This window comes from Lissotriton vulgaris, chromosome 9, assembly GCF_964263255.1.
Source record: "Lissotriton vulgaris chromosome 9, aLisVul1.2, whole genome shotgun sequence".
Classification (NCBI taxonomy): domain Eukaryota; kingdom Metazoa; phylum Chordata; class Amphibia; order Caudata; family Salamandridae; genus Lissotriton; species Lissotriton vulgaris.
In genome coordinates, this window is record NC_141697.1 from 1,196,651,716 (window position 1) to 1,196,940,073 (window position 288,358).

At 48.5% G+C, this 288,358-nt stretch overlaps 1 protein-coding gene across 2 annotated transcripts; it reads right to left on the reverse strand.

Annotated features, from left to right (window-relative positions):
• Positions 1-11,856: 11,856 nt before the first annotated feature.
• Positions 11,857-166,615, reverse strand: LOC147693029 (thioredoxin reductase 1, cytoplasmic-like). 2 transcript variants are annotated; one of them, XM_086939274.1, is made up of 16 exons: positions 166,440-166,614; positions 155,714-155,774; positions 151,951-152,060; positions 132,913-133,020; positions 131,478-131,550; positions 124,607-124,726; positions 124,034-124,176; positions 116,591-116,706; positions 112,953-113,178; positions 112,645-112,737; positions 71,368-71,444; positions 49,054-49,210; positions 47,400-47,507; positions 34,141-34,236; positions 18,369-18,503; positions 11,857-13,087 (listed from the first exon to the last, which is right to left on the reverse strand). In XM_086939274.1, exons 1-16 carry the CDS (start codon positions 166,533-166,535, stop codon positions 13,037-13,039), a joined length of 1,770 nt encoding a protein of 589 aa, XP_086795400.1. In that variant the 5' UTR covers positions 166,536-166,614; the 3' UTR covers positions 11,857-13,036. The 2 variants fall into 2 exon arrangements, with proteins under 2 accessions (XP_086795400.1, XP_086795401.1); XM_086939275.1 differs by lacking the exon at positions 34,141-34,236 and having other exon boundaries at positions 166,440-166,615.
• Positions 166,616-288,358: the final 121,743 nt, after the last annotated feature.

The window sequence follows — 288,358 nt, forward strand, 5'->3', positions numbered from 1 at the left end:
ATACCCATAGGCTTGGTGCAGGTAGCGGTGTCATACGTGTGCAAGAGGGTTGTCATACAGACACGTTTCAATTCGTCCCTCCGCCAGCTACGTCCTCGAGTGACTTTTTAAGATGGCACGTGCACACCGTGACTAAAGTCGCTGCCATACCTACAGTGGGTCAGAGGTTACTGTGCCCTCAACGTTCGAGATAAGTCAGAGATTAAGCTATTGGCATTGTAAATGACAATGCCATTTATTTATGTTAAAAAATACATAAATAAAAATAATGTCAAGAGCAATGCCAATAGCTCTAACTTTAACAAAGGCAAAACCATTGCATTGTAAATGCTTGTTTCCTTATTCTCACTTTGTCCATTGACTGAGGAAGACCCGTTTGGAGATCTATTAGTACCAATTTGTACTGAAAAATGGCTACAGAAGCAGCAGGAGCATCTCAGCCATCACCACCACCACCACCACAAGGACCACCACAACACCACAGTGGTGGAGATGGAGAAGGAGAGGAGGAGGTTCCTGCCTGAAGATACTACCCCATATAAGCCAAAGGAGCACATTATCTGGGAGTTTTTTTTCAATCCCAAAGGACCTCAAGAAAGTAAATGCGCCAAAGGTTACTGGTCTAATCTGTGGCACTGTACTTTCAAGGGGGAACCCTAACAAAAAGTACTCTTTTGGCAATAACACCATGATTCACCACATGCAACGCGGGCACCCTAACAACTATGCTGCGGCAGAGGTCCGAGAAATGACCAGAAACCCTCCCCAATCTTCTCCCAGTACCTCCCAAAGTAAGCAACCCACTCCATCGGGTCCAGAGACAAGGGAGATGGTCCCAAACATACAAACCAAGTTTGGAGAATACAAAATCGTTTGTATATTTTGAGGAAAAACAATTACCTATGGTGAGCAAAGCATAAAACTCAAACGTGCTGGTGACAACCACAATTGCCCCAAAAACTTTTTCCTGATTTTTTTTTGCTCCAGTTGAGCAGTTTACAATTCCCTGTTTTTTGTTTGTCCCCATAAAAACAACAAAAATATAAAGTTGTCCATAAAAGCCAAAAAAAGTACAAAAAAACTAAAAAATATAAAACAAAAAAAAAACAATAGTTTAGAACTACCTCCAAATTTATTAAAAAATGCTAAATTTTTTAAAAAAATCTGTCATTATTTTTTCCCCCATGGTATGCTCCCCGGTGCGCGTACCGGGCGCTCCCCCCGCACCAATTGAAAAAAAAATTATAATTTTTTTGCCCCGCGAGGCCCTTTTATGGCCCCCGCATCAAACCTAGGGGGTCGGGGGGGGGGGGGTCTACCCTGCCCCCTTTTGGTCATTTCCCCCTTTGTTTTTGCCACCTCGTGTCTCGATCCTACCGAGACACACAAGATGGCGGCCGCTCCGGACTGTTTGGAATGTTGACAGACATCCGAGAGCCAATCAGCTTTCCACTCGCGTAGCGCGCTGGTGCACTCTTATAGATTTATATATTTTTTACCTAAAAAAACTCAAAACCCACTGGAGCACATATCTTGAGACATAGCAAAGGCACATAGGGCTACCAGTTCCTACAATTTTGCCAAGTTTAGTGGAAATCCATTCAGCCGTTCGGGCTAAAAGTGAGTCCAACGCGTTATGGGACCCCCCTTTTTTCTCGCCCCCCCGCTGACGAATCCCCCAAAATTTCAGGGAAGGAGCGGAGCGAGGCAAATGAGGAAAATTTCTGGCAGATTCCTCAACCGGCGCCAAAGTTATTCCCAATAGAATGTTGTGGATTCCCTATGGAAAACAATCCTAACTATAACAGAGACAGAGACAGAGAATCAAGATCCTCATTAACGAAGACGTTTGTATACCGTGACCAGGGACTGGGAAAGTCCGAAACGCGTAGGGTGGGAGAAACCTACAGAAAATAAAGCACTAAAAACCAACTTGAAGTGATGCACGGCGTCTTTACTGAGGATCTTAATTCAATAAGTACAGCGAGGCTGTCCCATTCCTCGCCGCCAGCGCCAGCTAGAGATTGCTCCCCCCGCTTGGGACATATGCTTGTGTGTATGTGTACATGTATATCGAAAACCGTCCCGTCCGCTATTAACGCAGACTTAGCAGACGCTGACCACTCTCCCCAAGTATCCAATCAAGATTTTAGTAAATCGCCATCACACCAAAATCGTGCCAGCAGTGGTAGATTTTATTTAGCAATCATGAAGCAAGTGCTCTCCGACGCGTTTCACTCCTCAAGCGGAGCTTGGTCACATGACTCGCCAGAAGTAGGAGTGCCATTTTAAAGTGTAGTAAAAGCACTAACACCCAAAGAAAGAAGGATGAAAGGCAAAGAGTTAGCAGCAGGTATGGTAGCAACCAATAAAACGATGACAGAGAAATATACAAAATACAGGAATTAAAGTGCATATATATCAATAAAAGCATAGTGCTAATATCCCCTATTGGTATATTGACTATAAAATACAAGTATAAATGATGGCAAGTGCCCAACGATCTCATACAAAACACATTTACAAGATACACATTGAATAATTATTAGCAATACAAAAAGGATAAAGTGCAAGTGCAAAATTCCATCAAAATCTAATATGGTATGCTAAAAACAAAAGCATTTCAAATCGTAAAGTACTATTTGCATGGTCACAAAATATCACATATATACCATGTCAGAAAAGTGTAATGATGCACAAGTTACTACTTGTGTAACGATATATCTGTAAGACATTAGTTAGTGATAGATTCCTTACCTTAGAATATCCCCAGGCGTCAGACTGGATCCGGAAACCTTTGCGTGGCAGTACCCTTGCGCGTCTGTAGGCATCGTCTGCGGCTCCGCGTCCGTCGTCGGCGCCGTGATGACGTCGTCGGAGTACTTAGACACCGCCTCCGCGTGCTGACGTCAGTTCTTAGCCACAGCTTTGCCGCGCCAGAAGCGCAGAGCCATGCCAAAAACCAACACTGGTGCCATGAAACTAGGTCCCTGAAAGGGGATGACCTTAACCCTAGATATCGGTTCGCAGAACGGGGAGGATGGGTGGGTAAGGAATCTATCACTAACTAATGTCTCTTACAGATATATCATTACACAAGTAGTAACTTGTGCATCTGAAAGAGACACGTTAGTGATAGATTCCTTACCTTAGAATAGATACCCCAGCAATACCATCCCCGTGGTGGTGGGTCTGCGAACCAATAATCACACCAAAGTCCTGGAGGACGGAACGGCCAAAGTAGCCGTCCCTCCGGACTGGACTGTCCAGGCAATAGTGTCTTGCAAACCTGAGCAGCGAGGCCCACGTAGCCGCCTGACAATTGTCATGCAAGGGCACACCTCGGCCCAAGGCAGTTTTAGTGGCTCGAGTGGAATGAGCCCTCAGCCCAACAGGGGGTTCCTTCTTAGCCAAGGAGTAACACGCCTGGATGCACAAGATAATCCACCGGGAGATGGTCCGCTTGAGCACCGCTTTCCCTTTCTTAGCGCCCGCGTATCCAACGAAGAGTTGATCATCCACGCGGAACTGTTGTGTGCGATTCAGATAAAATGAGAGCGCACGTTTAGGGTCCAGACGGTGGAGCCTCTCCTCCTCTCTCGAGGGGTGCGGAGGCGGAAAAAAGGTGGGCAACGTGATGGATTGCTCAATGTGGAAAGCCGTGACAACTTTGGGTAGGAAGGAGGTCCTTGTCCGTAACACAACCTTGTCCGGATGGACTGAAAGGAAAGGAGGCTTACAAGATATAGCCTGGAGCTCACTCACTCTCCTGGCAGAGGTGATGGCTACCAGGAAGGCAGTCTTCAAAGAAAGAAGGCAAAGAGGACAGTTGTGAAGTGTCTCAAAGGGAGCGCACATCAGAAACGTAAGAACCAGGTTCAAGTCCCACTGAGGCATCACGAAGGGAACAGGAGCAAAGGTATGAGTGATGCCCTTCAGGAATCGATTAACGATAGGGGACTTGAACAAAGAAGGTTGGTCAGGCAGCCTCAGAAAGGCTGAAAGAGCCGAAAGATAGCCTGTGACAGTGCCCAGAGCAGAGCCCTGCTGGGCAAGAGAAGAAAGAGGAGAACCTCAGAAAGAGGGGCATTGAGGGGATCCACAGCCTTTGCTGTGCACCATGCCACAAATCTGTTCCAACTGCAGGCGTATACCGACTTTGTGGAGGGACGCCTGGCTGCCAGAATGATGTTACAGACTTCAGGAGGCAAGTCAAATGGCCTCAACTGTCGCCGCTCAATCTCCAAGCATGGAGGTGGAGACTGAACAGGTTCGGGTGGAGGACCGTCCCCTGCTGCTGCGACAGAAGGTCCTCCTGAAGAGGTAGACGAACCGGGGGATCGACTGACATACTGAGTAGCTCAGGATACCAGTACCTTCGTGCCCAGTCCGGGGCCACAAGGATGACTTGTGCCCGGTCGCGCTTGATCTTCAGCACTCTGGGCAGAAGTGGTATAGGCGGAAAGGCGTACAACAGACCCCAGCTCCACTCGCGACGAAAAGCGTCTCCGAGCGAGTGCCGTCTTGGAAATTCCAACGCGCAGAACTGACGACATTGCGCGTTCTCTTCGGTGGCGAATAGATCTAACCAAGGCTCTCCCCACTGCCGAAAGAGACCTTGCGCCACGCCCGAGTTCAGACACCATTCGTGATCCATCGAGCACCGTCGGCTGAGTTCGTCCGCCCTGGCGTTCAGAGAACCTCCCAAGGTGTTGAACCATCAGAGTCACGCCCTGATGTTCCAGCCATTGCCAGAGGCGCAGAGCCTCCTGGCAGAGGGTCCACGACCCCACCCCGCCCTGTTTGTTGCAGTACCACATGGCGGTGGTGTTGTCCGTGAACACCTGCACTACACTCCCTCGGACAGACGGGAGGAATGCCTTCAGTGCTAGACGAATCGCCCGCAGCTCCAACAGATTGATATGGAGCTGGGACTCCGCCGGACACCAGAGGCCTCTGATATCCGCCTCTCCCAAGTGGCCACCCCAGCCCTGGAGGGACGTGTCAGTCACAACCACGTGCTCCGGTTGGGGAAGGGCGAGGGATCTGCCGTTGACCCAATCGCGGTCCGTGAGCCACCACTGCAGCTGTCTCGCAGTGCCCTTTGAGATCAGGACATGGTCGGACAGGTTGCCCTGATGCTGGGCCCACTGAAACTTCAGGTCCCACTGCAGAGCCCGCATCCGCCACCGCGCGTGACGCACCAGAAGGATGCAGGAGGCCATCAGCCCCAGAAGTCGCAGCGTCAACCTGACCGAAACTCGGGATAAAGGCCAGAATCAGAGCCTGTATATCCCGAACCCGCTGTTCGGGCGGGTAAACCCGAAACTGCGCCGAGTCGAGAACCGCTCCGATGAAAAGGAGCTTCTGAGAGGGGCACAGGTGTGACTTCGGCACATTGATTGAAAATCCCAGCTGGTGCAGGAGATCCACCGTAGTCTGGAGGTGGCTGACGACTGTCTGGGGTGAGCCCGCCTTCAACAACCAGTCGTCTAGGTAGGGGAAGACCGACACCCCTAACCTGCGCAGATGAGCTGCGACCACCGCCATCACCTTCGTGAACACCCGTGGGGCGCTGCTAAGGCCGAAGGGGAGCACGGTAATCTGAAAGTGCTCATGGCCTACCGTGAACTGCAGGTAACGCCGGTGGGCCGGCAGGACGGGGATGTGGAAATACGCGTCCTGTAAGTCCAACGCTACCATCCAGTCTCCTGGGTCTAGGGCAGCTAAGACCTGAGCCAGAGTCAGCATTTTGAACTTCTCCTTTCGGAGGAAGCCGTTGACGTTCCTCAGATCCAAGATAGGGCATAGGCCCCCTTTGCCCTTCTTGGGTACCAAAAAGTAGTGGGAGTAGCAACCACGTCCTACTTCTGGCCCAGGAACGCGCTCCATGGCCCCCTTGGCCAAGAGGGCCGAAACTTCCTCCTGCAGGAGCCGCAAGTGATCCCCCGATACAAGGTGGTGTTGCGGTGGCATGGCTTGAGGGGTCGTCTCGAAGGGGAGGGAGTAGCCCCTTCTGACGATCTGCAGCACCCACCTGTCCGAAGTGACAGTGCACCAGTGAGAGTGGTGATGGCGAACCCTGCCTCCCACTGGCATCACATGGGCCAAAAAGCACGGACTAGGAGGGTTTAGAGGTGGATGCCGCGGGGGCAGGTGTGGACTGACTCCGCCTGGTTCCCCAACCGCCTCCGCGGCGCTTTCCACGTCCGCCGCCGCGCTGGACGACAGTCTGCGGCGAGTGGCTGGCAGCACGTGTGGGGGCTCCCCTTCCCTGGCTGCGAAAGGCACCCGTTTGCTGGCGCGGGGCCGAGAGGCCAAAGGACTTGGGCGTAGCCCTTAAAGCGCTCAAGCACGTGGTCTGCCTCGTCGCCAAAGAGGCGACGGCCATCGAACGGCATGTCCATGAGGGTGTTTTGGACGTCTGCCGAAAAATTGGCGGATCTCAGCCAGGCGTGGTGTCTTACCGCCACTGTCGTAGCCATCGCTCTGCCCAGCGAGTCGGTGGTATCCAGCCCACACCTGATGGAATACTTGGCTGCGTCCCGGCCCTCCACAAGGACTTGGCCGAGTTTGGCCCGTACCTCCAACGGGCACTCTGGCAGCACTCACGACAACGTCTCCCACAGAGAGTGGGTGTAGCGGCCCGAGAGGCATGCGGTGTTGGAAGACCGCAGTCCCAAACTAAGGGACGAGAATATATTCTTTCCAAAATTCTCATACCTCTTGGATTCCCTGTCCCGCGGGGCCGTCGGGAATGCGGTCTGGGAATTAGAGGCCTGGATGACCAGACTCTCGGGGGTGGGGTGGGAGGACAGGAAACATGGGTCGCCCGGAGCTGGCGTCTGGCCACGTTCCTATCTACGGGCGAACCCGTAGCGGGCCTGGATCAAGTGCCCAAAAGAACGTCCGTCAAGGCCTCATTAAACGGCAGCAGAGGCTCCATGGAGCATGACTGCGGCTTAAGGACCTCAGTGAGGTGGTTAGTCCTCACGGCCGCGACGGGGAGCTCAAGGCCCAAGGCCTTGGCAGGCCTCGTCAACACCACACCATAGGTAGCCCCTTCCTCCGAAGCCACGGTAGGAGGAGACACAAATCCAGTGTCTGGAGAGGTGTCCAGGCCACTGGCCTCCCCAAGGTCTCCTGCCCAGTCCATATTAGACTGACACTCCTTGGCCAGAGGGTCCTCAGACCCCTCCCAATCCTCCTCATGACCCATTCAGGGTCGTAATTGCATGAGGTCGGTTCGTAGAAGTAAAAATCTCCAAACGGCGTCGGGTGCGGCGCCGATAGGCACCGTCGGAACCGAAGTAAAGCAGGTATCGGGGCCGGCCGAGGACGGTGCCGGAGGTGACACCACACGGACCGACGCCAGGGGGGGGGGGGGGGGGGGGGGGGGGGGTCGTAAGGTCCACCGGTGACTATCCAGAGCCCGAGGAAGGTCCAGCGGCGCCGGGCCTGAAGGCGCCGGAGTCGCTGTCCCCGAGGGCACCGGTGGTGTCGGGATCGTGGGGCCCGAAGGCGCTGGCCCGAAGGTGCTGGGCCCGAAGGCGCCGGCGGCGTTGGGGCCGAAGCACCCAACGTCGAAGCCCCCGACCCACTAGGGCCCCCAGACAGATTAGCTGGGCCCGAAGGTGCCGCGGAGCCCGGAGGAGAAAGGGACCTTGAGGAAACGCTCAATCTCCTCCGGCGTCGCGTTCAGCCCCGGGACCGGAGGGTATGGGGCCGGATGCGGTGCCCGCGACTCCCGAGGAGCTGCGTGGGCGGTGTCACCGGAACCCCCGGCCGCATCAGGCGAGCGTCAGGGGGGGAGGGGGGGGGGGGGGGTGGGGGGTGGGGTGGGGGGAGTCAGAAGAGCGATGATGCCTCTTCGACTTCTTATGCTTCTTACCTGATGACTTGGACCCAGGGGAGTGGCGCCGACTCCCGGAGCTGTGACGGCTCCGTCCCCGCGACCTGTCCCTCGACCTCCCGTGGGACCGGGACCTCACACGGCGCGGGGCCGACTGCCGGAGTTCGAGCCGCCTGCGGGACTGCTCCCGCCTGGCCTTCCTCGAAAGGGCCAGACAGTCTGGGCAGGCCTCGTCCTCATGGTGGACGCCCAAACACGTCAGGCACAGGCAGTGGGGATCCGTGACCGACATGGTACGTCGCACTCTTCGCAATGCTTAAAGCCAAGCATCCTTACGGCACCGTCGGAGTCGACTGACTTCGAAATGGATCAAAAAGATCACCAAAAACTTAGTCAAAAATTGACTAGGGTAACTGCTCTTTCCAGATCTGCGCTGGCTGGCGCGGAAAAAAGAAGAATTGACGTCAGCACACGGAAGCGGCGTCCAAGTACTCCGACGACGTCATCACGGCGCCCACGACGGACGCAGAGCCGCAGACGCCTACCGACGCGCAAGGGTAATGCTACGCAAAGGTTTCTGGATCCAGTCCGACGCCAGGGTATATTCTAAGGTAAGGAATCTATCACTAACGTGTCCCTTTCAGATCAATAGATCACATACGGCTACCTGCCCAATCCGCTAAAGCGCTGGTGCTCAATGGGTGAAAAATAAACTATTTTAAAGGAAGCGACAGTCTTGGCTAAGGTTCAGTACTGAAATCCTACAATACAAAAAATTCTGCTTAAACCGTCATCAAAATACAATTATAGGAACCTAAAAAAACTATACGTAGGAAACCAAAAGGTACTGTACTACAGAAACTTATCAGCAAATTAAAAAAATCACATAATTACAAAAAACTGTGCAATTCATCGATGATGTTCTACCCATTTGGTGCTCTTGAATCTAGCAGCAGAATAAAATTAGTTTATTTTTGCCTGAGCTGTTTTTCTCGGTCACCTCCCCGTCCGGGATTGGGGACTGAACCCAAAAGAGTAGATTGAAAATCTTTAAGTTTGTTATGGACCGCTTTGAAATGGCGAGACACTGGATAGTTACTATCCGAATTTACTATGGCTCGCACGTGTTGCAGGATATGCTGGTACGCCGGCAAATTAGTGCTTCCAATGTACGAAAGATTGAATGTACAGGATAGCTGATAAATAAACTCGCTACGACAGGTCGAATATTCATTAATGGCAATTGGTTTTTCGCAAAAAGCTGATTTATAATGCGTGCCATTCTTGGCAAATGTGCATGCACGACAAGATGTGCACTTGAAAACCTGTTTTTGCTAGCCAAGTACGTTTGGGTGTTAACTCCGGCATAGTTCTATCCAATGCATCTTTCATAGAGGGTGCCCTCGTGAAAGTAATGGCCGGTGACTTGGGCAATATAGGGCCTAAAATGATGTCTGTAAGGACAATTGGCCATTCTGCATTGATAATCAGTCTTATTTTACGTTCCTGTGAACAAAAGGTGGTAATTAGACGGACAGGACAAATAGAGGTTGAGTCAATAGTGACTATTTTTGGGAGCTAACAAATCATCTCTCGTACACAATGATGCTTTCGAGAGAGCGCGGTTTAATAGATCTAATTTGTAGCCGCGCTGCAAAAACCTCTGAACAGACTCAGCTAGGCATTGGTTAGAAGTGGTTGTATCGCTGCAGAAAAAAAGGCCACGGCTGTAGCGGAAACAAGTCCTGTTCGGAAGTAAATTTTTACAGCTACAAGAGTCAGTGTGAGTGAGTTCTCCTTCCATTGTTGTGTTGGATTTATACTTCATATATTTGCCAGTGGGCTCGTCCAATACAACACTACCTCTCATGGGCCCTGGTAAAGTATCAAGCCGATGATACTTGTGTGTGTCTATATATTATATACACACACACACATTTATACATACACAAGTTTAAACCTTTTTTGAGATCATGAGTAAGGGGCAGGATAAAGCGTGTGTGGTGTGCGAGAAAGAGTTAAATGAATAAACGTAATATCTGGACTCTCATTGCCTGTTGGTCCTTGCTGAACGAAGGATGCAGCAACTTAGCGTTGTCCATGGGCAGGGCATTAATTAAAGCAGGTCCCGCCTTTGCTCAAACCGAGCCTAATAAGAAACTGACTTTGACATGGGCCAATATGACCCTTGTATAGTGCATACTGTGAACTGGCCCACCTCTAGATGAGAGCAGAGTGAGGATGTGTTCATGACAGCAGAACACAGTTGAGAGCTCTAGATTTGGAGAAGGAAAGGAGATTTATCTATTGCACCCGTCAGTGGGTCAGCTAGGTATTAGATTACATGCTCTTCCAAAACCTGGACTCTCTGCACAATAGAGCAATGGCTGCATTATGTGGCAATTACAATCTTTATGTCAGTGTGTGGAGGAGCTATACAGAACTGTTGAAACGTGGACAATAAGTGAAAAGAAAATGCTGTGTTTACACAAGTTAGGAGACAGAAAAGTGGGGTATGTGGGAATGACGCAAGGAAGTACATGTAGAGCAGGTGGAAACTGATGAAGTGCAAGAAAAGGACTAGAGAAAAGGAGTGATCAACCGTAAGGAACTGCAGAGGTAGTGGAGTGATTGACACTTCTAACACCACTACCCCTTTGCTGGCCTTAGTATTGTTTAATTATGTCTCATTTTCATAACTGGAACATGTTCTATTCTAAATCAATCAAAATATGGTGGTTATTTATCTGATACAGCTGAAAAGCACTGGCAAAGTCAATAGGAGTATGTTCATTGTATGCGATATGCATGGACACAAACACTCATAGTTGGCACATGGCACGCTGCGTCAAGCACCGGATTCTAGTTCTTACCCACATACTGGCCAGATGGCACAGGGAGTCAAGCACCAGATTCTTGTTCTTACCCACATACTGGCTAGCTGGCACGATGTGTTGAGCAACGGATTCTAGTTCTTATCCACATAATAGCCGTATAGCACGCTGCATCAAGCGCAGGATTCTAGTTCACACGTTAGGCCACACTACTTGAACAGGGAGTACAAATGCACTTTGCCCACACCACTTTTACAGACCCCACTCCATCTTTTATATCCCAATTCAAGAACGTTCTATGGGCATTGTGAACTGCACTGGTGAGGAGGTGTGCAGTTTCTTTTGAATCAATAGAGGTTGTTCTCTACTAAATTCTCTTTGTGACTACTCCATGACATGTCATTACGCCCCGCCCAGTAATGCTACCTTCCTTTATTCATGATGGTCCCCGCCTGGAATTAGCAACTAGTCCATTGGTCTTTTGAGGTCAGCAATGACCCCATTTCTCGTGTATGCTTAGTGATGTCATGTGAGGTCCTTGTGCTAATAAACGTTTGCATTTTTTCTGAAATTAGTGTTCCGCTCGACGGCCCCAAATGCACGGTGCAGACAGCGTACGTGCTCTTCCATGCATCAGGAAATTTGCATTCAGTGATCTGGAATGGCTATTCTTTTCAAAAACGCGGATACTAATTTTGTGACCCTTGGAACAGAATAAACCAGGTCAGATGAGGTAGTTTCACTGTCCATGGGCACCAAACTAGGCCACTGCTCTCCAGACCTAAAGGGCTGCAGAATAGTTGATGGTCTAAAGCGCTTGCCTGGGCAAAGTCATTTGTATTTAGTGGGGTGTCTTTTCTCTTTTTTAAATGTTATTTCAAAGTTACAAAATACTAATATTAATACATGCATCAACAACTGCAAACAATCAAAACTAATGTGGAATGCATTATATATCAAACTATTTCAGTAACCACGACTCCACATAGTTTGTGCTCGCTCTAAATAGTATAGCAATGTATTAAGACTCTATACAGGTTAACTTTTTTTAGCACCAACATGTTAATCGTTTAAGTTGCTCAGTTTTACTTCAACACCTTGTATGGGCCACTGATAATCGCCAGACATTACACATCAGCCGCATAAAACAATCACTTAAAAACACTGACATCTTTCAACTAGGTTTTTATTTAAACTCCAAAAGAGGTAAACTGCAGATAAATAGTTACAAATATTTTAAGTCGGCATGTGATACAGTGCATTCATATACAATTCTCCGAAACATGGCATTGGACAAACAAATCCGGGACCATAATTCAGTAGATAAAACATTCTTGGTTTATGGGCCGAAGTAACATGAAATTGAATATATCATTTACATAGACGCATGATAAGTATTCTGAATAAGAATGCCAACAGCTTCTTTCATTCGCTTACTTTGAGGAGTTGAGCAATATACACATTTCAAGAACAGATGAAGTGAAACTTCAATGAAAAAAGTGTCGAGAAACTGTGAGGGGTATTTTTTCCCTTTACAGAAACCCCCATTAATGATTACCAATATACATTTTACTTAAGGATCCCTAAAACAAAGAAGCCACTGTTCAAGTATGCATAAACAGGGGACGGCTGTACAGTTCAAGAATACACTCGAGGGCACATTCTCTTGAAATTGCAGCATAGTGTTCTCTGAGTAAGGTGCAGCTTAAAAGACAATCTGCTTTTGCAAATAAGATTAGGTTCAGGTATCCTTACAGAAAAAGTATAGTTAATATGTACAGATTTTGTATTAAGTACTATTTGATTACATACACACTGCCCCTTGCAATAAAGATGGGAGCAGCGGCAAACATTTTAAAATGCTTGCACAAAGCGGTCCAGAGACAGTTGCTACGTGGAGGCAGACAACTTGTTTGGACACGTTAAATTGGGTTTTCCTGCGTAGCATTATGCTACACTGCACACATCTGGCAAATGTCAGCGATGGGATTAAACTGCACGAGTTTATGAAGTTCTTTGTAGAAGCTCAGTCAGAAAAGAGGATATTCCTTGATCCTGCAAGGTAGTCATCCGTCAAAGCTCACCTCAAGAGGCTCCAAGCTAAGACTTCAAAAACGCACTTTAATGCACCACCATGCACGTCAAGACAGCATTCCAGGTTACCATGCTGTTATAACGTTCCCTTGCCGCATAATATTATCTTGCGTGAATAGTTTCAAACCTTCTTGCACTTTCAACACCTCACTTATCAGGAGGGGTCTAGTTTTAACCTGAGTATATTAAGATAATTTGTAAGCCATTCAGTAAGATAACGGTTTACGGGCTGGAAACATATTTAACACAATGGCAGTCAGCGGCCTTTTTGGGACATGTTTTTAGTAACCTCCATGGTGGTGAAGACCTGCAAAAAAAACACATTTGTTAAAAATTCGTTCATACTACATTTAGGACATAAAATGCAGGCTCTTCCATTTAAGCAAGGATCTTAAAAACGCATCTAGACAGTACTTCGGTGTGGACTCCATGTAATCTTTTTGCTAAGACTCCACTCGATGCCCCAAAAGGTTCTTAGGACTACACAAACGTAACATTGGTAAGTAGGCACCCAAAGGCTACAACCTTCATGTTTAAGAGCCACCAAACGTTGCCATTTTTTCTTTTTTGAGCATGACAAATATGTATGGCGCCTCCATCGGAGGATGGTAGGGTGATATATGAATATAAAGCAGATAAGCAGATACCATCTTGTTAACTGTCACAAGTAAGAATACTTTATCACTCTAGCATTACTTTGTGTAGTATTTGCAGATAGTGCTCTGAGCCTCTAAGGCGCAGGAAAGTTTTCGGGCAAGACAGCTAAACGGGTGCATGTTTAAACTGGTGTACCAAGATGTGAACATCAAAAGGGAAATGATCAGTGGAATAAGATTTTAAAACTTCACACTTTGACCCACAGCCTGAACTTGCCTGTCCACCTTAGTCTGTTACAAAGCTGGGACAGGTACTTTTAAACATGACCAGATCTAGTGAAATAAAATGGTATGATGCACGACGATGCATAAATGCCTTTAAGGATACTAAGAAAGAAGACTGATCTTTTAAGGGATACAAATGAAAAAAAAATCTCGAATTCTACTGGAGCACAAATGGATTAAAATTTTACAAAAGCAGCAGGTACTGGGAACTCCACTGTAAGGAAAGTGTACTAAATTCCCATAATTGTTCGGTTCAGACCAAGGAAGGAACAAAGAGTGCTCAAGCTAAGGAAGTTTAACATTAGCAACATGTAGAGCTCCTGCAGTCAAGCTTCATCTCAAGATTCAAAGCATTCTCTGATGCACTTTCTTGTTGCTCCATGGCAAAGTAACAGGCAATTTTGGAAGAGAAGAGCCAACCTATTTTGATCTTGATTTTCCGTTCTGTGTGGAAGCAAGTCAGTGTAATCCTTCGGGTGGGAAGTTACTTATCTGCAGTAACATTCTTGCAGCATGGGACTAGTTTTGGATGTAGTGAATCATGCTGCCATCTAGATGTTGGTCTAAGAAGAGCCTTTTCTTTAGAGGAATGGTTTCTAGGCAGGCAGAGAAAAAAGCGACTTGCAATGTAGCCAACAATATCCCATACTGTAGGCACCAGCTTCAGATTATTTCCCCCTTACATCGTTCCTTGTGGGAAGACTTGCACATATTGCGACAGTAAACAGTGTGAAATTACCCCTTTTTACCATGGTTGAGGACAAAAGAAGCACATTTCCCACACCCACAGCATCAAATGGAACTACTGAGGGTGTGCAGAGAATGTGGAATGCCATTAAGGACCAACATGCGTATGTGGGACAATCAAACTCTGAATTTAGGCAGAAGCAGTTTCCAATCCTACCACTAGGTACCAAGAGCAGCCACAAGCTGAGAATGGGAAAGTAACATTGAGTAGCTGCCCACACTATCCAGCTTTTTTTCCATTGCCATGTGGAGGCACAGTCATACATGCCAGATAGAGTTTGCATCCTTGTTATAGGTAGAATGAGCAAGTTGGGAACGGAAAGCAACTTTTTATAGGCTGGATCCAGAACTAAGGTATCGATTCAAATCGGTACCACTCTTGAAGTAGCTAGCGTATTAATCTATACTAATATTATAAAGAGAGAGCCCTAACCTTTGAGGTGGGTAATCTCAGTAACCACCGCACCAATCACAACACCCAATACAGCATTGGAAAGGGCAGTTGCAGCAGAAGGACAAAGGCTATACAGATGGCCACCATATACATTTGAAAGGTAAAAGAACCTTGCCAGCAAAGTAGACCTTTGTGGGCGTGTGCGTGGGCAGGGTGCGGCATGACAACAAAAATAAAACAAACATTCCTTAAACATGTGCGTTGTGCTGGGGGCGTGACAAAGGCTGGGGGCGTGTGCTGGGGCGTGACAAACGGCAATGGGCACGCAATTGCGCAGGAGCAAGGGGCAAGACAAACGACAATGGGCGCGGCAATTGCACAGGAGCAAGGGGCATGGCCAATGGGCGCGGAAATGCACGGGAGCAAGAGCGTTCAATGGGTGTCTGAGTTCAGCTGGAGGCACGCCAATTGCGCAATTGGACGGGAGCCAGGGCCGTGACAAACGACAATGGGCGCAGCAATTGCGAAAATGCACGGGAGCAAGGGCCGTGGCCAATGGGCGCGGCAATCGGCCGCCAACAATCGCGCCACATTCCGAAATGATGATGCCAATCACGCACCTGGGTGTATGCGTTCAATGGGCATCTGCGTTCAGCTGGAGGCGTGGTAAGTAACCGTTCGCTCTACTCACTTTTGGGCCTGCATATTGTGCTGGGGGCGTGTCACACATACTGGGGCTGAATGCAGTGTGTGCCTTGTGCTGGGGGCATGTCAAACAGACTGGGGCCGAATGCCGTCGGTGCTTTACTAAATTGTCGTTACGTTCCTGCCTTCACGCCATGTGTCCTAAAAAAATAATACCGGGAAATAACTTTCAAGGGTCACATGATTCACATTGTAATACGGTCGCCGCTGGAGCCGGGCCTCAAGCGGGAGCACAAGCCACTGAGCGTGCCCGCGGGGACAATAACTGCAGCGTCTCCTGCGCGCGGTCACTCAACTCTCTGCATAAACAAATTTACACACGGCGCCCAACATCAACCAGGGCTGGAGCCGGCCTCAAGCGAGCGCCTGACACGACTAAACGGCCCTGCTGGCACACTAACCTTGAAACTGACTGCACTTTCCCACACGCGCAGCGTCTCTAGCGCGAGCTGTCACCCACTCAACTCTTCATACCCGGACGTCGGGATGGGCTGCTAGTAGTCTATAAAACAGTAACCTTCTTTATACATTCATGTTATGCTTGCGCAGCCCTTCACACAAAAAAAGTCAGTTCATCAAGTTTTATTTTAGTTCTCGCATACCAGAGTTAGCTGACTGTATGCAAAAGCCTCGTGGGAACCATAAAAAATAAATACATTTTTTTTAAACCACACACACACTTAAGAGTGGGCTGAGTTCATCTGCTGTTTACCACAGGTTGGCTATGTCACTCATCTGCATGCTTCGGATTCAAAGGCTTGCTTCCTCGCCTTGTGTTTTTCCCTTCCCTGGAGCATATCCTTTTAACCATCCTTCCGACTGGCTAACTTGCATCCTTTGCTCACATTTAGGGAACTACTTTATTTTTCGTTAAGCACTGACAGTGCATGCCTTGCCATGATCTCTCCCTTTTGGGCTGCTTTTTACTACTCCTGCCGTAACGGCTGCATGCTACTCCCTCCTCCGGGACTTTCCTTAATACGGGTTTAAAATTATTCTTTCAAACCACCCCATCCGTTGCACACCCTGCCTGTTGCTCATCCAGCCATATGTACATTTGCTGCCGGACCTCTTTTTTTAAAGGGCTTTTGTGCAAGTAAAAATGTATGCAAGGACGTTACTGATTAATTCTGTGACCATACGGAGGAAAGTGGGCAAAGCTAGACTTCCATTAAATGGTCATGTAACTCAGAGGTGACTTGCATTTTCCTATGAACGTAAGGCACTGGGTATTTTATTCCATATAATACATGTTCACACGCATCGCCTTTTCTGCGGACAGCTTAAATGCTTGGTGTAAACTTCTTCTAAATGAAAGTGTGATTACGGACATGAATGAAAGCAAAATATGTAGTGAGAAATAACACTAAAAAGCAGTCAGACTTAAATTAACCTTATATAATTACTGACTAATAAAAATGCTGTAGATCAGAATCCAGAATCATTCCTAAAATGACCTACAATGCACACAAAAAGTTACCAGGAGAATTAAAAGCCAGTTCACGATTTTACTGTACTTGCGCTCGGACCAGCCTTTCACTTTAGTTGTTGGCTATTTAGGAGGCATTACATTATGTAATACTTTATTACTGTTCAGAAGCTACATTATTTCTTTATTTCAGGTGAAGAGACTTCACAACTCAACTGTAAGACTAAATGCCCTGTATTCATGCATAATTATTTTGAACAATTCAAATCTGTATTTGACAATAGTTGCGAATTAATTTAATATGTTCTATGAAGAATGCTACAACCCCTAAAGCAATAGGATGGTGAACGTTCCAATCTGCTCTAGAGTTTACATTTTTTTTAACCCACTAGCCGAGTATTTTGTGAATGAAGCAGTAAAAATTCTTCCGAATACACTTCAGACCACCTGCTAGTATACAGAACAAGCAAAGACAAGCATTCTCACCTAGTTTACCTATATGCTTTGCTAATGCTTTTAGTGGATACTGCACAGATTTGGAAAAAGCAAAATGATTTTGGTTTATTCTGTGAGGCATTGGGGGAATAAATGAATAAAATGTCACTGTGCAAGTGTACACCAGTGTCATTACACAGACACACAATTGTCTTCATTTACAGATCCAAGAAGGCACGCCCCATGGATTTGCAAAAATAAAAACAAGCTTAATGCACTGCGGAGCGGTCTGGCAGTCAATAGCAGCAGGTAGACTATCCTAAAACTAAAAAAACTAAAAAAGCCATGTTGGAGGGTGGAGAGGGGGCTTACAGGAGGAATTTAATAAAACTAAAGGTGGGTGGGCGGGAGTGGAAAGGAAGCACAATAAAGAAAGCAACACCAAGGGCGGGGATTGAAGCACGAGGGAGGAAAACGCAGGGGGGTTGGGGGAGGAGGTACACAAGTAGGGAATGCGAGGGATTGGGGAAAAGCATACTAATAAGAGAGCAACACAGACATGGGGAGAGAAGATCAGCACGAGAGGTAAATAGGTGGAACACACAAGCACTGATGGAAAGCAAAAGATTTTTTTTATAAAATCCCCAATAGTTCAGGAATGGAAGGACAGCGGCCAGTCAATTAGAGAGATGGTAATGAAGGGGTGTGGCAGGTGAAAGAAGCACAATATGAACAAGCTAAGACAAGGAAAGTCATGGAGTGAGAAGCAAGCAGATGAGTGACAAAGCAAACAAATAGGCGGGCTGTAGGCACCTGAAGGCTCTTGGAAAACTAACATTTCTTTTTGAGACATCTGCCCTGCCCTGTAAACTCGACCTAAAAATGAACGGATCTCCCAATTCCCTACTTGTAACCTTAAAGGTTTTGAATCCATTCTCCATTTGTAGGAAAACCAAAGATAGTTTCATCATATGCTGTTTAAAAACAGACCACGTACCTCTGCATTAGTAGGGTGAATACCAAAGGTCTCGTCAAGCAACTGCTTAGTAAGCCCGCATTTCATTGCCACGCCAAACCCTTGAGTAACTTCACCAGCATTTGGTCCAAAAACATGAAATCCTATGACACGATCCTATAAAAGTTAACTGGGTAGTTATTATCCACAAGGAACATATGATGTTACACAGTAGAGTGCTACTTGCATTTAATACAAAAGTTCTCAACAAGGACAACTTAAAGGCATGACAGCATCCATCAATGGGAGAAGTTTACAAATATGCTAAATATAAAAGCAGAGAAGATATAGATATAGATAAATATAATAATCTCCGACACACATGAACATGCATTTTAAACTCAAATTGAGCAACAGAGTAATAACTCAGCTGTCCAAACTCCAAGATAACCGGTGTGATGGGCCTACTGATTTACTTGTGATTTTGTAAAGCAATCCACGTCCTTACAGTCGCTTTTGGGTATCATCTTTAATCCTTTTACCATAGATTATCTTTCCAACCCTGTCTTCACATTCATAGCCCATTCCTTTGACTTACTTCATTCAAACTTCACCTTCTCTCCTAAACACCATTTATACCCCAGGCACATTTAGCTGTACATGAAAAACAAACCTAGTCAGGGCCCAGACAAACTAATTACTGGCCCCTGTCGGTTTGCTTGTCCTTAAGAAAATCTTGGGAAAAGTAGTAACACTTAAATTTCAGATCAATGTTAATTTGAAGTCACACTAATTCAGCTTTATGCTTGCCCAACAAGTCCTACTAACCTCCCTTTCCAAAATGGCTATAGGCGAGTTTTTATAAGCCATGACCAGGCTGCAGTCAGCTTGCATGGACAGCTATTTATATTTGCATAATAAAAGTGCACATTCATTTTTTGTAAGCCTTTCACTGCCTGTGTTTTTGCGGTTTTTCTTTTCTGGAAAAATCAACAAAAATGAAATCTCAACTGCGGTGTCTTTTCGAAACCTAAAATAGAATAGTTGTGTTCAAGGAAGCAATGCTCAGGATGGTCCTTTATTTAGTAGCTTTCCAAAGTTACCTACTGAGGTCTTGTGTAGGTCATCATTAGCTGACCAAACCATTGTCCTGCTGTTACTTAAAATGTCAATTGTATTTTCTTGATTAGTCATGAATACCCTAACAAATGAAATGCATTAGCATTAGAAAGTAGGTGTCTCTAGAAGTATATATATATATATATATATATATTTTATGTGTTTGCCAAATTGCTAGTCCAGCCCTGTTATGCCATATCATACCATGCAATGTGTGTGGCTTCTGCACCCTCAAACATTAAAAAGCGGTGTTATTAGTGCTTTATTTCTTTGGAGGCAGACTTTTTGCTTTTCTAGTGAAGTTGACTAGGTTTGCCTATTTGATTTCTACAGACTTTCTACGGCTTTCTAACGGAGCAGACTGTTAGTCTGTTACTTGATTTATACTTATAGTCTGCTCTCCAAACAAGTATAACAACCTCTACCAGTCTGATAACGGATTTTTACTTGATCTTTCCTTGGGTTTCTTCAGCTGCAGACTTCAGGTTAGTCCTCTTGTATACATATATTTTGATTCCGCTAATCCCCCTCAATTACTTTTTGCTTTCTGTAACGATCATGTTTTTTGTATAAACCATCCAGCTTTTAACCTGGAACCTCGCCTCGCACTTGTGTATTAGCCTTGGACTACAGCTTTTCAAGGCTCAGTCCAGCTCCCTTCATGCCACACAGTCAGTCTCATTACAGGGTTACAACATATCCTCTTCAGCTTATATATGGAAACATTGGTCACGGCTGACACAAAAATGCAACAATATGCAGATATATAATCTGCTCCTAGGAATTTCTGGTGTTTACCCTGCAAGATCATGGCTCACCTTCAATGATTCATGGATGTTTGCCTTACACCTAGGTAAACCTCACAAATACAGAATGTGTTCTGTACGGTACAACCCAGTGAGCCCAAATTAAATTAGGACTATCCCATAGTAACATATGCGGCTCTGGGTCTTCACTCACACTAGAAGAATCCTTTGGTTGTCATAGTCTTGAAACCTGCATTTCAAAACTGTAAACAGGAAGATGCACTTCCACTGGCATCAACTAAATTCACTGCAATTCTTAAAAATATAACATCCTACTCCATTGTCAACGTCTTGTACCATCCAGCATAGATGGATAGTACAAGACGTTGGTTCCCTTTGGCCGTCACACTTACAGCGGAGGACTCTGGCTAAGTCAATTCCCAGGACACTGGTGTAAAGGACCTTGTGAAGGCAGAGGCATACGAGGTGTCTAGTGTTGGACGCAGACCAGACTGCAGCTTGTAGTGTAGTTCCTATTTTCCCTATAGGCCCTGCGCATTGGAATAACAAACAGTAGTATAGACGTAGAAGTGCGGTCTTCCAGGTCTCTACTGACTATGCTAAACTTAATTGGGTTTGTACCAACTAGCTCAGAGGTCACTGGAAACTTTCTTGACTGAATAGGAAGTGATCAGCTCCCCTGGCTCAGACAAGAAGGGATTCAGTTTACCAACAACCGCATAAACATGACAACTTTGCTCCTTAGAATAAGAGTCAATCTCTAGAGTCGTGTGAAACAATAGACAGCTATTTCACTCAGTCAGTTGTGCAAGAATTACTTTCACCAGGATGCAGAGAATAGAGAGACGGGCGTTTTCAATAAAAAGGTATAATTTATTGGACAGTCTTTCTTCTCATGCAAGAGAAATGAATTACCACAATTGAAAGACTAGTTATTATAAAAGTGCGTACAGTAAAATGAGGATTGCGAAATAATACTGTAAAAGCATTGATGCACAAGTTACTACTTGTGTAACGATATATCTGTAAGAGACATTAGTTAGTGATAGATTCCTTACCTTAGAATATCCCCAGGCGTCAGACTGGATCCGGAAAGTTTTGCGTAGCAGTACCCTTGCGCGTCGGCAGGCGTCGTCTGCGGCTCCGCGTCTGTCGTCGGCGTTGTGGGCGCCGTGATGACGTCGTCGGAGTACTTGGACGCCGCCTTCGTGTGCTGACATCAGTTCTTAGCCACAGCTTTTCCGCGCCAGAAGCGCAGAGCCATGACAAAAACCAACACTGGTGCCAAGAAACTAGGGCCCTGAAAGGGGATGACCTTAACCCTAGATATCGGTTCGCAGAACAGGGAGGATGGGTGGGTCGGTAAGGAATCTATCACTAACTAATGTCTCTTACAGATATATCGTTACACAAGTAGTAACTTGTGCATCTGAAAGACACGTTAGTGATCGATTCCTTACCTTAGAATAGATACCCCAGCAATACCATCCCCGTGGGTCTGCGAACCAATAATCACACCAGAAAGTCCTGGAGGACGGAACGGCCAAAGTAGCCGTCCCTCCGGACTTGACTGTCCAGGCAATAGTGCCTTGCAAACGTGTGCAGCGAGGCCCACGTAGCTGCCTGGCAAATGTCCTGCAAGGGCACCCCAAGGCAGTTGGAGTGGCCGTGGCTCGAGTGGAATGAGCCCTCAGCCCAACAGGGGGTTCCTTCTTAGCCAAGGAGTAACATGCCTGGATGCACAAGATAATCCACCGGGAGATGGTCCGCTTGTGCACCGCTTTCCCTTTCTTAGCGCCCGCGTACCTAACAAAGAGTTGATCATCCACCCGGAACGGTTGTGTGCGGTTCAGATAAAATGAGAGCGCACGTTTTGGGTCCAGACGGTGGAGCCTCTCCTCTCTCGAGGGGTGCGGAGGCGGAAAGAAGGTGGGCAACGTGATGGATTGCCCAATGTGGAAGGCCACGATACCTTGGGAAGAAGGAGGGCCTTGTCCGTAATACAACCTTGTCCGGATGGACTGAAAGGAATGGAGGCTTACAAGACAGAGCCTGGAGCTCACTCACTCACTCTCCTGGCAGAGGTGATGGCTACCAGGAAGGCAGTCTTCAAAGAAAGAAGGCGAAGAGGACAGTTGTGAAGTGGCTCAAAGGGAGCGCACATCAAACGTTAGAACCAGGTTCAAGTCCCACTGAGGCATCACGAAGGGAACAGGAGGAAAGGTATGAGTGATGCCCTTCAGGAATCGATTAACGATAGGGGACTTGAACAAAGAAGGTTGGTCAGGCAGCCTCAGAAAGGCTGAAAGAGCCGAAAGATAGCCCTGGACAGTGCCCAGAGCAGAGCCCTGCTGGGCAAGAGAAAGAAGGAAGAGGAGAACCTCAGAGAGAGGGGCATTGAGGGGATCCACAGCCTTTGCTGTGCACCATGCCACAAATCTGTTCCACCTGCAGGCGTATACCGTCTTTGTGGAGGGACGCCTGGCTGCCAGAAGGATGTTGCACACTTCAAAAGGCAAGTCAAATGGCCTCAACTGTCGCCGCTCAATCTCCAAGCATGGAGGTGGAGACTGGACAGGTTCGGGTGGAGGACCGTCCCCTGCTGCTGCAACAGAAGGTCCTCCTGAAGAGGCAAACGAACCGGGGGATCGACTGACATACTGAGTAGCTCGGGATACCAGTACCTTCGTGCCCAGTCCGGAGCCACAAGGATGACTTGTGCCCGGTCGCGCTTGATCTTCTTCAGCACTCTGGGCAGAAGTGGTATAGGCGGAAAGGCGTACAACAGACCGCAGCTCCACTCGCGACGAAAAGCGTCTCAGAGCGAGTGCCGCCTTGGAAATTCCAAAGCGCAGAACTGATGACATTGCGCGTTCTCTCGGTGGCGACTAGATCTAACCAAGGCTCTCCCCATCGCCATTCGTGATCCATCGAGCACCGACGGCTGAGTTCGTCCGCCCTGGTGTTCAGAGAACCTGCCAGGTGTTGAACCACCAGAGTCACACCCTGATGTTCCAGCCATTGCCAGAGACGCAGAGCCTCCTGGCAAAGGGTCCATGACCCCACTCCGCCTTGTTTGTTGCAGTACCACATGGCTGTGGTGTTGTCCGTGAACACCTGCACTCCCTCGGACAGACGGGAGGGATGCTTTCAGTGCCAGACGAAACGCCCGCAGCTCCAACAGATTGATATGGAGCCGGGACTCCACCGGAGACCAGAGTCCTCTGATCTCTGCCTCTCCCAAGTGGCCTCCCCAGCCCTAGAGGGATGCGTCCGTCACAACTACGTGCTCCGGTTGGGGAAGGGAGAGGGATCTGCCGTTGACCCAATCGCGGTCCGTGAGCCACCACTGCAGCTGTCTCGCAGGGCCCTCCGAGATCAGGACATGGTCGGACAGGTTGCCCCAGTGCTGGGCCCACTGAAACTTCAGGTCCCACTGCAGAGCCCGCATCTGCCACCGTGCGTGATGCACCAGAAGGATGCAGGAGGCCATCAGCCCCAGAAGCTGCAGCGTCAACCTGACCGAAACTCGGGATAACAGCCCGAAGATCGGAAACAGAGCCTGTATTTCCCGAACCCGCTGTTCGGGCGGGTAAACCCGAAACTGCGCCGAGTCGAGAACCGCTCCGATGAAAAGGAGCTTCTGAGAGGGGCACAGGTGTGACTTCGGCACATTGATGGAAAATACCAGCTGGTGCAGGAGATCCGTCGTAGTCTGGAGGTGGCTGACTACTGTCTGGGGCGAGCCCGCCTTCAACAACCAGTCGTCTAGGTAGGGGAAGACTGAGACCACTAACCTGCGCAGATGAGCTGCGACCACCACCATCGTGAACACCCGTGGGGCGCTGGTAAGGCCGAAGGGGAGCACGGTAAACTGAAAGTGCTCGAGGCCTACCGTGAACCGCAGGTAACGCCGGTGGGCCGGCAGGACAGGGATGTGGAAATATGCGTCCTGCAAGTCCAACGCTACCATTCAGTCTCCTGGGTCTAGGGCAGTCAAGACCTGAGCCAGTGTCAGCATTTTGAACTTCTCCTTCCGGAGGAAGCCGTTGACGTTCCTCAGATCCAAGATAGAGCGTAGGCCCCCCTTGCACTTCTTGGGTACCAGGAAGTAGTGGGAGTAAAAACCACGTCCTACTTCTGGCCCAGGAACGCGCTCGATGGCCCCCTTGGCCAAGAGGGCCGAAACTTCCTCCTGCAGGAGCCGCAAATGATCCCCCGATACGCAGTGGTGTTGCGGTGGCATGGCTTGAGGGGTCATCTCGAAGGGGAGGGAGTAGCCCCTTCTGACGATCTGCAGCACCCACCTGTCCGAAGTGACAGTGCGCCAGTGAGAGTGGTGATGGCGAACCCTGCCTCCCACTGGCATCACATGGGCCGAAAAGCACGGACTAGGAGGGTTTAGAGGTGGATGCCACGGGGGCAGGTGTGGACTGACTCCGCTTATTCCCCCGACCGCCTCCACGGTGGTTTCCACGGCCGCCGCCGCGCTGGACGACAGTTTGCGGCGAGTGGCTGGCGGCACGTGTGGGGAGGCCCCTTCCTTGGCCACGAAAGGAGCGAAAGGCACCCATTTGATGGCGCGGGCCGAGAGGCCCAAGGACTTGGCCGTAGCCCTGGAGTCCTTAAAGCGCTCAAGCGCGTGGTCTGCCTTGGCGCCAAAGAGGTGACGGCCATCGAACGGCATGTCCATGAGGGTGTTTTGGACATCTGCGGAAAAATTGGCGGATCTCAGCCAGGCGTGGCGTCGTACCGCCACCGTGGTAGCCATCGCTCTGTCCAGCGAGACAGTAGTATCCAGTCCACACCCGACTGAATACTTGGCTGCGTCCCGGCCCTCCACAAGGGCTTGGCCGAGTTTGGCCCATACCTCCAACGGGCACTCTGACAGCACTTCCGCCACCGTCTCCCACAGAGAGTGGGTGTAATGGCCTAAGGCATGCGGTGTTGGAAGACCGCATGTGAGAAGTTGGCCTGATATTCAGTGTTCACTATTCTAGTGATCACTATGTATCAGTCCAAACAACCCTTATGGTGATTGGTTGTAAGTCAACCTTATAGACCAGCTATCCTAGTAGCATGGATACGAGCAGTCTTCGGGCTAAACTCTAGAGGGCGTGTTAAGCCAGCTGTTATACCATCACGTATACCCCTTGAACACCAAGTGAAAGGACACCACACAAGTGTTATGAAAATAAACAGTGTATTTATTTAGATCACAACAGCCCTGTACTCTTTATGAGGACAGGGTACTAAGCACACAACAAAACTCTTACGAAAATACTTTAAGTTGCACAGTTTACACAAATGCCCGAGGGGCACGAAAAACCATATACTCTAAAAGTGGAATGCGAAATTACTAGCAGGTAAGTACTGGACTAATAGGCTTTGGAATTGCTAGGACTACGTTACTGAACCTTCAGATTACTAGTAGGAGGCCTAGGGGACTCGGGTGCAGAGTGTGCACTCTCACGCGGGATGCGGGACAAAGTCTATGGGAGCTAGTAAAAGCAAAGTTAGTGTTCTCTGGCGAACCCGACTAGGTAAGTCGAAAACGACAGTGGATCTGGACCCTTGGATAGTGAGGCTATGCTGGGGCACCGAAATGCCGGAGTTACCTAGCCCAGGGGCTGCGGCTGCATAGGTCTGAAAAGACGTCGAGAATCCTCGTTGACGAACCAGGAGCCTGAAGAAAGAAGTTGCTGGCAGGCGACCAGTGAAGATTGCTCGATGGATCCAAGCCTGGATCGAAGATGGATGACACCTGAAAGCAGAGGGGACCAAGTTCTTAATCACTAGCCAGTGATTGTGTGGGCACCAGGATGGCACCGGGCGAAGTCACCTCGACCAGGTGAGTGGGCGACGCTGGGCTCTGCAGTCTCACGGACCAGGAGGCGTTGTCGGCGACCAGGATGGAGGTGCGAGCTGTCCCACGATGGTTGATGCTGTCGACATCGCTGGACCCAGGATTGGGGCAACAAGGCTTGGCAAATTCAAGCCCACGCGGTGGACCTAAAATGGCGTCTGGAGTGGACCAGGAGGGTCCGGGGTGCTCCTCTTTTGGAAGGGAGCAAGGGCCAGTCTGGAGCAACCAGACTAGCAGTGGTTATGTAGTCGGTCGTCGTCGGGAAGGCCACAAGCCAGCGGGCTAGTAGCCAGACAACGCGGTGAGAAGCCAAAAAGCAGAAGGGCCCCACGCAGATCTTGTGGATGCTGGGAGGCTGGACTTCAGTGCTGGAGCTGCTCAGGGTCGGGGCTTCTCGGACCCCAAAGGAGCTGCTCAGGGTCGGGGCTTCTCGGACCCCAAAGCACTCACCAGAGGATCCCTCGGCGGTCGTGCTGGATAGAAGTCGGGCAGTTCTGATGATGGCCGGTCCCTCGAGGTCTCGTCGCACCTACGGTTCTCAGCTTAGCTGTAGAGGTAGGTAGAGGTCAGAGGTGCCAGGGAAGCCGGGTCTCGTCGAGCTGGTCAGTCGGATTCCGGAGGAAGGACGTGCAGCAAACCGCAGAGTTCTTAGATGGTGCCTGCGGATGCAGGGTGACTACTCCTTAGTCACAAGGGAGAAATCTTGAGAAGAGTCTAGAGTTCCTTTCGTGGAAAGTAGTTTCTTGATTCAAAGATGATCTAATTTGGAAGGGTCCCCGCTCCTGCCTTTATCCTAAAGAAAGGGGTGGGTAGACGACTAGGTCCTGCCCTAGGGGTGGGACCAGGAAGGGGGGTGGTTACACCCCTCTCCCATGCCGGACTTTCCCCAGGCCAGGGGCTGGTGTGCCCCTGGAACTGGTTCTAGCCGGCAGATGCGTAGTGAGCACCGGGGTGCCACTTGCAGTCACCTTCCTGTAAAGCCCTGCCTACCCAGGATACACAAAACCCTGTCTGGGATGGTGCTAGCACCGCCCCTGACAGGAAACCCTTTGTCCAAACTCCCCTCGCTGGAAGGACTCCCAGCTGCAGGGGGTCAGACTCGTGTCTGTGGTGGCAGCATCCATTTTGTGATGCTGAGGCTTGAGTTAACTTTAACCGGGGTTCACAGTTACATACATGTCGTGTCCCTCTAGAAGGGTGGAATGCTAACCCCGTCGCCAGAATTGGCGAGGGGTTAGTATTCCAATACGTACTCGACATGTTTTGATAAAGCGGTACCAAAGATAGCATTTAACCGCGAGGATTATAATGCACTTAAGAGTATATGGTACGCGTTATCATGGAACAGCTATTAGGACTTGGTTCCGCAAGCTGCAAACGGGCTCAGCTCATGCCAGAGCACCATCTCACACGATTCCAAGCACTCTGCCTTCAGGATCGTCAAGGCCTGCCATAGGAGTGACTGATAGGAATCTGTGTCCATTTTAGGGTTAGATATAGGTATACTATATCTAAAGCAAAGGGTGATTACACCACCATGCCCCAGCTGTCGTGCAGCCAGTTGTGTCAGATTTAGATGGCCATCCAGGGGTGGCATAATACATGCTTCAGCCCCTGGTAGGCCCTGGGTACACCTATGCCCCGAGTTACAGGGTCTGATAAGGTGGCCCAGTACCAATTGGAAATGTACCTAAGGTACATGGAATCCATTTTAGAGATAGCAGTAGGCCTGGGGCCCTGATTAGCAGGGTCCCAGGTCAACTAAGTCGGAAAACCAGCAAAACACCAGGCAAAAAGTTGGGGGCAACCATAGTCGGGTATCCACCTTCCTACACCGCAGACCCAAGCTAAGGGACGAGAAGATCTTCTTACCATAGTTCTCGTACCTCTTGGACTCCCTGTCCGGCGGGGCAGTCAGGAAGGCGGTCTGGGAGTTAGAGGCCTGGATGACCAGGCTCTCGGAGGTGGGGTGGGAGGACAGGAGGACAGGAAACATGGGTCACCCAGAGCCGTGCGGTGGCGTCTGGCCACGTTCCTATCTACAGGCGAACCTGTAGCGGGCCTGGACCAAGTGCCCAAAAGAAAGTCCGTCAAGGCCTCATTAAACGGCAGCAGAGGCTCCATGGAGCATGACTGCGGCTTAAGGACCTCAGTGAGGAGGTTAGTCCTCACGGCCGCGACGGGGAAATCAAGGGCCAAGGCCTTGGCAGCCCTCATCAACACCACACCATAGGTAGCTCCCTCCTCCGAAGCCACGGTAGGAGGAGAGACAAATCCAGTGTCTGGAGAAGTGTCCAGGCCACTGGCCTCCCCAAGGTCTCCTGCCCAGTCCATGTTAGACTGGCACTCCCTGGCCAGAGGGTCCTCAGACCCCTCCCAATCCTCCTCATCCCTCATCTCCTGAGATTCAGGGTCGTAATTGAATGAGGTCAGTTCATAGATACTAAAATCTCCAAACGGCATCGAGATCGGCGCCGATAGGCGTCGTCCCGACATCGGAACCGAATGAAAGGAGGCATCGGGGACGGCGCTGTTCTTGGGCAGCGGCGTCCCCGATGCCTCCTTTCATTCGGTTCCGACGTCGGGACGACGCCTATCGGCGCCGATCTCTACGCCGTTTGGAGATTTTAGTTTCTATGAACCGACCTCATTCAATTACGACCCTGAATCTCAGGAGATGAGGGATGGAGGATTGGGAGGGGACACCACACAGACCACCGACGGGGGGGGGAGGGGGGGGGGGTCGTAAGGTCCACCAGTGACGATCCATCGCCCGAGGAAGGTCCAGCGGCGTCCCGCGGCGCCGGGCCCGAAGGCACCGACGACGCCGGGGTCGCTGTACCCTGCGGCGCCGGGCCCGAGGGCACCGGCGGTTTCAGGATCGTGGGGCCCTGCGGCGCCGGGCCCGAAGGCGTCGTCGCCGAAGCACCCGACGGAGTCGGGCCGAAGCCCCTGACCCACTAGGGCCCCCAGACTGTTTCGCTGGGCCCGAAGGCGCAGCGGAACCAGTCGGAGGAGAAGGGGATCTCATGGCCATGAGGAAACGCTCAATCTCCTCCGGCGTCGCGTTCAGCCCAGGGACCGGGGGTATGGGGCCGAACGCGGCGCCCGCGACTCCCGAGGAGCCGCGTGGGCGGTGTCACCCGAACCCCCGGCCGCATCGTGCAAGCGTCGGGGGAGTCAGAAGAGCGATGAGGTCTCTTCGACTTCTTATGCTTCTTACCTGACGACTTGGACCGGGAGGAGTGGTGCCGACTCCCGGAGCTGTGACGGCTCTGTCCCTGCGACCTGTCCCTCGACCTCCCGTGGGACCGGGACCTCATACGGCGCGGGCCGACTGCCGGAGTGCGAGTCGCCTGCGGGACCGCTCCCGCCTGGCCTTCCTCGAAAGGGCCCGACAGTCGGGGCAGGCCTCGTCGTCATGGTCGACGCCCAAACACGTCAGGCACAGGCGGTGGGGATCCGTGACCGACATGGTACGGTCGCACTCATCGCAATGCTGGAATCCGGGCATCCCTACAGGCACCGTCGGAGTCTTATAGACTTTGAATTGGATCAAAAGATCACCAAAAGTTAGTCAAAAAGTGACTAGGGAACTGCTCTTTCCAGATCTGCGCTGGCTGGCGCGGAAAAAAGAACTGACGTCAGCACGCGGAGGCAGCGTCTAAGTACTCCGACGACATCATCACGGCGCCCACGACGAACGTGGAGCCGCAGATGACGCCTACCGACGCGCAAGGGTACGGTTACGCAAAACTTTCCGGATCCAGCCTGACGCCTGGGGATATTCTAAGGTAAGGAATCTATCACTAACGTCTTTCAGATATGGTTTCTTAGCCATACAATGGTTAAAATGAATAAAATATATACATTAGGCTAACGTACTCAACTGGTGCTTCCAACTACGCCTACCCCAGTGTACCTGGCCTAAGCCTAATACTTGGGAGGGAGTAAATAAGTAGCAGTTTTAGTTAAGTTGGTTTTGCCAAGGTTTGCTTCAAGAATTCTCTCCAAGGGTTTAGTCAACACCATACCTCTGAAATAGAATGTTGGAGGTCTTGTATCTCTTTCCAGGACTCGATATTCCAGTCACCCGCAAGAGTAGGCTGGAAACGCCGGAGCTGGATTTTCTTGGCAAGAGAAAAGACAGCGTCTCTCAGCGCGTCAAGGAGGAGGGGCAGCGTCCGTGGGCAGCTTGCATCTGCTGGGCTCTGCAAGGGACAGCTGTTCTGCTCCTGTATTCACCACACCATTGCTATCATCGATGTCGTCGCGGCAGCGTTTGCTTAAGGCAACGTTGGTAATATTTATACCTGAAAGGTGCCTTGTTTGACGTAAGTTTTTGGACATAAGACGTCAATAAAGATGTCACTAGGAAGTGATCGTCTCTCAGTGCTCATTAGAGTTATATTACTAATCAAAACATAGCAAGCGGGGCTTTCCCAGGTTGCTGAGTTTTATCTTGTTTAAGAACTCGGAGTGTAATCTAGGAATCTAAGATAGTGGCTTCTGCTGTGTCATCTGCTGTAATGAGCTGCAGAGGAAGAGATTCTGAAATGTGGCTCTGATCATGTTAGGCCAGAGACGAGTTTCTGAAGTATCGCTCTTGATCGTTTATGCCATTATAGGGGCATGAATGGATTATAGCCGCATAGGGGCATAAGGTCACAGTATTGATCGGGGTCCTAGATTAGAACACGACAAGCTGGTTGTTGGTAATTTCCATCCATCAAAGTATGGTATCTTATACATTCTTTAATTTGCACTAATAATAGCAGTGACGTGTTATGGTCCTGAAGAATGCCACAAACCTTTGTGGTCAATAAGGCATAAACAGGTTGACCCAATAGGGTATATCAATACCCCTATTCTCACACCGTTTGTCTATCCTGTGAAGACACCGATTAAAGTTTTTTTGTCCTCACATGATGGTTTTAATTCACTTGTTAAAAGGTTTTTTTTTTCGCACTCTGCCCCTCACTCCGACCACCACTGGATGATTAAAACACCTCTTGCTTCTCTCCCACGGGAGAGTTGTAGCCCAAACTGCACCTTGCAGTCGCAGTGTGTAAGAGGGAACCCAATGATGAAGCCTGTCACCTTTGGGTGGGTGAGGGTTCTCGTCATTAAAACAATAATTGTCCCCACCATTAGAACTCAATCTAAATAATTGTATTTAATCAGTTACAGCCACATCACCGCCCACCTGAATAACCTGCACTGGCTTCCCGTCAACAAGAGGATCCCTTAAAGTTCCTCACCCAGGCTCACAAAGCAGTCCACAACGTATGATGATCCTCCTCCTCCTCCTGATCCTCCTCCTCCTCCTCCTGATCCTCCTCCTCCTCCTGATCCTTCTCCTCCTGATCCTCCTCCTCCTCCTGATCCTCCTCCTCCTCCTCCTCCTCCTGCTGATCCTCCTCCTGCTAATCCTCCTCCTGCTAATCCTCCTCCTGCTAATCCTCCTCCTCCTGCTGATCCTCCTCCTAATCCTCCTCCTCCTGCTGATCCTCCTCCTAATCCTCCTCCTCCTGCTGATCCTCCTCCTAATCCTCCTCCTCCTGCTGATCCTCCTCCTAATCCTCCTCCTCCTAATCCTCCTCCTCCTAATCCTCCTCCTCCTAATCCTCCTCCTCCTGCTGATCCTCCTCCTAATCCTCCTCCTCCTGCTGATCCTCCTCCTAATCCTCCTCCTCCTAATCCTCCTCCTCCTAATCCTCCTCCTCCTAATCCTCCTCCTCCTAATCCTCCTCCTCCTAATCCTCCTGATCCTGCTCCTGATCCTGCTCCTCCTCCTGATCCTCCTCCTCCTCCTGATCCTCCTCCTCCTCCTGATCCTCCTCCTCCTCCTGATCCTCCTCCTCCTCCTGATCCTCCTCCTCCTGATCCTCCTCCTCCTCCTGATCCTCCTCCTCCTCCTGATCCTCCTCCTCCTCCTGATCCTCCTCCTCCTCCTGATCCTCCTCCTCCTCCTGATCCTCCTCCTCCTCCTCCTGATCCTCCTGATCCTCCTCCTGATCCTCCTCCTCCTGATCCTCCTCCTCCTGATCCTCATCCTCCTCCTCCTGATCCTCCTCCTCCTCATCCTCCTCCTCCTCATCATCATCCTCCTCCTCCTGATCCTGCTGATCCTCCTCCTGATCATCCTCCTCCTGATCATCCTCCTCCTGATCATCCTCCTCCTCCTGATCCTCCTCCTGATCCTCCTCATCCTCCTCCTCCTCCTCCTCCTCCTCCTCCTCCTCCTCCTCCTCATCCTCCTCCTCATCATCCTCCTCATCCTCATCCTCCTCCTCCTCATCCTCCTCCTCCTCATCCTCCTCCTCATCCTCCTCCTCCTCATCCTCCTCCTCCTCCTCCTGATCATCCTCCTGATCCTGCTGATCATCCTCCTGATCATCCTCCTGATCATCCTCCTCCTGATCCTCCTCCTCCTCCTGATCCTCCTCCTCATCATCCTCCTCCTGATCCTCCTCCTCCTGATCCTCCTCCTCCTCATCATCATCCTCCTCCTGATCCTCCTCCTCCTGATCCTCCTCCTCCTGATCCTCCTCCTCCTGATCCTCCTCCTCCTGATCCTCCTGATCCTGATCCCTCCTCCTGATCCTGATCCATCCTCCTGATCCTGATCCATCCTCCTGATCCTGATCCATCCTCCTGATCCTGATCCATCCTCCTGATCCTGATCCATCCTCCTGATCCTGATCCATCCTCCTGATCCTGATCCATCCTCCTGATCCTGATCCATCCTCCTCCTGATCCATCCTCCTCCTGATCCATCCTCCTCCTGATCCATCCTCCTCCTGATCCATCCTCCTCCTGATCCATCCTCCTCCTGATCCATCCTCCTCCTGATCCATCCTCTTCCTGATTCATCCTCTTCCTGATTCATCCTCTTCCTGATCCATCCTCCTCCTGATCCATCCTCCTCCTGATCCATCCTCCTCCTGATCCATCCTCCTCCTGATCCATCCTCCTCCTCCTCCTCCTCCTCCTGATGATGATCCTCCTCCTGATGATCCTCCTCCCTTCCTCTTCCTGATGATCCTCCTCCTCCTGATGATGATGATCCTCCTCCTCCTGATGATCCTCCTCCTCCCTTCCTCCTCCTGATGATCCTCCTCCTCCTGATGATCCTCCTCCTCCTGATCCTCCTCCTCCTCCTGATCCTCCTCCTCCTCCTCCTCCTCCTGATCCTCCTCCTCCTCCTGATGATCCTCCTCCTCCTCCTGATGATGATCCTCCTGATGATGATCCTCCTCCTCCTCCTGATGATCCTCCTCCTGATGATCCTCCTCCTCCTCCTGATGATGATGATCCTCCTCCTCATGATCCTCCTCCTCCTCCCTTCCTCCTCCTGATGATGATCCTCCTCCTCCTGATGATGATCCTCCTCCTCCTGATGATCCTCCTCCTCCCTTCCTCCTCCCTCCCCCCCCCCCCCGGGACCCTCATGGGAGAGTCGCACGCTTCACTAATGTGCGATTGAGAGGGTGTTAACAGCAATTCACTCAAATCATTGAAGGTTGCACTCTATCTGGTCGTCCACCTAGGCACTGGCCACAAACAATATTACCATGTTACTTACCTGAAACCCAACTGCTTCATCTGCAAAAGCCTTTAAACCAGACTAGTATCAGTAAACTCGCCAAGCAGTAGGACAAAGATTTATCCATTTTCTCCAATTTTTCCTTTACATTCAGGGTGCCCATCAGGCAAGGGTTCCTTAAGATTTTTCCTGCCTCACGCCTGAAGTAAAATGTGCCTCCTCATCCAAGTCTGCCCTAAAGTTTCAGAAGGACCAAAAGTACCTCTAGACAGAAATGTCTGCTTGCAGTGCTCCGTCCCCATTCTCCTACTAGTACTTTTAACATACTAAGATTACAGACTCTACCCTTGCTCAGGAGTAAGACATATCTCCTGTTTCAACTCTGTTCGATGTAAAATGCGGTGTTTACTTTCGCCATGTACACAGGTTCACCCATCCTATACTCCAGTCCCCTGCCAGAGAAGAATAATTGAATGGGAGTTAAAGTAATTGCTTCTCAATTAAGAAACTTACGTCATCTCCCTTGTCACAGATTATCTTTGCATTGCATGCGTATTGGTCTCTCCCAGGCACTTCCCATTCCAGAGGCGTGAACGATGTGTGGTATACCTAAAAAATAAATTTAAAAAGTGGTAAAATTAAACCTCTCAACTCCAGGCAGTGCACCATGTTTGGCAAAGGAGATGTTCCATATTCAGCATTCACCTGTCGCATCAATATGGTATTCTAAAGTGAAATTAAAAAATACACCTGTATAGTGATCCAGTACAATTAGAGGACTCTCTGCCCAAAAATAGAACCAGCTAATCTTAGCAAAAACACATTCCCTGGAGAATTGAAGGTGTAGGGAGTCATGTGGATGCCTCGAACAGCAATCAATACCCCCCCCGCCCCACTCACCGTACAGCAAAGACCATGTAGTTCCTGCACAAATTTAGGTGTTAACTGGATGACGTCACGAAGGTCAGTAGAGAGCCAACAGTACTGGAAAAGTAACTAAGGTGATTTTTATTTTTCATTCTTCAGACACTCTCCTTCCCTACTGATTGGGAATTGAATTCTACTTCTGCTGGAAGTAGAACACAACATTCTATAGCAAGATTCAAACAACCAGTTTGTACAGAAGTTGTCAAAATCTACATCTTCAATAGATGAATCAATCAATTTCCTTTTATAAAGCGCTCATACCAATAAGATTTCATATGCTTGCACGCACACTAAGGTGGAGTTAGTTTGTTAATGGTACAAGAGGGGAGAGTGGGTGTAGGAAGGTGGATACCCGACTTTGGTTGCCCCCAACTTTTTGCCTGGTGTTTTGCTGGTTTTCCGACTTAGTTGACCTGGGGCCCTGCCAATCAGGACCCCAGGCCTACTGCTCTCTCTCTAAAATGGATTCCATGTACCTTAGGTACATTTACCAATTGGTACTGGACCACCTTATCAGACCCTGTAACTCGGGGCATAGGTGTACCCAGGGCCTACCAGGGGCTGAAGCATGTATTATGCCACCCCTGGATGGCCATCTAAATCTGACACAACTGGCTGCACGACAGCTGGGGCAAGGTGGTGTAATCACCCTTTGCTGTAGATATGGTATACCTATATCTAACCCTAAAATGGACACACAGATTCCTATCAGTCACTCCTATGGCAGGCCTTGACAATCCTGATGGCAGAGTGCTTGGAATCGTGTGAGATGGTGCTCTGGCATGAGCTGAGCCAGTTTGCAGCTGGCGGAACCAAGTCCTAATAGCTGTTCCATGATAACGCATATCATATACTCTTAAGTGCATTATAATCCTCACGGTTAAATGCTCTGGTATCGCTTTATCAAAACATGTCGAGTAAGGTGTCATACGAATTGGAATACTAACCCCTCGCCAATTCTGGCGACGGGGTTAGCATTCCACCCTTCAAGAGGGACACGACATGTATGTATGTAACTGTGAACCCCGGTTAAAGTGAACTCAAGCCTCAGCATCACAAAATGGATGCTGCCACCACAGACACGAGTCTGACCCCCTGCAGCTGGGAGTCCTTCCAGCGAGGGGAGCTTGGACAAAGGGTTTCCTGTCAGGGGCGGTGCTAGCACCATCCCAGACAGGGTTTTGTGTATCCTGGGTAGGCAGGGCTTTACAGGAAGGTGACTGCAAGTGGCAACCCGGTGCTCCCTACGCATCTGCCGGCTAGAACCAGTTCCAGGGGCACACCAGCCCCTGGCTTGGGGAAAGTCCGGCATGGGAGAGGGGTGTAACCACCCCCCTTCCTGGTCCCACCCCTAGGGCAGGACCTAGTCACGTACCCACCCCTTTCTTTAGGATAAAGGCAGGAGCAGGGACCCTTCCAAATTAGATCTTTGAATCAAGAAACTACTTTCTACGGAAGGAACTCTCGACTTCTTAAGATTTCTCCCTTGTGGCTAAGGAGTAGTCACCCTGCACCCGCAGGCACCATCAAGAACTCTGCGGTTTTCTGCACGTCCTTCCTCCGGAATCCGACTGACCAGCTCGACGAGACCCGGCTTCCCTGGCACCTCTGACCTCTACCTACCTCTACAGCTAAGCTGAGAACCGTAGGTGCGACGAGACCTCGAGGGACCGGCCATCAGAACTGCACAACTTCTTTCCAGGACGACCGCCGAGGGATCCTCTGGTGAGTGCTTTGGGGTCCGAGAAGCCCCAACCCTGAGCAGCTCCAGCACCGAAGTCCAGCCCCCCCAGCATTCACGAGATCTGCGTGGGGCCCTTCTGCTTTTTGGCTGCTCACCGCGTTGTCTGGCTACTAGCCCGCTGGCTTGTGGCCTTCCCGACGACACCACCACTGCTGGTCTGGTTGCTCCAGACTGGCCCTTGCTCCCTTCCAAAAGAGGAGCACCCCGGACCCTCTTGGTCCACTCCAGATGCCATTTTAGGTCCACCACGTGGGCTTGAATTTGCCAAGACTTGTTGCCCCAATCCTGGGTCCAGCAACGTCGACAGCATCAACCATCGTGGGACAGCTCGCACCTCCATCCTGGTCGCCGACAACACCTCCTGATCCGTGAGACTGCAGAGCCCAGCGTCGCCCACTCACCTGGTCGAGGTGACTTCGCCCGGTGCCATCCTGGTGCCCACACAATCACTGGCTAGTGATTAAGAACTTGGTCCCCTCTGCTTTCAGGTGTCATCCATCTTCGATCCAGGCTTGGATCACTTCGAACAATCTTCATTGGTCGCCTGCCAGCAACTCTTTCTTCAGGCACCTGGTTCGTCAACGAGGATTCCCGAAGTCTTTTCAGACCTATGCAGCCGCAGCCCCTGGGCTAGGTAACTCCGGCATTTCGGTGCCCCAGCATAGCCTCACTATCCAAGGGTCTAGATCCACTGTCGTTTTCGACTTACCTAGTCAGGTTCGCCCGAGAACACTAACTTTGCTTTTACTAGCTCCCATAGACTTTGTCTTGCGTGAGAGTGCACACTCTGCTTACGAGTCCCCTAGGCCTCCTACTAGTAATCTGAAGGTTCAGTAACGTAGTCCTAGCGATTCCAAAGCCTATTAGTCCAGTACTTACCTGCTAGTAATTTCGCATTCCACTTTTAGAGTATATGGTTTTCCGTGCCCCTCGGGCATTTGTGTAAACTGTGCAACTTAAAGTATTTCGTAAGAGTTTTGTTGTGTGCTTAGTACCCTGTCCTCAAAAAGAGTACAGGGCTGGTGTGATCTAAATAAATACACTGTTTATTTTCATAACACTTGTGTGGTGTCCTTTCACTTGGTGTTCAAGGGGTATATGTGATGGTATAACAGCTGGCTTAACACGCCCTCTAGAGTTTAGCCCGAAGACTGCTCGTATCCATGCTACTAGGATAGCTGGTCTATAAGGTTGACTTACAACCAATCACCATAAGGGTTGTTTGGACTGATACATAGTGATCACTAGAATAGTGAACACTGAATATCAGGCCAACTTCTCACAGTGGGCTAACCCAATCGAAATTAGGGATTAACCGACTTATGTGGTACAAAGTTGTAAGAGCATTGAGTCTATAATTGCATCTGAACAAGCTGGGTGTAGGTTAAGGACAGATATTGGAAATCTGCGGTGTTGAATAGCACGCCAACATCTCCGGTGCCAATGTGGCATAGGTAGCATAGTGCTTTTTGGGAAGAACTGTGCAGCTGCATTAGTGCTAAAAACACAATATTACCAAACTGGTATAAAAAAAACTGAGTGTAAACTAACTCCACATTAGGCTTCGGGATTTTGTCGAAGGCCTATTCTACCTCCATTGACTATTTTGCTGTAGGAATCTAAAGAATGCATGAATCACATTTTGAGGTTCCTCAGCAAGAGTACCTTCCTTACTAAATCCAGTGTGAGCTGGTAATAAAGGACTACATGTCTTACAACCAAGTCCTGCGCTCTTAAGATACACAAGTGTGGGCCAGCAGAAAACTTCTTGAACCAGCAGTTGAGGGCCTTGAAACATGGGAAAGACATCCCATATGGATATGTGCTACAGACTAAAATTGCAGCAAGTCCCGAATTTCTCTTACTTACCCAAGACACCTTCAGTCTTGTGGCAGAGTGTAGGTCTCATTCAGTAGTGAAACCTTACTTGCTATAAAATTAAGGTGGTTTTTGTGTTGATTGATTCCAGAGTATACCTGGATGAGACCTTTAAAACAAACTGCTGGTAAACCAAATGCAAAATACAGGGAGGAAACCTCTACTTAAGCTTGGATCGAATATGTAGCAAGCCTGCCTCTTCCAAGAAGAGGAGACTGTATATGAATAAAAGGAACAAACAATAGGCATCAACAGGAAACGGGGGTTCCAGTGCCAACGAAAACATAGCAGTTGGGAGGATCACTTGCAGAGAAAAATATTCATCAGTGATTGCTCTTTTTAATAAAGTGTCTTCAATACAGAGAAACTAATATTAGGGATGAGTTAAGGAGACAAGGAAAAACTTTAGCGGGGAAGGAACCAATTTCTACCCTTAGAACCTTGCTTACATAATCTAAGATGACTCCTACTTATGTAGATGATCCACTGATAAAGACACCAACAAAGAATGCTTTATAAAAAGTACTGTTAATGAAAGTACTGTTAATGAGACTATGACAGTGAACATTGGGATATGAGCAAAAATAAAATCATCAACTATAAAACACAGGTGAGTATAATCGCACAGAGTAATCCACAGAGCATGGCAAGTTTATACAAATATTTGTAAAGCACAAGTTACTACTTGTGTAACGATATATCTGTGAGACATTAGTTAGTGATAGATTCCTTACCTTAGAATATCCCCAGGCGTCAGACTGGATCCGGAAATTTTTGCGTAGCAATACCCCTGCGTGTCGGTAGGCGTAGTCTGCGGCTCCCCGTCCGGCATCGTTAGCTCCGGAATGACACCGGAGTACTTAGGCGCCACCCATGCGCGCTGACGTCAGTTCTGATACACAGCTTTTCCGCACCAGATACGCAGAGCCATGATAGAACCAACACTGGTGCCATGAAACTAGGGCCCTGAAAGGGGATGACCTTAACCCTAGATATCGGTTCACAGAACAGGGAGGATGGGTGGGTCGGTAAAGAATCTATCACTAACTAATGTCTTACAGATATATCGTTGCAAAAGTAGTAACTTGTGCATCTGAAAGAAACACGTTCGTGATAGATTCCTTACCTTAGAATAGATACCCCAGCAATACCAACCCCGGTGGTGGGTCTGCAAACCAATAATCACACCAGAAAGTCCTGGAGGACGGAACTGCCAAAGAAGCCATCCCTCCGGACTTGACTGTCCAGGCAGTACTGTCTTGTGAACGTGCGCAGCGAGGCCCACGTAGCTGCCTGGCAAATGTCCTGTAAGGGGACTCCTCGGCCCAGGGCAGTTGTTGCCGTGGCTCAAGTGGAATGAGCCCGCAATCCAGCAGGGGGCTCATTTTTGGCCATGGAGTAACATGCCTGAATACACAAGATGATCCACCGCGAGATGGTCCTCTTGTGTACCGCCTTTCCCTTCTTTGCGCCCACGTAACCAACGAAGAGTTGTTCATCCACCCGGAACTGGCGTGTGCGATCCAGGTAATAAGAGCGCACGTTTTGGGTCCAGACGGTGGAGCCTCTTCCTCTTTCGAGGGATGCGGAGGCAGAAAGAAGGTGGGCAAGGTAATGGACTGCCCGATGTGAAAGGCCGTGACAACCTTGGGCAGAAAGAAAGGTCTTGTCCGCAACACAACCTTGTCCAGATGAAGAGAGGAAAGGTGGGGTAGAATAAAGAGCCTGGAGCTCACTCGCTCTCCTGGCAGAGATGATGGCAACCAGGAAAGCAGTCTTCAGAGTAAGAAGATGGAGAGGACAGTTATGGAGAGGCTCAAAGGGAGCACACATTAGATAAGTAAGTACAAGATTCAAGTCCCACTGGGGCATCAAGAAGGGAACAGGAGGGAATATGTGTGTGATGCCCTTCAGAAACCTATTGACAATAGGGGACTTGAATAAGGAAGGCTGATCAGGTAGCCGTAAGAAGGCGGAAAGAGCAGAAAGGTACCCCTTAAGAGTGCCTAGAGCAGAGCCCTGCTGGGCAAGGGAAAGAAGAAAGAGTAGAACTTCAGAAAGGGGTGCATAGAGGATCCACAGCCTTTGCTGTGCACCATGCCACAAATATATGTTCCACCTGCAGGCGTATTCCTACTTTGTGGAGGGACGCCTGACTGCCAGAATGATATCACAGACTTCGGGAGGCAAGTCAAATGGCCTCAACTGCCGCCGCTCAATCTCCATGCTTGTAGGTGGAGACTGGACAGGTTCGGGTGCAGGACAGTCCCCTGCTGCTGCGACAGAAGGTCCTCCCGAAGAGGCAGATGAATCAGGGGAGCGACGGACATGCTGAGTAGCTCGGGATACCAGTATCTTTGTGCCCAGTCCGGAGCCACAAGGATAACCTGGGCCCGGTCGCGCCTGATCATCTTCAGCACTCTGGCCAGAAGTGGTATAGGCGGAAAGGCGTACAATAGACCGCAGCTCCACTTGCGACGAAGAGAGTCTGAGCGAGTGCCGCCTTGGAAATTCCAACACGCAGAACTGATGACATTGCGCGTTCTCTTCTGTGGCGAATAGATCTAACCAAGGCTCTCCGCATTGCTGAAAGGGGCCTTGCGCCAAGTCCGAGTTCAGACGCCATTCGTGATCCATCATGCACCTACGGCTGAGTTCGTCCGCCCTGGCATTCAGAGAGCCTGCCAGGTGTTGAACCACCAGGGTCACGCCCTGATGTTCCAGCCACTGCCAAAGCCGCAGAGCCTCCTGGCATAGGGTCCACGACCCCACCACGCCCTGTTTGTTGCAGTACCACATGGCGGTGGTGTTGTCCGTGAACACCTGCACTACATTCTCCCGGACAAAGGGGAGGAATGCCTTCAGTACTAGACTAATCGCCCGCAGCTCCAAAAGGTTGATATGGAGCCGGGACTCCGCCGGAGACCAGAGGCCTCTGATCTCCGCCTCTCCCATGTGGCCTCCCCAGCCCTGGAGGGACGCGTCCGTCACACCCACGTGCTCCGAGTGGGGTAGGGAGAGGGATCTGCCACTGACCCAGTCGCGGTCCGTGAGCCACCACTGCAGTTGTCTCGCAGTGCCTGTAGGAGAGTAGGGTCTGCAATCCTATGGTCACCCCTGGTTTTTGCTTCACTGGTTTACTACTTTCCCTGGCTGTGGGCTTGCTAATCAGACCCACAGCCTAGCTGTTCTCTAAATTGACAACCATGTACCTTAGGTGCATTTACCAATTGGTACTGGGCCACCTCATCAGTCCCTGTACAGTGTACTATAGGTACTCAGGGCATAGGTGTACCCAGGGACTACCAGGGGCTGAAGCATGTATTATGCCACCGCTGGCTGGCCATCTAAACAGACAACTGGCTGAACGACAGCTGGGGCAAGGTGGTGTAATCACCCTTTGCTTTAGATATAGTTACCTATATCTAAACCTAAAATGGACACATTCCTATCAGTCACTCCTATGGCAGGCCTTATCAATCCTGAAGGCAGAGTCCTTAGAATTATGTGAGATGGTGCTCTGGCATGAGCTGAGCCAGCTTGCGGAACCAAGTCCTAAAAGATGTTCCATGATAACGCTATACCATATACTCTTAAGTGCATTATAATCCTCGCGGTTAAATGCTAACTTTGGTATAGCCTTATCAAATCATGTCGAGTAAGGTGTCATACGAATTGGAATACTACCCCCTCGCCAATTCTGGCGACGGGGGTAGCATTCCACCCTTCTAGAGGGACACGACATGTATGTAACTGTGAACCCCGGTTAAAGTTAACTCGAGCCTCAGCATCACAAAATGGATGCTGCCACAACAGACACAAGTCTGACCTCCTGCTGCTGGGAGTCCTTCCAGCGAGGGAGGCTTGGACAAAGGGTTTACTGCCTTGGGAGGTGCTAGCACCACCCCAGACAGGATTTTGTGTATTAGGTAGGACAGGGCTGAAAGGAATGAGACATGCCTGGGGCACACAAGGTGTCCCTGTGCATACTCCGGTCTAAACCAGTTCCTGGGGCACTCCAGCCCCAGAGCTGGCGCAAGACCGGACAAAGGATAGGGGGTGTAACCACCCCCCTTCCTGGTCCCACCCAGGGGAGGGACCTAGTCGTAGTGCAGCCCCCCTTTAGCCAGATAAAGGTAGAAGCTGGTCCCATTCCAAATTAGATTATCCTGATCAACTTCACAAGAAGAAACTCTAGACTTAGACGTTCTGCTCCACAAAAGACGGAAGAAATCTCCCTTGTGGGCAAGGAGTGTCCACCCTGCACAAGCAGGCACCATCAGCGTACAGCGGCTTCCCTTTGTCGTCTTCCTGCAAGTATCCAGACTTCAGAGCCCGATGAGACCCGGACTACCAGACCTCTCCCACATCTGCAGCACACCCGAGATCCGTGGGTGCGACGAGACACGTGGGACCGGCCATCTTGGAAGAAGCAGCACTTGGCTACAGCACGACTTCCGAGGCCTCCTCGTCCAAGTGCTTTGGGGACTGAGAAGCCCCGACCCCGACCCCGAGCAGATCCTGCACCGAAGACCAACCCTCCAGCATCCACGAGATCTGCGTGGGGCCCTTCTGCCGGTTTGCTGCTCGACGCGTTGTCTGGTCACTTGCCGGCTGGCTTGCGACCTAGACGACGAAACCCGACAACTTCACTGCTGGTCTGGTTGCTCCAGACTGGCCCTTGCTCCCTTCCAAAAGGGGAGCACCCCGGACCCTCCTGGTCCACTCCAGACACTGTTTCCACTCACCGCGTGGGTTGCCTTTGCCAAGGCCGGTTGAACCCGAATCCGGAGACGACACTGCCGACAGCGAGAGACCTGCGTGGGACAGCTCGTGCCTCCATCCTGGTCGTCAAAGACACCACCTGGTCCACGTGGCTGCAGAGACAAGCGTCCACCTTCACCTGATCGCGACGACGACATCTGGTTCCACTCCTGGTTCCACTCCAGTCACTGGCTAGTGACTGAACATTGTCCCCTCTGCTTTCAGGTTCTTCTCTTCACCGATCCACCCTTGGATCGCACCGGACATCTTCCACCTGACCGCCTGCAGCATCTTTTCCTCCAGGCTCCATAGACTTCAACGCCGGAACCCGACACGACTTGGCACCTATGCACCCGCAGCCTGTGGGTGAGGTAACACGAGCATCTCGGTGCTCAAGGGTAGCTTGACTCTCCTAGTGTCCAGTTCCACAGTCGTTTTTGTCCTATCTAGTCAGGGGCGTCAGTACTCACCTTTTCTTAAAACTGTACTGTCCACAGACGTTTGTACGCATCTCGCGTGCGAGTGCACACGCGTTCCGTGGGCCTCCTAGTACTTACCTCAAGTTAGTATAGCATGGTCCCAGCGATCCTACAGCCTCTGGACAGCTCCATTCCTTCGATTGACTCACATTCCACTTACTTAGTATATGGTTTGTCGTGCCCCTAGGGCACCATTGTAAATCGAGCAACTTAAACGTATTTTTCCTAAGAGTTTGTCATGTGCTTAGCCCTCTGACCTCAAAGAGTTCAGAGGTGTATGTTAGTTAATAAATACTGGTTTAGTTTCATAACAACCAGTGTGGTGTCCTTCCACTTGGTATTCAAGGGGTTATATGTGGTAAAACAGCTGGCTTCACATGCCAAAAGTTTAGCCTAAGACTGCTTTGTCCATGCTACCATTAGGATAGCTGGTCTATAAGGTTGACTTACAACCAATCACCATAAGGGTTGTTTGGACTGATACAAGGTGATCACTAGAACTAGTGAACATCATATATCAGGCCAACTTCTCACAGTGCCCTTCGAGATCAAGACATGATCGGACAGGTTGCCCTGATGCTGAGCCCACTGAAACTTCAGGTCCCACTGCAGATCCCGCATCCGCCAACTGGCGTGATGCACCAGAAGGATGCAGGAGGCCATCATCCCCAGGAGCAGCAGCATCAACCTGACCGACACTCGGGATAACGGCTGAAAGATGGGAATCAGAGCCTGTATATCCCGAACCCAAAACTGCGCCAAGTCGATAACCGCTCCAATGAAGAGGAGCTTCTGAGAGGGACACAGGTGAGACTTCGGCACACTGATGGAGAACCCCAGCCAATGCAGGAGGTCGGCCGTAAGGTGGCTGACGACTGTCTGGGGCAAGCCAGCCTTCAACAACCAGTCGTCTAGGTAGGGGAAGACTGAGACCCCTAACCTGCGCAGATGAGATGCGACCACAGCCATCACCTTCGTGAACACCCGTGGGGCGCTGGTAAGGCCAAAGGGGAGCACGGTAAACTGAAAGTGCTCTTGGCCTACCGTGAACCGCAGGAAACGCCGGTGGGCCGGCAGGACGGGGATGTGGAAATACACGTCCTGCAAGTCCAACGCTACCAGCCAGTCTTCCGGGTCTAGGGCAGCTAGGACCAGAGTCAGCATCTTGAACTTCTCCTTCCGGAGGAAGCCGTTGACGTTCCGCAGGTCCAAGATAGGCGTAGGCCCCCTTGGTCCTTCTTGGGTACCAGAAAGTAGTGGGAACATCATCCACACCCTATTTCTGGCCCAGGAATGCGCTCGATGGCCCCCTTGGCCAAGAGGGCCGTGACTTTCTCTTGCAGAAGTTGCAAGTGATCCCCCGACACGCAGTGGCAATGCGGTGGCATGGATGGAGGGGTCGCCTCGAAGGGGAGGGAGTAGCCCCTTCGGACGATCTGCAGCACCCACCTGTCCGATGTTATAGTGCGCCAGTGGGAGAGGTGATGGCGAACCTTGCCTCCCACAGGCGTCACATGGGCCTGAAAACTCGGACTAGGAAAGTTTTGAGGCGGGTGCTGTGGAGGGAGGTGTGGACTGGCCTCGCCGTTGTCCCAGACCGCCGCCACAGCGGTTTCCAAGGCCGCCACCGCGCTGTTGAACATTTTGCAGCACGTGTGGAGGCGCCCCTTCCGTGGCCATGAAAGGAGCGAAAGGCACCCGATTGCTGGCACGGGGCCGTGAGGACCAAGGACTTGGCCGTAGCCCTGGAGTCCTTAAAACGTTCCAGCGCATGGTCTGCCTTGTCGCCGAAGAGGCGACGGCCATCAAACGGCATGTCCAGGAGTGTGGCCTGGACATCGGCGAACCTCAACCAGGCGTGGCGTCGAACCGCCACCGTCGTTGCCATTGCCCTGCCCAGTGAGTCCTTTGTATCCAGGCAACACCGGATAGAATAACGTGCTGCATCTCGGCCCTCCGCAAGGGTTTGGGCGAGTTTAGCCCGGACCTCCTCTGGGCATTGTGGCAGCACCTCCGCAACCGTGTCCCACAGAGTGTGGGGGTAGCGGCCCAAGAGACAGGCGGTATTCACAGACCGCAGCCCTAAGCTAACAGACGAGAACACCTTCTACCCGAACTGTTCGTATCTCTTGGATACCCGGTCGGGCGGAGCCGACGGGAATGCGGTCTGGGAGTTGGAGGCCTGGATGAGCAGGCTCTCGGGGGTGGGATGGGTGGACAAAAAGCATGGGTCGGCTGGGTGGTAGCGTCTGGCCACATTCCTATCCACCGGCGAACCTGTGGCGGGCTTGGACCGAGTGCCCACAAGAACGTCACATAAGGCCTCATTGAACGGCAGCAGAGGCTTGCTGGAGCTTGACTGCGATTTGAGGACCTCAGTGAGGTTAGTCCTCACGGCCGCGACGGGGAGCTCAAGGTGTAAGGCCTTGGCTGCCTTCATCAACACTACACTATATGAAGACCCCTCCTCCAAAGCCACAGTCGGAAGGGAGGTAAATCCAGTGTCTGGCGATATGTCAAAACCACTGGCCTCCCAAAGCTCATATGTCCAGTCCTGTTGAGACTGGCACTCCAGTGCCAGAGGGTCCTCAGACCCCTCCCAATCCTCCTAGTCACCCGTAACCTGCAAAACAGGATTAGTAGACTGGGCCTCCTCGTGGAAATAAAAATCTCCAAAGGCCGTCGGAAGCAGCGCCGTTCCGTCACCAGAGTCGGACCGTAGGGGACATTGGGGACAGCGTCCACAGCGGGTGCCGGGAGCGACACCCGTGGGGCCGGCGAGGTCGTAAGGTCGACCGGCGACGACCCGGATAGGGAAGCGGATCCACTGAGGTCCTGCGGCGTCTGGGACCAAAGTCGCCGGCGGCACCGGGGCCGAAGCACCCGGCGGCGGAGCTGGAGCACCCGACCCGCTAGGGCCTCCGGTCGGGACCGTTCCGCCCGAAGGCGCCATGAAACCCGACTGAGGAGGGAGATACCTCATGGCCATAAGGTACCGCTCGATCTCTTCTGGCGTCGCACCGTGCCCAGGGACCTGAAGGTGTGGGGCAGGCGACGCTCGCGACTCCCGCAGAGCCGCCTTGGCGGTGTCGCCCGAGCCCCCGGCTGCATAGTGCGAGCATCGGGGTGGGTCGGCGGAACGAGGACGTCGCTCCAACCTCTGTCTCTTACCTGAGGACTTGGAGCCTGACGACCGGTGTCCACTCCCGGAGCTTCGATGTCTCAGACCTCGCGACCTGTCCCTCGACCTCAAGTGGGACCGGGACCTGGAGTGGCACGGGGCCGACTGCCGCAGCTCGAGCCGCTTGCGGGACCGCTCCCGCCTAGCCTTCGACGTCAGGGCCTGGCAGTTGGAGCAGGTTCGATCGTCATGGTCGAGGCCTAGGCACTTCAGGCACCGGCGATGGGGGTCCGTGACCGACATCAGTCGGTCGCACTTCGAGCAGGGCTTGAACCCGGGCATCCTTACCGGCACCGATAGAGTCGAAGACTCGAAAAGAAAGATCAAAAAGATCAAAAGTTTAGTCAAAAAATGACTAGGGGTAGAGCTTCTCCGGATCTGGGCTAGCTAGCACGGAAAAAAGAAAAACTGACGTCAGCGCGCATGGGTGGCGTCTAAGTACTCTGACGACGTCATTCCGGCGCCGACGACTGACGCGAGGCCGCAGACGACGCCTACTGACGCGCAGGGGTATTGCTATGCAAAAATTTCCTGTTCCAGTCTGACGCCTGGGAATATTCTAAGGTAAGGAATCTATCACTAACGTGTCTCTTTCAGATATCACTAATGAATGCACTTGTGCGCACAACAAAAAGAAAAAGGTTAGTGGTTATTGTGGGAGGGGAGATCAGAGCTAAATTCCTGGAAAACGATGACAAGTTTGATGCAGGATACCCATATTGAAGAGCATAGATATTTTAGGGAACCAGAAAAAAATGCAATCAAAATTCTTTAGATTCTAAACATATCCGATTTTCACCTCCAAATTCTCCTCTCCAAACTCCTCATTGGCTCGCTCCTCTGAATATCCACAACAACCATATTCAATTGGTGTAAAAACAGTAGTCGGAACATTGATATAGTCGCACTGAAATTGGGGGGAAAAAAAAAATTAGTTTCATTCTTGGTACGAAAATAATTATAGTGTGCTCAAAAAGTTTCAGGTTACACCAGAATACATTGGACTTAAAGTACAACATGCCATGCAATTGCTACTACTGTGCTCAAGAGGTTTTCTTAGCCAGGCATACCCGTATGACCCAGGTCTGTAAAACTCAGACATGCAAAGCAAATTCAGGAATTGTTTACAGAGTTCAACTGACAGAAAATTGGAGGGCAGAAGTAGGGTAGAAGCAGATCTCAATGTATAGGTCTCACTGACCAGATTAACAACCCAGTTTGCTGAATTAAAAAAAAACTCATTAGAACAAAATGCACCCAATGTGTGCCACAAGCCACTGAGGAAAGGAATAACCGTCAGGAACAGATGAAAAGCTACAGGGCCATTGGGCTACAACAGAACATACTGATTTAATCAGTACTAGTAGTTCAAAGGGAGATGCTTAGTTTTGGCACATGCAAAGGATCAAGGTTTTTCACAGCAGACAGACTTGGGACCTTCGGTTTTCCAACAAACTAAATGTCACTTCTCACCATGAGGGAGTCAAAGCAATCAGATTATGGGGTTCTAACAAACTTTGGTGCACCAGAATTTGCAAAGGTACCAAAATTACTTCAGTTCTGACGGCTTTCTTTGTTTGAATTCATGAACCTAGATTATTTCTACCTATGTACAGGGTCCCCGTTAATATTTATCATGGGAAACATTCTGCTCAACTACTTCTACTGCACGGTCAGATATCCCAAGTAAATTTCATAGTTGAAGTAGACCTTCACTGAACTGTTCTGCTATTCAGTTTACCTTAAACTGAGTGACTGGGACACCATGAAATAAAGTCAACCTGTCCTCAAACTCCTGTGCAGCTACCCCCACTTTTCTTCTAGGCACTCAAACATCAAGGGGTCATGCATTTGGGACAATAAGTATACAAGCAGCAAAGAGTAGGAGAAGATATCTATCCAACAGTTGGGCGAGGAACTGCTTGAAGCTGAAGACATTTCAAGAGTATAGAACAGCCCGACCTCAACCCTCTTGGGCAGACTTTTACACCCATAGATCATTACTTGCAAATTATGCGGATACAGACTTCCCACACTTTAATATTGACCCTCACATTGTGAGCAATCCCTCAAGTTGTCCATAAACCTGTGTGAATCTCCAGACTGGAATTCAGTCTGCTGGGTGCACATATCAAATACTTCCATTATAACTGACGGTAGATTTGTTCAAGCACCCACATCCTGAAAGTTTCCCTTTTTGATTCATTTATTTGCTCTCTTCAGGTCTAACATGGGTTGAAATGCTTCTATTTGGGATCACTTATGCTATATAGCAACAGGAATAAGTGCCTGCACCTTTCGTGTTCTAGATCTTCTCAGATGTTCAGCCCAGCTACCTTAAAGTGACAGTTCACTTTCTTCTCTTTTAGACTGTCATTCCCACCAGCCCAATATTTTTCAGTTCTAAACCTTTTAAAAATAATTTCAAATTGAAGAACAGATGGGAGTTTTACCTTTGTAGTGGAGCCACCAAACAGCCTTCGTGCCAGCAGTCTTCCTGCCTGAAAAGCAACTGGTGTGAGCTCTAGCTGCCCATCCAAAATATCTCCGATAGCATACACATAGGGCACGTTTGTTTGCTCTTCATCATTAACAGGGACTTTACCATTCCTAGAAATAAAAATTAGAGGATTTAAAGATAAGAATGGTGGTACATGGTGAAACAAAATCACTCCAAGCCTATTGAGAATGCCTTCACTACTTAATCTCGGCACCCAACATGCAACCAGGACCACACATTGGCATTGGTAGGGCCACCAAATATTGGCCAAATGCAGTCAAACATTCATTTGTATACAAAACTGTTAATGGCTACTGTGGATGCCAGAACTCAAGTCTCTACACAAGAACTTAATGCAATAACACAAAATTAGAAAAACCAGTTGGACTACAGTCCTCACAGACGCTCAGCAATCTTGTGTCTGCAGGGGTTTCATAGTACCATTAGGCAGTCGAGCTTCAGTGACAGTGGCAATTCAGACAAAGCTTTTGTTTGTAAATATACACAAAGACATCACTAAGAAACGGGGACATGAAGATTAAAATGTTTATTAAAATCCTTAGTCTAGTGCATAAAATATGAACAGGGATGTTAAACAAGGGAGGTCTGCTCCTTACACTTTCTAAGCACAATGCAAAAAATTGTAGCCACAGCATTAAACAGATCGTCTGAAGAGGGATGGGAAATCATTCCTTTGTACAGCTAGATCAGCCGGGGGAGCGAGAATTTGTACATTTAGTGAGGAACGCCTTCAGCAAAGCTCCTGGAGACAAATCAGCTCTTGGATAGGAGTTATTGGCCCGGAATTCTAGGGGAACCTCTGGGGATAATTGTAGCATGATGATCTCTCCTAATCAACAATTAAATTAGCGGGTTTATATCTGTTTTGACCACTGAATTGTTATCCAACTGAATGAAAAACAGGATACCATTCTTCTACTTGTGAAAAAAAACCACTTTGGATCAGACAGAAGAAAAGGATTACCGCCAGATAGCTAGACTTCCATTCCTAGCTTAAGTTCTAGAAAGACATCTTCACACCACTCCTACTACTTTTTTTGGCTCTAAATGGCATTCTTGATAACTCACAGTTGGGCTTTAGGAGAGCCCACGCTACCAGATCTGCACTGTCACAGTATCTGAAGAAGTTCAGGAAATCCTTGATAAGATGACAAGGTTGTGGTGTTCCATGTGGACCCACCTCTGCCCTCCATTTACTTTGCTTCTTCCTGGACGATAGGGAGCAAACAGTTAACTTTGGAGACTTCAGCTCTAAACAGTTCTCGCTGCCTTGCGGGGTTCCACAAGGCACATCTTCTAGCCCAACTTCATGTGGCTCCCTCTATGAGTCTCATAAGTTCATTCAATTTTTCGACAGGGTCTTACGCCGACGACACTCAAATTATTGCTCCCATAAAAATGATATCGATGAGGCGGTGTCTTGTTTTAACAACTTCACAAGTGCAATTTTTAACTGGAGGAGCTCCCATAGTATTAAATTGAATTCTGAAAAGACAGATGTTCTCCTTTTCAGTTGATACCTCCTTTTGGAATAACTCCTGGTGGCCACAGGTCCTTGGACCCTTTCAATCTGTGGTCAAAACGTGAAATCTTGGAATACTTTTTTGACTCCAATCAGTCTTTTAGGGATCAAGCTAGTCTCTTGGCCTCCTCATATTTCCATTCTTGAAAAGTTTTGAAGAAAGTGTTCCCTTTTTTACCATTTGACCCATAGAAGACAGTGGTTACTTCCCTGGTGCATTCAAAGTTAGACACTTGTAATACTGTAAAACCAAGTTTTTGGGGTAGATTCCAGAGATTGCAAAAAGGAGCAGTCTGGGTTCTGAAAAAGAAAATTCGTACCCCTTTGCAAGGCAAGAGCTACAATGGCTACCTATTTATAATAGAGTTGCCTTTAAGGCGCTCTGTATAGTGCAAAAATCACTTTACCACAATGGCCCAGTCGCTCTTGTAGTACATCCCAAACAGATCTCCGATCAGCCTCAGCTAAAAAAAGTGTCTGCTCCTTCATCTCCAAAGCCTCCCGGGAAGGTAGAAGCTTTCATAAGCTACCACTCCTCTGTAATAGAATTTCAGATCTAAGGAATATATTCAACTATCTGGTTTTTAGAAAGAAACTAAAAATCTGGCTGTTCAGCCTCACCTTCTACTTTTATCTGCCAGTCCGTTTCACTTTACAGGCAGCGCCAAGACTCCTTAGGGCAAATCTAATTTAATCTCATGTTTTCAATCCAAAACTGGTCTGGGAGTCACTGTATGCCTCACCAGACCTAAATAACATAGCAAAATGTAGGTCCGATCTATCCAAAATTAACTGAGTAAAGAGCATTGTTAATGACAAAACTTAAGCAGTGGCCAGCCATGATGAACTCGCAAACAACTCAGCATTTTTTTTGTTGGCAGTTAGTAATGCCACACATTCCATTACGGATAACAGACTTCATGCAGGGAATCGAGCAGAAATAAGCTAACTAAAGACGGAGACCATCAGTGTTCACAAAATGATTTTATGGAACCTAAACACAAAAAGAAAACGAACAAAGTGTTTGTTATAGAATACAACTTTAAAATGGCCTTCCATGTGAACAAGGCCCTGCTATTTAGGCAGAGGGCTCAAAGACTCCGAATGTTTATCAATAATTCACAGTAACTGGCCAACATTATGCTGAACAGATCTACTAAAGTATACTTCAATTCAATTTGTAAAAGATTTAGTACTAAAGGATGCATTCCTTAGGAAAGTGTTCTGTGCAGGTCTCTATTAATCTCATTGCATCACCTGCTGAGTCATTCACTGCACATTAGTAAAACTGATGAATAACTAAGTTAAAGGACCAAGATTCAATTTAGAAGCACAATTAGTCTGGCAGAAACTTCCTCTCAGAGAGGCTCTTAACATAACCATACACAACGAGAGAATGGCGGCGGCATGCTCAGTCACTTCACAAGTTTGCCCTTTCCAGTATTATTTTACAAAATACAAAAAACCCACAATTGTATTTATACTGTATACTATTCCCAATGCCAATTCTATTCATCATTTTACTGTATTCGATAATACCTTTGATGCATACCACTTGTGACGGCCCTGATCTGCAGAAAGAAATGACCTAGCCGCTCAACTGTAATAACTTATTACAGCACAATAGAATCCGCGGGTTAAAAGATAAAAACATGGCTATGCCTACTGCTCTGTTTTTGTAGAACAGATATTTGGGGCAATATGTTTATTTTATTCCACCCTTTAGGTACTTAAAGCAAAGAGATCGGAGAGCCATGTTTCTAAGCATTCTGAGCAACAGGGTATTTTTTTTCTTCAAACATCTTACTTCTATTAAACTGCTTCTGAGCAGGCCTAAGACATGCTCTATAGAATAAGCCCAAGGTTGCAATACTGGTCACTTGGTATTTCATAAAAATCAAAATGTGTACGTACTCCTTTATTAGGTCTCAGACTAGCGAAGACTGCGCTTGCGCAGTCTCGCTCCGAGACTTTAGGCCTACAGTATGGGGGCTTAAACCCGCCCCTCTTCTCCATTGGCTGGCCTCGTAAATGCTGGCCAGCCACTGGAGGAGAGGGGAGTCACTCCGTTTAAGCCCAGTCTTTTTCGGATTCGGGGCGTGTTTGCTTCTTTCGGTTTGCTTTCTCTCCTCTTACCATTGGCTGGAATTTTACATTCCAGCCAATGGGAAGAGGAGAGAAAGAAAATACGCCCGAACCCGAAAATTACGCTGCGTTTCTCCGATGCATTTCTGCTTCACCTCGGAGAAACGTGGTGGTGCTGCTTGGTTTCCCGTCCGCCTCTCAGACAAGTGGGCCGAGTTTTTTTAACAAAGCTGATATTTTCCGTCTATAGACCAGAAACGTGTGTTGTTTTTTCCTGCTTTGTACTTTCGAGATGGCCGCCGTCCATGACCTTCACGTCAGAAGAGTACTCGTTCCACGTCTACGCCCTATAAGAGAAACCCCAAGGCAGCAAAACTGGTTCCCCGCCACTGCTCCAGCTGCCGCTTCCTCCCGGAGACCCCGCTCCTTCCTCTTTGCGGCCCGAAGTGGACTGCTTTTCTCTCGGGCTCAGGATGGCTGGTGCTGACTGAGAAGACTCGCTTTACCCCATTGCCGTGCTGATCAACGAGCTGCAGAATGAGGATGTGCAGGTAAATCTTCAGGGGAAAAGAGGTGGTCTGCCGAGGTTTAGGGGCATGGTAGAGGGTATGTCTATCTTGGTGGGGGAGCGGTGGTACCAGGGGCGTGGCCTGGCCTCACCTAGGATACCTCAGTGTTTGGCCTTTGTGTGAGGGAATGAATGGGGTCCGGTGTCTGTGTCCATTAGCTCAGTGAAACCGTAAAAAAAAAAGAAACTGGTACGGTTTATGTGCCTCTGTTCCCTGCTTGTGATCCGGTTTTCGTGCCTCCATTTCCTGCTCGTGCCTCTGTTCGCTGCTTGTTTGAAGGGCAGGGAGAAAGAAAACCTTTCCCCACTTTAACGTTAAAGCACAATGTTATTTATTAAAATACATGTTCCTTGCAGCTATGCCGCACAGCACATTTCCTTTGAATAACATGAATCAAATGTATTCATTTACTTTTGACAGGATAGTGCTATTCAAAGCAAATTCATGGACAATCGTTGATAAAAACAATTGCCACGCTAGGATTGTTACTTCCTCGAATACTTTAGTCTTTTGGCATTTAGAATCTAAAAGAGATTTCTGGGCAACAAACAGGTTGAATTTTTATTGGCCATAGATAATTGCAGCCAACCCACCTCTTCTGCTGCATCGATACAGCTGCAAATACTTTAATGAAATACCACATTAAATATAATAAGATCTTCTGATATATTATAGGCAGTAACTTTGACACATTCACCTGGCCTCTAGTTAGTGGCAACCATCTTTTTTCATGAAAAAACCATTATTAGACTACTACGTTTCAGAGAAATAGGACTAACAGTCTATTTCAAAGTAAGAAGAAATTCAAACACATCAAAAGATATTAATAACTTGGCAGGGATTTTCCTTGCCCACACATGCATATAGGTAGGTTAAGACATTTTCCATCGCTAATCAGCAAAATCAAAGATCCAATGGTTGAGCCAAACAAAAAAGGCTACTTACACCCGTATATGTCAGAAGGAAGGTAAGCCACATTTACAATTTCTTACATACCCTAAATAATAGAGGGTGTCTTTCCACACAGACCTGCACGGATATGGTTATTCTGGTAATCTAAAAATGCATGATATAGATCAGAACTGAAGTTAAAAATCAGATTGCATTTCTACGCAAAACACAACTTTTACTTTAGAAATAGAACATAATTTTTTAACAAGAAACCTCACTTGATGTGTTCTAAAGAATTACTCCATAGCCCACAGTATTTGTGTGTAGTTGTGGATGAAATTATATATACACACACAGAGTGCGAACCAAGGTCCTGTCAAGCATTCCACAACATTTTGTGAGCTTAAAAGTGCCAATGGAGATTATATGTGCAATGCTGGCAATAGCAGGCAGAATGATTCTGGTTAGTATCTTATTGGACACATCCTCAGTCAATCCTTAAGCGAGAAGACAGAAATCAGACAGACTACAGAGCAACAGGAGGTATGTTACATCAGTCTTGGCCATGGCATACCGATAAGCTCTTCGGGTCCTCTACTGCCAATACTTCCACAGGTGCTGTTTAGAACGAGGCACTAATATTTGTGATAGGGAGAGAACACACAGGCAGCTTTGGGTAATGCAATGTCTGTTCTATGAAGCAACTTCTGAACAACACCAGTATTAACCAATTAACTCACAGCTGTAAGGTATTAACTTAAGAGTACTGGTGGTCTGGTAAGCAGATGGCTGTACTGTGGTTAATTGAACAATCCCAAACATACTATTTTTATTATGGACGAACCAGTGCTGTTAGAACAACTACCATTTTATGACTCTGTAGGTAATCTAAATCAAGCCTTTATTTTTAACCATTGGGGACCCAAAGCTCAGCAAAACGCCACAACCTTCATCAGCTTAGTGGTTTCCCTGCTTAGAGCAGGGTTTCCTAAACTGGTTTGCGACTCGCGATCCAATTTTTGGTGGGTCAATAAAGTCCAAGCAATTAATAAACATGCCTTTAAATTCTGCGCTTCAAAGACAGGTAAAACATCAGACTAGGTCTTAAGACAGATTGAGGTTTATTTTTTAACAAGGTAATTGGTCTTTACAATCTCCTCTCACTGTCCTAGATCTTTTCTTTCTCTGCAATCTTGCAGGGGTACCGAGTGTGTGAAAGGAAAGACTGTAGGATGTCATTTTTTTTATCATACAAGAAATTGTAAATACCTGTAAATGAACAGAACCCATACAGCAGCCAGGAAAGTAAAACATTAGCACAGTTGCAATTCAGAAGTGTGATGAAGTGTGATGAAGCAACGATTTTAAGAGATCAAAACAAATCCAGACACTTCAAATGTGAGTATTCACTGAGATGGAGTAGTCTGTCCTGTAACTCCAGTTCTGTAGTAGGGGTATATCTCTGTTATAGTCATAATCTAGTGAATAGTCCCGCCCATGTGCGTGGACCCCCGAGCAATCAAAAATAATCTCTTAAAGTGTCGAAAAAAATGCAGAACTGCACAGACACAAGAGAGAATTTAAAGACATATAATGCTGCCTATAAACAGGCTACATTGTCCAGTACTTCAACTAGAAATTCCACCAAAAATCCACAAACAGCAAAGCCTGTCCAGATTTCCCTTGCCTTCAGCAAAAACCCTCTGGAATGAGAGAGGAAGACATGGACAGACAAGCCCCATAGGCTGCCATTATGTGTCTCAAAACAGGATACTGTGCCTTTAAGAGAACTTTCCAGAACTTCACAGTATCCCAGAATGCACTGCAGGTCCCTCTACTTTCAGTTCTTTTTGAAGGCGTAACACGCCAGACCTGTAGCATTCCTTACATGAATATCTCTCCACCGGGGAGGAGGTCGGGCGCTTATGACTAACAGAGATACCCCTACTACAGAACTGGAGTAACAGGACAGAAACTACTCCTTCTGTAGTAGGGGATCTCTGTGTATAGTCATAATCTAGTGAATAGAATGGCAAGCCCATCCCCACACCAAAGCGGCGGTGGAGAAAAGAAATCAACACCACTATTGTGCGAACAAATTCCGCAGCGAAGCCTGTCCAACCTGAGCGTCTGCCCTGGCATCAGTGTCCAGACAGTAATGCTTAGCAAAGGTATGAACCGACTTCCAAGTGGCGGCCTTGCAAATTTCTGCAATCTGCACATTACGGAGCAAGGCTGTCGTGGCAGCTTTGCCCCTGGTGGAATGTGCCTTAGGCTTACCCCCTAAGGTCTTATTAGCTTTCTGGTAACAGTTGTATGCAGGACACAATCCACCTAGAGATGGACTGCTTAGAGGTCGCAAGACCAGTCCTGACCGATCCATAATTGATAAATTGGTCTGACCTACTAATATCTTTGGTCTTATCCAGATAAAATTTCAACACCCTCCTAACATCCAGGGAATGGAGAGACCTTTCCGCTGGAGATGAAGGGTTCTGAAAAAACGTAGGCAAAGTTATAGTCTGATTGACATGAAAATCAGAAATAACCTTGATAAGAAATTTAGGGTGAGTACGCATAACAACCTTGGCAGCATGAAGTACAAGTTGCTACTTGTTTAACGATATATCTGTAAGAGACATTAGTTAGTGATAGATTCCTTACCTTAGAATATCCCCAGGTGTCAGACTGGATCCGGAAACTTTTGCGTAGCAGTACCCTTGCGCGACGGTAGGCGTCGTCTGCGGCTCCGCATCAGTTGTCGACGGAGTACTTAGACGCCGCCTCCGCATGCTGACGTCAGTTCTTAGACACAGCTTTTCCGCGCCAGAAGCGCAGAGCCATGCCAAAAACCAACATTGGTGCCATGAAACTAGGGCCCTGAAAGGGGATGACCTTAACCCTAGATATCGGTTGGCAGAACGGCGAGGATGGGTGGGTCGGTAAGGAATCTATCACTAACTAATGTCTCTTACAGATATATCGTTACACAAGTAGTAACTTGTGCATCTGAAAGAGACCCCGTTAGTGATCGATTCCTTACCTTAGAAAAGATACCCCAGCAATACCAACCCCGTGGTGGTGGGTCTGCGAACCAATAATCACACCAGAAAGTCCTGGAGGACGGAACGGCCAAAGTAGCCATCCCTCCGGACTTGACTGTCCAGGCAATAATGTCTTGCAAACGTGTGCAGCGAGGCCCACGTAGCCGCCTGGCAAATGTCCTGCAAGGGCACACCTCGGCCCAAGGCAGTTGTAGTGGCTGTGGCGCGAGTGGAATGAGCCCTCAGCCCAACAGGGGGTTCCTTCTTAGCCAAGGAGTAACACTCCTGGATACACAAGATGATCAACCGGGAGATGGTCCGCTTGTGCACCGCTTTCCCTTTCTTAGCGCCCGCGTACCCAACAAAGAGTTGGTCATCCACCCGGAACTGTTGTGTGTGATTCAAATAAAATGAGAGCGCACGTTTTGGGTCCAGACGGTGGAGCCTCTCCCTCTCGCGAGGGATGCGGAGGCGGAAAGAAGGTGGGCAAGGTGATAGATATGGAAGGCCGTGACTACCTTGGGTAGGAAGGAGGGCCTTGTCCATAACACAACCTTGTCTGGATGGACTGAAAGAAAAGGAGGATTGCAAGATAGAGCCTGGAGCTCACTCACTCTCCTGGCAGAGGTGAAGGCTACCAGGAAGGCAGTCTTCAAAGAGAGAAGGCGAAGATGACAGTTGTGAAGTGGCTCAAAGGGAGCGCACATCAGAAAGGTAAGAAACAGGTTCAAGTCCCCACTGAGGTATCACGAAGGGAACAGGAGGAAAGGTATGAGTGATGCCCTTCAGGAATCGATAAACGATAGGGGACTTGAAGAAAGAAGGTTGATCAGGCAGCCTCAGAAAGGCTGAAAGAGCTGAAAGATAGCCCTTGATAGTGCCCAGAGCAGAGCCCTGCTGGGCAAGAGAAAGAAGAGAACCTCAGAAAGAGGGGCATTAAGGGGATCCACAGCCTTTGCTGTGCACCATGCCACAAATCTGTTTCCACCTGCAGGCGTATACCGACTTTGTGGAGGGACGCCTGGCTGCCAGAATGATGTTACAGACTTCAGGAGGCAAGTCAAATGGCCTCAACTGTCGCTGCTCAATCTCCAAGCATGGAGGTGGAGACTGGACAGGTTCGGGTGGAGGACCGTCCCCTGCTGCAACAGAAGGTCCTCCTGAAGAGGCAGACGAACCGGGGGATAGACTGACATACTGAGTAGCTCGGGATACCAGTACCTTCGTGCCCAGTCCGGAGCCACAAGGATGACTTGTGCCCGGTCACGCTTGATCTTCTTCAGCACTCTGGGCAGAAGTGGTCTAGGCGGAAAGGCGTACAACAGACCGCAACTCCAGTTGCGACGAAAAGCGTCCGAGCGAGTGCCGCCTTGGAAATTCTAACGCGCAGAACTGATGACATTGCTCGTTCTCTTCGGCGAATAGATCCAACCAAGGCTCTCCCCACTGCAGAAAGAGACCTTGCGCCACGTCCGAGTTCAGACGCCATTCGTGATCCATCATGCACCGGCAGCTGAGTTAGTCTGCCCTGGCGTTCAGAGAACCTGCCAGGTGTTGAACCATCAGAGTCACGCCCTGATGTTCCAGTCAGAGGCACAGAGCCTCCTGGCAAAGGGTCCACGACCCCACCCCGCCTTGTTTGTTGCAGTACCACATGGCAGTGGTGTTGTCCGTGAACACCTGCACTGCACTCCCTCGGACAAACGGGAGGAATGCCTTCAGTGCTAGACGAATCGCCCGCAGCGCCAAAAGGTTGATATGGAGCCAGGACTCCGCCGGAGACCAGAGGCCTCTGATCTCTGCCATGTGGCCTCCCCATCCCTGGAGGGACGCGTCAGTCACAACTACGTGCTCCAGTCGGGGAAGGGAGAGGGATCTGCTGTTGACCCAATCGCGGTCCGTGAGCCACCACTGCAGCTGTCTCGCAGTGCCCTCCGAGATCAGGACATGGTCGGACAGGTTGCCCTGATGCTGGGCCCACTGAAACTTCAGGTCCCACTGCAGAGCCCGCATCCGCTACCGTGTGTGATGCACCAGAAGGATGCAGGAGGCCATCAGCCCCAGAAGGCGCAGCGTCAACCTGACCGAAACCCGGGATGAAGGCCGGAAGATTGGAATCAGAGCCTGTATATCTCAAACCCGCTGTTCGGGCGGGTAAACTCGAAACTGCGCCGAGTAGAGAACCGCTCCGATGAAAAGGAGCTTCTGAGAGGGACACAGGTGCGACTTTGGCACATTGATGGAAAATCCCAGCTGGTGCAGGAGATCCGCCGTAGTCTGGAGGTGGCTGACGACTGTCTGGGGCGAGCCCGCCTTCAACAACCAGTCGTCGAGGTAGGGGAAGACTGAGACCCCCAACCTGCGCAGATGAGCTGCGACCACCGCCATCACCTTCGTTAACACCCGTGGGGCACTGGTAAGGCCGAAGGGGAGCACGGTAAAGTGCTCGTGGCCTACCGTGAACCGCAGGTAACGCCGGTGGACCGGCAGGACGGGGATGTGGAAATACGCGTCCTGCAAGTCCAACGCTACCATCCAGTCTCCTGGGTCTAGGGCAGCCAAGACCTGAGCCAGTGTCAGCATTTTGAACTTCTCCTTCCGGAGGAAGCCGTTGACGTTCCTCAGATCCAAGATGGGGCGTAGGCCCCCTTGGCCCTTCTTGGGTACCAGAAAGTAGTGGGAGTAGCAACCACGTCCTACTTCTGGCCCAGGAACGCGCTCGATGGCCCGCTTGGCCAAGAGGGCCGAAACTTCCTCCTGCAGGAGCCGCAAGGGATCCCGATACTCTGGTGTTGCGGTGGCATGGCATGAGGGGTCGTCTCGAAGGGGAGGGAGTAGCCTGTAGGAGAGTAGGGTCTGCAATGCTATGATCACCCCAGATTTTTGCTTTTTGCTTCACTGGTTTAAGACTTCCCTGGCTGTGGGCCTACTAATCAGACCCACAGCCTAGCTGTTCTCCCTCTACATTGACACATGTACCGTAGGTGCATTTACCAATTGGTACTGGGCCACCTTATCAGTCCCTGTATCCAGGGCATAGGTGTACCCAGGGCCTACCAGGGGCTGCAGCATGTATTATGCCACCCCTGGCTGGCCATCTAAATCTGATAGAACTGGCTGCACGACAGCTGGGGCAAGGTGGTGTAATCACCCTTTGCTTTAGATATAGTATTCCTATATCTAACCCTAAAATGGACACATGTATTCCTATCAGTCACTCCTATGGCAGGCCTTAACAATCCTGAAGGCAGAGTGCTTGGAATCATGTGAGATGGTGCTCTGGCATGAGCTGAGCCCGTTTTCAGCTTGCGGAACCAAGTCCTAATAGCTGTTCCATGATAACGCGTACCATATACCCTTAAGTGCATTATAATCCTCGCGGTTATTTGCCAACTTTGGTATCGCTTTATCAAAACATGTCGAGTAAGGTGTCATACGAATTGGAATACTAACCCCTCGCCAATTTTGGCGACGGGTTAGCATTCCACCCTTCTAGAGGGACACGACCTGTATGTAACTGTGAACCCCGGTTAAAGCTAACTCGAGCCTCAGCATCACAAAATGGATGCTGCCACCACAGACACAAGTCTGACCTCTGCTGCTGGGAGTCCTTCCAGCGAGGAGAGCTTGGACAAAGGGTTTCCTGTCAGGGGCGGTGCTAGCACCATCCCAGACAGGGTTTTGTGTATCCCAGGTAGGCAGGGCTGAGAGGAAGGTGACTGCAAGTGGCACCCTGGTGCTCACTGTGCATATGCCGGCTTGAACCAGTTCCAGGGGCACACCAGCCCCTGAGCTGGGGAAAGTCCGGACAGGGGAGAGGGGTGTAACCGCCCCCCTTCCTGGTCCCACCCATGGGCAGGACCTAGTCGCGTGCCAGCCCCTTTCTTTAGTATAAAGGTAGGAGCGGGCCCCCTTCCCAAATTAGATAATTCTGAATCTTGACTACTTTCCACGAAAGGACTGACTTTTTCTGAAGACTCTCCCTTGTGGCTAAGGAGTAGCCACCCTGCATCCGCAGGCACCATCTAAGCATCGCGGTTTGCTGCAAGTCCATCCTCCGGATCAAGACTGCCCAGCTCGACGAGACCCGGATTCCCTGGCATCTGACCTCTACCTGCATCATCAGCCCAGCTGAGATTCGTGGGTGTGACGAGACCGGCCATCTTCAAAACTGCACGACGCTTATCCAGCACGACCGCCGAGGGATCCTCGAGTGAGTGCTTTGGGGTTTGAGAAGCCCTAACCCTGAGCAGCTCCAGCACCGAAGTCCAGCCCCCCAGCATCCACGAGATCTGCATGGGGCCCTTCTGCTCTTTGCTGCTCACCGCGTTGTCCGTCAACTTGCCTGCTGGCTTGTAGCCCTCCTGACGACGAACCACGACGATTGCATCGCTGGTCTGGTTGCTCCAGACTGGCCCTAGCTCCCCTCCAACAGAGGAGCACCCCGGACCCTCCTGGTCCACTCCAGACGCCATCTTGACTCCACTGCGTGGGCTTGCCTTTGCCAAGGTTTATTGCCCCAATCCTGGGTCCAGCATCGCCGACAGCAGACACCTTTGTGGGACGGCTCGCACCTCCATCCTGGTCGCCGACAACACCTCCTGGTCGAGAGACAGCAGAGTCCAGCAGCGCCCACTCACCTGGTCGAGGTGACTTCATCCTGGTGCCCACCTAATCACTGGCTAGTGATTAAGAACTGAGTCCCCTCTGCTTTCAGGTCTCCTCCAACACCGATCCAGGCTTGGATCACATCGAACTTCATCACTGGTCGCCTGCCAGCAACTTCTTCTTTCAGGCTCCATAGACTAACGAGGAATCCCGACGTCTTTTGAACCCATGCAGCCGCAGCCCCTGGGCAAGGTAACCTGAGCATTTCATTGCTCCAACGTAGGTTCACTATCTAAGTGTCCAGATTCTTTTTAGTTTTCAGCCCATCTAGTCGGATTCGTCCGATAACTAACTTTACGAATACTAGTATCCATAGACTTTGTCCCGCATCCCGCGTGAGAGTGCACACTCTGCACCCGATCTCCCTAGGCCTCCTGCTCCTAACCTGAAGGTTCAGTAGTGGAGTCCTAGCGATCCTAAAGCCTCTGGATCTTGTTACTTACCTGCTAGTATTTCGCATTCCACTTTCATAGTATATGGTTTTTCGTGCCCCTCGGGCATTTGTGTAAATTGTGCAACTTAAAGTATTTTCTGAAGTGTTTTGTTGTGTGCTTAGCTCCCTGACTCAAAGAGATCAGGGTAGACTTGTTATGAAAATGAAAGGATATTTATTTATAACAACGTGTGGTGTCCTTTCACTTTGTGTTCAAGGGGTATATGTGATGGTATAACAACTGGCTTAACACGCCCTCTAGAGTTTAGCCTAAAGACTGCTCTTGTCCATGCTACTAGGATAGCTGGTCTATAAGGTTGACTTACAACCAATCATCAATAAGGGTTGTTTGGTATGATATATAGTGCTCACTATTCTAGTGATCACTGTGTATCAGGCCAACTTCTCACATAGCCCCTCCGGACGATCTGCAGCACCCACCTGTCTGAAGTGACAGTGCGCCAGTGAGAGTGGTGATGGCGAACCCTGCCTCTCACTGGCGTCACAAAAGCACGGACTAGGAGGGTTTAGAGGCGGATGCAGCGGGGGAAGGTGTGGACTGACCTCGCCTGTGTCCCCGACCGCCTCCACGGCCGCCGCCGTGCTGGACGACAGTCTGCGGCGAGTGGCTGGCGGACATGTGGGGGGCCCCTTCCTTGGCCATGAAAGGAGCGAAAGGCACCAGTTTGCTGGCGTTGGGCCGAGAGGCCCAAGTACTTGGCCGTAGCCCTGGAGTCCTTAAAGCGCATGGTCTGCCTTGTCGCCAAAGAGGCGACGGACATCGAACGGCATGTCCATCAGAGTGTTCTGGACATCTGCCAAAAAATTGGCGGACCTCAGCCAGGCGTGGCGTCTCACTGCCACTGTTGTAGCTATCGCTCTGCTTAGCGAGTCGGTGGTATCCAGCCCACACCTGATAGAATACTTGGCTGCATCTCGGCCCTCCACAAGGGCTTGGCTGAGTTTGGCCCGTACCTCCAACGGGCACTCTGGCAGCACTTCCGCCACCGTCTCCCACAGAGAGTGGGTGTAGCGGCCCAAGAGGCATGCGGTGTTGGAAGACCGCAGTCCCAAACTAAGGGAGGAGAATATCTTTTTACCATCATTTTCATACCTCTTGGATTCCCTGTCTGGCGGAGCAGACGGGAATGCGGTCTGGGAATTGGAGGCCTGGATGACCAGACTCTCGGGGGTGGGGTGGGAGGACAGGAAACATGGGTCGCCATGAGCCGGGCGGTGGCGTCTGGCCACGTTCCCATCTACGGGCGAACCCGTAGCGGGCCTGGACCAAGTGCCCAAAAGAACGTCGGTCAAGGCCTCATTAAAGGGCAGCAGAGGCTCAGCCGAGCAGGACTGCGGTTTAAGGACCTCTGTGAGGTTAGTCCTCACGGCCGCGACGGGGAGCTCAGGGCCCAAGGCTTTGGCAGCCCTCGTCAACACCACACTATAGGTAGCCCCCTCCTCCGAAGCCACGGTAGGAGGAGAGACAAAACCAGTGTCTGGAGAGGTGTCCAGGCCACTGGCCTTCCCAAGGTCTCCTGCCCAGTCCTCATGAGACTGACACTCCTTGGTCAGAGGGTCCTCAGACCCCTCCCAATCCTCCTCATCACCCATCTCCTGAGATTTAGGGTTGTAATTGAATGAGGTCGGTTCATAGAAGTAAAAATCTCCAAACTGCGTCGGGTGCGGCGCCGAGGAGCCGTCCCGACGTCGGAACCGAAGCAAAGGAGGCATCGGGGGCGGCGCCGCCCGAGGACGGCACCGGAGGTGACACCGGACGGACCGACGCCAGAAGGGGGGGTTTGGGGGGGTGGAGAGGTCCATCGGTGACGATCCAGAGCCCGAGGAAGGCCGAGCGGCGTCCTGCGGCGCCGAAGCACCCGACCCGCTAGGGCCCCTAGACGGGTCCGAAGGCGCCGTGGAGCCAGTCGGGGGAGAAAATTACCTCATGGCCATGAGGAAGCGCTCAATCTCCTCCGGCGTCGCGTTCAGCCCAGGGACCGGAGAGTATGGGGCGGGACACGACGCCCACGACTCCCGAGGAGCCGCGTGGGTGGTGTCACCCGAACCCCCGCATCGCGCGAGCGTCGGGGAGTCATTAGAGCGATGATGCCTCTTCGACTTCTTGTGTTTCTTACCTGATGACTTGGACCCGGAGAAGTGGTGCCAACTCCCGGAGCTGTGACGGCTCCGTCCCCGCGACCTGTCCCTCGACCTCCCGTGGGACCGGGACCTCACTCGGCGCGGGGACGACTGCCGGAGTTCGAGGCGCCTGCGGGACTGCTCCCGCCTGGCTTTCTTCGAAAGGGCCCGACAGTCGGGGCAGGCCTCGTCGTCGTGGTCGACGCCTAGACAAGGCAGGCACAGGCGGTGAGGATCCGTGACCGACATGGTGCGGTCGCAATCGTCACAATGCTTGAAACCAGGCATCCCTAAGGCACCGATCGAAGTCGCAAGACTTCAAAAAGGATCAAAAATGAGCTCAAAAATAGTTAGTCAAAAATTGACTGGGTTACTGCTTTTTCCAGATCTGCGCTGGCTGGCGCAGAAAAAAAGAACTGACGTTAGCACGCGGAGGCGGCGTCTAAGTACTCCGATGTAGTCATCACGGCGCCCACGACGGACGCGGAGCTACAGACGCCTACCGACGCGCAAGGGTATTGCTACGCAAAAGTTTCCGGATCCAGTCTGACGCCTGGGGATATTCTGAGGTAAGGAATCTATCACTAACGTGTCTTTCAGATATACAGTATAAGGTTCTTGGCAACACAACGCCTGAATTGCACTCACCCTGTGGGCCGATGTAATGGCCACGAGGAATGAAGCCTTCCAGGACAGGTGCTGCAACGAAACCTTATGAATGGGTTCAAAAGGCTCCTTCATCAATCTGGACAGCACCACATTCAATTCCCATGAAGGCGAAGGAAGCCTGACAGGAGGGAACACTTTCTTCAAGCCTTCCAAATAATCATTGATCACAGGGATCTGGAAGAAGGAAGTCTGTGAAGGGCTTTTCCTGTAGGCAGTCAATGCGGCGAGATGAACCTTAATGGAATGAACATTAAGGACGGACCGCGCCAAATGTAGAAGGTAAGGAAGGAGGATATCTTCCTTGAACGTCGATAGGTCAAAGTTCTTGGACACACCAGATACAAAACCTCTTCCACTTGTAAGCATAAGAGGTCCGAGTGGAAGGTCGCTTAGACTCCTTCAGTATGTCCATGCAATCTTCGGGCAGATTCAAATGGACATATTGCACTCTCGAGCCATGCTGCCAAACTCAAGGACGAGAGGTTGGGGTGCAACATCTGCCCCCCTGAACTTTGTGAGAAGGTCCGGCCTGCACGGCAGCCGTATGTGCGGAAGGAGGCCGGTGTAGAAGGTCAGTGAACCACCACTGCCTGGGCTATTCCGGGGCAATCAGGATCATCCGTGCCCTGGACTGGGACAGCTTGATGAGCACCGCTGGAATCAGGGGAATGGGCGGAAAAGCGTACACAAAGCTGTTCGACCAGTTGATCCAGAGTGCATTCCCCAGCGTCCCTTGCTGGTAGTACCTGGAGGCGAAGTCGCGGCATTTGCTGTTTTCGGCGGTGGCGAACAGATCTACGTCTGGAGTCCCCCACCTTTCGAAGACTTCTCCTAGTACGTCGTCGTTTATGACCCATTCGTGGTTTTCCTGGACCAGTCTGCTCAGCGCGTCTGCCTGAACATTCTGCACACCTGGCAGATTGGTAGCAGTTATCGTCAATCCTCTAGCCAGAAGCCAGTGCCAGATCGTCTGCGCCTTCCGAGACAGGGTGCGCGATCGACCCCCCCCTGCTTGTTGAGGTAATACATAGTGGTCGTATTGCCCGTCTGTACAAGCAGAGAGTTTGTCTGGAAGGACGGATGAACGGCCTTCAGCGCCAAGTGAACAGCTCTGAGTTCCAGGAAATTGATGTGATACGTGGACTCCATCGGAGACCACGTTCCCTGAATCTGTAGGTCTCCCGAATGCGCTCCCCAGCCGTGGAGAGAAGCATCCGTCACCATAGTCTGAGTAGGAATGTCCTTGTGGAAGGGAACCCCTCTGAGGAGATTCTCCGCTGAACACCACCACTTCAGAGACTGAAGAGCATGCAGAGACAGTCGTAGCTTGTCGTCCCAAGATCCTTTCCTCTGGTCCCATTGGTCCTCCAAGCACTCCTGCAGAGGTCTCATGTGTAGTCGTGCATGAGGAGTGAGGAAGATACAAGAGGCCATCGACCCCAGTAGAGAAGACACGTCCTCACTGTTGTAGATGGAGCGGTCATAAGAGCCTGAGCCTTCCTAAGGATCGATCGCCATCGCTCCTCCGAAGGAGACACGCTTGCTGACAGCGTATTGATGGTGGCTCCCAAGTACTGAATGCACTGGACCGGGACAGACTGACATGTTGATGTGCAACCCCAACTTGTTCAAGAGAATGCACATATTCTGGAAGTGTGCTTGAGCTTCCGAGAAGGAGGCCTTGATCAACCAATCGTCCAGGTACGGGTAGACAAACACCTTGTTCTTACTGAGGTGTGCCGCTACCACTGCCATGCACTTCGAGAATGTTCTGGGCGCAGATTTCAGCCCGAATGGCAGCACTGTTTACTGATAATGGTTGGTGCAGACTTGAAATTGCAGAAACTTCCTGTGTTTGCACGCGATGGGCACGTGGAAGTACGCATCCTGTAGGTCTATGGCACAAAGCCAGTCCCCCTGTTGCAACTGAGGAAAAATCTGATGCAACGACAGCATGCAAAACTGCTCTGCGAATCCACTTGTTTGCCTGCCGCAAGTCCAGAATGGGCCTGAACTCGTTCTTGTCCTTCTTGCGCACCAGGAAGAAGGACCGGGAGTACAGACCTCTTCCTCTTTGAGACAGAGGTACGTCTTCTATCGCCCTTTTCCTTAACAGGATATCGGCCTCCGGCTGGAGCTTGCGCAGTTGATACTGCGAGATGACCGGAGCGAGATGACCGGAGGGATCGCCGGAGGAGGGCTGATGTACCGAAGACTATCCATTGCAAACAATATTCAGCACCCACTTGTCCTGAGTAATTTTTCTCCACTCTGCCAGAAAAAATTGAACGCTTCCCCCCCACCGGAGCGGGTAACGGATGAAGGGGAAGTAACGGCTCAGGGTCGAGACCCGGCCGGGCCCTTGTTTGCGGTAGAGGACTGCTGTTCCCCCTCTACCCTTCTGTCGTTTCTGGAAGGGTCTCCGGAACTGCTGCTGTTGCTGCCCCTAAGACAGCCCCCGTCCTCTTCCTTGTGCGCCGTAGCGCCTCTGGAAAGGCCTGTAGGATTTCTTCTCTTTGGGCTTCTCCAAGCCCACAGCCGTAAGGGTCTCCGCCTCCGCATTCATGCGGGCCATCTCATCATCTGCGTGTTTTCCGAACAAAGTATCCCCGGAAAAAGGCAGGTTGGCCACTCGCTGCTGGGCCTCCGGCTTGAGTGACGTGAGCCGGAGCCAGGCATGTTGTCGCTGATTGATTCCATGGCAGTAACCATGAGCAGCCAACAAGGCGACATCCGCAGCTGCGCTGATGACCTGATTGGACACCAGCATCCCTTCCTTGAGGATCTCCTGGAAGTCCTCCCTCGTCTCTCGGTAGCAGCTCCACGAACTGTTACAGGGAGTCCCACAGAGCCCGGTCATAGCGTCCCAGCAGAGCTGTATCACTGGAAGCCTTCATGGCTGTGGATGCGGTATCACACGCCTTCCTTCCAGCTGAGTCGATCCATCGACTTTACCTCCCCGTCCTCCACCGTGCCTCCAGGTAGAGTAGCTTCCTGGCTGCCATCACGATCACCGAATCCGGTATTGGATCAACTCTCAGAAAGACAGGGTCCGAATCCAGGGCCCTGTACTTCTTTAGAAGTCGGGAGGGAGCGGCCTTCACCACCGCCGGTGTGAGGAACAGCTCCTCTGCGGGTTCCTTCAATCCAGGTACTAGCGGAAGCAAAGGGCGAAACAGATGACTCTTGTGGAGCGTTTCGAATATCACTGACGTTGAAGGTGTAGGAGCCGTCACAGCGATACCCAACTTCGCAGCCCCCCTCAGGAGGACCTCCTGTAAAGTGGCAATGTCATCCACCGGAGAAAGACTGGTCTCTGGGGAGTCCGATAAGGTCGGGGAGGAGGAACGGGTCCTGGAAGAGTCAGTGCGGGACCTCGATCCCCGCCTCCTGTGGCGTCGCCTTGATCTAGTGGAGGATCTATGACTCCTTGATCTTCCTCTCCGTCCGGAGCGTGAACGTGGCCTCCTCGGCCGAAGGCGGTCAACCGGGTCCACCGGGGCGGGTGACTTGGGCTTGGACGGCGCCTTCGGTTTAGGCGTACCCTTGGGAGGTGTAGGAAGAACAGGTAGCGAAGTGGACCTCGGTGGAATTGGAGGCGGCTTCACTGGCAACCCTGGTCCAGGATGCGGTGGAGGCAACGAGGAGGAGTAGGAGTCCTCGGGGGGAGGCCCCTCGGTAACGGAGGAGGGGGAGTCACCTTCCCCAACAGGGTATACACCTCTGTGTACACCCAGCCCGACAAACCTCCACCTTTACCAGCCTGGGACGTTGGCGAACTTCCCACAGAGTCAGGCCTCTTTCCGCCTCTTTGACGTCTAGGAACGGCGACCAGATGGCGAGCGCCGGCCTCCTGACGGCGATCTGTGCCTAGACGGCGTCCTGTGCCTAGACGGCGTCCTGTGCCTAGACGGCGTCCTGTGCCTAGACGGCGTCCTGTGCCTAGACGGCGTCCTGTGCCTAGACGGCGTCCTGTGCCTAGACGGCGTCCTGTGCCTAGACGGCGTCCTGTGCCTAGACGGCGTCCTGTGCCTAGACGGCGTCCTGTGCCTAGACGGCGTCCTGTGCCTAGACGGCGTCCTGTGCCTAGACGGCGTCCTGTGCCTAGACGGCGTCCTGTGCCTAGACGGCGTCCTGTGCCTAGACGGCGTCCTGTGCCTAGACGGCGTCCTGTGCCTAGACGGCGTCCTTGACGACGAGGACTCCCTCGATGCCGAACGCCTCCTCTTAGCCGACGCCGAACGGCGGTGTCGGCTCGACGGCGAGCGACGTCGAAAGCCCGATGCCGACGACGAAGAAACAGTCACCGGGGACTTTGATGGTCTAGTAACATCCCTCGACGTCGAGCGTCGACGTCATATAGTCTCCGACGACGGGGAGCAGACCGTAGTCATCCCTCTCGACATCGTAGTGGCCGCAATAGACCCAGGCGGAGAATGGTGGCGTTAGCTGGACTTCCTGCCCCTGGGGAGCCCCCCAGAGGCCTCAGCATGGGCAGAAGAAGCCCCTCCAGACCCACCTTGTGCCTTCAATCTTCTTTCCTCGAGGCCCTTAAGTCTGATCTTCCTGTACTTCAGGGTCCTGCCAGAGAAGCCTTGACATATCACACATTCCTCAGGGATATGGGAAGGAGGGAGGCAGAGTTTACACACCTCATGGGGATCCGATTTGGCCTTCTTCCTGGAGCACTCTGGGCATTTATCGAATAAAGCAGGCATATTCGACAAAAAACAGAGTGCAAGAACCAAGGAGAAAGGCACCAAAGTACAAAAAAAGCACTTAACTTGAGAAAAGCAGTGGAAAAAAAAAAACACCAAAAACCCTTAAAAGAGGGAGAGCTCAATGCTCCAGGGTCCTGCTTGCAGGAGCCGGAAAAAAGAACTGAAAGTAAAAGGGACCTGCAGTGCATTCTGGGATACTGTGAAGTTCTGGAAAGTTCTCTTAAAGGCACAGTATCCTGTTTTGAGCCAAATAATGGCAGCCTACGGGCTTGTCTGTCCATGTCTTCCTCTCTATCATTCCAGAGGGTTTTTGCTGAAGGCAAGGGAAATCTGGACAGGCTTTGCTGTTTGTGGATTTTTGGTGGAATTTCTAGTTGAAGTACTGGACAGTGTAGCCGGTTTATAGGCTGCATTATATGTCTTTAAATTCTCTAAGTGTCTGTGCAGTTCTGCATTTTTTCCGACACTTTAAGAGATTTTTGATTGCTCCGGGGTCCACGCACATGGGCGGGACTATTCACTAGATTATGACTATAACAGAGATCCCCTACTACAGAACAGATTTCTACCTAATATCTATGTGCAAATTTAGAAGTGGCCACTTCAATGGAAAATGTGCTGTCTGCAAACGACAGAGCACTGCCATATAAAGCTTTTGTTCCATAAAAACATTAAAAATTAAAGACTCACACCACTTCATGTCCACTAAAACTAGGTGGGCTGCTAAAGTGTGTTTTAAAAAGTAGGTAGTCAACCTAAGAGACAGAAGCACTGGCTTAGAGCTTTTTGGCATAAAGCTGAAGTAGGATCCCTAACACATCTAAGCAAACTCCTGAAGTTATCGGCTACTGCTTTCAGCATTGATGCTCTGAAGATCCCAAAAAGTTTGTAATTCTGAAGGTGGTAAAAAAAAAAAAAAAAAAAGACCCCCTGAATGAAACATTAGTCACAGTCCATTGTGAGGCTGCGACAAAGGATGTGCAAGTCCCAGCCTACCAATGCCGGTTTGATAGCCACTACAGATTTTAATGAATCGTTAGTTTTTTTTCAGTAAAAAGTAAACTCTATTTCTGATGGTCTTCATTTTTGTGGCTTCTACTCAGCAAGATTTTCATTGTTCAACATACTTTTGAAACGTAAAACTGCTTTTAATTTGCTGTATATGTAACCGGCATCTCTTTGGGGAAAGCCTTGCAACATATGCCAAGCTGTCAATAGAGCGCACAGATTTATCACAGAAATCAGGATACTTTTGGGAGTCAGAGTGGTCAGTCGTTGGGAGGGACAAGTAAAGGCTAAGGGAAACTGTGGCCTACTTCCCCATAGCTTACATTTTACATATTTAAAGTCACCCTGTAGCTTCAATATTTTAAATAAGAAATGTTATTTCAAAGTTAGTTGATATGATTGTGCAGTTTGCTTTTGTTTAGAAAACCATTTACTCAGAACACAACATAAGGAAAATGTACTCAGTAATGTTAAGGATGAAAAAACAAACTTACTTTTCATTGATTTCAACACCAATCTTGTCCAGACCAATGTTCCTAGTGCAGGCATCACGACCAACAGCTATTAAAACCTAATTAATAAAAAAATATATACATAGGACTCACAAATAAAACAGTTTTTAACTTGAGGAAAATTTATTAAGAGACCTGTTTAAGCTCAAGCCCCTTTTGATTTGGCACAGATAGTGAACATTTCAGTCCAAGTTTTATTTCAAATTATTATCAATCTGCAACAAAGTTATATGCATGAGGTTCCTACATTTACAAAGTTTCATTTTTATGGGCTTTAGACATACAAGAAAAAGACGTTGGCACAAATAAGCTAAAAATGCCCTCCACAAGGACATTCTAAAATTTAGAAATTCTGAGTAAAAAGGCTTGTGTTGATTTTGGAAACTCAAAGTAAAAACAAGTTCATCGTAAGTACTTTTTTCGTATGAAAATGGATTGACAAGTCAACCAGAGTGATGAAAACAAGGAAGAGTGCAGACAAACTGGCCTCACCTCTGGGCCAAAGACTTGCGAATCAAGGAACACTGAAAACATTAGCCACATGGTCAGGTTATTATTTTCAGGTTTGCGCAAAGTGGACATGCCACATGAGCTAAGCCCAACTTTTAGTAGCTACTGCATCACAATCGGTCTGTAGTAATGTATTCTCCCCAATAGCAAGACAGGAGAGTTATTCCATAACCAGCTCAAAAGGAAACAAAGGGACTTTATTGGGAGTTGGAAATTCACCAGAAAGTAGTATATGTCCAATCTGCTGTACTTGGAATGACACTGATATCAATGTACTCCGAGTACAGCAGACATCCGTCAAACTCTAAATAAGGCTCCAAGTTCGGACTATGTGGCAAACAACCTGAAGCACAAGTTACTTACCTTCGGAAACGATATATCTGTAAGAAACATTAGTAAGTGTTACATTCCTTACCGTAGAATATCCCCAGGCGTCAGACTGGATCCGGAACGTTTGTCATCAGTAACCCTGTGCGTCGGTAGGCGTAGTCTGCGGCTCCGTGTCTGTCGTCGTGTTCGCCGGGATGACGGAGTACTTCGACGCCGCCCTCGCACCGACGTCAGTTCTGTACATAGCTTTCCGCGCCAGGAGCGCAGAGCCATGCAAGAAACAGACACTGGTACCATGAAACTAGGGCCCTCAAAGGGAGATACCTTAACGCTAGATATCGGTTTGCAGAACGGTGAGGATGGGTGGGGCAGTAAGGAATCTAACACTAACTAATGTTTTACAGATATATCGTTACCAAAGGTAAGTAACTTGTGCATCTGAAAGAAACACGTTAGTGTTAGATTCCTTACCGTAGAATAGATACCCCAGCAATACCAACCCCGGAGGCGGGGCTCCGAACCAAAATCACACCAGGAAGTCCTGGAGAAGGGAACGGCAAAAAAGACATCTCTCCGGACTTGGCTGTCCAGGCAGTAGTGCTTGGCAAACGTGCGCGAGGCACACGTAGCTGCCTGACAAATGTCCTGCAAAGGGACTCCCCGACCCAGGGCAGTAGTAGCTGCCGTGACCAGAGTGGAGTGGGCACGCAGGCCCACAGGAGGCTCCTTCTTAGCCAAGGAATAACAAATCTTGATGCACAAAACGACCCACCAAGAGATGGCCGCTTGTTTACCGCCCGTTCCTTCTTAGCACCCACGTAGCAAACAAAGAGTTGGTCATCCACCCAGAACTGTTGTGTGGGGTTCAGGTAAGAGGACAGCGCACGTCTTGGGTCCAGACGGTGGAGCCTCCCCTCCTCTTTCGAGGGATGCGGAGGCAGAAAGAAGGTGGGCAAGGTGATAGACTGGCCGATGTGAAAGGCAGTAACAACCTTGGGTCGAAAGGCAGGATGAGTACTCAGAAGAACTTTGTCCGGATGGACAGAGAGGAAAGGAGGATTAGAGGAAAGAGCCTGGAGCTCACTCACTTCTAGCAGAGGTGATGGCACCCAGGAAAGCAGTTTTGAGAGTCAGAAGACGAAGAGGGCAATTATGAAGTGGCTCAAAAGGAGCTCACATCAGATCGGTTAGAACAAGATTCAAGTCCCACTGAGGCATCACGAAAGGAACAGGAGGGTACAGTGGAGAAGTGTGGCTCAATGATTAGAGCGGTACAAAAGGGGGTGGTGATGGACGCAACATCTGAATCAATCAAACACTCACAACCAGTCAAAAGATCTGGGTTTAATCCATCACCGTTCTTTAGCCCACTCTGCCACCCCTGTTCAGACATGGCTATATGCAAATCAGTCTGACCCCAGGCTGAAGACGGCTGGAATGCCAGAAACCGGTCCTCGGAAGCTTGTTTCCGGTCCAGGGAAGGCATGGCTTGGCAGTTCGGGCTGGACTGTTCCCATGAGGCACAGGGTCAGACTGATTTGCATATGGCCATGTCTGAACTGGTGTGGAGTGCAAAAACGATGGATTTAGGCCCAGGTCTCTGTACTGGGGCGAATGTATGACATTGTTCTGCATTCTGTCCATCAACTGTGGTTTTTGTCAATGATTAGAGCGGCAGACCCTGATGCAGCGGTCTAGCCCGGGACCAGGTTTCAATTCCCCGCCTCGGCAGGTCTTGGGCTCAAAATTCCTGATAATTCTCGCCTCGGTGCCTATTCCAATCATGGAGTCCCACTCTGCAACTCTGGGCAATAGCTTGCTTAATCTCCACAACAGCCCCACAACGCTAAGGATGTCTGGCCTCCACCTTGGGGGTGCCCAGGAGTGGACGCCTCACAGGGAAAGCCAGGATGGGTTCCACAGCGGTATTCGTACAAGCGCCTTGAGACCCTTGCGGGTGAGTAGTGCGCTATACAAGTATCAATTTACATTTTACATGTGCGTGATGCCTTTCAAGAATCTATTTACAACGGGGGACTTGAAGAAACGGCTGATCAGGAAGCCACAAGAAGGCTGAAATGGCCGAGAGATAGCCTTTGATAGTGCCCAGAGCAGAGCCCTGTTGGACCAAAGAAAGCAAAAATAGGAGAACCTCTGAAAGAGGGGCAGAAAGGGGATCCACAGCCTTTCCTGTGCACCATGCCACAAATTTGTTCCGCCTACAGGCATATACAGTCTTTGTGGTGGTGGGGTGGGGCAGTCAGAATGACAGACATCAGGAGGCAAGTAAAATGGCATCAACAGCCGCTGCTCTACGCATGGAGGTGGAGGCTGGACAGGTTCGGGTGGAGGACCGTCCACTGCTGCGACAGAAGGTTCTCCTGAAGAGGCAGTCGAACCGGAGGAATTGATTGACCTACTGAGTAGCTCGGGACACCAGTATCTTCGTGCCCAGGCCGGAGCCACAAGGATGAATTGGGCCCGGTCCCGCTTGATCTTCAGCACTCTGGACAGAAGTGGTATAGGCGGAAAGGCGTACAACAGACCGCAACTCTGCTCGCGATGAAGCGCAGACTAGCAAGTACCGCCTTGTAAATTCCAACCTGCAGAACTGACGACATTGCACGTTCTCTTCGGTGGCGAATAGATCTAACCAAGGCTCTCCCCACTGCTGAAAGACGCCTTGCACCACGTCCGAGTTCAGACGCCATTCGTGATCCATCATGCACCGACGGCGGAGTTCGTCCGCCCTGGCATCCAGAGTACCTGCCAGGTGTTGAACCAGGATCACGCCCTAATGTTCCAGCCAGAGGCGCAGAGCCTCCTGGCATAGGGTCCACGACCCCACCCCGCCCTGTTTGTTGCAGTACCACATGGCGGTGGTGTTGTCCGTGAACACCTGCACTACACTCCCCCGGACAAAGGGGAGGAATGCCTTCAGTGCAAGCCGGATCGCCCGCAGCTCCAGAAGGTTGATTTGGAGCTGGGACTACGCCGGAGACCAGAGGCCTCTGATCTCAGCCTCTCCCATGTGGCCCCCACCCCAGGCCTGGAGGGACGCGTCCGTCACAAATACGTGGTCCGGTTGGGGTAGGGTGAGGGATCTGCCGCTGACCCAATCGCGGTCCATGAGCCACCACTGCAACTGTTTTGCCGCGCCCTCCGAGATAAAGACAAGTTGCCCTGATGCTGGGCCCACTGAAACTTAAGGTCCCACTGCAGAGCCCGCATCCGCCACCTGTCGTGATGCACCAGAAGGATGCAGGAGGCCATCAGCCCCAGAAGCTGCAGCGTCAACCTGGCCGAGACTCTGGATAACGGCTGAAAGATCGGAATCATAGCCTGAATATCCCGAACCCGCTGTTCGGGAGGATAAACCCCAAACTGCCCTGAGTCTAGAACCGCTCCGATGAGGAGGAGCTTCTGAGAGGGACACAGGTGTGACTTCGGCACATTGATGGAGAACCCCAGCAGGTGCAGGAGGTCAGCCGTAGTCTGGAGGTGGCGGGCGACTGTCTGGGGCGAGCCCACCTTCAACAACCAGTCGTCGAGGTAGGGGGAAGACTGAAACCCCTAACCTGCGCAGATGAGCTGCGACCATCGCCATCACTTTCGTGAACACCCGTGGGGCGCTGGTAAGGCTGAAGGTGAGCACTGTAAACTGAAAGTGCTCGTGGTCTACCGTGAACCGCAGGTAATGCCGGCAGGACGGGGATATGAAAATTAGCATCCTGCAAGTCCAACGCTACCATCCAGTCTCCCGGGTCCAGGGCAGCTAGGACCAGAGCTAGTGTCAGCATCTTGAACTTCTCCTGGCGGAGGAAGCAGTTGACGTTCCGTAGGTCCAAGATAGGGCGTAGGCCCCCTTTGCCCTTCTTGGGTACCAGAAAGTAGTGGGAGTAACAACCACACCCACTTCTGGCCCAGGAACGCGCTCAATGGCCCCCTTGGCCAAGAGGGCCATAACTTCCTCTCTGATAAGTGTCAAGTGATCCCCCAACACACGGTGGTACTGCGGTGGCATGGCTGGAGGGGGGGGGGTCGCCTCAAAGGGGAGGGAGTAGCCCCTTCGGACGATTTGCAGCACCCACCTGTCCGATGTAACAGTGCACCAGTAGAGGTGGTGATGGCGAGCCCTGCCCCCCACTGGCGTCACATGGGCCTGAAAGCTCGGACTAGGAAGGCTTCGAGGCGGATGCTGCAGGGGCAGGTGTGGACTGGCTGCGCCATTGTCCCCGACCGCCGCCACTGCGGATTCCACAACCGCCACCGCGCTGGATGGTAGACTGCGGTGCGTGGCTGGCAGCAGGTGTGGGGCGCCCCTTCCTTGGCCACGAAAGGAGCGAAAGGCACCCGTTCGCTGGCACGGGCCGAGAGGCCCAAGGACTTGGCCCATAGCCCTGGAGTCCTTAAAGCGCTCAAGCGCATGGTCTGCCTTGTCACCAAAGAGGCGACGGCCATCAAATGGCATATCCATAAGAGTTCTGGATATCAGCCAAGAAGTTGCGGGACCTCAACCAGGCATGGCGACGAATCGCCGTCGTTGCCATCGCTCTGCCAGCGAGTCCGTGGTATCCAGCCCACACCGGATGGAGTACCGTGCCGCATTTCGACCCTCCGCAAGGCCTTGGGTGAGTTTAGCCCGAACCTCCTGCAGACATTGTGGCAGCACATCCACAACTGTGTCCCACAGAGAGTGGGTGTAGCGGCCCAAGAGGCATGCAGTGTTGACTGACCGCAATCCCAAACTCAAGGATGAGAATACTTTCTTTCCGTACTGCTCATACCTCTTGGATTGCCGATCGGGGGGAGCTGTCGGGAATGCGGTCTGGGAGAGCGAGGCCTGGATGACCAGGCTCTCTGGGGTGGGGTGGGTGGACAGGAAAGCAGGGTCGCCCGGAGCCGGGCGGTGGCGTCTGGTTATGTTCCAATCTACAGGCTGACCTGTAGCAAGCCTGGACCAGGTGCCCAGAAGAACGTCAGACAAGGCCTCATTAAAACAAGCATTTGCAATGCAATAGGTCTCGCATTTACTCGAGTTTGAGCTATTGGCATTGTAAATGTCAATGCCTTTTACTCGTTTTGGCTTTTAAACAAAAATAAAAGGCATAATCATTTACAATGCCAATAGCGTAAGCTCTCCTTTTAAATTTGGGTTGCACTTGGCCAAGTTCTGTTATGGTGCATAAAGATAGGATTCCCATTGCAAAATAGGTTTAGAAGAAGAAATGTGCAGAGACCTAGGACCATTAGCAAACCAAACAGTACCCTACATTGTTTATTCACTCCGCATGTTTTTATTGAGATATTTGGACAAGTCTTTGCATATTATAAGGTTTGGCAAATTTGTGCACCATGTAGGGCCGCCTTTCTATATAATTATGTTTCATCATTTTAAAACTTGGTAACACAATCCACACAAATACACTCAATCAATCAGGGGGTTTGTGAAGCGCGCTACTCACCCATGAGGGTCTCAAGGTGACTCAACACCATGCAGCATAATTCCAATCAGCATAATTTCACTGAACGCCACTCGCTTCCATGCCACACAATTCAACTCAACACATTTCCATTCCTCGTGATGTAATTCATCAACTAACCACATATTTCAACTCAACAATACAATTACAAAACACACCCCATACATCCAAACCACACAAAAGAATTCTACATCATGCCACAAAATTCAACAGCACACCACATTCCAGTCCACAACACAAAATGTAATTCCACATAATTACACTCTATGACACACGATCACACTCCTCATAATTCCAGTACACTCAATGCCACATAATTACTATCCACATATTTCAACTGCACACCATTCCACATAATTCCACTACTCAAATCCACTCCACACCACTCTACAAATACCAATCCCAATCCAACCCACATAATTCAACTCCACGCCACATATATCCAATCCACTCCAAACCACAAGGGTAAAAGGCATTGTCACTTACAATGCCAATAAACAAATGCGATACCAATTTGCATTGCAAATGCTTGCTTATTTCTTTCTCAAGAAGATGTGCACCTGCCAACTGAGTTTCTGTCACGTATACATTAGCTTGAAGTATCCATTAAGAAAACCTATCCATAAAAGTCACATACATAGGAGGGGGTTAGCATTAGATGCTAACAGGTAAAGGAGGAGAAATGCTGAATAAACTTGGGCAGTCTACACGTAGGTACACGAGCTTTTGACACTCCTTCAGTTGCAGATGTTAGAACTTGGGCATTTAAAAAATCTTTGGATTTCCTCTAGTCGAGACTGACACCTTTTGGGAAGCCATATCTGAACAAGGGTGTGTTCTGTCCAGGTCATAAGAGTTGGCTTGTTGACTGTGATGTTGCTGATTGAAGAGGAAATTGGGCCCAATATGTGTCCAATGGTGTGGGTCGATTTGGTAATGTCCTGGGTGAGGCCATGATTTCTGAGGTTTTCTAGAAGGGCCATAGAGGTTAGGTTGGTGCGGTCTTCTAGGTGAAAGTTAAAGTCTCCATGGAGGTTGAAGGTGCTGGTTTTCATGATGTGGGATTTCCATATATCTGATGTAATCATCATAGCAAATAACATATGATGCAAAATCTCACTAATGTTAGCTCAGTACGAGTTATTGTGGTTAAGTACATCACCCTTGGCTAAATACATAAGCCTTCAATGACCTTCTCTGAAAACTATACCAAAACTCAACAAAATGCATGACACAAACTAGAGTAAACATTAACCCACGTTTTAAAAATTGTCAATAGTAAATTGGGGGTGGGGAGGTTGTTAGCAACTAACCTACTGATTTCTTTTTGAAATGTTCAAGTACAGAAACCAATTCACCCAGACTTGGTATAGATGTGTTTATGTATCTACTTATTCATGTACGTACGAACCAAGCTGCATAGCAAGGGAGCGCAGAGCGTGGGAGGGATGCCTTGGACCTTGGTGCAAGGAAGGAACATTGTAACTTTGACTGCTACTGGTGTAGCAAAATACAGCAATTACCAGAGATCAATGGGGCCTTCTGAGCCTTGGGGCCAGTGTCACTGCGACTGCTGCAAGAATGCCACCTATGACGCCAAGGGAGTGCTGTAAAAAAGGTGGGTAGTGGGTAGGACTGCAGAGGGTGAGGGTGTGTATGTATGTCATTAAAAAAATTCAGCTCTCTAGGTTAAAATGTCAGTTTCACTGCCTTATGTTAGTCAGATTAATGTATCTTCCTTGTGTGAGAGTAAACTGGAATCTACTGAACTTTACTTAAGTGTGTAGTTTTACCAGCCACGGCCCGTGGAGGGAGTTTCGGTTGGGCGGGGGAGAGGCAGGGTGGGGGGGTGCTAAAAACCAGAGTATGGATAATTGAAGGTAAGTAAACAATTTAATAAATAAAATGAATTTCGTAGTGACCCTGCATCACATTGTGTGATGCAGGGCGCGCTACGAAATTTGTTTTCTTAATTAAATTGTTTACTTACCTTCAATTATCCATACTCCGGTTTTTAGCACCCCCCGCCCCACCTCTCCGCCCCACCGAAACTCCCTCCACGGGCCGTGGCTGAGTTTTACCCAATCGTGGTCTGTATGACTTGGGGTTGTGGGGAGGGGTCGCGGCAGGGGGGTGGTTAAATTATATAAAAAATAGATATACCTTCTTGGGTCCTACGAGGTTGCATCTCCTGGCCGGGTCCCGTTTTCCTGGTCTTCTTCTGAACAGGAACACAGGTTGCCTCCCTCCTCTGTCCCTAAGCCAATCACAACGCTGCAAAGGCAACGTTGTGAATGGTGGGGAAGGCACCCAGCCAAGCGCCTATATGGAGAGACCATTTTCTCCATATAGGCTGCCTACATGGAGAAAAGGGAGAGTGTGCATGACTGGTTTGGTCGGCCGCTAGGGATAACCAAACAGTCAGGTCCCGCAACATTGGACAAGCCACTCCGACCTGCCCGCCCGCCCCCAACCAGGCATACTCTTCTGCTTTCTCGCAGTGTGAGAAGCAGCTGCGTCCGGTGGTTGGAATACCTGCTTGCGGTGACATGGGGAGGGGGAGGGGCAGGATGGGGGTTAGTAATGTATGGAATACGGAATTTAACAGGTAAGTAAACATATAAATAAACAAAAACGAAATTTGTTGCGCGCACTGCATCGCATTTGGTGATGCAGTGCAAGCAACGAAATTCGTTTTATTTATATATATGTTAACTTACCTGTTAAAGTCCGTAATCCATACATTATTACCCCCCACCCTGCCCCTCCGCCACGTCACCGTCCGCAGGTACTCCCACCACCAGCCGTGGCTGGTGAGAAGCAGAAACATAAAATGGTTGTTTTACCAATTTATGTTTCTGCTTCTCGCACTGCAAGAAATCAGTAGGGCGACGCTCCTCCGCCCTAAAGGAAGAGCCGCCCCGTTTTACCCCTAGAAGTACTTAAAAACGTAATGTATCCATATCTTAGAGCTCAGTACCTGTCTTGTAAACGTGGAACTGTGTGCATCAGGCCCTCAGAGTCACGGTGTACACGCTACAAAAACCACAGCTAAATTAATGAATGAATAAATGCACGCGACGGTTTTCATCACATCTGTCAATACGCATCAGAGATAAATGACCTTAAATAACGTGGGGTCACGCTCTACGTGGCAAATAATACCAGCCACGCTTTCAAGACGGCCATGTGTGGAAAGAGACTGTCACGCTTGGTGAAGAATTACCCATAATCCGCGAGCAATGGTCTTGTGACAACAAAGTATCAGTCAAAATACAGGTCCGGTGCTAGGGAGTAAATAAATTACATGCAAACACCCCACCGACGGTGTATGTTGACAATCTAAATTGATCACACCAGCGATTGCATTGATTATGTTTCACGAACTCGCAATACATTAAAACAAGGCCAATTTGTTTCCACAGGAGTTCTGAGCGGGTGGTGGTGGCTAAAAAGAGAGCACCAATCGGGCCGCTTGGCCGATGTTTGTGGCGGTTATCTGCAATAATCTAATGCTGACAGGAAGCAGTGTTTTATTTGGTAATTAACGGCGTGGAGGTGGAACTGCCATGGCACCTCCTAAAACTGGGGAATGTGATGAAAGATGCTATCTGCAGTTCCATCCTCCCCACTTGTGTTTAGGATTGTCAGAATGAGAAATGTCAGCATTATGAAAGCTCAGCTCTGCTTTTGATATGAGAAAACCCTTCAAAGCTACCCTTTCTCCCCCACCCTCTCATTCCCCTATCTGTATAAAGCTCCTTTTTAGGTCGAAGGCCTAAAAGGCTGCGCTTGCGCAGTCTTAGGCCGGAGATTTAATGAGTCTGAGTAGCGCCGAAGGTCCCGCCTCCGTGCCCCATCTCTCCTTCATTGGCTGGCTTCCTAAACGGAGGCCAGCCATTGGAGGAGAGATCAGTCACTCCAATGTAGCCCCGTCCTTTTCGGATTTGGGGGCGTCATTTTTGATGTTCTTTAGACAGTGACGTTGTCCGTCACTCAGATCATCAAAACCACGCCGCCAATTCCGAAAAGTTTCAGGAGCGCCGGCCGCCATTAAGCTGTTTGTTGTACATGAGGTGGGTCGCATGCTCCCGCTGTCCTCGTTCCCGCCCCGAATCCGAAAGTCGTTGTGGCCGCCGTTTTGTTTTTGCCGTTTTATTTTTCTTTCCATGTTTTGTTTTTGCCGTTTATTTTTCCCGTCCCCCGAGGCTCTCCCGTCCCCCCGAGGCTCTCCCGTCCCCCCCGAGGCTCTCCCGTCCCCCCCGAGGCTCTCCCGTCCCCCCCGAGGCTCTCCCGTCCCCCCCGAGGCTCTCCCGTCCCCCCCGAGGCTCTCCCGTCCCCCCCGAGGCTCTCCCGTCCCCCCCGAGGCTCTCCCGTCCCCCCCGAGGCTCTCCCGTCCCCCCGAGGCTCTCCCGAGTCTCTCCCCCCCCCCCCGCGAGTCTCTCCCCCCCCCCCCCCCCGAGTCTCTACCGTCCCCCCCCCCCGCCCGCCCCGCGATTCTCTCCCGTCCCGATTCTCACAGTTATCTAAAGAAGTGTTCAGATTGTCCGAGGAGTGAGTCAAATTCTTCAAAAGGTGCACAGAATTCCATCTCTCATCTGCTCTGTGACAAAGCAGTATCCGCTTGTGAAAGACGCAGGCAAATAGAAATAAAACGAGAGAGAGATGGAGAGAGCGGGCTAGAGAGACTACAACACCCAGACTCCCACAGTCGCCCCCACCTCGCGCCCCCGCCCTACTCAGCCTAAGACCCAAAAGGGAAAACAGTGGCTGAAAGCACGCCTGGAATTCGCTTCCTGCGACTTTCCTTCCAGAGGAGCTGGACAAGAGGAGGAGCTGAGGATGGAAGAGCGGCCGCTAGAGTTGGGGGGCTGCACTCCAGGGGGGCCTCGGGGACCCCCCTGTCCGTCCTAGAGTGCCCCCACCAGTTTCCACCATGGCAGAGCCTCTGTTGAAGAAGACATTCTCCAGGCTGCGGGTCAAGGACCGGCTCAAACGCAAGAAGTCCGATGCCAAGGAGCGGGGTAAGGCGCCCAGAAACTTTCATAGAGGGAGGTAAAGTGCCTAGAAATCCCAGGTAGGGAGTTAAGGCGCTCAGCTCCCAAAAACTTACAGCGAGTGGGGTGAAGCGCGCTGAAAACTCTAGGGAGCAAGGTTAGGCGTCCGAACACTTTCAGAGAGAGAAGTAAAGTGCCCAGAAACGTTTATAGGGGTAGATACAAGTGCCCCGAAACCTTCAGGGAGCGAGGCAACGCGCCTGGCACCAAGAGACTTTCAGAGAGCAAGGCAAGACAGTCAGAATCTTTCAGAGACCAAGATAAAGCGCCCAGAAGCGCCCAATGTGTGAAGTAAGGTTCTCGGAACTAGAGAGGTTGACAGTGAGAGAAAGCTCCTGAAATCGCCCAGGATGGGTTGCGGCAAAGCGCTTGGAATGACACTTTAAGATTTGCAAAGAGTCTGGTAAAGTGCCCTGAAACCTCGGAATGCACTGCAAGGCGCCTGGCACCCAAAGCTTTTCAAAGAGTGCGGCAAGATGTCCAGGGACTTCCAGAGATTGGGATAGGAAGGAGTGCAGACGCCTTCAGAACGTGATAGAGGCTAGAAACACCCAATGGGTTTGCTAAAGCACACGAGCGCCTTCATACTGTGGGGCACAACACTCTGACTTTTTAAAGGGTGGGCATAGAAGTCAAGTAGCCCATGTCATTTATAACTTTAGGTTTTCCTGACTTTAGTATACAGCGGCACTCTGCATGTGATTTTAACAAATTCCATTCTAATACGGCTAAAATTGGAACTACAAGTCCGATTAAGCAATGTATTGTTTATTGAAAGACCCGAGCTGGCTGTAAATTTCACACATGACAGAGGCTGGGGTGTAGCTTGGTCATTAAGATTTTTTTTGGGGGGGGGGGTGACTTCGGATTTCCCAATAATCACGCTGGCATATAATGGCAAACTATATTATTTGAGAGGGAAGGAAGAGGCTTAAGGGGCAGTGGAGATGGAGAACAGTGCAGATTAGCAGGGTCTGGTGGCTTAGTGGACTAGTGTCTCCTGTAGGGGCCTATGTTTGACGTCATGGTCACAGGTTCAAATCCCAGCACGTCCACTCACCCTTTCATCCTCCTGAGGTCGATAAAATGAGTACTATTGATTTGGGTAACAATAAACATCTGTTATCCATGCCAAGATACCCGTTGTGGTGAATGTGCACTTTACAAATACACCTTATGTTACATGGGATACTAAAAACACAGATTGTTGTAAAAATAACCAACAGTTTTAAGAACTTGCACTAAGCTACACCAAACAGAAAGCAGCTGTATCCAACTATTTACTAGATAATCCATTTAATAGGGTGTGGTGTAACCCCCCGAAGCTACACCCCTGGTGATAGGTCTGTTTGGCTGCTAACAGTGAGGTAAGGCACCCAGAGACTTCAATGGAGCGAGGCAAAGGCCCTCAAAACCTTCATGGAATGAGGTTTGGGGCCCGCAGGCCTCAGGGGGTGTACAAGGCTTACAGCACTCTGAAATCATAACTGAGTGAGCTGAGGAGAATAGGGACCCCTGTATACTTAAACGCACTCCAGAAACGCCCAAGGTGGTAAGAAACATTCATTGAAACGTAGGACTTAGGAAACTGTAGATGAATTAAGGAGGGAGGGAGGCTAGAAACTTTCAAATAGTCCCTTAAGATGTTTAGTGAGGTCAGTGACTCAAAACCATAAAGTGATGTAAAGCGCCTAAAAACCTTGAGTAAGTGGTCAGTGATCCAAGCTCCATAGAAACCAGAGTGGGTTTAGTGCATTGCATTACCGTTGTATGATAATAAGGTGATGAATCTGGTCTCCCATGTGGTGAGGCCCATCAGCCCTGTGATTGTCAGTATCATGGTGTGTACTCCCGCCCAGTAAATCTGCAGTGTGGGGCATGTCCATAACATATGGACAAATGTGCCGTCGGGCATGTGGCAGCATGGGCATTCAAACTGTTGCAGGGAAGAAACACTTTAGTTGCTCCAGTGTGAGATATGCACAATGTAGTATGTTGAATGGGATGTTTTGAAGCAATGGTTATGCAACACTTATTTATGGTGCGCTAGGGCTGTGAGCCATTCATTATCGTGCAGTGCCTGACCGAATTCTTCCTCCCATTTTAATCGGAGCCTCGTTAGTGGCACGCACATGAGATCTATGGTAGATCTCCATAGCCATATGATGTGTTGCCCTGCGCCCATGTTTAGTATCGCATGTAGTGTGGGGTGCGTTTTGGGTTCTCTGTCCGGCAAATCCCATGTCTTCCTAAAGTCTGATATGAGCTGTCTGTGGAAAAGAAACTGACCTGCGAGGACCCCCGCTCTCATCTGCAACACTTCCTCCCCCCGCTCGAGTCTCTCCCCCCCCCGCTCGAGTCTCTCCCCCCCGAGTCTCTCCCCCCTCCCCCCGCGAGTCTCTCCTCCCTCCCCCGCGAGTCTCTCCCCCCTCCCCCGCGAGTCTCTACCCCCTCCCCCGCGAGTCTCTACCCCCTCCCCCGCGAGTCACTCCCCCCCCCCCCCGCGAGTCACTTTCCGCCCTCCCCCCGCGAGTCACTCCCCCCCCCCCGTGAGTCTCCCCCCCCCCCCGTGAGTCTCCCCCCATCCCCCCGCGAGTGTCTCTCCCCCCCCGCGTGAGTCTCTTCCCCCCCCCCCCCGCGAGTCTCCCCCCCCCCCCCCCCCCGCGCTCGGGAGATGTTTCCCAGACTTTCTGATATTAAGTGAGTCAGTCCCATATGCCTCGGGAAATTCACAAGTGAAAGTGGAGTTGTATTTGACCACTTCTACCCTTAATGCTGTGCATGGGGAAGAAAGCAAAAGGTGGTAACAGACACAGTTTGTGGAGAAGGCGCCACGCCAGCCCCACTTTACATTAATTCTTAAGCCATGCTATTTGCTTCTCATCCCTGATGACCACCTCCACGCATTTCAATTCCGCACCCCTTAAAGTTTTCTTCATCAACATGCTACTCTTTATCATGACTGCTCTTTTTTTTTTTTTTTTTTAAAACCTTTATTTATCTCAAACGTAGTACACAGCGTCTGCCTACAACCACTGCTGGCCGGCCGCTATGACAATATATAACCCACCAGAGTACCCTACTTGCAACAATTGGCAAAAAATATTAGCAGCATTACAATAAACTGGCAAGGGAACACCAGAGGAGGATAAAGAGGGTTTCGTTTTATAATTTTGACGAGTCGTCCTAGAGTCAGACAGGGTAGCAGAGTGGGCGAACTACGAAGCAGGATAACCACAAGTGAACATCGTTATAATAATACTGAAGTGGATCATTACGACAAGGATAGCTAAGCACAGAGATACATGTCGCCCCAATTAGCGCCCGCCCAATCAATGTATTACATCAGAAATTGCAACCTAGCTCAATACGATAGGATAGGATATGGGAGGGAGCACTACATATTAGTAATAAAAGGATCCGACAACGTATGGAAAGAGGCATTCATTACATGGGAGAATGCGTGATAGGATATGCGCCCTCAATTGGTAGCAGAAGAGGGAAGGAAAAGCAGGATATGCAATCATTCAGTGGCTATGCATTAAAATCAGTATCCTGGTCTTACAGTCAAAAAACATGTGGTAAAGACATAGGCACAAAGCGCAAAGAACATCTCGGAAAAAATCGAAAGACCCAAAACCCCCACCTCCCGTCTGACCCAAGATATGAAGAAGCGAAAAAGAAGAAAGAAAGAGAGAACAAGAAGAAAGGCCATAGAAACAAAAAGAGAAATCAAGCCCCAACCCCCCCACCCTGCACGTCGAAGAGGCTACGGCCCCCCCCCCCCCCCCCAAGAACGTGCCTGTCGCCCCGAGAACCCACAGAAGGGAAAGAGTTAGGGAGGAAGAACAGAAGAACCTGATCTATACCTCCCGGTATGAGCGGAGGAGGGCATATCAAAGAAACATAAAGCAATCAATATGCGCAACCACGATCGACCATCCCCGAGCCCCAAGACCAATACAAAACCAGCACTCAAATTCCCGGCTCATGTATTACAGTTCCAGCAATAAGAGTTCCAGCAAGCAAAGGAGAAAGAAGCAGCCTCAACCCAGCCCCTTACGGTCCAGTGTGTAAACAGAGTCCAGCTGCACGATAGCCATCCCGGACGGGGCAGGCAGACCAAACGGCCGCGGCAGGGTAGAGCAATGACCGCCATGGAGTGTCCAACACGGAGCCCAGCATGCAAGAAGCGTAGCAGAAGGAATACCATGCAGCATTAGGTCGCCAAAGAAAGCCAATCCGAGCAGTAGTGCCAGTTCCAGGGGAAGATAACAAGTTCCATCAGTAAACCACAGTGAAGTTGCCGGACGCGGCTTTCGTAGGAGAGTCCCTCGCCGCCGCGTGAGACCTTGAGTAGCAGACTTCTTCCGAGCTAGCGCATGTATTGACTCGGCGGGGGTCGGATCCTGCGCCAGCGGCGCAACTGTGGGCAGCTGAATAGGCAATCCGCGGTAATAGGGCATAGGGTGTGGCGCAACGCCCAGCACTCGCGGATAAGTTTGGTCGGACTGTTGCAGACTGGGGGAAATGGCGGCCAGCCGGTCCTCCAGGTCTCTGGCAGCAGCACAGTGGGCAGCACGTAGATCACTCAGGGCTACAAGGACGTCAACAATCCGCAGGGGCGTCTCAGGAAATAAGGGTGCAGCAATTCCCTGTACGTCGGGGGAATCAGAAGTCGGTGTTCGAGAATGAATGCCATCATCCCAGGGGGCGAGTCGATCTTGGAGTTGCCACTGCATACATCGCTTACAGGCGTGCGCCATGTCCAAAAGCTGGACGCCACCGTCTCTTGCAATCAGCCGAGCACTCCGCCGGCGCTCGCAGCAACATAACCAGACAGGGGGCACAAGGGCAGTCCAGTCCATTCCTGCACCTCCCACGATGGCAGGCGATGTAAACAATAAGCGGGCTCCAGCAGCACCGTGGGGCAGTCTCTCGCCAGTAGCGAGTGGCGGCTCTCCAAGATGGCGTTCACCACGGAAGACGATAGAATGTATCAAGGACTGCCGTCTGAGGGCCGGGATGACGATACACTGTGGCGTTTTCAGCCTTGAAAGCAGCCTGAGGGACAACGCAGCAAGTTGGGCTGCCGCGGCAGGGAATCGAAGGCAGCAGTCGTTCCTCAGCGGCCGGCGCCGCCCAGCCCGAGATGGCCGCCGCAGCAGTTTTCGGGGCCGGCCACACACGCGGGACAAAGACCTAGACTGCCGCGAGGCATCAGGGAAGGGCGAGGGCGTATCGTCACCGTCACTGCACGGATCACGGAGATAGGCACACCCCGGGAACCGGGTTCGTCTCCCGACTCCGGAATCACCGATGAAAGTCAGGATATCTAGGAGGATAAGGCAGGAGACGGGAGGACAGCGAGACGGTCAGCGGAGCCGAGGAATCAGGCGGCCATCGTGGTTGCTAGCTAGGCTCCTCCCATGACTGCTCTTTTAAATGGATTTGAGGCATGTGCAATTTGTGATTTATTCCTACATCCAAACAGTCCCTTGGCATTTGTCAATTGAGGGATCCTTAGGTTTGCGCACACAACCTGTAATTGTAACTAACATATAAAATCACTGAAATCTCTGAAACACCTAGTTGCCTAAAGCCTGCACCTCGTTTCAGCTCTTACAAAAAGTGGCAGGCGTGAGAAACAAACAAAACCAAGGTGGCAACTATACATCATCCGAACTGATTCCCCCATTGACACTTGTGCCACTGTGTATTTGATGTTGTGGATGGACTGTAGGACTCCAATCCAAACCAACACTCACCAAATTGTAAGCATATGGCAAGAAGTGGCTTCACATTGCTGACATCTTCAACACTATAAGACTGTCAGAGCTCCTTAGAATGGAAACTGCTTCCTCTTTGAAAGCAGGCGGTAAAGTTGTGAGTGCACAGAGTTGTGAGTGCACAGAGTTGTGAGTGTGATGTAAATAATTAATTTACTCTCTTAATTTCTATGCAGGTAAGTACTTAATCAATAATAACTCAATCGGAAAGAAGGAAAACAGAGTCCGTGGTGTAAGAGTTTCTAAGGGTTTTATTCCTCATAAAGGAATCAGGATATCATGTTCTGACCACCACACAGGATGTCAGAAGGGATAGATGAGCGCGCCGTCGTTTATTGACAATACATAGCTTATATACTTGATTTACATCATAATGTTCAATGTAAGAGGCGTAACAGCTGAGAGAAGACAAGATAACAGTATACACGTGGTGCTAGTACATCATCAAGAGGCGTAAACTAGGCGTAACTGGGCGTGTGTGCTAGAAACGTCACTGATAGGTGACGCAAGTGGGTGGCACCAAGGAGTGGTGCTAACAGAATGTTGCAATGTCAGCAGAAATCGGAAGCTTGGATGCGTGCGCAGCTGCATGACGTGTGATAGACGGGGTGCAGGGGACTTGACATTTACACTGACGGAAAGAGACAGAAGTCTGGCATGTCAGATCAACTTGTACTTCTATCATATCTGATATCTGATGTTTAGGAACTAAGCTATCTGGGCAGAAAGGTCTCTAGAGCAGAAGCTATTCTATACTTGCTGTGAGTGCGTGTATAAGCGCCTGAGTGTCTGTATGAGAAGCGTGGGGGCATGGGGCCTTCCATGGAAGCATGGCAACAGAGGCTATGAATTACTTGCATAAAGACAGGTCGGCCCTTTAGCCCTGTAGCTGAGGAAGGATGTTTACTGAAGCTAGCAGGCTGGAATGTATCTTCGGGGAGGAAAACAGATAACTCGAAGGTTATAGTCAATCTTGGCAGGCAGCAGGCTGAGCTGAGCACGGAGGGCCGCGCTAGAAGTAAGTCAGAGTTCACGGGTACGGGGGCTGCTTGGGCAGAGGCCCTCGCAGTCAGAAGCCAGAAAAGAGGCTCGGTGGCAGAGATTCAGGGCCTACTTTCAGCCAGGCTGGAAAACGTAGGAGTACACTTCAAAAAGACGTTGGCATAGCATACTTAGGAACGGACCATCAAACCCATTCATGGTGGGTCTGAAAGAGGACAAGTTAACGTTGGACGCAAATGTATTTGCGTCTTCATAGCTGGTACAGGAGGGAAGTTACATGCACTTTTAACTCGTACATGGAGTCGGTGGGGTACTCGCTAGGGAACACAACATGACCATAAAATTTATATTACCTCATTCCCTCCTTGTTCCCTACGGACCCTTCATGATATGTCGATCCTCATAAATCGATCGGTTTGTTCTTGTAACATTATATGTTCGTCTTTCTTTCTTTGACTGTTTGAAAGGCAACTGGAATGCTCAATGCAGGATGTGGCACACAGTCCACATATCGCTGGCCCACACTGCAGGCACAGGCAACAACTGAATACTATAACAAGGCCAATGCCTAGGAATGATAAGATCTTCCATCCCCAAGCTGTCAACGTAGTCCAGAACCAACCGGACCAAGTCCAGGTGCCTGGATTCTGATGTATCTGATTTGCAATTTTATGTAAACGGGTGATAGCTTGATAGACAGATGGTGCGTTTTGTGGAATGAAAACACAGCAACTTGACCCGATGACCTTACAAGCTCCACCTCTATCTGCCAAGATGACGTCAATCACAAGACGATTTTGAAGGACAACAGTCCGTATAGCAGACTGCTCCTCTGTTAAGTTACCTAGAGCGGAGGCAGTTTCGTTCACTACTGCTTCGAGTGTTCTCGTTAATCTGCGTATTAATTTACTGTTTTGGACAGGTCCTAGGAAGAAAAAGAATCCTTTATTGAAATCAGTGTACTGTTCCCATGCCGTTTCTGTGTAGTCGACAAGGGGAATATCTCTTTTGGGTCTATTCGGTGCTAGATTCGTATTTCTATGGTAATCAGGAGGAGCTAGGAAAACAGGTGGCAGAAGGAAGGCAATGTAACAGGTACCATCCCAATCTGGAGGCAAACGTATGTATGCGGTATGACCACAAACAAAATAGGAATGACTGGTAGCTTTAAAAGACGATTTACCATGGTCACTGAACTCGACCACAGTAGTGCATTTACTATGACCTACGTGTACTGAACCTTTCTTGCTAACACATAATTCACCTGTGACTGGTAGTACTAACATATGGGGCAGAACTGGAGCAGTTTCAGATTCAACAGTGAGGATCATAAGGCTGATTGTGTAATTACCTAATCCATATACTTCGTTTTCTAGATCAGTTCCTATTCGAGTGGGAAGTCCTTCTTGATCAGGATAACAGACGTTGAGCAGGACTAAGTTCAAGTTTCCCCAAACCCAGCCCCCATCGAAAACAGCGATATCAGGATCTAAGGAATTAATTATTTTAAACCATGCTCCACAGGAGCCATTGTGAGTGAATGGGTACGGAAAGAGGGGCAGAGCTCCCTTGTAATTCTGGTAGGGAGGGAGTCGGCCACATATCCAACAGTCTGTAGCATTATTTGTCTGATGGGAATGGTGTAACATACTAATGAATGTATTGTTGCGCAGCGCAAGTCTGTAAGAGAGTTCATGTGCAGGAAGTTCACTAAAAGTGTGTTCAGCAGAGACATTGTAAGCAGATTGTTCACGCCTGAAAATAGGCCAGTACATAGGAAGCAGAATACTGGCAATAATAATTAGAATACTCAGAATAAACATAATTATTAGTGTCACTATGCAGTGACTACGAAGTGATTTGCAATATGTTCTTCTCTTTTCCTCTCTCTCTCTAACTCGATCTAGGGGATACATGTCAGAAACTATTTAACCGATTCACCTAAGGGAGGACTTAAACAATTAAACTGTCTGACTTGCTAGATCGAAGCTTCATTCGGTAAAGTTCTTGAGGAGTCTTTTCTCTTTTAGGCACAGTAACGTCTTGTGCTTCAACACAGTCTTTGGTGGGGGTGGACGAGTCAGAGTCCTGTTTCAGTCCGTTTTTTAGTTCATTGCATAGCTTGATGTGACTCGTGTGGACCCACCCCTTTCTCCCCTCGATTTTCACGGCGGTCCTGGTGGTAAGCAGAACGGTCTTTGGAGACTTCCAGCGGGGCTCCAGCGGACTTTTCCGGTCGAAATTCCGGACGACTACCAGGTCACCTGGGCGGACCTCATGCGCCTTTACATCGGTGTTGTCAGGGAAGGCTGCGGCAACCTGTGAACGACATGATTGGAGTGCAGACATCAAGGAGGCAAGGTAATCTGTCAACATGTTACAATCAATATCAGTGATCTTTTTCGGAACGGGCGTCCCCCACATATTCGGCGGTCTTCCAAAGACCACTTCGTACGGGGATAGCCCTGATCTCGAGTGGGCGACCATCCTCATGTAGAATAGTGCCACGGGCAGGGCGACTATCCAGTCGACCCCTTTTTCCTGACAGATCTTGGCAAGACGGATTTTTAGTGTCTGATTATGCCTTTCTACAAGGCCAGCTGCTTCGGGATGTCGGACACAGTGGAACCTCCACTGATATCCTAGCAAGAGGGAAACTTGTCTCATCAGCTCGGACGAGAACGGCTGTCCGTTATCTGAGTACACGACACGGGGCAAACCGTACCGTGGGAAGAATTCACGAACCAACTGTCTGGCAGTGGTCGGAGCAGTGTAGTCTGGGACTGGGTATGCTTCGGTCCAGCGGGACAGAGCACAAACGATTACAAGAACATACTTAAATCCTCTACAGCTATTCATCTGGATATAATCCATCTGGAGGACTTCAAAAGGGTGATCGGGAGGATGGAATCCACCTTGCTCAACAGGGACGCTTTTACCTGGATTGAACTGACAACAGATCATGCAAGTACGCACTTTCTGTTTTGCTGCTGCTCGTAAGTGTTTGTTGTACCAGAGATTCTGTAAACTGTCTAACATGGCTTTCTCTCCAAGATGGGCAGGACTATGTGCTGTATTTATCATGACTTGAACCATTGAGTCGGGGAGAAACCATATAGATTTTCCCTTCGTCACCCAACCTTGATCTGTCTGAATCCCTCCTAGTTCAGTCCATTTCTTTATCTCCTCTGGAGTAGCATGTGTCTGGATATCAATTACATCTAGGGCGGGATCTCTAACTGCCATACACTGGGTCTGGACTATTGTCTTTGTCACATCAGTAGTCTGGGTGTGAGTCAATGCTGTATGTTTTGCTGTCTGGTCTGCCAGGTCGTTACCCTGGGAAACGGAATCTGTGACTTTAGTATGTGCCTTACACTTCATGACTGATATGCCCGAGGGCAAATGTATTGCTTCTAACAGTGCTTGAATGAGGGGGCCATGTTGTATCTTGGCCCCATGGGAAGTCAGAAAACCTCGTTCTTGCCAGAGGACTCCGAAGTCGTGTACAACTCCGAAGGCATAGCGGGAATCTGTGTATATGTTAACATTTCTGTTCTTGGCTAGAATACAAGCTCGAGTCAGAGCGATGAGCTCTGCTGCTTGAGCAGACAGGGTGTCAATACGATGTGTTTCTTTAATTTCAGTTTCAGTGGTCACGGCGTACGCGGCCACTAATTCTCCTGTACTTGTTCTCATGCATGAACCGTCCACGTAAAGTGTCAGGTCTGGATTTGTCAATGGGACATCTGTTAAGTCTCGTCTAGGCTTAGTTACTGCATTAATTATTTCTATACAATCATGCGGAGCTGGATCTGTCATAACTGTAGGTAACAGTGTTGCGGGGTTCAGGATGCTGCAACGTCTGATTTCTATGTGTGGCTGGAATAGTGTTAATTCATAACCTGTCAGTCGTGCTATAGTTAAGTGTTGAGTCTGGGTTCTGTTTAACAAAACCTCTACAGAATGTGGTACTTGAACTGTTAACTGATGACCTAAAACAATTGAATCACTTTGTCTTATTGCTAACGCTGTTGCTGCTACTGACTTTAAGCACGCAGGGAGTGCTTGAGCTACTGAATCCAATGTACTAGAAAAATAAGCACAAGGCTTATGTGAACCTGCTTGGTCTTGAGTGAGGACAGACAACGCTGTGCCATCACGTTCTGTAACAAAAAGTGTAAACGGTTTGCTGTAACATGGTGTCGCTAAAACTGGTGCTTGGCATAAAACTTTCTTTAATTCTTCAAAAGCTTGTGTGTGTTCCTGAGTCCAAGGGAGGACAGTCGAAGTCGCTGCCTCCTGTGTCGTTAACTGGATGAGTGGTTTAGCTAAGAATGCATACTGGGGAATCCATTGTCTGCAGTACGAGGTGAGGCCTATGAAGGCCCGCACTTCCTTTTGTGTCTTGGGTTGCGGCATGTTCACAATTAACTGAATGCGATCGGGAGTGAGCTGTCTCCCCACTTTGGACAGCAAGTGACCCAAGTACACAACTTGCTGAACACAGAATTGTAGCTTCGAAGGAGACACCTTGTGTCCCTTGTCGGCCAGGAAATGTAAAACTGTCAGTGATGCTTTTTCACATTCGGGCTCACTTCGTGCGGTGATCAGCAGATCATCGACGTATTGTAGTAAAGCGGTGTTAACTGGCATTTGAATACAATCTAGTTGTCTTTTCAGTGCTTGACTATAGATGCTGGGGCTTTCTGTGAATCCTTGAGGTGCGCGCGAAAATTTGAAACTGCGTCCATTTAAACAGAATCCGAAGAGATATTGGCTCTCTGGATCAATAGGCACGCTGAAGAAGGCGTTCTTGAGATCAATTACAGTAAAGAACGTTGCTTCTGAATCAATAGCAGTCAAGAGAGATGATATATCGGGGACCACAGGATACTGTGGGATAATGCATTTATTCAATTCTCGAAGATCAATCACCAGCCGATATACTGGCGGTGCATTGGGATCAGTACGTTTAAGAATCGGAATGATGGGTGAATTACAGATATTGGAGTCGGTCTCGACGACCACTCCTTGGGCAATGAGCTCGTCAATGATTTTCAGTAAAGCCGCTACAGCATCGGGTGGTAACTTGTATTGTCTGATTCTGGGTAATACAACACCTGCCTTGAGGGTAACGCGGTATGGTGTAATGTGCATACATCCTACATCAGTTGGGCCTTTTGCCCACAAGTAATCAGGTACATTTTTCAATCTGACGTCAAACTCACGAAGGACGTAATGACCCTTGAAATCCCGCAGAAAGAGTCTAACCCCCTCCGGGGAGCAGCATATTATAGCTCCTAGAGCCTTCAATGTTTTAATTCCTAATAGATTCTCCGGACATGATTTTGTTAGTAACAGGTCTGTAACACGTGATAATGGACCCACAGCCAGGGGAACTGGTTCTGAGACTTCATTTACAATAGGTTGTCCTGAAAAACCAAGGGAAACATTTTGTGAGCCTGAGAGGGGTGCCCCTGGAACTTCGTCATGACTTATTGTAGTGCGACTTGCCCCTGTGTCAATTAAAAACTTTCTATCTTTCCCCAATACTTGACTGTGTACATAAGGACCTTCTTGATCTACAGGAATCTCGATAAGAGGCAAGCCACCTTCCCTCTCTAGGCTGTTTCATGTATATCGGGAATATTCGGGGTAAGCAGACTGGGCATACTGGTACATCTGTTGTGAGACTTGCTGAGTTGCAGCAATGGGCTGTGGCTGTGGTACTGCTACGGTCTGTGCTGTCTGTGCGGATGCATGCATGGGCTGTGTATTCTGGGTAGACTGATGCTGGTTATGGTCTTGTCTAGGCGGATGCGGTCTCTCTTTAGTTTTACCTGTCGCTATGTTATGTTTCAGAACTGCACATTCGTGTACGTAGTGACCTGGCTGCTTGCAATAATTGCATGTCCCTTTAACAGGAGCTGCAGTGTGACTTGTCTGGGTCGTACCTTTCCTGTGACTGTCGGATGGGACCGTCTGGGCTACTAACATTTTCATTTTCGTGTCTTTCATGCGCTTCTGTTCCTGATCTTGTTCTTCCCTAATTCTATTCTGGTGATATTGTAACATTTGTAACATCTGGGATGGCGTATTTGCTTGCCATGTACTCTCGACTTTATACACTCTATTTTTAACTAACGGTAGGGAATTCTCGACTAACTTTGATACAAAAAGATGTGGGTACGACTCGCTACTTGGCTGGAGGCCACTATTGATAATAAAACATTTCTCGAATCTTGAATAAAAGTCGCTAGTATCTTCATCATGTTTCTGTTTACAGGACGAGATTGCATCCCAATCCTCCTTTCTAGTTGTCAATAATCTGGGCAGGACCTGTACTATTAAACCTGGTAATGCTTTAGTTTTGTCCCCAAGGCCTAACCCTGGAACCCGTTTCTTTTCTTCATCCTCTATTTCTGCCCAGGCAATCTTTGCGTCTCCCACCTCCCAGTCCTTTTCCTTTAATTTCTCGAATATACCCGTAGGCAATAATACTTTCAACATTTTCATGATATCATCATATGTGTAGTCCCCCATCAGTAACATGTCTTTGAGCTCTCTATGAAAACCTGCAGGGTCTTTATCATGGCACGGTACTAATTTCTTCATTTCTAACAGTTCTAATTTAGTTAGAGGCGTGTGTACATACACGCGTTTCAAAATTTTATCCTCACCCATAACAGGGTGCACTTCTCGCAAGGGGTTCTGACTTTCAATACCACCCCCGCACTGCATATGGTACATTTTCCTTTCTGGAGGTGGGGCGGGAACATATTCAGGACTTACAAAGGTGTCATATCTGCGTCGTTGTTCTAGAATTATTTGAACTAATTTAGTGCTTAGGCCTCTCCATCTATCCATCAGTAGTGCTTCTAGTGTCTCATGTAAGGGACCTGGATCGGAATAATGTTTTCTGTACTTAATGAGAAGGTGCTGAATCATATATATACCTGCTAATTTCTGTTCGTCGGGGGAGAGGTTCAGAAATGTCTGTGCTACGGTGTCATCATTATATATGTCTGCATTTTCGGCCCATGATACCGCTGATCGGGCTAATTCTTGTTCATCCATAGAATTGAGTACATGGTACCCAACTCGATCTCGAAGCCGTTTATCAGTTTCCTGGAACTGATGTTCAGCAGAATTCGGATTCGTTAAGGCAGAGAAGAAAACTCTCTTGCTTTCCGGACGGACACCTTTCCTAAGGTAGTTTCCCCTACCTACATATGCTATAGTACTTGTAGTCGGTTCTGGTTCTTCAGATTCTTCTTCCTCCTCGGAGGGAGCCTTTTCTTTCTCTTTCTCGTGTACTGCTATCACTGCTTTCTTAATCTTTTTATACATGGCCTCTATGCAATTTTGTCTGTCATGTTTTCCATCGGCTATATTTTGACCCCACTTGTTCAATGCATCTAATTCACTCTGCTCTGTTCCGGGCCTGTCTCGTTCTCTTATTAGACAATTTATGAAAAATCGTAGTATCAGTGCTTGCATGGTAACTTTCTGTTTCTCCAGGGCATCCTTAATACTGTCGGGGTCCTTTCCCGTTTGAACGAACTCATATATTCTATCTAGGTGCTCCTTCATTCCTGCATAACATAACAAACTATCAGTAGCAGATCTTAACCGTAAAGACGCTAATATCATTAAGTCGTCCTGTCCAGGTTCTGGATCGTATCTACAAACTGACATATTTTCTTTTAGTGCATCAAGGCGGGATGAATTAGAAGAACGGGGGGATCTGTACGTAAGAGGACTCTGCAGACCTCTGAGATTTAATCTGTGAGTCGGTGGCGGGGTCTGGAGACCCGCGGTCGCACCTTCTGAAGCGGAAGCTTGGGCATTATCTCTGTGTGTAGTCAGTATCTGAATTTGTCTTTTAGTAGGATCTGATTGAAGTGGTTTCGGCAGATCAGTTTTAGGTGAGGGAAGTGGCGGGGCTGGCGGAACGGAACTAGTCTTTTTCGGTGTCGGCTGAGAGTGATCTTGGGGGGCAGTACCACCCCCGGCCCTGTCAGTAGGCAGGGCACGAACAGGCAGATTGGTGTAAGCTGGCGCTACATCTTCGAGATATGAATTTAGGAATATGTCTTTAGTAGTCTTATGCATTACTTTAGTTGGAACTAATGGTGACGGCAAATTTTTCGGTATTTCTGAAATGGCGTCAGGGGTACCATCGGCCAAAAGATACATGTTGTTCACTTTGCCATTTAGGATACGATCTATTTGTTCTACTTTTACTCGAATTCCCTCAGTAACTAATTCGTTTTCTTGGGCCTTTTCTGATTCTTTAAGCCTGTCTTCTCTACGGAGTGCTCTATCAGCACGTTTACGTGATTCCTTACGCCAAAATTCTATGGCGTCTTTCTGAGATTGTCTAGCTTTCTTTTTCCGTAATATTTCTTCTACCTTTATGATGCACTCGGCATCCCATGTTCCGTTAACTGGCCATCGGTATCTTTCCTCTAAGTGCTTGGTATAATCGGTCCATAACTCTAGATACAGGATGGCGTCTATGCCATGTTTATTATACATAAAATTACCTGGAGTGTCCCTAGGGGGGATTGGAATCTCTTCCTCTAACATCCCTTTCCTAGTTCCTATCTGCTTTAATTTGTTGAAAAACGGCATTGTGCCTACTTGATACTGGAATGCTTGATCCTTGATACTTAATGTCAACTGTAACTATTTATACAAAAACACAATAATGCACAAAAACAATCACATTCATACCACGACATTAATCACATGAAACATTTAAAGACATAGCTAACTTCCCCCTACTCTGAATGTACCGCTCAACGATACAGATACACTGCTGTAACAGTGCAGAAATTCGGAATACTTTATATACTGCTAAACAGTACAGATACACTGCCTAAAAACAGTGCAGACCGGACTTGCGTACCCAAACCCGTCTAGATACGACCCAGCAATGGTACTCACCGGGAAGCACGGAAAACAGAAGGCCTCGGAAAACTCGACTGGACTCGACTCGGAACTTCGGAAAACTTCGGAAAACTTCGGAAAACTGGTGGGCCTCTTCACACCTCGGACCTTGCTTCCTTCGGCTGGGCTCTGGTCGGGATCCTCCGCACTCCTCACCGCCTCGTCTGGGCACTGATCGCAGTCTTCGTCACCTCCGTGTGTCAGAGGGGGATGCAGGAAATCCTGCCAGTACACGTGTTGTCCGTCTAACTGATGGCAGGGGACACGGATTGCAACGCACCTTCCGGCGCGTGAGGTGGGGGAGGGGTCCCTGTTCGGGCGCCAAAATGATGTAAATAATTAATTTACTCTCTTAATTTCTATGCAGGTAAGTACTTAATCAATAATAACTCAATCGGAAAGAAGGAAAACAGAGTCCGTGGTGTAAGAGTTTCTAAGGGTTTTATTCCTCATAAAGGAATCAGGATATCATGTTCTGACCACCACACAGGATGTCAGAAGGGATAGATGAGCGCGCCGTCGTTTATTGACAATACATAGCTTATATACTTGATTTACATCATAATGTTCAATGTAAGAGGCGTAACAGCTGAGAGAAGACAAGATAACAGTATACACGTGGTGCTAGTACATCATCAAGAGGCGTAAACTAGGCGTAACTGGGCGTGTGTGCTAGAAACGTCACTGATAGGTGACGCAAGTGGGTGGCACCAAGGAGTGGTGCTAACAGAATGTTGCAATGTCAGCAGAAATCGGAAGCTTGGATGCGTGCGCAGCTGCATGACGTGTGATAGACGGGGTGCAGGGGACTTGACATTTACACTGACGGAAAGAGACAGAAGTCTGGCATGTCAGATCAACTTGTACTTCTATCATATCTGATATCTGATGTTTAGGAACTAAGCTATCTGGGCAGAAAGGTCTCTAGAGCAGAAGCTATTCTATACTTGCTGTGAGTGCGTGTATAAGCGCCTGAGTGTCTGTATGAGAAGCGTGGGGGCATGGGGCCTTCCATGGAAGCATGGCAACAGAGGCTATGAATTACTTGCATAAAGACAGGTCGGCCCTTTAGCCCTGTAGCTGAGGAAGGATGTTTACTGAAGCTAGCAGGCTGGAATGTATCTTCGGGGAGGAAAACAGATAACTCGAAGGTTATAGTCAATCTTGGCAGGCAGCAGGCTGAGCTGAGCACGGAGGGCCGCGCTAGAAGTAAGTCAGAGTTCACGGGTACGGGGGCTGCTTGGGCAGAGGCCCTCGCAGTCAGAAGCCAGAAAAGAGGCTCGGTGGCAGAGATTCAGGGCCTACTTTCAGCCAGGCTGGAAAACGTAGGAGTACACTTCAAAAAGACGTTGGCATAGCATACTTAGGAACGGACCATCAAACCCATTCATGGTGGGTCTGAAAGAGGACAAGTTAACGTTGGACGCAAATGTATTTGCGTCTTCATAGCTGGTACAGGAGGGAAGTTACATGCACTTTTAACTCGTACATGGAGTCGGTGGGGTACTCGCTAGGGAACACAACATGACCATAAAATTTATATTACCTCAAGTGCACAGAGTTGTGAGTGCAGGGTCAGAGTAGTGAGTGCTGTTGAGTGCAGAGTGCTGTGTATTGGCAATGTAAATGACAATGCCATTTATTTATGATTAAAAGAAATGTCATGAGCAATGCCAATAGCTCTACCTTTAATGATGCCGAGACCATTGCATTGTAAATGCTTGTTTTCTCTCCCTCTCCAGCTCGCTTGCTTTTTTTTTATTCACCCTGTTTTGTCAGCTGGCAGAAATATAATTTTTTCCCCTCTTTCTTTCCCATTACAAGCCTCCGTTTTTTTTTTGTTTTATTGTGTTTCACGGCCCCTAATGCCCTTAGGGAAATTGCCTTGTTTAAATGACAGTGTCTCCGAGGCATGAATCCTTTCCACTCTCGCCCTACGAGGGTTGAAACAGCCAACAGACTAAAGAATAAATAATAAAAAAAGTATTGATTATTATGATGACTGTAAGATTCAATTAAGTATTAATGTTGCCCTCCAGTGGACCCATCAAGGCATTCAAACAGGGCGGCTGAGCTAAATACGTGCTGAGTGCCTCGGCCCTTAAATAGGGAGAACATGTATTTACGTACAGTATTGGAAGCCGAGTGCACTGAGGCACAGAGTCCAACACTTAAGTGCTGTGCAAATTAAGCCCCGGATGACAGGGACATTGTTTGCAGCGATAGAAGTATTGACTGCAGAAGTGCCTTTCATGACGGTTTAAACTATTTGTACTGATTAACATTTTCATAGATTATCATGTGTCATATCAAATTCACTTTTCAGGCATGAATACATACAAAAAAGCCCCCCGGGCGGTCATCGACCAATGTGGTGATGGTACACACAGCAGAGCGCGCCAGCAGCCAGCCTACTCGCAGGCTGGTCACCTGCTCTGTGCGCAGGAACCATTTAGGCATGAATTTAGCAATAAATAGCTGACGCACAGTACAGCGGGGTCACTCGTTTCTTTGAGGGATTTCATGGTTTCCTTTTCTCTTCCTACCTGTCTCCCTGCTTGGAGAGCGAGTTGTGCAGGTGTGAGCAGCGACACCGTGCTTGACTCTCTGCCCCCAAAACGACCCCTCGCTGACTGAGGGGAGGCCAGATCGCGTCAGACAGTCGGAGGACCTTTTTGTCATATTATTTCGAGGTTGCTCAATGCCCCGGCGAACTTTTAAAATACGTGTGTAAGTATCCACAGTGCGCTGATTTTTTTTTTTTTTAATTTGGCACGCACAAGGTGCTTGTGGTAGGAAAAAAAATAACAAATAAGTAGTTTGCTAGGGATTCGAGTTTTGTTGACTGGCAGTATGGGAAACCATAGGTTTTCGTTTATTTTTGTGAATACCCGTGTTTTGGACCGGATCCTCTTTTTGTTAATGTTCCCAGAATACATGTCGGTGCTGCATGCCGATAGTTTCAAGTGTGCGCCTTGACAAGCGAGCGTGGGGCGGAATACGGAGAAAGGGGCAGGTGTGGGAAAGGTGCAAACCACGATCAGATGAAGCATTGGTAGTTCCAATGGTATTTTTGAAGAAGTTGCCTCCCCTCCAACATCCCGAATCCCCGCATGCCGGCTGAGCTTTAACAGGGTGGGGGTAAATGAAAAAGCCACCGGAACAGTTATAGCTCTTCACTTGACTGCAGCCGGCAGTAACAGCGGGAGCAGCCGCAAATAAGAGTGCCTCTGCGTGTGTGCCTGAGAGGAGCAGAGAGCGCCCCCCCGACAGCGCTCTGACACTTCCCCCCCCCCCCCCCCCCTCTCCCGGCTCCCTTTTCTCTCCCCCACCAACCCCTAGGATCCAATGATAGCTAGACAAGTCGTCATCAAGCCCGCGCTGCTGTCGCTGCGGGAGTGAGATGAAGGCAGAGGCGAGAAGCGAGGAGGCGGAAGCGGCCACTTCAGACGGAGAGCTAAGCGAGCCCCCGAGCGAGCCCCTGCCCGAGTCCGCAAACCCCGTTGACAGCCAGGAGCCCCCCCGGCAAGCTCTTTGATGAGTCCGCTTGAGTGTTTGCATGTTTTGCATCACAGGGCTGTGGCATCGGTCCCGCGGTGTGCACCCCCTCCTATTACTCCTGCCAGGGTCATTTATTGTGTGCCGACAGCGCGCTAGTTTACAGTACAATGTGACCATGTCATACCTAGTCAGACACATACTGCAAAGGTAGATATGGAAACATATGGTACGATTACACTTTTCCGCTCCTCCTTTCAATATGGGTTTAGCGCTTGGAGCCTGTCGGTGTGAAAGCAACTGCCCATAATATATTACAGGCGGAAATGGGCACATTGCATTTGAAAACAAGGAAGGTCCATCAAATGCCTCGAGAGAACAAGCCGTGAGCGTGCACTCTCCCGAACTTCCGGTCTCGGGATGTGCACGCTCACGGCAGTCGTGGGGCGGGACTTCCGTCTTTTGGAGAAGCCCACTCTCACAAAGTGGATGGCAGCAGAAGTCAGGAAAGGCGGCTGTAAGTGGGGCTTGGGGGCTTGGCACCTGTGTGTCAGCGTGTGTGTATGCAGTGTGTGTGTGCGCGTGCGTGTATGCAGTGTGTGTGCACGTGTGACTGGAGAGGCATGGCTGACCCTGGCAATCGGCTTCTGGAGATGTGCACGGCTCCGGGGGGCGGGGCATGCGCGTCCACGCTGTGAAATCGCCGCGCGTGCCCCTGGCTACGTCCCTTGAGAGCCGACTTAATCACAATAGGTCTCCAGCGAGACCTAAACAGCACTAGAGGCTCTGCCGAGCTTGCCTTTGGTTTAAGGATCTCAGTGAGGTTAGTCCTCCCGGCCGCGACAGGGAGCTCAAGGTGTAAGGCCTTGGCTGCCCGCGTTAAAACCACACTATAAGCAGCCCCCTCCTCCGTAGCCACAGTAAACTAGTGTCTGGCAAGGTATCCAGACCACTGGCGTCCCCTAGCTCTCCTGACCAGTCCTGGTAAAACTGACACTCCCGTGCCAGAGGGTCTTCAGACACCTCCCAATCCCCCTCACCACCCATCTTCTGATACTCAGGACCAAAGGATGGGGCCGGGTCATAGAATTAGAAATCTCCCATCGCAGTGGCGGTGCGTCCATTGGGGGCGTTGGGGCGTTGCCCCACTAGCCTGGACGACCGCCGACTGAACTAGTGCCAACATGTTATAATAAAAGAAATATAATTGAATCCAATAAAAAAATGAATCGCGCTGAGCGCACTAATGCCCTGGGAGAAGCCCGACAGGATCGGGCATTCATAAGGAAGTGGGCCGGGCCGGCCCGTGGGGGGCAGGGCTGGCGCTGCGACAGGCAGGCAGCGCACAGGCCAGTGGGTGACGTGACAGTCTGTGAGTGCGCATGCAAAAGGCCGGAGTAGTCCTGATTTTGACTGGCCCACGCATGCGCACACTTTAGACTCCCCCCCTCCTCCCCTCTAGCACTATGGATATACTAGGCATGGACCCGGGCCCTGGGTCTCAAAAAGGACAGATTTCAGTCTGCTCGTAAGCCAATCCTGGCGCAGTGGCGCTGCTAACTCTGCGCCAGGATTGGCTGCTGCAGCAGGATGGTGCCGCGCCTGGGTGTTCGTCGGTGATTGGCCATTAATTGTCCCTCGTCACTACACGGCGTGCTGGAATCATGATGCCAGGCAGATGCCCAGTCTGTGGACTCGACCGCCTGCTGCCAGTGCCACCCACCACGTAAGTTATAACTTTACTTTTACTATACTTAAGATGATCATGTCATGATGACCAATCTGCTGTTTTGTTTCGTTATTTATATGTCCGTCTGTCTCTCGACTCTCGCATGATAACTTTCTCGTGCTCCCCATGTCCCGCTCTCTTATTCTTTATTTTTGATCCTCGCTCAGTCGCTTCGTTTCTTCTTCTGCCTGGCTGCCACTCCTCATTTCTCTCTCACCCCAGTATCAGCATCGGCTCCGGCTCTGCTCCTCCTGTGCTGCTCAATAATAGTATTATTCGCGCAAGGTCACTGGTTTGGGACAGAGAAATAAACTGACCAGTGAGCAGGCAGAGCGCCTGCTGCTGTGCCTGTCTTTCCTTCCTCCCTCCCTCCCCACCTCCTGGGTCCGACTGGGACAGAATTAGAAAGCAAGCCCTTTGCACCAAAATAAAAGTACCCCCGGCCGTTAGCGGATAGGATAGCTAAACAGTGGCCCCATGGTGGGCCATGTGTGCAAATCGGGCAGTTGGGAACTTTTAAAGACTGCACGCCATATAATTGTTTAATTTGTCATGCAAATACAACCTACAAATATTGTTTACCAGTTTAAAAAGAGCTGACTAGCTCATCTCTGGCCAAAATACACGAAGAAATGTGCAAATCTCGGCTGACAAACACCCCAAATCACTGTGCTAAAATAAAGTTATTTACGGTGAGGAGAAAGCCGTCAGTGATAAGTACCATGTGGCAAATCAAGGGACGAAGAAGCATGGTTTGGGAGGGTGAAAAATTCAGTACCTCAAGGGCTGTGTATCTTTCATGCCCCCCGAGGCAGCACTTTTTACCAGCTTATACAACACAGACGTGGGCACAGTCAGTGTGAATGTTAAGTATAACATAGAACTACGACCCTTTGACCGACACAGCCTAGGCTGTCACCAAGCTCTACAGACAGGTACCGTCATTCAAGACGACTGGCCTGCCACATGCGATAAAAATACAGACATAATCAGGCAGGCGCGCTGTCTTCACCAAGTTGTTTGGAAACGTTTTTAAATTGATTAATTGCGATTATCATTCCCTTTCTATCCCGGAAGTGCAGAGAAAGAATCGGGAGCTCGGCCTTCCTGCAGGCTATCAAGTTGCTACTGTCCAAACGAATTTCCAACCAAATTGCCCTAGTATTTCCTTCACAGGTCTGATAAGATGACCGGCTGCTTCCAAACGCAGGACAGGCCATTTATTTTCATTTCGGAAATGCAGAGTTAGAAAATAAAAGTATAATCCCGAGACCATAAAACTAGCGCTAATGCAATACTTATGCTCGGTTTGAAAGAATCCAGACTGAGTCAAGGGGCATTTCGATTTAGTTCTCAGAGGAATGTACTCGAGGCCCCTTTTTTCGTATTCAAGATATATTGTCAGTCAGCCGTTTCCTCACACAGCACTGTTGTGTACCATCGTGCAACCTTAATTAGCCCCAGGCCTTCGCTCCACAAAGGGGATAAAGTTTAAAACACACTGGGTGCAGATTCTTGGACTATACTCTTGAACTAATGACTGGAGAAAACATCAAAGAATAAAGTAATTTGACCAGTCGTGATGCTGCGATTGCTCACTGTTATATAATCCTTACATGTTAATTTTAAATATAACTACATAACCATGTGAATTAAAATGTGATATGTATCCTTCCAAACCCTATTTGTCATTTCTCTGCCCTTTACCTTAGACCATGGCGCAAACTCCTACTGGCAATGCATGAGATCCCTAGCTCCCTACTGCTACCTGGCCATCATATTTCCGGTTTGTTGGTGGCCTTGAGTTGAATTTGGGACATGGGAGAATGCTCCTCGTTCCTCTTCTAGAGGCTGAGCCCCAAAGAGGTTTTTTTTGGTTTATCTTTCTTGACAATAATTGTTGATTTCAAGCATTACTTTTCACCAGCCTTCGCCAAACACGAGCGAAGCCCATATCACAAACATTTGGGGCTATCAAGCAAAGCACGTCCACTGAGTGACACTGGAAATTAAACAGAACATTTCAACTTACACATTCGTAAAAGAAAAGCAAAATCTTCAGTCCTATCCTTCAAGGTCTGCAGGTTCAATGCACTCGAAATGTAAGCCGAGGGTCGGATCCTGAAAATCCCTTTCAAATGTTCTCTCATCTTACATCATTTTGGAACTCATGATAGCCTGACACTCAAATACGTAATATGAGGCTGCGAGTTTAAAATGACTGCACAAGGTTTACGAGCCTTCCAGTAGCGGGCATGGCTCTGCAGGCAGGTTAGACAGGATAAAGGAAATGAGTAATTTCACGTTACTCCGTGATAATAAGAAATAGGATCTCACAGCTTCCAAGCTGGTTGTTGGCCAACCTCTCGACATTATAGGGATTCATGGGTGCTAGTAAAGGATTCCTATTTCTCTCTCAAATATGATAGTGACTCAAGCGCTGAAGAATGCCTTTGTGGTATTTCTTTAAAAAACTCACTTCCGCATATTTTACAGTGTTTCAAATTTCCGCCTAATATCCATTCTGCTGTATTCTCATGAAGCTACTGCTGCAGGAGAGACACTGAGCAGAAATAACACATTATTTACCATACAACATCACAGGTAAAGCCAATAGCTTGGCAGTCGCTCTTTAAAGGCATCATTAGCTTTGCAATGTCACTCCTTCACCTATGTGCCCAGGTCCAAAACCAAGAATATAGGGCTGCCTTGATAGTTCGATTACTGTAAAGGTCTTGCATATTCAAACTATAATTGGCAGCCTCCATAGCATGTTCTCAGTACCAACGGACAATTCCCTGCTTGCACTGATCCGCAAGATCTCACAGCACAGTTAAAGCAGGCAGGGAAACAAAAAGATAAATAAAAGAGTGTGGGAGGAGCCCACTTCAAAAGAAAAAAAACAGGTGTGCGGAAGGGAGGGAGAATGGGGGCCGTAAGAAAAATAAGAAGACACAGTAGGAAGCAGATTAATTATTAATTTCCAGTTCTTGTCCGCCACCATGAAAGTCAAATGAAAAGCATCCTTGTTGGAATCCCCCCCCCCCAAAAAACAATGTTGCAGGGAAGAGCGGTGCAAAGAAAAGCGTGCTTACTGCGTGCAAATCACCGACTCGAAGCACACATCAGGTCGTTTTTCGTGGATTACCACTTTTCACCATTTTTATTCGTTTCAGGCAAGTAGGTTGAGGACTGCCATCAACTCCAGAGTACCAATTGGTCTTCAGTAGTACATATACGAAAAGCAACTTCTTAGCACATGCAGCTACTACAAACCACCTGACCTAACCCAAGCCTCCCTCTCACAAAAGTACAAAATAATGAGAAAAAAGGCAAAACACCTTCTCTGTATCACCGTCCAGTGTACGAACTTAAGAATTCATTCCCCACCAAAATCTGATAAAGAAAGCAGACTGACGCTTTTGCTCCAAAAACAGATCTACCTAAATGGATCTATCACTGTACCTAGTACCTACTCATTTATGGTAGAAATCCCTTAAACAAAACCCGTGTCCTGGAGAGGACGAAACGTGTGTCCGCATGCCTATAATGCTGCGTTGCTAAACTTGCCATGCCAATGCCATCTGTCCATAACCCTTCGGCAAACACCATCTGCCCATAAAGCATACTGTCCACTCCCCACTGCCGTCCCTACTTGTGTACACGTTTCTTGGTTAAGTTGGTTGGTTACTGTTTTTGCTGTACAGGACATATAATGTACCTTGCTTAAGCTATAAATGATTTAATATCAACTCCCAATAAAAACATAAGGATATTTATTAAGGGAAGTAAGGAAATCACGCAGGCTTTCTATAATATGCCGGAATGTAGCTAAAAGACAAATAGGTTTGCTGTAAGATGGCAAATCCGCAAATGAGATTTGAAATTGGTATTTTATTTTTAGAGAACGTCATGCAGCTGCATACATTACTTGATTTAAGACGGTCACTATGAAGGACTAGAACATTCAGGTTATTCCAGCAAATATGCCCGAAACTGACCTTCATACCTCACAAAATAGAAATGTATATAAAGCTCAGAGCGGGGCTGCACATGCTTCGTGCTCTCCCACACTCACAGCCACACGCCGCTGGCAGCCGCTCCGCCATGTGTGCCCGGCGCCCAAAACACTGCAAGGAAGCGCCTTGGGGTGACTTCACGGTCTACACGCGGCAGACAGTGGGCTTGTGTGAAAGGCGCGAGTTGGACTCTCGCCCCATAACGAAGTGCGCAACTTTCCCTTCAGACTTTGTTTGTCCTCACCCTCCGCCCATCGCCCCCGCTCGTGTTTGACGAAACGTCAGTACTTGATTTCATTGGTTTTCCTGGCCCGGGATTCATTCAGTCTTGTTGAAACTCAACTCTATGTACAGACATTTAGCTGAGACCGGTGTCCGGATGATTGCTCTCTAAGGCTGGTGTGCTCGGACTTTCTCCACTGGCACAGGCACGTGAACAGGGGTCACCTGGGCACACCAACCCTGAAAACATCTGTTAACAGTCATTAGTTTATTTCTTTGCAGTTTGAAACCACTATTTTAGCCCTATCACTTCATAGACTTCAATTCACCCAAAAATCATGGGTTAATGCAATGGAAGTGACCTCACGTACCCCTAGAGCTCAGACGACATCACAGTGTGGAACCCTGTAACCCCAGGGGCAACAAGGACCGTGCAAGCAGCAGTGCTTTAGTTGGGCAGGTGCTAACAGGTACTCAGTACCTGCGCTCTTTTCATTCGGTAGGAGTGGTGCCTGCACAGCTCAGCCCTGCGCCAGTGCTGTTAATGGACGAGTATCTGCACTCAACCCCTGCAATGTGTCCGCCCTCATCAGCACTGCCTGCCTCTTGTGTGCAGCCGTCTCGTATTTGTACTTGGACTTGCAGCCTGAGCTCTTCCGGGCAATAACCAGAATTACTGGTTGTGATAAGGTTCTCATCCCATTAAACTTCAGCTGTTCAAACCTGCCCCAACGTAATAATTGAAAAATGCTTTCTAAGCACCGGATCATTTAGATTTAATGTGGTAAGCACCGCAATCCTCATGCTATGCCACATTTTCAGGGCAAAATTCACGCAAGGCCAAACTTATCGCACCCAATAAACTGCTTCCAGCCGATCATATTTATTTTAATGCGATACATTATGCATACCTGTCTGGGTAACTCGTAATCAGGCCCAAATTAGTCGGGTCATGAGGGAGCAGCACTGACTCACATCAAAAGGCAAAATGTGGGTTTTTAATGGGGCAGCACAGTGCAAATTATCACTAGTTTGCCTCCTCTTCTCCAACATTCAAATGCTTCCCTTTTTTACCTATTTTTAACATTTGCCGTCACTGGGTGAACATTTCTAGAAGTGTTAAAGTGCTCTGCCAATCTCTTTGCTGTTTATTAAATCTTTCTCAGTTGTTACAGACTAGTGCCTGAGGAATAAGGCCTGTGACTAAGCGGGTGGCCATATCATGGACTAAGTTCTGTTCCATTAACGATATTGACATGGCAAAGTTAAAATAATGGCTACTCTGGGACCCTTACCCCAATATTTCTAATCTTTCTTTCTCTGATTCTTGTTTATGTTTTATATTTTTTCATACATTGCAATAAAGCACTTCTGCTGAGGTATTTACAGGCCATTGAGTGCCTTTTCTTTATTGTTGTAGCCCCCCCCCACTTGTGCTGCAGGCCTTTAATTAAGATAGAGATAATTTAACGGCAATAGTTCAATGCAGTGGGCTCTAAGAGGATTTCTGTAAAGGTTACAAGCTTTGTATGGTTGTAAACAATCACCATAAAAAGTTGCTGCCATTTTAGATCAAACTCTGTCATATTTTGAATGCAACAGCTAGACTGTTTGTTTTATCATTCGTGAGTGCTTTGTAGGTTTAGCTAACTGTGTTGCATTCTGCCACTACTGACAGACACCTTCTTGTGTTTGATTGAACCATGTTTAGCTACTATAATATCAACTTTTTTGGGTTGTTGTTCGCCAAGTAGAGGTTTCATGAGTGGTATTCAGAAGAATGCAAGACCAGCTGTTGAAGTCTTCATGAATCTTTTTGCATAGTGACAGCTCCTGAAATGTGTACTGTTTAGGGATAGCAGTTGTTGTAGCACCACTGGGCAGGTTTACTTTCTCACCTTGTCTACTAACACTACACTTCAGGTTTCATATACCTGGATTTCCAATGGATCTTGATTGTGCTGAGAGGAGTCAGATATAGGGGACCCAATGTAGTTATCCAGTGAGGACCAGGAATTGGAAAATTGACCTACAAACTAGTAATTAGATTCATATATATAATCCTCAACACTATGCAATACAGATACAGAATTATCACATCTAGACCAAATCTCTTTAAGAAATTCACTCGGTCTAAAATCATACAAACCAATAACTCACTTAGAGCTATGCAGAATATTTAACATTAGAATTTGCTATTCAGAGATCTCTCTATTCAGATTCCCGGCTCTCATTAATACTCAGTTGGAATACACAATCAATAATTGAAGATGAGACATGGAAAGGCAGAAACATGATTTGAGGATGGTTTAGTTTTATCAGTACATTTTAAAAGAGTAAATACATAAATATCAGGCCTTTATTTCTCCTCGGAGTGCAGAGTAATCAAATTTAGTCTTTTCCTGTTGTCCAAAGGGGAGCGTTATGTAGGAGAGTAGGGTCTGCTTTCCTATGGTCACCCCATTTTTTTGCTTTTTGCTTTACTGGTTTACAACTTAGAACGGCTGTGGTCCTTCTAATCAGACCCACAGCCCAGCTGTTCTCTCTAAATTCACACAATGTACTTTAGGTGCATTGCCAATTGGGTATTGGGTCACTCTTGTGAGTCCCTGTATAGTGTACCATAGGTACCCAGGGCATAGGTGCACCCAAGGCCTACCAGGGGCTGCAGCATGTATTATGTGCCACCCCTGGCTGACCATTCAAATGAGCTGTTGCAGCTATATTGCTGTCCTGCACAAGATAAATGTATTTTTACTGAAATTTGATATTGGTGATAGTTTGTGACCTGTTTAGTTGGTTCTTTTGTTGTTTGCAGTTTAAATCAAAAAAGTTTTATTTTTTGTTGTTGTTTGCAGTTTAAATAAAAACAATCTGTGAGGTTTTCAGCATTGTATCTTGAAGTCTGTGATGAAGCTCTGTTATACTGAATATGCAGCTACCTAGTATGTTATATGACAGCTCTTTAATAATGTAATCCCTGCACTTTCACAATTGCTTTATTAACCTTCTTGCTTTCTCAGATTTGCTTGGAAATGCACCATTTTTCCACTATTTTTTCAAAATTCTCGGGGGGAATTCCCCCCGAACCCTCCGTAGGGGTTCCGGGCTCGCTCCCTACGCTCGCTACAGTGCAGTATGAATATCAGTTTCCGCCTCACCACTTTAAAATGTCACCAGCCGCCACTGTCCCATCGACATCGGATACGGCGCCGGTCCCGAATCAAGGGAGGGATCGGGGACGGCGCCGCTCGAAGGCGGTGCCGTGGAAGACACCCTAGGGGCCGTCGCGGTCGTGAGGTCGACTGGCGGCAACCCAGATCCGGAACCAGATCCTGCAGCGCGAAGCACCTGACCTGCTGGGAATCCCAGTCGGGGCAGCAGAGCCCGAAGGCGCTGTGGAGCCAGACGGAGGAGTGAGCAACCTCATGGCTGAGAGGGAGGCCTAGATCTCCTCTGGCGTTGCGTGCTGCCCAGGACTGTCTGGTATGGAGCAGGCCGCGACGTCCGCGGCTCCGGCGGAGCTGCGTGGGTGTGTCGCCCGAACCCCCGGTCGCGTCGCACGAGCGTCCAGGGGAGTCGGCAGCCGATGACGTCTGACTTCTTGTGCTTACGTGAGGAGCCTGAAGACTGGACAACTCCGGAGCCAAGGTGGCTCCGACCCCGCGACCTGTCCCTCGACCTCCTCGCGGATCGGGACCTCGAGCGGTGCGGGGCCACTGCCGGAGCTCGAGCCGCTTGCGGGACCGCTCCCGCCTAGCCTTAGACGTCAGGGCTCGACAGTCGGAACAGGCCTGGTCGTCGTGGTCCAGGCCTAGGCAATGAAGACACCGGCGATGGGGGTCGGTGACCGACATTAGTTGGTCTCAGTCGGCGCAGGGTTTGAACCCGGGCATCCCTACCGGCACTGTCGGAGTCATACAGACTTCGAAGTAGATCAAAAAAGTTTAGTCAAAAATTGACTAACGGTACCACATTTGCCAGATCAGCGCGGAAAAAAGCTGACGTCAGCGCGCGAGGGCGGCGTCTAAGTACTCCGGCGACGTCATTCCGGCGCCCACGACGGACACGGAGCCGCAGACGACGCCTACCGACGTGCAAGGGTACTGCTACGCAAAAATTTCCGGATCCAGTCTGACGCCTGGGGATATTCTAAGGTAAGGAATCTAATACTAACCTGGTACTTTCAGATCATATTTTACAGAAAAGCTTTGCCTATTCATGCACGTGTTCTGTGGTAGCTTTGTGAAGATGGACAATTAGTGGACTTTTTATGAACAGTAAGATATATGTTTTCCGTAACAAGCAGCAACATTTGCAAAAAAGCTCACATCAGAACAAGTTCATTTTCAGGTAGGTTTTTGAAAATGTAATAATTGGAGGAGAGCGCTCACAATTCGGGAATCACAACATAACAGGAAAAAAAAAAACACAATACACCAGTGCCATCAATGGCTCAAAAGTTGGCCTGAAGGCCTCATGTCACAGTGCAGGCTCTTTCCGATCAGTACCCTAAATAAAAAAAATAAAAAAAGTGCTACAGACGTAGAAAGACAAGGAGCTCATAAAGATCAGTGAACATTCTATAATGGAGAAAAGACTCTATGGCAAGTTTCATCTACATTTGTTTGATTACTAAACATAAAACTTTACTTAACTTACTGTGTTATATTCTGTTTCAATTACGTCTGGGCCCACTGTGGACTTTGCCACCACTTTGATTTTACCTGGTGCGCCTTCTTCCAACCTTTCAATCTGTATAAAGAAATTATCAGAGGGGTCATTCAAAACAAGCATACTTGAATGCACGGTTTTGTGCACTTTGATCTGCTACTGTACTTTTAAACTTGCATAACAAAATGCCTATGCCAGTTGAAACTGCTTTTCTAAGCAAAACTCGTGAAATCCTTGAATGCATTTTATCTGCAGCTACACCTCTTCAGACCCACGTCTCAGAAATAAATTCTTACCGCAGTTGGAACAAATTTCCTAATTAATTTCACACCATGCTTTTCCATGTAGGACCATGCTGCTTCGGCCATGTCTCTGTCAAAGCCATTTGAAAGGATGGAGCGCACCATGACTGTTACATCTACACCAATTCCAGCAAGAAAGCCTGCACACTCCAAAGCTACGTAGGAAGCACCCACAATAAGTGTCTTGCCAGGACAGTAAGGAAGAGAGAATAGGTCATCACTGCAAAAGGAAGAGAGGAAAAGATAAATCTTATATAATATTCAACTTTACATTCCTACGGAGGAAAAAAAAAAATACTACGTTCATTTTTCTTAACATAAAAAGTGAAATTGCACAATATCAAATTCAATGAGAGTTCTAGAAATTCTCCTTTATATATGGTAAAACACGCAGGTTGATAACTACCCGCCACACCCCCCTGCTGATCTCCTTGGGGCCCATTCCTACACCACTAGATACATATTATACACACACCTTTATACACACACCCACCCAGACTTTCACTAGGGGAAGAAAAAAAAGTTACAGGGACGTTATAGGCTAAGATTTTACTTGTACAAAACCAATGAAATTCAGCAGTTATAGTTAGCGAAGCTAATTCTAACGAACGCCCCTTGCAATGCACGGCTTATAACCTCACATTACATACCTCATGCCATGGTCAGTGACATCACTGATGACATTAAGTGATTAGCTGTTTAAGAGCTTATGGGTGTTAAATATTTATAGTAACCTACTACAAAATTTAAAATTAATATACTAGGTGAAACTACGGAACGATACTACTAGCATTATGAGTGTTGCTGTGTGACTGCATCCTTCTGTGTATGGGTGTTTAAGTGGCTATATGGGTGTACAAGGGTGTGTGAGTTGCTGTGCGGGTGAGTGAAATGCTTTGAGTGGCCGTATTGGTGTGTAGGTTAGTCAGTGGTTGTATGCGGGTGTGAGTGGCTCTATGTGTAAGTAAACAGGTGTGTAGTGACTATGGGTGAGTGGAGGAGTGTTTGGTTAAGTGAGTTGGTGTGAGATTGGATGTACTGGAGAGTAAGGGTCTGTGTGAATGGCTGTATGGGTGAGTGAGCAGCCAATGTGTGCGCTTGTATAGATATATAGATGGGTGAGTGGCTGTATGGTTGTGTGAGTGGGTGGCTCAGTGAGAGTGCCTCAATGGAGGAAGTGGGTATGTGAGTCCTGGTATGGGTCTGTGAGTGGTGTAGTGGGAGTACAAGAGGTTGTATGGGGATTTGAGTGGGTGTGCGAGGGGTTCAGTGGATGATAAGAGTGTGATGTAATACGGAACCTCAGAATCAGTAAAGTGTAGGGGCGTACGTTAGCTCAGGTTAGAACTGCTGAATTTTATGGTTTTGTGAAATCTTAGCCTAACTATAGAGTCCCGGTAACCTTTGGATTTTTTTAGGTCACTTTTTTAACCAGTAGTCACGTTGGCAGAGTGGGGGAGTAAGGGAGCAGGGCCTCCTAACTGCTTTCACACGACCCCACCCCCCTTTTCCCTGGGCCGATTTCAGCCCTGGGGACCCCATCCCCCAGGCCAGGCCTTTTACAAATGGGTGGGGGGGTTGGGAGGGGGGCACGCAGCCCCTTCCCAATTAATTTAAAAGAAAATGGTCCCAGGGAGGTGGTGGTCCATGGAGCGATCCCTAAAGGCCTTTCCAATACAGTTTCATTTTGGTGGTGGTCCCAGGGGAACAGGTCCAATAGCCCTCCACTGATTTTTCACGCATGTGGTCCCGGGGAGATTGTGGTCTCCAGGGCCTGGGGCAGTCTGAGAGCCCCCCCCCCCCCCCCTTCCCGCTTTTACATGTATAATTCCCCAGGTGGTCCTCAAGGCATTAATACGCCCCTGGAAGGGGTGGGGGCCTGTGCGCCCCCTACCTTATTATAAAAATGCACCCAGGACCTGGCCAATAACAAACAAACCGCATTTAAAACACATCATGGGGATCTGCTGATCCTGCCAAAAATAGAAACCAAACGCTTTTTTGGACCTGCGGGGTGGACTAAAGGTCCTATGGGAATTAACATGGGAAACTGACGTTTTTTGACGCCACCCCCTTTTTTCAGCCCCCGCTTGAGTGATCACACCGAAGCTTACTGTGCGCATCCAGAATCACCAGGCCACTTTTTGGTGAAAAGTTTCATGAAGATTTGTATAAGACGCCAAAGACAGGCAAGTCAGTACAACAGATTGTAGTCAATCGTAAAGAGTACAGCATGCATTTCAGAACTTAAAGCAGACGATACACGGAAAAATAAACCAAATTGGTGCTGGAATGATTGCCAGAATACAGTGTGCACGACCAAGAGATGGTTTGGTAGCAACTGACTGGTGTATTCGGGTAGAGGGATAAAACACCCAGATGGTAGGAGTGCTTTAATTTTCTTAGGATGATCTGAACAAATGCAACATGCACTGTAGTTTGTGTACAATGCTTGACATGATCTGTCTAATTTGAGAATGTTAACTAATGGGCAATGGCTGGTATACAAAGTTGCCCTACATAAGGAACCATGGGTGTAAAACTTTGTTCCCAGAAAGTGTTTCCCATTGGGGTGTGCTCTGCACATTTGACACTGCTTCCATACAGATGCATTGCACTTCTTACCACCAACTGTGACACAAAGAGCCTTTCTATTACCGAAGCACTCCAATAGAACAGAAAGATAAAATTTTAAAGATTACGATTCTGTGAGTCTCTAAAGCACTTTTAGGTGGAAAGTGCACAATGACTAGAAAAGAACCGTAATCAACAGCAGAAAGGAAACCGTGATGAGTCCATGGCTCATACTGGGTAGTTAGTAGGTAGAATTCCCCCTACACTCCAGTCTGACTTCTGGCTCACCACTACTACTCCATTGGTTCCCAGTAATACGGTACGCAACCTGGGAGTCGTGTTTGATAATAAACTGACACTTGAAAACATGTTCACAAAAGAGTTGGGAGCTGCTTTACTTTGATTAGAGCATTTCGTAAAATCTTCCCGATGTACTCTAAAGAGGCTAGAACATTGATAGTCCGAAGCACTATCCTCAGTAGATTGGACTACTGTAACGCTCTGCTACTGGAATCACCAAAGTATTTGATCGAGAGACTACAGAGAATACAGACCATGGCAGCCAAGATGGCATTACTGAGATCACGCCGCTCTTCCGCCTCCCAGGCACTCTCAGAGTTGCACTGGCTTCCAATCTCGCAGAGGATACAATTTAAGGCACTGTGTATTGTGTTCAAATCTCTGCAGGAGAAGTTTACATGGTATGTCCCTCCCCAAACACTGGAGTCCTCTTCGGCCAATCTGGTGAAGGTGCCCAGTCAGGAAAATTAAATCGAGAGGCAGGGCATTTACTACAACAGCCTCATGGCTCTAGATCAAACTTCCACCGGTTATCAGATAAATAGATTACTTCCTGTAGTTTAGAAAAAGGATAAAAACATGGCTTTATCTAGAGTATGCTCTGACATCTTGTTAATCTTCTTTCTGGCAAGGGTCATTCCACCTGTATCCACACTTAGCTAGACATTCGTATCACAGCGCCAGGGTACCCGTAGGGTGTTAGTTGCACTATACAAGTGCTGATTATTATTAAGGTTCCCCTGTAGAAGTGTTCTTACCTTGTGATACAATATTCCTTGTCTCCAGGGATGCCCAAATATCGTGGTCTCTCTCCTGTTGCTACCACAAATTTATCCGCAGTGAAAAATTTTTCCTCTTTGTTACTGCCGGTCGCCTGAAATACAGAAAAATGAGGTTTACAAGACATCTTCAATAAAGGAGGAGATATTGCCTTTCACCACTTGCTAATTATGCACATCTTTTTCTGTTCATGAAGAAACCCTTTTAGTCAGTTTCAAAGCTTTATTTGATTTGTAAAACAAACCATACAAGCAAAACAAAAACACATACAAATGTAGCATGTTATGCTAAAAAAAAAAAAAACCTCAAAGATGCAACAGTTAAAAATCAGATAAAAACCATTATAAACATAAAAAGGGGTTTTGGGGGCTAGACATGATCAAGGTTAAAATTATGCTGTACAATGTCAGTTGCCCGAAAGAGCTGAATTCATTTATAATACATACTACGTTCGTTATACATGAAATCTATTGCACATGAATAAATAAACCAATATACAGACAGAAAGCCGATGTAGCAACGGAACACAATCAGAGATATCATAAGACAACGGTTTTCCTGGCAGCTGTACAATGTGACAGAACATATACAGACAGGGGGCCATAATAAAGACTCCACGAGGTCCAAGGCATCACAAATTTATGGCTTTCCTGGCAGCTGTACATTTTAATATATATGTTGCTACGAAGAAGCAGATATCCAAATCCTCTAGGGAACTGAGGAGCTGTAAGGCATTCCTCGTAGAACGAACATTGTATTTTAAAAAGAAGGGTTTTAAATATCCGACTGAGAAAGTGATAACATTTACATAATAGTAAAAAATGGCAACAGCTCTGGCGGGAAACATTGTCACAAGGGCAAGCAATATCAGATCGAGAGTTCATATTGGGAAATGCAACAAGGTGATGAACAATTCCCAAACGTAGGCGGGTTAGAACAAACCGGTGGGAATTGCGAGTGACGCCGGAGAGGTAAAATTGAAAACCAGTGGGAAAGTTGTAGTCCCGGTAAGTCATCACTGAATGCAGCTTTTCAGACTTCTTTGCTCGGCATTCTTTCTTGTGGCTTAAAAACCTTTGTTTAATGTCTTTCTTTGGAATTGTAACAGATTTAGGGTCAAGGAAAATGTCAATCTTAAAAAGGAGATAAACCAATGATGTATATACTTAAGCCAAAGAATACGGGAAGAGTGGTCCAACCCAAGGCAATCCAGGATTATCTCCTGGGTAAAACGGGTTTCAGACTTAGCCCAGATTGAGCGCCAAAGCAACAGGGGGCGCAGCAAGATCAGAAATAAATTCAATTCCTACTTCTTCGTGAATCAACTCTACTGAAGCGGAAGGGGGTACACAAAGCAGTTTTCTGAGGAACTTATTTTCGTCTCTCTGCATATTTGGACCAACACAATGACCCCAAACCCCTGCACCATACAGCGTCGAGGACACACACTTTACATTATAAATATTCATCATATCTTTAATGCTCCTCACCCCGAGTTTAGATGAAAATCTAAAGATGCTGTTAGTGGACCTCATGGTTTTTTGGCTAATGTTTTCAAACTCAGGTTTCCATGACCCATTATTGGCAAAAGTGATTCCTAGATAGCAAAAGGTTTTAACTTGTGACAATTTATCCTTGTCGATAAAGCTAGAGTGGGTTTTCTTAGTTTTTGTCCCACAGGACCTGGCAAAGGTTTTGGATTTATTAACTAATAATTTTCTACTTTCAATAAATAACATAAATCTATCAATGAGGCGCTGTAAACAATTTGTGTACGGGACAATAACACAGCGTCGTCCGCATACAATAAAATAGTTACCGGTTTGCCTTCAATCAAGGGTGCATCAACTGGGGACTGGCACAGTATAGAATCGATTTGGTTAATAAAAAAGGAAAATAAAAGGGGGGCCAAAACACATCCCTGTCGGATGCCCCTAGAAACTTTAAAGAAGGGGGTACATTCGCCTAGGGAACCAAAGCGCACCTTACAAGACAATCTCTCGTATAGCCTAGCTAGAAAGTGTACAATCTCGTTTGGTGCCCCTGCCTCTATCAAGAGATGCCATAATATAAGATGATCTACCAAATCAAACGCACTGCTCAGGTCCGCGAAGCATAAAAACAGATTCCCTTTTTAACTTCCGTGTATTTATTAATTAAAAGGTCTAAGTTAACGCACTGTTCTAGTGTCCTCATACCCTTTCGAAATCCATATTGGACCTTGGTTAAAATGTTATTTTCATTAGCCCAGGTTTCCAGCCTCTGCAGCAAAATTCGACTCATCACCTTTACTGAGACATCCAGTAAGGAAATGGGGCGATAATTGCGCGCCTCTGATTTGCTCCCTTTCTTAAATATGGGAATGATGACCAACTGCCCCAGGATGGTGGAGGGTCGCCCTCAGCTGCAGCATTAAAAACCCTCACTAGAATGGGTGCCCATAGATTCATTTCGGTTTTAAGGAGATCTATAGGTACTCCATCGGGGCCCGGGGCCTTTCCCCCTTTACTATTCAACAGGCCTTCATAAACCTCGTCCAAGCTAAGTCCCAATGGTAGGGGAATCCATACTGAGACGTCATGGGCCGGATTTTCATGGGGCTTATCTTCGGGGTTGAAAATATTGGAAAAATGTTCAGTCCATGCATTACATGCTACATAAGATGTTAGTTCTGGAATACCCTCAGTGTTTAAAAAGGGCTATTTATAGTCTCCCAATAGAGTTTGCTGTTTTGGGTTGCCGCTGCTCGATTAAGATTGTCCCAAGCTGCTACTTGCAGGGCCTTTTTCCTGTTAGAAAGGGCCTCCTTATATTTAACACGCAAGCTTTTAACGTTAGTATGATTGCGTTGTTTGAGTTCACGTAAGGACAGAGTGCAGGGTTTGTCAAACCACCCCAACCTGGCTACACTAGTTTTTGGTTGCTTCTTCGTAAATGCATCTTCAATAGCTGTATTTATCCTAGTGTAACTTAGCAACAAAGTTGCCAGATTAGTGTCTTCTCCTAGACAGTAGGAGATCTTTCCTACATTTTCCCACAATCTCCTTAAGTTTTTCCGCGGGATCAATTCCAGCCCATTTGATTCTAGGGCCATTCGGTCTCGTTGGTACTATATCAGTGGAACAAAATTCTTTATTGGTTGTCTTGGGTCCCCAGCCCAATAGGGTTAGGCAAATGCTATTGTGATCACTCAGGGATTCTTCCCTAACCCTCAGGTTGGTAAAATCACTGGTATTAGACAATATATGATCAATGTTAGTATTAGCTAGCCTGCCTGTAAAAGTAGGACAAATGTTGTTGAACTTATTTCTATTACAGCTAAGCAGGTCTAGGTCATATTTCGCAATCATGTTATTTAACAGACTGCCATAGTTACAATGTGGGAAATGGAGAGAATCCCCACTTTCAAACGCCCCGTTTTTGCCCAACTCCCTTAAAACCACATGGATTACCCATTGCTAAAGGGCATGGCTGAATGTTAAAATCGCCAGCCCACAAAATGTCTGCCACTCTGCGGGAGAAAGCCAATACACTTTTGAGTTCCGATTCCAGGGGAAATAAAATGTTTCCCCTAGAAGCATCAAAAGTGTTGTTATAAAAATTAAGAATTAGATCTCTAAACTTGTTGGCCGCCAACCGTAACACCTGGCTATGGGGTTCAATAAAGGTATAACTAGTAGTTTTAAAATTGGTTAATTTATTAGAAATTAACGTCAAAAGGCCACCCTTAGCTCTACCTGATGGGGAGTTAGATGCATTGAGGCAGTAAGAAGAATAGCCTTCTACATAGATTGATTCTTGGCACCACGTTTCCTGGAGACAAATAATATCATGGCCAGCCCCTATAAATTCATTCCAAAAGGGGGTATTCAGTTTACCTGAAATACCTGCTATATTCCAGGTGATAAAATTTAGCCCTGCCAGTACAACTGCTGTGTGAGCAACACTATCTCGGTGTTGTGCGGGCAATATATCATAGGAAGATTGTTTATCACCCATAGACTCAGCTAATTGTTCCTTAAAGACCACCGTAGTGGCTACTTCAATGTCAGGGATCTTGCATATGGTAAGGGTATCTACTGTATGAGTAGTTGGGTTTGGGTCACTAGATATGGCTAGCTTAGTACAGGTTGTCTGTGAGATGGCTGATATAATGCCTGGCATCACATCTGTCCCCTTGGCCCCTTTGGTTGGATTATCAATAGTTGTATTGGCAGATGGTCAATCGACCGTTTCCAAACAATCAAATCTATTGCTAACAGGGATTCCCCGCCACCCTACCTCCATATGATGATCACTATTGGTGCGCCACGGCCGCTGTCCCCGCTCACTGCTCCTATACTGTTGTGGGTACCAGGGACCTGTATAGTTTAACTTGCGCTCTGGTGGTTGCGTACAGTTTAAAGTGGTCAGATGTTGACGCCCAGGTGGTTGCACCCAGTTGGGAGCCATCGGAGGCTGACGCTCAAAGGGTTGCACCCAATTTGGAGCTATCGGGGGCTGACGTTCTAGGGGTTGCCCCCAGTTTGGGGCTATCAAAGGCTGACGCTCAAAGGGTTGCACCCAGTTTGGTATTAACAGGTGCTGCAATTCTGGTGGTTGTACCCATTTTGGGACCATCGGAGGCAGTCGCTCAGGTGGTTGGACCCAATTTGGGACTATCGGGTGTTGGCGCTCAGGGGGAAAAGCCCAATTGGGGCCCATCTGGTTCTGGTAGCTGCGTTCAATGGGATAAGGGTAAAAGAAGGAGAGGCGATGGGTGTCAACCCCCCCCCCCCCTTTTAGCCAAATCGGGCCAGGAACAGATGGAGTCCACCATGTCTGGGTCGTCACAAGTCACTATAATACAATCGCCCTGAATATTTTTGGGTTCAACCCCAACCCACAGGACTCTACGTACTGCTGAAATTCGACTATTATGGGAAGATTGAAAATCCCCGTTAGTGGTAAGCCACTGTAAAACCTTATTCCAAAGGGACCAGGGTGGCTCCTCTTTATTTGAAGATAACTCCGGGACCCCAGTGAGAATGATGGTATACGGGGAGGCTTCTGGTGGTAAATGAACTGGGTGTTTAGGCCTATATCCCCTTCTTACCCTCATCAGATCGATTCAGGGGTGGGTGCTGGGGTAAAAGTGGAGTGATGGGCCTTTTATTTGATGGCTGGGACAGATCCTTTTTTGGGGCAGACTGGGTAGACTGTGGAAGTGGGCTGAGGGGAGAGTGGCCGTATTTCCAGTCGTGCGCACACTCTTAGGGGGGGTTAAGGGGGATTTTTCTGGCTTTTTGGGCTTGGTTAGGTTTTTAATAACAGAGGATAACTCCGCTATCCTGTGTGGGCCCTAGGGCACCTGGTGCAGAGGGGATCGTTAGACCCACCCCAGGTTTTACTTGAGCCAAACTGAGCTGAGTCGACGGCTTCTGTGTAAGAATAGCAAGTTGTTTTTCTATCGACATAATGCTCTTCACTAGAGGTTAAGACATGATGTAATAATTCTCTAATATTCGCTAAAAGCTGTGGATTAGAATCACCGGAGGTACAAACATCCCCCTCATTGACCATACACTGGATTGGCTAAGGGTTCCAGTAAGTTGGTAGATACAGAATTAAGTTCATTCGAGGCACCCTGCATTGAAGAAATGGTTGCCCCTTTCTTGTTAGTAATAGCTGGTTGGGGATGCGTGGAGATGCCTTTCTTTGGTGCTTTATCCTGTTTTGCCACGGCACCTTCCTTTACACCGCAGGGCTGAATCTCGGGGGCTTGATCTTGAGATACCAATAGCTGTAGGTCTGGGGAATTCTCTAGGTTCCCCGTGGAATCAAAGTCAGAAGTAATGTTAGTAGCTGACAGGTCCACCGTTGTCGGGATGGAATGAACCTTGGCTGTGGCATTAGGTTGCAATAGCACCGGGATGGGTGTAGTCTGTTGAATTGGCGATTGTACTGATGCCAAGGGGCCCAAGGAGGACCTCCTAGCAATAGCCAAGTCCTGCGACACCCTTCGCTCCAATAATGAGATGCTTAAATTAATTGCCTCATGAGTTCTGGTAATGAATTGGTCGAGCGGCCCAGTGAGCAGAGCAGTTCATATAGCAGTCTTACTTCTAGACCCTCTAGTCATGGTGAGGTAACTGAATTACTTTTCTGCCAAAAATAGAAATCAGAACAAATGTACCTTTCAGTGGAGACTTTATGGTCCTGATCGTGGAGTCAAGAAAGATGGCCCGGCCTAGAACGGGCCCGCCCTTGGCCCGGGCTTCGCCCGGCGTCCCGCGACGCGGGGAAAGGGTTCAATTTAAAGCGCCTCCGGGCGCGGAAAATTGCGTGCGCGGCTGGTGCCGCTAAGCCCCCTGGGATTTGCAGTATTCTCGGCGGCCGCAATGCCGTTAGATGCGGCGGCGGGAGGACTGCGGTGATGGAACACAGGAGGCTGTCCAAGACTACTGTCGGCGGTTTTTAGCAGGTTAGGAAATGCTGGCTTCGTTTAGGGAGACACCCGCTCCACCGGGAAAGGGTTCAATTTAAAGCGCCTCCGGGCGCGGGAAATTGCGTGCGCGGCTGGTGCCGCTAAGCCCCCTGGGATTTGCAGTCTTCCTCTCGGCGGCCGCAATGCTGTTGGCGGGAGGACTGCGGTGATGGAACACAGGAGGCTGTCAAAGATGGCTGTAGGCGGTTTTTAGCATGTCAGGAAATGCTGGCTTCGTTTAGGGAGACCTGGTTTTAGGTGGGCGAAAGGGACTTCACCTGTTAGCAATTCCCAGAGACCCTTTTAGTCAAACAATTGCCTTCACGTCTGAATTTAATGGCAGATTTAATCTACATTCTTAGCAAGGTTCGTAGTCCGTGTAGTTTTCGGTTCGGAATCAGTAAGTGTTAAAAAGTCCATCATTAGAACAACACTACAATGTGGATTTCAGTGCAACCAACGCATGCAGGAAATTATTGAACAGAAGGACTCACACTCTGGCTTAGGAGCACAGAATGTATTATTTAAAGTGCGTAATATCTGGAGCAGCAGGAGAACTAAAAGAATTTAGGCTTTGGATTATGTTGATTTAAAGATATGTTTAAACAATTTTGAAAATAGGACAGTTTGACAATTACAATGTATCGACAAAAAAACAAAAACATTTATACACATCAAATTTATATAATTACCTCCAAAGCAGGGAAAACGCAAGCGGTTAGAAAGAAAACAGTCTAGTGGCAGTAATTGTTTGCATGTTACGGTCATGCAAATCACTGTCATAATTTACGCAGTTACACTTTCTTCTGCCAAGGACTTCTTTAAACCACAAAGGTATGTTTTTTTTTTTAAAGGAATTTTGCCATTCTCCTACATTTTGATAAACAAGAACCATACAATGCAAGAATATTAGTCTGAACCATTAAGTTAGCAGCATCATTAATGCTTTACATACCCTGATCTTGTGTGGTTCCACAAACTCTGCATAGGCGTTTTCATAAGTCACCTTCTTGTCACGCAGAGACACCCTGTATCCCCAATTAAGGGATCCGATGTAGTTCTGAATTTTTCCGGTCATGGTTTGCCAATTGTGTTTAACTAAAAAATTAAAAAGAAGTATTTGATGAGAAAAATAACTAGGCACTTGTTAAATACGGAGGAGAAATTACATGAAAGAATGGTTTATCTAGTTTTAAGGCACAGAATGTGGGGATAATCAGACAGGTTATGACTATACTTTGTGACACTGCTTAAATATTTAACACACGGGAGCAGGTGGTTTGTTGGATGAATAACCATCAAATGCCATTAAAAACTTTCCAGCATAAACAGTTTCCACATACAGAAGAAAGCTTTTCACACAGAGGGTTGATTCAATGGACATGCTTTTGCCACAGTTTCTTCCAGTGCACTGCTACAGACCAAAACGGCTTTCTGGAGTAAGTCTTCGAAACAAAAACAACCTGCTCCATAGCTACTTCACATTATATACTATGGTCAAATAATAAAATGAAACTAAATGAGTTACCCTGCTTTTCATATTCCCATCCAAACTTCCTGGAGTCTCGCAACGCTTGCCCCAGTAGTGCTGCTTGGTGCATTAACTTCTTAGGAATACAACCTACATTCACACAGGTACCTCCGAGACCTTGGAAAGAGGAATGAATGATGATTTATTTTTGTGTCCTTTGGGCACCCAGTTTGAATAAAGTAAACTCAAACGGTGAAAGATCAACTAAACAGATGAAACATTGTGGATACTGTATAAAAAAAAAATGAGTGATCAACTGAGGGGTGGGTTTGAGAGTCATGACAGCACAAACATTATAGAAAACAAACAAAAAGCTTGCGTGCATCAGCAAGTATTATTCCGACCACATTTTTAGCAAGCCATGTAGCATGGGGTAGTATATTGGTATGCAACGTAAACATTGAAAACAAATTTTAAAAAAAGCATACTCTACAGCACACTTAAGACCAAGCTAAATGGTAGAATGTTCAGATATGTAATGGTACTCCAGCTCAAACAAGTCCATTATGGAACCAAGTGTGGTAACAGCTGTTAGAGACGTGTGCTAAGGAGCAATGTTAGTTTTAATCTTTAGACTACAAGTCCAAAGCAGATGCAATTACTACAATGCCAAGGAACAGTCATTCCTCAATAAAGGTTTCCTACTAAACCAGAACATCCACGTCCAGCCATGAACTAGGCCCAAACAATCCAAAGGGTGGTAGTTTCTCGGAGTACTGTATGTGCTCCTGTAACGTACGTGATGCCCACATCGCTCTGACTGCACGTCTGCTGTGTAATTGGTGCAGTCTCCTTGAACACTGCACGCAGCGTGTGATAATGTGACAATGTCGAGTGTGTACTCACATCGCCACAACATAAAGATGCGTACTCACTTTGCCATCATCTGAAGGTTGTGCATTGTCCCCTGGCAGGAACATTAACAAGCATTTACAATGCAATGGTTTCGCCTTTGGAAAAGTTAGAGCTATTGGCATTGTAAATGACATTTGTATTTATGTGTTGGTTTTGAAAACAGATAAATAAATGGCAGTCATTTACATTGCCATTAACTTAATTTCTCGCAAATGTGAGACCCATTGTACCCTACGGACGATCTCAGCAGACAGCAATTACTACCACACACACACCCACACCCACCCAGGCGCCACACACCCACACCCCCCCAGAGCGCGCCACACACCCACCCAGAGCGCGCCACACACACCCACCCAGCCACACACACCCACACCCCCAGAGCCACACCCCCGCAAGCACAGCGAGGGGGCAGGGAAGCAAGCACAGCGAGGGGGCAGGGAAGCAAGCACGGGCAGGGGGGCAGGGAAGCAAGCACGGGCAGGGGGGCAGGGAAGCAAGCACGGGCAGGGGGGCAGGGAAGCAAGCACGGGCAGGGGGCAGGGAAGCAAGCACGGGCAGGGGGGCAGGGAAGCAAGCACGGGCAGGGGGGCAGGGAAGCAAGCACGGGCAGGGGGGCAGGGAAGCAAGCACGGGCAGGGGGGCAGGGAAGCAAGCACGGGCAGGGAAGCAAGCACGGGCAGGGAAGCAAGCACAGCCATGTTTCCAGTGCTTGGCTAGTCTGAACAAACCATTGGTATCCGGCCTGCCACTCAAACGAAAACAACTCCCAGAATACCTTAAATAGCTAAATGAAACCTCAGAAGTAGAAACATTATGTCCTGACTACACGAGAGAGGCTGCAATTGTAACTGCGAGGGACATACCACCTGAACCACACAGCGCGGATCCCCTACAAAAACGACAAAGTTAAGTTGCCCCGTCCAACTACCTTGCCAAGTAGCGATATTTGATTAAAATGTTGAAAGTGACTTTGCATGTCAGTGTATTGCTCAATATCTAAATATAAAAATACAAGCACACAGATGTAAGCACATAGACTCTGGGCAATTGCTTGCTTAATCTTCGTGACGGCGCCTTGACAGCGCAACAGACCTCCACGGCTACTACTTACACACAGGTACTACTCGCAGGACACGTGGTCCCAGTACCTGTGCCTCACAGCGCAACAGCACCTCCACGGCTACTACTTGCTCACGGGCACTACTCACAGGACACAGGACCTGTGGCTCACAGCACGGGCGCTCTCAGCTCCTACTCACGGTGCGTGCATTTGCACAACCACTGCAGAGAGCAGACAGCACCGGCCACAGTACGCGCTGAACCGACACTTCTTACAGCCCAGACACTGGCCTCAGCACGCAAGCACAGCTGCCCCTCCCAGCACGGCCAGGACTGCCCAGACACTGCTCCCAGCACAGACCTCTGAAGCAGATACCTCTGAAGCAGATACCTCTGAAGCAGATACCTCTGAAGCAGATACCTCTGAAGCAGATACCTCTGAAGGAGCACGGAGCCCCGCACGCACGTATACTGCTGGAAGCACAGACGTCACTCACAGCAGCAACTTACAGCATTTACACGTGCTCAGACCTCTTTTGTACATACAGAATCTTACCACAGACGACCCTTTTTAGACACTTCTCTGCACGAGCAGGGAGTGTGCCGACTGTGTGCACAGACGCCTACCTACCTCTCCGGGCACAGACTTGTCTCCGCGTGGATCCCTTGGTCTCTCTACCCCGCTCGCCCTCCCTCTCTCTCTCCCCCCAGACGCCTTTCCACGCACAGACAGACACCAACCTCAGAAGAGGATTATGCCCACACCTCACTGTCTGTACCGCAGTGCTACGGCCAGGCAAAACCTAAAAAGGGGATTTGATGAGGGGCAACACTTGGACCAAGATTTCTTTTTTTCACGGGAGCGATCGCTTAGTTTCCTCTACCTGCAAGAATCTTTTGAAGGGTTGTTTTGGAAACTGAAATGTTATCACTAAAAAATGAGACTACGGCTCAGACCTGGTCGATAAGAATTACTTGATAGCTACGGTTTTAAGTTTTAAAATCGTAGCTATCAAGTAATTCTTATTGGCAAGGTCTGAGCCGGAGTCTCATTTTTAAGTGACACAACATCAGTTTCCAAAACAACCCTTCAAAATATTCATACAGTAACTAGTGCAATGGGCTCTAGTGGAAGTTCACGGCCGGTCAGCATTTTTAAGGCAGAACACCCCCCCCCCCTCTCTACCGATTGTTTCAGAACCATGTAATCCGTGCTCTGCGTTTAATTGCGAAGTAATTGTAAGTAACAAACAGGTAAATGTGTATCACCTTCTGTATTTACTTTACGAATACGTCGGAATATGCAAACAATAAAAACCTATTCTGGGCATTAATATACTGAAGGTGCGGTAAGATCATTTAGAGTCAGTCTTGACAGAAAGGAAGGATGTTGCAGTCGAGGAGCCTGCAGGCGTAAAACACCATAGGCTTACCTGCCTTTGAGCTCTATACGTATCTCCGCATCAAAAGAAAGACCCACAGTTACTCCTGCAACTCGTTGGCCAGGCTGGTTAACTCTGCTCCTAGCGCTTTGGCCCAGTGCCTGTGGAGTAAAAGCTTAACATGGGGAGACCCTGTACGTTACAGAGCAGTCAGGGTAGATACAGGGTGTACATTGGATTAGCTAGTCTGCACCTGACCGATGCAAGATCAATTAAACTCTCCGTACCTGGTTGTCGAGGCTCAGCTCCCCCTGGGCCGGCGCTGCACACTCAGCAGGATTTCGTTGCCATCGTCCAAAAATCGGTCCATCTCCACGCGTGTGGCTAGCGCCTCCACAGCCTCCTCCTTACTGCCCGTGAGGCCGAAGTAGTTACGAGCGATGCTTAGAATGAAGTGCTTTCTGGGGTCCTCCATGCTGCCCAGCATCTTTCCAGCTCCAGCATCAGCACATTGGCACAGGCCACAGGAACCGATCACACTGTAGGCCAGACGCGAACTGAGTGCCCAGCCGCTGTCATGGAAACGCGTCATTACAACTAGAGCCGTCACAACAGGCTTCCCAAATGCAATATGAATGAAGAGCGGCCATATTAGGTGTGGGCAAATCTGGCGATTTAACAAGACTTTGACCACACACAAAACAAGCTGCCTTTCACTCGTTAGCCGGCCCGCCATAAGGTATGCCCTGAAGGGTAAATGGGTCAACAATTGATGGTGCATGGATGATTGCACTAGCAACCAAGAGTGGAGTCTGCCCCAGCACTTCAAGACAACAGCCGAGGAGCACGGAGAGGAGCGCTTGCTATCATATGACCCGGAGGGCTCTGGCTAATAGTGGACGGTGGTGAGACCGCGGCGGGAGGGAGGAGGCACGGACAGTGGGCGGGAGGGAGGAGGCACGGACAGTGGGCAGGAGGGAGGAGGCACGGACAACGGGCGGGAGGGCGGGGGATAAACAAGACGAGGTAGGCTCGGATGAACTTAAGAGTTCATAGATAGGTTGGACAGCATCCAACACAGACGGCGGGCGGGAGGCGGCACGGACAGTGGGCGGGAGGAGGCACGGACAGTGGGCGGGAGGACTTCGAGAAGGCACGGACAACAGGACGGCGAGAGGGAGGGTGTGGTGGCGGTACTTAAAAAAAGACCAAGAAACTCCCCCGAATCGCGTCGCAACAGGGGAAACAGTGAAGAACAACCAGGTCTTCCAATGGCTAGCCTCCATTTATGGAGCTAGCCAATGGAAGAGCAGGCGGGACAAAGTCCCCGTACCGTTCTAACAGAAGGATTTCGCCTGCGCGAACGCTGCTGCGCAGCGAACGCCAGGCGAAACCTAAAAAGCTCTATCTGTAGAAAGGAGGAAACTACAGCCTGTGTAGAAGTGTCCAGCATGTACGTTAATATGAAATACGATCTGTGCATAATACTGAAAACACATTTTTTTCCTGTGGCGAGTTGAAAAGTGGGTTTTCCCCATCATATTTTCCAAAGTGGATTTTATTAATTTGATAATGAGAACCGCGCATATCCTTGGAGCGTGGAAGTGGGCATTCTTTGTATAAACACTGCTACATGCATGCTTCTCATTGGGGAGAGGATGTGACGCCAAAACCAGAGCTGCCGAATCTGGAACTAGGAAACCAGGTTCCAGTCTTGGCATCAGCCAAATATACTGTAATTATGGGCAAATCGCTTAATCTCTCCATGCACAAAGAACAAAAAAAACACAACATTACCTCGTTTCTTATAACGGTCTTTGAGGGTTTACAAAAAGCGATACACAGTTTCAAAACAAACCTTTTTTCACAGTTAATTAGGCACTTAGGGCTCAAAATGTGCAATAAGGAATTCGTCCAGTTCTACCAAATGTCCAAAAACAGTACTAACATTTCTTTTAATGAATATATTGCCTATGTATATCTTTGTTTCCATACCAACCATATGTAACCATCCTACTAAAGCATTATCAGTTCATTGGCCTAATCATTCGACCATTCATCCATGTGCTCTTACAGTTATCCATCCATTCAAACATCCATCATTCCACCAACCCATCCAACCTAAACACCACCTCTGTTCCTTAAAAGCTCACATTAGCGGAAGGGGAGGAATAAGGACATGAAGACGGTATAGAAGAGTGCAAACGGATTCAGACTAAAGTGTATTTTCAATGCTCCGCCGGACACCATTAAGAAGATCTCATATGAGCTTTTCCTCTGTAAAAAAGGGGCTGTACACAATCAGGTTGCCTTGTGTTTAAAATAATATTAGCTGAAAGTTGCTGTCATCTCCAGGAGCCGCATTACATAGGTTGCTTACATTTCCAGATTACAGTGCACCAGCACAGTTGCAATTTTTGCTTTGACAACTGGATTAATGTACTGGTGCAAAATGTTATTTTTTTAATTGTTTAGTTTGTGCAAATGTACCCTTTCCCCTTTACAGGGGGTCGCCAATGTTGATTTCAGGTTGCACCAACATCAGTGCAAGCTGTATATTAACTGAAAGTGTTACTGCACATATTACGTTCCTAGATGGTGATGTCAATGATATAGCCATAACAATGCACTTTTTACATACATGTCCATAGGCTATCTAGGGAGCTTCCCTCATGAATACTCTGTGTATACTCCATCATGGATACCAGCTGACAGTCAGACCCCAAAACTGGCTAAGTATACAGATTCCAAGCTACAAGTCACATTCTAGACTCAGGGGGAGTAAAGCACAGCATTCCAAACCACCTAGCATAATTACACTACACAATTCTGTAATTACGACCACATAAATACATACTGCATAAACCCAATCTATACAACATAGCAACCATGCAAATAAACACTCCACACCATGCCATATCATTTCAACCAGCATAATCTCACTCACCACACAAATCAACCCAACACGTTTCAATTCCACACCACATAATGGAAGAAACCACAATACATACCACAATTAGTTAACACCACATAATTCCACATCACATAATAAAAATCAACAGCATGGAATAGAATTAACTCCACCACATAACACTCCAAAACACAAAATACCATACCACAATTCCTCTCCAGAACACTATCCCGCTCCACATAATTACTACCAACATAATTCCACTGCACACCACATACATCCGCCCCAAACACACAAGTAAAAAACATTTACAACACCAATAGCTCAAACTAGTTATCTAAATAATTATTCTACTGCAAACAAACAAGTTAAAAACATTATCATTTACAATGCCAATAGCTCTAACTTTCACAAACGCAAGACCTATTGCATTTCAAATGCTTGTTTGGGGGTGGAGATAGTTTTAGTTAGCTTTTGGCTGTTTAATTTACTAAATGAGGGCCCGCAGTTTTTGGACCGAAACAGTGTTCCAGTAATCTGATCAAGAAAACACAGTATGAGCGCTCAGTTAAAACTATTTGCAATCAAACCGAAAATAAAAGCAACCTCATTCAATACAGTATAGTATATTGGAGACTAAAAATGAGAAAATGCTTACCCCATGAAACACCTTGAGGTGTTGGGACAACAAAATCTAGCAGCAAGACCTTCTTACCCAACTCAGCAGCCTCCTGTAAAATAAAAACACACGTATTTACTTTACTGGTGCGTACTGGCATATGCACTCCTAAGGTTAATTGTCACGTTTTGAAGACACTCAGTAAATTGGGTTTCAGGCCCTAAATCAAAATAGTTTAAATTCCCATAAGAACTTTAAAACATTGCAATATCAAACCAACGATCACACCACTTCAGTGAGAATATGTTAGGTTTGCTTTTTGCACACATACTTATAAGTGTGCACCAGAAATTTGAACACTCATGGGGTGTGGGAGCATAGTTAACATCCACTTTCTTTTTTGAAAAGACAAGGGTTGGTTTCCTCTAAAAAAAAAAACTAACAACTTCAAGGAAAAATTGCAAGACAGCAGTTTTAAGTCTATTTCCATTTTGTAGATAATGGACTAGCAAAGTTCGAGAAGAATGTTGTAACTATAAATTAATTCACTGATGCAAAATGTTGGCATTAAAACAATCTTATTCATGGTGGTTAGTTCTTGTTATCACTGGAAATGTGAACAAAATACACTGAATTGTAGTTAGGAGCTCTCAAGTCAGTAACCCAACGAATGGTCAAAGCCAGGAAGCCTTTATAGAACTTGAAAGCGCCATGTCCGAGGATTAGATGACATACAAACTACACCAACTTCGCATAGGATTTTCTGCTTACAGAAAGTTTTTGGGAAAAATAAAAAGGTTTTATTTGTCAAAATCAAAACTTCAACTTTTTAAAAGGATTTCAAAACTGCTGTGATCACACAAAAATAGTATGAATTTACCACAATAAGCCGTAACTGTGTGATCCAGCCATCATATGAGATATTACGCCACATTGAATTTTAAATAAAATCTTCGCATTCAAATTAGTGATTTGCCATTGAAATTTTTTATGTATTTTAATTTTAAAAGATGTCACATGGCAACCTTGGACAAGGTCATCCTAAGAGGGAAAGCGCTAGCAGTTATTTAGTACCCATTTACCACAGAGGACTAACTATATGAAAAATCAGTCGTGACTCATCGCCGAGGGACAGTACTGTTAAGACCCCACTGAATGAGAGTAAAAGCAAACTAAGCTATTGAGGCTTGTTCCATTCAAACAGACTTTCTACAGCAAGTAGGAGTCATCTAGTGCAGGTTCATGGAATGATCAAAGACTTAAATGTGCGAATACAAATTTTGGAATTGACTCCTCACAAAATGTTCATAATATTGAAGGTTTAAGCAGCACTTTTTCCACAACAACCTGAATGTTACAGTCTTTCAGTCAACAGGATGCTACCCATTTCGAACACTGGATCAGTTAAAATGAAACCCCTTCAATATTATGTAGAAAAACAAAACCATTAACGGACCAGGAGTCTTCTCCATACCATAGAACATGCAAGCCCTCCAGAACCACCACCAATGACAATCAGGTCATAATCATACACCTCTTGGCCTTCATTCAAGAGTTTTTGTAAGGAACCATTTCGATGAGCCTAGAAGAAAAGACAAAAAAAAGACAGTCAATTTTAAGAGTGTTGTGCTCAACACTGAAAGTTGAGCATAATAAATGTCGAACACCGATTTAAGAGCTAAAACTTTTTCAACTGCAGATTATCAAAACATGTTTCACTCGCGAAAACAAGCAGCGGCAGAAGTTGTATTTTGTTAGCATATCACAAAGAAGGATTGAGGCAAACTGGACGTCTTCACTTCTTGAATTGTACTCGAGACCAGACAGACTTGTAGTATACAAAACTGACATGGCAGGAGCGCGGCTGCATTCTGCAACAATTATTCCCTTACTCGATAAAGATCAGTCGAAACTTTTACTTGATGTGGACTCTGAATCATTTAGAACAAGACCCTACTCAAGTTAGCTCCATTGGAAATGTGGTTGTTTTAATTTGGAAGAATAAAGAAACCGAACTGGATTGCAAATTTCTGCAGATATTTGAGGGGATTGGAGTCATGGGGTCAGTTTTTGTAGCAGCCCTTAACTAACCACACCTGCACAAGGTTTCTATACTCCTACACACAGCAGTTTACTTTCATAGGTACCTGGTGAGTTTAAGGTATATCACTAGAAAATGTGATTGTACCTGGACATTGATCTCAACAGGTCTTCTTTCTGGCGCTGTTCTGCAACAGTTTTTGAATCCAGTAATGAAAGTGGTCAAAGCATTCCATGTTACATGGATGGCTGCAAGGCAGCCTTTTGAGTTTGAATTGACAGAGCGAGCTGCAGATGTGTAGCTCATTTACATAACCCGGAATAAGTAAGAAAAGGAGAGAGAAATCCATCCCAAAATGTAAAGAATTTATGCAGCACCAAAAAAAAAAAAAAACTAAAGCTAAAAAGAATGGATGATCGCACATCTTCAGTTCTAGTGATAATACGCCTAGGAGAGCCCAAGACAGATAAAGAGGATTTTGACCAAGTAATCCAATTAGTCTGCAATCGATGTGAAAACTTCCCTGAAACACCTTTTATGTTTTACTGAGACAAGGAAAGAATAAACAATTTTAAGTTGAACAGGTGCATGAGGCAGGAAGAAAAATTGCTGTTGAATGCACTTTCTGATGAATGGGGAGACAGAGTGCTACAGTTACCAGAGGGACAACTGTCTTCAAGGTCTTCAGAATTGACAAGGTACAGGCTAAACATTTATTAGCAAAATGAAGCTGCACGAAAAGGGATTATAGCATGCAGAGGGCGAGAGTAGTGCGCAATTTAACAAGAGTGAATGCTCTAGATAGAAAATGGGAATCTCCTGTTCTTAGATTGTCTGCGGTTATGCAGATCTGGAGACGTTCTTTCCCTACATACTTCTGGGTAAATGCAGTGTTATAGTAACCTTTAAGTTAGCCCACGCTCCATAACGTTTAAAAATAAAAAAGTTGAAATTTTAATTCCAGCTGCACTTTGCAGGGCAGAGGAACACTCAGATCATGCCCATGAGAACAGTGGCAGGTTTGTGCATAGAAAAAGGATGTTGCGCCACTTAAGCTGGACTATAATGTAGTTTGTGCAGTACTATATGTCACATGTCCAGAGGGTGCCTTTGTCAGGGCCTGTGCCACTTCATATTCTTTGAACGTCGACTACTTCACATTTCTGAAGTCCCCGTTTCATAATAAATCAAAAACCTTAGTCAAAATAGAGTAAAGAAGACGTGGCTTTGATGGCCAGTTACCGCTTATGGTATTACATTATGGCTGCATTCATGTAGCATTACGCCGGGGACAATCGTGGTGGGCTAATGCATACACTGCCAGGGTCATTTCATCCACAATATCAGATTTAGTGCCAAGAAATACACAGGTCAGGTTGACATGTTAAGTTATACAACATTTTAGAACAACCATTGTCAAAGTCAATAGACCCATCTATCCTTAGGGACTTACAGGCTGCACAGCAGTAATCCGATTAGTGGGCATATTTTCGATTATGCTCCAGTATCTTTTTGGAAATTACCAGGAGATTTAATGGGAAAACTACACAATAACCCATAACTATCCAGCGTCCCCAGCAGATATATGCTGATAAAGTGGACCTGTAAAATGAATATTACAGGCAAGGACATGTATGAATCCTCGGGGGAAGGAAAGAAGAGCACAACTGGTTATTCTATCAATTGCGTTAAAGTTAAATACTTTTGCCTAAAGCAAGCAGGAGAATGAAACCGCAAATGCTTATTGTATTGTTTGGATACATCAGCATTCTGAGACCTTTTTGTTTCATAACGTAAGGAGCTCGCGGGGGTTCAAATAAGAGCAAGAGCAACAGGTCACAGGTTTGAATGTGGCAGGGCCGACTCCGCTTCTGAGGTTTTAAAGGTCAATAAAATAGATTGCGCTAGGCAAAAGCAGCACGTCTGTTAATCACAGGGCTGATTAAAGTCAGGAGGAGAAAGTTCTACCAAATTATGCGATTGCTAGTTTGTCACGTTAGAAAGCTCCAATCTTTTAACCTAGTTGGAACATTATATTTATGTCTAAAACCAGGGTATGTGGTCACTTGGGATAATAAGGGTTCAATAGAAAGCTACTAAATTAAGGGCCAAAAAAATAAAATAAAAAATTAACGCATAGACAGAAGTGACTCACTTGAGGAACTTACCCTTTTGCAATCTTTCGGTCTCGTCATTTGCACGATGCATGCACTGTCTCACAACCAAGGTGGTCTAAAAGCTGCCAACTGTCACCTCACCCGTAATCTAACCCCAGAAACTACCCAAAAATAAGTCTTGTGTAATCCTAAACTTCAAGGCTCAATGCTTTCCTCGATTTGGCTAGATGAAAATGAACGTAGTTTAATATTTGCTATGAAATATGTCCCTTCTAAACTAAATGGGGAGGTGGAAAAAGGAAGGCTGTGACCAGATTGGAAAAAGTGTTTATGCTTTATTTTATGTATAAAGAAGCTGTCCACACAAAGGGCGCGTGAGGGAAAAAAGCACTAATATACTAACTTTGTCAGCAGTGACAACGGGGAGGAAGGAGATACAGTGACAATGATTCTAATACGCATCGCTGCTGAACTCCATTGTTTTTGAATGCTGCTGCTGCTGGGTATAGCTTCTAGATTGCTATACTTCCTACTAGCTGTTAGCGGTTATACATGAAGAGTGAATGCATACAACATCTCTTGCTCGTGTGTGTTTGTGTGGGGGGGGGGGGGGGGGGAGGGCCGTGAGGAGACTTGAGAACGTTGTATGCTTTTGCTGGATTTATGGCTAAGATCAATCAGCAAAAGTACTAGGTAATGGTTTGTGGACCAAAGAGAACTGAAACTGGTACATGGTCTCTCTAATAGTATCCCTTTTGGAATGCCTAGCTCTGGACAATTCAGACCCATTCCTTGGTTGGGTATCTTAGGAGTAATTTTATGAGTTTGGGAATCCAAGAGTTTTTCCAACTACCCTGACCGAATCCCCTGCATGACTAGAGCCTGGATAAAAATAAATAAAGGTTTTCTAGGATCAGGTGCGGCTTACCCATATGTACAAGGCAGACCAACTTTTCTCTCTGGTTCATTACCATGCTCTATCTCCTAGCCATGAGCTGAAACCTAGCAAATGGATAATTTAGTTTTTATCTGACCAGGTTACGAATGGGGTCTTTGCCCTTTCTTTTAGCCTTTTGTAGGAAGCTGGCTCTGTATATGGTACACCACTGGGTGGTTATATTGTGCATAGTCCAGGAAATCCCCCAGAAATGTACAGGGCTCAGTGCAAACCCAAAGTGCTCGATTTGTTGTAGTGTGGGCGAGCAGTCTTAGACCCAACACAGGAGTGTAACAAATTACTTGTAGACACAATGACCAATAAACGACACGACTCAAAAAGGAGATCATGCCCATGTTATAAAAATAAGTTTCTCAAAATGTTATATTAACAAGATCTTCGCAAAAAGGAAAGTACGTTTTTTAACAAATTCTTTTAAGTTTCAAAAGTGGACACTCAGAATACAAGAATATATTCACCCTTACAAGAAGCCAGTCAAGCCACTGGCACTTAAAATACAAGCTTTGGGGGGGGCGTGGCCAGCAGCATGGCCGACTAGACGTGCCTGCACGGAGCTCCGGCCGAGCCGAACACATATCCGACTACACATATCCCCCAAGATTCAGAAACACCACATGAATGTACTGACGCCCGGGTACCTGGCAAGGGCTGCTGCAGTGGCGATCCGGTGTGGAACTCCCCTGTGCGCCGGTGAAAACGACAGCTCTGATATCTGCTGGCGACCATGATGGCAGCCGCGGCACTCGGCGGAGAGATGCACGCCTGACGACCCGGCGGTGCCCGGTACCGCTGACCAACAGACGGAGGCTCTACAGCCTGCCTGGCTGTCTGGTCGACCCTCACCGTCTCCCCGGGAAGCAGGAGTTGGACCGCGGTGCTCGCCGGCCGCCTTTCCCAAGATGGCAGCCGGCATTATCGGCGGAGGCTGGTGACGACGAGGTGCCCCTGCTGCCCCCACCCGAAACGGGGTGAGACCGGGCCCTGCTTCAGAGACTGCGCGGCAGAAGGGCCAGGGTGAAGGAGGCGGGAACGGGACCTGTGCAGCGCCGGGAGCGGGGCACACCTCGGACACAGCGACCGCCTTTACCAACATGGGGGCCGCGAGGTAGAAGCACCCGGGGGGACGGCGGCAGATTGGAGAGCCGCAGCGGAGCATTGAGGCCTGCCGGGAGTGAGAAGGCCTGGCCTTGCGGTGCTGGAAGCCCCGAAGACTACAGGGGGGCGGAGACGGCCGAGTGGCGCTTCGCAGCCCGCCACACACAACGCTGCACCACATATGCCTGCACCCAGGGCCTGAGGCGACAGGACTCTCGGAGGGGGCTGCCTGAGAGACACAGGTGGCGGAGCCCCCAGCCTGCTGCCCCCCCCCCCCCCGAGACGGGAAGTGAACGGGCCCTAACCCAGTGGCGGTGGGGATGTTGAAATAAACCGCCCGAGAGACACAGGCGGAAGGAGATGCTTTAAAAGTGCTACCACTGTCCCCGACGCACGGCCGAGCCCCTTGGCCACACAGAGGAAGAGGACATATTCCAAGGAGAGCCTGACCCCTGGGCTGCGCAACCATGGGAAAGACACGGTACCCAAAACCACGAGACAGGGCCCAATGGACAACTTTGCGGCCCCGCGTCCTATGGTGGAACAGTCCGTGCAGCCGGGCGCCCGCAATGATACGGCCATGTTGCTGGAGGCCATACAGGCGTCTAGAACGGACATCCAAGCATCACGAGCAGCTTTGTAAACAAAAATTGGAGAGGTAGGGTCAGAGGTAACGCTACTGCGGCAGGATTTCAGGAACTTGACCGACAGGGTCACAGCGGCCGAATCGAAACTGACCGACAACGAGGAATCGATTACGACGCTTAAGACAGACATGGCGGAGCTGCAGGCCTCTCACCGTCAACTACTGTGGAAGGTAGATGATGCCGAAAATAGGTCAAGGCGGAACAACCTACGCTTTGTGGGCTTTAGGGAAGGAATTGAGGAAAAGAGTATGACTGCCTTCCTCCTCGACTGGCTGAAAACCACCTTCCTGACGGCGCGGTTCTCTCCGTGCTTCATCATCGAGAGGGCACTCCTGGCCAGACCACCGGAGGGAGCCAGACCGAGACCAGTTATAGCGCGGTTCCTGAACTTTGCCGATCGTGATCTGATCCTGCGTGAAGCCAGGAAAATGGGAGAGATCCGCTTTGAAAATACTACCATAATGATCTTCCCGGACTACAGTCAGGAAGTCTCAAAACAGCGCCGCTCCTTTGACGCTGTAAAGGCAAGACTGAGGTCCCTCAAAATTCAGTACATGCTCCTTTTCCCGGCCAAACTCAAGGTCATCTATCAAGACAAATCAGTTTTTTTTGCGCACCTGGATGATGCGTGGCAGTGGAGCGCCCCATCCTGAATAGTAGAGAAGCAGGACAGGTTGCTGCGAGAACGACCGAGGTGGGAGAGGCCGAAGCCTCAGCGACGGAGAACGCAAAAGACTCAGAAGACACCGGCGATGCCCTATAGGCCACGAGGCATGCAGGACAGGGGAAGAGGCAGATCGATGTCTCCGGGGAACGACTGTGGCAGGCTCGAGGTTCAGTTGCCTGAGGAATGGAATCCGTTCTGAAGCAGGATATGGAGGAATCGGAGGGCCGCGCGTCCGGTGGAGAGGAGGAGGACAGTAGGAGTGATTCGTTGCACCCGCTGGCCAAAGAAATACAGCAGCTAGAGCAAGACTCTACAGGTCAAGGGCTGCATATGGACACACAAGACTCACTATCATGAACTATGGTGCACGGAGATTGGGAAGAGATGGCGGTTCGGCGATGCGGAGCAAGCAAGTTGACACCCCCCCCCCCCCCCCTTCTGTTCTTTGTGTTCTTAGTGCTGGTTATTGTTTAATACGGGTGGGATGTGTGGGAGGGCGACAGGCCTTCTCCCGTGGATAGTTCAATCCCAGATAGGGATGCGACTGGAAGGGGAGGGAGGTGGGGAGGGGGGTGTGGGGTGAAAGGGATTCCATTTTACCTCATGTTGGGGTTGTTGAGGGAAACGGGGGGGGAGGGGGGGGGAGTTCATCAGAAAACAGCAGGGCTATGCTAGCCCATACCTGGGGTCTATCCTACTCCAAGGTCCCGCTCGGGGGGTGGGGGGGATGCTGTGATGCAAGATGGCAAGTACACTAGATACTCCACACAGAACTGACTCAGGGGTCACGGTGCTGACATGGAATGTGAACGGCTTAGGGTCCAAAATTGAGAGGACTGGTTACAGCCTACCTCAAGAGACTGGCACCTGATATTATCCTCCTCCAGGAAACCCACCTAAAGGGGAATCACTGCGCATTCATAGCAAGGGGGCGATCCACTGTCCTAGAGCATGCAGGCTACACAACGGACTCCAGGGGGGCTGTGATTCTCATAAACAAAGCAGTGCCATTCACGGTTACACACACCTGGCTAGACCCGCAGGGCACATATGTGGGGGTTCAGGGGATGTGGAACAGACGTAGATACACAATATTGTCAGTGTATGCCCCACCTAAGCTACAGTCACGCACACTAAAGGCAGTCTCCGCCATCTTGCTGGACACGGCTGACACCACGCAAGTAGTGGGAGGGGATTTTAATGATGTGATGTGCACCATGCAAGATAGATCGGGGTCACCGCACGCAGGGGGACACACAACAGCCTTAGCACGGCTCATGACTACCATAGGCCTCACTGATGTGTGGAGATGGCTTCATCCTACACAAGAAGCATATTCATTTTACTCTGGGGCACACAAGGTTTTCTCCAGGTTAGATTAGGTTTTCGTATCCCGACAGGAGATCGCGGCGGGAGACCTAGCGGAATACAAGGCGAGAGGGATCTCTGATCACTCCCCGCTATATGTCCACTTGGGGCGGGTGAAGGGAGTCAGGAGGGCGCAATGGAGATTAACGGCGTGGGACATTCAAACGCCGGAAATACTCGGGGGCGTGCGGGCGGACATTCGGGTCTACATGGCTGAAAATGAGGGTTCAGTGGACTCCGGAGCTACCCTCTGGGAGGCGATGAAACCAGTGCTCCGTGACCGCATCCAGAGTAGGCTGGGAGAGGCCAGGCGGGCACAACAGGGCTAGATAGCGAGTGAAGAGGCGAATGTCCTGACCTTGGAAACGGAGTACCTCCAGCAGAAAGAGGAGGTGCGCCTTAGAAGACTGCTTGACACGCAGAGACACTATAGGGAATTGGCCACAGACGAGGCACGCACCCAGGCTCTGGCGACACTACACAGGCTATATGATGTAGGCGATAAGTCGGGTAAACTTTTAGCTTGGCTGAGCAGGAAGGAGCGGGCGTCGCGGTGGGTGGATCAGGTCCAGTTAGCGGGAGACAGGAGGGTGACCACTGATGAGGGCATAGCGGAAGCCTTTGCGTCCTACTATGAGGACTTCTACCGGGCCAGGGACCTGGGCGACAGTGGGGACGCCCAACAATACCTGGGCGACATGGAGGTGCCTACCCTATCCACAGAAGCTAGTGTGGCCTTAGAGGCGGACTTAACCCTGGAGGAGTTATCGGAAGCCATAGCGGCGCTGAAGCCAGGGAAGGCTCCGGGGCCGAATGGCTTCCCGGCGGAATTCTTTAGACGAACTGCAGACTTACTGCAGCGGCACATGAAGGCCCTATTTACCAAATCATACCGGGCGGGGAGTCTCCCTCCTGACTTAGACCTGGCCATCATTGTGCCAATTTACAAAGAGGGGAAACCTAGAGATGCCTGCTCCTTCTACCGCCCAATCTCATTGCTAAATATAGAGACAAAAATTCTGGCCACAGTCCTGGCTCGTGGCATGCGACAGGTCATCACTGAGTTAGTGCATATGGACCAATCCGGCTTTCTTCCTGATAGGGCGACTAAACTAAACCTCCGTCGCACCCACAACTGGCTGCAAGAGGTCTCTAAGAGAAGTGAACCCCACTGATTCCTCTCCCTGGATGCGGAGAAGTCATTCGACGCAGTCCACTGGCCTTTCCTGATGGAGACCCTCCGACGGTTTGGGCCCGGACCCAAGTACTTGAAATGGGTACAACTCCTCTACTCAGACCAGAGAGCGAGAGTACGGGTTAATGGGAGGCTGTCCCGCGAGTTCCCTATCGGGCGGGGCACGCGACAGGGCTGTCCACTGTCCCCCCTCTTCACCCTCACCATCGAGATTCTAGCGATCAGAATCAGGCAGAACCAGACAGTCAAAGGTTTTACATGGGGGGACTCAGTTGCCACACAGGAAAAAATATCCCTGTATGCCGACGACGTACTATTGTTCGTGACAGACCCAGACACGACTATCCCAGCACTGTTCAGAGAGCTCGACGACTTTGGGGCGCGAGCAGGACACACAAATTGGCACAAATCAATCCTCTACGATCCACAAGGCAAGGAGAGGGGAGCCTGCCTGCCAGAGTCACTTATACACACTAAAGACGGCTTCCAATACCTAGGAATCTTTATAACACTAGACAGGACACGCTCTTTCACTACCAACTTAGCCCGCATAATGCTGGAGGCCACGGCTGAGATGGACAGGTGGAGACAGCTCCCGCTCACCATACTGGGGCGTGCTGCACTATATAAAATGGTCATCCTCCCCAAGTTTCTATATGCACTCCAGAACGAGTATTATCCTTTGCCAAATAAGACCCTGGATACAATCCACGCTGACCTGCGCGCCTTCCTGTGGCTGGGGAAACAGCCGAGAGTGGCGCTCTCCACCCTACAGCGCCATCAGTACAGTGGGGGGATTTCGCTCCCCATCCTAGAGGCATACTACTGGGCGGAACATCTCGCCCCAATTAACGAATGGCTGCACACGGCAGCCGACCACCCTACCTATGCCCTGGAAAGGTCTAAATGGTCGAGTAAAACTATACTGCACTATCTCTATGGGGAAACGGTGGGACAGCAGTTCCTCCCTGCCACCAGGATTACGTTAACGGCTTGGTATAGGGCATCCAAAAGAATGGGCTGGGAAAAAAGGCCCACTAGACAGACACCACTCTGGTGCTGCAAATGGTTGGGAGAGCTCCATAAACTGAAAGGCTTTAGAAGGTGGGACGACATTGGCATCTCCACAGTGGGGGACGTGATAGCAAGGGGAGACCTGAAAACATTCCAAGCACTCCAAGACGAATTTGGCCTGCTCAACACCCAATATTACAAATACGCTCAACTGAAACACGCATGGAGGGCACAAAACATTACACTCTCGGACCTTCCAGAATATGCTCCATTAGAGGGTAGACTACTGCAGGAACAGATCGGGAGGGGGGCGGTGTCCCTCGCATATAAAACCTTGACCAACAACATGCTAGGGGATCTGCAGGGCCTACGAGTCAAATGGGAGGCAGATGTGGGTAACATGGAGGATCTAGACTAAGCTCTCCCTCATGCATCCACGGGAGGTGGCAATCAAGTCGAGGCTCCGTCTCATTCAATTTAAGGTGCTGCACAGATCATACTTTGACAGGGTGAGACTATTTAGAATGGGCAGAGTACCTGACACGACATGCCTTAGATGCCGCCAGTAGAGTACGGATTTCTTCCACATAATCTGGGGATGTGCAGTCATCCAAGAATACTGGGAGGGTGTGTTCCTGGAACTAGGGGAGGTACTGGGGCGGACCTTCCGCGAGACCCTAGATTAGCACTGTTGGGCACGACCACAGAAGTAGACCTACCCCGCCCCTTGATCATCTTTCTGGTATTAGCGCTAGTAGTGGCAAAACGAGATATCGCACGGCGCTGGGGGGCGCCTGAAAAACCAGACATGGAGGAATGGAGGCGTGGACTGGATCTGTACATGGCGGCGGAGAGAGTGACCTACAAAGCCAGGGGATGCCCCAAAAAGTTTCGGAGGGTGTGGGCTAAGTGGAGGCAATACCATGGACTAGAATGAGACATTGTGAACTGGCAACGTGAGGCCTATGGAACCCTGGTCAGGATAGACTAGACGCCGGGATTGCATGCTTGATAACTGTATACCTTACTGCCCAGTTCCTACGCAAGGGACTGACAGGAAAACTTGAGCAGGGGGAGTGGAGACCGGGAAGGGGCGATGGGAGGGAGAGGGTAGAGACCTGCTGTTTTACGGGACGTTTCTGGTTTATTGTTTTCTCTTTCTGTGGCTTGTTCAAAAGCAAGAGTTCTTCTATTGAGGGGTATTATGTCCAACAACATCAGAAAAGTTGCGTGACTGACGGCTAGAGCGGAATGTTGACGCTCTACCGTGTGCTGATCCTTTGCATGTGTGATCCTTCTGAGGCAATAGAAAGAATTTATAAAAAGAAAGAAAAAAAAATACAAGCTTTGGCAAAACAGGTCTGAATTTTCTATATAATAAAGGAGGCAAGCGCTGGCCAGATCAGACTTAAAAAATATATATATATTTAAAGCGGGTGTGTGGCAGGCATCATGGATCAGGAAGAAAGCTTATTAACACAAACCTAGGGAAAGGTGGGGTGGGGGGGAAGACAATGCCAATGGGATAGAGAAATAAGGAAAATGGGAGTGGGAGAGGCAACAAACACAATGAGAGGGACAGAGGGACAGGACAACGGGAGCAAGCCAACACAGACAACAGAAATAAGGGTGGTGGAGGGCAGACAAACAGGAGAAACGGAGTGGAGAGAAGCACAGAAGGGAGACAACTTAAAACCAGATACACTATGTACAGCGCTTAAACGCAAAGAAGCACTTAAGGGAGACAGCCTGCAAACACATGCATTTTTATAAGTTCAACAAAAACAAGGAGAAAAAAATGAGCAGCCAAAACACGAGCGATGGAAAGGCACAAGTACTTGGATCATGTTCCAGGAGAGGGCCAAACAATAAAATGAGAAGCAAGTACGCGACGATGAAGGCAACAAAAGGTAAGAATGGGCACGCTGTAAGCCCACAGTATTGATGCAAAGGGTCTCGTAAGCATCCAAGAGCTAGAAAGGAGGCAAAATTTCTGCAACTCGCAGAGAAGCTCACAGCAGGTCGGAGGGTAAATTACAATTTTTCCAGTCTTACCAAGGCAACACCTAACCTTTAACTTTCTATTCAAGATAAGAACTGTGTTGAGTAAGACATTCGGCTACACATACCAAGTGATAGCATATGCAAACGGAGAAAAGCCATTAAGCAAATACCTTCTGCATGACCAAGAAAACCATGACTGCATAAAAAAGTAACTGCACAAAAGATAAATAAACTAGATGTTCTGTTGCCCTTAGAGAACATTTTCGCTTGAGGAACTCGTCAAAGTTCAAAACCGTGTTGCCCCATCTAAGAGAATTTTCACATACAAGTAGTTTTTCCCATCTTTCCGTCACTTTCATCTAGATCATTTTTAGCTACAGGTATAACAGGGCAGTAGAGGAGAGAAAATGATCTTACCTATTATCTTTTAAGGCCCTAAGCTAGTGTTAGGATGGTTAGTATCCAGTCCACATTCTGTGGGAAACAGAGAAATTGTCCGCTCTGTCCAACATACATTTGACCACAACCACATTTACAGAATCCAAGCCGTTCTTTAGCAGAGAACAGTACTGTAGGAATGTTGAGAATTTATGTGGCAAGAAATACACAAATGCAAGGAAATGGTGCACAGACTACACTGCTTTTGTCAAGTTGTGCAGTGCAAGTCCGTAAGCAGTCCTGAACATAAGTGGTCTCATCAGCTTGCAATAACCATGTCAACCATTCAGAGTAACTATAAGCAATCTGCTTATTTGGTGTAATTCCTTTTAAAGCACCACCTGCCACCACAGACAGCACTATTATCCCCTTCACTGCGGCGGCTATTCCGCCGCAGTGCTAAGTGGCAAGGCGGAAATGCGGCGGGCGCATGCTGGTGAGGGAACCCTCCGTCACCAGAGTCGGTTGCGCTGTGTCACGTTTTAGGCGCTTCAAGAGAGACTACATCTCCCAGAATGCTTGCTATGTAGTCTGTTCTTGCTTTCTTCTTCCTTTCCCCTTCCTGCTTTCTATATCTGTATCCCTCAGTAAGCCCTCGGTGCTTGTCACCTGTGGTGTTGCCTTTCACTTGTGCTTTTCTGACCTGGACCCTTGTTTACGGAGTACGGCGTTACTCTGTTCTTTGGATATTGTCAACTGAATTCGCGCTGTGGAGCCGCGCTAGAGGGTTGCGCCTTTGTTTCCGCGGCGTTTGGTGACCTTTAACCCCCTCCGGGAGCCGCACTGTGAGAGCGGAGTCAGAGGCTCTCTATTATCGCGGATGCATAGACTCTGATCTTGGATCATTTACCGTGATATTCCAGACGTATTCGGACTTTGGCTAACGGAGTGCTAGCATAAAAAGCATACCTTCTGCTCTTCTATTTTTGTTTATTTATGTATCCTTGTTTTTGGGGCTTGGCATTCGGCTGAACATTTTGGATTCCTCAGAGCTGTTGAGAAGCTCGGATTTGTTTCTTGGAGAACATCTAGAGCAAGTCATTGCCTTTCGTGTTCCACTCAGCTGAACAGGCAGAGACTACATTGAAGAAGATAAGTAACCTTTCACATATGACTGAGCTTCATTACTAATAAAGAACCTATCTTTCCAGAACTGGGGTTCTTGGGCAGTTCCCAGTTTTGTTTGCCATTTACTTTATTATTTCCTGTTTTGCCCTTTTCTGATTGGATGATTGTGGCAGCCTTATTAAGTAAGTGAGTTTCTACACATTCATGTATACTTGATATTGTAATCCAGGGAGGAGTGCAATTATTCGTGTCCTTGTGTCTCTATGCAGGAACCACAATACAGATCCAACGTATGGGGTCTCTCCTGTTGTCGAGCCCTGTAGATGGTGTATGGCTGCCAGTCCTATGTTTTATTTATCCACTTTTCCCCTTCCCTGGGTGAGGTCCTCATAGGGGAGTGTTTATATAAGACTCACTTGAGGTGCCATTCCCAGGGAGGAGAGAAATTAGCAACTACATCGCTCCTGCTGTACCTGAAAGGTTAGTCAATCTGCATGTTGTTGTGACACGCTGTGCTTATGACGGAGCGGTTCTGTCATGCCCCGCCCGCTCAATAGAACGCACTGCGCAGGAGTGGCGGGCGGGCCATGACGGAACCGCTCCGTCATCAGCACAGCGCCACCGCGGCTGATGACGGAGCGGTTCCGTCATCAGCAGGGGAGGGGTTAAGGATAGAAGGTTAACATCTACAAACAGATAATTAATTTGTCCAAACAAAAGCTCATTCTACGACAAAGCAGATACAATAGGAGCAAAAGAATTGACATATTCTGAGTTTGGAACGCACAACTACTATTCAGAGCATATTTTTTAATTCTAAAGTGCACTATTGCACTTAATCACCCTTCAAGAAGCATGAAAAAAAGCATCCGCCACATGGCCATTGAAGAACAAGGTGCCCATCACTGAGGAGTTGGTGCCAAGTGTCTACATCACTCAAACAAGTGTGGTTTAAATTACCTTTTAAACAATTCTTGCAAGTATATTTTAGTTTCCAATCTAAAGTACTACTGTAAGTGGAACACAGCCAGAATAAGCTAAATAATTTGGGACTATTTGACACCCAGGTTGCAATTTCATTCAACATCAAACAATTGGATGATCATTTCCCAATTTGCCACAGGTCAAGCGTTATTCAGTTTAAACCTTCACATATTAGGCATTAAATAAACGTTTCCAAACTAAGAAAGTCAAACAAAGAAGCGCCAGGACAGGCGTGTACACATCTGTCGTACATAAAGCAAAAACTACTGATACAAGCTTCTAAAGAGATCCAAGTGGATACCCATCTTAAAAAAATATTAAAAAAATTCTGGAGTGTTTTTCCAATGTGTGGTGTACAACTTCATGCGTATTCAAATACATGCTTTGCAGGGAGTGTTTGCAAATACATCATAACTGCCCACAACCATGTCTTGCAATAACATTTGAAGCAATGTAAGAGCACATGCATTTACAGGGAAGGATCGGAGATTGTGCAGCAAATGTCTTAAAGTAACTTTGCACTGACATCTATTGTTATCTTGTCACGTGAAGTTAATATCCACTTTACATGCGGTTGCTACATAAAACGTTCAGGAACAAACCAGTACAATGAGAGAAATTAGAACACTTGCCTCAGTCCTGGATTTTTCCAGAAACCCAGTCAACATTAAGGACCCTGCATCACTGGGACCCAGCTCAATCTGTACAACAGTAACCTGGCATTCCTTAACATGTGCAAGTGGTTCTTGGCTACATTCTGTAACTGTTCACATTGCAGTTCTTTGGACCCACACTAAACACCTGCAGCTGGTCTGCACACAAGCTCAAGTATAGCTTCAGTGTTTAGAATTTTTTTTTTTTACGTTTGCACTGTTTCTCAGACTAGTATATGTGAAAATCGGTACCAGTCAAGATTCTAGCGAAGATCCAGTTCAAATTGTAAAGTGGTAATTTCAGTGTTCAGAAATATTAGACACAGAGCTGCAAGAGTTTAAACTGCAAAGAACAAACTACATCCACAGTATCCTGAAAAAGTGGCTGCCAATGCCATTCCTAAACTCAGATCTGGCCTCAGTTTTTTAGGTTTCTCCTGCACAGCGATTGAGAAATCTTTTGTAAATAAAACAAGCAGTAGTAAATAGGTCTATAGCTATTGGCTTTATCGGTGGGGTGGTCAGAGAGGGAGATTGGGGTGGAGAGCAATACTTTTTTAATCCAAGGATATGACATAGCGCTTATTAAAAGCAAAATGAGGAAGGTCCGGGAGAGGAAGCGAGTGGGGTGAATAAGTAGTGTAAAGAGCGGAGAGTCCGGGAAGCTGCATCTGAATTGGTCAAGGAGGCCTTAGATAATAGAGCAGAAATGGACAACCTAATGGTTGAGCTAGTAGTGGGGACTGATGACACAAAAAAAAAACCTCTGCTGAAAATACACACTAAAATTAAACAGGACTAATTTGAAATCGGGAAAAGCCGGATTACAAGAAAGTGCCATAAAGAAAAACAAGGAGATATTGGGTAAAAAAAAGGAATGTGTATTTAATTATACATACAACTGTAAAAGTGAGCAATTAACTTTACAGTAGTGTCTACAGATTAACCCGTGATAACACCAAAATGTGGGTATGTAAAAGGCTTAAAAACACAACCGCAGATGAGTAAACATAGCAAAAAGAATTCTATAAATAAAAAAAATGGAGAAGCTGTCTCGCACAATACCAGTGCGAGACAACGGAGGGAAACTAATCAAAGCAAATCAATCTATACTTGGTTCATGCACCACGGAAAGAAAGGAACACAAAGCAGGCGCTGCCCAATGAGAAGGCAGCAAAGAAGAGACAAGGATGCCAACAAATGGTAAGCTATGGCCGGGTTCATAGCTCATTTTTTGACATGTGTATTCTCCGGCAGGATCGGCCTAAACAAAAAAAAAAAAACAAAAAAAAACCTTCAAAAGGGTCCATTGCTTACCTATTTGTTGGTTTTCTTATCCCTCTTATTTCTTTGCTTTCCATTGTATAATGCGGGTGACTTCCTGTTGGTTTCTTGTCTCCCTTTGTATTTTCTCTGTCGCGTGTAGAAGTACCTCTTCCTTTTGGGGTGTCCATCCATTGCTTTTGTTGCTGTATGTATTTTCTCTGTAGCGTGTAGAAGTACCTCTCCCTTTTGGGGTGTCCATCCATTGCTTTTGTTGCTGTAGCTACTTTTTTCTTTGCAAGCAAGAACTTTAATACTGCATGTTTTTTCCCCCATAGCACTGCTTTTTCACTGCACTGTATTTATTAGGGGTGGGTGGAATTTACATAGTCATGTTACGCAAAGCTCTGCAAAATAGTAAAAAATCTCTGCGAGCACGCAAAAGTTACGCGAACACACAGAATTGCTTGCTCCGCCTGTTCACAATGCTTTTTTCCTTTTCGCGAACACGGTTTGCATGCTCGGGGAGAAATCTCACACGCATTTTGAAAACCCGAACACGCAAAAAATTCAGCGAAGCCGCGCATTGTGGAATTTTTGCCAAATCCGCATAATGCGAAATTACCCAAATTCCACGAGCTGAATGGAATTTACCGACCAGGCCTAGGATTTATGCTATAATACTTAAGGTTTCGCCTACACATCGCTTGTAAATCTATTGCTTTTAATGAAAAATGTAAACGGGCTTATATCCCATCTCTTCTCTTTCCAGTTTTGCCTCATTCTGCTTTTTCATCTTGTAGCACATTTATATAGGGCAATATATCACCCAGAGATTGGTGATATGCCAGAGATCACAGGATGTTGGCCGTGGAGACTAACTGGGATCCCCAGGTCTCGAGTAAGCAGCTCTGGTGGTGTGCCACACGGTCTCTACTCTGGTGATACTTGAGGGAGCCCTTTCCTTTGTCCCAAACGGTGATTTATAAAAACAGCTTATAATGCATGACAAAGGCGAAACTTCTATCTGTGCTTATTCGTACTTTTAGGATTTCTGCCAGTTTTACAGACTTTCTTGCGAGCCAACAGTATTTTTTTTCTTTCAGCCATCCATGCTGGAATCAAGCCTGGTTTTCATGTGTTCATGTTAGCAGGGAGACCCGGCATGGTTAAGCTGGGTATGTTACATCTCCCTCCTCACAGCATCCAGCTGCTTGGAGGTCAGACATTTTCATGAAATTATCTCTGGTGTTTGCAGACATCCTGTGATCCTGCATGGGGGAGGTTATGAGACAATGGTCACTGAAAGTATTGGTCATATGCTCAGAAATAGTGCCTGGTGATGAGGGCAGCTGCAGTTTTTCTGCAATAGGAAGAGTGAACTCCCAGTTGGTGCTGGACTGCTTTTTAAAGTCCTTCAGAAAACCTATTCTTTTGCAGAGAGGTCACTGGTAACAACAGTAAATAACAGCACTATGAAGTGGTCAACGCTAGCCGCGTCATCACGCCGCTTTTCCCCCTTCACTTTAAGCCATGTTGCAAAGCTACTTGTGCTGCTGTGCAAATAACAAAAAGCACACTGACAAAGCCAATAGAGCTTGCATAGACAAAACCTATTGACTTGGCCAAGGCATTTTTTGGGAGGGACTGAATTGGGTTGCAAAGCTACAGAAGAGAATATGACATTTGCAGCAATGTAAAGTAGAATAGGGACCACTTGATGGTCTGTGACTACTTAGAAAATTAAATATTAAGACTTAAAGCGCATATAAATAAAGCAAAATGTAAAACTGAAGCAAAATGTAAAACTGAAGGCTAAAATGAACCGAGTTTCCACATTGATTTGTGGGAGCGCATTAGAATAGGCATAGCATGGATGATGAGTAGTCTCAATTGAATTTACAAAAGCTCCAACTTTCCCATTAAAATGTGGATTTTTTTTATATTTGTAAATTTAATAAAATATTCCATAATTTGTGTATTTGTTTGATGAATGTTTGTTTCTGTACTTTTTTTTATGTATGGTTTTGTAACTCAAAGAATAGTAAATAAATGCTTAGGCCAGGGTTCCAGATTTCCAGTAATGTTTTGGTGGGGTCCCTGGATTCTAATGATTCAGTGGAGGTCAACAGGTTCTAGCAGTGATTAAGTGAGGTTCCACAGAAGTAAAACGGCTAAGAACCACTTAAGTAGAAAGAATCTGTGACATCTATAATTCATAAAGAGTCTGGTTACGCTTTATAATTTTCAATTTGACGGAAGGAAGAACTGGGGTGATAACACTAGATGTCAACATAAAACCCTCAGAACCCTCCAAGTACCCAGCAATGCTTTGCATGCAATCATAGTCTGCACATGTTCAACTACACACAGGCTCATTTGTGAATCACTGGAGAGCGAGAGAGCTGTAGTTGTGAGGAATTGAAAATGTACATCACAATTCTCGTGGAGACGACTTAGACAGGCAGAGGAGGAATAACCAGATCTATGGCAAGACAGTCAAGCAACCCCACAGTGACATCACAAGAAAAACAAATCGTGTATGCCTGTGTGTAGGTTGCTTTGAGTTGCAGTACTGTTTAGCACTATGCACCCACGGCCTTGCTCAAAACTTCTGAGAACTGTAGGAATTGCTTATTGGTACACATTCACAGAAACTTTTTTCAATGTCTGAAAACGCAATGTTTTCAGATAAGGTCAGTCATAGCAAATAGAAATTCACTTGGCCTGTAGGGCTAGCTGTGGTTTAGATGAACATGGAGCCCTGCCTCGAAGAGTCAAAGAAAACAACAGGATATCGGTGCCTGGAAAAAACAGATCAGTATCACACGGTTTTAGCATAAATGAGCGTATGGCCCATCTGTACCAAATGTGGAGGTCTTTTAAGTTTAACAACTTTCTCACCAGAAAATGATGTATTTACAAATATGCATTCACAAACAATAGGGTAAGTCACCCCATAAGAACACCAACCGTAGGATTGGATAAAAAAGATTTTACCTGCAAAGTTTTATCACATCCGCCCACGTGTTCTTTATTTATAAACACGTTTGGGACGGTATTTTGTCCAGTCATTTCCATCAATATTTCCTGAATGGTCGTTCCATCCTCTGAAAGAAAATGAAATACTGTAAGCTATACTACAATAAAATCAAAAATCAAGCTATCATGCAACAAAACATGAAGATACACAATTTACCAATACTGCACATCATCCCTCCTCCGCTCTAAGCAGACCAACATCGAGAAGCAGCACTATTTCTTCACCACAGAAACAATGACCATCTTCACCACGGACAAAAATTGTCAAAGCTAGATACATCTCCACATCACATTAATTTTTTTTTTTAAACCCACACGCAAAAATGGCTACAATATAACACTCCTACAAAACAGTAGAACATGCTGTACAAGCAGCAGTAACGGTTCTTCCAACAGCAGGTGGAGGGGTGTGGCTCAGTGGTTAGAGGGGCAGACCCTGATGCAGAGTTCTGGCCCAGGGTTCAATTCCAGCCTCGGCGGGTCTTGGACTCAATTTCCTCGGACCTCACAATTCTCGCCTCGGTGCCTATTCTAATCATGGGCCCTGTCGTGTTCCGACAGTGTGGGCGACGGACAGTAGGGCGTTAGGACCCTGTGGGTCCTCAGACAGAGTGACCAGGCCACCGGACACCAGATCCGGTGACGACACAGGAAAGGGGACAGACAATGACTAGGACAGGGACGAGTAAGGACGTGCTGAGGGGACGCTGTACAATATGAAAATAAAGGAAATGCCCGACTAACCTGTGTCCAGTGTTTTGGTGTGCCGCCCAGCCAACAGCATGAACACGACAGGCCCCACGCTGCAACTCTGGGCAATAGCTTGCTTAACCTCCACACCGGCCCCAACAGCGCTAGGATGCCTGGCTTCACCATGGGGGTGCCCAGGAGTGGACACTTCACAGGGAAAGCCAGTAAGGGTTCCACAGTGGTATGAGTAATAGCGCCAGGAAACCGCTTGGTGGCAGTGTGCTCTACAAATACCATGACATTTACATACCCCCACCGCCCTTATGCTAGGCATACCAAACAGTTATAAAATCTTTAAAAAATCAAAAGACACGCACACCACAACAACAAAAAGGCAAGCAAAATGTTTAACTATACTACAGCCACCATTGGCCAAATTGCATGAAAAGGTTCACGTTCAGTAAGCAATAACTAGTATAAAGATTAAACAAGAGACCAGTACAAAGAGCTACAGAGGAAAGAAAGTAATAGTCAAAGACACCATCATGCTTTCAAAATAGGAATATAGGAATAATGTTGGGCCAGATAAAATTATTTCTGAAGTATGCAAGGGTTGATGACATTTAAATAAAATCAACATGTACTCAGTGCTTGCTGGTCCACATGAATAATAAAAATACCATGGAGGGCATCCTAATGTATTTTCAGAACACAAAGTACCTTGCATCAAACCCACAGCAAAACCCTGGGAAGGAGGCCAAATCTAAAAGGACTAAGCATTCTTGCTTTTACGAAGTTCACTTCCGTGAAAACAAGAAAAGGAGCTCTTATTCCATGAACGAAGGAAGATATCTTTATCTGCGTGCAATTAGGAAGGGCAGAAAAACACGGTAGGTTCTAAGGTACTGAAGGGGCAAAGGTTCAGACAGCATTGAGTAATGGAGATGGGGTACCTAATCAAAGTCTTGTACGGCAGAGCGTATTTGGCAGATGGTCAGAATAACATTTTCGAATGGGTTTACAGAAAAAACGCTTTTTAAATACATCCATTTTTCTTTGAGGTCTTATTTTTCACAGCAGGAATAACACCCAAGTCGCATGTCAAATATTTTCTATTTGACAGAAGAAATACAAAAAAACACATGTATAAGGCAACAGCTGCAGCCAACTTTGTAACAGGTGAACATTTAAAAATTGGTGTGGGACTTTCCTAAGTGACTTCATTCTGTAAAGAAACACAAGACTGTTTCCACAATTTGCTTATGTGCTACTAACGTTTGCATTACTACAAGGCCACTTCAATTACTTTAAACTCGATATACCATCCCACAAACATCCACTTCACCAGGAGACAGTCTAAACGTAGCAACTCATTCATACACTTTTCCAAGCAGACCTGAACTTAAGCCCAAATGACTTCTCCAAAACTACATCTAAAGTATTATACAATACATGGGCGCAGATTCTTCAGACTGCCTAAGTCAACTCACTCGCATCTTCTCCCTATATTTGTTTCCAGGGCTCCAGATGTTGAGCTCGCTGCAAGCCTATGTGCTGGTAAGATCAAACTGGGGTATATTTTCTTATCCCAGGAGAGAGGAGTCATAACGTACACAATGACAAGCCTGAACAAACAATCCTCAGTAAGAAGGCCTTGTAACTCTCCTAGTTATGTTAAAGATCTCTGATCCACGGATGACCTACTCACATTATAACCTAAAGTATTCTTAGCTCACCTGGAGAAAAAGGGAGTACGTAGATGGATCAAAGACCCCCTGAACAAGGGCAGGCCAAATGGGATAGAAGGATTCATAAAAAATGTTTCTCACATCCCCATCAACAGGCCTCCGCTTCCCTCATCTATTTCATTTTAATTGTTCTTAGTAGAAGCTACAAACTTGTTCTGCATCTACAAACATGAAAATGGCAACAACCCTGCAGAGCGCACCAATTCTCATCACGTTTTGAGATAAAGTTCAAGCCAATTTCCGACATTTGTTGAGCATCTCTTTCCATTATAGCCATCCGTGGTGTAACCCACTATGCCAGATTGTTATTGTTTTTTATTATAAACAGCATCAATCTTTGGGACATACCTGGAAACCTCTATGCCTCAAATGCTCCCTCAAAAGCACTACGACTACAACCTACTTCTTGTAATCAGATGGCTAACCTTAGTTGCATTACACTGGTCCTCAAGACCCGTGTATAGTGGGCATGGGTAACGAATGGCGCCAGACGCACTCCTCTGCTGTTTTCCAAAGGTCCAGGCAAACACTGGTGGAAAATGCCTGGCACTCAAAGTTGCCAAAACCCCAGCTGAGAATGGTTGACACCTCCTGCCTCGACCGACTCTGCGCCCTTTTTCTGACAATAGCCAAAGTCCTACTTAATCTTTTCTGTACACAAGCAATCATTGTATGCCCCGTAACCATTATTTATTTCCACAAATTGTACTAAAATTCAACACCTAGTGCTGCTTGAGAGACTGTCAAGGCCACGCCATCTAACTAACTTGCACTGGCCACGATCCCACTCAATCTCTACTAAGCACCCATCTCCTACACCAATCTTTAAAAACATATTGTCCCTGTATTATGACCTCTACTTCACATAGTGCTCAGAGACAGCCAAAAGCAGAGCATAGTGGTGAACAAGAAATGCACGCTGTACTCCGTAACAAAGGAAGAAACACTTTTACACTTTCAAAAAGCGGCACTAAATCAACGCACACGGTATTTAAATAAGGTCAGGTGAGTAATACAATACTAAGTTGCAGATTTGAGTAATGTAGTGATAACAAATATGTTATAGGCGCACAATATTGAACACACTAAGGGTTTTGTTATTTTCATCAATCACGATGAAACGTTTCATCGTCACACACCACAACATCCATGTATGCATATAAATAAACTACCCATACCAGGTCCATGATAAACAATCCAAACCAGTTATTTCCTAGAATTGCATAAATCTCTTCTGAGGCAGAACGCAAGTAGCGCACATGGTTCACACGAAAATATCTTACCGCACTGATCAAGTTCCAAGGCATTATACTCCACGCAGAGTGAATCAAAGAGTTCCTTAACCTGTGGAAGATACAAAAGGTTCAATATACGTGAGAGTGGGAAATCTTAGACAATTATAAACATGGTTTAAGATCACCTCAATTTTACATTTGCCAAACCAGGTCATGCCCTCACGAATGTTATCTAAAAGTCAACACTTGATCCCTAAAAAATATTTTGGTTTGCAAGGTTAAGGAATTTTTTCGCTAAAACTGGGCAGCATCTATTCCAAGACAGGTGTCTTTATTTGAATTATTACAACAAGCACTTACAAAGTCAATCAGTCTTTCCTGTAGTAACCAGCTCTGCCAATTCTCATTTGCAATGGTGTTATGAAAAGAAAAAAAAAAAAAAAACACGGCGCGCAGGAGGACTTTTTTTTGAGAAACTTGCTAAGATTGCCACCCGTGTAAACATGATCTTAGACAAGTGGATTTCTTGGAATTCATTGGGAAAACCATTTCAAGATAGCTGTGCATGCATGGGAGGATTTCTCACACAAAAAGCTTTCTAAGCAGGCATCAGGTGCCAGTGCATCCAGGAGCATTCCTTATTTATCTTTAACAGCACCTTCTGGCGAAGCTCTTTACAGTAATGTATATTAACTTTTCAACCTTTTTAAAAAAAAAAACTATTAATGATGTTTCAGAAGAAAAAGATGGCTAATGGTGCATCAGCCCGCCGGAATCCTACTGAGTTCGTTGCAACCTCCAGGGAGCGTAAGGTTTCATGGATGCGCGGAATGTCCTAGAATGTTTGTGGAAAGTGGAACTGTACCCCCCAAAATAGTTCAGGAGGCTGATAAATTATTCTAACGTTACCCCTGTAATATTTTGAAAAGTCACATTTTCTGTTAAAGAGGTGATAGAGCCATGTGCAAACTCAAGTTAAGAAATAAAATTCACTCAAGGATGCAGCATAAACAAAGTAGCCCAGTAGATTTAAGCAGCAGCAGAGTCTCACAAATACAATTATAATCCCAGGTGAGGGAATAAGAGATGAAAGGAAAGCAAATGGAGCGTGAATGTGACAAGTGTTGGTGTGTGGGTGGGGGGAAGCGGGACAATGGAGAGTGAGATTCGTAGGCTATACTAAAGACCCCTCCACGTAGATCATCAACACGAGTGCTACATTGACAGACTAACAAGTGTGTGGAAACCAGTATGTGGGGGTTAAAGGCAAACATCTTCCACACACTAATACCAGGAGCTTTCCATCTTAGTGCACACACAGTGCCACTTTATATATAGCACTACAGACCCATTACTGACCCTCCCCCAATCGCCAATCTTCCGTTCCTTTACTCTAATGCGGACCTAAAGGATATGCAAAAGCATGGAAATATGAGGCAGTCACTTGCATAACAGGCATTACACGTTGTAGCAGCAGAGCCGGTTAACTCCTCTCATGCTTGTGACGGAACCGCTCTGTCACGAGCCTCAGGTGGGCTGTGCTGGTGACTGAGCGGTTCCGTCATGGCCCGCTCGACGCGGATTACGCTTCTGCGCGGCGCGTTCTATTGAGCGGGCGGGGCCGTGACGGAACCGCTCCGTCACAAGCACAGTCCACCCGAGGCTCGTGACGGAGCGGTTCCGTCACGAGCATGGGAGCACCGCGCGGCCCCCCCCCTCACCCCTAGCGCTGCAGCGGAATTGTCGCAGCAGCGAAGGGGTTAATATACTTCATTGGGAAGGTCCCAAAGAGGCTAGAAGTGTGATCAAGCACTGTTTAGCACACCAGAAGCAACTAGAGCAGTAGGGCCTTCAGAGTGTGACCTGGAGAACCAGAGCAAGCAACCAGGAGACCAGTACCCATGACACAGCACACAGCCAGAATCAAAGTGGGTAAACGCATCAGTGTCGCCCGTGAGAGGACATAAAAAGGAGGTATTCAGTTTTGGGAGGACATGCTCGAAACTGAGAAATTCAACTCACCAGCTACATTTAATCCTCACCCTAAAAGGGATTTATGTGGCAAACAGTTCTTTTTCGCATTCCTCAATAAAGTCTAAGGGTAGGCCGAGCACTACTTCAAGATGGACACGAACTTACAAGTCACCCACCTAAACAGATTCAATGGTTCCTCCCATGTTTTTAGTGAAGCAGCAGAGGACGAGACATGTATATCAAGTGGAATAAGTGCTGCGTTTGCACCAACGAGCTCTGTGGTACAACTACTAATATTTGGCTGCACAAAGTTTGGCACACTATTTGCGTGCCTCACAGTGCCAAACGCCTGTAATACCAATTGCTTTGTCCCGGATAGAAAAAAAATAGGTTTTCTGTACAGTGTTATACATGAAATTAGCGTGTACGTGACTGGTTTCTCTCATTGCCAGCCTTTAAACCACTTTTGATCATTGTTACATATTAACTTCTACCTCTTGCGAGAGCTTTCTAGTGATAAAAATAAGAAACGTAGTATGTAATCTCAAATTATCAATATACTATTTAAGTCAGAGCAGCTTCACTGATTACTTATCAGGCGCATATTAAACTCCAATGTCAAGACTAGCAACATCGCCAACCCACCAAAATCCTACAAGTGGCCCGCATATCCTGTAGCATATGCACAGTCATGCTGTTGCACACAGCTCTCAAATTACTTCAGTCTTATGTACCTAGTATTTATCTATTGCAAAATATCATTTCACGTCGCACAGCCGAGTTGCGACTAAGCCAGAGTCCAATATTTAAAGGGTGTTTAACAATCTTAAAAATGCACTCATGGAATGACAGAGTAGACCAACTTTTTAGACTGACTAATACAAGAATATCAGCTCTCCCTGGTTCTAAAATAGGCACCCTGTTGTACTTTTAAATCCTGGCCCTCTTCTCTAAAGGAAGTACTATCAGTGCAAACCCCCTCGGTTTTTCGATTTCCCCTTGACAATCAGAATCCGTATGCGTTCTTGGTTTGAGGGTTTCCTATCTCTTTAGCATCGGTTCAGAGCTCTGTTGCAGCGCAACAGGAGTGGTGCCGATGTGTCTTTTTAGGACTTCTAAGCTCAGTTTAAACAAGGCAGTCAAAGGAAGCCATAACCAGCACAGGTTTCTTATTACCTAGTCTTTTCCCTGCATCCTCCAGCTCCAGATGATGCCCTGTTGTGTGCAGCATGACGTGCTATCTACAGGTGTCAAGCGACCAGGAAACATGTAGGCAGAAGAGCCAGGCTCCCTTAAAACAGGTTAGAAAAATGTTAGAAAGCTCCGCCCTTTCTGCAATAACTGCAGATGTATCTTTAGGAGGCATGGGAGAGGTCCCAGCATTACATTACACAGATGAAGCAGTGTTACTCACAGGAACCTTTAACAGCTTAAATATCCCGTTTAGGGAGTTTGTCAGTTCTATGGGGTCACTTGGACTGGTTACAAATCGCTCAAAAAAACTTGGTCTGCGGCCCACAACACCACAAGATAAGGAGTGTATATATTCAGGCCCACCCTGTGGCTTCCACCATGAACTTCTTGTACACAGACATAGTCTTTGCTGCCGGGGGGTACTGGAGAACCTGTAAACTCAAAGCTGGTCATGGATTGGCAAGTGCGCTTGCTAGATCTACAGCTTCGCATCCCGCAGCGGAAGAAAATCAGTTGCACCCCTGTTGGAGGTTTACAAGTAAATTCCTTCCCAATCTTACACATGGGGCTATTCGAATATCAACTCCCTACAGAGTTAACAGAACCGGGTGCCGAGGCGTCTCTTGGGAGTTCCCCTGGAATGTTCACCTTTCATTGTACACCAAGAGCTTGGGGTTGAGCATGTGGAGGACAGTATTAAACTGGCCCCTCCTGCCTTATGGTGGAGGTATGTGGGAATAGGTAGGCTGGTTTCAATAGGGAGGTGATTGTTGATTTCCTCTCGTGAAAGAAGCTTAAAAATGTCCTGGTTTCACTACAACAAGACAGAACTAACTAATCAGGGAAGGTCGTTACTCTTCTCCAGCCACTCTTTCAAGTCCAAATCCGACCTAGTTTCTGTCAAGAAGTCTTTTAAAGCTCTGAGCAAACAGCAAAGAGATGAAACTGAAATCATAAGGATCACTGTCAGGGATTATGTGAAGCTCAAAACCTCCACAGTATTAGAGCCATGCTTAGTATAGGTTGACAGTACAAGGGATAGAGTACTTTTAACTAGATTTAGAATTGGCATCTGGGTTTCCCCGTTTGTCAATTGGACTCATGCAAAATGTTAAACTGCCTATGTGATTAGCGCCCCCTTACCTCCATGTAAATTTCCCCCCAGTCTTATATGTTTACACCAAGAGATTTTTAATACCTAGAATAAGGGAGTGGAATTAGAAGATGTGGTGATGCCCTTGTTTATCTACAACAGCTTAACTCCCCCATTCTGTTAGCATTTGCTCTTTTGCCAAAAGAAACGTTATATTTAAATTATAAGCAGGATAGGGCTAGCTTGCCGAATGGTCACCCTAGGTTACATCTTCAGGTGGGCTTGTCAAACCCTGTTCAAAGTCATTTCACTTTATTTCAGCTACCAAAAGCATACGAATACGTGCACATACTTTGAAATTCAGGAACACAAATAAAGAGGAAGCGCGACATTAAAATACGCAAAACAGTTCATAAAAGAAACATTACAAGATCAGGCAAACGCAGACATTTAGTACATGAGACATAAAACAAGTTTAAAAATCAAACGGTCATTTCAGGAAAGGCCTTCCTGCAATCAGCCACATAGTATCCAAATATCTGGCAACAGAAGCAGCATATAAAGGCCAGCAATTAGTTCTAAAAATAAAGAAAGCGGTGCAAGGACTTCTGGTACCCAATTGTCTGCATACAGGCACCAGCCAAAGTGTTCATACACGGGCATTTGTAGGTCAAGCAAGAAGAACACAGGGAACCTTGTTAATTTTTAAATTGTAGTGCCAGTGTTGCACGCTGGTCACTTGAACGATCAAGGTGTACTTACCTACTTTTGCGTTGGGATGTATTAAGTATGTATGTAATGTTTTGGTAATTTTTTTGCTGTACTTTTATGGTTGCTTTTGTAGCCGAAGTAAAGTTTAATAGGATATGTGTCTCACTTATGCTTAGTACAGAGAAAAACTCGACCTTTGGCCCTCATTACGAGTAGCCTAGTCAATTGTGAAGCATATCGTAATTATGAGTTTTGTGATAGATATCATCATAACTCGCTGATGTTTATTGTGGTAAAAATGCCTAATATTTACAATAACACGAGAATTTTGGAGTAGTTTACACCCAAATCTGCATGTTATTCATCAAAAACTTGTAATTGTAACCAATAAATTGCAACAGTCAGATTTTAGGAGGTGCATTAAATATTGAATTGTAATTGCACTTACATAGCATTTACTACCCCTGTAGGTGTCAAAGTGCTTTTTCCGCACGTAGCACGCTACTCCGGAACCCATAAAGGATTACTGGTGAATTAGTAAAGTGAAATCTAAACTAATTGGAGTGGTGGATATGTTAGTCAGTTATTAGGATTCAGAAGGATAGTGGAGGGATACAGGGAAACTGTTTGCATTTATATAAGGCTGCTACTCCTGATGGGATGTTGAAGCGCTTTTTCGGCAAGTAGCATGCTACTCCGGAACCCATAAAGGATTTGTGGTGAATTAGTACAGTGAAATATGAAATTATTTATTTGTATTCAAAAGGATATTGGACAGAGGGAAGGATTTCAACCTTTGCGTTTGAGGTCTTAGCAGTAAGAGGAGGCTTTGGATAAGTAAAAGATGTGATGGGGAATCATAGGGAAGGGTTCATAAAGGCTTCTTTTAGGGGATCGGAATAGTAAAGGTATGAGATGATGCAAATAGGGGTAGAGTCGGGACAAGTTTAGAAAGGGTTATTTTGGGGATCATAGTAGTGGTATGGGATTTGGAATGAATGAGAAAGCAGAGGTATAGGGAAGTGCGTTGGAAAGAGTAGTAGAAAGGTTTGAGATGAGTCAGAGTTGAGGATATATTGAGAGGTATGGGTAGTGCATTGGATATGCTGAATTTGAAGAAAAGTAAAAAATATATAGATGCATATAGGAAGGATGTATTTGTAGATTAAAGATGCATTAAATAAACTCCATCTTTCAAGTGTTGTACTTTAAAATTAATTGTATTTGTTTATAATTGAATAGTGAAGCAATTGTAGATAAACACTACATTATACTAGAGATATCTCCTTAATCTGTATCGTGGTCAGACCAAAGATGGTGTAAACAAATACTTTGCTTTAGATCGGTTTATCACCGAAAGAGATATGCATAGACCTGTTCTGTGTGTGAAGGCTAGAGGAGATTATTGGGTCACTAATTTATGGGATGTGCAGGTTACTGCAAAGGGGTAAATTAAAAACACAGGTTAGCAAAGACAAGCGGAAGCCAACTCGGAATTACTGTGTCCAAGACAGTGACAAACTGTTAGTGAAAGTCCTAAAAAAATGATAAGCATATAAGTCACTTCAGGAAGACATTGTTCCCCTCCATAGAAAGTGATGTCATCAATCAGTTCATTAACTGAAAACACCACATGTCCATACATCAAACTCAAGTAACTACTGCACTATTCCTCGGATTCCTTTACCTTCGAAAGAAACCTAGAGCAGTGCACTTTCAAAGTCTCAAAGAAAACACATTCATGTATCAGCAGGGCAGGTGGAACACAAATCCGTCTGGGCAATCTGAATAGATATCTTAGATGGAGGGTGCTTTTTGGACCCTAGGTCAAGTTCAAGGCAGTGGCCTATGGAACTCCGTTCTACTTGTTTATTCACAGCAAGGGTGGCAGGTGGTGTTCTTGAATGATTTACAGCCTCGTAGATAGTACTCCCCACATTCAGCGAGGTAGGTCTGAATCAGCAGGAACCAGGCTTCAATGTGGAGTTACACAGGTATCACCACTGTTTGTTATTTATTAATGGTTATTCATTCATCAACTCCAGAATTAGATCAGTGCTAAACTGAAATCAAACATATCAACAAGCTTATCTCAAGTTAGTAGTGGGGGCACTTGTACTATGTATTAACAATTAGACAAAAATGTTAACTCCATTTCGTGCAGCTACACTCTAAGCAAGAACTACCCTTCGCTTTAATCTACAATCCAGGTCTTTTATTGGGCACCACTATGGTTTTTCACCAAAAACACGATAATGAAGTCTTGGCAATGGCCAGCAGCTGTCAATAGTAGATGCACTAGTAAATTCAGACCAAATAATTACAGATTACCAATTGCCATCAATCTTTGCTCAAGCTCCTAAAGGCAACGATCCTTATGTTGCCCCATGAATAGCAATTTACACCCCTTGCTTCACCACAAGCTTGACTCAAACCCCAATGCCACCACAAAATGTCTGATCTTCAACTTGCTTTCTTTGGCCTGCCAGGTTCTTTCAAGTAAATACATTTGTGAAATGCTTTGGCACTGTCAAATTTTACCTGTGTCCTATATAAAATAGAAATATGATTCATTTGAGAGAAGTCAAGAAACGTGGTGGATTCCGAGACAGTTGGCAGTGCAGGACATGTATGCAGACTTCGCTCAGTGAGGAGTGAGCTAATGCAGTATCCAAACATGGTGAGAAGAGAAGCTGCCAATATGGGGCACAGCTAGACCCTTAAAACTTAGGGCAGATAAACACAGTAGACCCATGTGAATAGGTGAGAGTGAAGAATACAAGAATCAGCAAGAGGATGAATTAAGGGATATACAGACTTGACCTTAACAAGTGGCATGTATTAAGAAAAACAGAACTCCAGAGGGCTTTGTTATACTGAAGGCCCTCAAAGCAACTAATGGGCAGCTCATATCAGTTAAAAGCAAAGTACTATACCATCAATTAAGCCAACAGCAGCAGCAGAATGCTTTAAGACAATGCCACTCCATGAGTCCGCCTGCCAGGCTAGTCTATTCCTCACTCTATATAAAGTCCAATGCCATCAATCTCTTCATTTAAAAAATATATATATATATACAGAAGATCCAACAGCACATTGACAATACCAAGCCTGCCTCATCTATCACCTTCACTCCTCCCAGTAGCATCAGCACTAGCCAGCCTTAAAAATCCTACCTCTCACATCTGGCCAACACGTTAGTACCTCAAAGCCATTTCCTAGGAAGATTGTCTTACCATCGTCTTTCACCAAAACACTCTGAGGATGCTCTTACCCCTACTTACCATTGTTAATGCCTCCCTCTCAAGGAATCTTTTCAGAAGCTCCCTCAAGGAATCTTTTCAGAAGCTTTCAAGAATTGCCAGATCATTCCACTCCTAAGAACCCTACACTAGACTGATGACTTCATGAACTGAAAGCCTATCACTCACCTACCGTTCCATCAGCAAGATCACTGAAAAAGCAGTCTATGGTAAACTCCAAGATCACAGCAACTCTAACCATCTCCAGCATGGACTGCCAGTCTGGCTTCAGATCATGCCGCAGCACATGGACCGCTCGGTTACACATTGTAAACTATGCACTTTTGACCACAGATGAAGACGACCCCACATCTCCTTATATCTGTAAGTTGTCTTCAACAGTCTAGCATCCACCCCTCGAGTCACAAATAAGATTCGTCATCAATGTTTTTTACTGGTTCTCCTCCAACTGACACCAGTTTCTTCATGAAGACAACTCCGGGTCACAATAGACCCCCATCACATGTAGAGCTCCACAGAGCTCCATATTGTCTCCTGCCACCTTGAACCTCTACATGAAGCCTATTGGTGGGCTTCTCACAGATAACACCTGCTGATGATACACAACTACTTAAAAAAGTCTCCTCTGAATTTCCAACGCATCAAACACTGCTTGCACATCACCCAGACCTGCCTAACTGAAGCTTAACCCAGCCAAGACAGAACGCCTGCTATTAGCCTAGAACAGTCAAGATACAGTGCAAACCAGTCTCAATGATATAACCCTTGACTGCTTCAAACGTTCACCGACTCACCATGAACACCAATCTCTCTTTCGAAGAACATGTTACAAAAAACGCAAGGAAAGCCTGGTACCAGCTCTCCTTTCTAAAGAATATCAAACTGTATCCTCCACATAGAAACTTCAGAACCACTGTTCAAGTTTGTTATGTCTGTTATCTGGATTTAAGTAATGGCATACTCTATGGCCTCACAGACTCTACACTGGCACCCTGTAGGGGCATCCTAAATGCTTCAGCACATCTTATTCACGGCCGAAGAAATATGATCACATCCCCCCAATCTGATGGAACTCTATTGGCTCACATTGACAGCATACACCATCTCCAAGACCAGCTGCATCATTTGCAAATCTATCACAACCAGCACTCCTGCTTATCTTGAAGGTAAGCTCACCCTGTATGTTGGTTCTCAGCATACCTGCATTTTTTAGCGAATGGGAATTTAAGAGCTAAATATGTTCAACTTGAGAGTTCTGGTGTGTGCAGAGCACCTCTCAGGAGCTGTAGATCACTAGGCAGTGGTCTACTAACTACATGACCCTCCTAAACAACCCTGCATTTGATTAGAGAAACCACTTTGGAGAGAAAGTGCTGCTCGGATACTTTAAACCACTGGTCTGCATTCGTGTATTTTGAAGTTCTTGTATTTATTTTGATTTGTTTGCATTTTTCCCCAACATCAAATACTGTGACACTTCCTGTGACGTGCCAGTTCTGCCCAACTTAATAGTTTTGAAAACTTTCCCACTAACTCACATTAACAATGAGGCAGCATAAAACACTAAGAGGTCCGATGGCAGAACTCTAGTTTGTTTCGCGTGCACTTGCTTTCACTTTAGCTGTATCCACAATGACGAAAACATTTGCAAAGTGTATAAAGAGAAACCTGTTGCAGAAGGGCAGCGCATGAACCCTGCTTAAAGGGGGAGGATAAAGAAAACATGCTTGTAGTGCAGGGATTCACATACAGTGGAGGAGCGGAGGGCTGGCCCCACTGAAGCGGTAGAAAGATGTGGGTCGGGTAAACAGGTGGGAGGGTGGTCTGTGGAAGGATGAGGGAGAGATACACGACTAGGCATGGTGCAAACTACTGAAGAAAGGATTGAGTAATACTTAGCGAGGAAAGGGCATGCTGAAGCAAGAAAGTGCAGACGATTACACAAGAACTACATTCAGTGCGACGGCTGGGGCCCCATGGTGACAGAGCGAGGATCTTCAGAGTCACTAATCGGGCATATTAACAGAGGCGGGGGGGAAGGGGGAGCAAATGGCGGGAAGTCGCCCTGAACTCTGACAGGAATGTCACCCGCCAACGAGCCTTCCAGTCACTAGCAGGAGCGCGCCCTGCCCCCGACCTGAGGAGACCCGCCTGCCATGAGCCTGAGGAGACCATGGGCCTGAGTAGTGCCGCCTGCCATGGGCCTGATGAGTGCCGCCTGCCATGGGCCTGAGGAGCGCCTCCGGACTGAGGTGCGCGCCCGGCCTGAGGAGCGCCTGGTGACCACCGGCCTGAGGTGCGCCTCCTGTCCCCAGCATGAGGAGCACTTCCCGGCCCTCCCTGCCCGCTCCCCCCACCCCGTACCCCGGCAGTTAGTTCAACCCCGCTCCGGCGCCCCCCACACCGGCCTGTGACCAGAGTTACCTCAGACTCCGCTGAGGAAAGGCGCTCCCTCCCCGGCACCAGTCACTTTCCTCCCCAGGTGGCCTCCTCCCTTTACCGGATCCCTGCCGCCCCTCTCCCGCCGGAGCCCGCGCACCTTGTGGCAGTAGGGGCAGCTGGTCTTGCTGAACACCACGACCCGCTGGGCCTCGATCATGTCCCGCACGCGGCTCCTCAGGTCCACGGGCGGCATGGCGGCGACGGGTACCACCTGCTCTGCCCGGCTGTGGAAAAACGTGGCGGAAGGAACAGGCCGAGTGAGCCAGCGCTGCGGAGGCCGCTTCCTTTATCAGCGCTCACGCCCGCCCTGCGCGGGGGCGGCTCCTCCTTCCAGGCCGCGGCCCTCCTCCGCAGCCCAGGCCGGGCCCTGCGCGGCTCCTCCTTCCAGGCCGCGGCCCTCCTCCTCCGCCTAGGCCCGGCCCTGCGCGGCGGCGGCTCCTCCTTCCAGGCCGCGGCCCTCCTCCGCAGCCCAGGCCCTTCCCTGTGCCCTGCGGCGCGCTTGCCTCGTGCTGCGTCCGGCTTCCCTCACACTTCCGCAACTGTTATCAATTTACAAACAATGTACTGATAGTTAAATAGTGTTAGTTTTATTTTTTTTATCATTTAATTCTCCCAAGCGCTGCGAGTCGATTTATAAACATCAGAGCGCTAGACGGGAAAATACAGTTTACTGATATGTAGATGTGCATAAACGGCCAAGGTTTCAGATTGCTCATGTGTGGCATTTTCATAATTTCAGTGGAATTTTGGTTGGCTTTCAACGACTTTGAGTGATACTTTCTCGCGAGTGCAATCAAGTAATGAAAACGAGGAAAACATGTAAATATAAGAAATGATACCCATTTGAGTAAAAAAGTAAAAAGAAGATATTGAAACTCCTGCAAAGCACACGAAATAAAAGGGCAATGTGGGACCCAACTGTACCAAACAGGTTGTTAAGAATGTTGGGTTGTACGGTGAGCGGTAGGGGTTCTTCACCGTAATTGCAGGACCAGTGTGCGAGGGCAGTAAAGAAGTTGATAAATGATCGCACTCACACTCTGGTTGCTGTCTTGGTCTCTGACCCGGATCTTAAGGCGCAGACCACTTTTATTCTCTCTCCCCTTCCGCTGCGGCACACACAGGGTTACAGTGTGGAACCCCCCTCCGTGAAACAGCAACATGGGGTTGACCACACAACCTAACATTCCTCCTTTGTCATGAATATGCAAAAGAAAAACAGCAACATCAAAAACGACTGACTGGGCAGAGAAAAGAAAAAGAGAGAGAGAAAATAACACTTAGTCCATGACAAAAGCTCTCAGTTGAGACGACACTGAAGGATTGGCCCGGAGATGATATCTGCGTCCTCCTCGACGTTCATCCCCATCTAGTCAAGTCAAGTCAAGTCATAGAATTTATATAGCGCACTACATACCCAGAGGGTCTCAAGGCGCTTAAGGAGGGGTGGGGAATCACTTGTCAAATATCCACGTTTTAAGTTGCTTTCTGAATGCTAGGTGGTTCTGGGTAAGGCGAAGGTGGGTGGGGAGTGAGTTCCAGGTTTTAGCTGCCAGGTAGGAGAAGGATCTACCTCCCATGGTGGTCTTGTTGATGCGAGGTACAGTAGCAAGGGCTTGGTTGGAAGATCGAAGCTGGCGGGAGGGGACGTAGAAGGACAGTCGTGTGTTGAGGCATTCTGGTCCGATTTCGTATAGTGCTTTGTGTGCGTGGGTAAGGAGCCGGAAAGTGATCCTCTTATTGACGGGAAGCCAGTGGAGGTTTTTCAGGTGACCAGAGATATGTTCTTTATGCGGGATGTCTAATATGAGCCTGGCTGAGGCGTTTTGGATTCGCTGGAGTTTTTTCTGGAGTTTGGCGGTAGTCCCGGCGTAGAGGGTGTTTCCATAGTCCAGTCGGCTCGTGACCAGAGCGTGGGTGACCGTTTTCCTAGTTTCGGTGGGGATCCAACGAAATGTTTTTTTGAGCATGCGAAGAATGTTGAAGCAGGATGAGGAGACGGCGTTGACTTGTCTGTTCATTGAAAGTGAGGAGTCCAGGATGACGCCTAGGTTCCGTGCGTGGTCTGTCGGGATGGGTGCTTTTCCAAGGGCTTCTGGCCACCAAGAGTCGTCCCATGCGGAGGGGGAGGTACCTAAGATGAGGACTTCTGTTTTATCTGAGTTCAGTTTCAGACGGCTGTGTTTCATCCATTCGGCTACTTCTTTCATTCCTTCGTGAAGGTTCGTTTTGGCGGTGCTAGGGTCATTGGTGAGTGATAGGATCAGTTGAGTGTCATCCGTGTAGGAGATGATGTTGAGGTTGTGTTGGCGGGCGATGGCCGCGAGGGGGCTCATGTATACGTTGAAAAGGGTGGGACTGAGTGAGGATCCTTGTGGTACGCCGCAGATGACTTCAGTGGCCACTGACTTGAATGGTGGAAGGCGGACTCTCTGGGTTCTTCCGGTGAGGAACGAGGTGATCCATTCCAGAGCTTTTCCTTGGATTCCAACGTTTCTGAGGCGCTGTAGAAGGGTGCTATGGCAGACTGTGTCGAAGGCTGCGGAGAGGTCGAGGAGGATGAGGGCGACTGTGCCTCCATTGTCCAGTAGAGTTCGAATGTCGTCTGTTGCTGCGATGAGGGCGGTCTCAGTGCTGTGTTTTGCTCGGAAGCCGGACTGTGAGGAGTCGAGGGATTTGTTGGCTTCGAGGAAGGCGGCGAGCTGGTTGTTGACAGCTTTCTCGATGACTTTGGCCGGGAATGGAAGGAGCGAGATGGGGCGGTAATTTTTGAGTTCGGTGGGGTCCGCTGTGGGTTTTTTCAGAAGGGCGCTGAGTTCAGCGTGTTTCCAGCTTTCCGGGAAGGTGGCGGATTTGAAGGAGCAGTTGATGACGTCTCGGAGGTGCGGTGCTATGATGGAGTCTGCTTTGTTGAAGATGTGGTGAGGGCATGGGTGTGTGGGGGATCCTGAGTGGATGGAGTTCATCAGGCGGATGGTGTCCTCAGTGGAGATTGGGTTCTAGTCATTAAGGATGTTCGAGGGGGGTGGAGGTTCCGCAGATGGTTGGGTGGGTTGGTCTTCGGGTTGGTTGTCGAAGCTGTTGTGGATGTCTGCAATTTTGTTGTGGAAGAATGAGGCTAGGGAGTCGCAGAGTGCTTGAGAGGGGGTGATGTCGTTAGAGTTGGCCGAGGGATTGGTAAATTCCTTGACGATGTTGAAAAGTTCCTTGCTGTTGTGGGCGTTGTTATCTAGTCGTTCCTTGATGGCGGTTTTCTTGGCTTTTCGGATCAGTTGGTGGTGTATGCGGGTGGCGTTTTTGAAGGCGTCCTTGGTGCTGGTGGTTGGGTCTTTTTTCCAGGCCTTCTCAAGGGAGCGGCATAGTTTCTTGGATTTCTTAAGATCATCGTTGAACCATGATGCCTTCTTGCTGCCAAGTGTGCTTTGTCGCTTTTTCAGTGGTGCTAGGATGTCGGCGCTGTTGGATAGCCATAGGGTGAGGTTGGTGGCGGCGTGGTCGGGGTTTGAGGAATGGGCTGGCGGGTTTAGAAGAAGCGATGAGGAGATCTGGTCGGTGGTGATTTTGTTCCAGTTTCTTTGCAGAGTTGGTTGGGGGTGGTTGTTGGGTTTAGGCTTGTTGTAGGAAAAGTGAACGCAGCTGTGGTCAGTCCAGAGGAGAGCCGTAGTGTGGCTGAAGGAGACATGATTGCTGGAGGTGAAGATAGGGTCGAGAGTGTGACCTGCGATGTGGGTGGGGGAAGTGACCAGTTGTTTAAGTCCGAGGTTGGCGAGGTTGTCCAGAAGGGTGGTGGAGTTGCGGTCGTTGTTCTTTTCAAGGTGAAAATTGAGGTCTCCCAAAAGGATGTAATCTTTGGAGGGGAGGGCGTGTGGGGTGATGAAGTCCGTGATGTCCTCACTAAATTGTGCGCGGGGTCCTGGTGGCCTGTAAAGGAGGGTGCCTCTGAGTGTGGTCTTGGGGTCGATGTGGATCTGGAAGTGAAGGTGTTCAGAGTTGGCGAGGTTGACGTCAGAGCTGGTTGAGATGTGGATGGATTTCTTATGGACGATAGCGATTCCTCCTCCTGTGTGGCCGGTGCGGTCCTTGCGTATGATCTTATAATCTTCTGGGATGGCAATGGTGATGTCTGGGGCGGAGGAGGCGTTCATCCATGTTTCTGTTAGGAAGGCGACGACCGGAGAGATGGTGTCTAGTAGATTCCATAGGTCAATGGCGTGCCTGTGGACCGATCGGGTGTTGAGCAAGATGCATTGTAGGTGGTTGGGGTCGGGAATCTGAGGTGTGATCGTAGCGGAGATGTTGACGGTGCCGATGAATCTGCAGGAGTAGCATGAGAAAGGTCCATGGGTGTGTCTAGGAGCGGCTTGGACGCAGTTGGGGGGACGGCCGGGGTTAAGGGCTAGGAGGGTGGTGGCATCGTAGGTAATGCGGGAGGGCTGGGCAATGCGAGGAACAGGGGGTCTGGCGCTGGGCGCGGGCCAGGCGCGGACGGGCGTAGACGGGCTTACCTTTGGCGCACCTTCGGCGCGGATTGGGTGTGGTCGCTGCGCGTAAACGCTGCGCGCGGGAACAGCTGTCATATGTGGATAGTGGAGGGGGAGGGGCGAGGGCGGCTCAGCTGGGAGGCGGGGCGGGCTACAGACGACGACAACAACAAACAAAATGGAGGCGGAGGGGGGAGCACAACAAACGCGCAAACAGAGTGAAATCAGCAGAAATAATTGATAAAAGTGCAAGTAAAGCTAAGCGGCGATCAGGCAGACAGCAGGCACAAATAATTATGCAGTTGTGGAATGCAAAGCGGCACAACGCGCAAACAGGGTCAAGTCAGCAAAATTAACTATTCAAAGTGCAAGTAAAGCTAAGCGGCGATCAGGCAGACAGCAGGCACAAATAATACTGCAGTTATGGAATGCAAAGCGGCACAACGATACCAAATGTCTCAGAGGGACACTGGGGAGCGACCACTCAGCCCGAGGGAGAGGAGCGAGTCACGGCGCCTTCAGGTAGGGGAGCGCTGTTCTAGTAAGTGGGAGGGCGGCTCAGCTGGGAGGCGGGGCGGGCTACAGACGACGACAACAACAAACAAAATGGAGGCGGAGGGGGGAGCACAACAAACGCGCAAACAGAGTGAAATCAGCAGAAATAATTGATAAAAGTGCAAGTAAAGCTAAGCGGCGATCAGGCAGACAGCAGGCACAAATAATTATGCAGTTGTGGAATGCAAAGCGGCACAACGCGCAAACAGGGTCAAGTCAGCAAAATTAACTATTCAAAGTGCAAGTAAAGCTAAGCGGCGATCAGGCAGACAGCAGGCACAAATAATACTGCAGTTATGGAATGCAAAGCGGCACAACAATACCAAATGTCTCAGAGGGACACTGGGGAGCGACCACTCAGCCCGAGGGAGAGGAGCGAGTCACGGCGCCTTCAGGTAGGGGAGCGCTGTTCGAGTAAGTGGGAGGGCGGCTCAGCTGGGAGGCGGGGCGGGCTACAGACGACGACAACAACAAACAAAATGGAGGCGGAGGGGGGAGCACAACAAACGCGCAAACAGAGTGAAATCAGCAGAAATAATTGATAAAAGTGCAAGTAAAGCTAAGCGGCGATCAGGCAGACAGCAGGCACAAATAATTATGCAGTTGTGGAATGCAAAGCGGCACAACGCGCAAACAGGGTCAAGTCAGCAAAATTAACTATTCAAAGTGCAAGTAAAGCTAAGCGGCGATCAGGCAGACAGCAGGCACAAATAATACTGCAGTTATGGAATGCAAAGCGGCACAACGATACCAAATGTCTCAGAGGGACACTGGGGAGCGACCACTCAGCCCGAGGGAGAGGAGCGAGTCACGGCGCCTTCAGGTAGGGGAGCGCTGTTCTAGTAAGTGGGAGGGCGGCTCAGCTGGGAGGCGGGTCGGGCTACAGACGACGACAACAACAAACAAAATGGAGGCGGAGGGGGGAGCACAACAAACGCGCAAACAGAGTGAAATCAGCAGAAATAATTGATAAAAGTGCAAGTAAAGCTAAGCGGCGATCAGGCAGACAGCAGGCACAAATAATTATGCAGTTGTGGAATGCAAAGCGGCACAATGCGCAAACAGGGTCAAGTCAGCAAAATTAACTATTCAAAGTGCAAGTAAAGCTAAGCGGCGATCAGGCAGACAGCAGGCACAAATAATACTGCAGTTATGGAATGCAAAGCGGCACAACGATACCAAATGTCTCAGAGGGACACTGGGGAGCGACCACTCAGCCCGAGGGAGAGGAGCGACTTCAGCTCTGGGTGTCCCCGGAGAGATGTCACAGGGCGCACTGGGTAGAGATCCCTCTAGGCCAGCTTGGGGCCGGTCGTTCTCGGTGTGGGATTCGCAGGTAGACTCGCCACCATCGGCATCTGACGTCACCACACTCGGAGGCACAGGACTTTGATACTTCTTGAAGTGCGAAATGTTTCTTGTGATTGTCTCACTGCCTTTCTGCGCGGTGACCATTGTCCCTTTTACTGCCTGGACGACCCGGGGGTCAAGTTCGAATGGAAGTGAGAACTTTCCTCGTGGATGTCGATTTTTTTACCACCACCATGTCGCCTGCTATCAACGATCGACTCTTGGCATGTCGCCGTTTGGACATGTGATCATTCTTGGCACGCCGCTTCCGCAGTCGTTCAGCAACTTGATCACGTAAGTCAGAGGATGGTGTCACGTGAGGGAAAACATCTTCCAGTACCCATTAGTTGCACAGCGACCCAGGGCTGACCATGGTCGTAGAGTGAGGTGTTAGTCTGTACTCTTTCAGAAAAGTGTACAAGGCGCATTCCATGTTTTGTTCTCGGGCGACAGCTATTCTCAGGACTTTGTTCAGAGTGCGCATGAACGTTCTGCTTCCCCATTGGCCTGTGGCCACCGGGGTATGATTTTCTGGTGTCGAACACCTCAGGACTGCAGGTATTCGGTGAATTCGTGGCTAGAGAATGGTGGTCCACTGTCTGTGCGCAGCTCCCTGATGAGCCCATAAGTGGCCATTATCTTTTCGATCTGAGGTATGGTGTTGCTTGCCATGGTTGAGTCTAGTACCTCCACTTCGGGATATTTGGAAACATCATCAATGACGACAAGCATGTGTCTGCCATCAGGTAGGCTTCCAAAATCAGTACTCGCCCTGTGCCAGGGCTGGGGAGGTATGTCTTCCGTCACAATCGGTGCAGGCGGTTCAGCTGGACCAACAGTTTGACAGACGGAGCATGAGCGGACAGTCTGCTCTACGATATTGTCCAAATCAGGAAACCATACCTTGCTGCGCAGACGTGATTTGGTTTTCACTTCTCCTTGGTGAGCGACGTGAGCTAAATCCACCACTCATTGTTGCAGTGACCTGGGGATGACTAGACGAATACCTCTCAACAAACACCCTTCCGGAGACACAGCCAACTCCGAGCGGACGTTGTGCAGAGCCTTGAGCGCCGTTTGTGCCTCTTCAGTTCTGCATGCCAGGTTCTCAAGAATGAGATGCCACCTTCCCTATGCTACACCCGAAACTGCCACCTCCCAGCACTCGTCCAGCTTGGTTGCTTCTATGATGTCGCTTAACAGTATGGGAAGCAGCCGAGAGTGTTCAACCACTAGTCTGACATACTCCTCGGTCTCATGCGCTTCACTTTCTTCCTCTTGGGTTACTGGCTTGGCATGCCTGGACAGGTAGTCCGCTGAATTTTGGGTTTCTGGGCGATAGATCACTTTAAATTGGTATTCCTGAAGATGCAGGATCCTTTTTTCAATCCTTGGTGGAGGTTTAGACGAGACGCCCATGAAGAGAGGAATCAATGGTTTGTGGTCGCTGTGGACCGTGAATGGCTGCCCATAGAGGTATAAATGGAAGTGGCGACACCCCCAATGAATTGCTATCGCCTCCTTTTCGATATGCGAGTATCTTTGCTCAGTGTCAGTTAGGGCTCGGCTTGCGTAGGCTACCGGGGCCCACTCCCCGTCCGGTTGCTTCTGAGACAATACTAATCCCAATCCTATGGGGCTTGCATCAACAGAGAGTTCTGACTCACAGGCAGGGTCAAAGTAGACTAGCGTGGTCTCCCCTGAGAGGGTGTTTTTGGTGTCCAGAAAAGCTTTTTCCTGCACAGGACCCCACTCCCACAGGGCGGTGTTTTTCATGAGTTCCCGTAATGGTGCAGTCAGTTCTGTTAAGTTGCGGATGAAACGGCCACAGTACGTGACCATGTCCAGGAAGCTTCTTATACCAGTCACAGTGGTTGGGGCTGGTACGGTCTGGATGTCACGAACCTTCGCTGGGTCGAGCGAAACGCCTTGTTGGGAGAAATGGTATCCGAAGAAAGCTACTTCCTTTTTGAGAAACTCACATTTCTCGCGATGTAAGGTGAGGCTGCTATCTTGTAGTATCTGGAAAATGCTCCGATGACGGTCCATGTGTTCCTCCAGGGTGTGCGCGTGTACTAAAATGTCATCGCTGATATTTATGACCCTTCTTAAGACGGGCAGTACTCCTCTGATGGTTTCTTGAAAAACTTCTGCCGCACTGGACACCCCAAAACGGAGGCGTTTATATCTGCGTAGGCCCATGTGGGCGGAGAACGTCGTTATGGCTCTTGACTCAGGATCTAGCAGGAGTTGATGATAGCCCGCCCGTAGATCCATCTTTGAAAACCAATGTGAACCATTGACTTCTGCAACGATATCGTCGACCGTGGGTGTTAGATGACATTCCCTTTTTATGGCATGAATCGGCAGGCGCATGTCGATACAGATCCTGACCTCGCTGGTTATTTTGGCTTTCGAGCCATCACAATGGGAGATACCTAGGGAGTTGGACCATCCACGCCCTCGATGATGTCAGCTGCTTCCAGCTTCCTCAGCTCTTCCTCGACTTTTGACCTTAAATGAAATGCCACTCTTCGATGTTTAAGAGCAACTGGCTGTACTGACGGATCCACATGGAGCCGTACCATATGGTTCTTGAGGCATCCGATGCCGTCAAATAAGGATTTGAACTTTTCCACCAGGGACTCACATCTTCTAGGTGTACAGCAAACCAGAAAGCCACCAGCTGTAGATATTCGGCTGTACGGCAGCTCAGAAGCATCTCCGAACATTCCTGGGTGACGTAGACCTTGGTGCAGATGGATCGTGATTCATCGGAAATGTCGGTGGTGAAAACACCGACCACTGTAATAGGCGTTTTGGAACCATAAGCAAACACTTGTATGGGCGTTGGCCGCAGGGTCGGCTGTGCTGGAATTGCCTTTAGCATGGATTGAGCCATTATGTTTATAGAAGCCCCCGTGTCGATGAGCGCTTTTGTTGGGTGCCCCGCAACACTGATGTTGCACTTCGAGACTCTCCACCTCGGACACCCGTTGGGCTGCAGAGCATGAATGACATGGACCGCACCTTCCACGTCATCATCATCCAGATCATCTTCCGCCTCCTCCATCTGTGCGGAGTCCACAGTGTTGACTGTCGATTGCGTAATCGCGGTCGCCCAGCCGAGCGGCACACCTTTGCCAGGTGGTTTGAACGGCGGCACACCGAGCATCTTTTCAATTGAGCAGGGCATGGGCCTTGATGAGGGTAGGCTCCTCCACACATATAGCAAGACCGAGTTGTCGGTGATGGCTTGCTGCGTTCTGGTTTCCTTGCAGCAGTTTTCGTTGGAGATTCGGCTATCACTGCATTTACCGGTTCAGTCTTCACTTGTCGTTGGAGGGCTGCCTCCATGTGCGCAGTGTGCACCTTAGACAGCTCCTTGGAACGGCCAATGGTTAGAATGTCAGCCATGGAAGTTCCTGGCGTTTGAAATATGTTCTCTCGTAATTTGACATACTAACATCCCTGAATGAATTGCGCCCTTATTTAGTCGTCAGGCAACGTGCATGTGCTTGACAATTCCTTCAAACAAGCGTAGAATGTATCGACCGATTCCTCCGGCAGTTGTCGAGCTTGGCATAGAAGAAAACGTTCGTAGTCTGGGTTGGCCAGAGGTTCGAAATACACGGTCAGGGCAGCTTTGAGCGTGGCGTAGGTGTGTGGTGGACCAGCTTCCACCACATACTTTCCCAGTTTGTGGATCGCGGGACCGCCCAGATGTAGGAGCATGGGCTGATGACGTTCCGGCTTCAGGCCCACTGCCGCAAAATAGTTTTCCAAACGTTCCAACCAGTCCTTCCACTTGGCCACCTATGCAGACGGCGGACCATCCATCACAAAAGCCTCAACTGAGGGCACCGTCGCCATCCCTCACACCGGCAGATAGCGCAGAGTAGGACACAAACTCACAGGTGCACCTGACTGTGGATATCCTGTGGAGGTGCCAGCACGTGTGATTCTGTAGTAGTGTGGGGGGCTGACGTAATACCTCAAAGGAAGAGAACAGCGCTTGGCAGCAGGTAACACATGCACTGGACACTGCAGTGCCAACAGGTGTGCTCTAGGTATGGTGTAGTGTAGTTCCTATATTCCCAATAGGCTCTGCGCATTGGAATAACATAAACAATAGTTTAGACGTAGGACTGAGGTCGACTAGATCTCTATTGAATCTGTTAGACTTAATTATGAATGTCAGCTAGCTCAGAGGTCACTAGAAACTTTCTCGAGTGAACAGGAACGAGTTAACTTTCCTGAATAGACAAGAAGGGATTAGTTTCTGACAACCGCATAAACATGACAACTTTGCTCCCTCCAGAATAAGCAGTATATCTCCAGAGTCGTGTGAAAACAATAGACAGCTATTTCACTCAGTCAATCGTGCATGCTTAGTTTCACCAGAGTGCAGAGAAATAGAGAGACGGGCGTTTTCGATAAAAGTTGTTATTTATTGAGCAGTCCTCTTTCTCATGCAAGAGAAGTGAATTGCCACAATTGCAATACTTGTTGTTAGACCTGGCACCTTGGCGTGAGTCTCCCTTCCACTTTTTGCTGATGTGCCTCCGATGTTTTGCTGGTTTTCCGATACTCCGGGCACTGGGCCACGGCTGACCCGTGCCGCAGTGCAAGTGCTCCCTACTGTAAATTATACATACGATTGGTATCCATGATTGGTGCATTGGATTTACTGTTAGTCCCTAGTAAAGCGCACGAGGGAGTGCCGGGGCTTGTAGATGCCAATACTGCTGGTGGGCCTGCAGCGCTGGTTGCGCCACCCACCGAAGCAGCCGTAAAGATATGTCTGGGAACTGCGACCGCAGAACCCGCGTGCGGTCTCGTACTGTCACATTAGCTGGGCAAGTGTCCCCACTTGCCAGCACCGACCCTTCCCTTGACTACATATTAGTCACCCCTATGGTAGGCCTGCGGGCAGGGTGCGTTGTAGGTGCAAGGTAGGACAAGCCCTGATGTGCGTGGCATGTCCTCGTAGTGACTTACAACGAAGACCGTATTTCACTACTGAAGGCTACCTGCTCCATTAGGCCAGACTGAGCTGCGAGGGTTGTTACACCCTATAATCCCCGCAGGCTCAAGGAGCATGGTAGTGAGTCATGTTTAGTATGCCTGAACTCAGGATAATGAGATATTTCTTGTAGTCAAGTTTATTTCAGTGTCCTGGGTTTGCAAATGCTACTTTTAGAAAGTTAGCATTTGCTTGCTTAGCCATTTCAGCCGCCTCTGCTGGTGTGTATCTGACTGTCTGGGATGTGTGAGTGACAGGGCTGGAGGGATGACGGGTGGTGAATGCGCAGATTACACCTTAGTGGGAGGTAGGAGTGCCTCTTGACTCGAGCTGTCACTGTGCTCGACCTCCACAATGCTGGCTCCACCCTCCTGGGGAGCGGCGGATGACTCGGCCGGCGCCTGGCCCAAGAAGGGCGAGGCCCCCATCAACAAGGTACTCTGGCCACTCCTGTCCGGACAATGCTGGCTCCACCTCCTGTGGGGCGTCTGATGCGCCTGCCCCTCACCCTGAAAGCAGAAGCCGGAGTACACCCGCAGGGGTACTCCAGAACTGAGAGTGGCTATGCAAAGGCCCCCCTGGCCTGCGAGAACAAAAGAATTGGCCTATAAAAGACGGAGCCCTGCTCCTTGAAAATTAGATCCGGTTTGGGCCACAGAAAGACTCTGCCCTACGAGAAGGACCGTGAGGGACAAGGAAGGGTGCTGACTCTTGCCTGTGTCTGGTGCCTTGCTGCTGAAGGAGAGGAAGACAATAAGACTACGAAAAGACTGTTGTGCTACTTGTGCCAAACTCTGCAAAGAGATCTCCAAGGGCTTGCAACTGAACTTGCCCCCTGACCAGCGTCCCAGGACCAGTGGACGCTACCCCCTTGGAAAGCGACTGCGGGTGCTGACCATCGCCGCAGCACCGACGGAGGAATCTCCTCTAAGGCATCAACATCCTCCCGACCACCGTGACCGGGGCCCAAAGCAACAGCAGAAGCAAAGTGAGGACCAGCAGCCGCTGGCCCGAACACCGTGACCGCAACTGCACCGGGAGCCCGAGAGCAAAGCAAAGGAGGACCCGTCCGGTCCGAGCTATCGAGGTGACGGCATAGCGAGCCTTCACTCACCTGCAAAGACGGACAGTTGCCCTACGAGAATCCGCAAGGTCGGTAAACCTGCCCGACAGCCCAGCTGTGAGCCCACAACTGCCCCGACATTTGGCTGGGTACGTCCTGCACTTGGGGACCGTACTGCCACTTGTCACCACCGCACAGCCACCGCCTCCAGGGTCGGAGCGGACGACGAGGAAAGGACCCTGCCGCCACAGAACACCGCTGCCCCGGACGACCAGTGACCTGCTCGGCCGAAGAGCCGCAACGATCAACGACCCCGGGAAGGCAACGCGACGTGGGACAGATCCCTTGGAAGCCGCCGGCTCCACAAGAACATTGAGTAACCCCGGCCTACGGGCCTCAAGAGAACTTCCATAAGAACTGTGGTTACCCGAATTAAGTAACCTGCAACCGTCTTCATAAAGTTATTGACTGTATTCATGAGCCTGCTTAAAATCTATATAAAGATATATATTTTTACAAGAATACAGTCTGGTCTCGTTGTGTGGTGGGTTAGTTGTAAAGGTGTACTGTTGCAAGTGTTTAACCCTATGTGCCCCAAAGATTAGCCTACGACTGCTTAAGCCACACTACCTAGAGGGTAAGCAGAGGTTGTCTGGAAGGTAACCCTCAGCCCTGACGAGGAAGAGAGAGCCCCTGCTTGTCGCTAGTGTTACACTGCGCCAACTAGAGCCTCCCCCTTCCTACATTGGTGGCAGCGGTGAGGATTTCGAATTTACGCTTGCGATAGTTATACCTGAGCTTCTGACCACTACACAAGGATTACGGTACAGTTACTAAACCACAGACTTTGCTTTTTGAAAGAAGATTCCGCGTGCAGAAACCATGCCGGGCACAAAGAGCCTGGATGGAGCGGAGTCCACGACCTCCGAGGTGTTGGAGATAGAATGGGACGCCGCAAAGCTGGACAAATACTCAAAGATGGAGCTGAAGTTTTTCTGTAGGAAACTAAAGGTTCCGCACGCTGGTTGCAAAAACAAGCCGGAGCTCTACAAGGCCCTGAAAGCCTGGGTGGAGTCCAGAAAGACCCCGGAAGAGCAAGACGTCCTCGCCGAGCAGAATACGACGGAGGAGCAGAATGCACTTGGGGATCTGATCGATCTCGAGAGACAAGACAGCGAGCACAGCGTTGGTAAAGGCCTGTCGCCAGAGGAGCTGGCGGACAGGAAGGAAACCCGGAATCACGAAAGAAAGTTGGCAGAATTGAAAATCCAGCTGGAGCTGGAAACCAAAAGAATGGCGCTGGAAGAGCGAAAGCATCAGATGGATTATGAAATCAAGATGAGGGAGATAAGTCTCAAGGAGAGAGACTTGGATCGGCCTCCCTCTGGTGGCAGCACATCGCCAGTGCAGGTAGAGTCAAGAGTGCACATCCCGAAGGACGTAGTTAAGGAGTTCTTTAAGGGGGATGACATAGGACAGTGGTTTAGGGCATACGAGGTAGCCATGTCCTCCCACCGGGTCCCTGACAAAGATTGGGGAGCGGGGTTGTGGGGAAGGTTCCTTAGCGAAGGGAGAGATACCTTGCTAGATTTGCCCGTTGAGAATCAGAGATCCTATGCCCACATGAAAGAAGCTTTATTAAACAGGTACGGGCTTACCCCTGAAATGTATAGACAGAAGTTTAGGGGATGTACTAAGCGGCCTGGGAATACGTATGTGGAGTATGTGACTTACTTTTGCAGAGCACTGGATGGTTGGGTGAAAGGTAACAAAGTGAATGATTTTCAAGGTCTCTTTGATTTAATTGCATGGGAGCACTTGTCTGATCACTGTTTTCCTGAGTTACGCCAACACCTGATCGATAGCAAGCTGTCCAACCCGAGGAAGCTTGCTGAGGAGGCGGACCGCTGGCTCAGCACCAGGGTCCACAAGGGTCCCGTGGGAGATTCCGCCAAGAGTGGGCAGGGTCCCCAGCAGAAGAGTGGGGGGGACAAAGGGGGAAAACAGAAAGGGTTCCAAAAAGGCCCCCAAAGTAGTTCCCAAGGGAATCCGCAGCAGGGTTCTCAGCCTCCCCCACCCCCGAAGCAGAATGGGGCCCCGACAGGTAAACCTGTTCCAAAGGGGCCCTTCAATTGTTTCAAATGTGGCGAGCCTGGGCACATATCCAGTGACCCCAAGTGTCGCCTATTTGGAAAACCTGCACCCACTGGTGCTCCGCCCCGACAAGTGACTAGCGTTCACCTGGGAGAAGAAATGATGGTCCCGGGGGGTGGAGATCCCGTGCACATGACCCTGGTCTCGCTAGGAGACAGTGAGATGATCCCGACGAACTACCTGCCCTCTAACACTAAGAAATATGGGCAGGTGGTGATCATCAATGGTAAGGAAGCTGAGGCTCTTAGAGACACCGGAGCCAGTGTGACTGCAGTGAGGCAGCACCTGGTGTCTCAAGAGCAGGTTGTACCCCATGCCTACTGGAGGGTTATCAACGCTGATAATTCAGAGAGTCAGTGTCCGATGGCTCAAGTTCCCTTCGAGTGGGGGGGGGTCTCTGGTACTCTGCAGGTCTGTGTGAGAAAAACCATGCCTGTTGACTGTTTGCTAGGGAACGACTTGGAGCACTCCCCTTGGGAAAAGGTGGAGAAAGCGACTCACCTGCGGATGGTGGGTCTGCCTGACTGGGCGTGCGTGACCACCCGGTCGATGGCAGCCAGTAAGGGTGATCGAGAGGTCCTGGGGCCTGATGGAGAGGCCCAGGAACCGGCTTTAGGGAGAAGGCGCAGGGGGCACGGGAAACCGGCCCCTGAAGTTCCTACGGTCCAGGAGGAGGCAGACCTTGAGGGGGATGCCCTGGAGCCTACAGGGGAACAGATCGCCGAACTGGGGGACCTGCCTGAGCTGACCCATTGGCAGCAAGAAGGAGGACCCTCCAGGGAGGAATTCTGCAGGGAGCAGAAAGAATGCCCTTCTCTCGTGGGTTTGCGGCAGCAGGCTGCAGACCAGGCCAATGGTGTTCAGGCCAAAACACATTATGTGTACTGGGAGAACGACCTCCTGTATTCGGAGCCTAAGGCTGCTGAACCTGGGTCAGCCCGTGTGCTGGTGGTACCCCAGAAGTTCAGAGCCTTCCTACTGGGTCTGGCTCACGATGTGCCTTTAGCAGGACATTTAGGGATGGACAAGACCTATGACAGGCTTGTCACCCACTTCTACTGGCCCCAAATGCATAAAAGCTCAGACGCTTATTGCAGAACCTGTCCGACTTGCCAGGCAAGTGGGAAGACGGGAGGGAAGAACAAGGCTCCCCTCCAACCCTTCCCTGTGGTCGGTACGCCATTCCAGCGAGTGGGTATTGACATCGTTGGGCCTCTGGACCCCAAGACAGCCATGGGCAACAGGTTCATCCTGGTCTTGGTGGACCATGCCACCCGGTACCCTGAAGCCATCCCCCTGAGGACAGTGACGGCTCCCGTGGTGGGGCGTGCACTGATGGGAATTTTCTCACGAGTAGGATTCCCTCTAGAAGTGGTGAGCGACAGGGGGACCAATTTCATATCGAAATATATGAAGTCCCTTTGGCAGGAGTGTGGCGTAACGTACAAGTTCACCACACCCTACCATCCCCAAGGTAACGGGTTGGTTGAAAGATTCAACCGAACCCTCAAAGGCATGATAATGGGCCTGGAAGGTCCGATGAGGCGTAAGTGGGACGTCCTCTTGCCATGCCTGCTGTTTGCATATCGCGAGGTACCACAGAAGTCCCTAGGGTTCAGCCCCTTTGAACTGCTGTACGGTCACCCCGTGAGAGGACCACTGAGTTTGGTAAAGGAAGGCTGGGAGCAATCTCCCAGGAAACCTCCCCAGAATGTATATAGCTACATGCTGGCCTTCAGAAACCAGACCAGACGCTTCAGACAACTTGCCGAGGCAAATCTGGAAGCGAGCCAGGAAGAAATGAAGCGGTGGTACGATCAGAATGCCACTCTGGTCGAGCTTCAGCCTGGACAGGAGGTGTATGTCTTGGCCCCCGTGGAGCCCTGTGCCCTTCAAGATAAGTGGACAGGACCATTTGAGGTTGTGGAGCGCAAGAGCCCCGTGACATACTTGGTGGACATGAAGACGCCCAGGAACCCTTTGCGGGTCCTACATGTCAACCGCCTCAAGCCCCACTTGCGAAGGTCCGAAGTGGGCATGTTGTTGGCAACTGATGACGGAATGGAGGAGGAGTCGGAGCCCCTTCCTGACCTCTTGGTGGCCTGTGAGAAGGATGGGTCTGTGGATGGAGTTAACCTCTCACCCTCCCTGACCGCCGAACAACAGGAGGACTGCCGCCAGTTGCTGGGACAGTTTCCAGACCTGTTCTCCCTGGTTCCGAGTGTCACAGATTGGTGCGTCCATGATGTGGACACTGGAGACAGCTTACCGGTGAAGCACAAGGCTTACCGGGTAACTGACAGGGTCCGGGCCTGCATCAAGGAGGAGGTCTCCAAGATGCTTGCCCTCGGGGTGGTTGAGTCTTCCAGCAGTCCTTGGTCCAGCCCCGTGGTCTTGGTTCCGAAGGCTGCTGCGACGGGAGCCACACCCGAACTCCGGTTCTGTGTGGACTACAGAGGACTCAATTCAGTCACGAAGACTGACGCGCACCCCATCCCCAGAGCTGACGAGCTCATTGATCGGCTAGGGGCTGCCCGGTTTCTCAGCACGTTTGATTTGACGTCTGGGTACTGGCAGATCGCCTTGACCGATGGGGCAAAGGAGAGGTCGGCATTCTCTACACCAGATGGGCATTTCCAGTTCCGGGTTATGCCATTTGGAATGAAGAATGCCCCTGCCACCTTTCAGAGATTGGTCAACCAGGTGTTGGCTGGACTGGACGAGTTCAGTGCCGCCTACCTGGATGACATCGCGGTGTTCAGCGGCACCTGGCCCGAACACCTGCGACATCTCTGGGAAGTGTTGATGGCCCTGCGCAGAGCAGGCCTCACAATCAAGGCAAGCAAGTGCCAGATTGGGCAGGGTTCAGTGGTGTACTTGGGACACCAAGTTGGGAGTGGCAAGGTAGCCCCCTTGCAGCCCAAAATCGAAACCATCCTGGCTTGGGAACCCCCCAAGACCCAGACTGCAGTAAGAGCCTTCCTGGGGCTCACTGGGTATTACAGGAGGTTTGTCAAGGGCTATGGCACGATCGTGACCCCCTTGACGGAGCTGACTTCGAAAAAGCAGCCCAGGAATGTGATTTGGACTGACACCTGTCAGAAGGCTTTCGACACCCTGAAGACGGCCATGTGCACGGCGCCCGTGCTCCTGGCCCCAGATTTCTCCAAGGAGTTCATTGTGCAAACAGACGCTTCAGAGCATGGTGTAGGGGCTGTTCTTTCACAGATGACTGAGGAGGGCTTTGACCAACCCGTAGCCTTCATAAGTCGGAGGTTACTTCCACGGGAAAGTAGGTGGAGTGCAATAGAGCGTGAAGCATTTGCTGTGGTCTGGGCGCTGAAGAAGCTAAGACCCTACTTGTTTGGGTCTCACTTCCGAGTTCAGACGGACCACAGGCCCCTCAGATGGTTGATGCAAATGAGGGGTGAGAACCCGAAACTGTTGAGGTGGTCCATTTCTCTACAGAGTATGGACTTTACGGTGGAACACCGCCCTGGCACCGATCACGCCAACGCTGACGGTCTGTCCAGATTTTTCCGCCTTAGTGATGTGGAACTCCCTGGGGAAGGGTAGTTCCCCCCACATTTCAGCTGGAGGGGACACATGTTAGACCTGGCACCTTGGCGTGAGTCTCCCTTCCACTTTTTGCTGATGTGCCTCCGATGTTTTGCTGGTTTTCCGATACTCCGGGCACTGGGCCACGGCTGACCCGTGCCGCAGTGCAAGTGCTCCCTACTGTAAATTATACATACGATTGGTATCCATGATTGGTGCATTGGATTTACTGTTAGTCCCTAGTAAAGCGCACGAGGGAGTGCCGGGGCTTGTAGATGCCAATACTGCTGGTGGGCCTGCAGCGCTGGTTGCGCCACCCACCGAAGCAGCCGTAAAGATATGTCTGGGAACTGCGACCGCAGAACCCGCGTGCGGTCTCGTACTGTCACATTAGCTGGGCAAGTGTCCCCACTTGCCAGCACCGACCCTTCCCTTGACTACATATTAGTCACCCCTATGGTAGGCCTGCGGGCAGGGTGCGTTGTAGGTGCAAGGTAGGACAAGCCCTGATGTGCGTGGCATGTCCTCGTAGTGACTTACAACGAAGACCGTATTTCACTACTGAAGGCTACCTGCTCCATTAGGCCAGACTGAGCTGCGAGGGTTGTTACACCCTATAATCCCCGCAGGCTCAAGGAGCATGGTAGTGAGTCATGTTTAGTATGCCTGAACTCAGGATAATGAGATATTTCTTGTAGTCAAGTTTATTTCAGTGTCCTGGGTTTGCAAATGCTACTTTTAGAAAGTTAGCATTTGCTTGCTTAGCCATTTCAGCCGCCTCTGCTGGTGTGTATCTGACTGTCTGGGATGTGTGAGTGACAGGGCTGGAGGGATGACGGGTGGTGAATGCGCAGATTACACCTTAGTGGGAGGTAGGAGTGCCTCTTGACTCGAGCTGTCACTGTGCTCGACCTCCACAATGCTGGCTCCACCCTCCTGGGGAGCGGCGGATGACTCGGCCGGCGCCTGGCCCAAGAAGGGCGAGGCCCCCATCAACAAGGTACTCTGGCCACTCCTGTCCGGACAATGCTGGCTCCACCTCCTGTGGGGCGTCTGATGCGCCTGCCCCTCACCCTGAAAGCAGAAGCCGGAGTACACCCGCAGGGGTACTCCAGAACTGAGAGTGGCTATGCAAAGGCCCCCCTGGCCTGCGAGAACAAAAGAATTGGCCTATAAAAGACGGAGCCCTGCTCCTTGAAAATTAGATCCGGTTTGGGCCACAGAAAGACTCTGCCCTACGAGAAGGACCGTGAGGGACAAGGAAGGGTGCTGACTCTTGCCTGTGTCTGGTGCCTTGCTGCTGAAGGAGAGGAAGACAATAAGACTACGAAAAGACTGTTGTGCTACTTGTGCCAAACTCTGCAAAGAGATCTCCAAGGGATTGCAACTGAACTTGCCCCCTGACCAGCGTCCCAGGACCAGTGGACGCTACCCCCTTGGAAAGCGACTGCGGGTGCTGACCATCGCCGCAGCACCGACGGAGGAATCTCCTCTAAGGCATCAACATCCTCCCGACCACCGTGACCGGGGCCCAAAGCAACAGCAGAAGCAAAGTGAGGACCAGTCGCCGCTGGCCCGAACACCGTGACCGCAACTGCACCGGGAGCCCGAGAGCAAAGCAAAGGAGGACCCGTCCGGTCCGAGCTATCGAGGTGACGGCATAGCGAGCCTTCACTCACCTGCAAAGACGGACAGTTGCCCTACGAGAATCCGCAAGGTCGGTAAACCTGCCCGACAGCCCAGCTGTGAGCCCACAACTGCCCCGACATTTGGCTGGGTACGTCCTGCACTTGGGGACCGTACTGCCACTTGTCACCACCGCACAGCCACCGCCTCCAGGGTCGGAGCGGACGACGAGGAAAGGACCCTGCCGCCACAGAACACCGCTGCCCCGGACGACCAGTGACCTGCTCGGCCGAAGAGCCGCAACGATCAACGACCCCGGGAAGGCAACGCGACGTGGGACAGATCCCTTGGAAGCCGCCGGCTCCACAAGAACATTGAGTAACCCCGGCCTACGGGCCTCAAGAGAACTTCCATAAGAACTGTGGTTACCCGAATTAAGTAACCTGCAACCGTCTTCATAAAGTTATTGACTGTATTCATGAGCCTGCTTAAAATCTATATAAAGATATATATTTTTACAAGAATACAGTCTGGTCTCGTTGTGTGGTGGGTTAGTTGTAAAGGTGTACTGTTGCAAGTGTTTAACCCTATGTGCCCCAAAGATTAGCCTACGACTGCTTAGGCCACACTACCTAGAGGGTAAGCAGAGGTTGTCTGGAAGGTAACCCTCAGCCCTGACGAGGAAGAGAGAGTCCCTGCTTGTCGCTAGTGTTACACTGCGCCAACTAGAGCCTCCCCCTTCCTACACTTGTTATAAAGTAAAGTGCATACAGTAAAAGGAGTATTATGAAATAATACTGTAAAAGCATTGATATGGTTTCTGAGCCATATGATACTTAAAACGGATAAAATATTTAATACATAAAATAATTGACTAAACATACTCAACTGGTGCTTCTAAGATACGCCTACCCCGGTGTACCTAACCTAAGCCTAGTACGTGGGAAGGAGTAAGTGAGCTGCAGTTTAAGTTAAGTTAGTTTTTGCCAAGAATCTGAATCAAGAATTCTCTAAGGATCTAATCAGCTCCGTACCTTGGTTTTAGAACGAGGGAGGTCTTGTATCTCTTTCTCAGGACTCGATCTCCCAGAAACCCGCAAGGGTGACTGGAAACACTGGAGCTGGATTTATCGGCAGGAGAAAAGACAGGGTCTCTCTCAGTGCGTCAATGGGAGGGTCGGCTTCCTTCAGCACTCGCATCAGCTGGGCGTCGGGCAAGTAGATAGCCGCTCTGCTCCAAACCACCGTGTGTTTGCTTAAGGCAACGCTGGTATATTTATACCTGGAAGGTGCCGAGTTTGACGTAAGGTTGGACATAAGACATCACTAAGAACTTACAGTTCTTTCTGGACTCCAGGAGTTCTTGGACAAATCAAAACAAAAGCATGGGGAATTCCCAGGCTGCTGGAGGCTTGGTTTGTTTAAAGAACGCGTTGTACTTTCTAGGAGTCTATGGGAGTAGCCTTGCCGTATTTGGACTGCATTGGCTATGACTAAATATGGATATGATTCTTATGCCTTTATAAGGATATTTTTTGTTATAACCACATAAGGGCATGAATCAGGAATATTTAAATAGGGTCCAAGATACGTTTACAACACCCACTCCACGTATAATGTCCATCATTACTAAATTATAAGCAATATATAAACATATAAGTATGCATGTGTTTTCCAGCCCACCGCAAAATACATCAAATGCCTTTGAAATGGTATAGATGCACGAAAAATGAGTATTATACTGTACGTTATTTAAGCAGTGATATCATTCAGATAATGCATATATGAATATCGGCTGAATGAATTGCGAAAATGACATTTATGAAATGGCTCTTAATACTGAAGAGAAGGTCAAGACCATTTCATCACATATTTATACAATACTGTACATGTGCTAGAGGCTAAGTCAAAATAATTGTCTCTAGAGTCTCTAAAAATAGAAGTTCTGTTCTCTAAGATTAGTTATACTTTAAGCAGAGTACCATGTGCCAAAAAAAGTAAATATTTTGGAAATGGAAAAATAATTTCGCTTTCAGGGGAAAAAATAGTTCAAATGTTTTCAGTAGTGTTGTTTATCAAAAACTGAAGGCCGAATTCAGAGTTCAGGGAACGCTGTGTGCTCGCTTTTTAAAAAAAAGTTATTCTCGTTGTTAGGAGAGAACATCAAATCACACAGGCTTGCGAAAAATTGGTCTACAACAGTAGGTGAAAGTTCGACCAAGTTCGAAAAAGCTGAAATAGTGCATATGTGAGAATCATTGCCATCATCGATTTCTATATCAGCAATGCTTACAGAAGGTTGTACCTGTGTGGTGCCGCTTTCAGCTCGTACTTCACCGCCACCTAATCGTAATGGTGAAGTCTCAACGAATGCCGTCATCAGAATAGGTAGCCGCTGGGGACAACACGTTGCATGAGCCGTCACCGAACCAAGCAAAGTATCGATATCCATTGGTACTGCTGATGGTAGTGTAAGACAGACATCCAACACGCATTCTTCTCCGCATAGCAGACATCGAAGCACAGGTAAGATGCAATCTTGCCAGATTGGTCTGAATGAAAGAAACCAAGTAGTACTCTGATCTCTTAGCCGGGCAAAGCCGAGGACTTTAGTGATCCGTTCTCGGTATCGTATAGCCAGGATCGTTTCTTTTATTGTAGCCTGAGTTTTGTGTGTGGCTTGGCTTGCCAAGTCGGGCCAGAAGGAACAAAAATAAGATTCCTGCTACGAGTCTCAAAAGAAGAGGCAGGCCGCCGAATATAGAGTGCACAAAATTCGGGAAGATGCCCAGAACTGTTTCAAAGGGTGCTAACAGTCCCCAAAAAATTGTCTTAAATACATGTGCAATGCCACTGGTATCAGACATGTTTAAGACTTGGCTTAACCTTCTCGCGGATAACATCAGGCTTGAGGCCAACCATCTGGCCTTCAAGAAGCGATTGAAGACATTCTTGTTCCATTGAGATTCCACCAGCTCTCAGGTCACACAGCGCTGGGATGCCTTAGGGTAGCCATGCGCTATAGAAGAATGTATTCATTTATTCATTCATGCATTCATTCATTCATTCATTAACATTTCTACGAAATGCACAGGGCAATTTGTCGATAATAGGGTATGTATCTCTGCCGCTGTCCTTGCAACTTGCAGATACGTCTCTTTGGACGAGGTTAAAGGCACAGTTGTCTGTAAAAGATAAGACTTCATTCTGCTTAAAGTATCAATTCGAATAGAAGAGATATTCAGAGAATGCCATGTTGCTGCCTCCTTGTCTGGTTTGCTGTTTGGATACAATACTTGCATACAGCAAATGACCCTGGAAGTAACGCTCACGAGATAGGCTATTCCTGGCACCATGTCACACCAGTTGTGGTCACTTATTAGAACGTAGCTGCCGTTGGAAAGCTGTCTGAAAAAAGGGTCTATCTGTGTTGCAGGGGTGCCGTGCAGGTGACATGAAAGGTTATTTGATGAACCTTCGCAGGCTCCATGCAGGTTAATACCTTGACACAGGAGTGTACCGCTTAGTGAATTTTTACAGTTGTTACCACTAAGAAATACCTATTTTTTCCCTTCACTATAGCATCTATGTGTATAAGGTAAATTCCAGGTTGACTTGATGTATCCTTTACCCAACCTTTCATACAGGCCTGCTGGTATATACTTTTGGCAATACTGAAACTGAAAAGTTGTTATCAGAATTGTAATTGTACCATGTATAATCTATTCAATGACAGGTCTCTCTGACATTGTCAATGGTAATCTCTCAAGTTTTTCAATGCTCAGTATCGTATAGTCTGCTCCTTTTTGTGCCAAACTGATTTGTTTATCAGTAATGTTAAAGATAGAAAATAATGACGTTATGTTGATTAGACGCCATGGCACATAGCCTGAACGCAGGTTTTGCAACCTCCAGCCTAGCTGTACAATAGAACGTAATTGGGACTGACCATGTTGTAACATTAGCAAGTCCTGCTCTATTATATCAATAGCAGATGATACAATGCTGTCCAGTGAATAAATTCTGGTGGACAGAGTCTTTAACCCATTGTCCACTACAGACAGTGATTTTTCCAAATTAATACAATCAATTTCTCGTATTTTTTCAGCAGTTTCAATTTGCGTCGCTTTCCAAGCTTCGTTGTAAGCAGCGTATATACCGGCGTATATGAAACGTTTTTGATGCTGTTTGCGAGGTCCCAGTATGAAATCTCGCAAGTCAGCACCTTCTTTAAGTAAAGTCAAGTGTTGCTTAATTTCAGGCAGTGTGGATTTATGTAGCCACTCAAGGCATAGTTTTCCTACACTATATGTTGTTATTATCCCTGTATGTTGTCTCTGGGAATATCTAGGGTCTGGCCTGTTCTGTTTGAACCCCTGTGTTTTGTTCAGGAATCTATCTTGACAGTTATTAGTGTCTGTGGGCCAGATCAACCATTTTTTCCAATCAGGATTTGTTCTGTTTTGGTGTAAAATATGGGATACGTCTATCTCCATATCTGTAGTGCTATTACTATCAGGTATGGGCTTTGGAATAGACGGTTTGTTTAAGTCTTTTATCTTGGCTTAGCCAAGACAGGTTGTTTGTTGAATGGTGTCATTCAGGAATATTATCTGTTCTGGGATCATGCAGGCTCTAAATAATGATTCTAAACCTTGTACCTGCCAGTCTTTTGTACCCCAGATGGTTTTTGTCTCAATGTTGTTTTTCCAAAATTCAAAACCAAATGTAGACATTTTTTCATAACATTTTTCAGAATAAATCAATTTAGTATTTGTCAACATGTTTTTCATTCCTGTCTTATTTAAGATTTTAAAATTAACTTTTCTGGGTCACTGTTATTAAAACCAGAGAAGTATGGGAATTTCTCATAAAAATTTTTCGAGGTGCCTTTTGGCGGGGTTGGACAATGTTCCCATTGGTTATTAGTAAAAATATTTCTAGGATTAGCAGATTTATGCAAATAGTGATGCCCATAATTATTATAGAAATACATTTCTTCGTAATTTGATGAACCCTGTAAATAATCATGTTCTGTGAATGTTGCTGACATTTGTAAATCTGACATCATAATATTAATATTTTCAAAGTCCCAATCATCAGAGAAAGTACTTGGTGTCACAAAGTCACTTAAGGAAACCTTGAACTGGTGTGGATATTTCAAGAGCTCAATCGGGCCATAGATTTCGTAATCAGTTTTGTCCCATGCTACACCCCCAGGTATAGGATTGGCTGTGATGTTCACTGATGACAGTTCTCTTTTTTCGATGTGAGAAGATCTGTGAGGCTTTAGGACCAAGTTGATGTTCTGACTTGCTGTGTCCATTGTACTATGTTTTCCATCAATAAATCTACCCAAACATAAAATAAAGATGAGCCATAGAAGGAGGAAAAGTACACCTAACACAATCCATAATTCAATCCATGGTGAAATCAGATATGTTTCTTTTAGTTGACGAAAGAGTTCAGTCATTTTTTTCTTTGAAAGTTTTTGTTGCTGGCGTTTCTTCATGTTCACTTGGATCATCAGAAAAGTCATCGAAATTGATGAAGTAGCCAGATGCAGTTCTGTCAATTGTTGGAATAGCTTCCGGATTTTCATTAATCTTTGGATCTTTCTTTGTTTCATTAGCATAGTTTGAGGCTACATCATTGTAGACAGGTCTTTCTTGACGAACTTTTGCAATTTGGGTTTCAAGAGGCAAAAGTTCCATGGCTTTGTTGCATAGTCCTTTTTTATTCACTGTAGGTTTATCAAATGTGATTAGTCTCTCAGTTTGAACCTCTTGGATTGTAGCAAGATTTGGTCTTCTGCTATTTCTTGGGAGTCCACTGGGCCTACTACTTATTATTGGCCACATGATTGTGGTTTTACCAGGTCGATTGATACAACTCTGTTCTCTTTTTTACCAGCAAGGGGCGGTAGTACTACTGATCTTGTTCCGCTGACAGCTAAGACAGGTACTGCTTTTCTGTAAGAAGGCCCAAATTCCTTCTTCACCGCGATCTTTTCTCTGACCAGATCCCCAATCTTTGGAATCCAGACAGTTCTTGCTGGGACAGGTGGTTTTTCTTCAGTGGTCGTTGGCTTTAGCTTTATGTTACTTAGACGACTTCTTGTTTCATTTAAGTCCTGTAAGACAGCCAAACGATCTTTGATATCAAAGGTTTTTTGTTTCACCACTGAAGTCTGACAATCTAGGTCCTGGATGATCATTCTAGTACCAAACAAAAGTTCCTACGGAGTGATACCTCCTAGAGAATTTCTTGGCAGATTATTAAGACTACGTTGGACACTTATTAGATGTTTGACCCACCTGTCACCCGAACCTAATACCCTCGCTGTTATAGATTGCTTTATGTCACGTTTCTTTCTCTCCACTATCGCATTTCCCTCTGGATGGAATGGACTAGAATACCGCAATGCAATGCCCATGCTGGTCATGGCCTCTTTGTAAGCTCGAGAGCTAAACGCAGGACCCTGGTCAGAATGTAGCATGCCAATTGAGTATGTGCCGATAAAGACTCGCAAATCTTTTATAACAGTTCTGGCGTCAGCCGAGCGCTGGGGGCCACATTTAAATGAATCTCGTCTTAATAATTATGGGATCGCATTTCTCCGTCTGGATTTCTGCGTATAGATAGCCTAATGCTTTCTAATAAAGGTGTCCTGGCAATTGTCTGGTCCGGTTCACAACTGCGATTCCTATTGCAGTTTTGGCAATCCATTGCAAAGTTATAAATTTGCACATTCATCCCCGGCCACCGGTACTGTGATTATAATTCTATTAGAGATTTCAAGATCTCTTGGTGCCTCAGACCCATTCCCATGTGTGCTTCTTGAATCAAGTAAGCTCTCCGGTTTGTGTTTGGAATTACTCTATCCCCAACTCCAGGGATTTGAGCAAGAGGAACGGAGTTCGCATCAATTATGTATTCATTTCCGAGTGGATAACTTAGAGGTAACGCCGCATAGTTGCCTTTCATTGAGGCTTTTACTGCTAGTAGCGTTTCACCGTCTATTTGTTTTCTAGTAGGCTTTTTTGTAGCTACGGAAGCCGATTGAACAGCTGCCGCTGTGGCTCTGTAAGCCAATGAATTCCCCGCAACGTGAACGCCACCACGTTGATGACTCAGTGTATGTATCACGTGAGTCTTTCGTAGTTCTTTCTGCAAAAGAACTACCTGTTCCCAAAGTTTTTATGCTTTTTTGTGGCACCAGTCTCATCTTTGTAACCGTTTTTGATCCATGTCTGCATGTCATTATTGTAAGACGGGAGGCAATAATGCGAATCGCACACTATTAGTGTGGGGAAATCGCGATCTGTATTTTCAAGCGCCATCTTTAAAGATCTTATTTTAGCTCGCTGAGCTGTACAGTTTCTAAGTGATTCAGTTTTTGTTATTATCGGTCTGAATTTACCTAAGTGCCAGCGACCTTTGACAATCGCGCACGCTGCATTGTAAGTTTGTTTTCCAACAACGTAGTGTTGTGCAAATCTGTCTGTGTAGCTTAAACAGGTGTATTGGTCTAGAGGCAGAATTTCGATCGGCAGAGGATATTCATGTTCGTATTCTAGATCTTCTAGTTTTTTTCATGTTCGGATCAAAAGCGTGTTTCACATCTTCTGCAGCAAGAGAATTTTCCCATTGTATCCATTTTGGATCTAATGCCACAACATTTGGAATGCGTGGTCTTGTCACCGCCTCAAGGGCTGATACTGCTGTTAAAACAGATATGCTCTTCCCTTGGGCTAGGGCTCTTACTTTTGCTACAGCAGTTTGAACCGCAGTCAGAATTTTTTCAGCAGAACTGAAGTTCATTTCAGCTGGTGTGTACAAGTGTGATTTGTAAGCTATTGGTACCGTTTCTCTCTCATTAGAGGTCAGGTATGTGAATCTACATTTTCCTGGGATGACTCGGATTACAAGGTTGCGTACGTTTACGCGCGTTTGCAGTTTTATTTTAGTTAACATGTCTGTTTGTAATGATCTTAAAATTTCTGTGTGTTTCTGAGTCCAATTTATTGGTTTGAAATCAGGTTTTAATAATTCGTAGAGAGGTTTAACCCTCTCTGCATAATTTAGAATGTATGTTCTTCCGAAATTCAGGAAACCTAGTATTAATTGTAAGTTCTTCAGCGTTTTTGGACCCTGAAGTACTTCACACTTCTCTAAGAAGTTGTCTGCTAGGCTTTTGTCTTCACTTGATAATTAATATCCTAAAAACAGGACAGTTAGGTGTGCAATTCGTGACTTTTTAAAGTTGAATTTGTACCCTTCAGCTGCGAACCCAAGTATTATGGTGTTCACTCTTTTCAAGTGTGTCTCCAGGTCATCGTCTGTAAGAGAGATGTCATCGACATCAGATAATGCCTCATCATCGTACATTTGTAGTAACTCTGTTACCCTGGCTGAGAATAATCCTGGGCTATTCTTGAATCCCTGTGGGAGACGGCAAAATTGTTTTTGCGCCCCCATTGTTGAGAAAACGGTCAAATACCTGCTTTCAGGTGCAATGTTTTGACAAAAGAAACCATTTGAAATATCTAATGTCATGTTATATTTTTTGCGCACAATGTTATTCATTAGTGCTGCACTGTGTGAGTTTTGTACTGCAAATGTTTTGCAGCAGGAGTTTAGGTGTCTGTAGTCCAAAACTAGATGATAAGAATCGTCTGGCTAGGAGACAGGAAACAAAGGATTGTTCATTTGTGAGGTGCATGTTTCAATTACTCCCTGGTATTCAAGTTGATCTAAGATCTCCCTGACTTGCTTTTTAGCTTCTTGCTTAACAGTGCAGTGGGTTGCACTCTGTGCAGTGGGTTGATTTTTAACTGGATTTTGTGGTGAGGAGAATCCTCATCCCATCCTACATGATTTTTATATAATGCAGGGGCTTGGGCCACTGCCCATTTTCTAGCAAATGTGTATTTTTTATGAATTGGAATATGATTTGAGAAGGCAGGCATAATCATTTCTTCTGCAAAGGTGTCTATGTAGAAACACAGAGGCAAAGACTGTGAAAAAGGACTATAGAAAGATACCCCCTTGTTGACACATTGGAAACCTTCAAGGGTTTTATGGGAAGCCCTCACTCACCAACCTGGTTGGTGACATGCTTCATCATCGGGCCCACCAGGAGAAGCCGAGTGCCTCCCTGGTGTGCTACAACGCCAGATTACTGCGGAGCTGGATTTCGTGACGGTGATGTGAAAAAGTGATGTTAAAAATGTCTAATACTGTACCAACCAAAATGATTTATTTACTGGTCAGTATAGACATGGTTAAAAAGGTTATGTGTGGAAGAACTACCACAGATTATGATGGGAGTTTCCACTTAAAGTGGGGTCAACATGTTTCTGCCCTTTATAAGTGTAAGAATTACGTGGGCATTCGTCAGGACCGTGTAGCGTGTACCTTGACGGTATGGGCGCGCTAAGGCCCACCCTAACCAAAGGACGTGAAAGTTAAAAACTGTGCTATGTGTAAAAAAAGTGCAAAACAAAACACAAACCACAAGTTGTGGGATTTACCTCCACTCAGAGGAACCTGTATAGTCTGGAAAAGAAAGAAAGACAAACATACATGTAGGACAAAACATATAGTTAATTTATGATAATTTATGGTTGTCAGGACAGTCTCTGCGTTAAAAACGCTGTAGATGGGGAGGAGCTTCGCGGGCGAGCAAGATGGCCGCGTAAGCTCGGAGCTCCGCGGACCCTCCGACCCTCCGCAAATATACTGCTGGCTATCCTGTTCCACGTTAGTGGATTTCGATTGGTGAGAGGTCGCGGACACAGGAACTGCTTTCCGTTTTCAAATCCGTTGCTCCTAGACGAAGTTACGTCGAGCTGAACTTTGTGCCAGGGATGTGCCATTGTCTCATGGGTGGCCGAGGATCGTGCTGATACTCCGCACGATTGGAATGCGAAGTGGAAATCTCCGATCCCTGCTGGCGGAGTGCGTGTAGCTGCGAAGTCGCCTGCTGTCGGCCTGGTTTATTTGCTGGCTTCGCCTCTGTTCTGCACATCTGCTTCCCTGGTCCGGGCGGTGTAGCCCTTTGTTCTCCTTGGGTCCATCATGGCCGGCAGAGGAGACCCCGACAAGACGACGAACAGAGGCATTAGGAGGACGACTCAGACGCAGTTGAACAAGATCGACCGCTATGCCCAGCAACGGACCTCGCCCTCTGTGGTGGCCTCTTCCAAAGACTCGCAACGCGCGGGCTTGCCTGATGGCTCTGAGCCCACTTTGAGTGATATTATGGGGGCCATCACGGGCTTCAGGACTGAAATGCAGAAGCAGCATGAGGTCCTGACTCATAAGGTTTACACCCTGGCTATTGATCTCAACTTGATCAGGGCCGACCTGGGAAAGACCAACGATCGGGTGAAATCCCTTGATATTAAGACCTCCAGCTTGACTACCGATGTCTCGGACCTGCAAACGGCGGTCCGGACCCTACGATCGGTTAACGACCAATTCTCCAAACGGCTGGAGGATTTCGAAGGGCGTGCAAGGTGACAGAACGTTCGCATCATTGGTATACCGGAAGGTGCGGAGGAGGCGGCAGTGGACCTTTTTGTGGAAGACTTGATACAGACACATCTCGCACCATCTGGACTGAGTAACTTCTTTTCCGTGGAACGGGCTCATCGGATACCTGGCGGCCCTCCGAAGTCGGGTGTCGCACCTAGACCCATCATTGCCCGGCTCTTCAACTTTAGGGACCGAGATGCGATCCTTCAAGCCTCCAGGAGACATGGGCCACTTAAATTTCAGAACTCTGAGGTGCACTTCTACCCGGACTTCACTAGGGCCGTTCAGAGACAACGTCAGAGCTTTGCAGGGGTGAAACGGCGCCTTAGAGACATGGGCTTTAAGTACTCTATGCTATTCCCCGCTAAACTACGGATTGAGTATGAGGGCCGAGCCCTGTTCTTCGATGTGCCGGAAAATGTGAGCGATTGGCTGGACACTTTGCCGCAACGTCGAGAAGAACACGACGAACACTCCGGTGGCGCAACTGGTGGCCTTGATCTCCAGGACTAGGATCTGCTATGCCGATTATGGCGGTTGGTGTTCCTGATGTCTGTGACTGCTAATACCAAAGCTTCTCCGTTCTTGTTGTTTCTTTTGTTTTTACATGGAGGGTGGCGGGAGGGGGTTGCGGAGATTCCTTACTCCTCTAGGGTCTTTTTGTAGATTAGTTTATGGGGCGACAGGCACACTGCTGGTTGGGGGGGCTTTTTAGTCTGCTGCAGGGGTGCAGGGTGGGGGGTGGTGGTGGGGAAGTTTGTTTGTTCTTTCTTTCTTCTTTCTTTCTATCTCTTAGGCAATGGGTTGTGTGTACTGATCTGTTTCACTTGTTGTTGAGGCATTCTGGGGTTGGGTGGGGGCTGGGTCACGACGATGGGGGGTAGGAAACTACGAGTTCTCAGTTGGAATGTTAACGGGTTGGGTGACCGTATAAAGAGAGGGGTTGTGCTTCAATTGATTAAACGACATATGCCGGATGTTGTTCTCTTGCAGGAGACACACCTGGTTGGAAATACATGTAAAGCGCTTAACCGTAAAGGGTACAAAATGGTGGCTAACTCAGGGTTCTCTTCGGGATCTCGGGGGGCGGGTGTCCTGGTTCGTGCGTCCCTTCCGCTTGAGATAGACACTACTGTGATTGATGAGAGGGGGCGGTACGCCGCTGTGGCGGGACGATGGGAGGGGCGTGCCCTGACATTACTTTCAGTTTACGTTCCCCCGGGCCTACAATCTAGCACTTTCCAGGACCTTGGTGGCGCCATTTTGAATTTGGCCACTCGGTTGTTGATTGTGGGGGGTGATTTCAACTCGGTTTGCTCCGGCTCCTTGGACCGCCATCCGCCTAGAGACCTCCGCAGCTCCCAATTGTGGCTGCCAACTTTTCTTGAGACGCTGGGGCTGGTGGATAGTTGGCGGCTTCTGAATCCCACACAATGCCACTATTCCTTCCACTCTGGCGCCCATGGTAGTCTTTCTAGAATCGACTACGTTCTTACACTGGCAGCTCACGCACCTGCTGTTTCTGAGGCTCGTTTTCTGGCACGGGGTATTTCTGATCATTCCCCGCTGTGGGTCTCCTTTGACTTCGATATTGTCATGTCGGAACGGCCGGTGGTTGTTAACCCGTGGTATTTCCGCAATCCCAAAACTCGTAATCTCCTAGCCAAGGCTATCGATCTCTATTTCGCTGAAAATGAGGGGTCGGTTACGTCGGCCTCAACTTTATGGGAGGCATTTAAGACAGTTTTGAGGGGCGAGGCTTTTGCTCTTATAGCGGAAGCCCGTAGAGTTAGAGATGCTGATCTTGTACGCATTGAGGCGGAGATCATGGAGTTGGACTCCCAGTTGGAGGCTGAGCCCGATCCTGCTCTTCTACATGATCTCTCACTCAAACAATCTGAGTACCGTGATCTGGCTACTAACGCCGCCCTTGCCCTAGCTAAAGAACAACAGGGTCGGATATACGACGTCGGCGACAAGGCCGGGAAGTTGCTGGCCTGGCTGGATAGGAGAGATATGGCTAGCCGTGTTGTACCCGAGATATTGGGGGAGGACGGAGTTGTTGTCACTGATCCAAGTGCCATAGCTGAGTCCTTCGCTGATTATTTTAGAGGTGTCTACACCTCCGTCTCGGACCGGTCCGAGACCGATTCGACAGCATTTCTATCAGCTGTCGATCTCCCGTGCCTGTCGGACGAAGAACGCAATGACCTGGACAGGGACGTCTCTGTAGATGAGGTCGCACTTGTGATTCGCTCACTGCGATCGGGCAAAGCACCTGGTCCCAATGGTATCCCAGTTGAGCTGTATAAGATCAGGCCGGAGGTGGTTTCCCCACACCTGCGTAACATGTTCCTGGAGGCGCGGGAGAATGGTCTACTTCCCCTTGACCAGAGGTTGGCCACTATCGTGGTCATCCATAAGGAAGGGAAGCCGAGAGATTTGTGCCGGTCGTACCGTCCCATTTCCCTCCTGAATGCTGAGCCTAAGATTCTCGCCAAGATACTCGCCAATCGTCTGGTTGGTGTTATCGGCGACTTAGTGCATCCGGACCAGTCGGGCTTTATTCCACATCGCAACACTGCCCTTAACTTGCGTAGACTTCACAGCGCCCTGGCCAGGGCCCATACCCTCGAGGAGCCGGCTGTCCTCGCGTCCTTAGATGCCACGATGGCTTTTGACTCTCTCGAATGGAGCTACCTTTGAACGGTGTTGGCGAAGCTCGGTTTTGGCCCGGTGTTTGTGGAATGGGTTAAGCTCCTCTACGCTGACCCGCTGGCTAACGTTGCCGTCAATGGCCGTGTTTCGGCGACATTTGCTCTTCACAGGGGCACCAGGCAGGGTTGCCCCTTGTCGCCTCTTTTGTTTGCGCTCGCACTCGAGCCACTCGCGGCCTTGTTGCGGACTCACCCGGATCTACATGGTATCAGCTGGGCCCCTGGTTTCGAGGACAGAGTCTCCCTATACGGGGATGATATTCTGCTCTACCTCACTTCCCCCTGCACGTCACTTATTGTGGCATGTGATGTATTGAGGCTTTTTGGCCAATACTCTGGCCTTGTTATTAACTGGGCTAAGTCTTCCCTGTATGTACTGAAAGGGGACACACCGCGCCTCCCTAGAGGCTGCGGCATCCAGGTAGCCAGCCAGGGCTTTCGGTACTTGGGGATCTATATCTCTTGTAATGCGAAGGCGCGCTATGAACACAACCTGCTTCCCCCTCTTCTCCGCCTCAGGCGTGATGTGGAGGGCTGGCGCAAACTTCCGCTTTCCTTACTTGGGCGCGCGGCATTATTTAAAATGATGTCCTTGCCCAGGTTCCTGTATGCCCTGCAGAATACTCAAGATCCGGTTCCCGCCCGATACTTCCGGGAGATCGAAGGCCTTCAACGTGCTCTGCTTTGGGATTGCCGGCCCCGCATCGCTATCACGAAGCTTACGCTTCCGTGGTATGATGGGGGAATAGCGCTACCGGACGTGTGTGGATACTACTGGGCCTCCCAGTTGGCGGCCATCAATCACGGTTTCAATGGTCCGGAAAATAACCCTGGGTACGCAATGGATAAGTGGCTCTTGAGTGGCGGTAATTACTACAGAGCGCTCTACTCGAGGTCTCTAGACAGGCGGATGTCGGGCCCAACGAAAACGGCGGTCCATATTTGGAGAGCTATCACCAAGGCGCAGGGCTGGCGAGGCAGGCTGACTAGATTTACCCCCCTATACGACTCAGACATCCTGGGCAAGTTGTGGCACACCAAAGGTTTTGACAAATGGGACCTTATAGGAATCTCCAGGGTTGATGATATGCTGTCGAGAGGTGAGATTAAGACCTTCTCCCAGATGCAGGACGAATATCAGCTGGGTACCTCGGAATTTTACCGGTATGCCCAGTTGCGACTCGCATTGCTTTCCGCTATACCGGAGGAGGGGGCGATCCCGGAAAGCTCCCCGTTGGAAGCCAGGGTGCTGGACGGCCACATGCCGGACAGCGCCATTTCACTGTCCTATAAAAAGCTTATTAATGTTCGCACTGACCTCCTCCTGGGTGTGCGGGATCAGTGGGTGCGTGATGGGTTGGAAATCGATGATGAGGACTGGCAGAGTGCGGTGTCCTCCCCAAAGGAGGTTGCCATCTCCTCCCGTCTCAGGCTGGTGCAGCTTAAGATCCTGCATAGGGTGTACGTAACTGGCACCCGGCTTGTGCATATGGGCTATTCGGTCGATGGACTTTGTCGCCGCGGCTGTGGTGCCCTTGCCACTTTTATGCACATTCTCTGGGAATGCCCCGCCATAGCCTCCTACTGGAGCCGTGTGCACCTGATTATGGGTGAGGTGACTGGGGTGGTGGTGAATGCGGAAGCTATGAGGTGCCTCCTCAACATATGGGGACCAACGGACCACAATGTGGCTCAGACGCAGTGGGTGACCCTTGGCAACATGGTGGCTAAACGCGATATCGCTCAGAAGTGGGGGGCTTCAGTGGCTCCCATGGTGGTGCAATGGAAAGCCAACATGGACTGGTGCATGTTCAGAGAGAAGACGGTCTATGTTGCCAGGGGTAAGCCCAAAAAATGGCTAAAATTGTGGGGGGCCTGGAATGCATACAGGGGAGACATTTGTGTGCCCCCGGAACCTGTCTCATTGGAGGAACATCTGTCGCCATAGCCTGTGACACCAACTGTACCACGTTGTAATTATTATCCTGTGTTTTCCTCTCCACCCTCCTTTCTCCTGGTCTATTCTCCTGTTTCCATGCTTGTGTTCCCTATGCTCCCCCCCTACCCCTCTAACGACGCTTCGCTGGTTTCTTTTACTCCATTGCCACTCTTTTTGCGCCCTTTCTGGCGCTTTTTTCTTTTTCTTCCTTTATGTTCCTCTATGAAACGACAAAATATTAAAATCAACCTTGATTGTACTGTGACACTGATTCTTGCACTATTGCTCTCCTGTTCAGTTATGCTGCCTTGCCTCCGGGATGTTAGGCTGAATAGCTGTGTGCACTTTTTTCAAATAAAGGTTTTAAAAATTTTAAAAAATTAAAAAAAACGCTGTAGATTGGTCTAGAGATAGACCTAGTGCCATAAATCTATTTTAGTGCCAGAAGCACTGTATGATTGCCCAAGGGGCATTACAGGCGTGTGGGCATGCACTATGGCGAAAGAAAGGCAGGCTGTAGGACAGAGCGGCTAAATTACAGCACTCATGGATAGCGATCAATTGGCCAATGATCTTGGCCTGAAGTGCTAACTCCAGAAGGAATTAGGGTGACACACAAGTTGTTGGGGTAAGAGATCTCACTTGTGTAGTAAAAGATCCAAGCCCCATGGGTCTCGGGAGGGGGGTGGAGGCAAAAATGGCACACCCTGTAAGTAAAATAAATGAAAGAAAAGCCTCGTAAATATGTGCGGCTAAAGTGGTGACAGACAGGGAAATTACTTAGCTCAAAGTTATTGATGCGAAGGATTCTTACGCCCGCAATGCCTAGCACCCTCTTGGCACCTAGCTTCTCCTGCTCCGGACCCCGTGGATGTTGGTCGCGGCGCCGGGGACGCTAATATGGAGTGCCGGTGGGTGTCAGGATAGGTGGGGCAACTGCAGCCAATCGGAGGCTGCCCTCAGAGAGAGGCTTGGAGGGAGAGTCCGGAAGGGACCAATCTCGGGCCGCTCTCAGAGCGAGGCTTGGGAAGCAAGCTCGCTCGTTCTAATTGTACTCAGAGAGAGGCTTGAGACGGAGGACCAGTCCCGGGCCGACGTTGGAACGAGGCTGAATCCCTTGTTCTCTTAGACATTTGAGTTGACTAAGTATTGTCTGTTAGTTGCTGGGGAGACAGAGACTCCCCTCCGTATTGGGGAATGAATCGGGGACAATATTAATAATTATTAATTATTGCCATCTAAAGTGAAAGAAAAGAGGGGGGGTGAAGATAATTAAAATAAAAAGAAAGAATAGAGAGAGAGTTGTTAATTGAAAGGACAAAAGCGGGATGTTCGCTTAGTAAGGTGGGGAGCCTTCACTGCGGCTGGTTAAGATGACTACAAAGTCTGGCACCGCTGGGGGCAAAGGACTGGTAATGTGCCCCAGTTCATGTGCATTAACAGGTGTTTACATTAGGTAGTTCAGCGTTTCAGTACTGTGGACCAAGGGATCTGGTCGTTCAGGCCATCAAGGTGTGTGCCAAGTCTGTACACCCAGCGTTGTTCTTTTTCAAACAGTATACTTGCAGTGTTGGTTGTTGATTCGATTTGCTCTATGATGGTCCATCTCTGGTCATTTGGTGTGTGGTTATGCTTGATGAAGTGCTCGCTTAGTTTTGTAGTGATTTTGCGGCATCTGATATTGCTGCGATGCTCGCAAATACGTTGTTTGACTTTGCGAGTCGTCATACCAACGTACCTTTTCCCACATGTGCAGGTGATAAGGTATATGACGTTCATGGAATTACAGTTGGTATGTTTCTTCTGGAACCAGGTTTTCCCTGGTTCTAAGGAGGGTTCTTTTGTATGGGTCGTTAAGTGACACACGCTACAATTAGAGCATGGGTAGTGCCCTACTATTGGTGGAAGGCCCCAGGCGTTAGTGATAGATCCAGAGGTTGGATGGTTCTGTTTATCTGCCTTGGGTCGTGTATTCACCAGGGTATCTTTGAGGCTGGTTGCTTTTTTGAAGGAGAAAAGTGGTTTCTGCCAATCTTTTCTGTTGCTCCTGATTATACTCCAGTGTTTGTTTACAGACTTCTTCATCTGGTTTGAGAGGGTACTATAAGTGGTGACACATGTTAAAGGTATTTCCGCTGGTTCCTTGATGGTATCCTCTAAAAAGGCCTCAAGGGGTTGATTTCTGGCCCGTTTGATGCCTTTCTCAAGTATCTTAGTCGGGTAGCCTCTTGATTTAAGTTTCTGTGTTAAGTCTGCTGCCTGGCTTTTGTAGTCAATGATACTGCTGCAGTTCCTGCGTATCCTGAGATACTGACCATAGGGAAGGTTCGCCCTCAGTGGTCTAGGATGGAAACTCGAAAATTCCAAGAGATTATTTTTTGCTGCGGCCCGGGATTGGTCCCTTCCGGACTCTCCCTCCAAGCCTCTCTCTGAGGGCAGCCTCCGATTGGCTGCAGTTGCCCCGCCTATCCCGACACCCACCGGCACTCCATATTAGCGTCCCCGGCGCCGCGACCCACATCCACGGGGTCCGAAGCAGGAGAAGCTAGGTGCCAAGAGGGTGCTAGGCGTTGCGGACGTAAGAATCCTTTGCATCAATAACTTTGAGCTAAGTAATTTCCCTGTCTGTCACCACTTTAGCCGCGCATATTTACGAGGCTTTTCTTTAATTTATTTTACTTACAGGGTGTGCCATTTTCGCCTCCACCCCCCTCCCGAGACCCATGGGGCGTGGATCTTTTACTACACAAGTGAGATCTCTTACCCCAACAACTTGTGTGTCACCCTAATTCCTTCTGGAGTTAGCACTTCAGGCCAAGATCATTGGCCAATTGATCGCTATCCACAAGTGCTGTAATTTAGCCGCTCTGTCCTACGGCCTGCATTTCCTTCGCAATAGTGCATGCCCACATGCCTGTAATGCCCCTTGGGCAATCATACAGCGCTTCTGGCACTAAAATAGATTTATGGCACTAGGTCTATCTCGAGACCAATCTACAGCGTTTTTAACGCAGAGACTGTCCTGACAACCATAAATTATCATACATTAACTATATGTTTTGTCCTACATGTATGTTTGTCTTTCTTTCTTTTCCAGACTATACAGGTTCCTCTGAGTGGAGGTAAATCCCACAACTTGTGGTTTGTGTTTTGTTTTGCACTTTTTTTACACATAGCACAATTTTTAACTTTCACGTCCTTTGGTTAGGGTGGGCCTTAGCACGCCCATACCGCCAAGGTACACGCTACACGGTCCTGACGAATGCCCACGTAATTCTTACACTTATAAAGGGCAGAAACATGTTGACCCTACTTTAAGTGGAAACTCCCATCATAATCTGTGGTAGTTCTTCCACACATAACCTTTTTAACCATGTCTATACTGACCAGTAAATCATTTTCGTTGGTACAGTATTAGACATTTTTAACATCAATTTTTCACATCACTGTTACGAAATCCAGCTCCGCAGTAATCTGGTGTTGTAGCACACCAGGGAGGCACTCGGCTTCTCCTGGTGGGCCCGATGATGAAGCATGTCACCAACCAGGTTGGTGAGTGAGGGCTTCCCATAAAACCCTTGAAGGTTTCCAATGTGTCAACAAGGGGGTATCTTTCTATAGTCCTTTTTCACAGTCTTTGCCTCTGTGTTTCTACATAGACACCTTTGCATATGACACTCTTCTTTTGTTTTGCATACATAACCCGGGGGACTAAGAGTGCCTCCTACCCTCTCTCTCTCTCTGATTGTTTCATGATAATCATTTCTTCGCCATGTGGGCACTCCCTGACAAACTCTGGTGGCCAGTCTTTTTCTGCTAGAAGGATATCATAGCCTTTTGAAAAGAGACCCCTTATTTTCCTAGTTTTGTCCCCCTCTATATGCAATGTTATTTCATATAACTTGTGGGGCACGCTAACTCTGGTGTCTGTAGTTTCCACTTGAATGTATTAATTCGTGTCCACTGTCTCCAGAAGATTCATCAGGATCTTGCGAGCTATGGTCACTTCTGCTGCGCTGTCTAGCACTGTCTGGGCCCATTCTCAGTTTTTCAGTTGTGTCCTCAGAATTCTCGGCATGTTTTATTTTAATACTAGCTACCTTCTTTTTGGATGTTGTAATTTTTTACTTTGATGAGCAGGTTCCTTGTCTTTGGACTTGACGTGCTCTTCTTTGTGTTCTGACCGTCCTCTTCTTTCCGATTTCTGTGAGGAAGTCTGAAAAGATCGAGAGGGACGTGTATCAATATCTTGATATCTATCAGGTTTTCTCAAATTGTCCCTATTTCTAAGGTTGTATCTTTTTTCAGAGGGCTCTCTGTGGGGAGACTTGCCTCCTTTTTCTGGAGATCTATCTCTCCGTTGAGGAGACCTTCCTCTGGACTGAAACCATTTTTCTCTGGGAGTGGCTTGTTTATTACCCTGCCAACTCTTTTTTGGGGTATTGAGATTATTTTTAATAAAGGTTTTTTCAGGATTTTCAGTTAGTTGTGGTTTTCCACCCAAACTATCTCTACCTAGTTCTTCATAGGATTTTTCTATGATTCTGGCAAGTTCAAAAGGTTGTTCTGCTATATCTGTTTCTTTCAATTTCTGGCGGATCGCCACAGATGCTGCTTCTCCTTTTATGTTGGCTAATAGTATAGCCGAGACTTGCTTAAAGTCTTTCAGTAGTTTCATACCTAGAGTTAAAGCAGCTTCTGGACCGTATTCATTTTGAACCTGTCTTAGTACATCTGGTATAACCGCCATAGACGGAACACCATGTGTTTTTGTGTAAATCGAAGCAAAGACTGTGCCCCAAGTGTCACAGTCCTCCACATGTGGTGCGATCCCCATTGGAAGACAGATAGTCAGAATTCTGTGTTTGTCATGAGGTGTAGTATCAGGAAATACTGCCTCTATTTGAGTAATTTTTTGAGCTAACCATAATGGAATTTGTTCCCGTTTTGCGGGTATTTTGCCAATGGCTGATTGTATATTCTGTGGTGTGATTTTATTTGTGTTCCCCTGGAGAGGGGTGTGTTGTGGAATTCTTATTGCTGGTTGGACTGTTGAAGTCCGCATGACATATTGGACTAATTGTCTATGTATTTTAATTAGTTGTTTTAGCTGAGCTAAAAGTTCTCGGTCTAACATTCTTTCAATGTCAGGATGTGGTGTGTAGCTGGCTAGAACCGGCCATGTGGCTCCTGGTCTACCTAGTGGACCGAGCCTGGTGATGTGATTTTGATGTTTTAGGGTGCCATTAAACCAGAGCAGGTGCTCTTGGTATGTTAGTGGAATTTCAACGTCCTCGAAGGGGGCGTATTCCTCTGGAGATTCCTCTATTTTGTAATAGTGGAAATGGTGTGTTTATTGGATTTGCTTCAGGAAAATGTATCCATGAATAGAATACCTCTGTCTGCCGGTATTTATGGGCCTCTACCACAAATATGACTGTACCACCTCTTGATGATACTCCAGTTTCTATAAGTTTCATAGTTATAGTTTTTCTTACATTTACCGGAATGATTATAACATTCAGGTCTTCATTTTGGAGACTTGTGTCATCCGCTAAAAGTTGAGCTGCTATTTTAGCTCTCTCCCTTTCATCTTCACTTCCCCCCATTTTACTGACAGAAAGTTTTTTGTTGCAGAGCAAGTTTCAAGGAAACAAAGATTAGGTGCACAATATTTTGTAACACTGTATCCTTCAACGTTGACTAAACCAAAAACTAATACATAGGAATCTCTTCCTACTAAGTTCCGGCGGATATTAACCCTTTACCCTCGCCAGACGTCTATTGGAGTTTTTACGGGAAAAGGGGTCTGTGTGAAAAGCACGACTGAGTTACTCTAGTATCTTGCGTTAGATTATCGCCTTACCAAACGTTGGGCGCCATGTAGTGTAGTTCTTATATTCCCGATAGGCTCTGCGCATTGGAATAACAAACAATAGTTTAGACGTAAGACTGAGGTCGACTAGGTCTCTATTGAATATGTTAGACTCAGTGCTTTAAATGGGCCGGTACTCACCGGTACTGAGTACCGGCACTTCTAAATTTTCGGCGCTTGAGTACCGGAACTTCTCTGTGTCCAAAAGAGAGTACCGGTACTCACTTGAATGTAAACTAAGCTCCGTGAAATTGGCATTTACAAAAAGCACAACACAGCTGACAACGTGTGGGTCCGTCCGTTTTTGTTGTGAAGCACTCTGATCGAGTGCTAATCTACCCCCCACAATGTGCTAATTGAGCGGATGCCAGGAGGCATTCATCCAGAGCCAGGGAGCTGGCAGGAAGTTTGGGAGGGGCGGACACACACTGTGAATACTGACACAGCCTGTGACTCTCTGTCTGCTCTGACCAGAGTCAGACCGGGACAGGCTCATAACGGGGTGCAGTGCTGGTGGGGGAGGAACCTGCGCCAAGCAGATTTCTTCCACTAAGAGCATCTGCCCTGAGATAAAGGCACGTATATTAGTTGTTTCTGTGGTATGTTTGATGTACAGCGGGCCTTGGGCTTGGTGCACTGAGCAGAGAACAGTGTTATTGCCGATATTGTTTGTTCACTTACACATGAAGCTGCTGTTTTTTGTTCAGCTCGCGTCAGACAAATGTTCTTGTAATTTCCTCGGATGAGGGTTTGGTCGTGGTTCGAGGTCACAGATGTGCCTTATTAAAGAGACAGACGCCGCCCTTCGACCTAGTTCCCTGGGGGTGAAGTTAATCAGAACCTTCGCTCTGCCCTCACTTCGTTGACAGCACAGCATGACACTGCTGGGGGTGCATTTAATCAGGGCTGCTGGGGGTACATTACACCAGGGCTGATGGGGGTACATTAAACCAGGGCTGCTGGGGGTGCGTTTAATCAGGACTCTCCTTAGCTTTGGTTCGAGAGTTTAGTGCAAGCGTCTTCCAGACCATATGCAGAATATTCTGGTGCCCTCCAGAACACCAGGCAGGGGCTGATTGATTTGAAAGCAAGTGTGAATAATCATGACATTGTATTAGTAAGCAGCTGAGATCATGTGTGTAGGTAGGGCCTCTTACATCCCGTTTGGTACAATCTGGTGCCAAAGTGCCCTTTCATTTCAGGTGCTCTGCAGTAGTTTTAAGATCTTCTTGGAGTTTCTTGTTGCTCAAATGGGTGTAATTTCTGAAATGTATAGGTTTCCCACATCTTCACTGCTTGATTTTGCCTGTGGGAAAGTGTCACTCATAGTCGTTGAATGTCACTCATATTTACACTGAAATTATGAAAATGTCACACATAAAACCTTTGCAGCTATCTGCAGTGTGTACTCAGGCACTGTGGAGTCCATAGCACTGTAGGTGTGAGAGCGGGCCGGCTAACAGGCATATCTTGTGACTCTCAGGAAATCGAAGAGAAGACTTCCTGCTGGCATAGCAGAATAGGCCAGCAAATGTTTGGATCCAAACTGAAGAGGAAAGTGGTGATAGTGATGCTGTGCACAGCCAGGGGAGTTAAGGTTTAGTAATGTGGGCAGGAGCTAATGTAAGCATTTCTAAAACGCATGTACTGAATCCCCTGTCTGCATGAATGCTTCTGTGACCCTGTGCGTATTCTTGCATGAGTGAGTGTTGTCTGCAGTGTCCAGCATAGCAGATGTATAGCTGCAAGCCCAACAAGCCCTGTATTACCACACTCTGCACTTGAAGCGCACATGAAAGGGTGCGCTTGTAGCAAGTGCAATGCCACTCTTTCCCCAGTGCAAATCTGCTCTCTCCGCAGTGTTTCAACACAATTGCATTTTGTCTGGGTGATGTCTGTTAAGTGGCAACGAAATAAGAGGGTTAAGAATAGTTATACCTTTCCAAACAATGTTAAGGAAAATATCTTGTGCAAGTCATAGGTGATCTAGTTGTTGCACCATGAGAAGACCACTTTAATAATAAATATACCCTTTTGTACGTATAAGGGAAATGCAATATTCAAATATATACCAGAAAGGCTTTCGTATAATTATGCACAGCTGCTCACCAATTAAATCTCAATCACATTAAATGTGTGCCCCTGGCCGGATACCATTACACTGCCCATAGCCCCGCCCCCATCGCCCCGCCCCAAGCCCCGCCCCCCTAGTACACATCTCAATTTGGTGAGTACCTGCACTTATTTTTTTCCATTTAAAGCACTGGTTAGACTTAATTATGAATGCCAGCTAGCTCAGAGGTCACTAGAAACTTTCTCGAGTGAACAGGAAGGAGTTAACTTTCCTGAATAGACAAGAAGGGATTAGTTTCTGACAAACGCATAAACATGACAACTTTGCTCCCTCCAGAATAAGGAGTATATCTCCAGAGACGTGTGAAAACAATAGACAGCTATTTCATTCAGTCAATCATGCATGCTTAGTTTCACCAGAGTGCAGAGAAATAGAGATACTGGCGTTTTCAATAAAAGTTGTTATTTATTGAGCAGTCCTCTTTCTCATGCAAGAGAAGTGAATTGCCACAATTGCAATACTTGTTATAAAGTAAAATGCGTACAGTAAAAGGAGTATTATGAAATAATACTGTAAAAACATTAATATGGTTTCTGAGCCATATAATACTTAAAACGGATAAAATATATACATACATAAAATCATTGACTAAACATACTCAACTGGTGCTTCTAAGATACGCCTACCCCGGTGTACCTAACCTAAGCCTAGTATGTTTGAAGGGGTAAGTGAGCTGCAGTTTAAGTTAAGTTAGTTTTTGCCAAGAATCTGAATCAAGACTTCTCTAAGGATCTAATCAGCTCCGTACCTTAGTTTTAGAATGAGGGAGGTCTTGTATCTCTTTCTCAGGACTCAATCTCCCAGCAACCCGCAAGGGTGACTGGAAACACTGGAGCTGGATTTCTCGACAGGAGAAAAGACAGCGTCTCTCTCAGTGCGTCAATGGGAGGGTCGGCCTCCTTCAGCACTCGCATCAGCTGGGCGTCGGGCAAGTAGATAGCCGCTCTGGTCCAAACCACCGTGTGTTTGCTTAAGGCAACGCTGGTATATTAATACCTGGAAGGTGCCGGGTTTGACTTAAGGTTGGACATAAACCGTCACTAAGAACTTACAGTTCTTTCTGGACTCCAGGAGTTCTTGGACAAATGAAAACAAAAGCAGGGGGAATTCCCGGGCTGCTGGAGGCTTGGTTTGTTTAAAGAACGCGTTGTACTTTCTAGGAGTCTATGGGAGTAGCCTTGCCGTATTTGGACTACATCGGCTATGACTAAATATGGATATGATTCTTATGCCTTTATAAGGATATTATTTGTTATAACCATATAAGGGCATGAATTGGGAATATTTAACCCCTTGTATGCTTGTGACGGAACCGCTCCGTCACAAGCCACGGGTGAGCTGTGCTTGTGACGGAACGGTTCCGTCACGGCCCGCTCGGCGCGCCTGCGCGGTGCGTTCCATTGAGCGGGCGCGTTCGTGATGGAACCGTTCCGTCACAAGCACAGCTCACCCGCGCGCCATGACGGAGCGGTTCCGTCACAAGCATGTGACCGCCGCGCGGCCGCCCTACCCCCTTAGCGCTGCGGCGGAATAGCCGCCGCAGCGAAGGGGTTAAATAGGGTCCTAGATACGTTTACAACAATGGCAGGAGCAAGGCAGGCCCTGCGGATCCACTGAAAACATGCACTGGACACAGCAGTGCTAATCGGTTTTCTCATGCGAGGAGCAAGGCAGGCTGCAGGCGCCGCGGACATGCTTCCACGCGGCGCCTCTGCTGGCAATGACGGTGTGTGCGCACAGTGGGACGTGCTCGGGGGAAAACCAGGCCGGAAAACACAGAATAGCGGGCCGGCGCAGCAAGTAATGCTGGCCCGCTAAGCTCAGCAACTCAGCAGTGGTGGGCAGGCGGAGATCACCGCAGACTCGGCGGGACCCGGCATGGGCACAGTGTTTGCCACGTTGTGGCCGCCACAGCAGGGCTCCGCACAACGGTCCAATGACGGGGCAGGCGAGACAAACAGCAGACACGGCCGCCGCGGTTCCTTGTACAGATGGACACCCTCGTCACCAGTTGTGTTGTGTTGTACGGTAAGCGGTAGGGGTTCTTTCACCGTCATTGCAGGACCAGTGTGCGAGGGCAGTAAAGTGGATAAATGATCACACTCGCATGCTGGTTGCTGTCTTGGTCTCTGACCTGGATCTTTCGGCACAGACCACTTTTATTCTCTCTTCCCTTCCGGTGAGGCCCATACCACTACTGCAGAACACACAGGGTTACAGTGTGGGACCCCCTCCATGAAACACCAACATGGGGTGGCCCACACAACATAACAAAGAAGATCTTAAAACTGCTGCAAAGCACCAGAAATGGAAGAGCACTGTGGGACCCAACTGTACCTCACAGGATGTTAAGAAGATCTTAAAACTGCTGCAAAGCACACGAAATAGAAGGGCACTGTGGGACCCAACTGTACCAAACAGGATGTTAAGAAGATCTTAAAACTGCTTCAAAGCACAAGAAATAGACGAGTACTGTGGGACCCAACTGTACCACACAGGATATTAGAGACCCCGTTGCAGAAGATCTCAGGTGCCTGCTACTAAATTATAAAAATTGCTCAGTCACTACAGTTAGCTGACTCACGAACTGGGAGTGCTGCCCAATCGGCCGCATCACCGGGCAAGCCTCAGAAGAGTGCTAGGCTGAGGCACCGGATGTAATTTATTCAAAAGACTTTAGCTCAGCTCCTAGCTCTCTAAAATATTCAAAATCAATTTAACTGTAGGTAATAGGCCTGATCAGTTTGTTATGAAACACTATGCAAAAACATGAGGTTGGATGTATTTATTGTGAAAAGCATATGTTAAAAGTGATTGATTAAGGAAATAATATAGGTGGATTGCTATTACACTGCAATAAAGCAAGCAGAGAGGCATTTTATTTACCAGAATCTCACACATTACCACAGTACACTCAGCTTTGTAATACACAGCTTACAAGTTTTAAAATTGCTTATGTGTGACATTTGTAGGGTTTCAGTGAACTTATGAGTGACATTTTAGAGCCAAATGTGTGACATTTCGAGTGACACTTTCTTGTGAGTAAAACAAAGCCATGAAGTCCCTTTAAAAGATGAGTATCAGCTATGACTCATTTTTGAGCTATGAGAATTTCTAAAAAGTTATTCAAAATACTGAGAAACCCCTATGAAAGAATGTCACTGGCCATGATTGGGGAGGGAGGAGAGCTGTATCTGACAGTGTGGTGAGACTGTTTATGGGGTCACACTCCAGACAAACTTACTTCAGCCAGGTTAGCCTTTCAGAGCCACACACATGTGAGGACATTCCATCGTCTTCTTGCACTAATGTAACACTGGCCCTCTATAGAACAAGCTAATGCTTTATCCTTGCCCCGGAGGAGGGTCTTTGCTGGGTCTATATCAAATACTAATGAAAACTTCTTAACGAAAAGGCTGCCAGGAAAATGTTTGTCATTGATGGGAGTGTGTGTGGGCCACAATTGATCTATGTTGCTGTGCTGTCCTTCCTGTGGGGTCAAGGTACATGCATGACCGTGCTCGCTAGTCTGACAGCACAACTACACCACCTTAAATCTTGAAATCACGGCTTTAAGTGGGATGAAGAAAGTGGGTGGTCTCTAAAAGGGGCATACATGACCTATTTAATTAAGCGTATGGCTTAACCACATACACTTACAAAGAAAAGGGTGTTACCCCAATGCAAAGCAAAGGGACGGGGTAAATACAACACTACCAAAGAAAACAGTGTTCTATCGTTTCAATGTCAGAAGAGGAATTATCCCACCATGGACCAAGTGTCTATATTAATATCCTATTTATTCTAAACTGTGTTATAGCCTGGTCTGTGGGTGAGGACTAAGTAAAGAATAATAAATAATTATAAAAATATCTCAAGACAATTTATTAACAATAAGCATATATTCAAAACATACAATCTAAGCTATTTCTAGCCTTATGGACACCATAGCATTCCTCCTGTTCAGGGTTACAATCTAAAAAATATATCACATGAATCAGTTAAAAACATTTGTTCAAAAACAGTTGACGCAGCATTTCGGTGACTCCTTGATGTTGGCACCTTCTTCAGGACGTACAAAGTTTTTATAAAAATCTGCATGGCAAGAGAATACTTAATTTTAGATGGTGTATTTATAAGTCAATTGCTCAATTTTACAGTACAGTTATTACTAAAGACTCACCCTCATATAAATACATTATCTCCTAGTTCAGGCACTTTTTCAAGATAGACAATAAACAGTACTAACTATTTGATTAACAACGCATTTTTTGACACTTGGTCCCCGTCATCCCATTGAAAAAACTGTGGCTATTGTTTTACATTAAAATTTCCTTCAAACGTGATCAGTAATGTATATGCACATTAAATGGGTTTGCCTAGATTGAGCCGCACATCCCAAAGCGTTATGCCAATTGTAATATAAACATGGATTAGTTACGCAAATGCAACTGTGGCTAGGGTGCTTATAAGGTATATGACACCTACCCACCAAAGTGTCATTCGGTCCCAGAATCAAAAAGACCCTGGGTCACACATATATGAACAGAATACCTAAGCACACCATTATCATTATTTCCAATATTAGTGATGCAGATATGGCTTCAAACAGTCTGTAAAGTCTCAGTGCCCTACGCAGTTCAGTCCAAAAAGGGTCTCAAGAGGAAATGAGTGAGTAATCCAAACAAATCTTCATGGGTCGACGTCTGTTTAATTTCACAAATCACAAGAAGAAGACAGCAGCCGACGCGCGTTTCGCCCACAGGGCTTTTTCAAGGCTTGTTATTTTAAATCTTCTAATATCTATGAATCCACGTAATTCCTTGACGTTAATGCTCATGCGCGAGTGGAAGATATTCCAAATGTTTATATTATAGTTTCCTGTCGATCATATGATATGAAAAGCATGAGCTCTTATCTTTCACTCTAAACTGGGATGAGTATAAACCCAATGAATGGGATATATTTGTTTCCTTTCAGATTCTATTATTGCAATTTCGAGTTCCATTCCATCCATAAAAATGGGCTTAATGGTATCCACGAATCATGATAAATCTAATGGTGTACCTATTTCGTTTTCCGAAGAGCAGCGTTTCGCGCCCACGCGTATCCAATGCGTTTGAAGCCATATCTGCATCACTAATATTGGAAATAATGATAATGGTGTGCTTAGGTATTCTGTTCATATATGTGATCAGTAATGTTATGACTTCTAAAACTGATTGCTTGTCATAAGTATTTTATAGATAGTTGATAATGTTCTGTTTACTACAGGTTCATCATGCGTGTTTATTTACGTCTTGCCGTTTGCATTAATAAAACCTAATTGGCTCACTAGCTGAACTGCTGAGTTGGTTTTGTTAACATTGCCCCGCAATTAGTCAAGGTCTATATGTAAATATGCCACACCTTATTTCATATTGATGTTCTGGTGAATAGTATGAAGTATGCACTCGCTATACAAGTGTAAAATACTACCCGAAAAAAAATACAGAAGAAGGAAAATGTGAAATATACACAGAAACGAAACCACTGACATCATGTATTATTACTTTAAACACTCTGTGATGCAGCCAGCCTGAGCAGCATGGCCACAGGCTTCCGCAGCAGGCACTTCAAGAGCGTCGCATAGTGCAGACGATTAGTCCCACTTCTCTCCTCCTCACTTAGGAAAGTATGTCTGGCTGTCCAACGGCGCTGGACCATACATTCGTGCAAGTGAGCTTGACTGGAAGAATTACTCCCCGCCCAGTCTGACACATAAGGGGCAGATGTAATATGATAATTATTAAAAACATCAATCATTCCAGTGCAATCAGGGTGCTGGGTGGGCTGGTCATGTAAAGTTCAATCACATGGCTCTCCCGGTTGCAGTAAATATCATTCTATGGCCCGTTGTGGCTACCTGGTCTGACCACTGCCATCACCCTTCCAGGCTTGTTGTTTCCACCACTTATGGGTTGTTCGCGTCACCCAGTACCTCTTGTTTGGGCAGCCTGCAGAAAAGAGGTAAAACAATCCCACTAATGCACAGTGCTGCTCAGCAAGACCAATCCTCCGCAGTGCAAGTGAGTCCTGGAACACATCAGAAGACGCGGATCTCCGTAGGTCATGCTGGACCTGGCGCTTCTATTTTTATATTTCCTAAGTGGAAATTAATGTATCCAACTACAATTCACGACTACCGGCTCACCACAGCAATGACTCACGAGTCTCATGTGAGCCTCAGGCCTGCAGCAGTAGAACGTTAACTATTACATTGCCTGGGCAGGATAAGCACTTGCGGTAGTGCACAGCAAGCCATGTGCATGGGCTGCTTTCATAGAGCACAGCGCCACATGATCCTTGAGGAGATTTATGCGTGACTAATGCTTTTTTGTGTGGTGATGCTAGTCTAACCCCTGATGCGTGATACATGGCAGGGCTAGAGGTGGGCAAGCCACTGAAAGCTGGAGGCTGAAGCCTGGCTGTGGCTCAGCTCCGAGCCCTGTTGAAACCTTGAGCCCAAAACAAGATAAGCTTTCGTGTGGCTTCTGCCTCCTCCACTCGTATGTGGTGTTATGGCCAGAACTGCTTACTACGGAACTCGGGAACTAGGTGTGAGTCGGCTCAACATCATGTGATTCTGGGCAAATCACTTAATCTCCCCTTGCCTATACACAATGCATTGGCCATGTGTAAAATAGCTGGTGTAAAGCGCTCCAATACCTTCAGTTTGAGTTTGCACTATATTTTAAAAACAGCAGAAGAATGCACAAAGAGGTAAAAACAAAACCTTAACATAAGGAAAGACCTATCGATACTGTTGGAAAGGGCGCTCTGCAGGGTCATCCCCAAACGTTTTGCCTTCCTCCTCCTATTTTTGCTGAATTTAATTTTGTTGGCCTTGAGACTCTGGGCATTACCATTGCTAAACAGAGCTGAAGTGATTGCGCCCTCTCCTGAAAACATGGTAACATTGGCTTATACCCCACTGGCACATTTAGTTTACTTGTAAGGCCTGTAAATTACATTCTTTTTTTAAAAAAAATTCTTTTTATTGAGTTTCAGAAACAAATATAGTACAACCATTTGAAAATGGAGATACAACAAATACCAGTACATTTCTGCATTCTTCATCCCATCTTGTATGATACAGAGAGAAAATTGTTATAGTTAGTACAGTTCATATATTAGCAGCATAATAGTGTACATGTGTCAGGTAATTAACCTATTCAGGGTAATGCTCGGCATATTAGAGTTCACAGTGTGTCAGTGATATCATTGTCTTGCAAATAAGTTGTTAAATAAATCCAATAGTCTTTTGGCCTAGACCTAGCCGGTAGTTCCTCCTCGTATGTCAGCAACTGAGTTCTGCAGTGCGCCAAGTACTGTAGCCATTGTCTCGTGCTCGGCACCCTTGCAACCCCCAACACTGAAATATTTGCCTTTTGGCCAGAAGTAGAGAAACCACACAAAACTTACGCCTCCTGGCTTTGATCGTGGGGAGAAGACCCAGTATGCACACCTTTATAGAGCATTCAACCTCCACTCCTACCATTTTCTGAAGCATCGTAGTTACTTTCCCCTAGTATTCCTGTTTTTTCGGACATAACCATGCCAGATGTACAAAGGCTGCTTCCTGTTCCCGACAACGCTTACATCTGGCATCCTCTCGTAACCCAAATCTATGAAGACGCGATGCGGTGTGGTATGTTTGATGTAGATATTTTAAATGAAGCATGCGCAAATTCCCTTTGGAAGTGAGTAACCTAATTAGTGCGCAAGTCGTGTACCATTCGTTCTCAGATAGCGGGTCTAGTAACGCCTCATTCCAGCGCATCCACGCTTTAATGGAGGTGAACGGAATCTCGCTTTGGGGTGTTTTATACAAGCGCGAAACTAGGTGTGATGTGTTGGAGGATGTAATGAGGTACTGTAGTGTTTCTAAGCAGGGGGTTCCGTTGGGTAGTTCGGGTAGAGATCACGAATGGCTCTTTGCAACCTATAGTAGGTGAAACGGAACAGTGTGGCTTGGTTGCTGATGTAAGACAAATCATCTATGTGTCCGAAGGTGTTGTCATAGTAAAGATCTCCAAATGTGTCTATACCCGCCTGCTTCAGGAGATCCACACCTACTTGTTCAGTAGTGACTGAGTTCTGGGGATGATGGTGTAGGTGCAACGCTGGTGCATAAATTGGCGATTTGTGTGTCAACCTGGCCAGTGACCTCTATGCGGCAGTAGTTGTGTCGACCGTGTTAATATTTGCCGCATGCAGTGGCGGCCGTTTATGCGTAATTATAGCTGTTAGTGGTATCGGAAAGGCGTCCCCCTCCTCAACCGCTGTATGCGTTAAATAAGGGACAGTATGGTACCAGTATGTTGCATACTGCGCCTGGGCACAAAGATAGTACAAATAGAAGTCTGGGACACAAAAGCCGCCTTTTTCATAAGGTAGTGTCAGCGTTCGTAGGTCTATGCGTGCTTGTTTACCCGCCCATATGAGTTTTAGAACCAGCGTGGTTATGTTTTTGGACACTGCCTTCGGAGGTGTGATTGGTATATTGTTAAAGAGATACAGTAGTTTGGGCAGGATATTCATTTTTACTATGGCAATGCGATCTGCCAATGACAGTGGCAGTTGTATCCACCTATCAATTTTCTCTGCCATCTTATCTAATACTTTACCATAATTAGTGCGGATAATCTCCTCAGGGTCTCTACTGTACCACACTCCCAAATATCTGATCAGGTCGGTTTGCCAATCTAGTGGGAAGTCTGTATCGTGTTGTGGTGTCGGTGAGTGGGATTATGGATGATTTATCCCAATTGATCTGTAAGCCCGAGTGTCTGCCGAATTTGATGTATTCGCGGAGTAACGGATTCATATTCTGATCTGGGTCTCTAATATATAAAAGCATATCATCGGCGTACATGGATATGTGCAATGGCCGACCTGGGAAGTGGAGCGCTGAATGATTGTGCGTCTGTCTAATGATACAGGCAAGCGGTTCTAGCGCCAGGGCAAATATTAGGGGTGATAAAGGGCACCCTTGCCTAGTGCCATGTTCAATGTGGAAGGAGCTCAAAATGTATCCATTTAGGGGCATGGCCGAGAGAGCCATCATGGCGGACGCAGCCTGATAGAGCTCCGTCCTGCCAGACACTTATCCGTGGCATTATCCTGTCCCCCCCCCCCACCCGTAGGAGCCCCCAAAGGAAGATTCTGGCACCGGGCATTGTACGCAGCCCTCGTGAGAGATTCTGGCCAGCTGGGTGTGCGGGGAGCTGCGGGACGAGGCTACGAGCGGTGCGAGGCCTGTGTGGTGAACTGACGAGGCGAGGAGCGCAGCGCAAGTACAGACGGCGAGAGGTCCGCAGCGCCGTTCCCTGACAGGGCGGGACTTGTGCAGGCGGCCGTGAATACAGATCGGCTCCCTGGTGATCTCTGGAGACGGCGGGACCCCCTGGGCTGCGGCCTGAGCGCACTTCGGAGCGGAGACGGAGCAGTGCGGTCTAGCCCGGGGAGCAGAGCCGGGAGCTGGATTTTGGCGGGCCTTCTGGGAGCGGCTGCGGGCATCGGCCTGGTGTGACACAGTTGGGGGACGCAGCAGGCCCCGGTGCGGCAGCTAGTAAGGAGGTGTGTGGCCTGTGGTTGGTGTGCTTCCGGGGGCCCAGGGACAGACATTGTGCTTTCATATCGGGCCAGTGGTGGCAGGGAGGCGGCCAGTTCGGGTCGCCCCAGCCGGCCGGAGGGGATCCACTGGTGCCCGCCCGGGGTGCATATGTGATCCTGGGATCTGCAGCCAGCGGGGGATGGCAGAGGGCTGGACAGGCCGCATCGGACAGGCGAGAGTGGGCCGAACAGGAGACGACCATTGAGTAGGCGGCCCCCTGGCAGTGTGGTCCACAGGAGGCAGAGGGGAGGTCAGGGCCCACCTCGCTAGGAGAGCTCACGAGGCCGGTCCTGCCAGAATGGGTGATACGGGCCCGACCAAGCTTCTATTCGGCGGTTGATTCGGGCCACGATGGTGGGCCCCGGGATACTGGCGACCGGCCACTAGAAGGACTGCGCTGCCCCCAGCGAATGACTGACCGGCGGAGAACCAGGGTACTTGTTCGGCATGTGGGATCTGTCCAGACGGGGTACTGACACCCCCCGATTGCAGATATTGGAGGTGAGTAGAGGTGGCTGTGGTCCCCGGCTGTCCGCGTGGCTGCTGATGGGGAAGTACTTTGAAGGGGCCCACGCCGTAGAGGCCGGCCAGGACCCGTGGCCTTAGTAGTGGAGTACCCTTCCTGACGACTCGGCGGTCGGATCGGGCCGCGGGGGCCCATAGGTGGAGTAGTAGGCGGTGGCCCGGAGGATTTGTGACAGGCTTGGTCGCCGAAGCAGCTGGACAGCTATGACCTGTGGAGCTGGTGGTGGGGGAGGCCCTAAGCAGGGACCGATTGACAAGTTCACAGGGCCTGGGGGCAGTGCGGGAGTCTCTGTTGGACCTCAGGCGACTGGACCGGACAATGCGGCGCTAATGGCGGCCATTACCCACCCGGGATGTGTTGGACGCAAAGATTGGGGCGGTGGGGTTGGATATAACACTGCTGCGCAAGGATTTGTGGAATGCGGTCTCACGCATCACTGAGGCCGAGATGCGCATCTCCGGAGCAGAAGATGACATTGTGACCCTTAAGCGTAAAGTGGCCAGCCTGGAATCGGTCCAAAAGGGGTTGGCGCTTCGTGTGGAGGATGCAGAGGGGTGCGCCCGGCGCAACAACCTCCGCTTTGTTGGACTGCCCGAGGGCTGTGAGAAGGGCGACATGGAGGGCTTCCTGGGGCGGTGTCTTGAGAGCTGGATACCGCCAGATACTCTATCCCGTTGCTTTGTTATTGAAAGGGCGCACAGGGCTCTAATGCAAAAACCGCCGGAGGGGGCACGGCCGCGGCCAGTGATCGCTAAGCTTTTCAATTATCATGATAGGGATGTGATTCTGAAACAGGCCAGAGCGAAAGAACCACTGCGGTATGAAAATCACACTATCCTGATCTTCCCGGACTATACCCGTATGGTGCAACAACAACGCCAGTCTTTTACTGCGGCCAAGGCCCGGCTGCGTGACTTGAAAATACAATACGCCCTTCTATATCCGGCCCGATTGCGGGTTGTGTTTCGATCCCTCACCCACTTCTTTGACTCCCCGGAGGAGGTGTTTTCATAGACCGACGAAATCAGGCCGGTGAGGGTACACACACCCCCAGGGCGGGACTCCGACTCCTCGCATGATGAGGCACGGGCAAGGTCCTCCAGAGACCCTCGGAGGAAGGACAATTGGAGGTCCAGATCACGGCAACGATCAGTGTCGGGCACAGCCTCCGAGAAGGAGTTGGGGGCGGCCGAGAAACAGAAGAAGGGCACATGAGAGCTCTGCGAGACATTTGGTTAATGTATTGCTTTACGCCTTCTCTGATAGGGAGATCCACACTGGAGTGTAATTGAGCCCTCACCTGCACAAGCGGGAGCGGTACGGGTCTGCGAGAATGAGGGTTCCGGTGTGCGAATGGGGGTGACTGGGGATGGGGGGATGTACATGGGCGGGGAAGGGTCCTCTAGTTGTGGGTAGGTGGGTGTAGGTGTTTTGAGTGTTGGTTAGGGTTATGGTGATCCGTTGGTGGGGAGGGTCGTCGACCTCACGTTTGGGGTGGGGATCCTGCTATGCCGCGACAGGTACTTCATTGTTTCTTGAGGTATGGGGTGGGGGGAGAGATACGGGGGAACGTTTGATGTTGTGTTGAGGGGGGAATGCACGGTCCTGGCAATGTTACTGTGGAGGTGGAGAGTTCATGCACGTGGCGAGCGTGATGGTCACTTGATACTATGGGTCCCTGATGACCAGTCCGGATGACGGGGCCGGTGGGCCCAGGGACACACTCCGTGTCCTTAGTTGGAACGTAAGGGGGGTACTGGATAAGATTAAGCGGGGGGCGGTTCTGAAGTATGCTAAAAGTGCGGGGGCAGATATAGTGATGCTGCAAGAAACACATTTACTGGGGACTAAAACTGTGCCTCCAGCGATATGGCTATACTCAGGTCTTCCATGCAGGCTTTGCCAAGGGTTCCAGGGGAGTGGCCATCCTGGTGCATCGCAGGGTCCCGTATGTCCACTCCACCCACTGGCTAGATGCGCAGGGCAGATACATTTTTGTCAGGGTACATTGGGGGAGGAATAAGTTGTGTTTGGCAGCGTGTATGCCCCACCCCCGTTGCAGTGGTCGCTAGTAGAAAAGATATTGGCGATCTGGGCGGACGTCCCAAATGTGCTGGCTGTTGTAGGTGGGGACTGGAATGACGGGGTGGATCAGGCACGTGACAGGTGCAGGCTTGGGGGGGGGGACAGTGGCAGCTGGACATACTAAATTGAGGGATTTGATTCGGAATCTGGGATGGATAGATACTTGGAGGCACATGCATGGCGCACGGCGAGAATATACCTTTCTCTCTGCAGTTCATAAATCCTTCTCCAGACTGGACTATATCTTTGTCCCCCTGGCAGCTCAGGGTAGAGTCGAGTCTGCGGCCATATTGCCGCGTGGGTTGTTGGACCACTCCCCGACGGCAGTGACTATAGGTTTAGATCGGCGGCGGCAGCCTTTTCGCTGGCGCCTCTCGGTCTGGCACTTGTAACTTGGGGACTACCAGGCGCATATGAGGAAGGCCATAGCGCAGTACTTAGCCGAGAATATGGGGACAGTGGAGACTGCGGCAGCGCTTTGGGAGGCTATGAAGCCTACGCTGCGAGGCATAGACTTTGCTTGGTGTGCGGCGGCTAGGAGGAGGCGTAGGGACGCCCTGGATCAGGCAGAGGCCGGAATTAGGGAACTGGAGCAGTGCAGTGACCCTGGAGTGGGGGACCGGATGGTGGAGCAGTTGCTGCTTGCGGAACAGTCTTATAACTCATTGGTACTAGATGAGGCGCGGCAGATGTGGTTAGCGACCCGCAGCAGGGTCTACCAATGGGGGGATAAGGCGGGGATGATGCTTCATAGGTTGTGTCAGGGTCAGTTTCAGGCTCAGACCCCCGAGGATCTTAGACGATTCCGGTTCCCTGGTGACTGATCCCACATCACTGGCGGAGGGCTTTGCGGCGTACTATGCTGATTTATATTCCCCGCACGAATGCATCTCTGCGGACCTTGTTGCTAAGTTCATAGCTGATCTACCGCCACGTGCAATTTCAGATGAAACCCGAGATCGCCTGGATAATCCACTAACTGAGGACGATCTGGGTGTCGCCCTGGGAGAGTTGAACACTGGGAAGGCTCCTGGCCCTAATGGCTTCCCCAGTGAGTTCTTTAAGAAATTACATCTACAACTTGGGGCCCACTATAGAGCGGTAGCGGAGGAGGCAAGGGAGCAGGGCAGCTTACCCCCGGACTGGAGACATGCTGAGGTGGTGTTGTTCCACAAACCTGGTCAACCCCCCGAGCAGTACGCTTCATATCGTCCTATCTCCCTGCTTAACGTGGAGGCCAAAGTCTTGGCCAAGGCGCTGGCCAATAGGTTATTGCCATATATCACTGAACTTGTGCACCCTGCCCAGGCCGGTTTTATGCCCCAGCGGGCGACACAGCACAATATTCGGTGGGCCCACGTCGCAGTGGCGGCTATTCGTTCCTCTGGAGCGCAGGCGGTGCTATTCCTGGCCGATATGGACAGGGCTTTCGATTCACTCAGCTGGACATATCTGTTCTCGCTCCTGCCGCACCTGAATTTAGGGCCCGTTTTCTTATCCTATGTGAAGTTACTGTACACGGATCCGACGGCTTCTGTCAGGGTGGCGGGGACGGTGTCTTCGAGCTTTGCCATACAGAGGGGAACTAGGCAGGGCTGCCCACTCTCGCCCTATCTGTTCGCCTTGGCCATGGAGCCCATAGTTGCTTGGGTCTGGGTGGACGCACAGTTGAAGGGGTTCGAGTGGACGCGGGACCTGTCAGACCGCATTGCGCTATACGCAGACGATGTCCTGTTTTTCCTCACAGATCTCAATCGGTCGGGGCCTCGCCTTCTACGCATTCTGCAGATCTTCGGCGAGACTTCGGGCCTCTACATGAACCCACGCAAATCTACGCTCTGGGTGCTGGGGAGTGGCCCAACGATTGGAATTTGGGCAGCGGAGCTCCAGAGGGCAGCCGGAGGCATCAGATACCTGGGTGTGTTCCTGTCCGAGATCCCCGCAGTCGTGTACCTGTCTGGGAACGGACCCGGGCAGATATTAAAATATGGTCCCGCATGCAGCTGACCATCTATGGTAGATCGGCCATATTTAGAATGGTGACCTGCCCCGAATGCTCTATCAACTACAGAACCATCCGTATCCCATCCAGCCTTCCTGGTTCAAGCAAGTAGACTCCGTACTGGGGCAGTTCCTATGGGTGGGAGGTCCTGTTCGGGTGGCGCTACGCACGTGCTTTCGCTCAACGTTCTGTGGGGGATTGGCGACTTTGGACGTTCTTTCCTATTATCAAGCGTCGCATCTCCTAGTATTGAATGAATGGTGGTATGGGGGCAGGGGAGACCCGGCCTATGCACTGGAGAGGCTTTTGATGGAACCCCATTCGCTCCACGAGCTGCTCTATGCGACGAGAGGGCGTAGGGCGTAGGGCCTTGCAGTCGGCGACCCAGGTGGTCTTTGATGTTTGGAGACGAGCGCTGCGGCAGATGGGATGGTGGCAGACCTTAACTGAAGAAACCCCCCTCTGGCAAAATGGCTGCTTCCCGGGACTGGCGAACCTCTCCGGTTTTGCGGGGTGGGACGCTATTGGTATATCTAGGCTGGGCGATGTAATGACCGGGAAGTCGTTTAAGTCATTTCAAGATCTGAGTATTGAGTATGATATGCCCCACACGCAGTTCTTTCGGTACCCACAACTTCGCCATGCCCTGGCTCCGAATCTAGAGGGCTTGACCTCGCTTTAGCCCATTGGAGGCGCGGGTCTTCATGGGTGAGATCGAAAATAAAAAGATTTCCCGCATTTACCAATCTCTAGTCATACACTGTTCCTCTGATCTACTCGAATTGAAGGAGACCTGGGAGGCTGAGGTCGGGACGCTGGAGGATGAAGACTGGAATGAGGCGCTGGCGGGTCCCAGGGGTGCGGCCATTTCGGTCCGCCTGAGGTTGATTCAATTTAAATACCTTCACAGAGTGTACTACACACGGCGGAGGCTGTGGCGGGCGGGCCTTATTGCGTCCCCAGAGTGCACTAGGTGTGGCTGTGAGGAGGGCACTTTCTTCCATACAGTGTGGAGTTGTGGGCGCCTGGATCGGTTCTGGAATGGTGTCTGGAATGGTTTGGATGAAGCGCTGGGGTGGGTGCTCCCGCGCACACCGCGATTGGGACTGTTGCACGTGATGGAAGGAGTGGGGGGTAATCTCTATAAGAGGCATCTGTTGCTCTTAGGACTCACAGTGGCCAAGCGAGATATTGCGAGGGCGTGGAGGGATCCGCGGGCCCCAGCCCTGGTAGCATGGAAAAGGGGCTTTGATTTTTGCATGGGATTGGAGAAACCCATATTTCTTGCCTGCGGTTGCCCCAGTAAACATTATAAGATCTGGAAGAAATGGGCCGACTACAGGGGCATATGGTTAGAGCCTCCGCCGGAACAAGACCTGGACCTAGAGGTGTGAATGAGCTATGCCACAAGATGTGTGTACGCGGATGATTGGACTGGTCAGAAACCGTGCTAGGGGGGAGGGATCCGGGTGGGAGAGAGTTGGGGATAGTTGGGGGGGGGACGGGGGATCAGCTGATTGCAATGATTCCGATGTCTTACAGATAAAATCGCGATGGATTGCATTATATTACATGTGCATTTATGTCTGGCAGACGTCTCTGGGTTACAGAGAGCTGCGATTTTCTATGTGATCTATCAATAAAATTTGTTTACAAAAAAAAAGTATCCATTTACATGCACCCTGGCCACTGGATTGGGGTAAAGGAGTGTAACCCATGTTATGAATCTAGAGGGAAAACCCATACGCCTGAGCATCGTGAGCAAGTAGGACCATTCGATTGAATCGAATGCCTTGGCGGCATCAAGCATGACAGCCACCGCCTTAGTGTTAGGTGTTAAGTAATGGGAGACAGCGAACAGCGTTCTGGTGTTGTGGGAGGTTGCCCTCGTGGGTATGAACCCCGCCTGGTCCGGCAATATGAGGTTAGTCATTAGAGGTTGTAATCTGACCGCTTGTAGTTTGGCTAGTATTTTGGAGTCGACATTCAGTAAAGATAGGGGTCGATAGGATTCACATAGATCTGGGTCTTTATTAGGCTTTAAGAGCTTTATCAGCATGGCCTCTCGCAGTGATGGGGGCAACCTGTCCTGATCGAAGGCGTTACCATACATGGCGACTAGATGTGGAGCCAACATGTCTACGTATGTCTTGTAAAATTCACATGTATACCCATCTGGGCCGGGCGCTTTTCCATTGGGAAGTGATTTAATGATATCTGTTACTTCCTCTACTGATATGGGCATTGCCAAATATTCACGTTGCTGATCAGAGAGCCAGGCAATGGCAACATTGCGCAGATATTCAAATGTTTCTTCGGGGGTGGTGTTAGTTTGGATTTATACAATGCGCTATAATTGCCTACAAAACATCGGAGTATGTCCTCCGGTTGTGTCAATAGTGTGCCCCCAGCGTCTCGTATTTGTGTGACAGTTTGTGGTTTCTTTCCCTCACAGATTTTCAATGCAAGTACCCTACCTGGCCTACCACCCTCCCCAAACTGCTTAGCTAGAGGTCGTTTAGTGATATATTTTAATTAATCAGTGGCATATGTCTGATATTCGGTGTATATCTGTCTAAGGTCACCCAGGATAGTAGCATTCTGTGTCCTTTGATATTCCTTCTCAAGTGCTCTCATTTTAGCTTCGCATTTCGTGATCTGGTTTCTTATATCCTTCAGTATCCCAACTGTGGTGCTGATACAAACCCCACGCAAATTCACTTTAAACGCCTCCCTAAGTATACCTGGGTCATCCACCGTGGCTACATTTAACTGGAAGTATTCTTTGATGGCCGTGGCAATGGTGTCCGCATATAGAGGGTCCAATAGTGCTTTAGCATTAAATCTCCAGCTAAATGGAGGGGGCGTGTAATGCGTGTAACTGTAATGTGATCGGGTTATGGTCAGATATAGTCTTAGGTAGTGTCTTTAGTGTTTTTGTCCATAAGAGTACATTATCATACCCCAACCAGTAGTCTATCCTGGACCAACTACCGTGTGTCACATTAACGTGAGTGGCAACAGTTTCTACTGGATTCCTAACTCTCCAGATGTCCTTGAGGGAGACGCTATCCATTATGTCCCATATTTTCCCTCTGGCCCGCTTGTGTGGTTCAAAGGAGGTTTCGGAACGATCTAGTGAGTCACATAATGCCACGTTAAAATCTCCCCCCCATATAATGTTCGTATCAGCAAATTCCAGCATATGATTCCAAATCTCTTGAAAAAATTCAGGGGCATCTATATTTGGGCCATAAACATTTACTAACGTCAGGCGTTGACCTCTCAGCACACCAGAGACAATCACATATCTGCCATTAGGGTCTAGAATGGATCTGTTAATTTTGTAGTTAATACCTTTTCTGACTAACGTCATTACCCCCCTGAAGTAAGAGGAGTATGTGGAGGAGTGACAGGATACGGCCCATTTCGTTCCAATCTTCCTGCACATAGTCGGGGCTATATGGGTTTCTTGCAGTAGCGCGATGTCTATGTGATGTCTGTCAAACCCCGCAAAAATCAGTCTGTTTTTTTTCGGATTAGTGATGCCCCGTACATTCCAAGACAATAGGTTTAAATTACTATTGCTAGCCATACCTTTGTGGTTGTGGGTAATATAACTGTAAGAGCTTCGCCAAAAGATCAATTGACACAGTACTCGTCACAAAAAGCCTGCATGTATACATATTCTGTAATTGATACTCAAATTGGGAATTAGCAATGCATCTTAAATGCCCTGGCACTGACTGTTGAACAAAACCCCAACTTGTCCCATACCCACCCACTTCAGCAACCCAACTATGCCGAAGCCATATTCCCCCAAAAACTCCTTCGATAACCATAACTTTGTGGGGAACTCCCATGTGGAGGACCGCCGGAGAAACACTTTCACCACCCTACTGAAAGGGCGGGGCAGATCAATTACAAAAATGCAAAATGTAGGTTGAAAGGTGAACAGATGATCCAACAGCATGCGGACACAGAATCCCTGCTCCTCTATCTATAGCAAAAAATGCGACTACGTCTACGTGGAAACATCTTGTGACAGTTTCAGTTTACTTCCCTGCAATACGTGCTCCGGGATGTCCCCATGTTCACCCTCAAATCATGGCTATATGTAGTCTATAATGTACATTGTGAGGGTGGTGTAACTTGAATCATAATAGCGCGATAATGCAGTGATGCGCCATATAAGCACTGCCCATGCAGGTATAGTCTATTTGCCAGCGATTGCTGAATGTACATGATCCTGCATGTCTGCCATTTTGAAGCTAAGGAGATGGGAGACTTGTAGCCCGGACGTCGCACACCGCATAGTTCAGATTAGTGGGTCGACACCTTACTGTTACTCAGAATCCTGTTGTCTCTCCCTGCCGTTTGCCTTTCTACCCTTGGACGTTGCTCTTTTGATGAAATCCATGGCCGCTTTAGGTGTTGTTAGAAAGATCGGTTTCTCTTCCCGTGTGATTCTTAGACGTGCTGGGTAGAGCATGGCATAGGGTATCTGTAGTTCTCGAAGCTTGGCCTTGGCAGTGTTGAATTCCCTTCTCGCCTGTTGAACCGCGTACGTGTAGTCCGGATAAAAGTCTAACTTATTACCTTTGTAGGTGATGTCGCCTTTTTCCCTCACGAGTCTCCGGATGGTGTCTCTGTCTCTATAATTCAAGACACGGGCAATTATGGGTCGAGGAGTTGTGCCCACTGGAGGTTTTGGTGCCAGAGATCTGTGTGCACGTTCAATAATAAAAATAGGTGACATGGCTTCTTCACCAAATACGTCCTTGCATAATTGTTCGACATATGTCTCCATGCGCCCCGTGTTGGTTGTCTCAGGTAGGCCCGCGATGCGTATGTTGTTCCGGCGCGATCGCGCTTCCAACTCCTCCGCCTTCGCCTTGATGACCTCCAGTACTTTATCCATGCCCGTGCATTTGATAGTGGTGGAGAGTGTGTCATCTTCCACTGTGGAGATGCGTTTCTCAGCTTCGTCCAATCTCTCCCCATGTTTCTCCATCTTGGCAGACATTCTATCCATACGCCCCGTCAGGCTGTCTAGCTGTCCATTAATGTCTTGAAGGTTGGTTTTGATGGCCTTGAGGATGTCCACCATATTGCATTCCTCCGAGTCTCTCGTGGCAGTGTCCTCATCCATAGGTTCGGGCTGACCTTTTGGGGTTTTGCGCGTTTCAAAGTTTATTTTGGATTGTTGTCTGTCCGGTTTACCCATGGCTGCCAGCAATAAAGCAGTCAGGTATCATGCAATTTCGGCGTTTCAGATGCAATATGGTGTATAAATATGGTGGGGGGAACGATTATGGCGGGAAACTCGAGCGACAGGCAGACGTGGATTAGGAGCCTGCCGGGGCCTTTGCTTAATCACGTTAGGTTCAGCAGTGGGGTCCGATCAATTCCCAAAGCATTGTTATTCGGCGCTCATGCTAGGACTTAGTTGCGTGTTGCAGGGCCGCTTCGTGAGGCATGGGCGCCGCCATCTTGTGATTGCCGTATAGCCCATAGCAAGCACGAGCGCAAAAAACGCATACAAATCCTCTTCTGTGGTTGTCTCATGTCCATTCACTATATTATTGTAGAGACGGGCGAGTTTATATCGAGCCTCGTGCGTTTTTTCCCCTGTAACAGATGCCAGGCAATAGCGATATTATAGGAGTGTGGGCGCCGCCATTTTACGCTGTGGAAAACATGCCCATGGAGCTACCAACTCGGTCTCCTCATTGCCGCCGATACCGCGATTCCCAGGGTCGGGGTGGCTCACCTCATCTGCCGTTTGTTCGGTTGCTGCCAGCCATACCGCTCACGTCCTCATGCGGCTTGTTTAGGGTGTCGGAGCCTCAATGCTTGGACGATCGGCAGGTTGCCATGTTGCTGCGGGGCCTCCGAGCGCTGTCTGGGGCTGTTTAGTCCCTGAGGAAAGCCCGTAGCGGTTATTTAAACCTCCTCAGTTGTGCAGCAGGAGTTCCCATCCACAGCCAGGCGTTGTGGTCATGTCGGGACGATATTTTAACAACCTAAATCGCCGGTTTTGTATCTGCCCTGCGGAGCTGCTCGTTCAAGCAGCCATCCCGCTGTGCGCCCCCTAGCGCCTCCTCCCCTGTAAATGAAATTCTTCTAGTGTACCTGCAGCACTGATTCTGCCACCCTACTTAAGAAGCCCTTTAAACATGTCTCAGGCCTGCTGTTGCAAAGCCTGTGTGTGCAGTTTAACCTGCCATTTCAACCTTTTGCCAAGCCCAAACTTTTCTTTCGAATACATATAAGTCACTCCTAGGGTAGGCCCTGGACAGACCAGGGGGCAGGGTGTAATGTATTTTAAAAGCAGGACATGTACTTTTATGTTCTATATGTCGTGATAGTGAAAAACTCTTACATTCGTTTTTCACTTCTGCAAGACCTATATCTCCTTTAGGTGAACATTTGTAATTACTTACTACATTTTATAAGTGCAATTTTCAAATGGGAAGATATGACTGGTTCAAGTTTGGTGTCTATGGAATCTGAATTTAAAATCCTAACTTAAGGTGAAGTTGGATTTTAAATTACAATTCTGTAAATGCCACTTGTTGGCTTTGTTTGCCTTACAATAACCAACTGCAAAGTAGCAAGGGGTCAGTGAGAACAAAGGGAACTCCTGTGTGTGTCTGTCATACAATGATTTCTACTGCAGGAAGTGAGCAGCAAAATCAATCCAAGGGTACTCTCTTTATGCAAAGAGAGAAATTCCCATCAGGAAACCAACCTGTACCGCCCTACATCATTTGGGAAGCCTTCTGGCTGCAGGTAGAAGTTCGTACCCTTAGAAAGATTTGGCCTTGTCCTGCCAAATCTATCTGTTATGTCCCAATGGTAGTGAATTCTAAACTCGGTATCTGGTAGATCTTGAAAAATGTAAATCAGATGTGATGAAAGTGAGATATATCAAATTGAGTAATAAGGAGGAAAAATTCTTTAATAGGAGCCTCCCTAGTCCCAAGACTAAAAATCATTGCAAAGTAGTATTAACAAATAACTACTAGAATGGAAATGTGGTCGACATGTTTCTGCAGTCTTACGGGCCCACTGGTCTCCTACTGCTTCATCAGGACCATACATGCTACTGCTGATATTGTGAGAAATTATATGTGAAATAATATAAGTGAAATAACGGTATTATTGTCACCTGTGATTCTCCTGTTTCCAAGATCTAATTTATATCCAGGAGTGCAAGGCAAAAGACAGACAAGAACACAAAAGGAGAAAAGAAGTGTATAATGTTATTAGTGACATCTTCTAATTACGAAATTCCTGCCAGCTTGGTTTTTTAAAGGTCAGGATTGCGTGTCTCTGGGATATCATGGTACTATGAACTAGTATAACATGATACCGTTCTCTGTGGGGAACGGAGCACCGCTCTGTTTAGGAAAACAAAAACAAAAAGACATAGTCAAAGGAAACACCTTAAGGCTACATAATCAGTATCACTGATCGGAGTTCTAGAGAAGACCCCAATGGGTAGTATAAATCCATTACTTCATTTAGTTATTGTAAATTTGGCGTGCTCATATCTCGTCCCATAGAGGCCCGTGTAGGGATGTTAGGGTTTTATTAGGGACACTCTGTCCATGTGAGCCACGTCACGTATATTTAAACTGGTACCGCTATTATTGGTAAATCGAGAGTCAACCACTTGTTACTCATGCCAGGTCTCGAATCTCGATGTTTGTTGAGCAATCCTGGCCTATTCACGTGGGTAGGTTAAAAAGACCATTCATACCCGGTGAGAGCCTCGTGTCTAGGATACGGTGTTGGCTCTTCCGAACATCGTTTCGCAATCAATTATCAAAGGTAAACGCTGCGTGTAAACGCTGAATACATATAAGTCACTCCTAGGGTAGGCCCTGGACAGACCAGGGGGCAGGGTGAAATGTATTTTAAAAGCAGGACATGTACTTTTATGTTCTATATGTCGTGATAGTGAAAAACTCTTACATTCGTTTTTCACTTCTGCAAGACCTATATCTCCTTTAGGTGAACATTTGGAATTACTTACTACATTTTATAAGTGCAATTTTCAAATGGGAAGATATGACTGGTTCAAGTTTGGTGTCTATGGAATCTGAATTTAAAATCCTAACTTAAGGTGAAGTTGGATTTTAAATTACAATTCTGTAAATGCCACTTGTTGGCTTTGTTTGCCTTAGCCATGTGGTGCCTGCAGCCTGACTCTGGTCACATGACGTGGTGTAGTTGGCACTTGGACATTGTGTATTCCTCCCAGACAGCCACACACAGTGGGAGCTTTGGTGTGACTGCGCAAATCATCACTGGCAGGGTGGGATGGAGGAGCTAGGCTCAGATTAACTTACACCTGAAAAAGCTGTGTCCTGTCTCCACACAAAGGGCTCCATACCCATCTAGTTAGTCTGGAGACATGACCGGGAAGGTAGGGCATCAGTGCACTTCACAGGCATGCCTCTAAACCACAACTGTGTATAAAAGAAGGACCTTGGACGCCACCACTTCAGTACACTTGTGAATACTCTGCTAGGGAGACGGACTGCTTTGCTGCTGAAGGACTGCCTCTCTGCTGTACTGTACTCTGCTAGACCCCTGCTTTGCTGTGCTGCCTGCGGCCCTCTTGCCTGGGTGAGAAGTACTGGGACTGAATTGCTTGAATACCGGGGCAAATAGTGGAGGCTGCTGCACGACAAGGAGAGAGATTATTATCCTCCCTGGTCTGACAGCTGATTACATTCTCACTGTACTATCTACAATTATATCGTGTGGCTTTAGCAAAATTATCAACTTTTTTCCAGAACATAGCTGTGAACCAAACTACTGAATGAAAATCCATTGGAAGTGCCACTTTTTGCAGCCTCAAAATATAAACTATGGATAATATACAGAAAAACAAGTGCGTAGTCCGGTATCCATGTGCATAATACACTGTACTGCACCAACCGAGTGTAATATAGGAAAACTAAAGAATCCTTTGGAACCATGATGTATGCAAGCGTGTAATCATATATGTGCAATAGACAGCTACCTGATGAAGGCACCTATGCCGAAACGCGCGTAGTTTGACACCTGCTGCACTGCCTCCATCATCTTTACGTCTATCATGTATATAGGACATACAATTATGAATGTATCTATATGATAAATATAAATTATAAAAAAATAATAATATATATACAAAAGAAGAATAATAAAAAGTATATGTTTTGATACTTATATCTGTGTATACCCATTTTATTCAAAAGGGTGATACTTTCATGGTCTTTGTCTTTTTCACTGTAACGTGATATAACATAAAATAGACAAAACTGTGAACTTAATATCTAGCTAACACTTTTCATAATGGCTGAATCTCTTGAAACCAGAACCCAGAGTGAACCCAAGGGATAGTTGGATGCTCTTCTGATCTGAAGCTTCAGGGACAATACAGGCTTTCAACCCTCTTGCACCTGCACCAGGACTCGTCCATATGTGGCTCTGCCCTGCCAAGTGGTGCCACCACAGTCCTGGACCCTTGGAAGTTGTCCTAAGTTGCTTATCAGCAGAACTGATTCATCTCCTCTGCTGAGCAACGCATCCTGAGCAGATCTGGTGCTTCTCCTTGGCTGAGCGTCTCGTGCCAAGCATGGATTGGGTCCATCGTACAGACCTGTACCGCCTCCACAAACCTCGGAACTGACGCATCGTTCCGACAGGGTGGCACATCCACAGTCCATGTCGTCGTAACTCTCACCAATAGCAGCTTCAGCGACGATGACGGACTCCACATCACAGCTTTGCAGCACCTCGGAACCAACGCATCGCCAGCTGTGCGCTGCATCCCCAACTCTGGACTACGTATCGCAAGGCCCATCTACGGGATACTCGGCGATGATGCAAAAGGACCTTGCGCTGCAACCCTGCCCCATTTTGGAACCGACGCTTCCTTCATCTGCACGGCTCATCTTCGAAGTAGACCCATGCATAGCTCCACAACCAGGATTTAAGGTACTCTGTTCAGCGGGCTTAACTGTGTTGCGGTAGCTGGCCTGCACTCCATCAGGGTTGGCTTGAACATGTGACTTTGTCCCGGTCAGGCACGACCGGATATCCCCAAACAGCGCTTTATGCTTTATGCTCTATGTTCACTACAAACTTTAAAATTCATTATCTCAGGTCCTACTAATTGGATTTGTTTGTCTTTTTCGTCCTGTTTCATTTATTAAAAATTACTCTATGTTTCTAAATTTGTTGTGGGCTCCTTTTGTGGTGTGTTTTCACTGTTTTATTGTTTGAAGTGTTGCACAAACACCTTACACATTGCCTCTAAGTTAAGTCTGACTGGTCTCTACCAAGTTACCAAGGGGGTGAGCAAAGGTTAATATGGGGTTTTCTTGTGCCTTACCCTGACATGGATTGTGGTTGCTGTTTGACCAGGGCTTAAACCCCAGTCAACCAACAACCCAGTATCTTACAGATACCCATTTACTGGCTGATTTTCACAGAGTGAAACCAGAAATCCTGGATAAATCACAGCTTCCATGCTCAAACTGGTGATCTTAGGCAAATTATTTATTTCACCAAAACAGTTTTTTCTTCATTATCGCATATGAAAGCAGTTTTGAATATGCAGGTTCAGCTTATCAGTTGTACAAAACTATCACTTTTAAAAAGTACTTTTAAGCGCTATGTTACAATGTGCCCTATTAATATCAAAGCTTCCGTCTGTTAAAGAAATACATTTATTTGAAGTGTCTCCAGCTCAATGCCAGCAAGTCTGAGGTCCTGCTGGTTGGGAAAGACCGGGATCTGTGGAGTGAGCAGTGGTGGCCCACCACCCTGGGACCCGCACCCACCCCTAAACAGGTGGTGAAGAACCTTGGGGTCCTGGTGGACTCTGCCTTAGGATTTGAAACCCAGACTAAGAAGGTAGCGGCGACATGCTTTGTCATTATGCGCGGGCTTAAACCCCTGCTCGGTTTCTTTGACCCTTCCATCCGACAGTTGATTGTCCAGGCATCCGTGCTGTCGGGACTGGACTATGCTAGCTCGCTATATTTGGGGGCCAACAAGACGGAGATTGTGAGGCTGCAGAGATTCCAAAATGTGGCCGGCAGAACTCTCCTAGGCCTGCCTCGCTGCTGTTCCACCTCCACTGCCATTCGTCAGCTTCACTGGCTGCCAGTGGCAAAACGGGTGGAGTTTAAGTCTCTCTGTTTTGCGTTTAGGATCTTGAATTTCCCAGCTCCTGGCATTCTGGCTGACCTGCTCTCCGCCTATGCCCCCTCGTGTCACCTTCGTTCAGCAGGTCAACACCTTGCAGTTGTTTCCCGGGTTAGGAGGGCCCGCGCCGATGGACGCTCTTTTCGCATCCTAGCAGATAAGCTTTGGAATGCCCTGCCTGTTTACATCCGGAGTATGGAAAACGACCTCACATTCTGGAAGGCCCTGAAAACTCATCTTTTTCCAGCCCTCTAGGTGTGGTAGTTTCTCAGGCCTTTCTTTCCACTTGTTTTGATGGAGCTTTTGCTGTTAGTTGCCTTCTTTGCTCTTAGCTCCGGGACGCCCTTTTGCTGGGGCAGCTGCTGGCCTTTATAAAGCAGCCTAACCTAACCTAACCTGTATGATTTACATAACGGGCTCTAGTTGGTAGCTTACTGTCTTCGGAAGAGTAATTTGATTCTGAAAGGTATCTGTTTCATTAGGCAGTACAGAAGTATTGAGAAACGGTTGATGCATTGGTGGCAGGACTGAAAAATGTGTGAAGCACTGTGAGTTTGATAGTTACAACAGTGAGCAAGGACTACTGTCTCAAATCATAGCTGGCTGAGAGTCAGCAGTTTTTAGATAGAAACTTCTACAGAAGCGAAGAAAGCTAGACAACATATTAATCATGGCTAGAACCTTCTGTGCTTTCAAAAGCCAAGCAGAAGTGATCGTTTGCCGGAAGGTTAAAACAAAACTCGTAGACTCTCTATGCAGAGTTGAGAATACACACCTGTCAGAATGTTCACAATGTGATTTCCTTTTCCGGCACTCCAGCTCTTGACCAGTAGCTCAGGGAATATGTCTCGCATGTGGCATGTAAGGTAGTTCCTGTTAGTGTGTCGGAGCAGGGGTGGTAAGCCAGGACTCCGAAGACAATTCACCGAGGTGAGACAAACCAAAACACATATCTTGCCAGCATGATAGCCTAGGCGTATCTGGCTAAGAGATGTATGGGGTGGAACATCCCCCAAATATATACAAAGTTGGGTCAAAGGACTATTGTGCAAAGTGGCAGTCAAGTTCGCTATCAAGTTCTGCTTGTTTCTAATGGATGGGTGTTCACCGTGCCAGTGGCGAGACGATATGTGCAGGCAGGTCCAAAGTGGTCTGATTTATAATTGTGAAGCAGCCAACCAAGACTCTCACACTGTCACCACTATAACCCACTGGCGACAGGCAGAGAACAGGGGTGGCGGCAAAAAAACAACAAAAGAATCGTAACCTTTGCCGGCCGCCGTCTCTCCTCTGCTTCGGTCCCTTCCCACGCTTCCTTCTCCTCAGCTTCTGCGGAAGCAATGAAGCGCTGTGATTGTTTTGTTCAAAGTGTCATGGTTCTGCACTCAGGGAATGGGAGCCCGGGCATGTGCCTCACCATGCTGTGTAATGCAGCCTGTTGGGGAACATACAAAGTGTGCATAATTGTTTGGCCATCCCAAGACGGCCGGCCAAACAGTCATGCCCACTCAGAGTAGTCCACCACTCCCCCATGACCTCAGCCCCGCCCTCCCCACCCTAACCTTGCCCCGTAGTGAAAAATAAAATGATACAATGGGGTTATGATTTTATTTTTCCTTTCTCCTGCTCTGAGAGCAGTGGGGCGACGCTCCTCCGCCTTAGCAGAGGACCCGCCCCTGCCATGACCCTGAACAGTTGACTGATCGCTCAAGGTGCTGCCAGGGCCTAATATTTCATCAGTGCAACAGTCATCCGGAGCTTTGGAGACTGGTACTATTTGATCCAAAATTTGGTGGCATAAGACACTAATGTGTGGTTTTTATAGCTGCACTTCATGCCTCATTATGTTTACAAAGCACTAAACATAATGATTGATTATAGTGCCTAGTTGTGTTCAATGGCTCATGGGATTAATGTAGTCACTAGTTTGAATCCTCATGAAATAGTTTGTCGAGTTCAATGAGATCACCCTGTTCTCAACCCTTTGTCACCTTAAAAATATGTTCATGCAGTTTCTTATTTTAAACTACAATGGTCCCTAGAGAGGTAGCAAATGAATACAGACCCAATCAGCCCTGTATTGGTTAAACTTATCCAGCCGGACAGAGGTTCAATATTTAATTTATCAGCAAAACTTTAAGATATATACAAACTAAGGTACTGAGAGTGGGACACAAGCCTGCATCCTACTGCAGAAACATAGAAACAAACAATTGGGGGAACCTTTAAGCGAGGCTCAGGCAACGCTCATGGTTTGTTTTGGGAAAATAATATCAGTTAGACAAACAAATCGCAAGTAATGCCTCTACACAGTCAATAGTAACATCACAGTTAATGCATGAGGCATTTTAAGGTGTCGACGGCGTTTCGATCCAAGTGAGCATTGCGTGGAAAGAGAAATTCTGGCTTCAAGTCATCCACTCAAACTTCAGTAATAGGAGTTTGTGAAGCTCTTGTTGCACACCTTCAACAAGAACTTGGGGATGGCCAATGCAAACCTCTGAGCAAGAGCCCCGCAATGACATCACACATCCCCCGCTGTCCTAAGGAATTATTCAACTGTAAATCCGCTCTTCACAGGGCCTTGGATGCTAGGAGAAGAGGCAGAAAATTAGCTGACGGCCATTCTCTCACCGCTCTTGGGACAGCCTACAAAAATAAAGTATGGGAGTTCAAAAGGGAGCACATTGAATTGGAGTGGCTCAAAGTTTTCACTCTACTAAAGGAGAAGAGCCACTCCCATCTGTGGAAGCATATAAATCAGCTCGGCAACCCAGGAATGACAAATGAGTATGAATGAATACTTTATTGTTTGGTTACTCAAAACCATTACATTAAAACCAAAGTACAAAATTACAAAAGTTAAAACCAAGGAAGTTTCGGGAAGTGAGTCTGTGTGGGGCTCCCTGAGCACTGGTGGATATGGTAAATAGGGTTCATAGTAAGACATGGGTCTGCAAAGTCTCTATATATTCGAGCCCTGGGTGACCATCAGCATGGACCTTGTCTGATGGATAAACTTTCCAAAAGAGGCCATATGTTTTACCGAGTGTACAGTTGGTTGATCGCCTCCTTTGCAGTGCGTGACCCCACTTGTCTTAAGATTGGCCTAAGATAGAGGCTGCGGGCCGTGCGCAGGGCCGGGCAGCAAATTAGAAGATGGGCCAACGACTCTTGTTTATACCTGCAGAGCCTACATTCCCGTGCTTCTGAACCGACCTGTCCAAAGGCGTATAATTCTTTGAGGGGCAGCGGATGTAGTCTGTAGGCTAAAATCTTGTCAAGGGGTGCGCGGCCCACAGCCTGCGTAAGATGATATTTAGGATTGTGCAGAATGTGCGGCAGGCATAGGGACTCGTGGAAGTCTTTTCTTGCCAATGACTCCAAATCCAGTTCCCGTGACCGCGCGCGTACTTGTTTTTTAATCGCTTTTTTGATGGCGGGGTAATTGACGTGTTCCGGGTTCCAAGACTAGATGGCAAGATTGAGATGGTCCTTTGCCGCATTGAGAGTGACCGACCAGGGATTCCCGGGTTCCCGGGTTCCCTGAAGATGCATTTCAGAACTGCCTTGAGAGTGTTCTCGCGTGCCGCTGTTGTTAAAAAGTAGTATTTACTTAGGGCGGCCATCTCTTCCAGGTTTTGCTGGTTGAGTGAGAACTCCAGGCGGATAAGAGTATTTCTGGTGCACCTTGGTAAATGGAATAGTCTCTTATAGGCTCTGCAATTAATTTTGTTTAGGTCTATGTTCAGTTTGCCCAGGAATGCCTGTTGAGCATAATTGAGAGCCGGCAGTAACTTGGCTTTGAGTACTCTTTGAATAGCCATTGTAGACGGGCTATATAAGGAGGCTTGCAGCTTGCAGATGGCGTAGGTGATGGTTTTACCTTTTTCTTGAATATTCTTTAAATGGACACTTGGAAGCCCCGACTCCTGGAAGCAGGTGCCCAAGTAGGTGTACCGTTGTGTGCTTTCTAGCGAGAGATGACCAAGCCTCCATCTTAATGGTTTTTTCTTTGGATAATGTCCAAAAATGATTACTTTTGACTTGGATGGGTTTGCTACTAGCCTGTTTTTATCATTGTATGCGGCAAGTGCCGTCAGCGACTTTTGTAGCCCAATTCTTGTGTGATCCAGAATTACCAAGTCATCAGCATATTGCATAAATTGGATTTTGGTCCCTCCGATCTTAGGGGTAGCCAAGGCTGCCCCAGTCAAGGCCCTCTCCATGTCCGCTGTATATAAGTTAAACAACAATGGGGCTAGCACGCACCATTGTTTTAGGCCTCGATCTGTGTCAATCTTCGCGGATGCGTGGTCCCTCGAGAGTTTGATTCTCACCCACGTTTTTTGGTACAAGGACTGGATCGCTCTTAGCAGAGATGGATTGATGTTCCATTGAACCAGCTTTCTCCACAGAATAGCGTGATCTACCCCATCGAACGCCGCCGAATAGTCAATGAAGCAGGCGAATAAGGGAGGACTTTTTCGTGACCGCGCTTAATGGACCAAGAAAGAGAGTGCGGTGATGTTATCGACTGGGGCGGACCCAGGTCTCAATCCGGTTTGGCAGAGTGGGAGAAGGCCTTCTTCACTCGTCCAGTCTGCAAGGTCCCTCAAGATGGCACTGGCGTAGGCTTTTCCCTCAATATCCAGGAGGGCGATCATACGGTAGTTTGATGGTTCTGTTTTGGGGCCTTTCTTGTGGATTGGGTGTAAGAGCGAGCCTCTCCATGAATCTGGTACGTCCCCCAGATGCCAGCATTCAGTGAACAGGTGGGTCAGATTTTCGGACCAAAAATCAATATTTGCTTTGAATAAGTGACCAGGAAGGCCTTTAGGACCCAGGGCGCCGTTTTGTCTGATGTTTTTTAGGATTTTAGACACTAACAGTTTTCCTGGCGGAGCTTTCTTCTCATTGATGGAATCTAGTTCATCTCCTGCGCTGGATGCATCATTTTGCTTGTTGACAGGTCCGTCTTCGTTGTAGAGTGCTTTTACATGGGCAACCCAGATGGATGCTTCAAGAGAGTTTTCTCTGTGGTTTGAGCCTCGTCCCAGGTTGCTTACTTAGTACCAAAACTCTTGCGATTTTCCTGGGCTCAACAGGGCAAAGATTTTCAGCCATTGTGTTTCACAGTAGTCTCGTTTTGCTGCCCAAACCTTCTTTGAATGATTTTTTTTGGCGTCTTGTAATTGTTTTTTATTTGAGCTTGTTCCAGTTTTGCGGAAGACTTTACGTTTTATGTTCAGTTGTTTAGCACTTATTTTAATCTCTTTGTTGTATCCATATGCAGTTGGGGGATGCCTATGAGTTGTTCTATTTGAGTCCCCACGGAAAGTCGCCGCCAGGGTCCCTGTTATGGCATTTCATGTTGCTATTGCGCCCTTTTTCTGTTCACTTGGTGGCTAGCCTGTCCACGAGTTTGCCCAGTTGTTAAATGCGGTAGTTACAGTCTGTCCCCATTTGATTCTTCTGGGCAGCTTTATTAGTTCTTCGCCGTCGGCTGCCCCAATGCATTCAAGCCTATGGCGCGTATCCACTATAAAGTTCAACGAGATGGTTAAGGCAGCGTGATCACTGTCACTGCGCGGGTCAACTGAGAAGTTTAGCATTAGGGGTTGCAGTTTGTCACTTAAGATGATGTAGTCAATCGTTGTTTGATTGTTGTATGTGGGACCGACAAAGGTCCCTGGGCTGTTCTTTAGATAAACTGAATGCGCTGTCGCCAGTTTGTAAGTTTTCAATAGGTCGTTCAGTGCGTTAGTGGCCCCGGGCTGATGACTTCGTGTGGTTGGTACCCCTATGTTGTGGATGTTGAAATCGCCAAGAATAATACATTCTAATTACGAAAATTGGAGCAATAAGGACTATAGGTGGTTTATTAGCATGGCTGAGTTGGCTATAGGCCCATGTGGATTATGATAGAGATTGATTAATAAAAATGAGAAATTTCCATTTATCGAATGGCGACCTTTCAAGATGCCTGCCTGAAGGTTGTCCGGAAGGTTGGGTATTTCCGCGAATTCAAGTTTCAGTGAATGTTTTATGTAGACGCATATCCCCCCCGATGGTCTTCCAAATATGTTGGTCTTTTTTGCTGGTTTTCCATATTCTGCATATCCTCTTAGTGAAAGAGGGTGCATCTGCCAGGATTCTTGTTTGCAGATTATGTATGCCTCCTCCATGAATTTCACCGCGGTTTGGTTCTGGAGCAAATTTTTAAGCCCTGCAACATTCCAGGTCATGATTTTCAAGCTGTCTGGAGACCGGTTTTTATCTAAGGGTTTTGGATGTGCGTTGGTCATGCTTCGGTGGGGATGGCCTAAGTCTTTATGGCAATGTCGGTTAGGATCTGGGGTTTAGTACTAACGGCAGCCAAGACCAATTCGCGCGCCCAATGTTGCACATATGCGTTTGCCCTGGCTCGGGTTGGTTGTTATCTTGATTGGGGTTCTGTTGATTGGGCCTGTATTTGTGCCGCCTTTGCACCCCTGAAGGAAGGACGCCGCATTTGACCCGTGAATGGGCGAAGCATGTGAGCGTGAGTTCCCTCCGGCTAGTTGTTCCGTGTTTCCCGGCTGGAAATACGAGGAGTGGGTTTTTAAAATTAGGGGATATTTTTGTGCGGGCTTAGACTTATTTTTATACCCCAGCTTTCCAATAGCATATGCTGACTTTTCAGTGCCTCGGCCATGTCCGGGCTCGTAAAGGTTAGCTCCGTGGTTTCATTTTTCTCCTCCGGGTCTGGCGGCAGGAAGGAGATGGTTTCAATGTCTGTAGTTTTTATCCCTTCCAGCCCTGGGATGTTTGCGCAAAGTGTTAGAAGGTTCCTGCGGTTGAGGATATCCTACTTCCCCTGTGAGACATAGTCGGGGTACAGCATTATTTTCCGATCCTGGGATTGGTGTAGTTTAATTGACAGGCGGAATCCACTTTCTTCCACTTTTTTGCCTGGCCGCCAGTTTGTGGTGGCTGTACTGCGCCAGGTGGGTGGGGGTTTGCCCGCCTGTTTAACCCCATTGACCGCTGGAAGGCCGCCGTGAGTGGTGAACTAGGCGGTCCGTTATTGGGCGGCATATTTTCGGCGTCCGAGATTTATGGCATCCGATGGCGCTTGGGGCACTCAGCGCATCATCAACGTTGATTGAGCGACAGTCTGAGAATTTGTTGTACATGGGTCGTATTCGCTTGGATGGGCTTGAGTCGCTTCCACGGTGCATTGTCCTTGTGGGTTGTTTGCTTGAATATTTGGTGACGCTGCTAGAGCTAGCTGGGGAGCTGCAAGAGGGACCAACATTCTCGGGTCTGTTGCTGCGTTGATTAAGTGCGTGGCTTCAAACGTTGGCTCTGTTATTTCTAGTGTTTTAGTAATTACTGCCAGTTTGGTCGTTTGCTGACTCTCGATGTGGCCAGACGTCTGATTGTCAGGCCGTAGCCATTCCCGGATGGATCTGGAAGCGTAAGGTTTGTTTTTGTTCGCCTTATTGAATTTTTAAAAAATGTTCTTATTTTTCCTAGATACATTTTGGAGTTCTGGGCTGGTCGGTGTGATAGTATACTGACGGTCTTGATTTTTAGCTTGGTTCTGGGTAGCGTTTGTTCTGCTCGTATTGATCGTAGACGGAAGCGCCGCCCAGGCGATTTTTTCTCCTTTGTGAGTTTCTGTACTGTAGTTTTGCAAATTTGTTAAGCCTTGTGTTTTTAAAGGATCTGGAGCGGGGTCCTGTGTGGTTGAATCCTTGTTCTTGCTAGCTTCTTTCTTGAGATCCTCTATTAATGTGGTCATGATGTTTGGAAGTTTTTCTAGGCTATGCAGTATTGGACTGCAACTGCATGACTCTGGCTTGAAATGTGCGCCGTCCTGTGCTCTGCGGATCAGGGAATTCAGATGATCCAGTTTGGAATCAATTCCGGAGATCAGGTTAGCACCAGTTTGTAATATGTTTATCTGGGCGTCAAGCTTGTCTGCGTGCATTATTGCGGCGCCTGTCATTGAGATGAGTGTCTCGTTGATCAGTGATAGGAGAAGTGTGGCTCAGGGGTTAGAGGCGGCAGACCCGGAAACTGAGATCGGCCCTGGACCAGGGTTCAATTCCCCGCCTCGGCGAGTCTTGGGCTAAAAATTCCACGGACTCGATAATTCTCGCTCCGGTGCCTTCTCGACTCACGGGTTCACACTCTGCGACTCTGGGCAATAGCTTGCTTAATCTCCACAACGGCCCCTCGCGGCGGGATGCCTGGCTTTCACCTTGTGGATACCCTGCCGGGGCTATCTCACAAGGGAATACCAGGACGGGTTCCCTAAGCAAGCGCCCGGACACCCACTGCGGGTAGCTGTGCGCTATATAAGCTCAAATACATTTACATTTACATTTACATCTACAATCACTGGTGGCTTCTCCCCCCTGTCCGTGCAGCTGCTCACTGACGTTGATGACTGAGCCGTTTTGTCTTGTTAGGGATGCTCCATCTCGATAGGTTTGGGGACTGGATTTGACAGGCGGACAGTAATTCTGGGGTTCCTCCTCCTTCGTTAGTTTCATAGGTGCTGTTGGGAGAGTTGGGCATATGCACTCCATTTGCCGAGGCTCTTCCTTCATTGTCAAAGTGTGTGCTGTTGGATGCGTCAGACGTAAAAACCCCGTTTGGGGTCGTGGTCGGTTGGGGGTCTTCCATTGATTGGTGGGTCGGGGTTGTTGTTCTGATGTGATCGGGCCTGGGTGCGACCCTGTCTGATGCCTCTAACTTGGGGGATTTTCCGCCCTTGAGCGTAGTTATTATAGGTGATAGAGGTATTCCAAGTGCCCGGATGGCAATAGTGCTAGGGGTTTGACCGTCCTCCAATGTTTTATTAGGCGGTGAGCAGTTTGAAGTCCTAAGTGGTTCAGTTGAACTGGTTGTCAGAGGGCACAAAAAGCTTCTTATGTCTCTGTTTCCTGAGGTCCCAGTAGTGGTTTCTTTGGCACCAGGTCTCGGCGTCTGGGAGATTAGGTTGGGTAGGCTATAGTTCTTCCCCAGTGGCGCTGCTGGGGGCAAGGGTGGGATCGATGTCAATGCTGGAAACGCAGTAGATGGACCTGGGGACGTCAGTGTTGCTCCTGTAGCTCCGGGTGATCCTGAGAGTTCTGCCGTCCCATTGCCCTAGCCCTGGGTGCAGAGCCCCCGCTCCTGGGGGATAGAAAAGCTTCGCCTTCCGTCTCCTAGCTGATCTATGGGGGCAGGGCTTTTCCTGCGCTTGTAGTAAGGTAGAGTTTCTGGTCCTCATAGTTTGCCCTGTTTAAGTTGTCTTTCCTGGTGAGTTGTGCTCGCTGCGATGGTGGGGCGGTGGGGGAGGGGGAGGGGGTGATGTTACGGCTGTTGGGACGTCCGGGGGCAGCGTATTCTCCTCTGTGGAGTGTGGCCTCGATGAACAGATAGAGTTACCCCCTGCTCGCCGCTGCTCAATCCGGCTAAAAGCCGCTGCCCACTGCCTCTGTCCCCAAAAGCTGTCCAGGATATTAAAGTTATGGCTTTGCTCTTGCTCTGAGTGTGCCCTCCCCCCAGTCTACCCCCCAGTCCCCAGCTGGTGCTTGCCGCCTTGCTGCCTTGGTTTTGACTCACCGGCACACAAGTCCTCTTAGCCTCTGGCTCCAGCACCAGGTCCTGGCTCTCCCCAGGGTTTACCCATTTTCTGTTCTTCTATTCTCAGCCCTTCTCATCCCTTGGCTGGTGGCTTCTCAGTGACGGAGCCGGTGGGGGGCCAAACGTAGCCAAACGTAGCAGGCTCCCCCCGCTGTGGTGGTGTCGTTGTTACAGCGCTTAGAACACAGCGCTCACACCTACCTGCGGCGCCTCGCTCCTCGGTCCTCTCTCCTCGCTTGCGGTGCACAGCACACGGCTCACTGCTGTGCTGCTAACCTCGGCGAAACACACGGTCAGCCTCGCGGTTGGGCTGACAGGCAGATGGAGACCAGCGGCCGATCCGCTTTTTCCTCCATTCTTCCGCTGCGTTCTTCTGCTCCTCAGCGGCCGCGGTGGCAGCAGCAGTCACCGCGTCCGTCTCGAAGAAGATGGCATTCTGGCGTTCTCTGGCGATACACAGCTCACAGGCTCCCTCTGCAGGGTACAGGTTTCCTATGCTGACGTGACAATAGGAAGTGGAAACACGGGCAACGGAGTATGGCGTTGCTGAACAAGTCTGGATACAGTACGTCAAACAGCTATACTCAACTGATCTATTGGCTGTGGTAGCCACTTCAATGCACTGCTCAGAACTAGCCACCTGCACCCTTCAAGGTATTTCAATTAGTGAAGGAGCAGTAATAGCATCATTAAAAAAATTAGGAATGATGGGGCCCCAGGGCCAAACAGGATTCCTGCCCCTGTTTTTAAATTGGCACAATACTTTTGAGTGACAACTGTAATGCCCCTTTTTAATCATGCCTATGGTACTGCAATGGCGCTGTGTTCTTGGAGTGGTTCAATACTCTCCCATCCATAAAAATGGTGACCGCTCCAACCCGGCGAACAATAGGCTTGTTGCCCTGCTTGATTTTGAAGCTAAGGCTTATACACACATTCTCTTGAAGAAGCTGGAGACATGGGCAATGGAAACATTTATCCTTCTTTTTTTCCGTCAGGATTCAGGTCTTACTGCTCAGCTATGGACAGTATCATAGCACTGGCCTAATTATCAACACAAGCCATCAGGAGGAAGCAACCTCCTTTGTTTTGTTGCTCCATTGACTACAGCATTGCCTTTGATAGGGTGGTTCATGCCACATTATGGGATAAACTGTCTGCATGGGGATTCCGCCCATGCTCCTTAAGAGCGATTACATCATTATACCAGGGGACATGGGTTCGGGTTAAAACAAGCCCTACCACAGTAACTGTCAGAGTTGCCACAAACAACGGGCTTAAACAGGGCTGCGTATTGGCCCCACCTCCTCCTTAACCTCTATACTGCAGATCTGTGGGCAGCCCTGCAAGACGCACGTATAGTCACCCCAAGGCTGGGCAGAGTTCCTATCCTGCAATATGCAGATGATACAGCAATTATAGACCATACCAGAGCTTGCCTACAAAGAGTCCTCAATGCACTCCATCGTTACCATCAGGAGAACAATTAGCAGGTTAATCAGAGCAAAACCAAGGTAGTAGTGTTCATCAAATATCCCCATAAAAAGCTATCTCAATGGCAGCTGGGAGACCTGTCAATAGTGACAGCGCCAGCTTACAACTACCTTGGGGGTTGTCTTTCTGATGGGGCCAAACCAGCCGCTCACTTAAAACACCTCAGTATAAAGTCCAACTGTATCATCCAGACATTGAAGCACCTAAGCAAACGCTTGCAAAGGTCAACTGCAGAACCCATGCTGACATTCCTGAAAGCAAAATTCATCCGAGACATCAACTATAGCCATCTGGCTTTTCCAGACGCCTTGGACAGGCTTTTAACAGTAGCCCAGATTAAGGCATAAAAGACAGTGTTATTATCCCTACGGCATCCCTGAAGAACGAGACTGAGGCTGGAGTTAAGCCTTGAAAGTCCAGACCTGGTATGCAAGGGGGACTTAATAATTTTCAATGCGGTCCTGCAAGCCCCAGAAGATTCACTCAAACACCACCTGAGGACGATCTTTGAGGAAGAAGGCTCCCCCTGGCAAACTGGGCTTGGACGGGCAATCAGTAGCTTGAAGATCAAGGCAGAAAGTTTGCACTCCCTTGACATTCCCTTGTCTGCCTGGAAAAAAGCAGTGAATAGGTAGATGTTAGTAACCTTATCTGAAAAGGTTTATGCAAAACTTTGCGCTAGTCCCATCACATCACCATTGGATGCATCATACATTTTAGCGAAAGCACAACATTACTTCTGTCATGCCCTGACAATCCAGGCCTGTTGGAAAGGGGAGACAGCCATGACAACGCGGGCTTTACACCGCGCTGCCATTACGACGCTGCCATCACAAAGCAAGTTGTTACAACGACTTGCGCTGGAGGGCGCTCTTGGTAAAGGAATAGTTTTATTTTCTATTCCAACACCTTCCCTACTGTTACGTGGGCTGGAGTTGGAATAGAAAATTAAACTATTCCACAATCCAACGCCTACAGCGCAAGTCGTAACGACTAGCGTTGTAATTGATGCGTCGTAATGGCAGCGTGGGGTAACGCACGCGTTGTCATGACATACATCCGTTGGAAAGTCCTCATCGCTCAACCAATCTCTGACTTTAATCCTGCCTGAGCACACAAGGTAGAGGCATTTTCATGCAGGCTATGCACCAATAGCAAAGAATTGTGGCTGCATCTGCTGTGCTGTTGCTCCAAATTGACCAACAAGCAACGCCGCCTTCTTTTCCCCATCTTCAGGGCAAGGGAAGTCAGGAACTGTAGGGAGGCTTTGGTTTTGTGCTTCTCTGAAAATAAAGCATGCACCCTGGCAAGACTGGGGGAAATTCACAAATTCCATCAATACTAGTCCCTGACTGGCCATCACATTGCACTTTATCCTTTCCCTCCATCAAAATTGAAAGTCATCGACAAGCTGGAAGGATTCTAATCCAGCATCTGTATGCAGTAAAATCAATAAATGGAAGAAAATAAGTCAGTACTCCGCAGTCTATCCCTTCTTTTTATATCATAGCATACTCGCTAACCTGTAGAAGGAGCTTACAGCAAGGGCCTTATTTGACAATTTGTTCTAATTGGCCCTGATACCACATTTTTAATTATGTATTTGTTTTAGAATGTGACATGCTCCTTTCCATGACACACAACTGACTGTATTTGAGAACACGCCCATACTAAAAAAGGTTGGCATCCCCATTTGTTTCCTTGTTGCATCTGTAAGTGCAATGCACATCACCATAAAGGCTCATCTGAGGCAGTTTAGGTGCCCTAGGGTGAGGCAAAAACGCTTCGTGCAATAATGGTTGAAGATTCACCCTTCGGGCATTGAAATTGTGAGGAAATGCTTTTACCTTAACAGAAATTATGATAATGGGTTTGAGCAAGAAATGGAAAGAGCCCTAGGGTGCCATAGAAAGCATTGTGCAACAATGGGCTCTGTGCAATATTTACTGAAAGCTCACTTTTTGGTAACAAGGAGTGCAATATTGGGATTGGTTCAAGTATTACTGTCCGCTTAAATATGATATTACGGAGGCCTGATTGTTAAAGAAATGTGGAAAAAGGTTAATTATTGGATCTTGCTAGTATTTTACACTTTTTTTCTCTGCAAGGGTGGGTGGTGCATGGATGTATATATATACATTTTACTGTAATAATTTTAATGAATTGAACATTTATTAAATAAACTAAACTCTTGCTTTGATCGTCATGGTTTTTACAAAACCTTATTATTGGTCAAGCTGCTGTTCCCTAATCAATCTAAAATAAATCAATTGGCTAAATGCAAAATTTGGTCTCAAAGTGCACATATTATCAGAGTATTTGCTAACACTGAATGAAACTACTTTTTGAGTGGATCTTCTCCTTGTGAAAAGACAGCATGCCATAATTCACAGTGAAGTCATCCAGTGGCTGAAGGGGCCTTTCCCATTGCCCCATGATACATGCAGTTGTGGGTGGGGAAATATGGAATAAACAGTAACAAACTAATGGGTGAAGTCTGTTTGAAAGTTATATTATTCACAAAATTTTAGTAAAATCAAAAGGTCTAGGCTAGCACCACATCTAAAAAATCAAATAGTCTGGCGGTAGCGGACAGCCTCTTACCTTTGCTAATGCTTTTTAGGTCTCGGCTATAACGCGCTGTAAGCACGTTCTCGCCAGAGAACTATTGTCGGCGTCTCAGCAGTCTGAGACGCAGAAGTGAGACAAGACCTGGCCGCGCGCAACGTTTCCCCATAGGATAACGTTGTGCACGCGGCCAGGTCTTGTCTCCACAGCATCGCAGGGCAGACAGGATCGCGTCGCGCGCCTCTCTGGAATGCAGGGGGAGTCTGCAGAGGGGCGCGCGGCGCTGTTCACGAACAAGCTGGCTGCCTCTTCTCTCACCCGCCCTCCCACCTTCAGCCTCCTTGGGACTAGAGGCGTTCACAGGAGAAGGCATGAAAGCAACCAGTCTCAAGCCCAAGATTATGGCTGTGCCGGGAGCGAGACACGGACAGGAAGGGTCGGAGGCTGCACATAGCGTAAGGTGCAGCGCCTAAACGGGTTCCAGTAACTTACGGTGCGGCCTTGCTTCCGACGTTTTCATAGGTTGCATCACTGACGACACTGACAGCGGTCACGTGCAGCTATGCATGTCACTGCATGCAGTGTGTCACAGCAGATGCCGCTTGGGTTAGGTGAATGGGGTCTTTGTCAGCAAAGCCTTCGCGGCCGCACCATTGTAAAGCTCTTGCACACCCCCCCACCCCCATCCCCGTCAGTAAGTAGATGATGCAGCAATGTGCCTGTCATTACATATGTCACGTTTATTTACGTCAGATGCTCGCCTCATGCATACGTGCACGCGCCCCTTCAGTGTCTGTACTAGTATCACAAAGTACTCGTCAGCCAGACACATATCGTCTTTTTCAGCAATCTTGTTTGGCAGTGAAGGGACAGTCATACATGCCATTACCAGTTTGCCCATTGCCAGACTTGCAGTACTGGACATTAGGCAGACTGGTGCTATGGTCCTTTGGCCACCCGCTAGAATAGTGCACTGGCTTTCACAAAGTTACCTTTGTTACTGCAGCATCTGAGCGCGTGCAGGTGTAGTGTTTACTGGGGTTTTACACCGCTCTGGCAGCCTCTGCTTCAGAGGGGAGATGCTGGCCGTTTCCAGAAGCGGACAGTTAAAGATCCAGACCCGTGTGTATTAATGGGGCTGCGTCACAGACTCCGCCCTCCCTGTGAGCTGAGCTCTGGCTTTGTTATGCATTTACTTAAGACCCCGATTTCTGAGCTCATTGAAAAGTGCCTCCTGTTTGTCAATTGATTGAATTCCTATCTCGTGCACACATCTGAAGGGATACCTTATGTGCAGTTTACTGGGGCTGCACTTTGTAGCCTGAAGATTGTAGTGCCTCTTCTTTGTCTCTGTGATTGAATTCCTATCTCGTGCACACATCTGAGGGGCCCTTGTGTGCAGTTTTCTAGGCTGCAGCCAGGGGCTACCCTTTGTAGCCTGAAGATTGATCTTAAAATGGTGTGCTCGGCGATCCGATGATTGACACCTCCAGCCTTTCTCTCCTCTTTAGAGTTAACCTGCCCTGTTTCCTCGGGCGGTAGAAAATAACACCAAACTCGGTGCCCTTTAAAACAACACAGCAAAAAACAAGCAACACTGGCAAAGCCAATACTCTGGAGCAATCTGAACGGAGGGGAAACATCCTTTACCCTGCAGTCTCAACAGTGGCCAGCCTTTACAACGCAGTCACTACCCCGACTGCGACGTTACCACACGTTACTTTTATCTGCAAGTCATTACAACGACTTGCTGTAGGGGGTGCGCTGTTGGACTGGTGTTGGATTTTGAAGTTCAACACCTTCCCTGCAATTGCGTGGACTGGAGTTGGAATAGTAATTTCTACTATCCCAAAGTCCAGCACCCCCTAAAGCAAATCATTGTAATGATTTGCGTGGTAAAGTAACCTGTGGTAATGCAGGAGTGGGGGTAGTGACTGCATTGTAATGGCATGCACGTAAATACATGTTGGGCTCCATCATACAACTGAACAGAGAGGTCCAGGAGAGCCCACTAGCATTAGCTCATATCTAACAACAGTGGACCATGCTTAGATGAGCAGCGTGAGCAGTCCAGTGAGGCACCCAGGCCCAGCAAGGAAGAAAAGAGATATCTGGGACAGCAGGCTATGTGAAAGCTACAAAACAGTAGAAAATGTTGTGAAGTACATAGTCGTGTGTAATGAGTACATAGCAGTGAAATGACACCAGCTACCCCAAACTAAAACTCCAGGAAAAGAAAGTTTGAAACTATTTGAAACATAAACCACTGTTGCACTGTGGCAAGATACACAGCAATGAACCAGTGATTTCCTCATTCTTTCTCCTTGTTAATAGATATAATATTGTAATGGGATCACAAGTTTAGAGATATGAAGATTGTGTGAGTGGAGGTTTGTGCTGAAGGACATTGCAATTTTTTCATTCTACTGGGGTGTACAATAGTCCCTTGCTCAGCTTCAAATCGTTTGCTTCCGCCCTATCTTTCATAGTTATGCCTCTTTGATGCCATTATAAGGGTTCGTTGATGTAGTCAATATTGTGACTGCTTTATACCTCCTTCACACACTTTGCCATACTCTAAGGGCACTTTGCAGAGAGGCCAAGGATTGCATGAGAAGTCTGAACACATTTATGGCACACTGACAGGCTATGTGAGAAATTCACACTTCCCTTAGACTTATCTATAGAGCGCTCATTGTGTCACGACATGAACACTTACTCACAACCGAAACTCACAGAGACGCCTAGAGGCAAACGAGTTTGCATAAAAGATCATATGTTTCAGGACAGAATTTCAGAAACCCCACATATGAAAAAACCCTACTCTTATGAAATAGAAGAGGAAGGTAAAATGTAATTTAAAAAGGGACTACATCGCTGTTGTGGATTACCTCAAGGCTTTCTACATTCAATGCTGGGAATTCGAGCATTGTTTTTTCAGTATAGGGCATGAATGTATGGCCTGAAACGAACCCATTTCAAATGTTTTAATTATTGCTGCATCTGAGACCTGGCAGGACTCGACCCTCACAAAGCCCTGCAGGCAGCACACTGATGAGGAGGAAATGGCGGGCGGAGGCCCAATGAAATCTAGGCCCCCGATGCTGTCTGTGCATACATATCTTTGTAGGTCACTATGCAATATCAGGCCCAGCCTTAGACGTGGGCAACAACTGAATCCCCAGCCAGATGCCCGGCTCAGACTCATCCCAGGCTCATCCCAGGCTCTTCTCAGGTCCTCTTGGACTATGCAGCCCACAACAAGCTGAGCTTTCATGTGCTTTCTGCGTGCCCTTCAATTCTATTCCCATGCACCAAGAATTGATGACAAAGCATTCACCTCTGATGTTAACCGCTCAAGAAAAAAAAGGTACCCATCTAGTTGCTGAATTGCACAATGTGAAACCAGCTTCCTCACTTGAACACTTCTCTAATCAAGGCAAATGCTGTATTTCACTGCGCCTCTTTTTACTTCATTATCACAAATAAAAATATCTTCAAATGCCTGAGTTCAGGAAGTGCGCTGTACAAAAAACGCGTGTGTTTGATTTATCAGACTATAATGTTGCTCCATCTATAATAAGAATCTAGGACATATATGGGGTACAAGACAACGGAATTGCCTCTGATTTCACTAGTAGCATTGTTGTTTTTAATTTTATATTTCAAAACACCACTATTAATAAATGCCTCCCAATGAAGTGATATAATTTAAGGTACTAGGGTGAAACGCATCCATATGTATGATAAAGAAATGCTTTTGAAAGCGACTTTATCATATTTTTATGCGATGTTTGCTGCTTGATTTACATGCCAAATATTTTCATGTCTGAGCTTGTGCACCGTCTTTTAGAGTCCGGCTCAGCCTTTGGCTCAGTTCTGACTCGACTCTCCCTGTTCATATGTTCGTGGCCCACCTTTACCCATTCTCCTGTAACAATGACCTAATGTCCCTGTTGTTGAAGACTGCCATCCCCACTGATATTATCAGGCCAAGAAATGATTGGGAGAGTCCCATTCAATACTCCCCTCGAAGCTACATCCCTGTTTTACAACAGCATAAGCAGGAGACAGAAACTGATACAGCTGGAATGTTCTCTCTGCTCACTTCAAAAACAACATGAAGAGCTGGTAAACAGCATCCTGCTATCACATCAGGCCCTGAACACAAAGGTAACCCTCAAGGAATAATAAAGTAAAAACTAAAACATTGGAACTGAAGGGGACTAGCTTGTTTGAGGATGTCTTCCTTGCGAAAGAGCAAAATGCAGACACTCAAAGTGGTTAGCCATTGGCTTAAGTAGGTTGAACCATTGCTGCATACTGTGAATGACACAATAACAGTCCAATGAATGAAGAGAGGTGGCTGAAAGTCCCTTAAAGAATGTATATTATGTATATAATTTTAGTAACATCAAAGGGTCTCTAGGCTAACATCATATCTTGGTTATCTCTAGTAACATTTGAAGGTGTTGGCTAACGCCAGACGAATACAGATGGTGTGTCAGGAGATGAAGCGTTGCTGCCACCACGTGGTTCTTTATCGGACTGCACTTAAACACCGAATATCAAGCGTTTCCCCCAAATCAGTTGATGGTGAGTGCGGCCTTTGATATGGACGATAATACCGTGGGCTGGTGGGGCTTGAGGGGACTCTAGGCTATACTTTTTGACATTCTTCACTTCACACCTTCCGCCCGTCCTGCAGAGAAAGACTATAAGCAGGGAATTGGGCAGGTTCGGGATGATCAGAACAGGCAGAAAAGAGCTACTACGTCTTCTCGCAGGGCGATCACAACAGCCAGCAGTGCTGAATGGATCAACATCCTACCACCGTCTAGCCACACTTTGCTTGCTGAACTGCGGTAAGTAAATATTGTCCATGAACCAAAACAAGCTTATTCCCCAAGCCTTACAAAATCTGCCCCCCCCCCCCCTTACTGAATTAAAGAGCTAAAAATGTGGCCCACATTTACACATTGGGCAGTGTTTAACTTCTAAAGTCACATGGTATAGATGTTTTGCAATGTGTGCGAGACTGTATACATTTGTGCTTACTGCAAAAATAAGAATTGATGGGCAGAATGCAGAACAATGTCATACATTCACCCAAGTACAGAGATCTGGGACTAAATCAATCGTTTGTTTGCTCCCCATCCCATTCCAGTTTGGACCCAGCCATATGCAAATCAGTCTTGACCCTGTGCCCAATGGGAACAATCCAGCCCAAACTGCCAGGCCAGGTCCTCCCTCGACTGGAAACAAGCATCCTAGGACAGGTTTCGGTGTTTCACCCCTCATCAGCCAGGATTGCTTCACTCCAGTGGCATGGAGAGCACAGGACCCACTTCTGGGCATACCCGTCCCACATTTGTGCTTACTGCAGACGATTTTTGTAATGATACCAAAGACATCAAGAGTAAAATCCAGCCCAGCAGAACATAAAACAGTCCCACCAATCAATGCCTAAAACCAGCCAAGAGATGGGCGTGGCCAAGATGGAGGAGTAGGAGGACGTGCGCTCCGGAGCTCCTGATCCCCACCGAGGCCCCAAGCCCTATTTCCAGCTACTTTCTCCCCCCCGGAGCCACAAAGTACAGCTGCAAGTGCGGGGGAATCGGCATTCTCCCGAACGCACCGGAAAAACACAGCGGCGCATATTCTGGCGGAGGTCGGAGCGCCTGGCGCCGGATCAGCACTGACGGGAGCCGGGGCCTCTTGCCCATGCCGAGGTGGTGCACAGCGGAGCTGCGGTCGCCGCGAGGGACCGCCCAGCCAGGGGACGCTGAGTAAACCATTGCGGGGGGTCCGGGAACCGGCCACGGACACTCGGCGCCGGTGGCGCCTGCGAAACACCTACCCCGCCCCCCGAGGAACAAGATGGCGGTGAGCTGGTGCGGAGTTCTCTCCCTGCCCGGCGGAGACTGTCTCCCCGATTGAACGGAGTGCACGATTGGGCGGCGGACCCCCGGAGGCAAGTCAGGACTTTGTGCGGAGGGGAGAGGGGAAGCCTGAAGCGGAGGGCCCGGCTGCCGGAGTGTGGAGTCCGCTGCACTCTGGGACGCGGGGAGGGCCGGACTCGGACCTACGCAAGCGGCCGGCTTTGGGGCCTACTGCGGGCCTAGTTGACGATCGGCGGCGGCCGATCGGGAGGCTGCGGACCACCGGCAATCCCATTGGCGGTCCGGTAGGCACAAGGGGTCTCTCTGCACTGTCCAGGGGTGGATCCCGCTGCTCCCGGCACTGATCGCACCCAGCGCAGCCCCATCGGCGGGGCATCAAAGCACCAGGCCGCAGGCGAGTCGGGCCTGGGCTGAGGCCGGGGAGGAAGACGCCTACCTGCACCCCGGGCCTCGGAGGCACAGCACGACGGTGGGCCCCCAGCCCAACGGTCGGGACTACGGCACACGGAGCTGATCCCCTGGGTCCCCAGGGGACCCTGCAGTGAGTCAGGCAGCTGGGGGTCGCCGGAGGGGAGAGTCGCGGCTGAGGCCCCTGGGCGCTACGAGGGACCGGAAGCTGGGAGGCTGAGACGCAGAGCTATTGGTCGCCATTGACCCCGGCCAACTTGGCACTGGGACGGTCGGTCCCTTACTTCGGGGGAGCCTCTGGCGGCGTATTGGATCGGACTGTGAGGCGGCGCAGGGGCCGGACATTACCGCGACCTCCACACGGTCCCTGAGGGCCTGCTGCGGCCTAGCTAAGAGGGAGACCCCGCAGGAGCGCTGGTGACGCCGAACCTGAGGCCGAAGAGCGGCGCCGGGCTGATTGGTGTTGTGGACCCCGGAGGGGCGGCCAGTGGAGCGGCTCGGCCCCACAGATCGTGCCAGAGACCACTAGCTCGGTTCCTAAACCGCAACGGGGGTTGGTCTATTGACTTTCCGAGAGGCGCACCGTGGTGGCAAGCATGTCGAGCAACAGGGGAACCCGGAAGGGGGACCGCACGCTACCTGAGATGCTGAACCGGAGCAATGCGAGACAGGACCGGGGACAGCCATCCCCTCCCCACCCGAGTGGTTCTCAGGGAGCGAGCGGAGGAGAACCACCGGTTACGAGATCCTTCCTGGAGTCCCTTTTCAGCACATTGAGGGAAGACTTTCAGACGCTCAAGCAGGAGGTCGCAAGTGAGGTCCGCGAGATACGGAGGGAGGTGGACGGTCTGGGTGACAGAGTGTCCACAGTGGAAGAAGCGGGACATGCTAGGGACGATGAAATCACACAGTTGCAGCAGGAGGTCATCCGACTCCGAGAACAACACATTGACCTGCAATCGCACTCGGAGGACCTGGAAAATCGTTCCAGGAGGAACAACATCCGTGTCCGGGGAGTTCCGTCCCGAGAGGAAGGGGAGGATGTAGCTGCATACCTTGGGGAACTGTTCCGAGAGGTACTGGGGGAACCGGCTGACTTTCCTATCCGGATAGACAGGGCGCACAGAGTAGGCCTGCAGCGCCGGACTTCAGCGCCCCCCCCCGATATCTTGGCCTTCTTGCCTGACTACCCCCTGAAGGAGCGGATACTACGGGAGGCTCGGAGAAGACCCGCCCTGGAGTTCCGGGGCCACCGAGTGGCTCTGTACCAAGATCTGGCTGCAACAACCCTGCAGAAGCGCAAAGCTTTTAAAATTGCGACTGACTTTCTCAGGGAGCATGGAACTCAGTATTCATGGGGTCATCCTTTCCGGCTCATTTTTAGGTGGAATGGCACTTTGCACCAGTTGCGCTCCCTTCAGGACACGTGTGGGGTTCTGGGGATCACCGCCACTGAGGACGGTACGCACACACCCCGCCGGAGCCGTGTCACCAGGGACGGATGGCAGACGATCCCCGGCCGACAATCATCTACTTCTTCGACACGACCGGGCTCTCCTGCGGCCCTAGTGGAGTCTGGCGCCGCCACGCAGGAAAGGGCGGATGATCCTGCGACGATGGTAGTGGCGCTGACAGCTTAAAGTGAACTCCGGGGGGAGATCGACATCGCTATCATGGAGCTACAGGTTTGGGGGTCTGGGGGGGAGGGGGGAACGGAGAGATGCGTGGTGGCTGGACGTCCACTTGTTTGACTTTCCGCAGGCTTGTCCGATAAGGACCGGACTGGGACACTGGGTTTGCAAGGTTCTCGGGGGGGTGAGAAGGGATGGGATTAGGGTTGTTGAACCAGTCCCGGTTGAGGGAGGGGACTGGGGGAGGGGGGGTTGTTGGGGTAGACTGGGGACGGTTGGGGGGGTTGGGAGTTGGAAGTGGGGAGGGAGGGTCGTCCAGTGCACATGGGGGTTTTTTAGTCGTCCTAGCAATGCCTATGTTTCTTGGTTTGCTTCCACTTTGCTATGGTGTTTGTGGCCTGGCCTGTCCACCTGATTTGAATGTGGGCTTGCATGGGATGGAGAGATCTGTGAGGAATTCCTGGCGGGTGGTGAGTCCCTGGATGGTCTGTTTGATCTATGGTAGATACCTCATCTGCGGCTCTTTGTGTCCCTGCTCCTTACTTGTTGCTTGGCTCCACACCATGCCAGATAGTGCCTCTGTTTTGCCGCCTCTGCCGGGTGGGGGCCCTGTAGCTTTTTGCTGTGCTGTTGTTCATGCCTCCTGCCACGTTTAAGGTTGTAACCCTGAATGTGCGGGGTTTGAATAATCCCGTTAAGAGGAGGGCTGTCCTTTCGCTCTTAGAGAACACTCAGGCTGATATTTGTCTCCTACAAGAGACGCACTTATTATCACAAGACACACACAGACTTCGATCGCGAAAATTCCCTTCGCAATTCTTTTCCTCTTGCACTACAAAAACGGCTGGGGTGGCGATTCTGGTGGCGCGACACTTCAAGGGGGAGATTCTCCACAAATTCACTGAACAAAAAGGTAGATTATTGGCTTATCGGTTTAGGATAGGGGGTCTTCTATTTACGATCGGGTCCCTGTACAGCCCCAATGAACGGCAGGACCGCTTTCTACAGGCGGCAATCGAGGAGGTCACCTCTACCCAGGATCGACACATCATACTCGGGGGGGACTTTAATATTGTCTTTGACTCCGCAATGGATAGGTCGGCGCAACGCTCCCCTCAAGTCGGAGAGCTATCCGCGGACCGTAAGGCCCAGCTAAAGGAGGTGGACCTCCTGGATCTGTGGCGACATCTACACCCGACTGATAGGGAATATTCGTATTATTCCCATGCCCATAAGACATACGCGCGGCTGGACCACCTCTTAGTTACCGCCCCGGTGAAAACGCTAGCCTCGAGTTCGGAGATAGGAGTGATCTCCCTCTCTGACCATGCCCCGGTTGAGGTCCTGCTGAGTGTGCCTCCGACGGCTCCCCACCCTCGGACGTGGCGCCTCCGAGACACACTGCTGCACAGAAAGGAAGTGGTTGCTCGCATTGAGAAGGTGATTCAGGAGTTTCAATCCCATAACGACAACACAGACACTACCCGGGCCACGCAATGGGCAGCCATGAAGGCTGTTATCAGAGGGGAATTTATTGCGATCTCCTCGGCGGATAATAAATTGCGGCGGGCCAAGAGAGAAGAACTGACGGATCGGGTTAGGGAGCTTGAGCAGATCCATCGCAGAACGGGGGCTCCCCGAATTTGGCGGCAGCTCAGGGAGGCCAGGAAGCTTCTTGCGGCCCTGGACCTTGACCGGGCGGAATATGCGGCGTTGCGGTTGCGTCACACCTTTTACACCGGTGGGGATCGCTGTGGCCGGTTGCTGGCAAATAGGCTACGAGTAGCGAGGCAGTCCCAGCTTGTTAAGGAGGTCTCGGACTCAACGGGGTTCCTGGAAACAGAAGACGCTCGAATAGCAGCAGTCTTCCGCGGTTTTTACGGGGAGCTATATACGGGGGACCCCCCAGATGAAGTGGCCATGGACGCTTATCTGGACTCTGTCACGTTGCCCTCTTTAGAGCCGTTCCAAGCGGAACACTTAGACAGAGACATTCGGATTGAGGAGGTGGTCTCCGCTATTGCCAGACTTAAGCATGGCAAAGCACCGGGTCCGGATGGATACATAGCGCTTTACTATAAGACGTTCTGCACGACGTTAGCCCCCATCCTGACACGCCTCTTCAATTCATTCGCGGAACCTGGAGCCATTCCACCCGATCTACTTCGGGCCACGATCTCGGTTATCCCCAAGCCGGGCAAGGACCCGAAACAATGCGGGTCGTATAGGCCGATCTCCCTCCTGAATATTGACCTGAAGCTGTATACGGGGATCTTGGCCGCTAGACTAGCTCTCCATTTGCCGGGGCTGATCGATCCGGACCAGGCAGGTTTTGTCCCCGGGAGACAGACAGTGGACAATACAAAACGGATAGTTCACCTATTGGAGAAGGCCTCCCGGATCCCGGGAGAACGGATGATGTTGGCGGTAGATGCAGAAAAAGCATTTGACCGGGTCCATTGGCCTTACTTGGAGCGGGTGCTTATGAAGGCTGGTATAGGGGAGAAGTTCCGCTCCATGGTCCTTAATTGTTACAGTCGCCCGTCGGCGGTGGTCCGTGTCAACGGGCTCGCTTCTGACTCCTTTGCTATCGAACGCGGCACCAGGCAGGGCTGCCCGCTCTCGCCTCTGCTTTTCGCGCTCTATATGGAGCCGTTAGCCCAGCGGATGCGCGATAACCCAATGGTGACTGGCATCCAAATGGGAGGCTTCACTCATGCCATCAGCCTCTATGCTGATGATGTTATTCTGTCCATTGATAGGCCCCGCATAGCTCTACCGGCATGCATGGAAGAACTGGCCTCTTTTGGCGCGGTATCAGGGTTCAAGATGAACATGGGGAAGTCGGTGGCGTTGGATATCTCTCTTGAGCCGGACACCAGAGCCTGTCTGCAACAGCGATTCCCCATGCTCTGGTCCTCAGGGGCGGTCCCATATCTGGGGATCCAGATTGCCCCTACCCTACCAGCTATGGTATCAGCGAACTACCGAGCCCTGGGTGCCAAGATTAAGGAGGAACTGGGTCGGTGGAACAGAGGCATCCTTTCCTGGCTCGGCAGGATAGCCGCTGTTAAAATGACGATCTTACCTCAGGTGCTGTACCTTTTTCGGGCCCTCCCACTCCAACCGCCGATGGGTTGGATCTCGCAACTACAGGCCGATGTCTCTCGGTTTGTCTGGCAGGGTAAGAAGCCTAGAATGCGTAGGGCTCTCTCGCTGCTACCTCCGGAGGCTGGTGGGCTGGGTATCCCGGACTTCCGCAAATACCATCAGGCGGCTCAGTTGCGCTATCTTGTGGAGTGGAGTAAGTGGGAATCGGATAAGCATTGGCTCTTTCAGGACCAGGCGGTGGCGGGGAGACCCCTGCAGGAGGTCCCGTTCCTGCGTCGTCAGCATCGGCCCAAAAATCTGTATGCCTCCTTTGTCACGAGGGTGCCCCTGCGAGCGTGGGATGCTACTAGCAGTTTGTGTGGCCTCACTACGTTTCCATCACCGCTTACTCCACTGGTGGACAATCCGGACTTTACTCCGGGGATGGAGAGGGGGGCGTTCACGAGGTGGCGTCAGGCTGGGTGTAGAGCCTTATGTCACCTTTATGACCCGGAGGGAGTGGTCCCTTTTCACCACCTTCGTCAGGAGTTCTCCCTCCCAGAGACGGAACGGCTTCATTACATGCAGGCTCGCCACTGGGCACTCCAGCCACAGGTGAGAGAGACGGCCGATCGGCCTTTTCTCCCCTATGAACGTTGGCTTATGACACGGACCTCTGACTCCAAACTGATTACCGACTTGTACAAACTACTACAGCCACCGGCGACACATCTTTATCACCCTGGGAGGGAGCGTTGGGAAAGGGAGTTGGGGAGGACACTGAGCCCTAGAGAATGGGAACACATATCCTACAGAGCGCGGCACTCAGCTTACCACATGGGGCTCACAGACACACTGACTAAAGTCTCTACCTACTGGTATTATACACCTGAGCGAGTACATGAGTTTGATCGTAAAAAAGATAACACATGCTGGCGGGGATGTGGGCACCGAGGCACTTTAACGCACATACTCTGGGACTGCCCGCTCTTGGGGCCTTACTGGAAGGAGGTGTTAGACGAAATAGATTCTCACTTTGAAATTGAATTGCCTCGCTTCCCGGCCTATACCTTGTTAGGGCTTCCCAATGATCTAATGTACCCCCTCCGTTCTCGCAGGGGCAGGCAGATAGCGATAGCACTGGGCTCCGCTGTTCAGAATATCTTGATTCACTGGCACACTGCTGTGATACCGTCTATCACTGGCTGGCTTCACAGGTTGTGGCATGTGCTAGGTATGGAGAAAATGTCCCTCACAGTGGCGGGTGACGTGGAACAGTTTGGGGAGCTCTGGCAACCGTTTCACTCCCTGTTGCTTACTGAATTTAGGGAACTTACCTGCCCCAAGTACCTCCGCCTTTTGCGGCTCCCGGCCCCGGTGGGGTCTGCCCCGTGATCTCTCTCTGGACCTCTCCTTCTTGATCTTGTGACCTGGATGTGTGACGCGGTAAAGGATTGTGCACTGGACGGGGGGTGGGTGTGGGGGTGGAAGTTGGGGGTTCGGTTGTTGGGAGGGGTTGTTGGGCGGGGGGGTTTCATGGAAAATGTCATGACATGCTGGGACGACAGGTGCCTTCGGTTATTGAATGGGCGTGACTTGTGGAATATCGACTGTTGACAGCGCTTTTCGATGCTAGCTTCTCCGCCCTGCTGTATATCACTGAGATGTCTGTTTGTCCTTCTGTGTTGTGCTGAATAAAATACTTTAAACTTAAAACCAGCCAAGACACTGACCTGTCAGACCAGCACTTCTGGCTCCGTAACACTGCTCTATTGGCTAGTCTGACCATCTCAAACACCAAACCCCACTGCTTCCAATCACAGAGAGAAGCCCTCACAATTCTGCGGGGTTGCACCCTCTTTGTTTATATCTCTATAGCCACTCATCACAGATCACAAACCCCTTGTCCACATTATTTGTGGGGCAGTGCCTAATTTGTAAACAAAAAAGAGTTGGGCCCTTGTCAGAAGGCCACTGCAGCTGCACTCTTGCCAGCATTGCCAATGACGTGAGCTACACAACTATTGACCATCACACTCCCTCAAGTGTGACAATTCAGACTATTCCAGGCCAACCAAAGCTATAAGAATGGCTTGGTTGGCAAGTATTACTGCTCAATTCAAAATTAGGCAAACAGCGCCACTATGTGGTGGACTGTAACTAGTGCCGGTGTTGATAATTAAATGTCGGTGCCGAGCAACAGAAACCACTGGTCCAAATTAAGCACTGTTGTGGGGTCATCGCAACATTTCCGCCTGCCTACCGATAAATGGGTGGTGAAACTCCAAAAAGATAATTTATAATTTGCCTACCGTCCAGATGTTCACAGCCCACCGACTACCTCTCCAGATGCCCTGCAGTCCACAATGTGAATGCACTGTGACATAACCGTAGCATGGAAGAACACTTTTGCAATGAAAATTGAGGCATCAGCGGCAACAATGAGTGTCCACAGAAACACACTGAAAGTTGTCAAAGTTTATCCTGACAAATCTAAGCTCAAGTACCTGCATAATGCTAAGGCATTTTGGATCCAAATTGAGCACGGAGCATGTTGGACAGGTATTAAGAGGACTCAAAACACTGGGGATTATAGCTAACGCCAAAACACCCAAAAGAACTGTTGATATTGCTACCTCGGTTATGGCTAACCAAGTCCCCTTTACTGAAACCGATAATAAGGCTTCAGTGGACCTGGACATTTTGGTCAACGAAATACTCCCTGAAATTAACTCAGTTCTTGATATAAATAATGCATCCACTGTCTCTGAATTCGAGGATACTGCTAATAATATAATGTCACAGGGGGTTAGGGAAGAGGCCACTTCTAAACGCAAAAGGTCGTATAACAAGTAAGCCGGTAGAAAATCGAAAACTGCTAAGTTGCAACACGATCCTGTACCCCCTCCTATAAACCGATCCCAATCCCCGCCTAGTAGCGAGGTTTCTATTGAAAGCTTGGGTGCCCTTCTTAAATCGATCGTATTCCCCTTAGAGGCCAAATTGGAAAGGATAGAACTGAGATTGTCTATTATAGAGAAAGCCACAGCTACTATTTTAGCCAACTCTAACAAAACTAATAGCCCGAGTATCAAGCAAATCACCTCTACCATTTCTGGCCCCTTACAAGTTAAAGAGGCTCAAAATCCATCCACCGTCCCCATAGGCCCCCCTGTAGCCCACCAAGATTCCAACCAGGGTAGTAATGCACCCCCGCAACATACATCTGGGCCGCCCATATGTAACACTAATACATATGGGCTTACGGTTGATGGTACACAAAGCTCCCCATCTAAAGAACTCAGACCCCCTAGACCACGTTTGCCTGACCTTCCACCTGAAACAAATTGCTATATGGTAGTTTTAGCGGGAGTACCCACCCTGGAGACAGGAGAGACAGAAACCTTTAGTTCCTTGAAAGGTAAAGTTGTCAAGTGGCTGAACTGGAATAGACCACTCCCGGCCCACCTCCACAACGAAATTATTATGGTAAGAAGGGTGCCCTGGCTAGGTAAGACGGTTAAGACCATACATGGGGATTGTATAAGGGTCAGTTTCAGAGATCCCAGAACTGTGTCACATATCTGTGCGGGTTTTAATAGGTCCTTTGACTCCACCATCCAAACACTTCCAGTATCCTTCTTTTTTCCACCAAATTTTATAACCCATGGCAGAGGTAGGGACGACTGGACAAGGGTTGAACGGAGGGGGAGACAAAGGAGGTATGATGCTAGACCGGCTATGCTGCCGCAATACACTCCCTTCTGTGATACTAACCGGTACAGCTGCCTAGATGGTTTAGAGGGAGTTGACTGACTAACCCCTACACTTGATTCAAGGTCCTCCCTAACTGAGATGGTTAATGGCCTATTAGATAGAGAAGCTGTGACTAATGTAGTGTGCCCAGATAAGTGCCTGCTAATCACTTCAACATCTAAAAGGTTGCTAATGGAGCCTTCCTTGCATGATGGCTTAGCTGACACCGACCATCCACCTATTGCTTTGGATATGTCAGGGGAGCCGCTACCCACTCCTATTAACCACGCGTTGGTAGAGCCTGTACCTGAACCTAGTCCCCCAGGTTTTAAAATCGCGAGCTGGAATATTGCCGGTTGGCGACAGAGGATGTCATCCCTGGGCTGGAGAGAATCCATCTCCGGGTTTGACATCCTCTGCTTACAGGAGACCTGGTCCACGTTAAATATCCATTTTGATGGTTTTGTGTCATACAACTGCTTAGCACAAGAATCCACCAAGGGTAGGGCAAAAGGAGGGTTGGTAATTCTTCTATCTGTGCACTTCCCAGTTTGCGTGAGATCCCATTCCATCGTAGGTTCACACTCCCAAATACTTAGGTTGGAACATAGAAGGGGTCGGGACATTTAGTTAATCAATCACTATAATAATATGTTCGAGCCTACGAGTACCCTTGTTGTGGATGAACTCGAGTCAGCTGTAAACAAAATTTGTAGAGACTCTCACAAGCCATGTGACATCTGGGGGGGGGCGATTTTAACATTCGAACCTGTCCATATTCATATAGTAATGTATGCGGGTTTGATGGGGATAATGGGGAGAACCGGGCTCATTTTACCCACACTGCTTATGGCGACTCCCTTAACACCCTCCTGTTAAATTTTGACCTGGTCATCCACCAACCTGATTTGGATAATGAGGGTAATATCGTCCCGACGTTCCCTGGGAGAAATACAGCCTCAGTCATTGACCATCTGCTGATAACGGCACATATTGCCCCCCTTTGTACGATCCCTATCATCGTGGATTTTGGAATTAGCGATCATAATGCCATCACTCTCTCAATACTCATCTGGGGTCCTGTGACCCGCCTTAATGGTAGGATTGTTGATGAGATTATTCCTTGCAGGCAAAATGGTATTCGAATTAAATGGTGTGGGGATAACTCTGATAAACTGTTACGGAAAATTGTGGGAGCAGGTTCTGTGGTGCTACTACGTTGTCTCGAAGTCGATGCCGCCCCAAGTTGCATTATTGCCGATTTCGAGGAACTTGGCGATATAATTAAAATGTCCCTTACCATCTCTAAGGGTAAATCCAAGCGGGCATCGCTAGGTTGGTTTGACAGAGCTTGTACGTCCTCACTACAAGATCTTAAGAGGGCACTGTCCAGCCACCCTAGAGACAGGGATGCTGTAGCTCTCCACAGGACTGCTTATAAATCCCAGCTGAACCGTAGGAAAACGGAACTCAGGGAACAAGCCTGGGAGGATCTGACAAAGGCGGCAGAACTGCGGGACAGCAAGTTATTCTGGTGCACTGTCAACAGCCCATTCCTCCAAAAAGAGGAATTCCCAGTCTTAACCGCCCAGGTTAGTGAGGACAGTTGGGTCCAATACTTTACAGGAATTTTCGACCCAAATGGTGAGGTTCAGGATAATCTTTGTGCCTACACTACCAGACCTATTCAACCCCTGGGGATTACACTCCTAGAAGTAGATAATGCCATCCGAAACAGCAAAGGGGGGAAGGCTCCAGGACCGGACGGCGTACCAGTAGATCTATATAAAACTGATGTGGCCCTCTGGAGCCTCCTTCTGAGCCAGGTGTTTAATGCTGCTGCCACCGATACTACTCCCTCCACCTGGAGTGAATCTGTAATCCTGCCAATTTATAAGAAGGGAGATAGAGGAGAGGCTAATAACTACCGCCCCATCTCCCTCCTGGATTCCTCGCTAAAAATCATGAGCAGGGTTTTATTGCTACGTCTAGAGGAATGGGCTGAAACCAACAATATCCTTGCGGTATCCCAATACGGTTTTAGGAAGGGCCTTGGCACTATTGAGCAGTGTATTAATTTAGATCTTCTTATAGGAAAATACACTAAAGCTAAACAGGGCTCTCTGTTCCTTTGTTTTGCAGACCTCTCTAGTGCCTTCGATCTGGTCGACCATAATTTGCTGTGGTCAACCCTACTAGATATGGGAGCACCGGCCGCGATAATCCACTTCCTGGCTAGACTTTGTAGCAAGCTATCTGCACAAATCCACTACGGAAATGAGGGGGAATGTACAAGGAAGATCAGGGTTAAATCTGGCATTAGACAAGGTTGTGTCTTGGCCCCACTACTCTTCTCCCTTTTTATAAACTCCATGGAGTCTGTTTTGAAGAAAGTCCAAGCCGAAGCTCCCCAAGTCGAGGGACAACCTATCCCGGTACTGCTTTATGCAGATGACACGGTTTTACTCTCTAGAACACCCATAGGTCTCCAGAAACTTATGAATCATTTTTACGATTTTATACAGGGGAAGAAACTAAAAATTAACAACTCTAAAACCTTCATCATGGCTTGCGGAAAAAAGGTGAATAAACTTAAAACATTATATTTTAAGGAAAATCAAATAGAGGTTGTGAACAATTTCTGTTATCTGGGTATAACCTTTATCAAAAGCGGGTCTTGGGCCCCGGAATTACTTAATGTCAAGGCTAAGATGGGCAAGAGCGCTTCGGGGGTATTCCGATTTGCTGCTAAACTAGGCAGCTGTCGCATCCCCGACATGTTGAATGTCTATCGGCACAGATGTGTTTCAAATGCCCTTTACGGCTCAGGAGTTTGGGGACACTGGATCCAGGGCGATCTGCAAGTTGCTGAAAACATATTTTTAAAGAGACTCCTTTGCCTTCCACCTTCGGCATCTACCGAACTGATCCACAACGAGGTAGGGCTGGATTACTTAACCGACCTAACAGGATTGATACCCCTTATGGTCTGGAGGTCTATCTGGTCCAAAGATGAAACTGGCTTTACCAGGCGAATAATTCAAGACTGTTTACGCCTGGACAATGCCCGTCAGATCCCGTGGTTGAACTATGTCTCAACATCTTTTAAGGATCTTTTTGACCTAGATGTCCATGGTGATCCCTTATGTGCCATTGACTTATCGAAGCAGGAGATTAAAAGAGTTTTCCTGGGGCATAAATATAACAGGCGCAAAGAACAATGTAGCCACTACTCAACTCATGTTTTCTATCATTCTAACAAGCAGGAAGAGTATGGCATGCCCATGTATTTAAAAGTTATCACCAGACAGTCTCATCAATACGTACTTACAAGGTTGAGACTAGGCATTGTACATAACCTAGTGGCATTCCCGAGGATGGGAATCTATACTTCCACTCCCTGTCCGTGTGATGGAATTACTAAACAAAGCACGCTGCACTTTATGCTAATATGCCCACTGTTTAAGCATCTGCGCATTTGTTACCTCAAACCACTGTTTAAGATCAACTCTGTGTTCAGTACTGTCAATGCTATGAGATTTCTTTTTGCTCATGCCACCCCAGATATTTGTTTTTTTATCGCAACTTTTATCTTAAAATCTATATTTGTTAGAAAAAGTCTGGTCTTTTAATACTGTACTAGTCCAATCTAGTTGCTGCTAAGCTCTTGATATTTCCCCTTTGAGTTGTATCTACCTCTTTGTATCGTAATTCTCTTGTTCTGTAACATCTTTTAATGTGTCCTTCCTTTTAAACTGTATGCTTTTATGATTGTTTTTTATGAATAATCGAATAAAGTTTAAGAACTGAACTGACTCAAAAGACTCATTCTCAAAACTCTCCAAGCCCAAGTGACATTGCTGGCACAGAAAGAACACCATTGACAGCACACACTGCAGCAAGGTTATGAGAAAAACAGTTTTCAAAATGTGGATAGCCTAGTCCAGACCCTTTTCCAAGAATGCCACCTTGCCAACTCATGGTGGAGCAGAATGCTGGGGGATGGATGCGAGCAGCTGTGGTGCAAGGTTGATGCTGATTTCTGCATACTCCTGGATGGGAGCCAACTACTATTCTTGATCAACTCATGCACTAGGTCACAGAGATTGTTCCATCTAAGGCTTTTGAGTACATAAAGACCAAGCTAGAAAAGATCATCATGCTTTTCGGCACACCAGTTGAAGCCAAAATAAACAACGTTGTACTGATCCAAGGTAGCAACTTTCAGAATTACCTTCAGTGTCTACGCATTCCATTGGAAAATTACCTCCTGCTGGCATTAAGTGAACGGGGAAGTGGAGAGGTTTGTGAGAGCTGTAAACAAGGCCCTGCACAAAAAGGTTGAACAGAGATGGCCAGCCAGCCAAACTCGGACCCACACCCAGCGCCCACGTCAGGAACACTGGAATCATCATCAACAGGAAACTAAACATGATTGCAGAAATCAGAGGCGTCACTATATCCTGGTTCCACACCCTGAAGATCCTGAGAATCATCTTCAAATGGCATCCATGCACACTAGAAAAACCATCACTCATGATCTAGTCAACAGCAAGTTGGTTTACGGAACCCCCCTCTAAGCCAGAATGACCAAGCAACTCACCAGAAGGTTACGAATCACTCAGAACTCAGCAGCCACACTCATCCTTAACCATCACATCACACCTCAGGAAGCCCCTTTGCTCTTGATAAACAAAAGCTCTCATTCCAAACTACACACACACACAGACCATCCTCCTCTCTCCTTGAATTCTGCAAGAAGCTGAAGACCTGGCTTTTACATCAGCCAACGTATCATAAGCAGGGCTAGCTACACCCACCTGCTCAGCGCCAAGATATCCTATTTGGTGATAGTGCGCTTTACAAATATACAGAACATAATGCACCCAGAGGATATGGAGTGGTCCTCCGTACACAACTAGCTCAGAGTGTATAAAACTCCTCTCTTCGTAGCTCAATGCGCTAACAGGGAGTTTGCTGTTTGGGAGACCCCTCAAAGAAATGTTCCCAAATACACCCTATTGGGCTCCTGCTCGGCTGCACCAGAAGCACGTCAAAGGTAGAGAGAGAACATAACCAACCCAGTAAAAAGAGACAGGCCGCACCACCCACCATCCGGGAGGAGATGCAGTCTGGATCTGGGATGTCAAAATTGTGCTTGAAATACACTGTTTGCGTCAAAAATTTTTGTCGCTACCCCGAGAACGTGGCGGGCTGATGCTTCCCGACTTCAAAGCCTATTATTGGGCTACAGTTTTGCAGTATATAAGAGGGATGTTGGGGGGGATGTAACGGATAAATGGAGAGGGAGGGATGGGATTCCAGACGTGTATGAACTCTTGGTTAAAGACTCGGACAGATGGCTTCTTAAATATGATGAGAAAAGCTACTATAAGAAGGTACGTTTTAAGACCCTGGGGGCCGCAATTACAGTAATGTCCATCATTAAGAGGAAGATAAAATTGGGGAGAATGAATTACTATACACCGCTATATGGGAACCCATCGCTCCCAGGAGTATTTCATGACTCAGTAATGAAAGGCTGGGATAGGCAGGGGGTAAGAACTATAGGAGATCTTATAGGGGCGGCAGGGATAATCACTTACGAGAATGCGCAACGGTTATATAATCTAAGGCATAGAGATTTTTATAAATATCTACAAATCAGGTCTGTCTTATCAAAGAAGCGTGGTGGGGGAGCTGATTTGCAAAAAATAGATTTAATTGAAGACATAAGAAATGAGACAGGATGCTCCATATCACAACTATATGGTGAAATATGTAAATATAAAGAGGATGACTCTGAAAAAATGTATGAGAAATGGAGAACCAAATTAGGGCTGACAGGGAATAAGGCCGAGAAATCGCTAAAACTGTCAAACTCTGTGCTGAGAGCAGCAAACGTGCAAACCCAGCAATATAAAACGCTGTTTGAATTATACCATACCCCCCACAGGGTGGCACAGTGGGGTGGAACGAGTGGTGTAACCTGTCCAAGATGTCAGTCTACCCAAGCCGATACTATCCACATGTTTGCTTCATGCCCTGCTCTAGATATGTATAAACAAGAATTGGAGCAGTTTTTTAAGAACTCGCTGGGAATGAATATAGCATTACTAGATGAAGTGATGATCTTAGGGGTAACAAAGGATGGCCTGGAAGTACCTCACTACGAGTTTTTGTATATGGCCATGGCACTAAGCAGATTATGCATAGCGTCGTTATGGAAAGACCCCAGCCCGCCGACATTACAACAATGGGTCTCCAGGGTTTTGGCCATATACACGCTGGAACAGGCTCTATTTGAAAAAAGGGAAGGCCAAGAAGAGAGGCTGCGAGACGGATCTGGGCTCCAATAATAGAATGGAAGTTAAGATTGGGGAGGCTTAAGGAAGTAGCAAGATATATAACGGCCTTAACGACTTTGAATTAGCAAGAATCAATATAGCTAGCATTCGCATGGTGAGCTTATTACATGGGTTAATTTGCTGAAATGAATTTCTGCTTATTTTCTTTTTCTTGTGAAATATGTAATGAAAATGTATTCTTGATGTTGATGAACAATAAAAAAAAAAAAAAAAAAATGAAATACACTGTTTGCCCCCACACCCCAACCCCCTTCTTCAAAATGTCCAGGAGGAAGAAATCCTATCAATCCTCAAAGCCTCCTAAAAATATCTCTTCCCTTTGCTTGCTGGAATGCAAGGTAGTGTTGCTTCCCGCCAGTTTCATGTGCCACGAGCTACCACTGGTGACCAGAAGTATTGGGGAGCAGAAAGGACGGAGTAAGAGCAGAGGGGCAGTGTGAATGCGAAGTGGACAGGAGCAGAAATTTAATTAACAGCATTCACCACTCTTCAAATGGTCACCATTGTTACCTTTTCTCAAGCGGATAAGATATGCTATTTGTAATTCTTTGTAATTTAACTTCAAAATAGGGTCGTGAAACTGGGTCCCCTCCAATCATTTGGTGAAGTTGGTCCTTATGGCCACAGTGCTGCATTGTGGGAGTTGTAGCCTTTTACACGAGACAGCCTAGGGTTTGAAAACATTTCGCTTTGATATCAAACGTGGAAACTGATTTTCTAATCTTTTGGGCTCGTTTTTGCAGGATTACAGTTTCGAATTCGTGCCATAACCCGCTGCTTGAGAAATCGAGGTGCATTTATACTCTGGACAGTAGGGCGCCCTCCTACACTCCCCAGACAGTGGCCATGCAGAGAGGTATGTGCAGTAGTAAAAAGCTCGTCTGTTCCTGTGGTGATCACTCTTTTCCTCTCAGCCTGGCACTACGAGGGAGGAAGGGAATTCTTAAACCCATGTGACAGTGGCGGTTTTACCATGGGGGCGTTTGGGCGCCGCTTCCCCTGTTTTCTCGCCGTGCGAGAAGAAGGCAGAAACAAATGGTAGTTATTTATTTATAACTACCATTTGTTTCTGCCTGCCCTTCTCGCACGGCGAGAAAACAGTCAGCAACAAACTTCCTGTTCACTCGAGCCTCAGGGCAGGGGGGAGTGGCTTGGGGGAGTGGCTTGCCCACTGTTGTGAATACGGACTGTTTGGACAGCCTGAGAGGCTGTCCAAACAGACAGTATTAGCAACAGTGGGCAAGCCGCTCCCCCAAGCCTCCTCCCACTCTCCGTTCTGCAGCATGCAGACCAAGAGGAATGACGTATTTAGGGCAGCCGGCTGAACCAATCAGCGCCGGCTGCCATGGAGGGGAGGGAGGCTGCCTGCAGCCTTCAGTGACGAGTCTGACGACTCTGGTGACGAGGCTGTTTGGTGTAACGCGGCTCCAGAGGGCCTCCTTCACGCTGGTGCAGTAAGGTGTGCTGAGATCAGGAATTACGCCCCGCCTATTTCAAATGTCACCAGCCGTGACTGCCATGTGATCTTAGAGCCCTGAAAAGCTGCATGGCCCCAGCACTCAAAGCCGCATGACCCTATCAACCCACAAGCTACCTGACCCCAGCACTCAAAAGCTGCACGACTCCGACAGGAGCTCAGTTGAGCAGTGGAAGGGTGAGTGATGTGTGAAAGGCGGTCTCAGCAAAGCGAAGAAAAAGAGCCTTTGTTGTTGACAGGAATCTGATAATTAGCTGGATCAGGAGAGCAACACAGTGTAAACATTTATTGACAGCTGCACCCTGCAGGTTGGAAATAATCGGTGGCTTAAAATGGTCCATCTTTTCAAGAATGATCTTGCTTGATGATAAATATTTGTAAAAGCACTTCCGCTATGAAAACAAGCACTGGCAAAGCCATTAGATCTGGGCAATAGAGTTCAGCTAGGGCTTGAAGTGGGCTTGGTCCTGTCAGTGCTCAGCACTAAAACTTCAAAAAAACAGGGGGCGTATTTACAAGTGCACAGAGCCACCGGAGTGTCATTTATTTTGATGCTCTGGTGGCGCTGTGCCCTGCTTCATATTTACAAGGCGGCGCTAAGCCACTTTGCAGGGCTTAATGCCACCTTGTAAATATACCCTCCTCAACGCAGTTTTTTTGTGGCAAAGGAGTGTGTAATGGGTGTTTCTGTGATCGTATACAGGATCTGTAAATATGAGGCAGTTCCAAAAATGCCTTTGAAAAGGGGGTGTTAGAGTGGGACAACGAGGAGAAATACTTTTATTTCTCCTCGTTTTTTTCTCTTTCTAGGTGCAGTACACATATAAGGAGCACATTGCCTTTAGTGATTGTTTTTGTGCAGGAAGGTGAGACTTACTGCACAAGCACAATCATCTCTGCAATGCACTCACACTTGCACCTGGCTGTCAGTGCCCAGCACCAGTACTTCTAAAAACCAGGGGCATAAATATGCCGGAGTGTCATTTTTTTCAATGCTCCAGTTGCGCTGTGCCCTGCTCCATATTTACAAGGCAGCGCTAAGCCACTTTGCAGGGCTTAACGCTGCCTGGTAAATCGGCCCTCCTCAACACAGTTTTCTGTGTCAAAGGGGCGTGCAATGAGTATTGATGTTGTTGTACCCAGGAGCTGTAAGTCTGAGGCAGCACCGAAAGGGCATTGAAAAAGGAGGTGTTAGAGCGGCACAACGAGGAGAAAAACATTTATTTCTCCTCATTTTTTGCTCTTACTTTGTGCTGTGCATATAGAAGGATCAAATTGCGTTCTCTTGGGCCACCCACAAGGCCCCCCAGCTACCCCCCCGGATAACAACTAGGAGCTGGCCAAAACTCCAGCTGGAATCCTGGATGCACAGCCTGGACTCTACCCGCCCGCCCCCCTGTCCAGACCCCAGCGTAGCAAACGAAAATTATGTCAGCTGGATCACTAACTCATTAGATACGATCCTTCCTCTCCGTAGATCCTCCTCCAATAGAACGCAGAAATCAGCGCCCTGGTTTTCTGACACTTTGAGAGAGCTAAAACGCTGTTGTAGGCAACGAGAGAGAGCCTGGCGATTAGACTTTCTCCCGGAAAAAAAGGCATCCTACAAAGAGGCGATAAAAGCTTATAGAGAAGGGGTTAGGACGGCGAAAGCGACCTATTACTCTGACAAAATCCTGGAGGCCAAATCGAAGCCCAGGGAAATTTTTCAGATAATAAAACACTGCTCCAGTGTCACCACTGCCCCCCCTCCGAGCAAAACTCAAGACCAATGCAACGAGCTTGCGGACTTTTTTTACAACAAAGTCCTGAAAATATACTCCACCTTTCAAACGGGAGCTACAGTACCGGAGACAGCCGACCCACCCTCTCCAAGAATCCTCCCCCCCCTAGACCAGCCAACCCTCGAGCACTTCCCTCCCCTGGACCTCAACACTCTCGGCAAAATGGCACGCCAAGTTAAATCAGGCTCCCCGCGTGACCCAGCCCCACCAGAAGTTCTGATACAAGCACATGAAACCACCCTGCCTGCTATCCTGGAACTCCTAAATACTTCCATAGCTGCATGCTCTGTCCCTACAGCATGGAAACAAGCCATGGTGCGGGCGCTGCTGAAAAAACCTAACCTGGACCCCGATGATCACTCCAATTATCGCCCCATTTCACTCCTTCCCTGGGCTGGCAAGGTGTTGGAAAAATACATAAATGTCCAGCTGGTCCAGTTTATTGAAAATCACTCCCTACTGGATACATCCCAGACAGGTTTCAGACCGAAACATGGTACCGAAACTGCCTTACTAGCGGTCGCCGAAGAATCTCGAAGGGTTCTGGATCAGGGAGGATCAGTGGCAGTGATCCTCCTTGATCTAAGCGCCGCCTTCGATACGGTCAGCTATGCCACCTTGCTGAACCGTCTCCGGGACATCGGAGTCTCAGGCGACGCTCTAAGGTGGTTCGACTCCTTCCTGTCCGACAGATCTTTTCAGATCTTTGACGGCGACACAATATCAACCAGCAAACCTCTTAGCTGTGGAGTACCACAGGGCTACTCCCTGAGCCCTGTGTTATTCAATGTCTACATGAGACCACTGGCTGGGATCATCGAACCGTACGGCATCAAAATTGTGTCGTACGCCGACGATACTCAGTTAGTGGTATCATTAGCTCAAGAGAACATCAGTCAATCCCAGGGAGGCTTGCTGAACTGCCTAGAGGACGTTAAGGAGTGGATGACCAGCTCCTCCCTCAAACTAAACGGAGAAAAAACAGAGCTCATGCTTCTAGGCCCAGCCTCGCCAATACCTTTCATCTCCTTGTGGCCCCAAGCTCTGGGCACTCCCCCAACTCCCAAGGAAAGCGTCAAGAGCCTAGGAGTGTGGCTGGACAGGAAGCTCTCCTTTTCCACCCAGGCTACTAAGCTGTCCGCCACCTGCTGTGGCATCCTCAGAACTCTGAGGAAAGTCCTTCCACTTCTGCCTCTAGAAGCCAAGAAAGTGGCAGTACAAGGCCTCATCCAGTCCCGCCTGGACTCAAACAATGCCCTATATGTAGGGGCTCCTGAGGTGACTCTCCGGAAACTGCAGGTGGTGCAAAACTGCGCCGCACGCACCCTGCTGCAGATTCCACGAGCCCAGTCAGCCAGATCTGCATTAAATAGTCTTCACTGGCTGCCAGTGAAGCATAGAGTGGCATTCAAGGCGCTGTGTATTGCACACCGGGCCTTTTAGAAGACAGGACCCGCAATCAACAGCAACCTTATCATCCCCTATCACCCAAACAGGAACCTCCGCTCCACTGAGGCTTTCCTGGCAGTGGTTCCTAGAGTGAAGAGAGCCAGGTCCGGGGGCAGGCTGTTCTCATTGAACACCGCTAAACTTTGGAACACCCTCCCCCTCTCACTCCGTTCCAACCCGGACCTGCTCTCATTCCGTAAAAAGCTGAAGACTTTATTATTTGCCAAAGCCTCCGAGCTCTAAATCCGGCACTCGGCTTTGTCTCTCCGTTTTTCACCTTAGCGCTTGGACGCCCCTGGGCAGCAACCGCGCTCAATAAATCCACTTCTATTCTATTCTATTAATGATTGTTTTTGTGCAGGAAGGTGACCCTCACTTCACAATCACAATCATCCATACAGCGAACACACCCTTGCACCATGGCTGGCACTTGGCAGCTTTTTTAGCACAGGGACAGCACAGGGATGTGCATACTACTTGTTAATAAAGTGCATCCCTGTATTTGTGAAATGACACAGCTCGGCACAGCTAAATTGCTTGCTGCGCAAATTTCATTGTAAATACCCCCCTAGTGGTGAGACTGGTCCCTGGTGGGCTCTCCATTTTTACCCTCACTCTCAGGTTGTAAAAAAAATCGTAACCAGGCGGCAGTACCACCCATTACCGTCCTTTGATGGAATTCGGGAGAGGCTCCTTTGTTATGCATGCTGTCACCATCAGTAGCTAATCGGAAGATATGATCCCCTGATACTGATCTGAAGGTGCATGCCGCAATGATTACCTGCTGAAGTCAAATGAAGCTGCTGCCAAGTAGAAGTAGCTTCTAACCTACAATAAATAAAAATACATTTTTTCACACATAGTTTGATCTAATGCTCCTAATGGAGAATTATAGTTATTTCACAGTCCCATCATTTCAGAACTAAAGCAATTTAAATATTATTTACAACAAACTCACTGTTGTTACTCATTTATCTCATGCAGCTAACAACCATTGACAAATCCAATAGTCCTGGCTTGTTTTAAGTGTAATGTCAGTTGTTGTATTGTATCTGGATGCAATAATACAAAGAGGCAGCAAAATACCTGTCGGGTGGCACACTATGCTAAGCACAGATCTTTAGCTTACATGTTTAAGCCACATTTTGAGAGACCCTCCCCCCAGTTTTTTCATCCCACTACAAGCCCTGTGTACGGGGAGGGTGCTGGTGCGGGAGACAGCAGACGGAGAGCAGGAACGAGGGAGTTGTGCTGGAGGATAGTGTAGGAGTGGAATTGGAGGTGGGGAGCCAGAATTGATGGCAGGGTAGAGGGCTTATGAGAAAGGCAGAGGAAATCTAAGTGGAGAACAACCTTGGAGACAACAAAGCACAGCATGGAGCAGTCGTTCACCACACCGCTGGCTTTTGGAGTTGCTTCTGTTCTTCGTGCTGGCACTCTGTAAGAGACCACCCTTTAAGGTGGCACAGCTGAGAGAGCGCAAATCAAGTAAAATGTAGAGGTGCACCATATTTACAAGCACGTTGCACCAGTCTAGTTAAAGGAACATATAAGAGTGTCGAATTTATAGAGTGCATACATATAAGAGTGTTTAATTAATACAGAGTGCATATATCAGTATGAAAAGCTAATGTAGGAGTGTTTAGAGATGTTAGAATGATATTAAATTCCATGTTATGTGGCTGTTGCAGAGGAGAATGTAATGCTGCTAAACGTAGAAATGTGTAGGCCTCATGGCAGTTCACTGAGAAAGAATACGTGCCTGTAGGAAGGGGGAGGCTCTAGTTGGCGCAGTGGCGACACTAGCGACAAGCAGGGACTCTCTCTTCCTCGTCAGGGCTGAGGGTTACCTTCCAGACAACCTCTGCTTACCCTCTAGGTAGTGTGGCTTAAGCAGTCGTAGGCTAATCTTTGGGGCACATAGGGTTAAACACTTGCAATATTACACCGTCACAACCAACCCACCACACAATGAGACCAAACTGTATTCGTTGAAAATATATCTCTTTATATAAACTTCAAGCAGGCTTGTGAATACAGTTATCAGGCTTTCAAATAGCGGTTTCAAGTTACTTAGTTCAAGTTGCCACAGTTCTTTCTAGCAATAAGAGTTCTTAGGGCCTTCTGGCCAGTTCAACAAAGTTCTTTGTAGAGCGGGCGGCTTCCAGGGGAGCTGTCCCACGTCGCGTTGCCTTCCCGGGGTCGCTGTTCGTTGCGGCTATCAGCCGAGCAGGTCACGGGTCATCCGGGGCAGCGGTGTTCTGTGGCGGCAGGGTCCTTTCCTCGTCGTTCGCTCCGACCCTGGAGGCGGCGGCTGTGTGGTGGCGGCAAGTGGTAGTACGGTCCCCAAGTGCAGGACGTACCCAGCCAAGTGCCGGTGCAGTTGTGCGCTCACAGCTGCGCTGTCGGGCAGGATACCGACCCAGAGGACTCTCACAGGGCGACTGTCCGTCTTTGCAAGTGGATTGGCTGCTCGTGGCGCAGCCAACTCGAGAGCTCGGACCGGACGGGTCCTCCTTCGCTTTGCTCTCGGGCTCCCGGTGCAGTTGCGGTCACGGTGTTCGGGCCAGCGGCGGCTGGACCTCACTTTGCTTTCGCTGTTGCTTTGGGCCCCGGTCACGGTGGTCAGGTGGATGTCGTTGCCTTGGAGGAGATTCCTCCGTCGGTACTGCAGGGATAGGCAGCACAAACAGTCGCTTTCGTCAGGGTGTAGCGCCCACTGGTCCTGGGGCGCTGGTCAGGGGGCAAGTTCACAGCAAGCCCTTGGAGATCTCTCAGCAGAGTTTGGCACAAAGTCTTGTAAAGCAAAAGTCTTCTCGCAGTCTTTCCTTTCTCCTCTCCTTCGGCAGCAAGGCACCAGACACAGGCAAGAGACAGCACCCTTCCTTGTCCTTCACGGTCCTTCTCGTCGGGCAGAGTTCCTTCTGTAGCCCAAACTGGATCTAACTTTCAAGGAGCAGGGCTCCTTCTTTTATAGGGCATTTCTTTTGTTCTCGCAGGCCAGGGGGGCCTTTGCATAGCCACTTTCAGTCCTTGAGTACTCTGGTGGGTGTACTCCGGCTTCTGCTTTCAGTGTGAGGGGCAGGCGCATCAGACGCCCCACAGGAGGTGGAGCCAGCATTGTGCGGACAGGGGCCGCCAGAGTACCTTGTTGATGGGGGCTTCGCCCTTCCTGGGCCAGGTGTCGGCTGAGTCATCAGTCGCTCCCCAGGAGGGTGGAGCCGGCATTGTGGTGGTAGAGCACAGCAAGATCCAGAGTCAAGAGCCACTCCTACCTCCCACTAAGGTGTAATCTGCGCATTCACCACCTGTCATCCCCCCAGCCCTGTCACTCACACATCCCAGACAGTCAGATACACATACCAGCAGAGGCGGCTGAAATGGTTAGGCAAGCAAATGCTAACTTTCTAAAAGTAGCATTTGCAAACCCAGGATACTAAAATAAACTTGACTACAAGAAATATTTTATCATCCTGAGTTCAGGCATACTAAACACGACTCGCTACCATGCTCCCTGAGCCTGCTGGGATTATAGGGTGTAATAATTCCAGCAGCTCAGTCTGGCCTAATGGAGCAGGTAGCCTTCAATAGTGAAATACGGTCTTGGTTGTAAGTCACTACCAGGACAGGCCACACACATCAGGGTTTGTCCTGCCTTACACCTACAACGCACCCTGCCCACAGGCCTACCATAGGGGTGACTAATATGTAGTCAAGGGAAGGTTCGGGGGCTGGCAAGTGGGTGCACTTGCCCAGCTAGCGTGACAGTACGAGACCGCACGCGGGTTCTGTGGTCGCAGTTCCCAGACTCATCTTTACGGCTGCTTCGGTGGGTGGCGCAACCAGCGCTGCAGGCCCACCAGCAGTATTGGCATCTACAAGCCCCGGCACTCCTAGTGCACTTTACTAGGGACTGACAGTAAATCCAATGAACCAATCATGGATACCAATCGCATGTACAATTTACAGTAGGGAGCACTTGCACTGCGGCACGGGTCAGCCGTGGCGCAGTGCCCTGAGTATCGGAAAACCCGCAAAACATCGGAGGCACATTAGCAAAAAGTGGAAGGGAGACTCACGCCAAGGTGCCAGGTCTAACATGTGTCCCCTCCAGCTGAAATGTGGGGGGAACTACCCTTCCCCAGGGAGTTCCACATCACTAAGGCGGAAAAATCTGGACAGACCGTCAGCGTTGGCGTGATCGGTGCTAGGGCGGTGTTCCACCGTAAAGACCATACTCTGTAGAGAAATGGACCACCTCAACAGTTTCGGGTTCTCACCCCTCATTTGCATCAACCATCTGAGGGGCCTGTGGTCCGTCTGAACTCGGAAGTGAGACCCAAACAAGTAGGGTCTTAGCTTCTTCAGCGCCCAGACCACAGCAAATGCTTCACGCTCTATTGCACTCCACCTACTTTCCCGTGGAAGTAACCTCCTACTTATGAAGGCTACGGGTTGGTCAAAGCCCTCCTCAGTCATCTGTGAAAGAACAGCCCCTACACCATGCTCTGAAGCGTCTGTTTGCACTATGAATTCCTTGGAGAAATCAGGAGCCAGGAGCACGGGCGCCGTGCACATGGCAGTCTTCAGGGTGTCAAAAGCCTTCGGACAGGTGTCAGTCCAAATCACATTCCTGGGCTGCTTCTTCGAAGTCAGCTCTGTCAAGGGGGTCACAATTGTGCCATAGCCCTTGACAAACCTCCTGTAATACCCAGTGAGCCCCAGGAAGGCTCTCACTGCAGTCTGGGTCTTGGGGGGTTCCCAAGCCAGGATGGTCTCAATTTTGGGTTGCAAGGGTGCTACCTTGCCACTCCCCACTTGGTGTCCCAAGTACACCACTGAACCCTGCCCAATCTGGCACTTGCTTGCCTTGATTGTGAGGCCTGCTCTGCGCAGGGCCATCAACACTTCCCAGAGGTGTCGCAGGTGTTCTGGCCAGGTGCCACTGAACACCGCGATGTCATCCAGGTAGGTGGCACTGAACTCGTCCAGCCCAGCCAACACCTGGTTGACCAATCTCTGAAAGGTGGCAGGGGCATTCTTCATCCCAAATGGCATAACCCGGAACTGGAAATGCCCATCTGGTGTCGAGAATGCCGACCTCTCTTTTGCCCCATCGGTCAAGGCGATCTGCCAGTACCCAGACGTCAAATCAAACGTACTGAGGAACCGGGCAGCCCCCAGCCGATCAATGAGCTCGTCAGCTCTGGGGATGGGGTGCGCGTCAGTCTTCGTGACTGAATTGAGTCCTCTGTAGTCCACACAGAACCGGAGTTCGGGTGTGGCTCCCGGCGCAGCAGCCTTTGGGACCAAGACCACGGGGCTGGACCAAGGACTGCTGGAAGACTCAACCACCCCAAGGGCAAGCATCTTGGAGACCTCCTCCTTAATGCAGGCCCTGACCCTGTCAGTCACCCTGTAAGCCTTATGCTTCACAGGTAAGCTGTCTCCAGTGTCCACATCATGGACGCACCAATCTGTGACACTCGGAACCAGGGAGAACAGATCTGGAAACTGCCCCAGCAACTGGCGGCAGTCTTCCTGTTGTTCGGGGGTCAGGGTGGGTGAGAGGTTAACTCCATCCACTGACCCGTCTTTCTCACAGGCCACTAAGAGGTCAGGAAGAGGCTCCGACTCCTCCTCCATTCCGTCATCAGTCGCCAACAACATGCCCACTTCGGACCTTCGCAAGTGGGGCTTGAGGCGGTTGACATGTAGGACCCTCAAAGGGTTCCTGGCCGTCTTCATGTCCACCAAGTATGTCACTGGGCTCTTGCGCTCCACAACCTCAAATGGGCCTGTCCACTTATCTTGAAGGGCACAGGGCTCCACCGGGGCCAGGACATACACCTCTTGTCCAGGCTGAAGCTCGACCAGAGTGGCATTCTGGTCGTACCACCGCTTCATCTCGTCCTGGCTCGCTTCCAGATTTGCCTCGGCAAGTTGTCTGAAGCGTCTGGTTTGGTTTCTGAAGGCCAGCATGTAGCTATATACATTCTGGGGAGGTTTCCTGGGAGATTGCTCCCAGCCTTCCTTTACCAAACTCAGCGGTCCTCTCACGGGGTGACCGTACAGCAGTTCAAAGGGGCTGAACCCTAGGGACTTCTGTGGTACCTCGCGATATGCAAAGAGCAGGCATGGTAAGAGGACGTCCCACTTACGCCTCATCGGACCTTCCAGGCCCATGATCATGCCTTTCAGGGTTCGGTTGAATCTCTCAACCAACCCGTTACCTTGGGGATGGTAAGGCGTCGTGAACTTATACGTTACGCCACACTCTTGCCAAAGGGACTTCATATATTTGGATATGAAGTTGGTCCCCCTGTCGCTCACCACCTCTAGAGAGAATCCTACTCGTGAGAAAATTCCCATCAGTGCACGTCCCACCACGGGGGCCGTCACTGTCCTCAGAGGGATGGCTTCAGGGTACCGGGTGGCATGATCCACCAAGACCAGGATGAACCTGTTGCCCATGGCTGTCTTGGGGTCCAGAGGCCCAACGATGTCAATACCCACTCGCTGGAATGGCGTACCGACCACAGGGAAGGGTTGGAGGGGAGCCTTGTTCTTCCCTCCGGTCTTCCCACTTGCCTGGCAAGTCGGACAGGTTCTACAATGAGCGTCTGAGCTCTTGTGCATTTGGGGCCAGTAAAAGTGGGTGACAAGCCGGTCATAGGTCTTGTCCATCCCCAAATGTCCTGCTAAAGGCACATCATGAGCCAGACCCAGTAGGAAGGCTCTGAACTTCTGGGGTACCACCAGCACACGGGCTGACCCAGGTTCAGCAGCCTTAGGCTCTGAATACAGGAGGTCGTTCTCCCAGTACACGTAATGTGTTTTGGCCTGAACACCATTGGCCTGGTCTGCAGCCTGCTGCCGCATACCCACGAGAGAAGGGCATTCTTTCTGCTCCTTGCAGAATTCCTCCCTGGAGGGTCCTCCTTCTTGCTGCCAATGGGTCAGCTCAGGCAGGTCCCCCAGTTCGGCGATCTGTTCCCCTGTAGGCTCCAGGGCATCCCCCTCAAGGTCTGCTTCCTCCTGGACCGTGGGAACTTCAGGGACTGGTTTCCCGCGCCCCCTGCGCCTTCTCCCTAAGGCCGGTTCCTGGGCCTCTCCTTCAGGCCCCAGGACCTCTTGATCACCACTACTGGCTGCCATTGACCGGGTGGTCACGCACGCCCAGTCAGGCAGACCCACCATCCGCAGGTGAGTCGTCTTCTCCACCTTTTCCCAAGGGGAGTGCTCCAAGTCATTCCCTAGCAAACAGTCAACAGGCATGGTTTTTCTTACACAGACCTGCAGAGTCCCAGAGACCCCCCCCCACTCGAAGGGAACTTGAGCCATCGGACACTGACTCTCAGAATTATCAGCGATGATAACCCTACAGTAGGCATGGGGTACAACCTGCTCTTGAGACACCAGGTGCTGCCTCACTGCAGTCACACTGGCTCCTGTGTCTCTAAGAGCCTCAGCTTCCTTGCCATTGATGATCACCACCTGCCCATATTTCTTAGTGTTAGAGGGCAGGTAGTTCGTAGGGATCATCTCACTGTCTCCTAGCGAGACCAGGGTCATGTGAACGGGATCTCCACCCCCGGGACCATCATTTCTTCTCCTAAGTGAACACTAGTCACTTGACGGGGCTGAGCACCAGTGGATGCGGGTTTTCCAAACAGGCGACACTTGGGGTCACTGGATATGTGCCCAGGTTCGCCACATTTGTAACAATTGAAGGGCCCCTTTGGAACAGGCTTACCTGTCGGGGCCCCATTCTGCTTTGGGGGTGGGGGAGGCTGAGAACCTTGCTGCTGGTTCCCCTGGGAACTACTTTGGGGGCCTTTTTGGAACCCTTTCTGTTTTCCCCCCTTGTCCCCCCCACTCTTCTGCTGGGGACCCTGCCCACTCTTGGCGGAGTCTCCCACGGGACCCTTGTGGACCCTGGTGCTGAGCCAGCGGTCCGCCTCCTCAGCAAGCTTCCTCGGGTTGGACAGCTTGCTATTGATCAGGTGTTGGCGTAACTCAGGAAAACAGTGATCAGACAAGTGCTCCCATGCAATTAAATCAAAGAAACCTTGAAAATCATTCACTTTGCTACCCTTCACCCAACCATCCAGTGCTCTGCAAAAGTAAGTCACATACTCCACATACGTATTCCCAGGCCGCTTAGTACATCCCCTAAACTTCTGTCTATACATTTCAGGGGTAAGCCCGTACCTGTTCATTAAAGCTTCTTTCATGTGGGAATAGGATCTCTGATTCTCAACGGGCAAATCTAGCAAGGTATCTCGCCCTTCGCTAAGGAACCTTCCCCACAACCCCGCTCCCCAATCCTTGTCAGGGACCCGGTGGGAGGACATGGCTACCTCGTATGCCCTAAACCACTGTCCTATGTCATCCCCCTTAAAGAACTCCTTAACTACGTCTTTCGGGATGTGCACTCTTGACTCTACCTGCACTGGCGATGTGCTGCCACCAGAGGGAGGATGATCCAAGCCTCTTTCTTTCAGGCTCATCTCCCTCATTTTTTTTTAAATTTTTGAAAACCTTTATTGTGCATGAAAAAGGAGGACAAATACGGGCCTACAACCGTCAGGCCGGCCACGAAACAGTTGAGCACGAGAGCAGACAATTTAGACCCCCCCAGCGGTATCAGGCAGTATAGCAACAAGTAATAGCAGTTACACAAAATTGAATCATGCCGCCAAGGAGAAGGAGCAGTGAAGGTTAATTTTAAAAGTTTTTTAAACATAAATCGGTAAAAATTAAGTCAAGGAGAACTGAGTCCATACAGTCCGCTTACAGTACATGCAGGCAGCAATAAACATGGCAGTAGTGATAACACCCAACAGTTTGGCGGCACAATTCCAAACAACAGGAGCATCAGTCCGCATCTGCATACCACCCACAGTGCTACCCACTCCTTAGAACCCTCATTACAGACCCAGAACAAGGAAAGAGAAAATTATAAAGAGATCATAAATAGATACCATAGAAAATAACGAAACTAAAACATACCCCCCCACCCTACACACATGCAAAGGCTATGGCCTGCCCCCCCCCCCAGCAGAGTGTCTGTCGCCCCATAAACCCGAAATGTAGCAAGAAAAGAGAAAAGGGGAGAGAAAGGAAGAGAAAGTAAAGGCCAAGATCGGAAGAAAGGCATAAAAGAAAAAGCGTCACATTTGACATATAGGGAGGAAGACAAGTGTGCAAACTAGTCTATAACCCCCCAAAAATGAAAAAGGTGGGGAGGAGCCAACAATTATCAAGCTCTCTAAGCTAGCGAGCAAGGCAGTGGTTAATATCCCAAACGGGGCTTCAGAATTAAAAGACCTCGCAACAGGTATAAACAAGTAGCCCACCTCCAGACCCCCGTGTCGCCCAGGACCAAGATCCTAACCACGAAGACTAGCAAGAGGATTTTAGTACTGCGGTCGTGAAAGAAAGAAAACATCGGAGGTACAACAGTGTTAAGCCGGTGGCAGCAGTCAACTAAGATGGCCGCCTCGGACAGAGGAACGACAAAGAGTTAAAATGGACGCCACCCGTTACAGGCAACCCCCCGTCCCAGTAGTCGTTATTGGCAAGTCAGACACCCCAAAAAATTAACAGAGCCGATGGCTCACTAGGTATCAGGATAGTCAATTGAGGCTCCGACCGTGCCGTGAACCATAATGCAGTAACACTAAGGAGGCGCCGAGAGCGAGAGCTAAGCGCTATCCAATAGTTCCCAGCCAGCTGGAAGATTCAATGTGTACTCTGCGGGCGGTCCACACATTCCCCCCACACAGCAGTTCGAACCCGACCCCCATCAGGTAGGAGAACAATGCAGCAAACAAGCAGGCTAGCCCTGACCCGATTTCGGATGCCCTTCAGTCCCCAACACACTACGAGTGTCGACCCCCTCATCAACAAAGGAACAAGATGGAGGCAGAGAGGAAGGGGGAGACCCACATGCACAAAATGGATGACACCACCTACCCAATAATGCTTTGGTTACAATACAGAGTTCCCCAAAAGTACTCCAAAAGACCAAACACTTCAGAGGAAAAGGCGAAGGTTTAAATGCGCGAGTTTGCAAGGGGGCCAGGAGTAAAATAGCCAGCAGTCCCGCCTCCGGTATGAGCGGCGATCGCGTTGAAACAGTAGCCGAGAGCGGGAACAATGTATCCCCGACAGAGTCAGTATGCGATTGTCCGTAAGCGCCAAGCATGGCAGGGCAGAACACAGTCTCACTGGAAACATTCCGCAACACAATATCCTCTGCAGGAGCCGTCAGGGGAGCGCTCTGTTGTTGCAGTGAGCAGTCCCTCCGAATCTGTGCCATGTCCAGGGCGATGTCGTATCTCCCTCATTTTCACTTCGTAATCCATTTGGTGCTTTCGCTCTTCCAGCGCCATTCTTTTCGTTTCAAGCTCCAGTTGGATTTTTAATTCTGCCAGCTTTCTCTCGTGGTTCCTTGTTTCTTTCCTATCTGCCAGCTCCTCTGGCGACAGGCCTTTACCAAAGCTGTGCACGCTGTCTTGTCTTTCGAGATCCACCAGATCCCCAAGTGCATTCTGCTCCTCAGTTGCAACTTGCTCCGCGAGGGCGTCTTGATCCTCCGGGGCCTTTCTGGACTCTATCCAGGCTTTCAGGGCCTTGTAGAGTTGCGGTTTGTTCTTGCAACCGGTGTGTGGAACCTTGAGTTTCTTGCAAAAAAACTTAAGTTCCGTTCTGGAGTACGTATCCAGCTTCGCGGCGTCCCACTCGACCTCCAACACCTCCGAGGTCGTGGACTCTGCTCCATCCAGGCTCTTCGTGCCCGGCATGGTTCTCACACTCGGAATCTTCTTTTCGGCAAAATTCAAAAGCAAAGTCTGTGGCTAAGTAACTGTAATCTGTAATCACTGTGCAATGGTCAGAGGTTAAGGTATAGATACCGCAAGTGTAAATTCGAAAAATCCTCACCGCTGCGTCCAATGTAGGAAGGGGGAGGCTCTAGTTGGCGCAGTGGCGACACTAGCGACAAGCAGGGACTCTCTCTTCCTCGTCAGGGCTGAGGGTTACCTTCCAGACAACCTCTGCTTACCCTCTAGGTAGTGTGGCTTAAGCAGTCGTAGGCTAATCTTTGGGGCACATAGGGTTAAACACTTGCAATATTACACCGTCACAACCAACCCACCACACAATGAGACCAAACTGTATTCGTTGAAAATATATCTCTTTATATAAACTTCAAGCAGGCTTGTGAATACAGTTATCAGGCTTTCAAATAGCGGTTTCAAGTTACTTAGTTCAAGTTGCCACAGTTCTTTCTAGCAATAAGAGTTCTTAGGGCCTTCTGGCCAGTTCAACAAAGTTCTTTGTAGAGCGGGCGGCTTCCAGGGGAGCTGTCCCACGTCGCGTTGCCTTCCCGGGGTCGCTGTTCGTTGCGGCTCTCAGCCGAGCAGGTCACGGGTCATCCGGGGCAGCGGTGTTCTGTGGCGGCAGGGTCCTTTCCTCGTCGTTCGCTCCGACCCTGGAGGCGGCGGCTGTGTGGTGGCGGCAAGGGGCAGTACGGTCCCCAAGTGCAGGACGTACCCAGCCAAGTGCCGGTGCAGCTGTGCGCTCACAGCTGCGCTGTCGGGCAGGATACCGACCCAAAGGACTCTCACAGGGCGACTGTCCGTCTTTACAAGTGGATTGGCTGCTCGTGGCGCAGCCAACTCGAGAGCTCGGACCAGACGGGTCCTCCTTCGCTTTGCTCTCGGGCTCCCGGTGCAGTTGCGGTCACGGTGTTCGGGCCAGCGGCGGCTGGACCTCACTTTGCTTTCGCTGTTGCTTTGGGCCCCGGTCACGGTGGTCAGGTGGATGTCGTTGCCTTGGAGGAGATTCCTCCGTCGGTACTGCAGGGATAGGCAGCACACACAGTCGCTTTCGTCAGGGTGTAGCGCCCACTGGTCCTGGGGCGCTGGTCAGGGGGCAAGTTCACAGCAAGCCCTTGGAGATCTCTCAGCAGAGTTTGGCACAAAGTCTTGTAAAGCAAAAGTCTTCTCGCAGTCTTTCCTTTCTCCTCTCCTTCGGCAGTAAGGCACCAGACACAGGCAAGAGACAGCACCCTTCCTTGTCCTTCACGGTCCTTCTCGTCGGGCAGAGTTCCTTCTGTAGCCCAAACTGGATCTAACTTTCAAGGAGCAGGGCTCCTTCTTTTATAGGGCATTTCTTTTGTTCTCGCAGGCCAGGGGGGCCTTTGCATAGCCACTTTCAGTCCTTGAGTACTCTGGTGGGTGTACTCCGGCTTCTGCTTTCAGTGTGAGGGGCAGGCGCATCAGACGCCCCACAGGAGGTGGAGCCAGCATTGTGCGGACAGGGGCCGCCAGAGTACCTTGTTGATGGGGGCTTCGCCCTTCCTGGGCCAGGTGTCGGCTGAGTCATCAGTCGCTCCCCAGGAGGGTGGAGCCGGCATTGTGGTGGTAGAGCACAGCAAGATCCAGAGTCAAGAGCCACTCCTACCTCCCACTAAGGTGTAATCTGCGCATTCACCACCTGTCATCCCCCCAGCCCTGTCACTCACACATCCCAGACAGTCAGATACACATACCAGCAGAGGCGGCTGAAATGGTTAGGCAAGCAAATGCTAACTTTCTAAAAGTAGCATTTGCAAACCCAGGATACTAAAATAAACTTGACTACAAGAAATATTTTATCATCCTGAGTTCAGGCATACTAAACACGACTCGCTACCATGCTCCCTGAGCCTGCTGGGATTATAGGGTGTAATAATTCCAGCAGCTCAGTCTGGCCTAATGGAGCAGGTAGCCTTCAATAGTGAAATACGGTCTTGGTTGTAAGTCACTACCAGGACAGGCCACACACATCAGGGCTTGTCCTGCCTTACACCTACAACGCACCCTGCCCACAGGCCTACCATAGGGGTGACTAATATGTAGTCAAGGGAAGGTTCGGGGGCTGGCAAGTGGGTGCACTTGCCCAGCTAGCGTGACAGTACGAGACCGCACGCGGGTTCTGCGGTCGCAGTTCCCAGACACATCTTTACGGCTGCTTCGGTGGGTGGCGCAACCAGCGCTGCAGGCCCACCAGCAGTATTGGCATCTACAAGCCCCGGCACTCCTAGTGCACTTTACTAGGGACTGACAGTAAATCCAATGAACCAATCATGGATACCAATCGCATGTACAATTTACAGTAGGGAGCACTTGCACTGCGGCACGGGTCAGCCGTGGCGCAGTGCCCTGAGTATCGGAAAACCAGCATCGTGGACCATGCTCGAAGGTTTAGGACTTGTGAGATAAGCTGGAGGCCGGAATTTGGGGCCCACTTCATGGGTGTTTGTTTGCAGGTGCGAGGGGATTCCAATCAAGAGAGTGATGAATAGAGGTCTGTTCTGGGAGACAGGCACAGGCCTGGAGGAGGGTTCAGGAATTTCCTGGGGGGTACCGTCTTGCCGGAGAAGAGCCTGAGAAGCAAGGTCAACGCTAACAATGAGCCCAGAGGAGTATCAGCATGGAAAAAGCCAGAACCGACACCACATGAGGGGTGTACGTGAGGGGCGTCTCTGAGGGGCGTTTCTACTGTAATTGTGATTTTGTATTAGGGACAGCACCCCTGGGTGGAGGCAGAGCAGATGGCCTGAGGAACCTAAGAGAGCGGATGGGTAGGCAGATAGCGCATAACTGCGATGCACAGATTTACAACAAAAAAACTAAGGGAAAGTGATTGATCTTCTTTGGAAGTCACCACGGCTGACACCTTTTTAGGTTATGATCTTGCTAAGTAGGGATGTCACTTAGTCTAGTGTAGGGACAGTCTAATTTGGATTTTCCTTCCCTTTTGTAAATGTCGCACAAGTTACAACTTGTGTCTATTCTTGCAACCTTGATGATCTTTGAATTAGTTTTGGTGATATTCTTCTGTCGCCTAAGAGCATTTAGAGAATTCATGTTTGTACTAATGCCAGTGTATCTTTTGAACCTTATA

Bases quoted from the DNA above. Each gene is read 5' to 3' on its own strand.
- LOC147693029 (XM_086939274.1), bottom strand. From the start codon at position 166,535: ATGCCGCCCGTGGACCTGAGGAGCCGCGTGCGGGACATGATCGAGGCC. The intron at 131,551-132,912 runs GTATGGAGAAGA...TTTATTTTACAG, and splicing joins GAGGGCTTGCATGTTCTATG to GAGGCTGCTGAGTTGGGTAA. The intron at 112,738-112,952 runs GTAAGAATTTAT...TTCTTTATACAG, and splicing joins GGAAATTTGTTCCAACTGCG to ATTGAAAGGTTGGAAGAAGG.